Source organism: Dama dama, chromosome 24 (assembly GCF_033118175.1).
Source record: "Dama dama isolate Ldn47 chromosome 24, ASM3311817v1, whole genome shotgun sequence".
Taxonomy (NCBI): Eukaryota; Metazoa; Chordata; class Mammalia; order Artiodactyla; family Cervidae; genus Dama; species Dama dama.
Window position 1 is genome coordinate 31,052,991 of NC_083704.1, and position 288,358 is coordinate 31,341,348.

Sequence of the window (288,358 nt, forward strand, 5' to 3'; positions counted from 1 at the left end):
ATATAATCTGATTTATACTTTGTGAGGCTTCCTGGGATTGTTTAACAGATTTCAGAGGACCACAAAAATGAAGCAAGAAGACCAGCCCTAGGAAATAGAGGTCTTGGTTTAGAGTGGTAGCAATAGTGGTGAACTAGGAGTTATAAAGTATTTTGGAGTTACAATTGATAGGAGATGATGTGAAACAGTGGGCCCAGGAGTGCCTTTCAGGCTTTTGGTTTGAGTGACATAGTGGATAACAGGGTCGTTTATTAAGATAGAGAACCCAGAGAAAGAACAGTTTAGAGGTGCTAATGGAGTCTGTTTCATGTATCTGGACTAGCATTTTCTCAAATACATTCATTATTTGGAATATCTCCTGTGATTATTTAACAAATATTTTAAAAATGTCCCTCAGATGCCAGAGATTATGCGAGACAGTTGATGCTTCATAAAAAAGAAGATGCCTTTAAAGAATTTCTGGAATAATCAGAGTAATAGACAAGGTAATTACTGTAAAACTGCAACAGTGACTAGTGCAAATATTGAGGTAAGTAATAATCTGATACACTAAAAAAAGTGTGATTTGACCGAGTTATGAAAGTTTTGGGAGGTTTCTCCAGAGAAATGACATTAAACTTTGAAACAGATCAGTGATTTTGTGAAGAAGTAAGTTTAAAAGACTCATGACAGGAAGAAATTGACCAAATACTTGGAGCTGATAAAAGCTGAGTCTTAGCCTGAATTCCTTAAAAGAGCCTGTAGCAGTCAGTATATGGACTACTAATTTATTAGGGAGGGCAGTCCCCGTAAACTAGTATTAGGCACAAGGGAAAGGGAGGATGAGGCAGGAAAAACAAAACAAAACAATTAATAGATTCTATTCAATTGGCCCCTGTTGAATGCAAATGACTGATCTAATCCATGGGACTATCCTGTATAAGGGATGTGGGAAGGGCCAAGAGAGCAGGTTGGAATTTACCTACCCGTTCCCCTATATCACTGTAAAACCCTTACTCTGTGGGGCCTTAATTCCTCCAGGAGCAGGAATAGGGACCAGGCCGGGTTCCCTGGCATCTCATGCCATAGTGGCAAGGGAAGAGCTTTCTGGAAGAGTTCCGTCATGAGCACTCCCCTTCATTTCCACCTGGATTTAGTCTGTCATTCATGGAGAGCCACTCACTCCAACTGTGGCTGGTCCAAGCCTGAGGGCACCTCAGGAATCCGAAGCAGGGCTTGAGAAGCATTTGATATAATCACCGTAACAGGAAGGAAGGATGGAAGGGGACGATGTCAACGATGGGATTCAGGACCTAAGGAGGAATCTGACCGTGCTGGATAATGAGGAGCCATTAAAGACTTTTTGCTCTCTCTTAACAATGGAAAGTCATTTGGGGGGAGCAGAGTAGGGATGAAGTTGGTTTAGCTGAAGTGCTCCTGGGCAAATCCAGGACATTCACAAGCAATAACATCAACAGAATTTAGTGACAGGTTGAGTGTGGGGAACAGGAGAAGACTGAGTATGGAGGATCATGGTTTGTGGCTTGAGTACTTACTGTTGCTTACAATCACTGAGCTGTCCAGTGTGGTAGGGGGTGGGAGTTGAACAGCTTTAGCAGGGGAAAATTATGCATCCACTTTCGAAACATTTTTCCTCCTGTCATCAGAGGGCAGACCTCAAGTAAGGAGTCATCTATGAAAAACTTCAGATGTAAGAATTTTGGAATAGAAAATACTTCAAAGGTGTCAGTCCGCATGTGACAATCAAAGTCTTGGAGGTACGAGATACTTTAGGGAGACGGTAGAGTGATTTGAGTCTGCCAGGAACTTCAGGATCCAGTAAGCTTGGATACCATATTTTCTTCCTGGAGAACCGCATTGTAGCAGATTTACCAACTTTTCAATGACTGCTTTTTAGGTTGTATACATTGAACTGTTTTATAGACACAGTTTTGCCTGTTTTCCCTTAGTATACATTCTGACCATACTATATGAAAACCCAGAAGTTTCTAAACATGAATAAGTCAGCTTTAAACTCAAACCCACCTTTCTAAAGCATTTCTAAGAGGACTGAGAGAATTAAAAAAGTATATACTATATGTAAACTGTTTAGTACACAGAAAATGCTTTTTAGAAATCACAATTTTCAGTAGATTTTCTGCTGAGCCAGATCAGGTGTTCCAATTACCCACTAGCCTTCGTGGAAAGTACAGCCTATTGGGTGTTTTCTTGCAAAGGAACACTTCCACATTGTCCTAAAACCAATCAGATGAATATATGTTCATCTTAATGTTACATTTATCATAACTATAGAGTTTATTGGCATATTATAGTTTGTAGATATGGATGATATTAAATGGTCTATTTGTAAAAATTATCATTCAGATCAAAATACCTTACTTATATCTTTATGCTCTACTAATTTATACTTCATTTACAGATATCCCAGGATCAGAGGCAACTGAAGGTAAGGTTGATACGTAAATTCTGACTCTCCTTATGTGGATAGAAAAAAAGCAAACATTTTTAGAGTACGTGAAGTTGAACATTTATTGGGAAAGTTGAATTTCTTGTATACGGAAAATATTTTTAAACCATACATATTCATAAGCATAATACAAACACCACCTACAATACAAACACATTTTAATAAGGTTCTACTATGAATATTAATTCTAGCCAGAAGAAAATCAGGTAAACCAGTTCTGCATATCTTTTATCTGCTTTGATGATGTAATCCAACAATTTAAGATATAAACAAAGTAAGCTTTGGCACAACCCTACTTATTTCACTATGGGAACTAGGATACATACTAGCACAGATTACAAACCCAATCCATTCATAATCAATTTAAAATTATTACAAGAATCAAACCTTAATGACATGTAAACATTTTTAGGGTTTCAATTGGCAAGTATGTCTTAAATGCTTAGAAAAACACACCACCATTTCTCATTATTGTTCTCTCTTTAGCTCATCTCTTCCATGAATATAAAGTAGGAAAAATATTATTTGAGACTTCCAGCATAATTCCATTGTGCTTTACACTTTTATAAATATGGATACATCTAAAATATCAGATGCCTTTTTACCAACAGAATAAATCCACCAAATTCACATTTTCTTATAAACACATGCAAAATTAGTGAAAAACACTTTTGTATAGCAAAGACCCTGCTTAATTTCCTTCTGATTAATAATTTTGGATGGCATGTGCAAACCATACTGCTCATGGCACAGTAGATTTATTTCCTGTAGATTTTTCTATAAAAATATATTTATGTGTTCACAGGAAAAAAGTTGGTATGTGTGGAGTGACTTTTTGACGTATCATTAGATTATAGGTTTGTTTATGAAGTTAGAAGGCATCTTAGCTTTTATCATTTTCAAATTTTTCTTCATACAAAAGAACACCCTGTAACTGAGATAATCGTTAGCACTTTAAAGTTGAGAGACTTTGAAGCAAAGGGGTCAAGCAACTTGCCTAAGGTTTACAGACAACATCAGTGCTGGAACCAGGAAGAGAACTTGCGTTTTCCTAACCCTTGAACAGCTCCCTAGGAACTGACCCCACCATCAATCCTGGAGATTATATACAATCTATTACATTGAAATAATATTGGCTGTAGGCTAGAGAAAGTGAGTCATAGACCTATTCCTTCTGTGCAGATTCCCAGTAGAAACCAAATGCTATTGAAACAGGGTAATGAAGAGTCATAGCTAAAGGCAATCTTAAAGCAATCTCGTTTTTCAAATCCATATGTTTGGGACATTCAGAAAATATGAGCAGGAACATGCTTATTGCTCACAAGTTAAAGAACTCTATGATCCAGGAAAATAAAACATCATTTGTGTTCATTTCTAATTGAAAGGTGATTAAATTTATATTAATCCTAATGCATTTTTGAGACTATGTCCAACCTGCAGAAACCTTTTCAGCTGATGACAAAGATGAGGAACCGGGATACCAGAGGAACTAAACTCAGGGAGGAGTCCTAACCTTGGCCTCATTGATAGCTGAGTACCAGAAATTCCCCCCAGGTAAGTCAGAACATGATGACTCTTCCTTGAGAAAAGCTCTGCCTTAAAATTAGATGGGGATCAAGCTGAAGGTGCTGGATGGGTATGTGGCTCCTCATACCCAGCTTGAGGACCACAGAGCCTTCCCACTTTGGAAATCCTTACATCAGAAGTGTGGTCAAGTCCTGAGCCCACCAAGTATTGTTGTAAGTAAGACATTCTTTTTTGCTGCCTATCCATTTGGGAGGACACACAAGGTTTAAAATGATAATTAGATATTCATTGTGGATTGTATTATACACAATCCCTCATTTTGGGCCACAAGAAAGAGAATGGGCTACAGGAATAGAAGTCAAGGCTTGAACAATATATACCAATGGGTAGAGTTAAAAAATGAAAGGAAAACCTATGAGCTGGTTTCACGTAAACATAATTCAGAAGTATACTTAAGGATTTAATGGTAAGGTTAAGAAATATTTCCATAAAATGAGAAGCTCAACACTGAATTTTACTGACACACATGCACAGCCCTTCATAGTATTTCTAAACCACTCTCATGTACAATTTTAGAAGGACGAGTAGCTCACATGCCAGGAAATAAATTCTCTGAATTTGTACTAGCTTTGACAGAAGGAGAACACAGAAAAATATCCCACCCTGAAGATTCTTAAAATGTGATATAGGCAAACGTATGTATAGGAATTTACGCTATAAACGGATTTTCTTTTTGGCAGGCTGGGGTAGGAGTACACTCAACAACAAAAATTTACTTTAAAAAATATGAAAACATTCCCCTCAATATTTATATGATATTTTATTTTGAGATTGTTGGAAAAACATATAAGAACAAAATCCAAATGCTTTGTACAAAGTCGTCAGTTTGGGAATCTCATGTTATTGGTCATAGCTGTGGACTGATGAAAAATGGTATATTACTATATACTCTAGCTGTACAGACATGCCTGTTAATGTTCTTTTTCTCACTTCAAAATAAAACAATCTCTATTTTAAACTGTGTAAATATTAACATAATATGTACAATGCATTCACGAAATATATGGAACATACCATTATACAAACATAGAAAAAAGGTAAAAGCAGTCAATTTAGGAATGGAGATATCAAATAGATACAGTTATCAGACCCCAGCATCACAGATACCTCTCTTGCCTGTTCGTTCGTAAGATAACCTTCTGACCACTGCTTCTTTTGCAGCTGAATTGAGTCCAAAAAACCCATAAAAAACAAAGATGTTTTTAGGTGTCATAACTGACAGAAACTAAGTTCATGTTGAAACTGAAAGAATTCTGTTTAAGCAAGACCATCTCTGGGCAAAGAGTTAGGAGCTCAATAAATACTAGTTGATTGTTCACCTAAGACTTCTGCTAGTAATGTTTTAAATAATAAATTTAGACTATATATATTCAATGAAGTGTTATTTAATAAGACATTCATATTCCTCTTTACAGCTTAAATAACCAGGTGGCTTACCATCTTTTAACCTGTCATGAAATGAAGTCCCGGACAGTTCTCCGAGACTGAGTACACATGTGCATATGCAGAAAACCCAGAAGGCAGCAACATCTATGCAAACACAGTGAAGAGTGGAACCAGGCAGGTACGCATTTCACCGGATAGAGACTTTGGATTCAGTTGAGGTGAACCTAAATACAGGATTTGTTTTCGTGGTTTGCATTTTGAGCATCTGAAAAAAAAAAAAAAAAAAAAAAAACTACAGGCCTATAGTGGTAGGTATTTTCACTTTTTCAAGGCAGTGCTCTTTTTCTTAACAGAGTTGCAGGATGTTTGAATTCTGGGTGAAAGCTTCTGCCAGAATGTTTCTATTCTATAAGGAAGTTCTTGTTCCCTTGAACAGTTAAATCTGGAAGGTTGGTATGAACCACTGGTTTGTTGCCACGCGCTCTGTTTATGCTCGGAGTGGAAACGTTGCGGTGGAACTTCCATTGCTTTCCACAGACCCTTTCTCCTTAGAGCCAGCATAGGCACCAATAAAAGAGCCATCCTCGTTGAAGAGACCGTGGTCACCTTCTCCGTACTCCACTAAGCTGTCGGCACTCTCTGTGGCCGGCATATCCCTGGTAAGGGACCGAAGGCTGCCTTTGAGAGGTTTTTCGTCACTGTCACTAGAAAATCAAAAAGAATAGTTTGACAAAATCTGAGATATTCATGAAATTCAAGACTCATGCTAAAATGCTAATAGGTTTTGAAATTTTCCAGACAGTCATGTTAGAACTGAAGACAGATCCTAAATGACCCTTTCATAATGAAATGTTTAGAAAGACATTACCAGTTTGTGTTATGCTGAATAACAGAAAGTTTTCTGTTATTCACAACACTCCTGCTTCCCTTTAAAACTGAGACATGCAGATATTCAATCTGCTTACGTACATAGAGAACAAAAGTGATTTCCTTCACTTTCAGGAACTTTTAGAACTCCTGGTCATCAAAGCTTGATATCTGCCCTCTACCTTTGATCCTCTATATTTTTCCAGATCCTTCCAAAAATGTCTCTCTCATCCAGTTTAATCAATCGAATTCTGTTTCTTGTAACCGAAGAACTTCAATACAGTTATAAACTCAGGGTTGTTAAATTAGAAAAAGAATAGCTGGCATTTTTAGAACAGGAACTCTACAACTATCCTGCATTTATGCTCTGAGTTTCATTCTTCAACAAATCCAACTCTAAGTTAGTAAACTGTCTTTCAAATGATAGTTTTCTTAATTTCTAGCTGAGGATTTTTTTTTTAAATACTAACTTCGATCACATAATAAAGCTGTGTACCAAATTAGAAGATTTTATAAAATTCTAAGAAGGAAAAATTGGGGGAAAATGTAATTAGCACATGATGAGCACTTTATAGAATGGGCTAGTAGCTGGTGGTGTCCATCAAGTCATTCCATTATCTCAATTTTTCTAGAAGCAGGGCAGGATGGTACTTCACTGCCCTCTGTTAGGCGGTGCCGTATGATTTGTTTCGGCCAAAGAAAAGTCAGCAGGGGTGACGTGTCACTTTAGAGCTGGTGCTCCACGCGCCATACTCCAGTTCCACTGCTGTGGTCACCCGGCATCCTCACCTACCAGCTGTGCTCCTCACTGACCAAGACGGCCAGAGCCATCTCTGGTGCACACAGGGATGGGGACACACAACGTGAGAAAGAAAAATATCTGGAGTTGTTTTCACTAGCAGCATAACTCAGATTGCCCTGACTCTAACAATAACTATTTCCCGACCTAGGATGCTCCAGTTACAAAAACAAATAAGAAGAAAACTAAAAGACCAAATGTGGCATACCAGGCAACGGGATAGCGAAGAAACTATTACCAGAAGCTGGAAAGATGAGAATTCACGTATGTTACTGTCCCCTGGAATAATCTTCCTGATAAACACGTAGTTTTGAGGAAAGGTGATGAAAACTATTAACTACTCTAAACTAGATGCCAGGTGAAATAGTGCAGGGGGTGGTGTTATCTGTCTTTTTAGAGCAGCCGCAAAACATGAGGGAATGAGTTTTGAATAAGGCATGTCTTCAGTGTTTTTCCTTATAAAATTGAACAAGTAATATGTCTTTCAAAAGCATTTTAAACCGTTGCCATAGATCCTCAAGGACCCTTGCCTTGTGGGATTTGAGGCACAGTTTTCTAGTTTGTAAAAATTTTAAAAGTTTTCTTTCTCCCTCCTTTCACCCTTTAATGTTCCTTTTCCTAGAAAGTATCTGAAGTCATTTACCAAAAAATATCAAAGTATAAAGAGTATTTACTAAATAGAGGAAAGAAAAATAAGCACAGAGCCGAGGAGAGCTTACCATGAGGTTCAGAGGTACATCAGTTAATGTGTGTGTGTGTGTGCACGCACATGTGCGTGCTTAGCCTCTGAATCGTGTCTGATTCTTTTGCAACACCCATGGACTGTAGCTCGCCAGGCTCCTCTGTCCATGGAATTTTCCAGGCGAGAATACAGGAATGGGTTGTCATTTCCTTCTCCAGGGGATCCTTCCAACCTGGGGACTGAACCCACATCTCCTGCATTGGCAGGCAGATTCTTTACCATCTGAGCAAGCTGGGAAGCCCCCATAAGTTAATGCAGGATAGCTAATGAGAATATTCCATATCTTTGTTTATAATGATGGATCCAGGGCAGGGGCCAGTCAGAGCCAACGAGTCTGCTCTGTAATATGGATCCTGTTCTTGTGTGCTAATGATCATATATGCTTGGAAGCTGCCAGAGCCCCTGACTGAAAACAGCAGTGTCCTCAACAAGAACAGGTAAGTAAAGAAGAGGGTGATGGAAAGGTGCAGATGCGCAGTGACAGCGAGAGAGTGAGAAGGATAACACCCCCTCCAGAGGCACTTAGCTCCTACCAGATTTCTTCCGTCTCTCCCATTTTGGCACACTTGTATAAGTTTGGTCGAGGGGTTAAGAGTGACACAATCTTTTTCATCCTTTAAAGGCTGTCTTAACCTTCTTCGGATGAACTCTTAGCAGAGCTCATCTTAGGAATAATTGCTCTCTTTTTTGCTCCTATTCTCTTTTACAATCATTTGCATAGATAATCCCCCCCCCACACACAGACTAGGTTCATCTTGAGGACATGGTTTGTGACTTAATCACCTTTGTAGGTACACAAAATACATGTTTATGGGTATACACTGAATACAACCTGAGTTTACCATGGCTACGGTGAGGAGTGACTATGAGATATTTTACCTGTTTTATATAGATAATCTCTAAATAAGAAATATTGTCATTTGCATAACACGTTTCAAGGAAAGTGTCCTAGCACACAGAGTCTACCTAGATAGCAACCAAATGTCTGTGTGAGGAGGTATGAGGTGTAACTGCTATCAATCATTTGTATCACTATTCTTTATAGGGGTGTTAAAATGTAGTCCTGTAAGCTTTAAGGAGAAATGAAAATATAAAAAAAGCAAGTTTATTTAACGTGATGGATATATGCTTTGATACATTTTTAAATGGAGTGTAATGTTTACCTGTATTCTCCAAAGGTTTCATCTTTTGCTGACTGAACTTCAGGGTCTGGATGAAGATCCTCCTTTTCTTTCACTAAAAAAAAAAACAAAACACAAACAGGTGGAGGAGTAATACGAGTCATTTTTAAAGACCTAGATCTTCAAAGCACTGTTAATAAGTTGAGTGTTTTGTATTTGTACCCATTCACTCATGTTTTACCTCTTTGTTATCAGAGTTACAGCCTGGTGCAGTTACACATGAATTTAGTATTATGTGGGCAACGTGTCTCAATGAAAGAGTCAAACCTAGTTAGTCTCTTAATGAAGACCAAATTACTGTATGTACATTTTACTATGCTAAACTTTTTGAAAATGCCATTGGCTGGTATCAGATCTATGTTGTTAACCTAAAGAACTAAAAAGGCGATCATTTGATTGTTCTCTTCTTACTCCAAACTGCCTCAATAATCTATTCAAGTCTATAATACCATAGGTTAAATTAGATTTATTCTAAACAGTGGGAGATAGAAGACAAAGATTGTTGCCTCACTGAGCTCAGACAACTCGAACTAAAATCCCTTGTCATGTCACCTTTTACTACTTACTTGCAGAGAGATGAGAATTTCTCTTGGTTTTCCTACAGTGTGAAATGCTGACTTGTGTTTAAGAGCACAATTTGAAGAAACTCCTTCAGAATTTGGATAAGGTAACACTTCACAAAGGGCAGTTTGTTGCATATATTCAAAGGGAAATGCTGTGTCTCTTTACAGTTTTCAGTTACTTACCTAGAATATCCATTAGTCATTGAAACTCTAATTCATAAGAATTCAGTCTTCACAAGAAAAGAGGTATAATTGCATAAGCATTCTATGTAATGTTACAACAATTTAGTAATTATTCTCTGGTTTGATTGTTCAATATACCTAATGGGCTCCCCAAAACATATACTAGATGAATCAGAAGCCAGTAAAGAATTTCATACTGATCTGATCAACAACAAACAAATAGCACTGGGATGTAAATCTTTCCCCCTCTATAAAAGCATCATGAATACTCAGAAAAAATAATAGTAACAACAAAATATGTATATATCTAAAAAGATAAAATACATTTGAAAACTGAATGAAGTTAAAGCCAGCTATTACTAGCATGATTTTTATTTATACTTTATGTACCATTAATTCAAGAGGTATTATACCTGATATATATCAGAGGAATAAGGGATGAATTCCCAGAAATGGTTAAGTTAACACAGTTGACTAGTGAAGCCACTACTATTAGAATGTACTAGTGCAAAATATCTCTGGGTCATGAATTTGTAGAGGCATACTATTAAAATATATGTGTGTGATTTAGTAAGTCTCCCTAACATCTGTGATATTTTACAGATAGAAAATAGAAGCATGGAAGTATTATATGCCTCACTAAAGCTTATTTTATATACTAGAAATGAATACTTCATTTAAAAAAGATGAAATACTTTCATTCATAAAACAAGTAACTACCTAGAAATAATTTTCTTGACCATACATATACCCTTTGGTTAGTTAATAGAAAAAATTTCTTTTCCTTTCAGTACACTATATAACTAATGTATATATAGTATATATACATTATACTATCATTATACTATAGTATATTTCTATAGTATATATATATCATTATATAGTATATTATATAGTATATATACTATAGTATATCTACCATTATACTATCATTATATATACAGTATAACTAATGTACTAATATAAATATACTTTAATGTGTAATTAAAACAATTGAAGATGTCTCTTACGAAGGTCTAGAAATTAAATGTGAAGTGTGAAAGTGTTAATTGCTCAGTCGGGTCTGAGTCTTTGCAAGCCCATGGACTGTAGCCCGCCAGGTTCCTCGGTCTATGGGATTCTCCAGGCAAGAATACTGGAGTGGGTTGCCATTTCCTTCTCCGGGGGGGGTCTTCCCAACCCTGGAAATAAACCCAGGTCTCCTGCATTCCAGGCAGATTCTTTACCGTCTAAGCTACCTAGGATGTCCTAAGCAGGTAAGTAGAATTTACTTAGTAGAATTTAAAGTCACAGTAAGAAACAACTTTACCTGAGTACTTCCCACCTCTGTTCCTCTTCACGAAGCAAACAGTTAACAATATTAGTGTGAGCAGAGCAACTGCACACATCAGCCCGATAAACCAGCCTTGAGTGGAGATGTCCTCGTACAGACCAGCATATTCTGTTGCACAAAGAGAAGGCACGCTGAGTACTGGAAACAGTCTTTGAAACTAAGCCCCTCTTGGGAACACTAAACATCATTTTTAAACATACAAAATAGCATCCCTTTTGTCCTTGGAGTGGCCCTAGAGGGTATGTGATTTGCAGTACAGTTCATCAGGAGAATCCTGATAAATTGTTAATTCATTGCATTTGATTCTGAGGATGAAAACCAAAGAGAAACAGTAGAGACAGATCAAGATAAGCAGAGTAGCAGCAACAAGCAAGCAAAAGCAGCCTTGGTTACATGCAGATTGCCAAGGAGACTCTGGGGGTTTCTTTTGGTTTTTGTTATGAATACATGTTAATTAGCTGCAGACATTTTTAGGCAACTACTCTGGTAAAAAAAATTAAGAGGTAAGTCTGGATGTTGGTGAGACATTTTTCCTTTCGATAATTTTAAAACGCTGTGCCAAAACAAATTGAAATATGGTTTTCACAGCTAACGTACTTCGTATTTTCAGCACAGAAAGTATGTAAAAGTACACCATCTGCAGAGCACCAGTGAAGTGTCTGAACTGGCTCCGAACAGGATCTGTTTCTCACCTGTCCCTCTTGTCTCAATGACATCTTCAAAAATGCTATTGTTAGCAACCCAACTCTTAGTCAAAAGGCGGACTACATGTTCAGCTCCCGGCTCAAATGCCTCTACTGGGTGAATCTTTTGAGTAAGATTTACTCCTTCTGATATCTTCCCGACACTTTTACCTAAGAAATGTACACAGTTAATTCGTATGAATTGTAATCACTGAAAAGCAGGACATGAAAGGTAAAGTACTGTTATTTGAGATGAATAAGAGAGCCATTTGTAGCATTTTTTTTCTCAGTTCTGAATTATCAGAAGATGAAGAAAATGAACATTTCAAGATTTTCTTTTTTAATATGCTGAAATGGAGTAAATGAACTTAATTCGTGTCCTTTAAAAATGATACACTTGTTGATGAAGTGATGCTATAAATTTGCGTGGTCATATAAATGGTTTAAAACCAAACACAGACTTCAAAAAATTATACAATGTCATTTTGTGCAATTTGGACTTTCATAAACCTAGTAGGAACCAGATTTGGAGATTTTGGCTTATAAATGAAAGCATATGGCATTTAAATCTTGACATTACTTCCTTTGCCTTGGTAATTTTCATAAGTATTGATAGAATAGCATAATATGCTCATATACTAAATGTTTGAAATTTCTACAAACTTAAGCTACATCAAAGTACATGTTTGTAGGTTCTTTTAAATGAAACGTATTGAAATTTTTGAAGTGTTTGAGAACTTTACACTTCAAAATAAATGTATGTCAATGTATTAATTGTAGAATATTGTAGCAGATAAAAATATGACAACTATAATTAAAATATACATTTAATTTCTGACATTATAACAAAATATCTACAATAATTTTGCTGTTGATCCATAATGTTGCCAAGAATTAACTTTAATTAACTTTAATGTTTAAAGGCTTTAAGTGAGAATGTGTCACATGTTAAAATTTAGGTATAACTTTTCACCACAGAGTAAAAATTGATTATATAGTTACTGATAACATGAAGATATTAAAAATGGCACCGTGAGAAAAATAAGACCAGTTATATTAGTTGAAGAAAACCTTCCAGACTGAACACTATTGAAACAAAACACAATTAATTTTGCCTTTGAAAAACAGAAATTTAGTGTTCCGTTAAGTAGCACAAGCTTTTGAAAAATAGAGCAAAGTAAGTATTTTAATCCAACCAGTAAAGACACAAAAAAGAATATTTCTGATTAACTCGATTTTTTTCCCCCTTTTAGATTATGGAATGCAAGCCACCTGAAAATCAGAGTGACAACCAGAAAATTATGGGGAAAAAAATGCTTGTGTATCAAATCCCATTCTCTGATTTAATGCCAGATGACCTTAAAATGTGCCATCCAGGCAGAGCAAAGAAAAGAAAGATGCACAGAAACAGATTCCAATTTGCACAAAAGTTAACATTTTTAGAGTATTTAGTGATAGCAAGATGGATATTCTCAATAGAAATATACATTTTTTTTTTCTTTTTCAAAGAGCATGCTGAAATCAAGTGGAAAAGACAGTTTTTTCTGTAAATATGGCAATATAGGCCTATAGAAGAGAATTCAGTGTCAACAGGGGAAGGGGACAGTAGCTGACATTGCAGAATCCTGAAAAAGAGCACAAACATACTAGTAAGAAACACTTTCAAATCATGACATGAGAATGAAGACGCTATCAGATGCTCAAGCACATTAGTTATACATTGAATTTGCAGAAGAGAGTAGCATCATTTATATAGTCACATAAACAGCATTTTCCACCCTCTGAAAACAACTTATTAATGCAACCAGCCCAAATTTGCCAATATTTTCATATATACAAGAATGCAGGACTATTATAAGGTAATTTTGTGATTTTTTTTCTTACATGCTGCTAATCACCAGAAATGGGACTAGCATTTCTGATATATATTATAGTGTTGGTCCTTAAATAAAAGTAACCCTCCCCAGCCCTTAAACTCTGTTTTAGAAAATACTACAGTTGCATATTTAGATCACCACTATTCTGCCTTATTTTCTTGGTGTCAGACACTTGTTAACCATTTGAACTCTTGGCAAATAAAAACCTTTTAGTTACTAAAGTGTTTTCAACCACCATCTTTAAGCCTACCACTTAAAAGTAGGTAAATAAGTTCTTCAGTTCACTTGGTGTCCAATTCATCCTTGGGAACAATTTGAAGTTTTGAGAGAAACTACTTTGGGTATGTATATGTGTGTGTATACATATGTACATATACACATTTCCCCATAAAAGAAAGTTTTGACTATATAGGAACTCTTAGGAAAACATAAGCTCTTCAGTATTTACATTGAGTAGTAACAAAATGAGAGGAAGAAACAAACTGGCAAAGGTCACAGCGTAACCAATTACACAAATACATTCATTTCATAGTGATTCATGAACTTAAGTACACTGCAATATATGTCCTATATAAATGATAGTTCAAGTTTCTTCATTACTATTTTTGCTTTTTTCCCATGGATTCTACCTTTCATTTAATCTAAAATTTGGGAAAGCATCCAGAACAGTGGATACATAGTACATGATACATAAATGACTTGTTTATATTTCCCTTCCTGCTCTCTCCCATTTCCTTTGGCCTGTCTCCAATACCCCTCTAGGTCTCATCAACTTGAACTCTATGCGAGGCCCTCTTTTTTTAAGCTTAAAAGTGTGTATATCCTTTGCCCCAATCCACTTCCCTTTCTTGTTTTACCTTCTTATTTTCTCTCCTAATGCCCCGTTGATAACACAGAAAGCTTAGTAAAAATACTTCTAAAATCATAATTGGAGATATAATTTTGGAAGGGAAATGGCCTGAGTTGTAAAAAAAAAAAAAATAGAAAAGTGAAATTGAATTAGGCAAACTATACAAATGAAACCATAAAGTTATGAGCCATTTTCATGCTAATTACTTGGCATCATCCAGTAGATAGTAAAATAAAATTGATATATGAATCATTGTATAGATGAGTCATGACATGGAGGTGAAATGTGTTAGATCAGTGTTGCAAAATGTCTACCAGTGCAAGAGGCAAACATTTTTCTGGGTGGAAACATTTCCAAAAGAAAAATACCTGCTCTACTAACCTTATGATTTACTTTGTGACCTTATAGCCTCCTAGTTTAATTAAAATTATAGTTCCTGACCTTGTATACACTGAAGCTATAGTTTGATTACTATTGTGCAGAAATCTATAAATTGAGTCAATGTGAACTTTAGAAACAAGAAAAATAAATTCTGTACATCAGTGGAAAACAGAAGGTCAGAGAGATTGAGAGCACAATCATTTCTGATTTATAGTGACTACCATGGCGCCTTCCTTTCAGAGCAGTTTAAAACGCAGCATGTATAAACCTCCTGTACTTACTGGCTTCTCCTAATGTAGCAGTCTCCTCAGTGACTGGTTTCCCACAGCCCTTTGACGTGCAAGCCCTCAGGTAGAATTTGTACTTGGTGGTTGCATTGAGGTTCAAGAGACGCCAGCTGGGCTTTGATGGAGTTGTAATGTTGATATCATTTAGCTCTCCAATTTCATCAGTGTCATTTACTGAAGAAAGAAACATACGTATCAACACCTCAGATTTTGTAGTCTTAACAATTCAAGTTATGTTATGCCTATTTCTGCTTCTATTTATGCTTGTGGCCTGCCGTCTTAATTATTCATAGTTGTCAACTCAATTCTATGAGGTAGATACAATTATTATGACATATTATCCATGGGTAATTTAAGATCTGGCAAGAATAAACACACTGCCTAGATCTAGAGCCACTAACTGGCAAACGAGGATTTGAATCTAAACCACAGCCTTTTAACTCCAAAACCCATGCTCTTAATCACTATGCTACAACCGGACAACCACTCCAGCTTTACCATACCTATTAACAATGATGAGCTTCCCCCCACTAATAAGTTTTCATTGTATCCTTGACGTGTGTGTGTTAGTAGCTTAGTCATGTCTGACTGTTTGCAGCTGTTTGTGGAGTTTAGCCCGCCAGACCCCTCTGCCCATGGGATGTCCCAGGCAAGAATACTGGAGTGGGTTGCTGCCACTCCCTTCTCAGAGGATCTTCCCGACTCAGGGATCGAACCCAGATCTCCTACATTGCAGGCAGATTCTCTACCATCTGAGCTAAGTACTTTTTAAAGTTTTATTGTAAAAATTTGAACAGTGATTTACTGGAGACTTCCATAGTTTCTGATTTAATATGCAGCACTGAACAAGTACTCAGATATAAAGACTCAAGAAACTGATATATTAATGTATTTTAAAATGTCTACTGTATACTTAGCACTATGTAAGGTTGCTGTATGGAAAAATAAGATTTAGATAGTGCCCTTCAAAGAACCTGCAGCACAAGCAAGATCTTGATATTCAAGCAAGAGCACAAAGTGCTATAAGACTACCAACAGAATAATCCGAGATGAAATGGTATGTTCAAGATTGCGCAACCATTAGTGATAAGAAAAGGGCTAGAATAAACACTATTCAAACTTGGTCCAAGAGACCATAAAAATATATTTACTCTTTAACTTAAAAATGCCTTCATTGTAAATACAATGCAATCAGATAAATGGAAATGAAAAATTATGAATCCAAACATAAGGAAAGAAGTAAAATAATCACTCTTGGTAGATTACTTGAGAGCACTCCTGTAAATACCACCAAGTCAATTGAAAAACTACCACAATCAGTGTAAGAATTCAGCAAAGTACATAGAGAGCTCTCAGATACACACTTAACAACTATTTAGAACATATAGCCACAAAAATAGATAAGCTATCTAAGAATATTTCAATTACTTAATAGATAGCTAAAAAGTATAGATATAAATCTAGAGATCTCTTCAAGAAAATGAGAGATACCAAGGGAACATTTCATGCCAAGATGGGCGCAATAAAGGACAGAAATGGTATGGACCTAACAGAAGCAGAAGATATTAAGAACAGGTGGCAAGAATACACAGAAGAACTATACAAAAAAGATCTTCACAACCCAGATAATCACAATGGTGTGCTCACTCACCTAGAGCCAGACATCCTGGAATGCAAAGTCAAGTGGGCCTTAGGAAGCATCACTATGAACAAAGCTAGTGGAGGTGATGGAATTCCTGTTGAGCTATTTCAAATCCTAAAAGATGATGCTGTGAAAGTGCTGCACTCAATATGCCAGCAAGCTTGGAATATTCAGTAGTGGGCCCAGGACTGGAAAAGGCCAGTTTTCATCCCAATCCAAAGACTACCAAAGAATGCTCAAACTACCACACAATTGCACGCATCTCACATGCTAGTTATGTCATGCTTAAAATTCTCCAAGCCAGACTTCAACAGTATGTGAACTGTGAACTTCCAGATGTTCAAGCTGGGTTTAGAAAAGGCAGACAAATCAGAGATCAAATTGCCAACATCCATAGGATCATCAAAAAAGCAAGAGAGTTCCAGAAAAATATCTACTTCTCCTTTATTGACTATGCCAAAGCCTTTGACTGTATGGACCACAACAAACTGTGGAAAATTCTGAAAGAGATGGGAATACCAGACCACCTGACCTGCCCCTTGAGGAATCTGTATGCAGCTCAGAAAGCAACAGTTAGAACTGGACATGGAACAACAGACTGGTTCCAAATCAGGAAAGGAGTACGTCAAGGCTGTAAATTGCTACCGTGCTTATTTAACTTATTTGCAGAGTACATCATGAGAAATGCTGGGCTGGATGAAGCACAAACTGGAATCAAGATTGCCGGGAGTAATATCAATAATCTCAGATATGCAGATGACACCACCCTTATGGCAGAAAATGAAGAAGAACTAAAGAGCCTCTTGATGAAAGGGAAAGAGGAGAGTGAAAAAGTTGACTTAAAGCTCAACATTCAGAAAACTAAGATCATGGCATCTGGTCCCATCACTCCATGGCAAATAGATGGGGAAACAGTGAAAACAGTGACAGACTTTATTTTTTTGGCTCCAAAATCACTGCAGATGGTGACTGAAGTCACGAAATTAAAAGACGCCTGCTCCCTGGAAAAAAAGCTATGACCAACCTAGACAGCATATTAAAAAGCAGAGACATCACTTTGCCAACAAAGATCCATCTAGTCAAGGCTATGGTTTTTCCAGTAGTCCTGTATGGATGTGAGAGTAGGACCATAAAGAAAGCTGAGGACCAAAGAACTGATGCTTTTGAACTGTGGTGTTGGAGAAGACTCCTAAGATTCCCTTGGACTGCAAGGAGATCCAACCAGTCCATCCTAAAGGAGATCAGTCCTGGGTGTTCACTGGAAGGACTGATGCTAAAGCTGAAACTCCAATACTTTGGCCACGTGATGCAAAGAGCTGACTCATGGGAAAAGACCCTGATGTTGGGAAATATTGAAGGCAGGAGGAGAAGGGATGACAGAGGATGAGATGGCTGGATGGTATCACCGATTCAATGCACATGAGTTTGAGTAAACTCCGGGAGTTGGTGATGGACAGGGAGGTCTGGCAGGCTGCAGTACATCAGGTTGCAAAGAGTTGGATGCAACTGAACTGAAGTAAGTATAAAGTCGTTATTTTATTAAAAGTCCCCATATCAGGTAGTACAGTAACCACAGCTATTGTTAATATTTCAGCTTTTTCTCTATATATTCTAAGCACTTGTTTTTAAAATAAGTTTAGATGTTATATACAGTTCAACATGAAGGTAAGAATTTAATATTGAGGTTTTCTATTATTAGAATAAAGATAAGATCTATCTTTACCAAATAAAGTTGACATTGAAAAGTTCTCAAGTGTTTCTTCAGTGCTTCCTACATGTTTGAAATCCAGTTCATGGAATTAAGAGACTTAAAGTCTTCCCTGGCAGCTCAGCTGGTAAAGAATCTGCCTGCAATATGGGAGACCAGGGTTTGATCCCTGGGTTGGGGAGATCCCATGGTGAAGGAAATAGCTACTCACTCCTTATTCTGACCTGGAGAATTCCATGGACCATTCAATGGGGTTGCAAAGAATCAGACAACATGACTGAGCAACTTTCACTTTCAAGAGCTCAGCATCTGGAATGGCTGAGCTGGGTTTCAATCTTTTCGTAACACTTGTTTTACTGCATGGCTCTTTGTAAGTGAATCCTATATACTTCTCATCCATAAAGTAGTGATGGTACATACTTCATAGACTTCCTGTTTTCATGAAAAATGAAGGGAGAGTACCTAATTTTTACTGATCCTGCTAACTAACCAATACTCAAAAATGCCAAACCACTGCCTCTATTAGGGTTATGCCTGTACCTGTTTAATCGTTGGTCCTCAAAGCAGAACAGAAGCTCAAGCTGATACCTGACCTGAACTGCTGCAAGCCTTGGAGGGATTGATGGCTGTTCAGGGTTATGGGTTATGATCCAGTTGACCTATGCAAGCAGTGTAGACTGGGCTTCCATAGACCTGATGTTTCTGCTGTTTAGGAATTCATGCCTTCGAAGTTTAACATTTTCCTATGAGCTCAGTCCCCTAATCTCCATGTTGAGCTGATACTTAGATTTGAAGACTGTAACAGGTGGGAGGTGCTATGATTGAAATAATCCGCTTTCATCTAAACACGTTGTTTTTAACTTCATGGCACAGCAGCACATGGGGAGAGCCTGTAGGTGGTCCAAATGACGTGACTGTAGCAGTGGGCTACAGGAGGAGGATTCCACAAACACAACTACATGCACAGTTGAGACCGGAAACATGCCTCAGAGACAGAAGAGGCAGGGTAGGGTAGAAGTTACTGTGCTCTGAATCTCCACTACATCATTTCTTTTTCTGTTTACAGTTTTTACATTTAATTTACTTAAACTAAAAGTAGAAACAAACTATTCACTCATTTCTCCTACCCCTCCCCAACTTCCAAGTTTGGGGCCACCCACCACCAATCTATTCTCTATCCACTACATCATTTACTAACTTTTTTCTTTGCATATTTCCTAATTCTCAAGGTATCTTATATAGATGGGTGTGTGCGTGCTCAATCGTTTCTGACACTTTGTGATCCTGTGGACTAAAGCCCGCCAGGCTCCTCTGTCCATAGGATTCTCCAGGCAATAATACTAGAGTGGGTTGCCATTTCCTTCTCCAGGGGATCTACCCAACCCAGGGATCAAACTCGTGTCTCCTACGTCTCATGCATTGTCACTGAGCCACCTGGGAATACCTATATACATGTTAAAATGCATATTTTCTGGTGTCTATTAACTTACTGCTTTTTTCCCCTCAAAACAAGGATTGGCAAACCTTTCTGTTAAGGACTAGATTGTAAATATGTTAGCCTTCATGGGCTATGTGATCTCTTTTGCAATTACTCAGCTCCGCTGCTGTAGTAAGAAAGCAGCTATAGACAAATGAGTTAGTGGGCATGGCCATGTTGCAATAAAACTTGTAAGAACAGGGAGCAGGCTTGATTTGATCTGCAAGCCAGTTTACAAACCCCTGTGCTATTAGTAAGTATGCCAGCCTACAAACCATGAATTAGATCCTCAGCATGGGAAACCAAATACTCAACCAAAAAAAAAGGAAACATTAATAGGCAAATCTAATTCAAATATGTACTCACTTATCTGGTACTGCAATAGATATCCAGTCAAATTTCCATTCAGTTTCTTGGGTAGCCCCCAGGACAAAGTGGCAGTGTCTTTATCAACTTTGATGACTTTGAGAAAAGTTGGTTGTTCAGGTACTGGAAAACACGAAACCAACAATAGATACTCCAATCAGTCAATTTCTTTAAAAATTATAGTTTTTTTTTCTTTTTATTAAATTGAAGAGCTAACTCATATGACATATGTACAACTTAACTTCTAATAAGGAAGGAAATGTTTTGACCATTGGGATATTTGTTATTTTAAATTGTTGTTTATAAACTAGATATTAATCGTAAACTGTCTCACCTCCTTCTGGTGTTTGAAATATAAAAGGCTCACTCTCTGGACCAGCTCCTTTGGAATTATAGGCTAAGACTGTTAAGTGAAATTCGCTAAAGGCATCCAGAGAAGGAACCATTCCATAGTTTCTTTGTCCTGAAAATCTCAGAATGTTTACTTCTTTGGGATGTGCCCTTCCATCCAACAGGCTTTTTGTCTTCCACCAGTTTACCTGCAATGAGAATAGGAACCCTTTAACATATCACCGACTCAATGGACACGAATGTGAAGGACAGAGAAGCCTGGCGTGCTGTAGTCCATGGGGTAGCGAAGAGGTGGACACGACTTAGGGACTGAACCACAGCGTATCACCAGTGGTAGCAGATTTCTCTTTCAGCTTCCAAAATCAGTTCTTATTTGCAGGAAATATATTAATTTGACATTGAGAAGCAGAAAAGCTATGATAAAAACCTGATATCCTTTCAGGTGTCCGTGTACTCTTTCCTTTGGAACTGTTGACCAGGTGACTTTAACTAATGTGCTGTTTACAACATCCACCCCTTGGATCACTGGAGCTGTATCAGGATCTGTTGGGCACATAAGAAGGATTAGCTTTCAAATCATCCAAACACGATTATTAGGATCCTTTTCTAAAGGTGATCCTTCATTTTTTTTTTTTTTTAATCTGAGGAAAGCACTTTTCTCAAATCAATTTCAAATGGAATGAAGAGAGTTTCTCATTACAGAAGAGTTTCAGGGCCCCAATATTAATAGGTTTCTAGAAAAGAGGAGGGCCTGTACCACACAGAAAACCCCTGTCCTGATGGATATGGTGTGAGCAATATAACTGAAAACAGTGGACAATGAAATCCTCCGTGGGCACCTTGCCTTGGAAACATGTTAACTAGACTAATATTATAACTCAAATGACTTGGGAGTTTGATGAACATGAATAACATTAATTGAGCATATTCTATGTGTCAGACACTGTTCTGAGAGCCTGTCCTGGATTGGCTCACATAATCCTTACAACAGTCCCATAAAATGGTATTATCATCATCCCCATTCTTCAGGGGAGCTAACTACAGAGAAGTAAACCAAACCCACCACAGTCAAGGCTAATGTATCAATTCCCAGTGAGGACACCTGAGTAGTGAGGACACAGGTGGCAGGTAAATAAGGAGCTAGTTGTTTCACATTCCTGCCCTTCTTCTCTTCTTGGATCAAAATATTACTTTGGATACTGTAAGAACAATGAGAATAATGCCTACTATCTAGTTATTTGCAATGCACTGTCTTTCCTTTTTCCAGAAATTTATTTGCAGCAGTTCTTATGGTATCAATATCTAATAATAAAATCATGTCATTAGTACCTCAAAATTCTGCATGTGAGTGATTCTATATGAAATCTGGGCCTGCACCTCACCTTCCTTAGGAAGGCTCCAGCCTTGAGGCCAGGTGTGGCAGCAGGCAGCTGTTAGGAGGGCCTTGACAAGTAAGGGCACGTCTGATTGGACACCTGTGTGCACTGATGGTTCCAGGTCTTTGATGTTCATTATGGAAGTAGCATATTTGGGGGAAACTGAATAAAATTAAACCTTTCAATGTTCTTCCTCACCACCATCCTGACAACTCTCCTGCAGTCAGCTCTAAAGTAGAACCCATGTGTCCAATTTCTTTTCATCTCCCACTGTTAAGTACAACCTCTTTGCATGCAGTACTTGCTCAAAAATGCTCCTCGACAAGGGTGCAATCTACTTGAGAAAAGCTATTCCAGAAGTGGTGGGGTGTCGGGTGCATCACTTACAGTCTTCTCCAGAATAGAGAATCACTGACTGTGGCTCAGGGCCAGAGCCCAGGTGATTGATGGCTTGGACCTGGACATCGTATGGCGCGTAGACAGCAGGTGTCATCACCCGCAGGGTGTGGTTGGTGACTGTCTCTTCCTCCCACTCCACCGGGGCTCCCTGCGGCTTCCAGGTCACCCTATACTCCAGTCCGGGTCCATTCTGCTCCATGGCTTTCAGAGGCTAAAACAGAAGGTTGGCTTGATCACAGATATGCTGAGTCAGGGGGCAGAGAAGCCACCCTAAGTGGCACAAAAAATGTGGCAATAAAGGGATCATTTTGGGGGAGATCTTTAATCCCCCTCTTTGGTTTGGAAATGCTTGTGAAAAGTTTTGTCATTCTGTTCATTTAAGCTTTAGAGTTTCTCCATCCCCTCCCCAAGTAGAAAGAATCCCACAATTTAGATGTCTGGAGTATGCCCTTGTGGTTAATTCTAACTGTTCATATATGAAAGAACTTACTAAGAAATTTCATAGAGGGTTTTAGCTTTTCTTCACACTTTCTTCCATTTTCTATTTTTTTCATTCCTAAAGAACTGGCAGAAATGAAAAGGCCATGGCTATGAGTTCCCTAAGTATAGTGTTGGTCGCTCTTTGCAACCCCAGGGACTGTAGCCCGCCAGGCTCCTCTGTCCATGGAGTTCTCCAGGCAAGAATACCAGAGTGGGTTGCCATTTCCTACTCCAGGATCCCTTAATATAAATGGGATTTTTTTCATGGCTTTTCAGTCAAAACTCTTTCCATCTGACTCCATCCATTATCCCCCATCTTCCTTCCAAGAGAAGACAGAGAGCAAGTAAATATTTTTGGATAATATGTATTTGCATGCACTAGTACCCAGAAGATACAGCTCCTCTTTAGGATACAATAGTTCCCAGCTCCTTGTTCATTCTGTTTCTTTCTCTTTTACCAGAAAGTGCTCCCATCCTCCAGTTTATTTTGCTGTATAGAAATATTTACTGGAGGAATTTCTCGAATAAGAGATTGGTTATTTCCGCTCTAGCTTTTAATTAAATACTTTAATTAAAAAACATTAATGTGATTTAAACCATCTACATAATATCACAAAAATGGGAATATGCATTTAAATGAATTATATACAATACATAAAAATTTGATCTTAGCCATAGATTTATAAGGGTCACTTGTATAACTAATAATTTTGCCTGTATATGCAAGTGGTTCAATAACCATATGTAATGTTTTTATAGAATTTGCAATACTTCTTGACTCAGATTAATTTATCAGTACTTAATAGAGGAATTGGATGGAATAAAATTGAAAGAAGAATAGTATATCAGCAAAATAATTTCAAGTCTGGTGCTTATTCTAGGGTTAATAGTTAAGTTCTGTAAGAGGAAAAAATATGAAATCAAAAGCTTTCTGAGATTTTCACAGCCATTGTTTATATTTTGCTTTCAAACTTTTGCCCCAAGATATTTCCTACTCTCATATAGATAAACTTACCAGAGGCTCTCACATTGACCAGATAAGTCAGGTTACAAGCTTTTAGTTCCATTCTACAATCTGGAATTACAATTACCTTCAGTCCCAACTGACAATAAGTATGTACAAATACTATTATTCAGTTTACGCATGTTTTGCTTTGAGAAAAATTGTTGCATTTGATAAAGCTCTCTGAAAAATTTTAAAACAAACTGTGCCACCCTAGGTAACACTGTTAAGAAAAAATCTTACCTAAATCGCCAGCCTCCTTGGTGCCTAGACTCCCAAAGAAACTGCAGGAATACCTCGTATTTGGCTTTCAGACAGTGGACAACAAAACCTCAACAAATTCACAAATAGATCCCAAACAAAGATAACAAACCATAGTAGCCAGGGGTGTGGGGTGGGGAGCGGGGGAAGATCACCAGCATTCCTTCCCCTCATGCAGCTGCTCATAAGAAAGGCATCTCTATAAAAGAGGTTCTTAATTCGGTGTCTAGGCATCTCTAGATGGGGTCTGTGGATGCCCTTCAAAGGATCTGAAAACCCATAGAACTGCTAGTAAAATTTTCTATGTATAATTTCTTAGAACAAAACTGTACTTCTGTTGTATTTTCAAAGAGATCTATGAACAAAGCAAGGTTATACTGACTGATCTAGAAACTGGACAGATTTTTTGTACTGCCTAAATTCATTTTAAAGCTGGTGGTTTTCTGATTACAATTGTAGTAGAAATAATAAGTCCTACATCCTTTAGAGGGCTTAAACTACTTGGCTGTGATCATATAACCAGGGTATTGAGAAGTTGCTATTTCCCAAACATTAATGAAATGGGTTTTTGTTTGTTTTGATCATTTTCTGGAATCTGTGAGATTAGATATTTGCTATTTTATTGAAGTCCAAATGTAACATAAATACATTTATACTTAAGAATAAAGTATAAACTCATCATTATCTTAGAAAATAATGTTAACTAAAAAGAGTAGTTCTATCATTAAGTTAAAATTTAATGTCACTTTTAAAAAAAGTGAGTCCTTAATATTTGATGTGCCAAATTTATAAACATAATGTATATACAATAGAACATGAGTTAAATAAGAAAACTGACATCCATTTTGACTGTAAAATAAGGTTCACCTATCAATGAATAAATGCACATTCACTAATAAGTTACAAATAAAAGTTGGTATATTATTTTTCTCCATTGTATGTTTCATAATGATATTATTTTATTTCTCCTGTATTTGCCTATTGTCTGTCCCTCCCACTAGATTATACATTCAGGAAAATAAAGACTATTTTTGACTGCCATATATAAACCAAGGACCTGACAATACTTTTATTCATAGTTAATGCTAAAAAGAAAACATAAACCAAAAGAGAATTAGGGACAATCAGTCTGTTCCTATTTAATCCTTTTGTGAAAGATCAACGTTTTCTTCCTTTTTTTTTTAAGACAAATTGCTCCTCTCTGATCATTATCTTGTAGATAGGAATTATTTTGTAAGTCAATCTTTGGAGGGGATCTGGTAATCAATTTATTCTGTGTGCTTGTCAGCTTGGGGAAATAGCTGGCATTTAACTCCAGTTTACAAGATAATTCATGCGAAAGAATAACTGATGAGTAAATGTTCTTAAACTTCACTGGTTATGCTTATAGTTATTAGGCCTCTGACATTTCAAAATGACACGAAACACAATGGAATATATTATGAAGGTAATTGTCAGCTTAGTTTCAAATCTCTATTTCCTTCCTCTGGTCAGATAATTACTAAATTATGTGTCATTTACTTTTCAAAGACAAACTGTAAACACTTTCATAGTTTAATCCATTCTTCCAAGAAGAGAGCACTAGTAATTAGTCTTGTGTACCTCTGGGGGGGAGGACACAGTGACTCATGAATAGAATGATCAGTAGGAAGGACTGCAGATCCCAGCCCTCTTTTCATCTCTGACTCAGGGCCTGCATCTGGGTAAGAACACAAAACTGTAGCCCCAGCTTCTCTTTACTGAACGTAATGCTGACAGCATGGAGCTACTATAGCCCTCCCAGAGGAGTCGTGACAATTAATGAACTAATGTTAGTGGAAAATGGTGCACTTCTCTGAGGAAGTGACCTGATAATTATACACTATTACTGTCATCTAATCCAGTTATATCATCTACCTAATAGAAATTTCTATGGAACTTAAAAGACAATAGATACTCTAAAAGGATAAGATGCTAACATAATTTTAAATATGGTAGTAGCTATTTGTGGCCATATATTCAAGAAAATAATACTATTCTTGACTATATTTAACTTCGGTATATTGCCAATTATTTTTCAAATTTTAAGTTTGCAAAGCTTACTCTCACTGAAATGGGAATAAAGGGTTAGTTTTACATAAAAATTTTGACTACATATTTTGTAGGTATGGGCAATGTTATCGTATAAGATCAATCAATGATGAAGAAAAAAGGAAATCAAAACTTTGTACATTCTAAAATTCTTCCAAAAATCACATCTGGAATGAGTTGTGGAAATAAATTAATATATTCCAGCATACATTAAAAAATGCTTGTAAAATTCAGTGACTTCAATATCAGAAATCTGTTATTACTCAGAATCACTAAATGGTAACCTACTTTCAAGTAAGTTAAAATACTTGTTCATGAAACATGTCAAAACAGAGGAGAGGAAAAGTTTCCTACTGTTACAGAAGAAATTTAGAAATGGCATTAAAAAAATTAGTGTCATCTGAGCAGATACAAACTTTTGTGCAAAATTCAAAGAGGAAAGTCTATTTTAGTAACTCTTAACAAATTATATATATATATATAAAGAGAAAATGAGTAGAGCTTGAAGTTCAAAGATATTCATGTGGAAATCCTAGTTTTGTTGATTTCTAATTGTATGGTAATAGGCCAGTCTATCCATGGACCTGTTTCTGTATCTAGGACACAGTATTAATGATGCTCTCTTGACAACATTGGTCTAAGAATTTGATATGAGTTCACAGAATGCTTAATAGTGCTTAGTAAGTGGTGACTGTTCCTTAGGGGTCATACTTTTGATATGCTTAATCTTTATTGGCCATGTACCAAAAGACAGTGAAAGATTATCAGTATTTTTTTTTTGAATGGGAGAGGATTAAGAATATTGGTAATAAAAATATTAGGAATCATAAACTTTGGGGGATGGATTATAATGAAATCAGCCTATAAAAACTTTCTTAAATTATCTACAATAGTTAAACTCTATTTTACAACATATTAACATATTAATAAAAGATATTATTCTATCATTATACTTAGCATGTGGATCTAAAAAAAGTAAAAAGAACACAAAGGTAATAAATAACACATGAAGAATCCTTACCTCCCATTTGATAATCATTTCCTTGGGTTGAGAAGCTTGAACTCTTATATTTTGTGGATTCTTGTCTGGAGCTGAAAAAGTATAAATATGAAAATTACTTTTCCCTATTGTATGAGCTATAGATATATCATCCCTCTGCCCATAAACAACAGATTTTTACATAACTTTGATCATATTTGTTTATATCTGGCCCAGTTTGTAAAAAGATTCACAGCACTTTTATATAATGATTTTAAAATGTATATATTTCACATATAATATTTATACATATATATTATGAAATGATCACAATAGTTAACACATCTCACCTCACATAAAGCAGCATTTATATGTATATACACACACACACACACACACACACATATGTGTATATATATATATATATATATATATATATATATAAAAGGAGTAAAATCATGTTCATGGAGTGATATAATTATTATTCATTGGAGAATAGAAAGTTTACTTTACCTGTCTTCATTTTAAACCTGCTCTTAAAATTCTAAACACACTATTTAAATATACATTTTAGTTTTAAATCTGCTTTACTTTTTTAGAATTATTATTAGAAATGTGATGTGAATGTTTGCCTCTAAGTGAATAAAATTAAAGGTCATATATTAATATCAAAAGATAAGTTTTAGGGGCATCAAATAGGAAACAGCAGGTAATGTCCCCATGAAATATATTCAGATGAATCTATTTTATAAGAAGGGTTAAGTATGGAGTTTAGTGCCAAGATGAACTTATATTAAAATCATACAAGTACCTGATTAAGTTATTATCTCTGCTTATATTTTCTCAACCCCCAAAGGGAATTATATCCTAGCATATTTATTTCAGACAGAGAGGGAAAAAATACCATGCTATTACCACATTGTTAATCATTTCTAATCAGTAATACAAATCATTACAGCACTATCAATATTTTTGCTTTACTGGTTTATAACATTGTATAAGGCTCATGTTTACAATATTGTATTTTGAATTTGAATTCTGTATATACTACAGCATGTTGGTTCTTGAGAAATTTTTTTAAAGCATCTTGACATTTTAGGTAGATATTAGATATCTATTGAGATACAAAAATGCATAAGTGCATAAAATGGCATTACATGCAATAAAAATTGAATGCACTATCTATAACATGTCAAGAGTTTTACTTCAGAAAGTTGAAATGAGGAGAAAAATAAAGAGAAAGTTGACTTTTATATTGAACTTTAGTTTACAACTTATTTATGGTATCTGATTTTAACATAATACTTAGCTATCAGAAACTGCTCAGAATGCTTGTTCATGTACCTCAAATATTTATATACAACTTACAAGACAGATGTCCTTTGACTATTTTCCATGTTGTTAGTTCTCTACTGGAGGAAATCTAAAATCCTACACCATGTCATCAATCCTTTTTTTTTTTAAAGATGCTCAAGGATGCGGCAAACTAAAATATTTTGTTAAAAACTTGAGGTGTGAGCATCCATACCTGCTGGGGGTGTTTCGTGATGGCCTGATGGGTGGCTAGGCTGGCTTCTCCCAACTTCATTCATGGCTATGACCCTGAACTGGTATCTCACATATGGAGCCAAAGACAGCACGACTGTTGTCTCCTTTCCTTGGACTCGAGTCAGCTCTTCCCACCTTCCAGGCTCCTCTTTGTTTCCTTCAAATTCTACAATATACTCTGGCAGTGGAAACACAGAAAAACACATTAGAAATGACTGAGAATGTTTAAGTTCTGCTGAGGTTTACATATAATATTAAATGTTTCAAAGGATGTTTTATGGATAATTCACTCATGCACCGGTGGCTTCAATATTAACTCTGGAGGGCACAGCTAGCCCGTCTCCCCTACCGCTGATGTTGCTACTGTGGTCATCTCCAGCCTCCCACGTCAGTCGAACACTTCTGTTCTGTCTGTCCGACAAGTGAAGGTTTTCTGGTGGATCCGGAACATCTGATTAGTAATGAAAAATAAAGGTAAGGAGAAGGCAGATCATTGCCTTGTCAGTCCCACTTCCTCACTCAGGCACGCTGCAATCCCCTGCTTCCCCTCCTTGCCCCTGCCTCCACTCTGACCTGCCAAATCTCACCTGACCTTCTGGTTCTATTTCAAATGCAGGTCCATCCACATCTGTTCCCAACTGTATTACCTCCCTATACTGTGACTCATACACTTACTTGTATGCTTGGTTCATCTCTTGTATGGGACTAAACAGATCTTCCAGAGTAGTGACCATACTTTATTCATCTTTTACATCCCCAGTGCCTTGCAGTTAAATGTTTTGGGACTAAGTAAACAGTGTATTATCACTTAAATCATGCATGTAATTATCATATTAGAATGATAAACTTAGGTCCTATAAGTACAGGAAAATAAGAACATGAATTTAGGCTTTCTTTTCTACAGTAGGCTTTGGATTTTTCATTTATAACAATGAATTATCAGTATATTATACCTGGAGTTCTAAAGAAGAGTAGGAAAGGGATTTATATTGGAAGAAGATATTGAGCTCATAAATGTTGTGATAGAGACTAGAAACCTGAGTAGGCAATGACAAATTTTAAGCGTGTTAAAGTACATGGAAATTTCTGGTACTTTAAACTTAAAAGGAACAAGAAAAGAAAAAAAAAAATTGGTATCACTAATGATCCTGACTTCTAAAATTTGATTTCACTTCTCTCGTGAATTCAAGGACACAGTTTTTCAGAGGAGACAATCAAAGTCATGTCTAATGGCACCTTAGGTGAGTTTTCTTCTCCAAGTGGGAAAAAACATGCACTATCCCTGTATTTAACAACTATTGGGAATTTATACTGACAAACATTGTTTTCACTTCAGAAGACAGCATGTTTCTTTTTAAAATGTGGTCAGTGACTATGTTCCCACTGTAGAATCCTAAATGATAATTTACTGTAGAGCCCTAAATAAGAATTTATTTCCTCCACAGGCTTGAGGATATCTGAACTCAGAGAACTTAAGCTTCTCTTCAGCATGTACTAAGTCTACTATTTCTCAAGTTTCTTGAAACAGCCAGTGCAACCTGTTTTGTCTGACGTTAAAATCTGCTCTTTCTGAGAATCACATGGAACTACGATAGATGGACTGCAACTGAGACCTAAAAGAATGTTGCTCTTAAAGGATGCTTCTGGCAAGGCTTTTCAAAGTAACTTCTGATTGAAAAGGGTTGACCATATGCTTTAAAATACTATTTTACAGGAAAAAGAGTCTTTTAGAAACTATACATGGATTTGACATTTGTTACTGTCAGTTATGGGGATATGCTTCTTAAAATCAAAGACTGACCTGAAAAACGAGGGTATAAACTCCAAGAAGTGGTAAGAGGATGCCCCCTATCTCATTAAATATTTATTATTTTATTTTCACTCCAAAAGCATTTGGCAATTGTTTAATCAATAAATAGTACATATAGCCACTACTTAAAATTATCAAACTTTAATAGTTCTAGAAGATGGCAGCCTAATTACAAGACTGGCATATCAAATTTCACAAGAAAATTTAGATGGCATGTATCAGGTGGTAGGGATGCCAATCTCCTTGCTATTGCTCAAAATACTTGAGAGCAAAGCCCATGGATCCTGACATTGACATTTAAAATTGTACTTGGGACAAATTCCAGTTTACCTGAATTTTAACCATTTTATCTGGTGAATCACTTACTGGAATGATTACTAAGGACTGAACCTTTCTGCTTTTAGTTCCCTGAAGTAGCTGAAATACATCTCCTAAAAAGGTTTCTTTTGAACCAAGTTCATACCACCTATCATCTATCATCTGACAGGTAAAAACCTAACATTTAGGGGGAGTTTTTAGGTGGTCATTTGCTTCACTTGAAACATGGTGGTCATTTATCTCACTTGAAATAAAGTGGTCATTGGCTTCACTAGCAAAGATCCAGCCTCTTTACTCATTTTCCACCAGCCTACCTCAAAAGGGACTGAATACTTTCCTCTCGTTCTGTACCCATGGGAGGCAATCTCCCTGTGAATCCCAGTGACCAGAGTGCTAAGGATACAAATGCCTGTTACTAGTAAGGATTCATCTAGACACATGGTCAAGGCATTTAAGATACTTCCCTGGTGGCTTGAGACACTAAAGAACCTGCCTGCAATGCAGGAGACGTGGGTTCGATCCCTGGGTTGGGAAGATCCCCTGGAGAAGGGAATGGCAACCCACTCCAGTATTCTTGCCTGGAGAATTCCATGGACAGAGCATCCTGGCTGGCTACATACAGTCTATGGGGTCGCAAAGAGTTGGATGCGACTGAGTGATTAACACTTTCTCTCCTTCTCTCACCAAACCACTTTTAAGGACTGTCAGCAAGCTAAAGGAAAACTAACTGGTACCCACTGAAATACAGTAATGAGAGAAAACTAAAATGTCTTTGTCAGGCTCCCAGCAGAAAGTAAACAGTTCACACAACTTAAGGTAATTCAATGAGTTTGTAACCAAAGACTCAAAAGATATGAGCAGAATATCCGGGGTGAAGGGTCGGGGGTGGGGAGTGGGCAGTTACTAGAATTCCATCATGGAGAGCCGTGTGGACAAAGCCTCTCTGGGAGCATAGATGACTATGGCAGAGGGACACAGCCAGCTGGCAGGGAGGCAGTATCCGGAGAACACACCCTCCACCGACCATGTCTACGGCCATGGCTCCCCCCCGCTGGCTGAAGCAAATGAAAGCTGAGGGTAAGGGATGTCTATCGCTTTCCGGTCAGAGAGCAGGTGAGATTGAATCCAGAAGGGAAACTAGGAGAGCTATCCAACAGTCTATGAGCTGCAAACATGGATGACTGCAAGCATAATTGCACTGATTATACCAAAGGGGCATGCACATCTCTTTCTAATCAGCATTATTATTATTTAAAAAAAATCAGAAGACTTTTTCTGCATAAGAACCCTTTAAGCCCTCTCCTTTCGAATAGGGCCCTGGGAATTGAGCTTGGTCCGGCCTCTGGTTTAGATCAGGACCACTGTTTAATCACCACTGGACCCCACCCTGACCTCTGCACACTGGCCCACCTCTATCCCTCAGCCACATTTGTCTGTGTACGGTTCAAGGGTCCTGGGAACTCAAGTGTACTTCAGTTTTCTTTCTGCTGATAGCATCACCTACCTCCCACTGCTTCTGGCAACATTACCCAAGCAGAAAAAAGAAATTAAACATTAATTAACTTCTTTAGAATAAGAAGAGGTAAAAGCATTTGAAAGTAGGGTAACTAATTGAAAAATTTAAACTAACAAACATGCACAGGCTTAAATAATCATTGGCTTAATTGCCAAGAACAGTGGAATTTAATCAGTAATGGAAAAAAAAAAATGAACAAAGATTTCTCTATTAGTGCACTTACCAAGGACAGTTACTTGCGTCATATCAGCAACGCTGTCCAGAGCAGTGTGAGCGGAACATGAGTATATACCTTCATCTTCCATGGTGACATTAGATATCGTCAGATTAGCTCCATCAATAATTATCCTACCAGGAAAAAAGTGAGTCTGTGATGAGGATGAAAATAATAGAAAGAAAAGAAATGTAATCCTTTCATTCCCATGAATGAAATATTCCCCATGGAAAATATTTCAAGGAAGAATTTTTTTTTTAAAGTCTGTCACATAATGCATTTTATTGGAGAATTCAATAGTTGAAAACTGGGGATAAAACATTATTCAAACACACAAAAATGTCTACAAGTCATGAAAGGGATCAGGCTTGTTGGTTTTTAATTTATGAAATCCAGCCATCTGTGCTTCATGGGTCAGTGATGAAACTGTCTTGCCTGGTATGTCTAAAGACTGTACAATAATAATGTGTACAATAATTAAGAATTTGAATAATTCTTAATGCATGTTTGGGAAACCACCTACATAGGATTGACTAGGATGCTTCTTACAAAGATGGATTCCTGAATGACACCTCAGTTCTACAGAGCCAGGATATCGCTGATGAAGTGTGGTAATCTGTCTCTGACAACTTTCTCTTTTCTCCATCCTTCCACCTCCCACACAGAATGCACATTAAGATCTGATCCCAATTAAACTGTGACTTATTTGAACACTAGATGGCAGAGTAGGACTTCTTTTTGGAAATTATTTGATGCTTTTTTTTTTTATTTGCCAATTTTTAATTGAGCTTACATGATTTTTTAAATAAATTATACCTTTTATTCTATGCCTATGAATTATTAGCCTAATTATTCAACTGATTTCTTAAAAAATAAAGTTCCATTAAATCTGAGATATGTTCACAGCAGTTTCTTATTTGGTTGAAATAAACAATGTCTTCCTTGTGGAGAAGGAGAGAAAATCTTACATAGTTTTTTTTTTTTAAATATAAAACTCATATAAACTGTTGAAAATTCTGAGTTAAAAGAAACCACTTAAAACCGTAGTAAAGTGAAATATGGTTCTGTCCTTTGATTATAGACAAAGTCAGCCTCTTAGCTTTATGCCAATAACTGAACAATCTGCCAGTTGATACTACCTGGTATTGCTAGTCAAGAAACTCACTATAATTCTAAGGAAGAAGCTTTGACATAAATCAGTTTCTCAGTTCATGTTAGCTATGTGTCCATTCGGTACAAATATCCGAATATTAAATATATTTACAACCTTGCAAAGTTTACCTGCTTGGATGAAGAAATATGATTTAATAACCTCTTCAGAAGGGCTGTTTGAGCCCTGCACATCCATAAGGGCCCAGAGGAGCAGGAATCCAGCCTACAATCTTCTTGCCAAGATTTATCCCCTGGTGCGCAGCTGCTTCAGGCCAGAAACAAACGGCAGCTTTTCTGTAATGCTCTGTGTTTTAAGAACTCAGAAATGTGCCTCTTTTTAATCAAGGTAGAATGACCCAGTGGTTCTTGAAATTTGGTAGCTATGATGTACCAAGGGAAGCTATTAAAATTCCATTCATTGGCCTCAGTCCAGGTTCTGAATCAGAACTTCTGGAAACAGGGTAAGGGCCTCTGCATTTGAACAAGATACCTAGGGACTAGTCGCTCACATCAAAATTTGACTATTTGTGTTAGCAAGGATGCACTCTGCTGTGCAAAAATAAGAAATAGCTCCAATTTCTCAGTGCTTAAGAACACAACCCTTTAGGTCTCTCTTATGTTTCCATCAGAGGTCAACTGTATTCTGCTTGAAGAAGCCCTTTCATTACATTTGTTAAGCATATTATACATTTTAAAAATGGATTCTACTCTACCTATAGCACCTGCTCTCTGCCTTCATCTTCATCTCTGTCCCTCCTAGTCTTTCCCCCTGTTTTTACCTGTTTAATTATCTTCCTTGACAACCCTGCCATCACCTGCAGTGTCTCACACCTCCCTCATCTGAAACATCTAGCTTGCTAGTCCCCAACCCATGTTAACCTCCATTGTTTTCTTGCTCCATTCTGTCTGTGTAACAGCCAAACTTCACTCCAGGCAACATGAAAGCATGCTTCTCTCTTTGGAGACCTATGTTTGAGGCTCCAACTATGACTGTGTAATCTTGAACAAAACTTGGAGCCTAATTCATGTTATCTAAGAAATGGGTATAGCAATATTGTCTTTCTCTTCAGGAGAAGTAAATGAGGGAAAACACACAAAATGACTGGTGTACAGAGCCTGGCTTAGTACGTGCTCAGAGAGTGTTACTAATACTATTAATCGAATGGATTCAACTCATTGTTGGCTCATAACTCACCACATTTCTTAATGTCCCCCACTCCCATTCCTTCTGCCTTTCTGCTTGAACAAACTACCTTAGTTCTTCATTTCTTAGGAAGGGACCCTTCTATCCTTATAATCTCTGCCTAATCTAATGCCTTATAGCTCTGAATCCTTATCTTCCACCCCTAAGCTCTACCCCATTCATTTGCTGCAATTTCTGAGGGGCAAAAGTACCCCTTCCGTGATGCCAAGATAAAGCCTTCCCACTTGTGCTCCTGACACCTCTTCCCTCTCATCCTCCTGTTCACAGACATATAGACACATCCCAAATCCCACTCCAATCTCCCCTGCAGGACAGTCCTTCACTCTGTCATCATGGTCCGCATTACATTTGTTAGGCACATTCTAAATTTTACAAATGGTTTGATGTCACATCCATTTTCCATTTCATTTTTCGATGTTAACAACATTGTATTGTCTAGAGCCACCTGCAGGATAGAAATCCACAGAAACTCCCTTGAGATCACTCCAGCCTTCCTACCAGGTTTGCTATGAGGATAATCAAGAGAAAGCAAGGATGAGAGGCACTAAAATAACATGAGGCATCCGGCAGCTATAAAGGCCCAGGGTGGCAGTTTTCAACACTTATCACACCCCTGTACGTGACAGGAGACAGGAAGGAAGAGAAGCAGGTGTTTTCACTTCTTATTTCCCCCTCTATGTGCCTTTGGATCAGAAATTTAACCACTTTCTAGGTAAAAAGCTCTGGCTCCCAGCCTAGTGATGAAAAGGCACCCCAGCAGAAGGTGTGAGAGAGAAGAGCCTACTAATGGTTCTACAGAAATTTAGCAGACACCTGTGATCTAACTTCCTGCTAAAATTTCATGCCTGCTTCTGGCTCCAGTCAAGACTAGCCAACAACAGTCACTCCCAGCGCTTCCCACCCCAGATATCCCTTCTATGTTAAGGTTACTGTCCTTCCCCCTACCCAGTATTTAAAGAAAATCAGAATATCTGCATGACTTCGGTGACCAGACAGCATCCTGCAGAAGCTATAAAACTGAGTCACAGAAAGAGGCTGCTTTGAATTGTCTGGATTCAGGGCCTAAATATGCAGGTAACATCACCAACAAGCCGTAAGTCTAACTTCCTATTCAGCTATAACCCAGAGATTATATGGAAGATCCCAGATAATTAGTAGTGAAAAAAGAGGGAGAATATGGGGATATCTGAGCAGCTGACAAATCAATGGACACCTAACCAAAGGTTAAAGATCTCTGCTGCAATGTGTGGCCTATTAGGTATCAGCGTTATTCTCCTTTTGTGTCCCTGACAACTGGCTGCAGTAGGTATGCTGTCTTTCCACAAACATTACATACATAGGAAAGATAAACTAAGTACCTAGGCTGAGACCAATCAATACCTTTAGAGAGAGGTGGCAAACAGACCCACAAATACCCAAAGTGACCAGCCAGGTAACAGAAAGGAGACAAGACTGGAGAAATGAGTAGAATGAATCGTCAAAGCTAAATGGGACTGAGTAGTGAGTATATTCTAAGTACTCGGTGTTAATACACGATAATCCTATGATGAACTTAGCCTGAAAAACCTTTTGGAACTAAACTATGTTACAGAATATAAAACTAAGGCACAGAAAAGTTAGGCAACCCAGAGAAAGGCATAATTCCAAAAGATATTCCATGAACCCCAATGTTCACTGCAGCGCTATCTACCATAGCCAGGACATGGAAGCAAGCTTACTGTTCACCGACAGAGGCATGGATGCAGATGTGCCACATACTCACAATGGAGTATTACTCAGCCACGAACAGGAATGAAACTGTGCCATTTGCAGAGATGTGGATGGACCCAGAGACTCTCATACAGAGTAAAGTCAGTCAGAAATACTAACACATTTAAGTGGAATATAGAAAAAGTTGGTACAGATGAACCTATTTGCAAAACAGAAATAGAGACAGATTATGTCGAGAACAAATGTATGGATACAAAGGTGGGGTGGTGGGATGAACTGGGAAACTGGGGCTGCTGTGTACGCAGTATTATGTGTAAAACAACTAACAATGTAAATATTAAAAAAATAATGTAAATATAAAAATAATGTAAAAATAACTAATGATGACCTACTATAGAGCACAGGGGACTCTACTCAATGCCCTGTGGTGACCTCATGGGAAGGAAATCCAAAAAAAAACACAAAAACCGGGATATATGTATATGGCTGGCTCATTCACTTTGCTGTAGAGCAGAAAATAACACAACACTGTAAAAGTTTTACTTCAATAAAAATTTTTTAAATACAGAAAAAGTTAGGCACCTTGTCTAAGGTCACAAACCCAGTAAGTGACAACGCTGGGATTCCAACCCAGGCCTCTGGGCTCCAGAGCCCATGCTCTTAATAATGACATTGCCACCACCTCGTGTAGAAAAGCAAGTCCTGTCTAAGGATCTTCATATTTAGACACTCAGAATGAAGGACAACAAAATAAGCCTGCAGGTGAGACTTGGATCAAACATGGTCAATGTTTAATACCTAACTCAGCAACAACGCCAAAGAAAGAATTGTTCTCTGCTTTCAAAAGACATGTATTCAGTAAATAATATTTTCTTTGATGTACTTAATAATGTTTAGAACTAATCAGCATCTATTCATACATTATTCTATATTCTCTTCTCTATTTCTATATATTCTCTACAAAGAAAGTAGAAGGCTCAAATATGAACTTGTTCACACCGAACTAATGGAAGGGTTCACGGTATGATTTAGGTTCTGCCCATGAGAGAGACTCCTGTGACACTGGGACGGAGAGGGTAAAGGACACCGTCTCCTCCTCTGGGGCTGTGTGAGCCACCGAGCCGTGTCCTGATCTTTGCGACCCCATGGATTGTAGTCCATCAGACTCCTCTGTCCATGGAATTCTCCAGGCAAGAATACTGCAGTGGGTTGCCATTCCCCTCTCCAGGGGAATCTTCCTGACCCAGGGATGGAACCCAGGTCTCCTGCATCGCAGGCAGATTCCTCGCTGTCTGAGCTCCCAGGGCCCCGGGAGCAGACTCTGGCACGTGTCAGAACTGTCAGCGCTGGATTCAGCAGGAGCACCAGCGGGCTGCAGGGGCAGTGACTGCAGCAGCGATGTCGGCCGTGTGAACTGCAGCCGCAGTACCACACCCCCGAGAACCCCAGAGCTTAGGAAGCAGCGCCCTTAGGCCTAACTCCTCCAGTCTTGCCATGGCTTGGTGAGCACCCAAGCCTGTGCACAAGTATTCCTCAAATAACAGGAATACATGTTTCCTGCACTTACAGGATGGTACACATTATATGAAAAACAGCTAGCAAAAATGAAAAGACCGATGTTTGAGGGCAAAGCGAAAGATGTACATGATATGACCTTTTAAATATTGCCTTAAAGACTGAAATGTAATAATCAGTTTTTATATCTTAATGCAGTGTAAATACTTTTACCACTATTTTTCTTTCAAACACAAGGTTTAATCCCAAGCCAATATCATGAGATACGGTAATGGTTTACCTACCTGCCATCCTCGGTGCCGTTAATTTCAAAGGCTTCTCCATCTTTACTCCAGGACAACTTCAAGCTGTTTTTCAGATGTGAGTCACATTTGCTCTCACAGTGTAATTCCAGTGTATGTGATTTGGGGACCCGAGGATTCTTAGGAGAAACTCTAAGGTTTGTAGCATCTGTTTTTATAAAACAAAGATACCAGTCAGAAGTAAAGAACAGCTTACTTTATTGTCAAAGTGAAAGTAAAAGTCACTCAGTTGTGTCCAACTCTTTGTGACCCCATGGACTATGGAATTCTCCAGGCCAGAAATACTGGAGTGGGTAGCCTTTCCCTTCTCCAGAGGATCTTCCCAACTCAGGGATTGAACCCATGTCTCCCGCATTGTAAGCAGATTCTTTACCAACTGAGCCACAAGGGAAGCCCAAGAAAACTGGAGTGGGTAGCCTATCCCTTCTCTAGCAGATCTTCCTGACCCAGGAACTGAACCAGGGTCTCCTGGAGGCGGATTCCTTACCAACTTAGCTCTCAGGGAAGACTTAAGTTATCAACAAGTTGGCAGTGGTGTGATTATTGTCAAGTGCCTGTCATTTAATCAGCCAAAATGGTCAACAGTTACTGTCAAATCTTCATGCACTAGTTCTCACACTGTCATTTCTTAACATCACGTATCATTACTAATTTTGTTCCATCCTGGCCAGGGCACCTCAGTGGAAGTATTAATTAATAGCACCATCCCTTTCTACTTCCTAGACAAAGGGAATAAGAAGAAAGCAAGGAAGGAAATGCATCCAGATGTTGAAAATAATATAAATTCTCCTTCTAGTGCTTCTGGATATGTGATAAAAATAACATAAAGAAAAGAGGAAAATCAGATAATTTCCTATTACCATGCTTATTATTAGGTTAAATGGTGCAGCCTATGCACAGATGAACTAACTCCATGAAGGTGTGGAATGTGAACATAAGCCCCATGAAGGCAGAGGTTGTGTCTACTTTGCTACTACACTCAAGTGTTCACAGAACCCAGAAGGGAGCCTGTATACAGTAGGTACTCAATATGTATTGTTGAATGAGTTACAGTGAGTCACATTTTGAAAATAAACTAGTAATATCAACACTATAAAGCTCAAACATTGGTACCGGGCTATACTGAAAAATGTTTTATTATAAGTGTTTCAAAAGTATAATCCTTACTCTTAAGGACCATAATAAGGCAGATAGATTTTACCAGAATGTGGTACTTGCTAAGCCTCTCAGAAGCTGACTTCCAACTCCACTATCAATCCCTAGTATTTGCTATCTATATGTTACTCAAAAAGCTGATTAAAATGTGACAGTGTTAGTAAAATTAATTATTTGATATCCCAAGCATGAAATTTGAAGAGATTGTCAAACTGAATTAATTCCAAGTAAATGACTAAACATCCTATTCCTAATTTGAAAGTCAGAAATCTATTGAATGATAACCAATACTGTTTGATAAGCACTTGTTTAACAAGACTCTGAAGTTCACATTCATTGTGACATTTTATAATTATAACAATTCTATGAAAATATCTCTGCCTTACAGAGAAGATAAAGGCTAAAATGAAATTAAGTAATGATACTAATATTGTCTAATTAGTAAGGGACTGAAAAATAATTAGAACTCAAGACTGGAAGAGACCAAAACTCATACTTTCATGGCTAATAAACACATGAAAAGATGCTCAACATCATTCATTATTAGAGAAATGCAAATCAAAATCACAATGAGGTATCATCTCATGCCAGTCAGAATGGCCACCATCGAAAAGTCTACAAACCATAAATGCTGCAGAGGGTGTGGAGAAAAGGGAACCCTCTTACACTGTAGGTGGGAATGCAAACTGGTACAGCCACTATGGAGAACAGTGTGGAGATTCCTTATAAGAAACAGAAATTGAACTGACACAGGACCCAGCAATCCACTGCTGAGCACACACAACAAGGAAACCATAATTGAAAGAGACACATGAACCCCAATGTTCATTGAAGCACCATTTACAATAGCTAGGACATGGAAGCAACCTAGATGTCCATCGGCAGACGAATGGATAAGGAAGCTGTGAAGTCGCTCAGTCATGTCTGACTCTTTGCAGCCCCATGGACTATAGCCTACCAGGCTCCTCCATCCATGGGATTTTCTAGGCAAGGATACTGGAGTGGGGTGCCATTTCCTTCTCCAGGAGATCTTCCCGACTCAGGGATTGAACCCAGGTCTTCCGCATTGTAGGCAGACGTTTTACCGTCTGAACCACCAGGGAAATCTCAAGGAAGCTGTACATATACACAGTGGAATCTTACTCAGCTAGAAAATAGAACACATTTGAGGTGTTGAGGTGGATGAAACTGGAGCCTATTATACAGAGTGAAGTAAGTCAGAAAGAGAAACAGTACAGTATATTAACGCATATATATGGAATTTAGAAAGATGGAAACAACAATCCCATATGCAAGGCATTAAAAGAGACACAGATGTGAAGAACAGACTTTTGGACTATGTGGGAGAAGATGAAGGTGGGATGAATTGAGAGACTAGGGAAAAAATAACCTCATGCTCTTAATCACTCTTCTGTAGAGCCTCTTAATCAACTCCACTCCTGACATTATTTTTTCATTTGTAACAATTACGCTCTTAATGTGGTGTATTACACTGACTGACTTGCTTATACTGAAGAATCGTGTGTCCCTGGGATAAAGCCCACTTGATCATGATGCTTTTAAATTGCTGTTGGGTTAAAAAATATATATGCCCTTAACTCTCATGGATATGGTTCCTATATACCTCTGACATACACAATGGACATTAGAGCAGACCAAAAGTTTATGAACTTGGCCTTCTCTCTGGCCACTAGCAGTTTTGAGGTCCACTTTGGGCCAAGCACTGTGTTGGGCAGTAGGGAGGTGAAGGTTTATTTGGATACCAGACTTCGCTCTCATTACGTTTCACCTGGCAGAGTTGCTCAACTTTGATTCAGGTTGGTTTTATAATGTATAAAGGGCTCCCCAGGTGGCGTGCACAGTGGTAAAGAATCTGCCTGCAATGCAGGAGATGCAGGTTTGATCCCTCAGTTGGAAAGATCTCCTGGAGGAGGAAATGGTTACCCACTCCCGTATCCTTGCTTGGGAAATCCCATGGACAGAGGACCTGGGCAGGCTACAGTCCATGGGACTGCAAAAGAGTTGGACATGACTTAGTGACTAAACAACGACAACAAATAATGTATAAAAAGAATCATCTTCATTGACATTATCAGAGTATTTTAAAAATTACATGTATCATTTGAAAAGGCAGAGAGACATCCAATATAAGCTGACATCACAGAATATTAATGTTCCTTAAAAATATAGTCCATGGGGTTGGCAGGTTGGGTAACTTTGGGTACAGAAAAAAAAAAAAATACAAGGAAAGAATAAAAAAATATAAGATACAGATGGACCTAGAGAGTGCCATACTAAGTGAAACCAGTCAGAGGAGAAGTATTGTGTGACATCCCTTATATGTGGAATCTAAAAACAAATGACACAAATGAACTTACTTACAAAAGAGCAACAGACTCACAGACTTAGAGAACGAGTCTATGGTTGCCAGCAGGAAGGATGGGGGGATAGCTATGGGGTTTGGGGAGGACATGTACACACTGCTCTATTTAAAACGGGTAATCATCAGGGACCTACTATATAGCACAAGGAACTCTGCTCAATGTTATATGGCAGTCTGGATGGGAGGGAATTTGGAGGAGAATGGATACATGTATATGGATGGCTTACTCCCTCCACAGTTCATCTGAAACTATAACAACATTGTTAATCAGCTATAATAAATAGAAAACAAAATAGAAAATGAAAAGGTTAGAAAATATAAGACAGCAAAGAAGCAATGACAGAATATGAGAAGGAAAGGAGTGTGTGTGTGAGAGAGAGATAGAAATGCTAAGGTAACACTTAACACAGATGATTACACAAATATGCACTCTGTCACCTAAGTACAGGTAGTAGCTGGTCACGACAGTGACCTGCCACAAGAAACTTAAGTCCTCCCTACATTTACTATACACACTTATGTGCAAGCTCAGTCGTGTCTGACTTTACGACCCCATGGATTGTAGCCCACCAGGTTCCTCTGTCCGTGGAATTCTCCAGGCAAGAATATTTTCGTGGTTTGCCATTTCCACCTCCAGGGGATCTTCCCAACTCAGGGATCAAACCCACGTCTCCTGTGTCTCCTCCACCGACAGGCAGATTCTTCACCATTGAGCCACCATTCTCTGTGTTTTTCTGAAAAGGGTTCTCTGAGCAATTTTAAAATCAAAATATTGATGATGCCTGTGGGTCTGGGTTCCAATTAGCCTGAGTCAAGGTGCAGAGATGCTCCTCTTTGGGACACTGATATATTTTGGCACATACTTAACTTTTGTGAGCACTTAGAAATAAAATAGGCTGCTTGGACAAGAGAAAAAACACAAATCTCTTTAAGATTTAAAAACAGGACGAAAACCTTTGCCATTATGTCATGCCCTAGTCTTTACAAAACGGATCCCTGATGAATTTATTTGTGAAATGTTTAGTTCTATGAGTTGAATATTGATGACATTTCATTGAGTGGTTATTGAAATAAACAGTTACAGAAATATGCCAAAATAGGGGATTTAAAGTGTTGCTGGTCATCCATCACCAAGAAGAGCTACCTCTCTCTTATAATTGTATAAAGCTATGGACACATCACTGACATAGCCTCTAATTCTTGTGATGGTCTTTTAGATGAAATCTGACCTAGGGAAAAGGGAAAACTGAAGCCATGTGACAGTTCATGCAAAGTAAAATGAAAATAAAATTACTTCTGATATCCAGGTTGGCTGTGACTGCTGTTTTTCCTTTAGCATTTTCTACCCAACAAGAGTAGGAACCAGCATCTTCTTCTGTGGTCTCGGTGATCTGTAATGTGCCATTCTCATGGACATGATACCTTCTGCCGTCGAGAGGTTTTGCTTCTTCCACTTTCTGCCTATGGACATAGAAAGCATGAATCAATTCGGGCTATGATTGAATTGTATCTTCTTCTTTCAAACTGGCCACTGGTGTCATTCAATCTTATCCCTTCTTCACAAACTTAGCAAACCTTATGAAATTTTCCATTATACTTAACAATTCTGTAAAATACTATGTATTTGGTTGTACTGCGTTGCTGGGTCTTAGTTGTGGCACATGGGATCTAGTTCCCTGACCAGGCATTGAACCCACTGAACCCCTGCCTTGGGAGCGCAGATCTCAACCACTGGACCACCAGGGAAGTCCTTACAATTTTTTTTGTTAATAGTTGATAGGTGCATATCTTACCTGCCCAAATAGACTGTAACTGGAGGAAATTTGAGTATGAGGTCTGTGCCTCTACTGTATTTATAATAGCTCTCAGTACCACTTTGCATCTGTCCTCAGAGTTTAATAAATTGTTTCTGCCTTATTGATGGTGAACTCTTTAGTTAATCATCGCTGCGGGGTACTAAATGGGAAAGCTAGTAATTGAAAGAGATAATGAACCTTCTGAACCTCCAGCTGTCCAGAGGGAACATTGGTCATTCAGAAATATTATAGGCCAGGAAGTCGTCCCTGTCCTGTGGACGTGGATTACATTTACCCTTATCAACCCAAAGTCATTTTCTCCAACCTTCATCCATTTTCCAAGCATTTTGCTGCCACAACTTGATTCACCTTCTACATTTCACAATAAGAGGCTGCAGGAGAGGAAGCAGCCAAAGGACAAATTCTGGCTGCTGGTCACACGAGATGTTACAGGGTTGGGACTAGGGTAAGGCTAGAGAGGCACTTACCCAAGAGGCAAAATTTAAGGGTTGCCTCCCGCCCCACCCCAAATCTCAGTAATCCAGATACTTTTTTCAAAGTATTTTTCCTTTTGTTTTTGATGTGGACCATTTCTAAAGTCTTAATTGAATTTGTTACAATATCGCTTCTGTTTAATGTTTTGGTTTTTTGGCAGCAGGGCATGTGGGATTTTGTTTCCCCAACCACAGATGGAATCTATACCCCCTGTCTTGGAAGGCAAAGATAGGGATTCCCATGTTGAAAATGTTTTAAACATAGGCATTTGTAATGAAATGCAGGCTTAATAATAATGTAGATAATATCCAAAACAAAACAACACATGACTTAGATATACTCATAATGAAAACCTAAATCTACTGGTAGAATTGTCTTTGTCATTGCTTCAATGCTTTGCTTTCCTTTGTAAGCAAAAATGGCTCTCCATGTTTCCCCATGTGGGAGAATCCAGATTTTGTCAATCATTCCAGGAGAGGTAGGAAAATAAATTTGCTACTTTACTTCTCAGAGGCACTTGCTACACGTAGTAACACTGACACAATGCAGCCTGTCAAATGATGGATGGAGGAACATGGGAAATCTACAACTGATGTTCTCTTAAGAAAACTGGGTAACAGCTTACCAGGACACTATTGCCTCGGGTGAAGCAAAGAACTCACAGTGTAAGAAAGCATTGTATCCAACCACTGTAGCATAGTTTTCTTCATCTGCCGTTTGTATCAGTGGACGAACATCTATGTGAGAATAATATAAATACAACTTTAAACTTTAGTGTAAGAAATAATATAAGAAAGTTCATTTTTTTCAACATCCTAGCCATATTAATAAAAATGGAAAACAGCTGAGTATCACAGCATTGCTGTTTAGTCACTATTGTCTCTGATTCTTTGCAACCCCATGGACTGTAGCTCGTCAGGCTCCTCTGTCTATGGGATTTTCCAGGCAAGAATACTGGAGTGGGTTGCCATTTCCTTCTCCAATCACAGCATACATTCCTGAATTAGGAAGTATCCCAATGCAGTACCTTTCTGGAAGTCTGGTATGGGGTCTAACACTCAAATGTAAGGCGAAAGGTACTTTGATCCCCTCCGCCCTCCCCCCGCCACCTTTTTTTTTTTGGCTACGCTGCATGGTTTGTAGGATCTTGGTTCCTTGACTAAGAATTGAACTGGGGGTCATGGCAGTGAAGGTGCTGAGTCCAACTTGAACATTTTCTTGAAGATAAGAGCAGACAGATAGCTTGCTCCCGTGTATGCTTACCTACAGTCCATTGGTCGCAAAGAGCAGGACATGACCCAAGTGACTGAGCACGCACGCATGCTTACCTACAACATCGATATTGGCATTGGCGAGGATAGTGCCATGGACATTTGAAGCTTCACACTGGTACACAGCGGTGTGATTCGGTTGTACGTTGGTAAAACTGATTTCCCCGGGAGAGATGACATCACCAGAAAATGGATTTCCTACAAGGGATGAAAAAAACATCAGCTTGATAAAAAATAGAACCTGAAATATTTATATGCCATTCATTAAATGTGTCACACAGTATTTATATTTTAAGACCAGTTTAGGGTGAATAATAGCTCATCAAAGCCAATCCTTTAGAATTTCTTAATATGAACCATGGAGTTTTCTTTCCAGCCCTTCTGCAGTTTCAGTCTTCCTCCAAATGAGTCTTTATGGCCAACATATCTGTTGATCTCTAGCCCAAAGTCTCTCCATACCTACAAGATTCCAGATTTTCTGTTTAGCACTGAAATCCCACTGGGAACTGAATCTCACTCTTATAAATTGAGGTCCAGCTACTGCCCAGCATAACCAGATGATCAACACAGCTGGATCCCCCAGTCCACCAATACTGGCTGCTGTTTTTCCCTTGACATGTTGCTCCTTTGTTTCATTTTCCTGCCCTTCTGCAATTTTCCACCTACACCATTCCTTTCAATTGCCTTTCTTTGCTATTTAACCACTTCAGATAAATAGCTCGTGTATTTCACTTTCCCAGGAAGACTCAATTCTTCTTGAGAGCACAGGCCAGCTTTTTTCTCCTTTCTTGGCAATAAATCCCTACCCCATTGGTTATCCATGTATAATTCTGGAAATATCTTTTGGAAATGAGAAAATCTAACATTTATGCTACTTTAATGAAGGGCCAAGGAACTCTGCTGGATACGCCACATATGCTATCTCATTAACTCTGCTCAGAATCTGCTAGATCAGCACCAGCATGGCTGCTGAGCAGGCCAGGGGGACAGTCTTTCAGAAAATACCACATCCCACAGCAACTGGCCATGTGCCAAATCACATGTCTTACTCGGACACTTGAAAGAAGCAGTGGGAAGAAAAAAATACATTAGCTAGGGATGCTGAATGAGGAGCACACGTGGTAAAATGTTTCATTTAAATGACATTACAAAGTCATATATCTAATTAATTTTTAAAACTAGTACCATATACTAATGCATATATGTGGAATCTAGAAAAATGGTACAGATGAACTTATTCCCAAAATGGGAATACAGATGTAGTTGTTAGTCAACTAATTTGACTAATAACTCAAGTTATTAGTCAAATAAAAACCACTCTTCCTGACTCAGGTTGTCTTTGATCAGTTCAAAGGGCAAAAAGAAATATAGGGGGAGAAACTTCAGCTCTGAACTTTTGCATTTCAGTTCCATTTATGGCTCTAAATTCACTTGGGGTGCATCCTCAAGTATGTAATGCAATCTCTCTGGGCCTCATTTGACATATTTATAAACTGGAGAATTAAAAAAATATATCCCTTTCAGGGCCAGAAATATTGGATGCAAAGCATTTGAAGAAAGTTAGGCTTGCAATCAATAATAGTAATTATTTTGATTTAAAAATATTACATATAAAAATATTTAATTGCTAAAAATAGATGCTTACAGAGATTCCAAACCCTTCAATAATCTCCCAGTCATCAGACATCCAAGTTATAAATGGTTATGACCTGTTGGCAGGGGAACAAGGAAAACTGTATAAAGAACATAGAGCATGGGCTCCAAGGATGCAGATGAGGCTTTGGTTCCAGGGCTGGCCATTTCTCAGCAATGCTCTCTCGAGTTTGTTTATTTTCAGCTATCATGTGGTCATCCACCAACAAACCTATTAGCTTATTGTGGATATAAATCCATAACCTAACCTAACTACCACCAACCTAGCCCAAGGGCCCAGTATCTTTAAGGCAGCTCTTACTTGGAGTCCTACAACTGCTCCTCCATTCAGAATTGCTACAACTGCTCCTCTGTTCAGAGTTGAGAAAACATCTTTGTTAATAAATTAGAGCCTGTCTCTGTTCTGCTCTAAATACTTCAAGAGCTGCGTATCTGATTCACAACAATATTCCGAGTCCCTTTGTGACCTTCCCCTTTACATGTGACATGGCCCCGGCACCCCCAGACTAGTCTCTCTCAGGACAGCCTCCCCACTCACTCAGCTTAGCTACACTGTGGTCCCCGCTTTCCCGCAACACTCCAAACACACCTCGGGTCACTACAGTCACTGACTTCTCCACCCTGGAAGCTCTTTCACTGGTACTGGCATGTCTATATCACTGACCTCTTTCAAATCTCTACTCAAAGGTAAATAACCACAAAGGTCTTATTGGTATTATCCTAAAATCTGATAGCAACTCTAGGTTCTGGACTTCTCTTACATCCACCCCCTTCCCCAGCTAGTTCTCACTTTGCCACATCTATATGATTATCTATTGCCTGTCTCTCCACACCAGAATGTCTGGTTTATGAGAAAAGGAATTGTTCATTTTATTCACTGCTATGTCCCAAGCAACAAGGTGAACACTTGGCTCTTAAGATGAAGGTATTCAATAAATATTATTGAATGAAATGATTTGTTAATAATGAATAATTGTACTTCCTTTAAAAGCTCATTTGGGGACAAAGCAGTATGTGAATGTTCTTCATATACAGCCAGGTGCCATTCAAATATAAAATTTTATGATTTTATGTTCCAGAGATTCTGCATTCTTTTACTGTCCTTAACATCTTTATAAACAAAAACTGTTTTAATTTCCCTCAGATATACCTTAAGTCTTACTTTTCATTTCCTATTCTGTTCTCTAAAGAGATGAAGAAAAAGTCTCAAATTGAGGATATTAATAATGAGGGCGAAAGTGTCATCAACACATGAATAGATAAAGAAAATGTGATATATATGCATACATGCATACACACACATATATATCACATTTTCTTTATCTGCATACACATATATTCCATTATCTATATAATGGAATATTAGAAAGTGAAAATCACTCAGTCGTGTATGACTCTTTGCGACTCCATGGACTGTAGCCTACCAGGCTCCTCTGTCCAAGGAATTCTCCAGGCCAGAATACTGGAGTGGGTAGCCTATCCCTTCTCCAGGGGATCTTCCTGACCCAGGAATCAAACCAGGGTCTCCTGCATTGCAGGCAGATTCTTTACCAGCTGAGCTACCAGGGAAGCCCCCATGGAATATTATTCAGCTATAAAAATGTGAAAATCATGTCATTCATGACAGTATGGATGGACCCTGAGGGCATTATGCTAAGTGACATAAGTCAGAAAAAGACAAATACTATAGGATCACACTTATATGTGAAATACAGAAAACAAAACAAGATCATAGATAAGAGAACAGTTAATGGTTGCCAGAGACTGGAGGACAAGGGGATGGGCCAAATGGGCAAGGTAGGTACAAAAGGCATAAATTTCCACTTATAAAATGAATAAGTCATGGAGATATAATGCACGGCATAGCAATAATAGTTAATAATACTGTATTATATATTTGACAAAACATGGTCAAATATTTTGGCAATGGCAAACCACTTCAGTATTCTTGCCTTGAGAACCCCATGAACAGTATGAGAAGGCAAAATGATAGGATACTGAAAGATGAACTCCCCAGGTCGGTAGGTGCCCAATATGCTACTGGAGATCAGTGGAGAAATAACTCCAGAAAGAATGAAGAGACAGAGCAAAAGCAAAATCAACACCCAGCTAAGGATGTGACTGGTGATGGAAGTAAAGTCTGATGCTATAAAGAGCAATACTGCATAGGAACCTGGAATATTAGGTCCATGAATCAAGGAAAATTGGAAGTGGTCAAACGGGAGATGGCCAGAGTGAACACTGACATTTTAGGAATCACTGAACTAAAATGGACTGGAATAGGTGAATTTAACCCAGATGACCATATATCTACTACTGTGGGCAAGAATCCCTTAGAAGAAATGGAGTAGCCCTCGTTGTAAACAAAAATATTCTGAAATGCAGTACTTGTATGCAATCTTAAAAAGGACAGAATGATCTCTGTTCATTTCCAAGACAAACCATTCAATATCACAGAAATCCAAGTCTATGTCCCGACCAGTAATGCTGAAGAAGCTGAACAGTTTTATGAAGACCAATAAGACCTTCTAGAACTAACACTCAAAAAAGATTTCCTTTTTAGTATGCAAAAGTCAAGAGCTACCTGGAGTAACAGGCAAACTTGGCCTTGGAGTACAAAACAAAGGAGGTCAAAGGCTAACAGAGTTTTGCCAGGAGAACACACTGGTCATGGCAAACATTGCCTTCCAACAGTACAAAAGACTCTACACATGGACATCACTAGATGGCCAATATCGAAATCAGATTGATTATATTCTTTGCAGCCAAAGATGGAAGAGCTCTATACAGTCAGCAAAAACAAGACCGGGAGCTGACTGTGGCTCAGATCATGAACTCCTTATTGCCAAATTCAGACTTAAATTGAATAAAGTCGGGAAAACCACTAGACCATCCAGGTATGACCTAAATCAAATTCCTTACAATTATACAGTGGAAGTAACAAATAGATTCAAGGGATTAGATCTGATAGACAGAGTGCCTGAAGAACTATGGAAGGAGTTTCATGACACTGTACAGGAGGCAGGGATGAAGACCATCCCCAAGAAAATGAAATGCAAAAAGGCAAAACGGTTGTCTGAGGAGCCCTTAAAAAATGGCTGAGAAAAGAAGAGAAGCTAAAGGCAAAGGAGAAAAGTAAAGATATACCCATTTGAATGCAGAGTTCCAAAGAATAGCAAGAAGAGATAAGAAAGCCTTCCTCAGTAATCAATGCAAAGAAGTAGCGGAAAACAACAGAATGGGAAAGACTAGAGATCTTGTCAAGAAAACTAGAGAGATCAAGGGAACATTTCATGCAAAGACGGGCACAATAAATGACAGAAATGGTATGGACCTAACAGAAGCAGAATATATTAAGAAGAGGTGGCAAGAATACACAGAAGAACTGTACAAAAAAGATCTTCATGACCCAGATAATCACAACGGTGTGATCACTCACCTAGAGCCAGACATCCTAGAATGTGAAGTCAAGTGGTCCTTAGGAAGGAAGCATCACTATGAACAAAGCTAGTGGAGGTGATGGAATTCCAGTTAAGCTATTTCAAATCCTGAAAGATGATGCTGTGAAGGTGCTGCACTCAACATGCCAGCAAATTTGGAAAACTCAGCAGTGGCCACAGGACTGGAAAAGGTCCGTTTTCATTCCAATCCCCAAAAAAGGCAATCCCAAAGAATGCTCAAACTACCACGCAACTGCACTCATCTCACACGCTAGCAAAGTAATGCTCAAAATTCTCCAAGCCAGTCTTCAACAGTGTGAACCGTGAACTTCCGGATGTTCAAGCTGGTTTTAGAAAAGGCAGAGGAACCAGAGATCAAATTGCCAACATCTGCTGGATCATCGAAAAAGCAAGAGAGTTCAAAAAACATCTACTTCTGCTTTTTTGACTACTCCAAAGCCTTTAACTGTGAATCACAACAAAGTGTAGAAAATGCTTCAAGAGATGGGAATACCAGACTACCTGACCTGCCTCCTGAGAAACCTGTATGCAGGTCAGGAAGCAACAGTTAGGACTGGACATGGAACAACAGACTGGTTCCAAAAAGGAAAAGGAGTACGTCAAGGCTGTATATTGTCACTGTTATTTAACTTATATGCAAAGTACATCATGTGAAATGCTGGGCTGGTGAATCCCAATCTGGAATCAAGATTTCCGGGAAAAATATCAATAACCTCAGATATGCAGATGACACCGCCCTTACAGCAGAAAGAGAAGAAGAACTAAACAGCCTCTTGATGAAAGTGAAAGAGGAGAGTGAAAAAGTTGGCTTAAAGCTCAACATTCAGAAAACTAAGATCATGGCATCCCAACACTTCACGGCAAATAGATGTGGAAACAATGGAAACCGTGACAGACTTTATTTTTTGAGCTCCAAAATCACTGCAGATGGTGACTGCAGCCATGAAATTAAAAGATGCTTCCTCCTTGGATTAAAAGTTATGACCAGTCTAGACAGTGTATTAAAAAGCAGAGACATTACTTTGCCAACAGCGGTCTGTCTAGTCAAAGCTATGGTTTTTCTAGTAGTCATGTACGGATGTGAGAATTGGACTATAAAGAGAGCAGATTGCCAAAGAATTGATGCTTTTGAACTGTGGTCTTGAAGACTCTTGAGAGTCCCCTGGACTGCAAGGAGATCCAACCAGTCCATCCTAAAGGAGATCAGTCCTGGATGTTCATCGGAAGGACTGATGCTGAAGCTGAAACTCCAATACTTTGGCCACCTGATGCAGAGAACCAACTCATTGGAAAAAACCCTGATCCTGGAAAGATTGAAGGCGGGAGAAGAAGGGGAGACAGAGGATGAGATGGTTGGATGGCAACACTGACTCGATGGACATGAGTTTGCGTAAATTCTGAGAGTTGGTGATGGACAGGGAAGCCTAATATGCTGAAGTCCACAGAGTCACAAAGAGTCTAACACAACTGAGCAACTGAACTGAACTGAAGGTGGAATTTCCTAGTGGCCCAGTAGATAGTTGCTAAGAGGGAACTTCCTGGAAGTCTGGTGGTTACAACTCCAATCTCTCACTGCCAACGGCCCATGTTCGATCCCTGGTTGGGGAATTAAATCTCACAAGCCACATAGCACAACCAAAAAAAAAAAAAAAAAAACATGCTAAGAGAGTAGATCTTGAAAGTTCTCATCACAAGAAGAAAAATTCTGTAAGAAAATTCTGTAAGAAAACTGTAAGAAAACAGATGTTAACTAGACTTACTGTGGTGATCATTGTACAATGTATATAAATATCAAACTATGATGCTGTACACCTCAATTTAATATAAAGCACACCTCGATATAAAAAGGAAAGAAAAATAACTTTCAGAACCATTCAATGTTTTGCCAAAGAATTTGTATTTTAAATAAGCAGGCACATTGAAAGCTATAACAATTTCAATTGAAAGCAATTTTGTTTAGTTAATTTCTCAAAGAGTAGATATGGCCATACTGTTATTTGAGCAATTCTAGATTAATAGTCAAGCCTATGTAATAGGTAGTTTTAAATAATTATTTTAATTTTCAATCTCATCGTCAAATGTGTTCAGTTTATCTGCTTGTCATTGACACTGTACTTATGATCATACAAAGGAAAAGAAAACAGATGTGTTTCTCAAAAATAATAGTAATAAGCACTAAAGTTTCCTGAGTATTTGCCTTGTGAAAACAATACTAAACAGTATTTTGGGAGTATTCTTTGTGTGGTAGCCCCTGTGATAAGCGTTCTCTATGTGTGCCTCCTTTAATCTATATAACAATCCCAGTGGTCAGTGCTATTTTCATCTTCTTTTTACGGACGATGAAACAAGTTGATAGAGGGTCAGTAATAGTGGGATGAATTGTGCAAAATAGATAGCTGGTGGGAAGCTGCCATGGAGCACAATAATATACCAAAACACACAGACAGTAAATGCTAGAGCCTGAATGCAAACATAGACCCTCTGGATCCACAGATTATAAACTGTCACAATATTCTACAGATAAGTACTATCCTAAGTGGTAGACTATGTTGATCTCACTCAATTACAATCAACTACTATTAGCACCATTTTGTAATTTAAAACTTAAGTTTCAGGAGATTCCCAGCTGTATTGGAGTTGCCTGATCAACCTCCCCAAGCTTGAGTACACAGCCTGGTTGGGACCCCAGATCCACATGTCACTAGGATGCCCACCCTGATATGAGTGGGTCCAAGGCAAAAGGAACTTAACAAAAGCATCACACATAGATCTCAATATTGCAAATGCTCTAAATTAAGCTAATCAGTTGACAAACAAGACTTGTTCTATTATCCAACCTTTACAAAGGCATTCAAGATGACCAGAGCTCTAGGTTCAAATTGAGGATTTGGGACTTCTTGGAGCCCTAGTCTAGAACATGCTGGAGTGGGGAGATTAGGCCCATCTCTGCTTTTCCACGCCAAGCCCATCTGAGAAGGGCTCAGAGCTGACTGACTGCACAGGGGATTCTTTTGGCCTTGGGGACCCAGGCTTGGTTGAGAACATGCAGAGAGCCAGGTTCTGGCTTTGCAGGTCTCTTTGGCCCTGTGGATTTCTCAGATTATGGAGACAGGTATGCCAGAATGGGTCCTTGTAAAGAGCAGAACCCAGTGAGGAGTTACTGTCGCCTGGATCCAAGGCAAGTCCTGAATTTCAGCTGCACCCTCAACCACTGGGTCCCTGTATCTGTTCCTTGTCAGGCAGAGAAACCTTCTTCCTTGGATGCATCCTCTATGTCATTCAATTGTCTTATTTATAACTAATACAACGGCCAAACAAATGTATCCATGGCTTTTCCATAAATGTAAGCATAAACAGAATTTCTTTGAAAGATGCAATTCTGGATTCTCTGGTTAGATCTGTCTGACAGTAAGGACCACTTACCAACTCCACTTTAGCCATAACAAGGGTGTCTAACCATTACGTGTCCCAGGCAAACACTGCCTTCAGCATTGCCGCATGACTGGGGTTTTTACTTACTCTCAATTGGTAAGCCGTTGACTCTCCACTTGATCATGGGCTCAGGCTCTCCTTCAGCCTCACACAGCAGGATCCCACTGCTCCCCGTGCTGTATACACCACTCTGAGGTTTCTTGGTCCAGCGAGGGGGCTCTGGAAAGAAAGTGAAGAGCTCATCAGTGTTTTATCTGTTACAGAGGGTCCAAAAACATTAAGGGTTGCTTTTCCATTATGCACCAGCAGATGGCAGACACAACAAGATGTTTCCCATTAAGTCTTCTCTAAGGTAAGATAGGCACTGTTTTTGCCTGGGATGGGGTCTGTGTGTGGGTATGCGTTTTCATGAGTGTGTGAGTTGTCATTCGGAATCTTAGCATGTATAGCAAAATCAACACACTAAAAACAGTTATCTACATTCAACTTAACCTAGCTACACCAGTATCTATCTCATTACAGAAAAAGGAAGGGAGGGTGAAGTTTACTGCGTGCTGACCACAACTTATTTCAGGCTGAAGCAAGGCATCCAAAATTGGCTGATTTTCAAGTAACATATTTTGAAAAATTTTTAATGAAATTAAAACATTCAGCCCTTATTTTAAATATTTCTTAATTAATGACTTTATAGCATTTTATATGTCCATATCCAAAAGTCCATCTTAGGAATTTGGAAAACATTATTTCCTAGATAAATTCTTTCTGCAAGGGGGTAGGAGAAGGAATCCTAAAAGCAACATTTGCCATTTTGCCCTCAAAACAATGGAGGAAAAGATATACTCAAATTACTTGCATCTTTCCGTGTCCTAATACGCCAATATTATTATGTTGAGTGGTATTTCAGTATTTTTCTCTAAGTGCAAACATCACTGTCATGTTTTGTCACCCTAAGTATATTACCATGTCAGAAGCGAATAAAAGATTCATATTAAAGTATGGATGGTTTGGATAATTTGATTTCAGAGAAAACTGCCCAGTACCTGCAGGTAATAATCCCCATCAAGTGTTGCTTGGTTATTTCCCCCAAGACAGTTTTGGATTTACATTTTTAGTCAAAGAGGAAAGTCTTTAAGATGCATATATGTGTAAAATACAAGTATCATTTGAAGAATCTGTTACAAAACAAAGGAGGAAAAGGGGGGTTATGTGGGGAAAAATGTCCATAAACTCACCAGGAAAAACAAAGAAATACAAATATCCCTGGCAAGTTCAAGTCTGAGCAAGAGACATGCCTTTGTAATTATTCGACAGGATACAGACTTGTTAAATTCCAAGTTAAATATGTGTTCATAATCTACATTATGTAAAAAGTTATTCATATAGTTAAAAATGCAGCAGTCCAAATTATAAACTGCATATGAGCTTTTAAGGTGAAGAGTTTTCCTTCTGTGCGTATGTCTGTACTGTGTACTTCTGTACATTTTTACATCATTGTTACTTTCTTCTGATCTTTTCATATAGCCACTGTAAAATAAAACACTTGAGTTACAGAAAAACCATGAAAGATTTCTTATTTACAGTAGAAAACTAAGACTACTGCTTTTAGAACATGCAAAAATAAAAGAAATCATGGCAATGCAGTATACAACATGATGGCTATAATTTATGAATAATACTGTATTACCTATTTGAAAGTTGCTAAGAATATATCTGAAAAGTTCTGATCAGAAAAAAATTGCAACTATGTACTGATGGATATAAACTACACTACTTGTGGTGATTGCTTTACAATACATACCAATATCGAATCATTATACTGGATAACTAAAACTAATGATGTAATATGTCAATTATATCTCAATAAAAATAAGAAAGGATATCATGCAATGATGACCCTTCTCTAAATCTTTCTGAGTAATAAAATCAAGATTTCTATTCTCATCCTACAAATTTCATTAATCCTTTGGTACCAGCATTAAGATATACTACTGTTAGATATTGCTTCCCGGCTGATGTGGTGGTAAAGAAACCGCCTGCCAATGCAGGAGATGTAGGTTCATCTGCATCCCCTGGAGATCCCCTGCAGAAGGAAATGGCAACCCACTCCAGTATTCTTGCCTGGGAAATCCCATGGACAGAAGAGCCTGGCGGGCTACAGTTTATGGGGTCACAAGAGTCGGGCAGTACCCAGTGACTGAACATGCACACACTGTCACATCTTAGCTAAAAGGTGCTTCAGTGACCATCTTAATCAACCCTTCAACCTTACAGATGGAGAAGTGAGCTTTGGAGAAGTCATTCAGCTTGCCCAGGGTCACCAGTAACAGAAGCCTCACTTTCTGTTCTTGCCATTCCATGGACCAGCAGACCTGCTGAGTGACAAGCACTGAGACTCCCAAGTAAATGTGGTGTTATTTCTAACTCATTACTATTTCATTCATTTGGATCACAGGAACAAAGGCCAAACAGTTGTACCAACTTTCATTTTGTACTTCCAGATCCAAGCTCTCCAATATTTATCATCTGTGCACATTCACTAGAAATCATCAATCAACTTTGTTCTTATTGTTTAATTGCTCAGTCGTGTCTGACTCTTTTGCAACCCCATGGACTGTAGCCCACCAGACTTTTCTGTACATGGAATTCTCCAGGCAAGAATACTGGAGTCAGTGGGCATTTTCCTTCTCCAGGAAACCCCAACTCAAGGATCGAACCTAGATCTCCTGCATAGGCAGGCAGACTCTTTATGGCTGAGCTACTTGGGAAGCCCCCACTAAACTTCACCTGAACCCTTTCTGATAAGCCTTCTTTATAAATGCTTAGACATTTGTTTTTATGCTTCTCATCCCTGTTTCTCCTGGAGAAGTAAGCTAGTCCTGAGCAAAGGTACGTTTGGTCATGCAATTTGAATGGGACTTCAGGCCTGTTCTTAGAAGCATATTCTTCCTGGGTCTGTTGCGTCATTCCTCTCAATACCTGCCCAGGCTGAGATTTTCACAACTGGCACCTGCAGTGAGAGCACCTAGACTACATCACTTAGGTTAGTGATCTATGAAGAGTCAGGGCAGAATTGCTCTTTCTGATGTCTCCTCTGCTTAGTATGGGGGAGCAAAAATTTGCCACCCCAAAACATCTCTTTGGCATGCAGATTATTTTGAGCTGAAAATAATCAAGGTCCAAAAGATTCAGGAAAAAACTTTGATCTCGCCACTAACTGCGTAAAATAGTTTAGTTAGAAGGCCTGTTTCTGGAATAGAGCTATTGCAGAAATACGTGCCAAGAATGGCTAGCATAGTGGCTCAGATGGTAAAGAATCTGCCTGCAATGCGGGAGACCCAAGTTCGATCCCTGGGTCGGGAAGATCCCCTATTGAAGGGAATGGCAGCTGTCTCCAGCATTCTTGCCTGGAGAATCCCATGGGCTAGGATTGGTGGAGGGAACTGCAGGGCCTAGACATTACAGTCCACTCTGAGTCCCCCTGTCTGCCCGGCCCTGCAAACACAGACAAATCCAAAGTTGGCTCTTCTGTCTCCAGTCTTTCTTGGAGATGCTGTCCTCTCCTCTGAAGCCCCAAACATCCTCTTTAGTCTTTAGCTGAAGATGGGGTATAAGCTCTGGCCCTTTTGGTGAGTTACTCAGTTCTCCTGGCTTGCTCCCATGTATATAGGTTACTACCATAGTGAGCCTGAGGACACTGGCGAGGGGACGGGAAATGTCTGGAGGTGGCAAGGAGGCTATGGGCAAGCAGGAACACCAGAACAGATTTTTTCAAAGGTTGGAACATGCAACTGTATTCCTGACAGGTAAGACCTATTTGAAAGGATAGGGGGGAAAAGGCTTAAGAGAGAAGAAAGAATAATTAAAATGGCAATTTCTGAGAGAAAGCATCATCACTGAATCCCAGTCTTTCATCTATTATCCATAAATCTCTGGTAACTGATGAAAATGTCTTATGTTGAAATTTTACTCATTTAGTCATAATTGTAAACAAAAAAAGATGATGATAAATTTGTCTCACGATGCTCAAAACTGAGACGCAAATGTCTGAATGTTTACAATGTAATAAGCAAGCTAATTAGAGATGTTTACCACTAGAAGGAAAACAAAACAGAAAACTTGGTACCTATGAAATATACAGCACAGAGGTAATTTTCTTAGTAACAGATTTCTATTCAATATCTATATTCCTACAAATCAAAAATTATTAGGTCCAGCAAACTTGGATTTCACTGCAACTTTTTAAAAGTACATTTGTTACTTGAAATTGAGACTTTCTCAAATAGGTCAATTACTGAATTGTGTTTAAATTCATGACATCTTTTTAAAATGCAGCACAATTATGGTTATATAATTATGTATAAATACTTGCCTATTACACTTACTAAATTTCAAAAGCCCTACATGATGCAAAAGTTTACAACACAAACACTGTTAGCTGGATGCAGTTGAAGCACATCTGTGATCATACTTTGGTTTTTGTATTTAGAAAATTTTAGATGCCATTTTGGTTTCCTAGGTGGTGCAGTAAAGAATCTGCCTGCCAATGCAGGAGAGGAAAGAGATGCCAGTTGGACTCCTGGGTCAGTGACCCACTGGGACCCACTCCAGTATTCTTGCCTGGAAAATTCCATGGACAGAGCAGCATGGTGGGTTTGTGAGAGTTTAGTTCCCCAGCTAGTAATGACAGATTTTGGTTGTGTTTATTACATTAATAAAGAATAAATATCACAGATATAGAGAATACAGTAAAATATAATGTGCTTTTGCTTAAGCACATTGGATGTTTTCAGAATGGGCTACGCTGTCAAAGTTTACAGTAACACCACTCTTTTCTCATATGACTAATCCTGTTATTTAATTAGTTTCCAAGCAAGAGACAAAAGTAAGGGAAAGAAGAAGGTGCAGGAAGGCGGAATAAAATTGAGTGAAAGTGAACTTATCCATCCATATGATTAATGAAGGATGTATTCACTGCCTTCACACTTAAAAGAAAGACTTCTTCAGCTGGGCTTGCTTTTCACTTGCATGTGTGAAGAGAAACTCCTAAAACATACAGCTGAGGGCACATTTAGTAGTTTCTCATTAAGGATAAAGGATTAAATGTCCCTCATAAAAACATTATTTACATCTCAATACTGCTAATAGCTGTTTTATGAATAGCGAGGACAATTTGTTCAGGAAACCTATATTCCTTTGGAGCCCTATAGTCAACATTTTAAATTGCATAATTAATTTTACATCCTTGATTTATTTTTTCTTTTTGCAACCTTTGCAGTTCTTCTGAAAGCTTCAGTCTCACAGTCAAGAATTCCATGGCCAGATTGTTAAAATATTCAGCTACCGTAGCGATGTTCCAGCCATCTGGAAGGATTTCTAATAGTCAGCAACTTGGAGTAAGAGCAGCTAACAATTAGACCTGTCTGGTTCGTGGGTCTGTGTTGGTGCTGGGACTGGAGGGGGCGGGGCGGGCCAAGGGTTACAGAAAAACATCCTTATTGTATAGTAAAGCTGTATTATGCAGAGGCATCAAACACTGACTAAAATTATGGGGAAAATCTCTCAAAATCTTCCTCTCTGCATTTCTTGGTGAATAATGTCAGAGGAATATGTCACTATTGGCAACTGTTGATATTTACGCATAACAACAGGCTTTCTTTTATAACAGGTTTTGCTTTTGTTGAATTAAGGGGAATGATCCTCTCATCTTTGGTTTTCCTTTCTTCCTAACTTAACTAATCACACACATTGTGAGATGTGCCAAGTCGCTTCAATCCTGCCCAACTCTTTGCGACGCTATGGACTGTAGCCTGCCAGGCTCCTCTGTCCATGCGATTCTCCAAGCAAGAATACTGCAGTAGGTTGCCATTTTCTTCGCCAGGGGATCTTCCCAACCCAGGGATTGAACCACTGTCTCTTGCATCTCCTGCACTGGCAGGCGAATTTTTTTTACCACTAATGCCACTTGGGAAGCCCACACTGAGAGACGGGTTTTGGAAATACGCCGCTATTCCAAAGAGCAACATGATTAAAAGTTATCTTAACATTTACTTGTTAATATAACTTGCATCTGAGACTTTCTTTTTTCCATTACTTAAAACAGTGGGCCTTTACTTAGGTATTCCTTGTGCAGAATGAAGCTTTAAAAGGTGAACTTCATTGGAATATAAATGAAAGCCTTAGAGCACTGGTTCACTGAATAGAAAGCTGAAAGAGATAATTTCTTTCAATAGTTAAGCCTGCACAGAACTGAAAAAGCACAAATGCAGTAATCATCCCATTAATTTGATCAATACAGTCAACCAAATCATACATAAAAACTGCACTGTTATCAGGACCACAGAAATAGGTCTGCATCAATCAAATTCACAGGATGACTAGGTAACCTTTACATTTGCCCAGCAGCGAGAGCCCTGATAACTAATACTGTGGCTCACCGTTTTCAGTGGTGACATCACTGCCTACTTATTTCTGTGAATACAACAAACAATATACCAGGCTCTATTGATCAAAAAGCTTGAGTTTACAGAAAGAGGATATGAATATAATGGGTTTTTTTGCACCTTTTGGCAGAGAAATAACACTTACATCATACTGTTTTTCTTTCCCCACCAGCAACAGACTAAATATCATCTGAACCCAAGAGATGGATCTCCCCCAAATAGGAAACAGTTAAGATCGTAATCTGTCTGACTCCCTCATTTCATTGGTAAGAAATAGAGATACAGAAAGGTGAAGTAAATTGGTCAAGGACCTGGGAAGTTAATGTCAGGACTGGGAAACTCCAAGCTTCTCTCAGGCCTATTATAATACTTTCTATGATGGTAATGCTTTCTTCTTTTAAGATTTCATATTATGCAGTGTTATACACATATTACAGTAAATATTTTCTCATAATAAGATGATATAAGAGATTAGGTTTAGTGACCAAACAGTCAATGTCATCTGTGTTCAATCCCTAACCAGAGATCTTTTCTTGTCATTTGTCCCTTCTGTGTGGTTTTGTGGAATAAATGACAAACCTGATTAACTAACGTCTAATATATTCCACTGCTCACTCTACAATTAAATGCTGAAGCAGCTTATTCATTTTAATATATATGCTTTTGAGGTTGACTATACATATGGATTCACCTTTCCTTTTTTAAATAATAGAAAAATAAATCAACATGGGAAATGTACCTTCTACTATAACGTGAAAATCATGAGTGGCTGATCCCAAGAAATTGTTGGCTGTGCAGCGATAGTTTCCTTTGTCCCGATAGGAGACATTCTCTATCTTCAAAGTTTTGCCATAATTTTCTTTTGTTTCTCTTCCCTTTGGTAAATCACCTCCCATTTTGTTCCAATCAACTTGTGGAGTTGGCCTGTGAAACAATATGTAAATGGTAAACATTTTTTAAAGTGAAAAATAAAATATAAAGAAATCCACAGGGTACTTCCCTCACTGTGCTGCTTTTAGGTCTGCACTCAAGAGTCCCACTGAAAAACATCAGCCTTCCCAATGCACAGACCTGCACACCAACATCCACCATCCGTGGCGAAGATCAGGGTTGGATGATGTCTCCTTCATTGCAAGCTCCTTTAATAGGCTACCACTTCAGAAATCTTCTGTTTCCTCTACTAAGAGGGCTAGCGCCATGGAAGTGCTGAATACGGATGGTTAGATGAAGGATGGATGACTGGACCCATAGAAATGTACAAGATTTTTTTTCCAAGTATGCTATCTCCCTGTGGGTGGTTTTTAAGGGGCCAGAAATAACAGCCCTCTTCCCCATATGAGTTTGAAAAACACCATAAAGTAAGACCCAACACTCAGCAGAGGGTAGCCGTGACACCCCTCTTAATCCTTAAGAGGCTGCTATTGGAGAATAAGACTCAAATGCGGGTGCCCAGTGTACTGGCTGGACCTGGGAATAGCTCATTTTAGGCCAACGTGGGCTCTGAAGCATAGACTGGGTCATCCAGGCAGACTGTCACCCTAGTAGGGAATATAGGATTCAAGGAATGAACCTAATCTCTCTTGCTTAGAAAAATGAGATCACCCAATATAAACAACAAATGAGAAAAGCAAGAACAAAACAAATCCCAAATTGATAACTTGTCATACACCATCACAATGACATTTTCCACCTTATCTGGGTGGAAAACAAGAATGAGGAATCAAGCCAGCTAGGTTTAAAACAGAAAAATTCCATCTGTTGGGATTTTTGAAATGAAAATTTTTGAATGCAAACCAGACAAGCGGAGAAGTGGGATGCTCTATGACTTTTGCGATTTATACGTGTAAATCCATGGCTGATTCATATCAATGTACGACAAAACCCACTGGGAAAAAAAAAAAAAAGTAAAAATGATGTGAAGAACAGTGATGCCTGATTTTAACTGATGGATGATTTTTTTTTTCCTCCTCTTCACTTGAGCTGTATGACTGAGTGGAAGAAGTATTTCTGCTGTTTTTACTGATGACTTTTTTCTTCTCACTACATTTCTTTTTATCATTAATACCTGAAAGTTATTGAGTATGTTCTAAATGGGAGCATCATTATCATCATTTTACCAGTGAGGATTCTAAAGTTCAAGAAGTTAATTTGCTAAAAGTCACTGGGGTAATAAATGACACATTAGAACTTGAAACTGTCTGACTAAACTTGTTCTTTTGACCAGTGTCTTCTATCTTATTTGCGCTTTTCCCGTTTTTTCCCCCTTCCTAACCATGAATTCTGAGAATATATGCTTATAGGCAAATTAATTAGTTACTAGTTAATAAGTGAAGAATTCATACCGTTTGCATCAATTTTCTTAAATTGTATTCTTTGGCAATGGTTAAAATAATTCAGTTATTATGCAAAAAAACAGAGGTAAAAATGATGATTTTTACACACATCTAGTCTCTTCCCTCCCTGCACACGTACTTGTCTGGAACCACCACTACCGTTCATTTCACCAGGCTTAAAATACAGGAAATACTACTGACTTCTGTAGGAAATAGTAAGGGTGCTCAGATAGGTGGCTATGACAGTGTATTTGCTGTTGGCTTCCTGAGCACACCCCCCAACAGGATGCATAACCCTCACCTCCTAACTGCTTGCTTTGCACTCCATCTGTCAAAACGGCAATTTGCCAAAGTGCCGCTGCTCTGGACCTTAGTTCTTCCAAATCAGGGGATTTTTGTAAGCCCATACTTTTAATGGTACAAGCATCTCACCTGCTGTAAAATCTTTTTTTTTATTTTTTCTTTTTGCCAGTCCTTGGAAACCAGCCTAATCTTCTAATACCTATTCTTTCAAAGAACAGGATAAAAGGATTATCTAATAAGTATCATACGACTATGAGACAAATTTATCTGGGGACACATCTGTACCACTGCAAGAACATCCAGCTATTGTCTTGCTAATATTTTTCTTTCCTTTTTCAAAAATTTAGTAAACATTTACTAACAGCACTTGAACAATAAATTTTTGAAGGAAAATATATTGCTTAATCCATTGTTAGACATAAATCCACACCATACCATCATCTCAAAGTTTTCTTTAGGTCCTTGCCCAGTCAACTTTAATTCTTAAACTTCCTTTGTTTGCAAGAGAATTGTATCTAGCTTCAACCCATGAATTTAGAAAACAGAGAAAAGACAAAGAAAATTTGAGCCCAACAGTCAGCAGAGGGAATTTGCCTTTAAGCCTAACGAAGCTTTCACAGGATGTGAGTGAGTGTGAACTGGTCCATGAATGTGCTCTTTCCACTGAGAGGCTAACCGTCTGCACTCCTTTTGGGGAGTGAACACTTTTCTCTTCTGAATGAAATTCACAATGTCGTTTTTAGCTATTCTTAGTTTTCACCTTACAGAATCTGAACCCCTCAACCTTTCCCTCTGAAAGCTTTCCCATTTTACTTAATGGTATCCACATTTTCATTAGTACTAGCCATTTTCTGAAACATCTACTATATCCCACTCCTTTAGACTCAGGCACAGTGCCATCCTCTGTCTACCCTGCCTTTAACTGAACACATCAGTTCATTTGGTTGAAATATGCTGAAGAAGTTCAATTTAGAGGTAGTTTAGGGTTCTGGAGACAGACAGGATGGAATCCCAGCCTCCACTGCATACTAAGTGTAGAGAGGTGAAGTCAACTCTCTGGCCTGCCCTTGCCTAACCTACAATAGGAATGAGTCATGAGATGCATGTGGCGAGCATAAAATGAGCTAATGTATGTAAAGTGCAAGACACAGTGCCTGACACATAATACAGAGGACAATATCTTCATTAATCTATTACAGTAGGAAGTTCGTGGTTTAAAACTTCTTAGAGGGCCTCCCTGGTAGTTCAGTGGTAAAGAATTTGCCTGCCAATGCAGAAGACATGGGTTCAATCCCTGGTATGGGAAGATCCCACATACCATAGAGCAGCTAAGCCCAAGCACCACAACTATTGACCCGGTGTTCTAGGGCCCAGGAAGTACAACTACTGAAGCCTGAGATCCGCAGCAAGAGAATTCACTGCAATGAGAAGCCTGCACACCACAACTAGAGAAGAAGTCCATGTAGCAATGAAGACCCAGCACTGTCAAAAGTAAATAATTAACTAAATTACATTTTTAAAATAAAACTTCTTAGAATACATTTTTTTTTTTCAAGTACTCTAAAAATGTTACAATGTATCACATTCACTTGGAAGAGAACTAGTCTAGATAGGATTCTTAGCCTAAACCTATGAAAACCCTTCAGATGAACTTCTCGGACAAGGCCTTAGGAATCCTCAAGTCCCAAAGACAACACATGTCAGTGCTCACTTTTTCTCTACTGGCTCATGACACTGCGTTTTCTGAAAAGCCCACAGAGTCTATTATGTTGAAGACCATCCATGCAGTTGGCAGCCCACTCAAGAGGTAAGTTATGGCATTTGTGGGAAACAGGAGAAATGAGTTACTGACATGTTTTCCCTGCCCAGAGTCAACCAGGAATAGTGATGAACCATGGAAGAATCTAATTTCTACCACTATAAACACATACAAATAAGAGCAAAAATGCAGGCAGTTACCAACATGATCCAAACGAACCTGACGCTTTCATCTCCTCATATAATACAAACACAAAATTCCTGAACAGAGGCCATGTCACTGCACATCTAATTACTTTATGGCAATATACTTGGGCAGTTTAATACAGATAAGCAACCTGAATATTTTGCAGGATTGAAAGAGAAATTTACAAAGCTTAGGGGTTATAAAAGCATTAAAATCTGCTCCTTTTCACAGACCAATTTAAAACCACTCATTCAGAATATACAGTGAACAACGAATGAGTATGAATTTCAAATTCTAGTCCATGAACCAGATGACCAGCTATAAAAAGCCCTGAGTTTACAAACTGAGTAAGTAAACTCAGGTGCTAGGAAGGTGGGATGTATTTTCCCACGGGATTCCCAGTGGCAGGGATGGGTATGTGGTGGTAAAGAAGGGTGATGATTGCAAAGAGACAATCTTGTATGATCAGGTATTAAATAAGATGATCCTTGTTTACACAGACTTATGATAGCTACTCAACAAGCATTACAATTTCAAGAGGTGACCAAGTGAAGTCTTTTCTTGGAGGACTTGCTCAACTGTACTTTAGGTGTGAAAAAAAGTTTGATTCATTGGTTCTGATGTGAAACTCTTAAATTGCATGATCTGGGACTTCTCTGGTGATCCAGTGGTTGAGAACCCGCCTGCCAATGCAGGAGACATGGGTTTGATCCCCGGTCCAGAAAGATTTCACAACGCCACAGGACAATTACGCTCATGTGTCCCAACTATTGAGCGTGTGCTCGAGCGCCCGGGAGCCACAACTGCTGAGCTCACACGGCATCACTACTGAAGCCTGCGTGCCCAGAGCCCATGCGCTGCCGCAGGAGAAGCCCCTGCAGTGAGAAGCCTGCACACGGTAACTAGAGAAAGCTTATGCACAGCAACAAAGATCCAGTGCAGAAAAAAAAATTTTTTTTTAATTTAACTTGCGTGATCTAGATCTGCTTGTGTGCAAAGGACAGGTGGGTAAAATAATAGAGATCCATCGAACCTGGGGAAATGTAACAAGCAGAAGCAGGACAAATAACAACAGCAGAAAGACATAACCCTGGCACCAACAGTGATGGGCTGACTCTTCACAACCTCATGCCCCAAGGATGCATCCCCGTGTTGACTGAGGTCAGGAGAACACAGTCACTACACCCCCATTCACACTTTCACCAACTGACAGAGCTATCTAATTATAAATCAATCTCGGTCACAGCCTGAAATCTGCAGAGAGAAGTGCAAATTACTTTCCCCAGAAATGTAGTAACAGGATTCTCTCTTCTAAAAGAAATCATTTTTTAAAGATGCATGCAGGCACACTCTTCACTGCTATCTCATTCTTTACAGGACAGAATGGAAAAAGTCATGAACATGGTCAAGTTACTCACAGGCCTTCAGCAAAACACTCGAGCAGCAGGGTCTCCCCTTTGAGGATGGTAACAGAAGACTCACTGCCACTTTCAGGAGGAGGCAACAATAGTCTGGGTTTTCTCTGCTTGATCGAATTTGCTACAGAACAGAAGAGAACAGAGTCAGATTTTGTTCAAACTAAGAAACTCCTTTGGCACTCGATCCTTCCTAAAACATATTTAACCATATGGACCTGTGTGTGTGTATGTATATTTACACACACATTTTAATTTATTTTCACACATTTATTTCACATATATTTCACACATTTTAATATATTCCTACTTAAATAGATTCCACTCTTACCAGGAAGCATGGGTCGCCCTTCAGATACATTAACTAAGTGCTGCATTAAGTTTTATAAAGATTATGATTCAAACCACATCTTTAAATTCAGAAGTTCAAACAGTGTTCAAGATAATTAGTTTTTTGATGAAAGCCTTAAGCTCATCGACAGTCAATAGTTTTATATTCCACGTTCTAATCATACTTGGTCATGTTTGATGGCCGTGTGTGCTTTTCTTGAATTGAATGTGCCCAAGTATCTGACAGGATTCCTCTTATAATACAGTTTCCTGGTCCCTACACCCAGAAACTCTGATTCAAGAAGCCTGTGGTGCACAACCAGGCATCTACGAATTTATCAATTAGGTGACTCTACTTTCAGTCTTATATCCTCAAAGACAAACACTGTTGCACAAAAAGATTCACAAGCCATCTCAGTAACTGGGGAGGAAATGGTCCATTTCTTATTTTCCTAAAGTGGAAGTCACTCAGTCCTGTCTGACTCTTTGCGACCCCAGGGACTGCAGCCCACCAGGCTCCCCTTTCCATGGAATTCTCCAGGCCAGAATACTGGCGTGGGTAGCTGTTTCCTTCTGCAGGGGATCTTCCCAACCCAGGGAACGAACCCAGGTATCCCACATTGCAGGCAGATTCTTCACTGTCTGAGCCACCAGAGAAGCCCCATTTTCCTAAGAAACCCTTCAAGTACAATGGAAAATGAGGAAGCTTCCGTGTTCAATGCAAATTCTGGTTTCTGTTCCAAGTGTTCACACAAATTATGTTTTACATCCAATGTCAATGTGATTTGATGTGATAAGCGAAGTGTCGAGGTGAGGGCTGCCATCAGAGTGGAGGATGGAAGGTACTGACAGAGTATGTACCTTGCCATCGCTTCCTGACAAGCACTTATTTGTTTTTTGAAAAATAATTTTTGAACATGTATTATACGGTGTGATTTTTTTTTACACTTTTATATTGGAGTACAGCCTATTATATCCATTCTCCCCCAAACTCCCCTCCCATCCATGTGTAATGATTTTATTGAGTGCTGAAAAGATATAACACTATATGTTTGTGTTATTGACCTCAAAGGAAATGATGTTGCCTATATATACCTAATCAGTCCATTTTCAAACTGAAGGTGCACCAAGGGGAACCCTCATCCAGCCCTGGTAATGTTATCAGTATATTAGATTACCAAAGTTATCATGGAGTGTTCATTGCTGGTGCCAGTTATAAAAGAAATATTTATTGCATTCAGACAAATGATTCTTTTCTCTGTAGAAAAACTACTTACTATATCATTTGGTTAAATGTTCTATGGGAAAAAATTTTTTTAAATAATAAAAACCATGTTATAGACAAGTGAACTTGGAAAATGCTGCAACTTATATTCTTTCTCACTGAATCACAATGGACAGTTGCGTAGTAAGTACTTCAAGAGGTCTAGGAAGGAAAATAACCATTTGACTTACACTCAACGCTTTCTCTACTTCTGTTACACCCTATTACAAAAACCATTGCTTTTTCCTTTCTTCATGTAACAGCTCTCTGCCAAACTGCAGGCATTTTGGGAGACCCATAATAATTACTCCATGAAAAACATAATTTTATATATGTATATGTATTTACTTATGGTAATTATACCATCAATAAGTATATAGGTGTATTTATATAGTTATGCATTTGTAAATATTACCCCCTATTACATACATTTAATGGGGATGGGAGAAATAGAACCCTTTGTGTTAAGGGTTCTTGTTAACCCTCTATGTTAACCCTCTGCTTACTAATAGTATCTCCTTACTAATAGTATATTAATAAACTCAGAAGGTATTAAAGTTCAAATTCTGAGATGACAATGAGTGACCACAGGTGAAAATAAATGTCAACATTCTACATGTCATCAACTTACCCTTGGAAACAATTTCTGTGGATGAACTCGAGTCATTAACATGCTTTACTGAAATAAAAAAATGGAAGAAAAAACTCACAAACATAATGGTAGATGCTGACATCAAAACAATGAAAAGCCATAGTTTTCTCCTACAAAAATTACAAAATGAGGTATAAGCATGCTTCACTAGAACAGCGTCTTTGGGAACATAGTTGAAAAACATTTATAAAGAGCTTAATCTTGAGCTACCATAGATGAAATCTGGGTGGAAAGGACACAAATTAGAGCTCCATTAAAGAGAACTGAGGTTGCTGAAGGATACTATAGTGAAGCCCTGGCATAGAGAATCAACACACAACAAATTGATGAACCAAATTATGAAAAAATTATGAACCACATTAGACAATGGAATGGTCATGCCAACTTTTGACTCTACCAGAGCCAGTTATTCAGTCAATGAATTTCTGGAGATTATCTCTGCCCTTTGAATCTTGGTTATTTCTTGCACTAATAATGACAGTTTTCAAATTTAAGAACCCAGAATGCCATCTGCAGAATCAAGTAGGAAAGAGAAGCAATTCAAATAACTTTGCCAATTTGGGAAACACAGAAAAAGTTTGATGTGATAAAAATGATATTACTTCTTGTTATTTTTGACTCTGTTCTTTTCTCCCAGATTTTCAGCCTTGCCAGTTTATCCGAAATCACAGAGATTCTGAGCCTGAGACTTGCTGAGAAAACCCTGGAATTTTGTTCTGTATTTCACGCAAGGAAAATGACTCGACTCTCTAGTCATCAAGTGAAATACACTTGTCCTGTGAATTGAGATTTGATTTTCTGGCTGCAGGAGTCAGAGCTACTGTTAATGTGCAGCCGCAGATGTCTCTTTCATCTGGAAGGAAGTCTCCAGAGTTAAACTAAACAATGCTGGAAAATATCAACCCAGCTTCAACTGGCTTCAACCAGAATAAAATTACAGACACATTTGTCTCCCTCATTCATGCTGGCACAATAAAATTATTTCAACTTACAACTGTTAACTGTTAGTTTCATTGGCATTTTCTGCACAATAGTCCTCAATCTCGGGAACGCAGCAAAGCAACAGTAATCATTCCGACTGTCCTTTTCCTCCACATTTGCGAAGTACAGATCTCCCTTTTGGCTCATGTATACTCTCTCATCTTGCTCAATGTGTTCTAATTCTGGAAGAGAAATATCTTGTCATTAAAAGGGGCAATTGTCCTTTATTATGCCTCGATGCCTCTTTTTCAGTATCCTTTCTTTCATATTACTTTATTTTTCAGGTAGGCTCTTCCTATTCCTCCCAAGTCTGGTCTTACTATAGAAGCAATTAGTAAAAAATAAAACACACAAAAAAACAAGAAAATCATTGAGAGAGTGCTTATCACCATTAACTGAAGTCACTGATGGACAACTAGTCTGAGCATTCGACCTCTCCTGACCATTTAGGATTCTACTTCTGCTCTATAGGTCTGCTTTGACTTATTTGAAAACTAAACCAAACGGATAATGGCCTAATTATTACTCTTATTATATTAGGATCATATTTGTTAAAAACAGATTTTCACAAAATTGTGTCTGAGATATTAATCCCTCTTCCATGATGCAGCCTAGTTAAGTTCTATGATGGATGGAATCTGGAACTCTGGTTACAATCAAGAGTAGCTTCTTTTGCTTTCTTTCAAACACTGTACGATTATTACTTTACTCTGGGGGTCACAATGAGGAAAGATTTAGATAGACCTGCTAAGACACATGCCAGAAGTAGGGTTTACACGAAGCTGGAATCCCAACGCAAGAGCTGACGATAGCTTTTGGAAAATTAAACACAGAAGTTAATACTCATTTCTTTCTGCACCACTGTATTAAGTAGGTGCAACATATTAAAAGAGAAATATAAAGCTAGCAACACAGATACAAGCCATTCTCAACTTTGATGTGGATAATAGTGCCAAGGTAAGTAAGATGTTTGGAAAATAAGTATTTCCTTCATAGACATATTGTATCATATTAACAGACTCTACTCTTTCCAGATATGACAAAATCAAGACATATTTAGTGGTTTTCTAGTGCTTTCATGTATATTCAGAACTTAGAGCAGACTATGGATGGAAGTAGTTTTTAAACTATACTTGATATCACATTCGTAAGTTCATATTAATTTTGGATCCTTCGTTTCAGTATGTCATTTGACACAATGCATGGAATTAAAATGTCCCCTTATTGATAGAACAGAATATTACTTACCAATATTCATCCAGTAAATGTGTAAAGGTGGCAGACCTTTGGGAGGGTTGCATGGAAGGACAATTGGATCACCTTCCTCCACTTCAAGAGGGTCAATTTTTTCTTTGGGGAATTTTGGAGCATCTGATATAAAAAAATCATTTAAAGACACCATTTAAAAATTTTAACCTTACAAGTAATTCTTAATGTTACAAGTATTATCTTAAAGCATTCTTCTTTTAGAAATTGGAACATTTTTAGTAAATTCAACACCCTAAATCTTCTTGTCTATGTCTCGCAGAGCAAAATACTGTTAACAATCTGTGCTGCATCATTATACAACCTTAAAAATATTTCTGCATTCTGTAACTGTAGATAACAAATATTTTTGCTTTGACATCAATAAGGCAACAATATGCTTGTGCATATTTCTTAGTGAAGAGGTATAAGCTCTGAGTCATAGGAGTTGCTCGTTTTAAGTTTTCATAGATTTGGAATCATTTTTCTCCAAACGTTATGATTTATTTTTAGGCAGATACTTATTTTCTGTCTTTTGCTTTATTCTGAAGCCCTTGAATGTGACTGGCAAATATTCCATTCAGATCATAATCAAACAAAATACACAATTCAAAGCCCACATGGGGAAAAAATGGTATGAATACAATGAAAAGCCAAACATGACCACTAGAAGTGGCAAAGAGAGCCATCCACACTGGAATCACTCCCAGTAAATAAAATTTTAAGTGAAATGAAATGGATGTAGGACAGGAGACTGCAGTATTTCAACATATTGTTTCTCTCCCATGCTGGAATCAATTTCCTTAAAAAGGTCAATGCAATTTCTGAGAATGTAAGTCACAACAGTGCAGAATTTGAAATACAACACCGAAGTTTTATATTTTATGAAGTTATTTATAAAATAGTTCTAAGAATATTCAAAATATATTCCACCTCAACATTATTTGTACCTTTCAACTTTGGTAGGGGAATCTGCACTGTAGAATTACTTAGGGTTTGATAGATGAGAAAAGTCTCATATGAGGTATTTATAGCCTTCCTGACCTGATAGAATTTATTAGCAGTTTTCCATCTCTATATTTCATTCTTAAAATATGGCTCACAAAAGATTATTATTATTCTTGAGAGTCTAAAGATATATTCATTTACTGTCAATTTTCCTCTTGAGAAGCTTTGTGCGGTTCCCTTGTTCCTACCCCCATCCCCTACTCGAACTCCTTAGTGATTGAGGGAATTTGCTGACATTTCTTATCGATGCACTAGCTACAGTGAATTGCTTTTTGTCTAAAAAGGCTTAACATCGCAGGGGGCAGTGCCATTATTACACTGCCTCTGCCAGTTCAAAAGACAGGCGTTGGCATGTGACAGCTCTCAGTGGATTCCCTCGTGGTCTACTCATGCTAAGATTTCTCTTGGCAAGTCTGGAAATAAAATTTGAGATGGGAACCATCTTGGACATGAATTTGGTATATATTCTGCAAAATGACTTGTTTAACATTTGCTGTCAATCAAAGCTAAGGCTTGATAGATATGAGTTTGAGCAAGCTCTGGGAGTTGGTGATGGACAGGGAAGCCCGGCGTGCTGCAGTCCATGGGGTCGCAAAGAGTCGGACACGACTGAGTGACTGAACTGAACTGAACCATCTTGGAATCATGCTTTTGCTCTAGGTAGAATGAAACTTCCAACAAAAGACAGAAGAACATCTGAGTGTATCCCCTACATGTACCTTGTTGATAAACTATCAATATCACCTATTTGGTAAAGCCTTAGCTTTGACTGACAGCAAATGTTACACAAGTCATTTTGCAGAAATATACCAAGTAAAGTGCAGTAACTTACCGAACTAGTGTGTACCCTAAGCTCCAAATTCAAATCACTTGTTTAGTGAAACTTGCTCTAACTAAAGCTCAGTATTTATTGTTAATGAAGTTAGCAATGTTGTTTGGTAGTTTTTGAATCTATTTATCTGTTTATACTCAGATCATAGAAGCAAAAGAGGAAGGTAAACAGATTAGGAAATGAAAGACGCATGTAATCCTATTTTGCAACTAGCAAACTTTACAGTGCCAAATATGAACACACAGTTCCCTGGGTGGTATCTATTGTAAAGTCGCTAATTAAGTTGTATAAAGTCCTAATTGGAGAGCTGTCTCTTTAGAAAAAATTTAATAATTCAAACAGATAGTATCAGCAGTGAATCACTATCATCCTTGCATTAATTAAATCTAGATTGTAAAATTCTAATTACAAAAGTGTAACTCTGTTACTCAACTGGCTTCCAAGGCATTCATAATAAAAAAGATAAAATAAGATTTAGAAGTCTACCAAAGCCTTTATCACATACCATAAATCTGGAACAGCTTTAACCAAAGATAAATTAATACCTGGAAACCGGGAAGAATATTTATATATTTAATAATTTAAGGCCTGAGAATAAACACTGTAAAGGATATAAATTTGTCAGGTTTTTTTAGAGCTTACTCTTCAACTTTCAAACTATATTGCAAATTTGATGCAAAGCAAAAAAGTGACTATTTTAACATTCACAGATAAATGTGAAGTTTAATTATTATAACAACTGCAAGCATGACGTCTACCTCAATTCAATTTAAAAAATGACTATTTAAAAATAACTCCAACCAATGACTTTTGCTAATTGTATTTCTCTGGTGATAAACATTAGCATTGTTGAGTTAGGACAGATGTAATACTTTAAAAACATGAATTGTAAACAGTCATTTTTCTTTTGTGTGAGGCAGCTACACTGCTGGAACTCACCAACACATGTCAAATAAGTGCTCTATTAACACCAAAAACAAAATCACTTAATTGTGTATCACTTAATTGTGACTGGACTTGACCATGTAATGGTGTCTTTGCAAAGGGATCAGCGTCCACTTCTACATTAGCATCTACATAAGCAGGATTTGAAGAATGTTTGGAAATCCCGTAATAATCAAGTCTAGATAGATCCATAAACATTTAGTCCCTATTAGTCTACCTCATAAGAAAATAAAGCAAAGCATAACACCCATCCTTTACTATTTTTCAACAGGCTTCTGCATTCATTATTCAGTATAGCAGAGAAACTTCTAGTAATAACTCCAAGGGCGCAATTCCCTAAAAACCCACCTAACATGAAAAGCCTTTCTGAGAGGCAAATTAGCTACATGCTAGTATTCTTATTGAGGCTATCAGCGCACAGAAAACCTGCAAATACAAAATCTCTAGGGGCTCTATACTTGAGGTACTGACAATTAGTTTTGGAACTCATCATCTTAACTCTTTCAACTGATATACTAAAAAAATAACATCTTTGTACTCGAAATATAGCAGACTTGTGAAAAACAATTTTTTTATCTATAGACTAGCCTATAAACGGCTCTGGCCTAGACTAACTGGCTGTTTTGCTTCAGACCACTATCCTTACTTTCTGTGCCCCCTTTTTACTTTTCTCTGGTATCTTAGAATCCTTTCAAGTCATCTCTTTGGGCTCCTCAAAAGCCTCCCTCAGAGGCTTTTCTTAAGGACAAGTTGCACAGTCCCACATGGCAACCAACTTAACCGTAAAGAACTGGTAATGAAATGTCATCAGAGAAGTTTAATGAAATACAAGTAATTCTGACTAACCATGTCAATGAAAAGGTACTGGTGACTTAACTATTACCAAGTTACATTACTTACATATTATCTTTATGTTACCTACAGGTTATCTTTCTCTGATACCCAAAGAATAAAATCAAATCTCCCTATATTCTCCCTCTCTGAGTCTGATAACCTATTGCCAAGGTTATTTTCAACAAAGAAGGATAAATGCTTTTTAGCTCATCCAGAGGATGTGTTAACAGAATGATGAAAGCATAGGCAAAAATGTGTAGCACTGGATTATACACATGTGCTCTGCGGCCAGCTGCTTAGGGCTGAATCCTGGCTTCATCCCTTACTATGTGACCTGAACCCATTACTTAATGTGTTTCAGTTTCTTCATTCATAAAATGGAATTCAACATGACACCTAATTCATTGATTTGTGGCAAAGTTTAAATAAACTCTTTCATATAATTCAATTAGCATAGTGTCAGGCACTTAAAAATCACTCAATATGTTGGCTCTTATTCAAATATTTTCACTTTACATGGTAAACCCAGCCACATTATATAGAGATGGGCAAAGGGACAAAGAGCTTTCCTTTGCTGTTGTTTTTGATCTTTCATGTAGCCTATATCGTAACAACTTTCACATTTTATACAACTATTTGGAATTAACTTTATCAAAGAAAGTAGGGAGGGCACCTGAGGGATGAAAGACTGTATTTCATAGAGAATCTATGGGTTGTTTAATGAATTATTCTGTCCCCGTTCCTATGCCAAAGAGTTTTTATCTATTTTGACTTCTCACTTTGTTTACAGGACTGGCCTGGAGAGCTTTTGAGTGCCTTCCATTTCCCTTGACTGTGCTCAGCAAATTGCTGACAGTCTGGCATCATTATCATGAACGCAAGCCACTGCGCTCACATGCTGTATCACCCTGAACTCCAGTTTCTGTCTGCAAAGAGATTTAATTGATTCCCATTTCCTGTAGAGTACCCTATTAACCCACTTAGAAGTGCAGAGAAATAGCACTGCCTTTCAGTCTATGAACTGGTAATGAATTCACACTAAGGAAGGACAGCCCAATGCAGTCCATTTCATTCTAGTCATTCACATACTGGGACGCATGAGAGCAAAATCCTCGGTCTTAACCAAACCTTTAAAACTCTTAAGTTGTACTCTCTACTGAACAAATTAATCCTCCTAAGGTTAGTCTGCATATAGTAGAAGAAGAAATTAGTGTATTCCACTGGACCCCTACTTTTGCTATTCTACCCTTCCCAAATGAGAGCAGTAAATAGCCAAGATATGTCTTAAGGAAACTGACCTGAGAAATTCATACAAATGTAGAAACCCAGCACACTAGAAATTCTAGGTAGTTTCTAGTAAAACAATATACAGATGATTTCACCGCTAAATCTGCTATACCTTGCATTACTTTACGAGTAATGCATACTGCATTTTTACCTTTATTCATTCTTTTAATCTTTAGCCAGTAAATCAATCACTGATAATATGAATTCATGCAGCATTTATAAGAAAATAGAGAGAAGGAAGAATAGGACAGGATAATATCATTCTCACCTTTAACACCCTGATTAATATATTTGACAGTCAGAGTCTCTTCCAAACAACAAAAAATGCTTTTAAAATTCCACAGAATTTACACATGGATATTCCTAACATTACTGATTATTACTAATTTTTCTTTATAATAGTCAAAAGTTAGAAAGAATCCAAATGGACACCAACTGGTGAATGGATAAACAAAATGTGGTATATATCTGCATCATTATTATATGAATATTATTCAGCAATAAAAATGAACAAACTACTGATTTATCCTAGAACATGAATGAATCACAAAAATCAGGCTAAGTGGAAAGAAGCTAGATGGAAAAGATCACATGTTGTATGATTTCATTTACATGAAACATTCAGAAAAAAACATTTCTAGAGGCAAGCGTCAGACTGGCGAGTGCCTGGGTGTGGGGAGAGAGACTGCCTAATCTTTCAGGGATGAGGGAAATGCTCTAATACTGGCTTCTAATGATAGTTGAACTGAAAATTTTTATGATAAAAGGAACCTGTGTACATAAGCTGGTAAAATTTATGATGTGTAAATAATACACAGAATCTATAAGAAAAATTAGTATAGGCTAAGATAGACTAAGAACGTTAAGTGGAGAAGGCTGATCTGTGCCCTCAAGGGTAAGTAAAACTGAACAGCCAAAATGGAATTATTTACATCATCATTCTAACTTCACTGATATCTGTCATAATGAAGGCAAGAAAATAGCTCACCTTCTCTCCAGACTCACTGACCACACCCACAGGATTTAGGTTTCTTGGGTATAGCCTTTCTTTTGTTCACTGCTGTATCTCAAATTACTAGAAAAGTGTCTGACACATGAAGGGAGTTTAATGAAGATCTGTTGAATAATTCACAGCCTAACTTAGCATGCCGTATCTTAGAAAATCCATTCAATTGAATGATTTTCTCCATATTTGAAAACAGTACATTGTGTTTGGTTGTTTTATTTTCTAGTTTACTCTTTCTTTTCCTGGCAAAGTCAACTGCAATTTTGTTAAAAGTAGATAACTAAACACAGTGTATAAAGTTTTCTGTCTGTAGGGGGTAATGACCAGATTTTCAGCTACTGCACCTACGTTCAAACTTAGAATCAAGCCTTTAAGTTTGTTCTAAAGAAAAGTTTAAGAAATGAGAGTTAACAGAAAAAGAGACAAACATGTATAGAACAGACTTTTGGGCTCTGTGGGAGAAGGCGAGGGTGGGATGTTCTGTGAGAATAGCATTGAAAGTATACTAGCAAGGGGAAACAGACCGCCAGCCCAGGTTGGATGCATGAGACAAGTGCTCGGGGCTGGTGCACTGGGAAGACCCAGAGTGTTGGGATGGGGAGGGAGGCGGGAGGGGGGATTGGGATGGGGAACACATGTAAATCCATGGCTGATTCATGTCAATGTATGGCAAAAACCACTACAATATTGTAAAGTAATTAGCCTCCAACTAATAAAAATAAATGGAAAAAAAAAGAAAAGAAAAACAAACCAAAAAAATGAGTTAAAACTTTAAAGTTTTACAAACTTTAAAACTCATATCACAGAGTGTAATATAAATGAAGAATCAATTCTCTACACCTTAAGAGAAGAATCAATTGATAAAACTTGTAGGAAGCCTTAAATGGTCTCTGATTTATAAACTCCTAAGAACTGGGCTGATGGTCCTATTCAACATATAAATAATTGCAGAAAGGTGTTAGATGATGAAGTAATTTTAGGAGGAGCTGGAAATGATGCATGAGAAACCTAATTTACTTTCCTCTTTTCTACAGCACCAGAAAAAATGGTGCAATTATCCACTACATAGCTCAGATTCAACTCTCATCTCTTAATTACGATACTAGCCAATTCTGGCCAGAATTACCCTTACATTGTTCATGCCTTCACTTGGTCTGCTTTGATAATGACAGAAAACATTTTCTTTTCAAAATCCTTTAATTGCACAACCTTATACTAAAATGTACCATTTCTCTGCTATAGGTCTAGCAACTGCCTGTTCCTTTGTGTCTCCATAGCAACCACTAGAATTCAGGTTAGGGATCAGCCTAATGCCTTGTCTGGTACAACAGATTTTTTTTTTTTATATCTTTCTTTCCTCTCCCTCGGTCTCCTACGTCCTCATCTTACTTCAGTTAATTATCTTATATACTTATCAATCTATATTATACACTATATTATAGTTTATAATAATATAAATGATGCAATATAGTCTATAATATAGAACTATAACTATGGCTGTATTGTTATATCTATGTGACTTTATGATTCTCAATCAGTGTTCTAACCTAGAATTCATGAACATTCACTACTGTCATTTCAAACCCAAACTCCAGAGGCCAGTTTTCAAGTCTGTATGTCACTACTCTGCCCACTACTATGCCCTAACATCACACTTAATAATTCAGTATATCTAAGACAAATCAGTATGTTACATACTAATTATTTTTGTATATATAAAGACCACATAAAATAAATGTAAAGAATAAAAAGAAAGACATGCAACACTCTTTACCCACCACCCATCATAAGAGAAACAGAAAAGCACTGTTACCTTTCTATCTGGTGTAGATAGATTATTATAGTAATAATCCTCCCTGTTCCACATCCCGTTAGAGGTAACTACCATCCTAAATTTTGTTTTCATCATTCTCTTGTTATGCATTATGATTTTACCACATGAAATGATAATCCTAAATAATATTCTATTAATTTTTACATATATTGATCTTATATAAATGAAATCACATTTTATGTTTCTTTTAGAGATTTGTTTTCATTGTTCAGCACATCTCTAAGGTTCATCAGTCTTCACTGCTGAGTAATTTTTGTATGAATATGCCACAATTATTTCATTATGTCACAAATGAACTTGTGTTTTTGTTCAGTATATTTCTAAAACACAAACAATGCTGCCACAGCTATTCCTGGCGCACATGGGTAAGGGGCACATGCACATGAGCAAAGAAGAGGAATTTCTGGGCATTGGTGAGAGTATCTTTGACTAAGCAGGCAGCGACCAATATGCTCCACAGTCCAAGCAGTAAACTGTACTCTCCATGATGGATACGTGTTATGCGGCCCACAGTTCAGTTCAGTCGCTCAATCCTGTCCGACTCTTCGGGACCCCACGAATCGCAGCACGCCAGGCCTCCCTGTCCATCACCAACTCCCAGAGTTCACTCAAACTCATGCCCAGCAAGTCGGTGATGCCATCCAGCCATCTCGTCCTCTGTCGTCCACTTCTCCTCCTGCCCACAAAGTACCACGTAAAATTGCTACTTTCAGATTCTGCTGTATTTCCCAATTTTGTAGGAATCAAATGCTTTTGTTATTTAGGTTACAATAGCTCTATTTCTGATTACTCATTATATTAAGCACATTTTTATATTTGTATTGAGTATTTCAGTCTGAGGTACAAGTTTATATCTTTTGCCACTTTCTTTTTTGCTTTTTACTTGATGGTGGTGGCTTAGTCACTAAGTTGTATCTGATTCTTTGCGACCCCATGGACAATAGCCTGCCAGGGTTCTCTGTCCATGGGATTCTCTAGGCAAGAATACTGGACTGGGTTGCCATTTCTTTCTCCAACTTAGAGATCTGTAAAATTATTTATAAATACATTAATATTATCTTCAGTTATATTCATTTGCAATGTTTTTTCTGGATTTTTTAAATACCCATTTCTGAATTGTATTTTGGTCATATTTGCTTCATAGCTAATGTATCATCAAATACTGAAAAACAGTCTGAAGTTTCAGGTATAATGTTCCATACATGCTGATTAGCTAGAGCTTGTGATTGGGTACTTTTAATCTCCATGTACTTTTCTAATGTTTCCTCTGCTTGAGCTCCCAAATAATGAAACACATGTTACATCTTTCACCACTATGGTAGATTTGTCTATTTCTCTTTGTGCTTCTATTTCTGCTCCATACACTTTCATATTATGTATGCATGGTACATTAATCTCCAGGGAGCCTTTATAAAATAAAGTCTATTTTGATTGATATTAATAGAGCTATATGTACTTTTCTTTTGAACAGTATTTATTCAATAAATCTATCTATCTATTAAAAAGATGAAACATCTTTTCCCCCTTTTGGTTTCAACAATCTTATTTTCTCATGATTTAGATGTGTAATGTGGTAAATAGCTTATAACTTTTTAAATTTTGGAGCATTTAGTCTATTTACTTTCATCTTTAATTAACAATATGTTTAAATTTATGTCTATAGTTCTTTTTCTCTCTTTTCTTGCCTTTTTCTTTTTCTTCTTGATAGCAGAGCTTGATAATCACTCACATTTTGTTCTATATGTATAGTGTAACTATTCTATACATTTTAAGACACATACTTGTTAAGATTTTGAATTTGAGTTATAGTCTCTTCTCTAGAACAATACAGAAAACTTAAAAAATTTAAACCCAGTTTCCTGTCCCAACTTTAAGGATAACACACACATGTTTTTCATTTTTTGATCTCCCCCGGTTTCTGTACACTCTACTCCCCCAACATAAGGTGTCCATATCCTGAAAGGTCTAGAACTCTGCAAGAAGAAATTATAAAACTGTCAAGAGTTTCTGTTTTGCATCTAAGAATTTTTTCTTCAAAGCCTTTGGTTAGAATCAAGTAGTACTGGATACCTTAAAATTCAGGAAAATGACCAAATGTGAAAGTCAGTATTCAGAGATCCCATGCTACAGAGATCAGATCTGGTAATAAGTAAGTATTCAAATGGGTATATCTTTCCTTTTCTCTTTTGCTTTTCACTTCTCTTCTTTTCACAGCTATTTTTAAGGCCTCCTCAGACAGCCATTTTGCTTTTTTGCATTTCTTTTTCTTGGGGATGCTCTTGACTCCTGTATCCTGTACAATATCATGAACCTCCATCCATAGTTCATCAGGCACTCTGTCTATCAGATCTAGTCCCTTAACCTATTTCTTACTTCCACTGTATAGTCATAAGGGATTTGATTTAGGTCATACCTGAATGGACTAGTGGTTTTCCCCACTCTCTTCAATTTAAGTCTGAATTTGGCAATAAGGAGTTCATGATCTGAGCCACAGTCAGCTCCCGGTCTTGTTTTTGCTGACTGTATAGAGCTTCTCCATCTTTGGCTGAAAAGAATATAATCGATCTGATTTCAGTATTGACCATCTGGTGATATCCATGTGTAGAGTCTTCTCTTGTGTTGTTGGAAGAGGGTGTTTGCTATGACCAGTACATTTTCTTGGCAGAACTCTATTAGCCTTTGCCCTGATTCATTCTGTACTCCAAGGCCAAATCTGTCTGTTACTCCAGGTGTTTCTTGACTTCCTACTTTTGCATTCCAGTCCCCTATAATGAAAAGGACATCTTTTTTGGGTGTTAGTTCTAGAAAGTCTTGTAGGTCTTCATAGAACCGTTCAACTTCAGCTTCTTCAGCATTACTGGTCAGGGCATAGACTTGGATTACTGTGATACTAAATGGTTTACCTTGGAAACGAACAGAGATCATTCTGTCGTTTTTGAGATTGCATCCAAGTACTGCATTTCAGACTCTTTTGTTGACTATGAGGGCTACTCCATTTCTTCTAAGGGATTCCTGCCCACAGTAGTAGACATAATGGTCATCTGAGTTAAATTCACCCATTCCAGTCCATCTTAGTTCACTGATTCCTAGAATGTTGATGTTCACTCTTGCCATCTCCTGTTTGACCACTTCCAATTTGCCTTGATTCATGGATATTCCAGGTTCCTATGAAGTATTGCTCTTTTTAGCACCAGACCTTGCTTCTAACACCAGTCCCATCCACAACTGGGTGTTGTTTTTGTTTTGGCTCCATCCCTTCATCCTTTCTGGAATTATTTCTCCATTATCTCCAGTATCATATTGGCGCCTGCGATGGCACAGGAACATGTGGATCACAATAAATTGTTGAAAATTCTGAAGGAGATGGGAATACCAGACCACCTGATCTGCATGTTAAGAAATCTGTATGCAGGTCAGGAAAGAACAGTTAGATCTGGACATGGAACAACAGACTGGTTCCAAATAGGAAAAGGACTATGTCAAGGCTGTATATTGTCACCCTGCTTATTTGACTTATATGAAGAGTACATCATGGGAAATGCTGGGCTGGAGGAAGCACAAGCTGGAATCAAGATTGCTGGGAGAAATATCAATAATCTCAGATATGTAGATGACCGCACCCTTATGTCAGAAACTGAAGAACTAAAGAGCCTCTTGATGAAAGTCAAAGAGGAGACTGAAAAAGTTGGCTTAAAGCTCAACACTCAGAAAACTAAGATCATGGCATCCAGTACCATCACTTCATGGCAGAAAGATGGGGAAACAGTGGAAACAGTGGCTGACTTTATTTTGGGGGGCTTCAAAATCACTGCAGATGGTGACTGCAGCCATGAAATTAAAAGACGCTTACTCCTTGGAAGGAAAATTATGACTAACCTAGATAGCATATTAAAAAGCAGAGACATTACTTTGTCCACAAAGGTCCATCTAGTCAAGGCTATGGTTTTTCCGGCAGTCATGTATGGATGTGAGAGTTGGACTATAAAGAAAGCTGAGCGTCAAAGAATTGATGCTTTTGAACTGTGGTGTTGGAGAAGACTCTTGAGAGTCCCTTGGACTGCAAGAAGACCCAATGAGTCCATCCTAAAGGAGATCAGTCCTGGGTGTTCACTGGAAGGACTGATGTTGAAGCTGAAACTCCAATATTTTGGCCACCTGATGCGAAGAGCCGACTCATTGGAAAACACCTTGATGCTGGGAAAGATTGAGGGCAGGAGGAGAAGGTGATGACAGAGGATGAGATGTTTGGATGGCATCACCGACTCAATGGACATGGGTTTGGGTAAACTCCGGCAGTTGGTGATGGACAGGGAGGCCTGGTGTGCTGCGGTTCATGGGGTCGCAAAGAGTCGGACACGACTGAGTGACTGAACTGAACTGAATAAAGAAGTTGCTTACTCCTGGGGATATTTACTGATAAATAACAGCTTTAATGGTAAGGGAGCTTGTAATTTTCCATGGTTATGATGTATGGAAGATATTACTAACATATACTAATATGGCTGGGCACTCATACTGAAGTTAGGTGGGGCTAAGCCATTTGTTCTGCTCCACCTAAGAAGGTGAGTAGAAGCTGCCTGTGTAACTTCTTGTGGGAAGCAGTGTTCTATACCCCCACTCTCTGACCCAGATGGTACAAGTTTCACATGGTACAGAGACAGGATGATGGTATACCCATCAGTTAGGATCTCTGATAAGCTACATGGAGAACAGTTGCTCTGAAGAGCTGCCAGACCTACAGCAAACTGCCTCATCAAGGAACAACCCTATATTAACACAAGGGCTTGGGGATTACTTGTGGCTGAAGCATAACCTAGCCAAATCTAATATATTTAACTTCATTCGATGAAGCAAAACAAATACTATTTTTCCCCATGTTACATGTATTATTAGTGAAACGCCGTGAAACAATGTCACTTTCAAGGTCATCAACTTCTAAATATCAAGACCTGGAAGATAATTTCCCCTATAAATAAAATATAAGGCAATTATAAGTTGATTAAACTAACAATCTTATTTCATTGCAGCCTAGTATAACTCCTACTAAACTTCACTAAAATATTAAATGAAATCTCTGTAATACTTACTGTTGCTGCCTATTAAGTTGTTAAGTTGTGTCTGACTCTTTTGCAACCCCATGGACTATAGTCCAGCCAGGTTCCTCTCTCCATGGAATTCTCCAGGCAAGAAGACTGGAGTGGGTTGCCATTTCCTTTTCTAGGGGATCTTCCCCAACCAGGGACTGAACCCACATTTCCTGCATTGGCAAGTGGCTTCTTTACCACTCTGCCACCTGGGAAGCACTGAAATACTTACTAGGAACTATAAACTCGATTTCTTCTGACATAGCAATCCCCAGCTTATTAGAAGCAAAGCAGCGGTATTTTCCTTGAAAGTGAGATATGTGCCCGTCATTTGGTATCCTGAAAGTCCCCCCATTGTTAGATACAATTATCCGAGGGTCAGAGAGATTAAAAGGCTTGTCATCCTTATTCCACAAGAATCTGTAAGATAAAACTAAAGTTAGCAACCCTGAAAAAAATCATAACTTATTTTCAAACAAATATACAGGAATAAGAAAACTGAGACATTTGAAAATAAAAAAGTGTTTATACACATCTATTTAACTGAATATAACAATACAAAAAAAGTATCTAAAATAATCTGAGAAATCTTATAAACTGCTGTAGATTTAATGTTTATGTCTCCCTAAAATTCATATGTTGAAGTCTATTTCCCAATGTATTGTAATAGTATTTGAGGGTAGGGCCTTGGAGAGGTGATTATGTCATGAGGGTGAGGTCCTCACAAATGGGATTGGTGTCCTTATAAAAGAGATCCCATTCTTGCTCCCTTCTGCCATGTGAGGTTCCAAGAAGATGACTGGCTGTGAACAGCAAGCAGGTCATCACCAGACACCAAAGCTGTCAGTGATACTAAATCTGTCAGCGACTTGGTCTTGGATCTTCTCACCACCAGAGCTGTGAGAAATATGTGTCTGTTGTTTAAGCCATTCAGTCCATGATATTTTTATTGTAGCAGCCAGAACTGATTGATACACAAGCCATGAAAAAGCTGTGACAATTGGAAGGGGAAAAAAGCATAGGTTTCATTCTGTTCTTTTAAAATTAAAGATATATTTTAAAACTTATCTAATTAAAAAGATAATGTAGGATCTTTACTGATATTTGAGATATTACATTATTTGGAGACTAAAAATTATAAATATACAATATGTCCATGTATGTGTGTATGTGTGTATTTGAGAAGAGCTCACTCAAAATTCAAAAACACACAAGCAATTATTATCAAATTGGGTGATATAGTTTATCAATATTTTTAGACATATTTGTAACATAATTGAGACCACAATGAGTGTATAATTTTTCCATTTGAGTTTTTCCAATTATTACAATGCCCTAAAGATAGATTTTATGACTATATTATCTTCTGTCTTATGGTTACTAATTAATTTACCTAACCATTTTCACTTTTTCTCTTTTATGAACAATATTGTTACAAAAACTCTACATATTTATTTTGGGTGGTACTTTTCCAAATATTTTATTAGGCTAATTCCTTAAAAGTGAGATTGATAATCCAATAACATAGGAAATATTTCATCACTTTTGATAAGCACTGAAGAATTATATTCCAGAAAAAACATACACAATTTAATTCCCACTCCCATATGTAACAGTGTCAGTTCAATGGACATGGTTATAAAAAGGTTTTTTTTTTTGTTTTTAATCTTTAAAATTGAATAGATATATAGTGACTTCCCAATTAGATTTTATTTTATATATTAATAATGCATACCAATTTGAATACGCTCCAGGATGACATAGTCTTATATAATCTGACGCTTATTCAAAAAGAATAACAAAATCTTATGAGACATAATTTTCTTAGGAGCATGCCTGTCTCCTGACAACTTCTCTTACTTCTTTTCTCTCTGCATATTTTATATTTTTTTGGTTTTAGGTACAAATAACATATAGAATCATTTCTTTAAAATTCTAATACCTTGACTAGGATAACTCTGTATATTCAAAATTAAACATTTCCAATTTGTGCCATGTTATATCTTTTCATTCATTCAAGTTTTCTTTAATCCTACTACCTAGTATACATGCTACATAATTATGTTACATAGTTTTTGCTATATCACTTTTGGTGATATTGCTGTTACTAACAAATGGAATTTCTGGATTTGTTCCTTTTACTATTATGATGGGATTTTTTTTTCTTTCTTGTTTTCTAATTATTTTCTGTTTTACATAATAAGGCATTTATTTACACCTTTAAAAAAAGAAAAACTGACCACTTATTTCATATGTATAAAACTTTGCTTTTGTCCATTGAATTTTATTGAGTTTTCAGATATAATATCAATTATCTAATGAAAATAATAATGTAGTATTAAGTATTCTTTCAGTATCTATAGTCATTAAAAAATTCTTACATAACTATATTAGATATGACTTGAGAAGAATAAATAGTGCTAATAGCAGATACTTAATTCATGATTTTGAATTAGTAGTTCATAATTAAACTTGATACTGGATATTGACATGATAAATATAGCTCATCATTAACAATCTCCCATGACTGTATGGTCTTATCTCCTGATATAATCAAGCTAACCAATGTTTATATATAATAATATTGATTGATCCATATTTGCAGTGATTAATACATTCTCCTTCATTCCGTTACAATTTACCCATATTCACATATATGAAATATATTATAGTTGGTAAAAGACAGAAAAATGACAATTAAGAATGTTAATGATTCACTAATAATTTTTAAAATTATTAAGCAATTATCAGGCAATAAAAATGTTATTCACAACACAATTTAAAATAATTTCCATTCTTTCATCCTTGATGAATGTAAAATGATCAGGTAAATCAATAAAAGTCTGTAGGTTTGCTTCTCATTCTAGAATCATTTAGAACCTTAAAAAACTTGAATTCTCTTCATATCTTTTTCCTCCTTAATTTCAGTACTCACACAGTTCTTTCTCTCCAAACTAGTAGGTACTTAGAAAAAACTTTCAGGGATTATAATTACCTATAGTAACAATTTTTTCATTAATAATAAAATACTAGATAAAATATACCATGTCATTTGTATTTTGCCACCTGAGTTAACATCTCTATAACAAATTTTAAAATATCAAGTAACAAACTATTCACTGAACATATGTGTCACATTTAAGACATGCAATAATAAATATGTATAGAATAACATTTACAAATATATTAACTTTGGTTTAATAAATGCAACCTTTCAATAAGTAGAATAAAGTATTTTCTATTTTCTATCTAGCTTGTTCACCCATAAATAACTGGTGTATGTTTCCACAGTACCAAAGCGTATGCTAAATATTTAACGTTAAGATGATTTATGATAAAAATAATTTTAACTGGCAAAAGAAGATGCGTAAAATAACCAAGCTTTGTTTTTATAGATGCAGCTATCATTCACTTGGAAATTTTTACTTTCAATAATGTGTAGATTTATAGTCCAATAAGCTTATAAAGATTAGAGTAAAATTTAGTATAAAGGATTGTATACTTTTAAACAACTACTTAGTTTGAAAAAAAATACTCACTTTGGTTCTGGATTTCCTTTAGCTACACATTCAATTTGAAAATATTCATCAAAAGGAAAGGCAACTTGCACTGTTGACTGCTTCACGATTGTTGGAACCTGTTGAACTAAATATTAAAATATGTACTTAAATCATGTGCTCTCCAAAAACTGGTTGAAGTCAGTTTAGCTACAACAAAAATAATTTAAACACTCTTTCTATATTAGTAAGTACAATTAGAGAACAGCTCTGACCTCCTCTTTGCAAAATGTAGTTAGCGGTAGGGAATATACTTCACTGCATCCATCTAGGTTGTCATATATTTTTATAAACCCAGAATAATGTAACAATGTAATTTTAAAACATCCAAGTTTATATTGGCATTTCACCTATGTTGATATGTTTATGCATTTTTACTTGGTTTGGTCATTGGCAATTGACAATGTTTGGTCACTGACCATTATTTGATAACTTACCTAATAATTTTATTTTTGGAAATTGACTATTTTTTCATTCCTCAAGTATATAGATCTTTCCTTTATTGAATTAGTTACCTATGATAAATTTATAGGCATGGATACAAATGGTAATGACCCTGGATAAATGTAAACATGTCAAAGAGGATATTTACCACAAACAACCTATGAGCATAGCAGTTTCCCACAGTCATGCCATGAATGAATAACAGCATATTTAAATGATGAAATATTTTGCTAATGATTACCAAAAAATAACCCTTTCCTCTTTATTTTTATTTCCATTTATTGATTTTGTTATATTTCCCCTGAGCTTGTTTTTCATTTGTTCACTTCCAATTTATAAATTTTTTTAATATATTTTTCCACCTTGGGAGCTTGAGGGTATTCTCCTCCTTATAGAATTTAACACTAATGATTGTTAGGCTAAAAATAATAGCTAATATATAACAGTTTCTTTGAAGAGGATTCCACAAATTCAGATACTCCTTCATCTTGTGATAATTTTTTTTTTCATTTGGACATGTTAAATATCTTCCAGACAAATATAAGAAGTAGCGGATAGCTTTGTAGCTCACCAATCCAAGCAGAGGGATGGCATTTCTGAGAATTATGACCATAAAATAAACGTCCTAACGCTGAAGATTCAAACTTGGATTAAGTTTTTTTTTTTTTTTATTCACTGTTTTTATTTTATTTTATTTTTTATTTTTTTTTATTATTATTATTATTTTTTTTTTTCCAGTGGGTGGATTAAGTTTTAAAACAGGACACCAATCATGATATATGTTAAAAATCTGTCATGGAGCATTCAATAGCTTTCAAAGGAAAACACTACAATTTTAGTACATCTGTAACAAGCTCTGTAAGAAAACAGGATTGAATTCGTAAGAAAGCATAAATGGTTCAGTAGCTGAAACCTGACTTTGGCAAATAGGCTCTGAGAAAGCATTTTCTGAGTGTGATACACACGGGTGGTATTCCACAGTGGAATTACAAACAGGCCCCAAACCCTGTGACCCTAAGCCAGGCTCGGAGCCACACTCTACTTTTCTCATTTGTACAATTAGAGACTCAAGCCAAGTAAACAGACATTTTGGTCATTGGATCCCTTTGCCTTCTTAAATATTATATCTTCCAGTGGTTTTGTAAAGGTAGGTTGTATTTAACAATATTTACCATATTAGAATTAAAAGTGAAAAATCTTCTAAATATTCACTTAAAACAATCCTATTATGTGTTAAAGTAAATAACATTTCATCAAAAATACTGAATGCAGTGAGAAAAGTGGCATTGTTTTACATTATTACAAATCTCTAATATCTTAATGGACAACGGCTGGATTCTCGTATCTACCTCTGTACTCCATATGTTACAGTAAGTTGTTTGTTGCAATAAATGAAGAAAAGCCAGCCTTACATAGATGTGTACCTAAAATATGGCTGAGATATTTTATAGTTCTTTCTGATTTTTGTGGGCTTCGCTTGTGGTTCGGCTGGTAAAGAATCTGACTGCAATGCAGGAGACCAGGCTTCGATCCCTGAGTTGGGAAGATCCCATGGAGAAAGGAAAGGTATTCTGGCCTGGAGAATTCCACAGACTACATTCCATGGGACCTCAAAGAGTCAGACATGACTGAGAGACTTTCACTTTCAGATTTTTGTGGGAAATGTTTTTGGATAGTACCCCAAAACTCACCAAGTATAGTTTCTTAAAGGTTTCTTGCAATATGAAATCTGAAACTCTATGGATTTCTTTTCATATTCTGTCAAATTAAAATGTTTTATGCACGGGTGCTTTTTAAATCATGCATGATTTTGTGACATGTAATATTCATCTGGAAAAACTATCAGTTAACTGAGTTATGTAAATCTTCCAGATACTGACACATGTCATTACACAATATTAAAATTTCACATTTGTTAATATCATTGATCGTAGAAATGTCTTACTGTGGAGATGCTGTCAGCCTCAGTAGAGGATACAAGCTTTGCACAATTCTAATATGTGCCTAAACACTCATATTTTATCACTGACAATACATATTATCAGTTATTTCTGTTGAAGTGACAGGCTCCCATGGTTCATTTTGGGGAAAATATCCATCAAAGTAATGCAATTTTGCCCATCAGTAAAAATGCTATCTGGCATGGCACTCACATAATGAAACAATCAAGGAAGGCAGACTGTCATAGTCCTTTGTTACATAGCAGAATTATTTTATATTTATTTCCAAATTCATCCTACAGAATATTAAGAAGAATGTACTCAAGGATGAAGATTTAATAAAATCAATAACGCTTAACTGCTTCAACAAGGACAGTTCAGTTCAGTTGTTCAGTCGTGTCCGACTCTTTGCGACCCCATGAATCGCAGCACGCCAGGCCTCCCTCTCCATCACCAACTCCGGGAGTTTACTCAAACTCATGTCCATCGAGTCGGTGATGCCATCCAGCCATCTCATCCTCTGTTGTCCCCTTCTCCTCCTGCCCTCAATCCCTCCCAGCATCAGGGTCTTTTCCAATGAGTCAACCCTTTGCACGAGGTGGCCAAAGTACTGAAGTCTCAGCTTCAGCATGAGTCCTTCCAATGAACACCCAGGACTGATCTCCTTTAGGATGGACTGGTTGGATCTCCTTGTAGTCCAAGGGACTCTCAAGAGTCTTCTCCAACACCACAGTTCAAAAGCATCAACAAGGACAGTCTTAAGCAAAACTTTTTCTTTTTAGAATTTTTGTTGTTGCTATTTTAATGTAAGTATATGGTCCTGGGGAATCCCATAAGTTTGGTGCCAATGCCTTGATCTGTGCTGGGCAAGTACCTTTCTAGCACCATTGCTTTTGGAACATCAGTGCAGAGTGGAATATCAACATGGTGGAAAAGTAAAAAGTGACATCTTGGTATTATTATGAAACATTCGATCTAATGGACTGCCTGAACAAATCTCTGTGACCTGGAGTGGTCCATGAATCACATTTTGAACACCAGTGGCCAGCCTAGTATAACAACTCAGCCATTTCCAATTCTAAAATTCAATTTTCTTTACTTTTGCCTAACGAATCTGATAACTGAATTTTACCAGTTTAGTGGCAATAGCCCAAGTTCAGGCTTTATCCACTGGATATTTATAAACACTTTAATAACATGCGGAAAACATTCATAACTTCATTGACATTTACCTTGTTTCTGACTACCACCTCTTTCTGTGTAGAGCAGGTCTTGAGCATATTGCAAATTCATATTATCTAAATGTTGTTACAGTTATATGATGAGGGGTGATGCACAATAGCAATGGTCCCTAAGATATCACCTAGTAACTTGTGAACAACTTGTTTATTAGAACATTATTCTTTGTTAAATTTGCTAAGGTTGTAAAGTCTCAGCCATAACTAATTATTCAGGGAATGAAGCTAATAACCTTTGGGTGTTTATAAGAATATATATTCTACATTATAAATCTTTTCCTCCATAATTAGGCCAATTACAGAGACACCAAACTCGTTGACATTCAAACTGAATACCTGCCTTACTTCATTTGCCAGTGAGAGCTCTAGAGTACTGAAATAAATGGGTAATTTTCAGATGTTCTGAAAACATGTCATTAATATTTTATAACAACTGTTGTCTAAGGACATTACAGCATGAAAATGCATAAGTAACTGAGACAGCCAGAAATTAAAAAAAAAAAATGTGTCTTATGTACTAATACAAAATTTCCTATCACCACTGATGAACTGAATGAAAAAGATGGAAGGAAAATGTATAGTCTCTGCTCAGAAATCTGAATCAGGAATCCCAGTACATCTTTGGCACTACTGGGAAGAAAATGTAAAATTATTAACCTCTTTTCTATAAGGATCGCTAAGAACCTTGCTCTTAATTTGGCACTGCATATTCAAACCCAAAGAATCAACTAAAGATGTATCATTTCAGGTTTTCAACCAGTGTTTGTACATATAGGCCAATATATACAATGTGTAGGCTAACAGATTTTCACTTTGAATAAAACAGAACTTTAAATTTGTACATCTGTACAATAGGTCTGAGTTGTCAAGACTAATCCTTTGATGTTTAGATGATCTGCAAAGAATATTTCCAATGCTAAGACTATAATGATCAATATATCTTATATTATGACTCTCCAAATTAGGTATAAAAGAGACAGTAGGGATCAATACTTGAACTGTATGGATAAAAATATGAAAATAATCCCAAGTGCTTATAAACAAGAGAAATTCTCCTAAATTGTACTTTAAATACTTGATACATTATTACATAAATTGTGTTTCCAGGTATGCTATTTTTCAACTTCTAGTTACTATTTATAATGGTTAACTATTTATAATGGTTAAAGATTTACATCCATTTTTATTGATACCAACATATGCTAAGATACATATACCCCCTAAATGACTAACATTTTGATATGCATTCACCCCATAGAATGCTTTAAATTTGCAGAGGTGTTATCATATTACATTTTTAGTTGTGTACTATGAAAATGCATTTTAAATATTTTTCTAATTATTTTCATTCTTGAATAGATAATTATTGTGAAAAACAATACAAAGTTCATTCAGCTCCTCTTTTGTCCTGATTGGTTGAATGCCATTAACTTCTGAGTCACAACTCTCTCTATAATAAACTAATCAAATACATAAAAGAAATAACTGTTGCTAACATTGCAGATTACCTTACATGGTAAAATATCACCTGATCTATAGGTTATATTTCTTGTTATGTGCCAAGTTTGCCTAAGAGTATAAAAGCCTGAGCTGCAAAATTAATTAATTATAGCAAGCAGCCAAGTATAAGCCTTCTGAAAAATTTAAAAGGAGAACATGAATTCCATGTAGATTACTGTAAGATTGGTAGAAATATGGCAGAAAAATCACATGTTCAATACATAATTATTCAACTTGAAAATCAAAATGCAAATATGGGCTTCCAAAGTAGGTATTGAATGTTGTCACTTTACCTGAAAGTGGTATATCAACAGCTGTTGAGAATTTTAACAGGAAGAAAATCAGAGATGTGATTAATCCTCTTCCACTTAACAATGCCTCCATTGCTCTTCAGGAAGGAAGCAGCCCAGAAAGAATGAAAATTTTAATGTCTTCTCTTACTTTTGATGGGAAGCTGGCTACAAACAAACAAACCTGGAAACAAAGAAACAAACAAAAAGACTAACACATACTTTAAGCTCATGTACTGCAAATGGTCAACATAACAGCAGTTTAATATACTTTTCTGTTGGCAATAATTTCCTCTTTATGGAACTGTTCTCAAATAACTCCACACAAATGTAAGTTTTTCCTCTTTGTATTTAAAATAAAGGACAGTTGATATGGTAAACCATAAACTACTCCCATGATTTTTTTTTTTTTTTTTGATCAGAGGAATTTTTACTTGGAATGTACTCTAGTACACTCTAATGAATGTCAGTGGCTTTGAGAGTAACTTCAGTTAGGTAATTTCATTCAAAAGGTGACTGCTTTTCAATCTTTATTTTAAGCATATAACCTCATTTGAGATATTCACTGTCAGAAATTTAATATTTTATTTCCCTAGCAAAAGAACTTTTCATGTTCAAAATTATCACACTAATAGAAAGTGAATAGCAGGATACAGGGAAGGGAATAAGGAAGAATGAATGGCTAAGGACCAGCCACTACAACTAAAATTCATGAATCCAGACTTGCCTCAAGAAAAACATAAGAGCATCAGCTAATTTCCACTTCAGCAGAAAGTTTATTCATTCCATGTTGACAGAAATATACTAAGGGTTAAAATATAAATTTCTCCTTACTTTTGTGATTTTGTTTTTATTCTGACACATGATAATAGATATTTAAACATTATTTATCATGTAGTTTTATTATACTTTACTGTTTTATAACATATTTTATTATATAATATTCATAATACATTACATATTATTTAATAGTTTATAATAATGTACTGTTTTATTATACCATTAGACCATTCAGGGATGACCTAAATCAAATCCCTTATGATTATAAGTGGAAGTGAGAAATAGATTCAAGGGATGGATCTGGTAGAGAGTACCTGAAGAACTATGGATGGAGGTTCGTGACATTGTACAGGAGGCAGTGACAAAACCATCCCCAAAAAAGAGAGAAATGCAAAAAGGCACAATGGTTGTCAGAGGAGACCTTACAAATAACTGAGAAAAGAAGAGAAGCGAAAGGCAAAGTAGGAAAGGAAAGATATACCCATGTGAATGCAGTGTTCCAAAGAACAGCAAGGAGATAAGAAAGCCTTCCTCAGTGATCAGTGCAAACAAATAGAGGAAAACAATAGAATGGGAAAGACTAGAGATCTCTTCAAGAAAACTAGAGAGATCAAGGGAACATTTCATGCGAAGATAGGCACAATAAGGGACAGAAACTGTATGAACCTAACAGAAGCAGAAGATATTAAGAAAAGGTCGCCAAAAAAAAAAAAAAAAAAAGTGGCAAGAATACACAGAAGAACTGTACAAAAAAAGATCTTCACGACCCAGATAACCATGATGGTGCAATCACTCACCTAGAGCCAGACATTCTGGAATGTGAAGACAAGTGGGTCTTAAGAAGCATCACTACAAACAAAGCAAGTGGAGGTGATGGAATTCCAGTTGAGCTATTTCAAATCCTAAAAGATGATGCTGTGAAAGTGCTGCACTCAATATGCCAGCAAATGTGGAACACTCAGCTGTGGCCACAGGACTGGAAAAGGTCAGTTTTCATTCCAATCCCCAAGAAAGGCAATGCCAAAGAATGTTCAAACTACCACACGATTGCCCTCATCTCACATGTTAGCAAAGTAATGCTCAAAATTCTACAAGCCTGGCTTCAACAGTACATGAACCCTGAACTTCCAGATGTTCAAGCTGGATTTAGAAAAGGTGGAGAAAGCAGAGATTAAGTTGTCAACGTCTGGTGGATCACTGAAAAAGCAAGAGAGTTCCAGAAAAACATCTACTTCTGCTTTATTGATTACACCAAAGCCTTTGACTGTGTGGATCACAACAACCTGTGGAAAATTCTTCAAGAGATGGGAATACCAGACCCCCTGACCTGCCTCCTGAGAAATCCGTATGCACGTCAAGAAGCAACAGCTAGAATCAGAGATGGAACAATGGACTGGTTCCAAATTCGGAAAGGAGTACATCAAGGCTGTATATCGTCACCTTGTTTATTTAACTTATATGCAGAGTATATCATGTGAAATGCTGGTCTGGATGAAGCCCAAGCTGGAATCAAGATTGCCAGAAGAAATATCAATAACCTCAGACATGCAGATGACACCACCCTTATGGCAGAAAGTGAAGAGGAACTAAAAAGCCTCTTGATAAAAGTTAAAGAGGAGACTGAAAAAATTGGCTTTAAGCTCAACATTCAGAAAACTAAGATCATGGCATCTGGTCCTATCATTTCATAAGAAACAGATGGGGAACCAGTGGAAATAGTGTCAGACTTTATTTTTGGGGGCTCCAAAATCACTGCAGATGGTGATTGCAGCCATGAAATTAAAAGATGCTTACTCCTTGGAAGGAAAGTTATGACCAACCTAGACAGCATATTAAAAAGCAGAGACATTACTTTGCCTACAAAGGTCTGTCTAGTCGAGGCTATGGTTTTTCCAGTGGTCATGTATGGATGTGAGAGTTGGACTGTGAAGAAAGCTGAGCACTGAAAAATTGATGCTTTTGAACTGTGGTGTTGAAGAAGACTCTTGAGAGTCCCTTGGACTGCAAGGAGATCCAACCAGTCCATCCCAGGGGAGATCAGTTCTGGGTGTTCACTGGAAGGACTGATGCTGAAGCTGAAACTCCAATACTTAGGCCACTTCACGTGAAGAGCTGACTCATTGGAAAAGACCCTGATGCTGGGAGGGATCGGGGACAGGAGGAGAAGGGGATGACAGAGGATGAGATGGCTGGATGGCATCACCGACTCAATGGACATGAGTTTGAGTAAACTCCAGGAGTTGGTGATGGACAGGGAGGCCTGGCGTGCTGCGATTCATGGGGTTGCAGAGTCAGACATAACTGAGCAACTGAACTGAACTGAGTAGTCAGTCCATTGTGTGTATGTATGTGTGTATATGTGTGTGTACCACATCTTTGTCCATTCATTTGTTGGTGGATACTTAGGTTGTTTCCACACCCTGGCAACTGTAAACAATGCTGCAATGAAAGGTTGGTCTGCATGTGTCTTTTCAAATTAGTCTTCTGTGGTTTTCAAAGATACATACCCAGGAGCGAAAAACTGGGTCATATGCTAGTTCTATTTTTATCTTTTTGAGAAATCTTCATACTGTTTTCCACAGTGGTTGCACCAATTTATATTCCTACCAACAGTATATGATGGTTCCCCTTTTTCCACATCTTCGTCAATATATGTCATTTGTGTTCTTTTTTGGTGACAGACATCCTGACATAATAAAGGCCATATATATATGACCATCTCATGGTCTTCCCTGGTGGCCCAGATGGTAAAGAATCTGCCTGCAATGCAGGAGATCCTGGTTCAATCCCTAGGTTGGGAAGTCACCTGGGGAAGGGATGACTACCCACTCCAGTTTTCTTGCCTGGACAATTCCATGGACAGAGAAGCCTGGCAGGCTATAGTACATGGGGAAGCAAAGAGTTGGACATGACCGAGAGACTGAACACCAACAGGAGGTAAAAGACCTTACTTGGAAAACTAGGACACTGATGAAAGAAGTTAAAGATGAAACAAACAAATGGAAAGATACACTGTGTTCTTGAATTAGGAGAATTAATATTGTTAAAATGACCATAGTACCCAAGGCAATATACAGATTCAATGCAATCTCTATCAAAATACCAAGTGCATTTTTTTGTGGAACTAGAATGAATAATTTTAAAATTTGTATGGAAACACAAACACCCCGAATAGCCAAAGCAATCTTGAGGGAAAAGAACAGAGCTGGAGGACTCTCCCTCCCTGACTTCAGAGTATACTACAAAGCTACAGTAATCAAAGCAGTATGAGACTGGGACAAAATCAAAACACTGGTCACCGAAACAGGACAGAAAGCCCAGAATAAGCCCACACACTTACGGTCTAATCTACAACCAAGAAGGCAAAAAGACAGGATAAGCAGGCAAGAATACTCAATAAGTGGTCCTGGGAAAACTGGACAGCTACTTGTAAAACAATGAACTTATATTTTTCATATATAAAAATAAACTCAAAATGTATTAAAGACTTACATGTAGCTGATATTAAAAGGTTGAGCGAACCAAAAAAAAAAAAAAAAAAAGACTTACATGTAAGACCAGACACTATGCAATTTCTAAAGGGAAACATCAGCAGAACATTCTCTGACATAAATTGTTAAAATAATTTTTTGGATCTGTCTCTTAAACCAGAGGAAACAAAAGCAAAATTAAACAAATGGGGCCTAATTAAATTTAAAAGCTTTTACACAGCAAAGGAAACCACTGACACAATGCAAAGGCAGTCTATTAAATGGGAGAGGAAAACATGCAAATGCTATAATGTATCCCTGAAAATGAATTTGCTTTAAAATGTGATAATTATTTTTTCCAGGTACTTTATTTTTTTCTGTAAAAATAATTTACTTATTTATTCACTACAACTAGTAGAAAAATAAATGTAAGTAGAGTCAGGTAAGCAATTTAATTTATATTTAACCCCAATATCTTGAATTTTTTTATTTCCTGTCAAGTTGTACCTCAAGATATTATGCACTAGAGCTTTTCATACATTTATGCGAGTAGGTAAAATCCAAAGTAGTAACTAATACCACTGTGTTACTATTATAAAATAGAAAGTCTTAAAAGACAACAACCCATCTATATTTTGACTAAAGTTATATTTATCACGAAGGAAAATACTCCCAACCTCCCTACAAAATGTCATGAATCTTTGTTCTTAGAGTAATGCCAATTTTACTTTGTCTTATCTCATTTGACCCATTTGTAAAATGAAAAAAAAAAAAAAAGAAAACTAGCCTTGTGTGGTTCAGAATATTTCCTACAATTAAAAATAACTTTTGTTGGTAATTAAAAGTATTTTCAAATAGGTTATTATGTTAAATGACACCATTTTCCTGGTGAAATGAATTATCCCAATCAACAAAATAAAATGTGGAAAAAAATTGATTTCATTATAAAAAGCAGAACATTGCCTGAGGACAAAAACTCAGTTCTACATTATTTGTAGAGAGAGGATGAATCATTTAGCTATTTCTAAGGTAAAAAAGTAAGATGAAAATGTTAATTCCTTGACCTTTTAATTTTCCTTTTCCTTCTCTCAAAACACTGTGATAATGGTAATCTAAATTCATTGTTTACAATTATATATAAATATTTACCTGCAATTTATTATTTAATATTCTGTTCCATTAATAGTCAATACTGATTTAATAGTCAATGCTGATTTATTTATTTGAACAGTCCTCTATCTGTAGGGAGTAAGGCTTTCAAATGCTATTAAGAGATCAAATTTCCAGATTAATCTATCTTCCTACCCAGAAATAGAGAATAAAAATACTAGACAGTCAAATAAGTGAGAACGGGCTTAATTTCAATTAATTACTGATTTAGGTTAGTGAGCTCAACTGTCTCTAATTGCCATGGTAAAGTATCTCATAGATATGAATTGTTCTACAGTGACAGTATGACTTTTGGAATTTTAACGATTTTAACCACATGGTCTTGATCCAAGAAATTCTCTCATAAAAGCATGCCACATCGAAGACTTGGCTTAAAATAAGCATATAAATTCAGCCCCATAACAAACAATGATAACATCCTTAGTTTCCAGAATAGGGGTAATGGTTAGTTTTATATCTGACCTTATCACCTGCAGGGATTAGCTTCAATTTACCTGAGACTTATATGTTAAGAGGCTGTTACATAAAAGTCACTGGAAGTTAAAATATGACCCCCTGCAAGGAACACTCCATTAGGTGATGATGATGACAGCCCCACACACCTTTCATACTGAAAAGGGAAAGTCAGTCATAATCTCACAGTCAGAAGGCATAAAAGGGCATACTATTTAGTAATGAGGTTTTACAACAGTACAATAACAATAAAAACACATTCTCATTTATCTTTATCCAAAGAATACAAATTTAGAGAATCACTGATGGCTCAACAGTAAAGAATCCGCCTGTCAATGAAGAAGACACAGGTCTGATCTGTGATCCGGGAAGATCCCACATGGCCCAGGGCAGCTAAGCCACAGCTGTTGTGTCTGTGCTCTGGAGCCTGGGAGCCGCAACTACTGAGCCACCGGCTGCAGCTCCTGAAGCCTGCGTGCCCCTGCGATGGGAAGCCTGCACCCTACAACTAGACAGTAGCCCTGACTGTCTGCATCTACAGAAATGCCTACACAACAACAAAGACCCAGCACAGCCATCAATTAAAAAAAAAAAAAATTTAAAGAATATGAATTTAATGCCTTACATCAGAACTCAAAATAAAAGTCATTATTGGAACTCAGGATGGTGCTGACACTAAGACAATAAAAAAATATACTACTAAACCATTTTTTGAGGCATAGTCACATAAAGCTGATTAAATGACATTAACTCAGATCCAAAAAAGAACCAACGAATTTTCATGAATCTGGACCAACTGGGCTATATCTTCCTGCCATACTAGATCCTGCTCAGAAAGAAAATATTCATGACATCTCACTCAAAAGGAAATGGATGTCTCACTGTTATTAAATTGACCCTTCCTGACTTCCTTAACTTTTCCAGAATGACTAGCGTGACAACAACTAGGAACACATTGGTTTCAACAGAAACATGGATAGGCATGCATACCACATGAGACACTTCTAATACAGCAAGAAGAAAATGAAGGTCTTTGTTTCCCCAAAACAGCAGCCTCTAACATATACACATCAACAATATTAGAAAGTGAACCTGTAGATCTGTCTCATGTTCTTAACACAGCTTCACTGTGGTAAATCTGTGAACAACTTACTCCCTTACCTTAAATCCACTTTCTGCTCTGAGAACTGGAGGAGAGGTGGCTTAGCCTTCTCATTCCACCTGGCCTCCGTAAGTAAATGTCAAGATACTGCGGTCTGCTGACCAGCCACAAAAGAGAATAATATGTAGTAAATAAGAATATGGAGAATGGAGTCAGTTTATCATGACTTGAAAGCAATCACTCACTAACTATGTAGCCGTGGGCACTTCACTTAACCTTTACCATTCACCTCTATAAACGAATATGAGTTAACACCTTGTACGCATCCTTAGCGAGTGTTAAGTGAGGTAATATATGTTTAGCGTATTTGAGTGAGTGAGTGAGTGAAAGTTGCTCAGTCGTGTCTGACTCTTTGAGACCCCATGGACTATATAGTACATGGAATTCTCCAGGCCGGAATACTGGAGTGGGTAGCCTTTCCCTTCTCCAGGGGATCTTCCCAACCCAGGGATCAAACCCGGGTCTGCTGCATTGCAGGCGGAGTCTTTACCAGCTGAGCCACAACTGACGCCCAAGAACACTGGAGTGGGTAGCCTATCCCTTTCTCCAGCGGATCTAGGAATTGAACCAGGGTCTCCTGCACTGTAGGCGGATTCTTTACCAAATGAGCTATGAGGGAAGCCCTAGCACACATGACAGGATAATAAATGCAATTTACTACTAGTGACCCTGACGGTAACTTTGTTGTTAGTGGTAATTAGGATATAGCCTCTGGTAATAATATTTTGATTCAAAGAGTACAGATAACCTGTAGGGCTTTTATTAGAGTAATAAAATCATATTGACTTAAAACACTTTTCACTCAACTATCTAGTTCTGTTCAGTTCAGTCGCTCAGTCATGTCTGACTCTGAGTGACCCCATGGTCTGTAGCACCCCATGATTCCCTTGTCCATCACCAACTCCCAGAGCTTATTTAAACTCATGTCATTGAGTCAGTGATGTCATCCAACAATCTCATCCTCTGTCATTCACTTCTCCTCCCACCTTCAATCTTTCCCAGCATCAGGGTCTTTTCAAATCAATCAGTTTTTTGCATCAGGTGGCCAAAGTATTGAGTTTCAGCTTCAGCATCAGTCCTTCCAATGAACACCCAGGACTGATCTCCCCTGGGATGGACTGGTTGGATCTCCTTGCAGTCCAAGGGACTCTCAAGAGTCTTCTCCAGCACCACAGTTCAACAGCATCAATTCTTTGGTGCTCAGCTTTCTTTATAGTCCAACTCTCACATCCATACATGACTACTGGAAAAACCAAAGCTTTGACTAGACCAACATTTGTAGGCAAAGTAATTTCTCTGCTTTTTAGTATGCTGATCATGGCTTTCCACCAAGGAGCAAGCGTCTTTTAATTTCATGGCTGTCGTCTCCAACTGCAGTGATTTTGGAGCCCCAAAAAATAGTCTCTCACTGTTTCCATTGTTTCCCCATCCATTTGCCATGAAGTGATGGAACAAGATGCCATGATCTTAGTTTTCTGAATGCTGAGTTTTAAGCCAACTTTTTCATTTTCCTCTTTCAATTTCATCAAGAGGCTCTTCAGTTCTTCTTCATTTTCTGCCATAAGAGTGGTGCCATCTGCATATCTGAGGTTATTGATACATCTCCCAGCAATCTTGATCCCAGCTTGGGCTTCATCCAGCACAGCATTTCACATGAAGTACTCTGCATAGAAGTTAAATAAGCAGGGTGACAATACACAGCCTTGACATACCCCTTTCCTAATTTGGAACCAGTCTGTAGTTCCATGTCCAGTTCTAACTGTTGCTTCTTAACCTGCATACAGATTTCTCACGAGGCAGGTCAGGGGGTCTGGTATTCCCATCTCTTGAAGAACTTTCCACAGTTTGCTGTGATCCACACAGTCAAAGGCTTTGGCATAGTCAATAAAGTAGAAGTAGATGTTTTTCTGGAACTCTCTTGCTTTTTCAGTGATCCACCAGATGTTGACAACTTGATCTCTGGTTTCTCTGACTCTTCTAAATCCAGCTCAAACATTTGGAAGTTCAGGATTCACATACTGTTGAAGCCAGGCTTGTAGATTTTGAGCATTACTTTGCTATCATGTGAGATGAGTGCAATGGTGTGGTAGGTTGAGCATTCTTTGACATTGCCTTTCTTGGGAACTGGAATGAAAACTGAGCTTTTCAAGTCCTGTGGCCACTGCTGAGTGTTCCACATTCGCTGGCATATTGAGTGCAGCACTTTCACAGCATCATCTTTTAGGATTTGAAATAGCTCAACTGGAATTCCATCACCTCCACTTGGTTTGTTTGTAGTGATGCTTCCTAAGACCCACTTGACTTCACATTCTAGGATGTCTGGCTCTAGGTGAGTGATCACACCATCATGATTATCTGGGTCATGAAGATCTTTTTTGCATAGTTCTTCTGTGTATTTTTGCCACCTCTTCTTAAAATCTTCTGCTTCTGTTAGGTCTGTATCAATTCTGTCCTTTACTGCGCCTATCTTTGCATGAAGTGTTCCCTTGGTATCTCTAATTTTCTTGAAAAGACCTCTAATCTTTCCCATTCAATTGTTTTCCTCCTTTTCTTTGCACTGATCACTGAGGAAGGCTTTCTTATCTCCTTGCTATTCTTTGTAACCCTGCATTCACATGGGTATACCTTTCTTTTTCTCCTTTGCCTTTCTCTTCTCTTCTTTTCTCTGCTATTTCTAAGGCCTCCTCAGACAACCATTTTGTCTTTTTCCATTTCTTTTTCTTGGCAATGGTTTTGATCACTGCCTCCTATACAATGTCACAAACCTCCGTCCACAGTTCTTCAGGCACTCTGTCTATCATATCAAATCCCTTGAATCTACTTGTCACTTCTACTGTATAATTGTGAGGCATTTGATTTAGGTCATTCCTGAATGCAGAGTGCATCATGAGAAATGCTGGGCTGGAAGAAGCACAAGCTGGAATCAAGATTGCCGGGAGAAACATCAATAACCTCAGATATGCAGATGACACCACCCTTATGGCAGAAAGTGAAGAGGAACTAAAAAGCCTCTTGATGAAAGTGAAAGAGGATAGTGAAAAAGTTGGCTTAAAGCTCAACATTATGAAAACTAAGATCATGGCATCTGGTCCAATCACTTCATGGGAAATAGATGGGGAAACAGTGGAAACAGTGGCTGACTTTGTTTTTTGGGGCTTCAAGATCACTACAGATGGTGATTGCAGCCATGAAATTAAAAGGCGCTTATTCCTTGAAAGGAAAGTTATGACTAACCTCGACAGCATATTTAAAAGCAGAGACATTACTTTGCCAACAAAGGTCCATCTAGTCAAGGTTATGGTTTTTCCAGTAGTCATGTATGGATGTGAGAGTTGGACTGTGAAGAAAGCTGAGTGCCGAAAAATTGATGCTCTTGAACTGTGGTGTTGAAGAAGACTCTTGAGAGTCCCTTGGACTGCAAGAAGACCCAATGAGTCCATCCTAAAGGAGATCAGTCCTGGGTGTTCATTGGAAGGACTGATGCTGAAGCTGAAACTTCAATAGTTTGGCCACCTCATGCATAGAGTTGACTCACTGGAGAAGACCCTGATGCTGGGAGGGATTGAGGGCAGGAGGAGAAGGGGACAACAGAGGATGAGATGGCTGGATGGCATCACTGACTCGATGGACATAAGTTTGGGTAAACTCTGGGAGTTGGTGATGGACAGGGAGGCCTGGCGTGCTATGATTCATGGGGTCGCAAAGAGTTTGACACAACTGAGTAACTGAACTGAACTGAACTGAATGACCTAGTGGTTTTCCCTACTTTCTTCAATTTAAATCTGAATTTTGCAACAAGGAGTTCATAATCTGAGCCACAGTCAGCTCCTGGTCTTGTTTTTGCTGACTGTATTTACTGGTGAAATGATATTAATAGATTTTAAACATTCTACTAAATAGGAGAGGTTTTTTTTTTTTTTTTTTTTTTTTTTTTTTTTGGTGTGGGTGGACCATGGTAGATTGATAACAAAAAGTCTTCCATTCTCATGCATCCACATGCTTTGGCAGATGAGTTTACATGTATTTCCTCACTTCTTCAATCTGGTCGGCTTTTGACCAACAGTGTGAACTCTGAGTTGAGGTTTCAAGAACTCATGCATGTTTTATTCTCCCTTTTGGAACTCTGCTCAGTATAGACTGCACTCGCCTACCGGAAGATGAGCGACATCTCCACATCACCCTCTAGGATCCTGGCCAACAGCCATCCAGCCACCAGTGTGGGAGGTTAGCCACCCTAGATGAGCCAGCCCCAGATGACCTGCCAGTTGGACACACATGTAAGAGCCAGCCTGATCAGTATCCACCCAAGACTGGTTAAGATCAGCAGAACTGCCTGTGTCCTGCCTGGAGTTCAGGACACACTACCCTCAAACATGCACTTTGACGGATTGAGTATTTTAAGCTGAAGGAGTTTTAGGAATGGGAAGGCCTGAAGGACTCGTTGACCTTCCACTGAAGCAAACTCATAACACCATCATGTAAGAGCTGCCCTCCCTCTACCAAGAGGAAAAGGAACATCCTTATCTCTGAAGATGGAGGGATGCTGTCAAGAATCTAAATAAACAGACCTTGCCAAGTTTCCTGCAGGTCACTACACTTAGCTCAGATGCCTTTTCTTCTACCACATTTCTACAACTTTCTGCTCTTTCTCAAATGTAGCATGAAAAAAACTCAGGTATAACCACTTGTTCAGGTCTTTATTTCCTTATGAGGGCTCCCATATCACATAAAACTTAGATTAACAGAAACATGCACCTTTATTTAATATGCCTTTTGTTTCAGAGACCCACTCAAGAGGAGTAGAAGAGTAGAAGGAAAAAATATATATTTATATTTCATCCTCTATATACCAAAAACAAGGGTAGACTAAGCAACAATAATAAATGCTTCTTGTATGAAATCAATCTGTTTTAGCATGGCTGCAATGCAGAAAGGGCTAACTGACGTAGTGCAGAAAGAATAAAAGAATCAACACAGTATTGATAAATGCTGAAGCTATGCAATAGCTATATATGGAAATTATTTATTTTGAGGTATATTTTAATATTTCCATAATAAAGACATTTTTAATGTTTATTCAACAATGAAAAATCAGAGATTACCCTGAAGTATTCTAATAGCAGTAAGTAGATTCCTTAAGGCAAAACAAAGTCTTGAGAACTTCCACTAGCTTAGTTGTAGAACAAAAAACAATAGGAAGATTCCTTTATGGCTACCATGCTATCCAGACCGCTTCTGTCTGAACTAGATTAATAAAATTTCGAGTCCCTTTGAGCATGAGTGTATCTCTGTTCCATACATTCTGAACAACCATTATATAACACAATGCTTGTTTCTTATTGCTTTATGAGTTTGTAATGTCATGGTCCAACTAAAGAAAATATAAACCCAAAATATAGTAATTATTTTAATCTGGGTAGCTGTTAGTGGAATACTTGATGCCTTTTGGTATTTCTTTCACGCTTTGAGTCTTAACTCACTGATTTTTCATTGTTTCTACTGGAGTCTGCTTTAAATTCCATTAAGGAAGTATAATAAAGGCAAAAAGGAATAGAATAAATCAAGATTACATTGTCACACTGAACTATTATATGCTACCTTTCTACATTGAAGAGAAACACAAGTATTTTAAAATTAAATGTCTTGTTGCTTTTGTTAATATATTCTGAATAATAATCATTCCTAACAGCCACTCGTTTTTTACACTTAACAGTAACGGTGTCATGTTTACTCAAACACCTCTGACACTGTTGTTCTCCAAAGGTCCTATTGAATTATAAACACTTTCTTCCTTGAAGGAAATAATGTAAAACAAATTCATATAATCTCAAAATAAAGACATTCCTTCTTCCTTTTAAAATGAACCAGAATCTGACCAGTGAGGTCATGGATCAAAAACAGCTTAGAAGGTAGCTAGTTTGAGATACTAAAATTTATTTTGGTGGTATTTTTCACATTCTTGCTACTTTCTGTTAATAATTTTTCACAAACATGCTCGGGTCAAATTTCTAAAGAGAAAACATAATAAATCAGTTTCAAAAGAAAAAAAAAAAAAACCCTCTCGTGATCACTGTTTCTAAAAGCCTTATTTCTACTGCAGTAGCTACACAAAGCAGCCATGTCAGCGGCTGTCCATCTGCCATTTCTAAAGAAGGCATAGAAGGTAATCAGCCCCCAAAAGTGCTGTGTTGACGTTCCTCTTTCCTGGGAAACAGCATGAAGTTGCTGCTGCCACCATGATTTCTAGGGGTCGGAATTAATTTCATGCATGCTAAATCATTAAATAACATTTTTCAACTAAGAAGCTTGAAATAGATCAGAAACTTTTATTATAATCAGCAGGAAGAGATATATTATGACATTGGTATCCAAATTGCAGCTTTAAAAATAACTCAATGGATTTGTGTAACAGTCTGGGTTGGTGTCATATCATAGAATTATGTAAATCGCATTTTCTTTTCAAAAATAAGGGCTTGAGAATTAGCGACACTTTTTAACACAAAGTGTTTTATATAAAGCCATCTGACATTGTCAGGATGGGGTGGATGTCACCTTCACTTCCCCGGGAACCTCAAGTGCCCCTTTACGCAACTCCATTTTATGTGCTTGTCAAGCTAAACGAGTCCCTTCATTCCAAAATTAGGTCTTATAGGGAGGAAGTCCAGCATATTTCCATAAGCCTAAAGTGTGATCTGAATCACTCAACACCTTAAAACTGGGAAAGGATAAACACAAAGAAAATGAAAAGGCTTTTGTTCACTCACATGCTTGGCTAATACCATAAATCAATTTACAAGTGTCATAAACACGGTAATCCTGAAATAACTGTTAATGGGCTTTTTGCTCTGAAAACAAAGGAAATATTGTACATTACAGCTATATCCATTCAAACTGTTTCATGTCACTGAAGTGACAAGACAAAAGAATTATTTGGAGTTATAATTCACCCTCCCTGCAGGAGATGAAATGAAAGAAATGTAGATTTTTACTATGAGCAAATTGATTTTATCAGGAAAATGTCACCATTAATTAATTAATAATTATGTTGGATAAACATTAATTAATTAATAATTATGTTGGATAAACTAATATCATTAATATAATACCATTTGTTAAATAGCAAAAATACTGTGCTTGAACACTGATAGGAATAGAACTGAATCTAACATTTTTTTGTCTGTCTGTTCTCCCTTTATTTACCTACATATCCCAAATTCTTACCAAGCAGTATTCTGAGACAATATCTAATTCAAATCCTTTCAAAATGGAGAAAAAGAAAAGAACCAGATCTCAAGGTCACTTGACTACAGCGATGGAGAAAATGATGTATCTTACATCCCCATATGTAAGTCATGCACTGAGTCATTTCTCACAAAACTCTTACACAGTGATAATCAACTAGTGAACTTTTTAAAAATTGAGGAATAACACAGATGTTCCAAAGTACACAAAACTTAGGTGTACAGCTCAGTGAATTTTTGCATGTGTATAAATTTGTGTCACCACTTTTCAAACCATTTAAGGAGTTCTAGTGACACAAAGCATGATATCAGCTTCCTTCCGAGAGGGACTCCAGATGACCAGTCCACAACAGAGCAAACCAGTTTGTGTTCCTCTAGCCTACTGCATCCAAATGAGGGTGACATCTGGGTTATGTGGGGTGGGGGGCATGTATAATTGTAATTTTTTAAAGAATAAATTATATACAATATTTATTATAACAATTATTACATTTTTTAAAAAGAAAATTTATTAAAAACATACATAGATTTTAGATGGTTTTCATATACCTTTTTTACTTTCCTGTATTAGTCAAATGTTTCTCATGTGCATGCTCTACTTATAAAACTAAAATAAGGGTTCTCAAGTTATTTTTTGAACTTGCTTCATGCACATATTTGTAAGAGATTTTATCCTCCTCAGGGCACATGCCAGATCCTATCCATCCTTATGCTGCATGTCAAAACCATAGGAGACACTCAATAAACCTTAATAAATAAATAAATGAATGAATTTCATACACTCATTCACAAAAGAATATATTCTGCATAAATGTACAGTGTTGATAAAACTCTAAATACAACGATTTTGTTGTTTGTCCAAAGACAACTCAGAAATTAAATTTTCCTAATTTGTCATTAAAGTAAGCAAGGATTTTTATATGTAAAATATTGATGTAAACATTGCTAGGCTTGTTTCAATAACAACTGTTAATAGAAGTACAACTTTCAATGAATACGATTAATTTTTATCAGGGTTTATGTGAAGCCAACTATTTGCATAGCTTTTAGTGGTTCTGACAATTGCCAACAGAAGTGAAGTACTGCATTTTCTAACATTTACTTTAGAATACTTCAAAATAAACTATGCTAGAGTTGCTTAGATATGATGTGTGTGTGTGTGTGTGCTAAGTTGTTTCAGTTGTATCCGACTCTTTGCAATCCCATAAGCTGTAGCCTGCCAGGTTCCTCTGTCCACGGGATGCTCCAGGCAAGAAGACTGGAGTGGGTTGCCATGCCCTGCTCCTTCCAAGGGGTCTTCCCGACCCAGGGATTGAACTGGAGTCTCTCCTGACTCCTGCACTGGCAGATGGAGTCTTTACCATAGTGCCACCTCTGACCCATAATCTTCCCAGGTGGCTCAGTGATAAAGAATCTGTACAGTGCAGGAGGTGCAGGTTCAATCCCTGGGCCAGGAAGATCCCCTGGAGAGGAAATGGCAACCCACTCCAATATTCTTGCCTGGCAAATTTCATGGACAGAGGAGCCTGGCAGGCTAGGGGTCACAAAGACTCGGACACAACTAACCGACTAAGCATGCATGCGTGCATAGTTCAGGTAATATTTGAAAGGTTTTAATCAAAACTCTTCTCAATTTCTAATCAAATGTAGAATTGGCTATTACAAGTGCTCCAGCTATCTTTATTTTTTTAAGTATCAGGTGGCTTGCTCATCACCAGGAAAAATGTTACAAGAATGTTCCATGGTAAAACAAATAGTGTTCAAGATACAGAAGGACTCGCTTGAAATATTTGTCCAGAAACAAGTACCCCTACATAAATAGGATATAAAAATCAAGCAAGCCCTACAGCCTACAATTCCACTGTACTCTAGGCTAAGAATCCTACTCATTCCTGCATTGACAGTGTTTTCCTCTTTCCAATGTGAAGAGTAGCTGAATATAGTGACAAGAACAGCAACTCAACACCTCTATGGAAACTTCCTGCAGAACTCTATCACAATGCCTTGAAGGTTTAGTGCCCAGGACTTCACTGAGCTGACAGCAGAGGGTATACATATATATGAGCACACGTGTACATTTGATGGTTAATAAATATTTATTTTCCTTGGAAACTTCCCCTTAAGATTGTCCATGTCCCAAAGCACCTGATAACCATGTTGTGAGAGAAAAGAGTGAAAACCCTCATCTTCTTTTAAGTCCTGGAAACTATCAGTATCTACAAAAAATGATGGAAAAAATGGATTGGGTCAAGATGCAAACATCAAGAAATTATTATATGATATGAACTTCCTATATGGAGGCACTTTCAACAAAGATACTCATAAATCTGAAGAAGCTATGGTATCATTAACCTTAACCTTGGCTTCTTTCAAAGGTATAAAGAATACATTCTAACCACTGGCACTTTGGTATGGTCATATTTCTCTTTAATATTCAAAAAGCACTTAAGGTTCTTATACTGACTGGGAGGGTCATCGCTGTTAACAATTGATAATGACTATCAAGTGCATGAACCAGTCATTACTAAGTCATTCAGGGAGGACAGACTGGATGATGATGACTAGACCATGATTTGGGGTATCTTGCTTCTGATTTTCTTTCTATATTATTTCACAGTTCAGTTCAGCTCAATTCAGCCGCTCAGCCATGTCCAACTATTTGCGACCCCATGGACTGCAGTATGCCAGGCTTCCCAGTCCATCACCAATTCCTGGAGCTTACTCAAACTCATGTCCACTGAATTGGTGATGCCATCCAACCATCTCACAAGCGCTTGTTAATTGTTTGCATCTTTTCTGTTTTGCTCCCACATTTCTTTTTCCATTTTCTGAGGCAAAAGCATCCAAGGCAATTTATTAGTTAAAAATGCTAAAGATCATATAGTAATACTATCACTTTCAACTTATTTTGTCTTTAAAATTGTAGTTCATAAAGTATTCTTGTCAATTCTAAACTTTCAGGTGCAATATAATGAAGCAAATCAACTATGATCAGTGAGTTCTGGGACACATTAAGGAAATAATATTTATGCCTTGTCACAGTCTAGGGGTTGTCAAAGTGGGATTTCTTTTTTCAAGTTTATAAAAAGGTGTAAGTATTTTTTAAAATAGTCTAATAGATGTACAAATGGCTAGTTATGTTAGAAATTTAAAGCTGGTCACTAAACAAGTCCTAAAAAGCAATCCTATTCTTCAAGTTATAAAATTCAAAGTATGATTCTGAGGTACTGAAGAGAAATTTATAAAAAGCTTGCAATTTCCTTTGGTTCATCAATTACTCTTATGATGGCACTATAAGCATTAGATGGCATTAGAGCTGACAAAATTGACTGATAATCCTTTGTACTCCTATGAGAAGAATTAATGCAGCATCCTGGGCTGATGACCTAGATCTCTAACCCCTTTTTATCTTGTACTTGCTTTCCATGAACAAGAAATAAGAATAAGAAAACATCATCACCTTACACGTCATTCAGAACTGATTACCTTGTTTATCTGTACTATAACTAGTTAGATACAACTTTCTGTGGTAGAGTTATATGGTTTCCATAACACATACGTTAACAATGTGAAATAATCTTACGCTGTTTGATTCTAATATTAATACTTTTTAAATTGTATTCAGTGGGTATCATATATCATTTTAAAGTTTTTGTTTTTTGCCTTTTTTTATAACAAAAATATACCCTTATGAAATTCTCATAGAAAATGATTATATATGATACATATTAAAATGACAATTAGATTAATATGTAATTATAATAATTAGATGAAAAGATTACACATGTCTCTTCTTCCTCACCCCAGCCAACACCTAAAGTATGACCACTTCCAGACATTTTTCTATGGAAACACGTATTATATAATAATATAATTTATCTATTTTTTACACAAATGCTATCATGTATCTGACCTTCTGTTAAGTAAAAAGGCAAGTTGTGAACAAAGAAGAACCAAAGGACGTGGGTTTACCAACCAGTTCCAAAGGGTTAAGTCATATCCCACTGCCTTTGCCCACCTGCTGTGCAACCAAAACGAATTCAGGATGAACAGGAGGAGAAGGCACCCTGTGTTTGGGGTACACTGGCCCTTAGACAGTCAGATGCATGGGCTCCCCAAGGGGCACAGTGGGAAAGAATCCGCCTGCAAGTACAGGAGACACAGAGATGCAGCTTCAATCCCTGGGTCAAGACGCCCTGAAGAAGGGAAATGGTAACCCATCCCAGTATTCTTGCCTGAGAAATCTGGTGGGCAGGGGAGCCTGGTGGGCTATAGTCCATGTGGTTGCAAAGAGTCAGACACAACTGAAATCGTATGCACACGATATATATATATCGAGAGAGAGAGAGAGAGAGGGAGAAAGAGAGAGAGATTTGCTTCTTCTCTACCTCTTCAGAGAAGTTTTCTCATAGCTAAGTGAGTGGCTGCCTCATGGCTATAGTCCTCAGTAAGGTCACTGAATAAAACTTAAATCCAAGAGTCTTATCTTGTGTGTCTTTAAGGCAACAAAATTATAAAGTCCTATTTATAGAACTAACAACTAAAGACCATGAGGCTTTTCCTGGGCAAGCCATTTCTGCTCCTTTCTGTTAAGGAAAAAATGATTGAAAGAAAAATTGAAAGATTTTAAACTTCTCTGGCTAAAAACTATACTTAGGACCTGTGTCGCTGCCAGTTTTATGAACGTTTTTAAGTTCATCAACATTCCCAACTTTAATTCATTTGTTGGATATTTCCAAGTGCAAAGAACATTCTCTCTACTATAGACATTTTCTTTTATATTATATTATTTTGTGACTCCAAAGATAATACTATATGCATTGTGCCAACTTAAAATTGGTACTTGCCTTCTGCCTTTACAAGGATTAAATCACAAGCTGCTGTGACCACTGACCTCCAACACACCCTGATTGCCACCTCAGCGTAGAGATCAGAAATGAGGCACTCTGTGCTCTGGGGAAAACTGACAGAATAGGGCTTCAGGTAGTTAGACACTTTCAGGAGATTTTATGAGCCCAGGTTTTGTATCCCTTCATATCTAAAAAAGCACTAAAATGATAAATGGTGACATCTGCTTCTTGTGACTAGCAATAACCTTCTGCAAAAATGTGGACTTGATTGCATGTACCATTTTCACCAAAAGCACATGCATATACTGAACGTCCCCTTGAACTCTTCAGAGTAATTTCTCAGAACTAACATCTTGTCTCCCAGGCCGTTGTCCTCATTTTGCTCCAAATAAAACTTAACCCTTACATTGTACATTTTTTCTCAATCAACAATTGCTGCTGCTGCTGCTGCTAAGTCACTTCAGTCGTGTCTGACTCTGTGCGATCCCATAGACGGCAGCCCACCAGGCTCCGCCGGCCCTGGGATTCTCCAGGCAAGAACACTGGAGTGGGTTGCCATTTCCTTCTCCAATACATGAAAGGGAAAAGTGAAAGTGAAGTCACTCAGTTGTGTCCAGCTCTTAGTGATCCCATGGACTGTAGCCTACCAGGCTCCTCTGTCCATGGGATTTTCCAGGCAAGAATACCAGAGTGGGTTGCCATTTCCTTTTCCAGGAGATCTTCCCGACCCAGGGATTGAACCCGGGTCTCCTACATTGTAGGCAGATGCTTTACCATCTGATCCACCAGGGAAGCCCATGAACACTGGAGTGAGTAGCCTATCCCTTCTCCAGGGGATCTTCCTGACTCAGGAATCGATCAAGGTCTCCTGCATTGCAGGATGATTCTTTACCAGCTGAGCTACCAGGGAAACCCCTGGTGACTCTGTTTCAGATCAGATTCCTGCCTACCTATAAACTATCTCTAGCAGGAAGACTCAAACCTCAACATTTAGAGTCCTTAAACAGCAAATCCACAGGTGCATTCATTTTCCTCTTATGGCAATTTCCATCTCAGCACCACCATCCCCGCAACACAACCCACCGTGATCAGAGCTAAAATCTTGAGTCCCCTCAGCGTCCTCAGCACATCTTATTCATTTTTGTTGCTGTCTTTCAATCTATGATTGCCTCTCTACATTCATTATTTCACTTGCTGTCATATTATGGCGGGCTTCCAGAAATTTTCTCTAACCATATGTTCTCTAAGCTTTCGTTTGTTTCTTCAAATTCTTGACCAGTTTATCTTTCTGAAACCCAGTAATGATCTTGTCCTTCCCGTACTGAAATCATATAGAAGTGGTTAAATACTTTGTGTTAAAGTGGGGTCAGGAGCTGCAACCTGGATAGAAGGGAAAGGGAAGTGGAGTTTTTATGGTATTTCCAAGCAAACTCACTATTCACAGGTATCTGTGTTACCCTGTTTGTAGACACACACAGATACAAACTATAGATGGGGGCTAATTGTCCTGAAGCCACCCACAAGTGCTGGTGTGGTTTCATTGCTTCCCCATCAGGTTAGTATAAGGTACAAACCGTCAAGCCTACGGGAACATAATATACAAACCCATCTTTTCTCCTTGTGCAAACTCATGTAAGGAGAATGGGTTTTCATAAGACAGTTCTATATATTTTATAAATAACTAGATTGATAATTATAAAATCAAGATATTACATCCTCCAAATATGGTATGAGAATTCAGTGATGCAACATTTCTACCTAATATTGTACCTAGAACATCACAAGTTCTTAAAAATTGGTAGCATTGGTGTGGGTTTATTTTTGGTGTAATTTACCACTATCCTACCCACCGTTTTCTCCCGTCATCACCCAAAAAAGGAACCAGTGGCATTTACAACTCCTTGGTCCACTGTTTTCCTTACACTTTGCCCATCTAACTCTCTCTCCCTGAAAAGCTTTATCTTCCTGCTTTAGCCAGTAATGGTTTACTCATGTCTCAAGATTTTAACTTATACATTGATTTTACATTTCTAGAGACTTTGTTGCTTTCCTGAAAGCTAAAGTACACATATCATAATGTATGTGTATTTTCTTTAACACCCCAACACCTCATATAATTACCAAATTTTTGTGGGGTGTTAACATTTAACATCTAATCTCTTAACTTGCAAGTTTATTATACGGTATTGGTAACTATAATCACCACGCTTTACATGAAATCCCCAGAGCTTACTCACCTTTCACTGGAAATTTCTACCCTTTGACCAGCATCCCCTCCTTGCACCCACACCTCAGCCCCTCTTCTACTCTTCATTTCTGTGAGTTCAGTTTTTTTAGTTTCCACAGATAAGTGAGAAAATACACATTTAAGTAAGAAAGCATTTGCCTTTGTCTTATTTCATGTAATGCCACAACATGTTATTTATTTACCAGGCTATATTCCCTCCAAAACTGAAAGCTCACAGGAACCAGGAATTCTGTCTCATTTACCCTCCTATAGTGCCTGGCACATAGGAAATTACTCATTAAATGTCAGCAGAATGAGTAAACCTGAAACATGTACCAAATGCATTATCCACTAAAACCTTAGCCTTCTCATAGTATTCAGCTATGTTGTAGCACTTCATCATTGCACTGTTCATACTATCTCTAATTTTAAAATCTGCCATCTATAGAGAGACTTTACTCAATGCCACGTGCCACATTTAGGGTTTTAGATTCATTATCTGTGATGTTAGTCTTGTATTCCTCTCATTGTGCTAAGTCACTTCAGTCGTGTCCGACTCTTTGCGACCCCATGGACTGCAGTCTGCCAGGCTCCTTTGTCCATGGGATTCTCCAGGCATCAATTATGGAGTGGGTTGCCATTTCCTTCTCCAATTCCTCTCATTAGATTGTAAAAATATTTAAGATCAGGGGCTGTTTCACTAATCTCTGTATTCACATCACTGAGGGAAAAAATTAGGAAGAATAAATACTTAAGTATTTCACCCAAAGATGGGCACAATAAATAGTAGAGACCTAGTAGATGCTGAAGAGATCAAGAAGAGATGAAAAGGATATGTGAGAGAACTGTACAAAAAAAGATCTTAATGAACCAGATTACTATGATGGTGTGGTCAGCCACCCAGAGCCAGACATTCTGGAGTGTAAAGTCAAATGAGCCTTAGGAAGCACTAGTAAAGCTAGTTGATGCGATGGAATTCCAGTAGAGCTATTCACAACCCTAAAGGATGATATCATCAAGGTGTTGCATTCAGTATATCGGCAAATCTGGAAGACCCAACAGTGGCCACAGGACGGGCAAAGGTCAATCCTCATCCCAATTCCGAAAAATGGTATTACTAAAGAATGTGCTAGCCATGGGACAACTGCACTCATCTCTCATGCTAATAAGTGAAGTGAAGTGAAGTCTCTCAGTCGTGTCTGACTCTTTGCGACCCTGTGGACTGTAGCCCACCAGGCTCCTCTGTCCATGGGATTCTCCAGGCAAGAATACTGGAGTGGGTTGCCATTTCCTTCTCCAGGGGATCTTCCCGACCCAGCGATCGAACCCAGGTCTCCCGCATTGCAGGCAGACGCTTTAGCCTCTGAGCCACCAGGGAAGCCCCATGCTAGTCATGTCATGCTTAAAACCTTGCATGCTAAAAAAAAAAAAAAAAAAAAAAAAAAAAAAAAAACCTTGCATGCTAGGCTTCAGTATTATGTGAACCAAGAACTGCCAGATACCCAAGCTGGGTTTAGAAAAAGGCTGAGGAACCAGAGATCAAGTTGCCAACATTTGCCGGATCACAGAGAAAGCAAGGGAATTCCAGAAAAACATCTACCTCTGTTTCATCGACTATGCTAAAGCCTTTGACTGTGTGCAATATAGCAAACTGTGGAAAGTACTTAAAGAGATTGGGACACCAGACCATCTTACCTGTCTCCTGAGAAACCTATATGCAGGTCAAGAAGCAAAACATAGAACCCTGTACAGAGCAACGGATTGGTTCAAGAATGAGAATGGAATATGGCAGGGCGGTCTGTGGTCACCCTGTTTGTCTAACCTATATGCTGAGCACATCATGAAAAATAATGGGCTGGATGAGTTACAAGCTAGAATCAAGACAGGCAGGAGAAACATCAACCACCTCAGATATGCAGGTGACACCACTCTAATAGCAGAAAGCAAAGAGGAACTAAAGAGCCTCTTGATAAAGTTGAAGGAGGAGAGTGAAACAGCCAGCTTAAGACTAAATATTATAAAAAAACTAAGATCATGGCATTCGGCCCCATTACTTCATAGCAAACAGAGGGAGAAAATGTGGAAGTAGTGACAGATTTCCTCTTCTTGGGCTCTAAAATCACTGCAGATGGTGACTGCAGCCAAAAAATCAGAAGACAATTGCTTCTTGGGAGGGAAGCTATGACAAACCTACACAGTGTTTTGAAAAGCAGAGACATTGCCCTGCCAACAAAGATTCGTACAGTCAAGGCTATGGTCTTCCCAGTGGTCAAGTAGGACTGTGAGACCTGGACCATAAAGAAGGCAGAACACCAAGAATTGATGCCTTCAAACTGTGGTGAGGCAGAAGACTCCTACAAGTGCTCTAGACAGCAAAGAGATCAAATCAGTGAATCTTAAGGAAAATCAAGTCTAAATACTCATTGGAAGGAGTGATGCTGAAGCTGAAGCTCCAGTATTTTGGTCATTTTGTAAACAGCTGACTCATTGGAAAAGTCCCTGATGCTGGCAACCATTGAGGGTAGAAGGAGAAGAGGGCATCAGAGGATGAGATGACTGGATGGCATCACCGATGCAATGGACATGAACTTGGGCAAACTTCAGGAGATGGCGAGGGACAGGAAGGCCTGGCATGCGGCAGTCCATGGGGTCGCAGAGTCAGACACGACTGGGCAACTGAACAACAACAGGCTTAAACAGCAGATCTGCCATTCAAATTCTTTCCCTTCACCAAGAGGCCACCCCTCAGAAATAAAAACAGTGATCCAGTCAAATCTCTGGTTAAACATGTAGTGACAGACTTCCTGGCAAGTAAGTTAATAGCATTGACTAGTGAGAGCCCTTGTCTATGAAGTGACTGTCTTTAGCACTGCCTATGGTAAAACTTCCCTGGTGGTTCAGGCAGTAAAGCGTCTGCCTGCAATACAGGAGACCTGGGTTTGATCCCTGGGTTGGGAAGATCCCCTGGAGAAGGAAATGGCAACCCACTCCAGTACTCTAGCCTGGAAAATCCCAAGGATGGAGGAGCCCGGTAGGCTATAGTCCATGGGGTCGCAAAGAGTCAGACACGACCGAGTGACTTCACTTCACTTCATGGTAAAACAACCCAGAATCTAACATTAGTGGGACATAGTCTATTGAAAAAAGCTATATTATATGAACATAAAATGCAGATTTCTATGATCTAAATATTGCTTTGCAGAAGTAATGAAAATAGCACACATCACTTAGAGACCCCCTACATGAAACTGGGCCCCATGCATGCTCGGAAGCAGCATGAGAGCACTTTAGAACTTCAGAGGTCAAGTACCTCTCCCTCAAGAAATGACGGAGGTGCAGGAAGAAGTCCTTGACCTCCAGTGACGTTCCCAAGTCCTTTCTTCCTGCCTCAGAGCAATCAAGGGGTCCAGTTTTACAAAAGGTTTCACCTGTGCCCTAGGACTATCTGTACCCTTAAAATTATTAGTCACAAGAAAGAAGTCCTGGAACATGTCACAGTGTGGATAAGTCTTGAAACTTTCATGCTAAGTGAAAACAGTCAAATACAATAACCATATATTGTATGGTTATTGTATAATCCCACTCACATGATATGTCCAAAATATTTAAATTCAGAGACAGAAAGTAGATTCCTGATTGCCAGGGGCCAGGTAAGGGAGGAATGGGGAGTGACTATTAACAACTACAAAGTTTCTTTTTGTGGAGATGAAAATGTTCTGGAATTAGAGCTGATTCCTGATCATTGCACAACTCTGAATAAATTAAAAACCATTAAATTGCACACTTCAAAGAATAGAGTGTGTGATATGTGAATTAGAGCTCCAGAAAGCTGTTTTTTTCCTTCTAAGAAGTAACAAATATATAAAAATGTTAAAAAAAAATATTAGTCAAGCTATATTGGGTCAGATCTGTGATTATCTGTTTGTCCCTCTATATTATCTCAACCTCCAATAGGTTTATCTCCTAAAAGAACATATTTTTATGTCTATTGAGCATAATGGGACTGAAATTCTGAGACAGGTCTTACTGAATTTATCCAACCAACACACATATGCTGACATATTGTTTCATTCTGGGGAGTTATAAGCACAGAAAACAGTCAAGAAGTTTGGTTTTAAACACTTAGATGGAAAAAAATCCACTCAGGAGCCCATTAACATAATCACAGATGATTTTCAAGTGAGCCAGCTAATACACTACCTCTGCACCTTACAACTATGCAAGACCTACAGAGTTAGTTTATATTTGAAATTCAGCTCTAATCTGAAATTCAGTCTCATTCAGCTCCATAACCACTAGCCCACTGTGATGGTCCAGAAACATTTCCTGCATCAGAGTAAAAAATTCACAATATTAAAATCAATGTGGCTTCCTGTTGTTAACCAAGAGTCTGTTTCTTCAGCCCTGCAGAGATGAGGCAAGAACTAAGCTCTCTTTGAAGCTAACAAATGCTTAAGGTCAGATCATCTCCATGGGATACAAAGCAAACCCAGGGAGAAATAACAGCCAAATGGTATTTGAAATGTTCTGTCAGAACGAGGATTGCTATAATATACACCATTCATGCATGACTGGGAACAGTTTTGTTCTCTTTTCAGTTTCTGAAGTACTGTACAATTTAAAAATATAGTGTTCTATTTCCCATTGATTAAAAGTACCATTATTTGAGAACTGTCATTACATTGGTTCACATCATACTGAAAGGCACTTTACAAGTATGAAATCAATGTTACCCACAGTTCCCTAAGTATAATATGCCTAATAATGCTGAAATGTTCTACTCAGCAAAAAAGAGCAAATACAAAGATGATATCACTAGTTTTCTTAACCACAAATTATGTTCTTAGGACCTCTTCTCTCTTCCCCTATGTCAACCTTTAGTCCTTCTCTCTCATTATCTTTGTGTTTCTCCCTTATATTTCTCTCTCCATCCTCTAACTAGCTCTCTATGCTTGTCCTTTCATCTGGTACCTCTCCCATCTGTGCCCTCCTCACTTACTAACTTCAGGACTCCCCACACCTCTTTCTGTTCTTCCCCAATGCACATTTTCTCCTCCCCACACTTCCTATCATTCACCCTTCCCCCTTGACTTCACCATGCACTTTAGTGATGTCATTATGCATGTATATTTCAACCTAAAAAATGTTATGTACATTAGCTTAATTATTCTGCTCTAAAGTCTACAAGCCCCTCTTACACGGTTTTGTTGTTGTTGTTGTTCATATGATAAATAGCTACCATGGGTTGCATCCCACCTTTTCTTTTTTTTTAATTACTTCCCACCCATTTTGTGTCAGGTATGGGCTCATGGTCTAAGGTGGGGCATCCCCAAAATCTAACCTCCCCAGATCATTGTGATACGTGAATGTGTGACCCAAGTAGGTAATGAAAACAATAGCCCGCGAATGTCCAAAGCCTCTCTTCCTCCTCTGTGGTTATGAATTTATTAAAGCATGGGTCAAAAACAGTGATCATGGTAACAAATTCATGGGGAAAGTAATTTAAAGAAAAAAAATGAAACATAAACACAAAGAGAAATATAGACAGAAATAAGAGACATGAGAGCATTCGAGTCTTTGTACCAGTATCTGTGAGGCCAGATCCATCCATGTTTTCACAGAGTTTTCACATAGAAAATAATAAATTTCTTATATTAAGTAATGTGAGTTTGGGCTTCCCTGGTGGCTCCATGGTAAAGAATCCACCTGCCAATGCAGGAAACACGGCTTTGATCGCTGGGTTGGAAAGATCCGTGGAGAAGAAAATGGTAACTTACTCCTGTATTCTGGAAAATCCCATGGACAGAGGGGCTGATGGGCTACAGTCCATGGGTTCACAAAGAGTCAGACATGACTCAGTGACTAAACAAGAACAATGTTAGCTCAGTTTTTGCCACTTGCAATTTATCTGTAAAAATATGTAAATCTATATATTGGAGTATAGATCTGAATGCAGTGATAGGACATGTGTAATTTCCAGTTTGGAGAAAAACTAAGTAAGTATTCACCAAGTAATAAGTAAGTGCATAAAGAGTTGCTAAAATAAGAATTTCAGTTGCCAAGAGACTCTAGAAATATATTCCAAAGAATATGATAAAGCATAGCATTCACTAAGAAGGGGCCTAACCTCCTCATGACATCAAAGACAAAGATAGAGAGCTTGATGGAAATTAGAAATTATTTCTCTGGAATGACTTGGGCAGTGATTTCCATTTCCATTCTCCCCCAGGTAAGAAACATGCTATGACTCCATCTTCTAAACTCAAACCGAATGAGGAAGAATTAGAGTTGGCAGATGATTGTGCAAATAGACTTCCAGCCACCATTTAAAACCTAAGTCTCAATCAGAAGAACAGAGCATACCTCTTCACTAGATAAGCAGTCTGCCATTTGATAAACAGCAAGTGTGTGTGTGTGTGTGTGTGTGTGTGTGTGAGCACACACGTGCACACACACTCTCTCAAGTGTTTCCAACTCTTTGTGGCCCCATGAACTGTAGCACACCAATGTGTCTCTTGTATCGGCAGGCAGATTCTTTACCGCTAGTGCCACCTCCAACAGCAAATACTTACTAGTAAATACACAACTTTCCACGAATGAACACATACACACAGTAAATACAGAAGAAAGGCCACCATCACTGCTTTGCTTTACGGGCCTTTTTCATGTTCTTATCTAACTACTTTTAACTGACTTTATGTGCTCAGTCACAGCTGACTCTTTGCAACCCCATGGACTATAGCCCACCAGGCTACTCTGTCCCTGGAATTTTCCTGGCAAGAATACTGGATATCCAGAAGCAGAAAACTGATTTTTTTTTCCATTGTCTTAGAATAGAGCTAACACTTTCATTTATTTTTTATTCAGGAACTCTGGTAGAGATGGATGATTCAGAACAAAAGAAAAAAAAAAAAAAACTTCCTTTTGAAGGGGAGAATTTGCCAGCCCCAAATATGGCTCTCTAGAATAAGGATTATTTTAGGATGATTTTTTTTTCTTTTTTTTTATTTTATTTTATTTATTTTTTATTAGTTGGAGGCCAATCACTTCACAACATTTCAGTGGGTTTTGTCATACATTGATATGAATCAGCCACGGATTTACACGTCTTCCCCATCCCAATCCCCGCTCCCACCTCCCTCTCCACCCGATTCCTCTGGATCTTCCCAGTGCACCAGGCCAGAGCACTTGTCTCATGCATAGGATGATTATTTTTAAGAACTAGCAGATACAGGAAAAGTTCTGAAAACTGAGAAGTTACTCATCTGTGAGAGATGTTTACACTGTTTACACTTACGAGGCAAATCTCCATTTCTATGGGTGTCTCCCTCTCCATACCAGGAAGAGAAAGATGACTCTAAATCTCTAGAAACTATTATTCATCGAGAAGGCAATGATTTAAATAGACATGATAATCTTACCCTTGTTTACTATGATTTTTCTTGATAAACTTCCTTAATTGGCCTCCTCTCCTGCCACCAAATATCTTTCTTTTGTCTTTGATGAATAATGTTTTTCAGACGATCACTTGGGCCACTTTGGAGAGTTATTCAGTTTTCCTGGGTATCTGCCAAATATACAGGAAATATGTGTACTCGGGTGCTCAGTTGTGTCCAACTTTACAACCCCATGGACCATAGCCTGCCAGGCTCCTCAGTCCATGGGATTCTCCAGACAAAAACACTGGAGTGGGTTGCCATCTCCTCCTCCAGGGAATCTCCCCAACCCAGGGATCGAACCTGCATCGGTTGCATTGACAGGAGGTTCTTTACCAACTGCACCAGCTGGGAAGCCCATAGCTAGGTTACCAAAGCCTGAAAGAACCTTTTTTGTTCATGTACTCTTTGTCTTGCCTTTAAAACAGTTTCCTTTCTGTAGTATGTGGCTCTTCTCTATAGACTACACGGGATACTGCCTGATTCATGAATCATTCATTAAAGCCAAATAGATCTTTAAAATTTACTCAGTTGAATTTTCATGTTAAAAAGGAAGGAAGGAAAAAAAGTCAAAGCTTCATCTATCTTTATAGTATCATTTTAGTAAGCAGAATTACAATAAGAAACCTAAAATATCATAGAACAGCACTACAGTCTGGCACACAGTAAGCATCCCATAAATATCTATGAAATCAACAAAAAAGAATACATCTACGGCATCAACTCCCTCCCATTTAGACATATACGGTCATGCATTTCCACCATGAGTAGTTTGCAAGCTGAATTATGGCCAACTTCACTTCTAAAAGTCAAGATGTGTTCCATCCTGGAATGGGGTGAATTGAACTTATTAACTATTCTGCCTTTAGTTTCTATTTTGTGTACTATTATTAATATATTAAAAAGAAAGAAAGAGTATTCACATCCCTGCAGTATTACTTATATTAAGCATGATATGGAAACCACCTAAAGGTTCATCAAAGGATGAATGGATAAATGTTGTGTATGTATATCTATACACATACACACACACACACACACACATATACACACAATGCAGTATTCTTCAGCCCACAAAGAAATGAAATCTTGTTTTTTGTGACAACATAGATGGACCTCAAGAGAATAATGCTAAATGAAATAACTCAGATAGGAAAAGACAAATATTGTGTGGTCTCTCATGGGTGGAATCTTAAAAATAACAAGCTCATAGATACGGAGAATATGGGGAAATTGGTAAACTGTTTTTTTTGGGGGGGTTAAGTTTCAATACATTGATTTTTTAAAAAAATATTATTATTTAAATTTTTTATTTTAAACATACAGTAACAATAGTGAACATGAAAGAGAAAAAACAAAAGAAAACAGAAGAGGTTCTCTTAGATGCCAAATCTATCAGGAAGAATCTTGGTTTCAGTTGGTTTCGGTCACTGTTTCAGAGTATCAGTCAAAAAATATAATCCAAGTTTGCTTTTCTAAGCATATGTAGTTATGCAATATTACATGAGTAAGGTGAATTCCGATACATTTCTTTTTCTAATTGAAGTCAGTGGATTCAAAAATAACTTCCTGGATTCTACGCTTATTGTTAAAAATCATGTATTTCTCCTAACAACATTAGAATGCACAATGTAACACACACATGAATGATATATTCAATGATATCTTTTTTTTTTTAATTATTATTATTTTTTTTATCCAGTGGGTTTTGTCATACATTGATATGAATCAGCCATGGATTTACATGTATTCCCAATCCCGATCCCCCCTCCCTCTCCACCCGATTCCTCTGGGTCTTCCCAGTGCACCCCAATGTTCATCGCAGCACTGTTTATAATAGCCAGGACATGGAAGCAACCTAGATGCCCATCAGCAGATGAATGGATAAGGAAGCTGTGGTACATATACACCATGGAATATTACTCAGCCATTAAAAAGAATTCATTTGAACCAGTCCTAATGAGATGGATGAAGCTGGAGCCCCTTATACAGAGTGAAGTAAGCCAGAAAGATAAAGAACATTACAGCATACTGACACATGTATATGGAATTTAGAAAGGTGATAACGATAACCCTATATGCAGAACAGAAAAAGAGACACAGAAATACAGAACAGACTTTTGAACTTTGTGGGAGAATGTGAGGGTGGGATATTTCAAAAGAACAGCATGTATACTATCTATGGTGAAACAGATCACCAGCCCAGGTGGGATGCACGAGACAAGTGCTCCGGCCTGGTGCACTGGGAAGACTCAATGATATCTTCAAGCCAGAATCATCATTTGGAATCTTTGACAGGAGTGCATAGGAGAAAGATGAAGAGGATTGGCCAGTATCTCACACATGAGAGCATATCTTGCTTGACCTTTGATTTCTAAATAAACATCCAGTATTTACTGACTTATATTTTACATTTGCTACTTTTTCTTTCTTCAGAAAAACAGGGGGATGAGCCAGCCAGTTATATATCCATTTCTCTTCCAGCTAAAATGTTTCCAAGTTTCTACCTCAGCATTTCTAAATTTTAATAATCAATAGTTCATTATTTAAAGGCAATATTTGTTTTATAAACCAACCTATAGCACTATGCTGTACCTATATTTTTATATCCAAACAACCAATCAATAAATATTTATCAAGTTTTACCATACACCCATAAGTCAGGCTGATACAAATCATTAAAAAGCATTGGTATTTCATACCAAAATATCAATTTTTTTCCCCCAAGAAGATTTATCTCCTGGGGCATAGTGAATCAAACTTACTAATTATGTTCACTGCATTAATTTCTACTACGGTACTGTAGGCAATGCTTCTAATATAAAAATTTTGTATTTAGAAAAAATTATTTTAAAAGGATGTACTGAATCAATAACTTAAAGGGACGACTATTTCTGTAAGCAAAATAGCAATACGTAAGTACATTATGGTGACGGTTTAGTGGCTAAGTTGTGTCCAATTCTTTGTGACCCCATGCACTACAGGCCACCAGGCTCCTCTGTCCATGGGATTTTCCAGGCACAAATACTGGAGTCGGTTGCCATTTCCTTCTCCAGGGGATATTGCCGAGCCAGTGATTGAACCTGGCTCTCCTGCACTGCAAGCGGATTCCTTATGGACTGAGCCACCAGGGAAGCCCAAGTATACAGTGAAGTGAAGTGAAGTCACTCAGTCGTGTCCAACTCTTTGCGACCCCATGGAATGTAGCCCACCAGGCTCCTCCGCCCATGGGACTCTCCAGGCAAGAGTACTAGAGTGGGCTGCCATTTCCTTCTCCAAGTATACAGTAGAGGCAAGCAAAACTTTGTAATTAAATAAGTACACATATCACCACCCCTCAGCGCCTAAAATTATTAGCACCCATTCAAGCAACCTTTTCCCTGTCTGCAGAAACAATACAAGAATTTACAGTCCTGACTTAAAAGCATCTTTAATGAAAATGGTATGTCTGTGGCATAGGTAGGTTTATGAGACTTAACATAGAGTCAGTATTTAGGGATTTTGAATTTGTAAGAAACACCTTTCTCACTTCCAGAGCTTGTACACAGCTAAAAATGCAATAAAGAGTTACATACAAATAGCAGGTTTAACATTTATGAAAAATGCAAGATGAATCATCATGAGCCTTTCTCCTGTGTTTAACAACTGATATTAACATAACAACTTTTATTCAAAGCTAAGTATATAAGTCCTGCCTCAGAAGGACTATTTCCAAACATGCAAAGGCTTCATAAGCCCAGGTGCAAGAGACAATTTTCCTGCTGTGACATTCAACAGGACCAGCACAGTCAGCAGGATGGTAGGAATCCTTCTGCAGACATGTGTTAACCAAAGCTACTGGATTGGTAACTGGTCCAAGGCTCATTACACTGGTTAACAATCATTTTGAAAAAGCATTGGTCAAACCCTTCTGAGGCAGCCAATGCAAATACAAAGCAGTCATCATTTCAAAAAAGAAACAAGAGGTGTCCTTTAAAAATCTCAAATTTGCAGAAGAATGATTAATTGAAAATATCAATATTCAAAAAATGTCTTACTTGACAGCATAAGTAAACAAATTACATATTCTATAAGTTTGTATCAGTGGCCTTAAATACAGTTATAAGAAAGCCAAGTGGACGGCCAGAACGATAGGGCCATCTTTCCAATGCAAGAATATTTAATTTCTTCTGAGGAAGAAAATAAAAAAATGAAACCAAATTCAGCATGAAGAAAATTACACAGCTTATTTGTTCAATTTGTAAGGAGCTCAAAAATAAAGAGATGCAGGCAGAATATATTTTAAAAAACCAGAGAAGCAGAATTAGGCTGATGTGTATGACACCATTATAAGTTTACATTTACATTTTCAGGGGATTTGTTTTTGTTCAGTCGCTCAGTCATGCCTGACTCTTTGTGACCCCATGGACTGCAGCACGCCAGGCATCCCTGTCCTTCCTTCACCATCTCCCAGAGCTTGCTCAAACTCAAGTCCATTGAGCCGGTGATGCCATCCAACCATCTCATCCTCTGTCATCCCCTTCTCCTCCTGCCTTCAATCTTTCCCAGCATCAGGGTCCTTTCCAATGAGTCAGCTCTTCGCGTCAGGTCGCCAAAGTTCTGGAGTTTCAGCATCAGTCCTTCCAGTGAATATTCACGGTTGATTTCCTTTAGGATGGACTCATTTGATCTCCTTGCAGTCCAAAGGACTCTCAAGAGTCTTTTCCAACACCACAGTTTGAAAACATCAATTCTTTATCGCTCAGCCTTCTTTATGGTCCAACTCTTGCATCCATACATGACTACTGGAAAAACCATTGCTTTGACTATATGGACCTCTGTCAGCAAAGTTATGTCTTTGCTTTTTAATATGCTGTCTAGGTTGGTCATAGCTTTTCTTTCAAGGAGCAAACCTCTTTTAATTTCATGGTTGCAGTCACCATCTGCAGTGATTTCAGAGCCCAAGAAAATAAAGTCTGTCACTGTTTCCATTGTTTCCCCATCTATTTGCCCTGAATTGATGGGACCAGATATCATAATCTCTGTTTTTTGAATGTTGAGTTTTAAGCCAACTTTTGGGCTTCCCTGCTAGCTCAGCTGGTAAAGAATCCACCTGTTAATTCAGGAGACCTGGATTCAATTCCTGGGTTGGGAAGATCCTCTGGAGAAGGGATAGCTACCCACTCCAGTATTCTTGGGCTTCTCTGGTGGCTCAGACGGTAAAGAATCTGCCTACAATGAGAGACTTGGGTTTGATCCCTGGTTTGGGATGGATCCTCTGGAGGAGGGCATGGCAACCCACTCCAGTATTCTTGTGTGGAGAATCCCCATGGACAGGGGAGCCTGGTGGGCTACAGTCCATGGGGTTGCGAAGAGTTGGACACGACTGAATGACTAAGCACAGCACAGCATACTCCAGAAATAGGGCTATGTGTTGGGAAGGAAAAAGTGATGAACACATGGCTCCTTCCAAAATTCTCTTATCTAGGATGGCGAGTTAGAATTTGTCACTCAATTAAGCAAAAAAAGAACCAAGAGACGGAAATACTAAACCAAAGTATTTCAGGGGCTCATTAAATGACTAAGGGAACTAATTTTTTCCTTTTCTAACCTAACAAGCATATGCAGGTGGCCCCCATTATTGGCAGACTCTATCTGCAAATTAACATACTTACTAAAATTTATCTGTAGCCCTCAAATCAACACAGTACTTTTGCAGTCATTCACAAACATATACAAAGCATGAAAAGATTGGAGTTGCTTGATACATTTGTTTCTAGCTGCCTTGAATGAGTTGCTCTGCCTTCTTGTTGCAGTTTTCATACTGGAGTGTCGTTTCCACAGTCTATTTAGTTTTTCCTATTTTTATACCTTTTGTTTTTGGCCTTTTTTGTTGTATTGTTGTTGTGCCATGCAGCTTGCTTGCTGGATCTTAGTTTTCCAACTAAGGATTGAACTCGTGTCCTCGGCAGTGAAAGCAGAGTCCTAACCACTGGACTACTAGGGAACTACCTCATTTTCATGCTTTCACTATATAAAATGGTTCACTATTTAAAAGCGTGGGGCTTCCCAAGTGGACTGGTGGTAACGAACCCACCTGCAATCCAGGTGGTATAGGAGACTCCAGTTCACTCCCTGGGTCGAGAAGATACCCTGGTGGAGGAAATGCCAACCCATTCCAGTATCCTTGCCTAGAGAATCCTATGGACAGAGGAGTCTGGAGGGCTACAGTCCAGAGGATCACAAAGACTCAGACATAGCTGAAGTGTCCGAGTATGTATTTGTAAGTGTACTGTCTACCAATCCTAAATTCAAAAAGGCTGTGATAAGCTTTTCAGGGAAAACAGATGTATTAGGTAAGTTTCATTTAGGAATAAGTTACAGTGATGTTGACCTGAGATCAATGTTAATAAATAAACTGTATATTCTAATAAATAGCAAGGGAATTACAGAAAAACATCTACTACTGCTTCATTGACTGTGCTAAAGTCTTTCACTATGTGGACCAAAACAAACTGTGGAAAATTCTTAAAGAGATGCGAATACCAGACCACCTTACCTGCCTCCTGAGAAAATTGTATGAGAAGTTAAGAAGCAACAATTAGAGCCAGACGTTGAACAAATGACTGGCTCAAAATTGGGAAAGGAGTACATCAAGTACATTGTCACCCTGCTTATTTAATTTACATGCAGAGTACATCATGCAAAATGCCAAGCTCAGTGAATCACAAGCTGGAATCAAGATTGCTGGGAGAAATATCAACAACCTCAGATATGCAGAAAGTGAAGAGGAACTATAGAGCTTCTTGATGATGGTGAAAGAAGAGAGTGAAAAATTTGGTTTAAAATACTCATTCAAAAAAATTAAGATCATGGCACCCGGTCCCATCACTTACTGGCAAATAGATGGGGAAACAATGGAAACAGTGAAAGATCTTATTTTCTTGGGCTCCAAAATCACTGCAGACAGCGAGTGTAGCCATGAAATTAAAAAATGCTTGCTCCTTGGAAGGACAAACCTACGCAGCATATTAAAAAGCAGAGCATCACTTTGCTGACAAAACTGCTTGTAGTCAAAGCTATGGTTTTTCCAGTGGTCATGTATAAATGTGAGCCTTGGACCATAAAGAAGGCTGAGTGCCAAAGAACTGATGCTTCTGAATTGTGGTTCTTGAGAAGGCTCCTGAGAGTCCCTTGGACAGGAGATCCAAGGAGCAAGGAGATCAAACTAGTCAATCCTAAAGGAAATCAAACCTGAATATTCATTGGAAGGACTGATGCTGAAGCTCCAATACTCTGGCCACCTGATTTGAAGACCATCTCATTGGAAAAAACCCTGATGCTGGGAAAGATTGAGGGCAAAAGGAGAAGGGGGTGGGTAGGGGAGGATGAAATGGTCATATAGCATCACGAACTCAATGGACATGAATCTGAGCAGACTCCGGGAGACAGTCAAGGACAGGAGAGCCTAGCGTGCTGCAGGCTATGGGGTCACAAAGAGTCGGACATGATTTAGTGACTGAACAACAACAAGGTCTTTGAACAGAAACATACATACAGCAAAGTTATGCATTGATTAGTTAATGAAAATTTTGTAATCAGAAGCTCTAAGAAACCTAACCCTGTGGTTCCCCTTAGGAACAATGGTTCATATTCACTCAGTATTTGTGGCAACTTTATAGAATGTAACTACCTTAAATAATTAAAATCAGTTGTAAATGTTACTGTTTTAGTTAGATTTTTATACCATCTCTCATATTTGATTTAGTTTCAGAATAATCCTAATCCATAATGAAAGATTAAACCAAAAAATCCAAGGACCAAGTAACCTATTTTCCATGATTTCATTCATGGTACTAACTATACCAAGTTTTCGTATTTTTAGGTAAAAAGAAATGAACTTTGCAGCAGTGAATTTTTAATCTCCAAAGTATCACATAAACACATGTTTTACAAAACTCCTTAAATGAAAAAAATGTTTCAGACCACAAAATTAATGCAAAATAAATGATGCCTGCACATGTGTGTGTGTATGTATATATGTGTGTGTGTGTGTGTGTGTGTGTGTGTGTGTGTGTGTGTGTGTGTGTGTGTGTATAGAGAGAGAGAGAGAGAGGGAGAGAGAGAGAGAGACCTGAATTCTAGACTTTCAGTTCACATATTTCCCCTAGATTGCACTTCAGTATCATTCGATCTGTGTCACAACGAAAGAGAGACTGATTAAAGGTAGTCAAAAGCATGGAACAGGGAAATGAAATAAGGAATAGGGAAATGCCTCTCTATTTCACAATTGAGCTTATCCCCAGCTCTTTTTAATAACCTGTCTTCTCCATATGAAGATGGTGTTCATGGTCCTGTTGATTAAAAAAAAAAAACTTAAAGGGACATCCCTATGAACAAAACCTGACACACAGAAAATGCAAAGATGGAAGACAACCCCCTCCTTCCCCCACTGCCTGGCGCCCACATGCCATTTGTCGGGAAAATGGTGAGAGCCTTGACCAGTCGAGGTGGAGGGTGGGCAGGAAACGGCTCACATCTCCGACATGGTCCCCTCTGGTGACAAACAGCATTTGTGAATCAGCAGCCCAGGGGTCAGGGTAAAATCTGTGGCAATGGAACTAGGCCAAAAAATAGACTCAGAGGAACACTACATCTGTAACCTTGACCTCATTAGCAGTAAACTGTAACCAATTGCTAATTACCTTATGGCTATATTGTAAACTGATAATGTGTGTATGTAAATTGTGTATGTTTGTATATAAATCGTGTATGTGTGTAAACTTGGACACCCTTGGTATGTGTTTGGCACCTGAAATTTGAAAGGATTTAATACAATTTAAGTTAGGGAGACAAGATACTAGATTAACCCACTCCCTCTAATGGAAAACAAGGGTTAAATCTTAAAGTAGTGATGAAGTTTCTGGTGGGAAATATACTAACTGTACAAAGCATATTGACTTAGTCGCCTTAATTTAGCTTTGTTCTATCCTGTACTCTGGAGAAGAGGTAATTCAATCAGAGTCAAAGTAAAATGAAGCTAGATAAATGATATCAGTAAAATACAAGATATCATGTTTTTCTACAAGAACAGAACTTTTTAATTTATCTGGCATTTGGAGGCACATCACAATAAAAGGGTGCTGTAAGTAAATTAAATAATTTCTTATTAAACCCAATTAGTTTCATGCATTGAAAATATTACCAAAAAGATTAATTATGTCAAATTAGAGAGTAGCACTTATAATCTCTACAGAAGAAACTTTAGAACAGATTCTAGATTACAGAGTGGTCTCCCTCTTCTTCCCCAAAGCAGAGTTTTATTGTAACAAATAATTACAAAGCCACATGCTTTTTTTAATATTTCTGTTCAAGTTTATGTAAGAGAAGGTAATAAGATAATCCAAGATATAAATCTGCCAAGTGGGAAATATGGTTTGAAGGAAAAGCAAATATCTTTAACCCCTAACAGAAGACTCTTGAGAGTCCCTTGGACTGCAAGGAGATCCAACCAGTCCACTCTAAAGGTCAGTCCTGAGTGTTCATTGGAAGGACTGATGTTGAAGCTGAAACTCCAATAATTTGGCCACCTGATGCAAAGAGCTGACTCATTTGAAAAGACCCTGATGCTGGGAAAGATTGAAGGCGGGAGGAGAAGGGGACAACAGAGGATGAGATGGTTAGACGGCATCACCAACTCAATGGACATGAGTTTGGGTAAACTCCGGGAGTTGGTGATGGACAGGAAGGCCTGGTGTGCTGCAGTCCATGGGGTCGCAGAGTCAGACACAACTGGGTGACTGACCTGAAATGAACATATTGAGTGTCTATGAGTGCTAGGCACAGAGCTTGCATCCAGAGATACAATGATAACCAAGACAGATTTGATCACTGATCTATTAGAATTTATATTTTAATGATGGCAAAAAGAAACATATATGGAAATAATGGTCATGGTAAGTGCCATGCAAGAGACAAACTGGGTGATATAACTGAGATGAGTGGGCATGGACATCTTAGGGGGCTTAAAGGAGCTCTCCCTTGGGATATTTATCTTGGAACCAGAATTCTGAAAAGGAGGGTAATGAGTTTTACGAATTATGTTCATTGTGAATTTCGCTCATGGGTTGCTCATTATTATAATTATGTTCAATTATAAAAGTGCAAGGAGAAAAACTTGCCAGAGCGAAACATAATGAGGGAAGCTAAACAAAAAACATCACAAATCTGAAAACACCACTTCCTCTCCTGGCAACCTCTTTTCTTCCCTACCTCAAGGGCCAATGCAGAGTCACACAGGTTCATAGTTAACAGTGACCACAAAAGCAAGGGGAAAAAAATTCCAGGGTTTCTGTTGTTCCTGTTGTTGTCACTTCTGCAGGAAATTGCTAATAATGAAGCTATTATTTACTAAGTCTTGGTTATGTTATATGCATGCTATTATGTATAACACTTCATTTAATCCTCACAAATCAAGAAGGTAAGTGTTATAACTTCATTTTGCAGTTCAGTAAACTAGCATAGAGTCTAAATAATTTGTCTATGATTACACAGCTGTGGAGGAGTCGGGTTGTACTCTGAAGCACAGTTGGACCTGTCAGACTGTGATTTTTAAGTACTAGGGTAGAAAGTAAAATTAAGGGAAGAATTGAAATGATTATCTTCTCTCTCGCTTTCCTTTATTCATCCAGTCATGTTCCCACCGGCTATACTGAATTTTGTACTCAATTACTTAATTGCAGTATAAAAATAGACTTTGGAGTCTCTGGCGACACAACTTTTACATGCCAATGATACTTATAGAGAAAACAGTGGGAGGGACTTCAGATTTCTCTGAAATGCCCAAAATTACCCAGCTGTAACCATATCTTCCTCAAATAAGAACTATCTTGTCGTTTGCAAAGAATTCCACATTTCCTCAAGATGTTTGGCAGCTGCAGTTTTGACTTGATTTAGCATTTAGTATAAAAGGTAAAGATGTGGTAATGAACTCATTATTCTAATTAATATTTCAATCATGCCTGCAAACAACCTTCTACTTCCAATAGACAAACCTGTTTCTAAAAGGCAAGTATACCCTAAAAGATTTATCAAGGATTTTTCTTCAAACAGGAAATAGGACCATAAAAATCAGACTACATTATTGTGACTGGTCAAAGAATGACAACAGATTCTACAATATTTTAGACTTAATTTCATTTTCTCCACCAATGGAATTATAAATGGATCCACATACAGGTCCACAGTTTTCTATTACCACAAGTACACATAATTATCTAAAATACAATCAACTTATTCAGTTATGCCTATTTTAAAATGGGTATCTCAGTACAAGCCAAATTTAAAGAAAAATCAGGGAGGGGCTAACGAAGTTAGAAGCCATTCAAGGTAAGTATTATTTTGTGCTTTCTTATAAATCTATCAGACCAGGATTTTCTTTTAGCAGTTTTCTCTAGTCACCCCTATCTCCCCAGTTATATACAATAACATGAACTCAGAAACTGTATTTATCATGTTCTCTGAATAATTTCCAGCTGTTGTCACAGGATGCTTTAAAATCTGAATATCTCCCATTTGCTTTTTAATGGTCCAGTGTTCACGGCATTGCTATGAGAGTGACTATCTTTACACTGGTAGGGCTACACAGTTTCATTTAGAAATGAGCCAGACTTCAGTTCATTTGGAACAGTGTATAAAAATTTCCATACAAACATTCTAGTGTTGTTCACACGTATATGTAAGTCAACATGCCAGCAAATGATTGTCTCTTTACACTCCTAACATAAACCTTGTGTGGATAGAAATAAGTCAACATGAATGAATAATTCATTCACATCTTTGCTTTGCTGTCCTGTACTACTCAGGTCTCACATTAAATGCCACGTCAGAATCCTTCTTAGTTCACTAATCTAATGTAACCCCGTCATTCTCTCACAACCTTCTGCTTTGATCCACAGAACACTTAGCAGCAATACCTTTTGTTTAGACATTTTTTTTTTCCTGGTTCTAACCAAAGCCACCAAGTGCCATATGAACAGAGACTTATATTTCACTCATGCATCCCCAGTACTTGGCAAAGTACTTGGCACATACAAGGTAACCAATAAATGCTTGTGGAGTGATATGTGAGTGGATGAACCAATGTGTGAGAGAATGTAAACCTGAGAAACACAGAAATCCATTCATGCATCCAAATAAATATCCCATCTTTTTGATGCACATTCCCTAAGCCCATGGCTTAATCCTTAAAGCATTTTGCCACCTTCACACCCTGGCCTCTAGAGGGCACCAGACTCACCCTAAGTGGGTTAGTTGCTCCGTGCTACATCGCTTCAGTTGTGTCCAACTCTTGGCAACCCCATGGACTGTAGCCCACCAGGCTCCTGTCCATGGGATTCTCCAGGTAAGAATCCTGGAATGGGTTTCCATTCCCTTCTCCAGCAGATCTTTCCGACCCAGGGATCGAAGCTGAGTCTCCTGCATTGCAGGTGGATTCCTTACCCTCTGAGCCACCAGGGAAGACCCCCATCTTTAGGCATTGTTAAATACTGATTTTAAAGAACATGTATATTATGATGAAAGAAATAATGTCTTTTATTGGTTCTCACCTGAGTGGTTCTCACCTGAGTGGAGAGGGGGGAGGACATGTCAAAATATCTGAAGGTGTTTTGACTTATCACAACTGGCAGGGTAGTACTGGCATCTCCTGGAAGGCTAGGGATGCTGATGCTAAGCATCCAACATTGCAGGAGATAGACCCCTACAGAAAAGAATTACCCAGTCCCAAATGCTAAGAATGACAATGCTGTACACCACTCTCTATTCCTTGTAAGGATTCAACATGACACATATTTGTTAGATAACTACCATATGCTAGTATCAAACTGAATTCCTATGAACAAACAGACATATTATAGATGAATTACAAGTGGATTGATTAATAGATAGTTGACTTACTAGATGGATGGATGAAGGGGTATAGATGGGTGAATGGATACTTTATTAACATATATGCATAGATAAGTCAAACTACAGCAGTCATAATGCTCTATGTAGGAGTAAAATAAACCACATGGAATTGCTAATTTCAGGACATTTAAATTATTGTTCTTCATCTTACTGCATCTCCACAGAACTTGTTCTTTTTAACAGTAAAATACTGGACTGAATAGAAAGCTACTCATGAATTTGGGGAGAGACTGTATAGTCATTTTGGCCTTAAATGGTAATGATATTTGTGGATAGATTGGCTGTAAGTGAGAACAAATTACCAGATTTTAGTTAAGTGCCTCATGAAATAAATATAATAATGCCTTCTTCAAATCAAAGACATGTGTCTCTTTCCCAAAAGTGAGAATCATTGTGATAAGTGAGAAATCCAATAACTATGTAGATAGAATCGCTCTGCATATGAGGAGGTATCAAACTGAAATCTAGGAAAAGAGTGTGAGTGGACGCTTTTTGAAAACAGAGGCTCAAATAGTGGGGATTGTGCTTAGATCCCTGAACAGAAAATAAATTTTTTTTCCCTGGAGGTCCTACATTTTTACATAGCATAGCCCATAGATCAGACTGTAAGTAGCAAAGGCAGGATTTATGAGAAAACAGGAAGCAGAAGTAGCTTCCACCAAGTCTCCCTCATTCCCACTGTAGTATGCTGGGATCCATAGTGTATACTTTGGAAGCACACAAATTAAAACAACACAGAGATTACCATGGCCCCTGTATATAGATAACATGCAAATTTATGAAGTTTTCCATGTTTTACAGTGGGATGACATATTCAAAGTGCTAATGGTCAACCAAAACGTTTAAGTCACTCAAAACAATTCTGCAAAACTGAGGAGAAATTAAGACGTTCCCAGGTTAACAAAAACTGATTTGTTGCTAGCTTATCTGTCCTACAAGAAATATTACTGACTCCTTCAAACTGAAGTGAAACGACACTAGATGTTGGCTTGAATTTACACAAGGAAATAAAGAACACCAGTAAAGAAAATATGTTACACACTGTATGTATTTTTGTAAACTTTTTTCTCTTGATGAAAAGATAATGGCATAAAACAATAATTATAAAACTGTACTGATGAGCTTACACTGTATAAAGATGTAATTTGTATGACAATAACAGCACAGAGAAGAGGAACTCAAGATGGATTAAAGACTGGAGTGTAACGCCAGAGACTATAAAACTCTCAGAGGAAAATATCGGTAGAACTCTCTATGACAAATTGCAGCAGAATTTTTTTTGACCCGACTTTCTAGAGTAATGAAAATAACAACAAAGATTAACAAGAGGGATCTAATTAAATTTAAAAGCTTTTTCACAGCAAAGAAAACCATAAACTAGACGAAAAGACAACTTTCAGGACGAGAGAAAATATTTGCAACTGACAAAAGATCAATCTCCAAAATAAGCAAACATCTCATGCAGTCCGATACCAAAAAAATAAACAAGAGGGGAATTCATTGGTGTTTCAGTGGTAAAGAATCTGCCTGCCAATGCAGCAGACACAGGTTCAATTATTGATACCAAAGATCCCACCACTACTAGAGAGTAGCCCCTGCTAGCCACGTCTAGAGAGAAGCTCATGCAATAACAAAGAAGCAGCATAAGCAAAAGTAAATATGTTTTAAAAAATTAAAAAATGGGCAGAAGACCTAAATAGGTATTTCTCCAAAGAAGACATACAGATAGCGAGCAAACACAAGAAAAGATGCTCAATATCATTAACTGCGAGAGAAATGCAAATAAAAAACACAATAAGGTATCACCTTACACCTGTCAGAATTGTCATCATTAAAAATCTACAAACAATAAATGCTAGAGAGGGTGTGGAGGAAAGGGAACCCTCTTGCAAGGTCAGAGGGAACATAAATTGATACAGCCACTGTTCTTCATTCTGAAGAACAGAATGGAGGTTACTTAAAAAACTTAAAATAGAACTACCATTATGACCCAGCAGTCCCACCACTGGGCATAAACCGAGAGAAAACCATAGATCAAAAAGACGCATGAACCACAATGTTCCATGCAGCATTATTTAACAAGAGCAGGACACTGAAGAAACCTAAATGCCCATCAACAGAAGAATGGATAAAAACAATGTGTACACATATACAATGGAACATTACTCAGCTATAAAAAGGAACAAAATTGGTCATTTGTGACATGTGGATGGACCTAGACTATCATACAGAGTGAAATTAATCAGAAAGAGAAAAACAATTGTTGCATATTAAAAATAAGTATAGATTTAAAATACTGCATATTAAACATTTAAAAAAACCAAATATGGCATATGTGGAATCTTGGAAAATGATACAGATGATCTTATTTGAAAAGCAGAAATAGAGAATAAATGTTTAGACACCAGGGTGGAAGGGGGATAGGATAAATTGGGAGATTGGGATTGATATACACATACTATCACTACCACATATAAAATAGATAATTAATGAGAACCAACACCCAGTTGTGGATGTGACTGGTGATAAAAGCAAAGTCTGATGCTGTAAAGAGCAATATTGCATAGGAACCTGGAATGTTAGGTCCATGAATCAAGGCAAATTGGAAGCGGTCAAACTCTTGGAGGTTGCAAGAGTGAAAGTCGACATTTTAGGAGTCAGTGAACTAAAATGGACTGGAATGGGTGAATTTAACTTAGATGACCATTATATCTCTACTACTGCGGGCAAGAATCCCTTAGAAGAAATGGAGTAGCCATCACAGTTGACAAAAGAGTCTGAAATGCAGTACTTGGATGCAATCTCGAAAACAACAGAATGATTTCTATTAATTTCCAAGGCAAACCATTCAATATCACAACAATCCAAGTCTATGCCCCGACCAGTACTGCTGAAGAAGCTGAAGTTGAACGGTTCTATGAAGACCTAAAAGACCTTCTAGAACTAACACCCAAAAAAGATGTCCTTTTCATTATAGGGGACTTGAATGTAAAAGTAGGAAGTCAAGGAACACCTGGAGTAACAGGCAAATTTAGCTTTGGAGTACAGAATGCAGCAGGGCAAAGGCTAATAGAGTTTTGCAAAGAGTATGCACTTGTCATAGCAAACACCCTCTTCCAACAACACAAGAAAAGACTTTACACATGGACATCACCAGATGGTCAATACCAAAATCAGATTGATTATATTCTTTGAAGCCAAAGTCAGAGACGCTCTATATAGTCAACAAAAACAAGACTGGGAGCTGACCATGGCTCAGACCATGAAATCCTTATTGCCAAATTCAGACTTAAATTGAAGAAAGTAGGGAAAACCACTAGACCATTCAGGTAAGACCTAAATCAAATCCCTTACAATTATACAGTGGAAGTGAGAAATAGATTCAAGGGATTAGATCTTATGGACAGAGTGCCTGAAGAACTATGGACAGCAGTTCGTGACACTGTACAGGAGACAGGGATCAAGACCATCCCCAAGAAAAAGAAATACAAGAAAGCAAAATGATTGTCTGAGGAGGCCTTACAAATAGCTGTGAAAAGAAGAGAAGTGAAAAGCAAAGGAGAAAAGGAAAGATATACTCATTTGAATGCAGAGTTCCAAGGAATAGCAAGAAGAGATAAGAAAGCCTTCCTCAGCGATCAATGCAAAGAAATAGAGGAAAACAATAGAATGGGAAAGCCTAGAGATCTCTTCAAGAAAATGAGAGATACCAAGGGAACATTTCATGCAAAGATGGACACAATAAAGGATAGAAATGATATGGACCTATCAGAAGCAGAAGATATTAAAAAGAGGTGGTAAGAATACATGGAAGAATTACACAAAAAAGATCTTCATGACCCAGATAACCATGATGGTGTGATCACTCACCTACAGCCAGGCATCCTGGAATGTGAAGTCAAGTGGGCCTTAGGAAGCATCACTACAAACAAAGCAAGTGGAGGTGATGGAATTCCAGTTGAGCTATTTCAAATCCTAAAAGATGATGCAGTGAAAGTGCTGCACTCCATAAATCAGCAAATTTGGAAAACTCAGCAGTGGCCACAGAACTGGAAAACATCAGTTTTCATTCCAATCCCAAAGAAGGGCAGTGCCAAAGAATGCTCAAATTACTGCACAGTTGCACTCATCTCATACACTAGCAAAGTAATGCTCAAAATTCTCCAAGCCAGACTTCAAAAGTATGTGAACCATAAACTTCCAGATGTTCAAGCTGGTTTTAAAAAAGGCAGAGGAACCAGAGATCAAGTTGCCAACATCCGTTCGAAAAAGGAAGAGAGTTCCAAAAAAACATCTACTTCTTCTTTATTGATTACACCAAAGCCTGTGACTGTGTGGATCATGACAAACTGTGGGAAATTCTTAAAGAGATGGGAATGCCAGACCACCTGACCTGCCTCCTGAGAAATCTGTATGCAGGTCAAGAAGGAACAGTTAGAACTGGACATGGAACAGACCTGTTCCAAATTGGGAAAGAAGTACGTCAAGGCCGTATATTGTCACCCTGTTTATTTAACTTATATGCAGAGTACATCATGAGAAATGCTGGTCTGGATGAAACACAAGCTGGAATCAAGTTTGCAGAGAGAAATATCAATAACCTCAGATATGCAGATGACACCACCCTTATGGCAGAAAGTGAAGAAGAACTAAAGAACCTCTTGATGGAAGTGAAAAAGGAGAGTGAAAAAGTTGGCTTAAAGCTCAACATTCAGAAAACTAAGATCATGGCATCCAGTCCCATCACTTCATGGCAAATAGATGGGGAAACAGTGACAGACTTCATTTTTTGGGGGCCCCAAATCACTGCAGATGGTGACTGCAGCCATGGAATTAAAAGACACTTGCTCCTTGGAAGAAAAGTTATGACCAACCTTGACAGTATATTAAAAAGCAGAGGCATTACGTTGCCAACAAAGGTCCATCTCATCAAAGTTATGGTTTTTCCGGTAGTCATGTATGCATGTGAGAGTTGGACTATTAAGAAAGCTAAGTGCCTAAGAATTGATGTTTTTGAACTGTGGTGTTGGAGAAGACTCTTGAGAGTCCCTTGGACTGCAAGATCCAACCAGTCCATCCTGAAGGAGATCAGTCCTGAATATTCATCGGAAGGACTGATGCTGAAGCTGAAACACCAATCCTTGGGCCACCTGGTGCGAAGAACTGACTCATTGGAAAAGACCCTGATGCTGGGAAAGACTGAAGGCAGGAGGAGATGACAGAGGATGAGATGGTTGGATGGCAACAGCGATTCAATGGACATGAGTTTGAGTAAACTCCAGGAGTTGGTAGTGGACAGGGGGCCTGGCATGCTGCAGTCCATGGGGTCGCAAAGAATCGGCCACGACTGAGCCACTGATGTGAGCTGAACTGGGAACCTGCCGTCCAGCACATGAACTCTAGTCAGTGCTCTGTGGTGACCTTTATGGGAAGAAAATCTAAGAAACAGGGGATATACCTATACATGCAGGTGATTCACTTTGCTGTATAGTAGGAACCAACAATGTTATAAAGCAACTATACTCCATAAAAAATTAAAAAACAGAAAAAATAAAATATGGTACCACTTTTAAAAAAACATGAAAGAAGTAACAGGAATGCATCGGGATCTTTAATTCTTATTAAGTTAGTATTAATCCGGTAAGTTGTTTTAGGTCAGATGATAATTGTAATCCTCAAGGCAACCACTAAAAAAAATAAAATTTAAAATACAGAAAATAGAACAAGGGAAGTAAAATGGTACACTGCCAATTGTTTAACACAGAAGAAGTTACTAAGGGAGGAATAAAAACAAACAAAAAAAAATAGACATGTAGAAAAATAGCAAAATGCTAGATGTCAATTCTACTGTATCAGTAATTACATTAGATGTATATGGATTGAACACTAATTTCAAAGCAAAGATTGGCTAAAGAGTTTAAAGAACAATTTCCAACTATATGGTGTTCAGAAGTGCGTAACTTCAGATTCAAAGATGCTTATAGGCTGAAAGTAAAAGGAAAAATAAATACCTTGAAAAAAGTAACCAAAATAGATCTTAGGTGGCTATACTACCATTAGACAAAAGAGACTTTAAGGAAAACATGGTTACTTTAAAGAGAAAGAGGGAAATTTTTAACACAAGGCCAGCAAGTCAACCCAGCAGAAGATAAAACAATCATGAACATAAATGTACCTTAAACTATTCTCAAATATACAAGATCAAAAATGGATGAAATGAAGGGAGAAATAGAGAATTCAATAATAACAGCTGGAAATTTCAACACTTCATTTTCAATAATGGATAAAAGAACTAGGCAGAGGATAAATAAGGAAATTAAAGACCCAGAAGTTTCCATGGGCTTTTGTTTGAGGACACAGAAATGGCTGAACAGAAAACTACAGAGCCACTATAGCAAGATGGAATAGACCTATATATTCCTAAGACCTTTCCAGAGAAACAAAACCAACAAGATATGTATATGTGTGTATAGTTGTAGATATAGAAATTTATTTTGAGGAATTGGTTCACACAGTTGCAGGGTTTCTTCAGTCTAGTACGTGCAGACCAAACTAAGAGGCTGGACACTCAGGAAAAGAGTTGCACTTTTAGTCCACAGGAAGACTTGCTGGTGGACTTCCTTCTTGGCATTAGGTAAGGTAGACTCTATTCTGTAAAAAACCTTCAACTGACTGTATGAGGCCCACCCACAGCACAGAAGCCAATCAGCTTTACTCAGCGTCTCCAATTTAAACGCTAATCTAATCCAAAAAGACTTCCAGATGGCTCAGGAGTAAAGAATCCGCCTGCAATGCAGGAGATGTGGGTTTGATGCTTGTGTAGGGAAGATCCCCGGAGAAGAAAATGGCAACCCACTCCAGTATTCTTGTCTGGGAAATCCCATGGACAGAGCACCTGGTGGGTTACAGTCCATAGGGTTGTAAAGAGTCAGATGTGATTGAGTGACTGAGCATGTATGATACATCCGAAAAAATATCTTCACAGAAACACCTACAATAATGTTTGACCAAATATCTAGGCACTGTGCTTAGCCAAGTAGTCACATAAAATTAACTACTACAGGCTCCAATGATTAAATAGATAAGGTGGCTAAGTCTCAGAGGGGCCCAGCACCACATATGGCTGTTGGCAGAGCTGATGTCATCTTGCACCCTTACATTTTTTGGTGTTCTTCCATTGACCCTACCTAGGACTGTGCATACATGTGACTTCTGTTATCAAGGGCTTTGTAGGTAATAGATATGGTTTAATAATCATTAGGACCAGACAGCCTCTCTGCTGGTTAGTCCCATTAGTTCCCACATAATAATAACAATTTTCACTGACTATTCCCTCCATCCACAAAAAAAGCTATCCATTCAAAAATCTAGACTTAAGAATGCATGTCCTGTTTCCTCGCATCTATTCTTATACCCTAGGTCAACAATCAAATTGGCCCAGTGGCCCCGAGGCAGTGTGGAATGCAGCTGCCAATGCTTCCAGATCTTTGTCTGCCAATCCCACCCTGTGCCCAAATTACCCTGTAATAACTGAGGGCCTCATTGTTCAGTCTTACCATGCATGCCCAGTTTGGTGGGCACTTTTTGTTCCCAGTGTTCTCCAACACACCACTTAACAAGACTTAAGGCAGGCAATCAAAACCGAGGATTTCTGGTCCCTCGCAATGCAAAATAACCAGCAGAATCACAATTTACCAGCCTCATAATTTACAAGATGCTGGAATGTTGGTCATGACTGTGTGATTCAGATATTAAAAACTAGTCACGGGGCAGGTAAAAGCAAGGAAGGAACCAGAAGACATCAGGGCCACTCTTCTAAGATGGAACAGACCTGTATATCAGTAAGAGTTTTTCAGAGAAACAGAAGCAAAAAGATATGTATATAAGCATATAGTTGCATATATTTATTTTGAGAAACTGGTTCACATCGGGAGCTTGGAATGGCCATGTATACACTACTGCTATGATATGTAAAATAGACAACTAAGGAGAACATTCTGTATAGCTCAGGGAACTGTACTCAGGGCTCTGTGGTGTGAGCCCTTTAAATGCCAAGTAAATTCCCAGGCTCCTTGGCAATTTCTTGGGGAGTAGAAGTCTTAAAAGGACTAACTCCAAAATACCGAACAATTAATAAGGAGACTAAGTCACTCAAAACAATTAAGTTTTTACAACCTGAACACTACTGAAACGTTGGATGGATAATTCCCTGCTGTGGAAAGATGCCCTGTGCATTCTAGGATGTTGAGGAGAATCGTTGACATCTAAACCACAAGACCTAACACCCTTCCTCTTCTCCCAAATTGTGACAATCAGCCATCTCTCCAGACATTGTCAGATGCTCCCTGATGGGCAAAATCACTCCAGATGAGAACCACTAGGTTAGAGAAGGTGTTATTCTCAACTGGCCAACAGTTTTACACAAAGTGTGTGTATCTGTGTACGCGTGTGCATATGTCTACGCATCTGTGTACGTCTCTGTGTATACATCTCTGTGAAATCTCTGTGTGTATACATCTCTGTGTACATGTGTGCATCTTTGCAAATATGTGTGTGCATGCATGTATGAGGGATGGGGAGGAGGGGTACTAACTAATTGGTACTGTTAAGTCGCTAAGTCATGTCTGACTCTTTTGCAAGCCCATGGACTGTAGCCCACTAGGTTCCTCTGTCCATGGGATTCTCCAGGCAAGAATACTGGAGTGGGGTGCCATTTCCTTCTCCAGGGGATCTTCCTGACGCAGGGATCGAACCCACACCTCCTGCTTGACAGGCAGATTCTTTACCACTGAGCCACCTGGGAAGTCAACACTTGCTAACAGTTAACTACTAAAGCCAGGGAGAAGAAAGATTACCATGTATAACCCATGAGAAAACAGTATGTGTTAAACTAACCATCCAGCACCTGAAAGTTCTTGTAGTTCATTTCTTTATCCTTCACTGATCCCTCAAAGAAACAGTCATTTAGTTGACTATTTTATAGACATAGTTTAGACCACTTTATAGTTACAGTTCAGTCATTTATAGTCAAGGTGATGGTTTTTATTACCCTCTAACTCTAGCCTCTTGTGCTATCCTTGTATGCTTGCCTTTTGACAGATTAAAGTTGTGTATCTCAGATTCTGCTTGCATGCAGTAAATATACCAAAAGCAGTTTTATCAGTAATGAAAATACTATCAACATTTTATTTCTTATCTATTTTGGAGGTTCTCCAGTTTGCCATTAATGATAAAATGATTTGCCGCAAATTATTTTCTTAAGACTGATTTTGAATTTTCTAGATAAATTTTGTTAGAACACACTTTATGTACCATCCATGTCAATACAACATTCTCTTGAAAAAAAAACAACACTGCAAAATCTCCTATTCTTTTAAGTACAAACTGTCTTCACTGTTGCTGAAACTAAAATAAATATCTTAGTCTACCAGTAACATTTTGAAATCTATTTTAAAAATTTACCTTAATCCTGACTTAGTGAAGATATTCCACACACCCATATGTGTGGCATAGACCAGTATAGACCTATTGTCATTTCTCTTTTCTTTTTGTTTAGTGGAAATGATGATTTTATCCCAACCTGAGCATAATCAGCAGTTTAGAAAAAAATTGGACTATGTGGGAAAAAAAAAAAAAAAACACTGTCTCTTTATGCAATGGTTTTATACTCAGTAGGGAAAAAGAAAACCTGCTTGCCAAGTAAAGGCATTAACACATTTTCAAGGGACTCCTCAAGTTCAATTTTTTTCCCTTGGCTCAGCATTTCATTTTTACGGCATCTATTAATCAAGTCTAAGTAGCCTTAAGTCCCCAACCCCTACTTTTTCGCAACTGCTGTCTTCCTCTCTTTGTCTCTAGCAGTGTCTTCCTCTTTCTCTATTGTTTTACCTCAGCCCTTCACCCTACTCCTTCCATCATCCCAATTCACCATCATTTCAGCACAGCAGCCATCAATTTCCAAAACCATACAAGGACTAACATTTATACTTTCAAAGGGAATTCACTAAGTAATGAAGATTATTTAAGAAATGTCAGGAAAAAAATGGATCACTCCAGAATTTAGAGCAACCAGCCCCAACTGGAGTGGGAAAAATGGAAAAAAGATGACTGTTTATTGTATTTGAATATCAAAACTCACAGTTAATCAAGAAACAGACCAGCTATAGCAAATAGCCCCCCTTCAATGAAAATAAACATTTTAAGAAGCTAAATGTATGCAAAATATATGTAAGATTAAAAAAAAAAAAAACAGTAGAGTGGTGAAAGGAGCCAGGTATAATCTCCACTGAGAAATCTGTTGATCTTTTTGTTGTTGTTGTTCACTAAAGTGCAGAGTCACAGGTAAGTGATTGGCTATTTTCTTCCCTGTCCTCATCCTTAAAAGTAACTGAAAATTGCTAAGGGTCGAAAGGTCAAACATCATTAATCTGTTTTTCTCAGATACTCATCATAATGCTGAATGTTGTTATTGTATAGGTCTATTTTATGCATGTCCCCTTAAGAATACAAAGATCTGGGCATAAAAGATACACAGAGAAATCAGAGTAATTCCAAGTTGCTTGAAATCATTTAAAGGCCAAAGGCAAACTTCTACCTAGAAACCAAACACCCTGCCTTTTCTTCCTTAACAAGACTCAAACTAACATTTCTTTCTTTGTTCCTATCCTTGATAGAGTTCAGATACTAAAACATTACTTCCTGTCTGAGATTTGCAGACTGCCATTTATAACGTTGTAAAATACCCCTTTTATTGAGTAACTGTGTGTGTACCTCTGCAAGCAAATGGTCCATTCCTCAGGTCCAGTATCCCAAATCTACCATTATGCTTCTTGAAGTGACAGAAAATTGCTTTCAAACGCGATTTCTACTTATCCTTTTTATAGATATGGTTAAAAAAAAAAAAGCAGCAAATCAAAAAGGAAAACAGGTTAATTTTATGCCAATCACGAAACCTGGTGACAGGTGTTGCCATATGTTGCGACAAGATCTCCTGGCCATGGGTCATTGATTTGAAAGCAACTAACGAATGGCTTGCAGTACTGTGACACGCGGAATGGCCCCCTGGGATCTCATGCAAAGATCTCATGACGGGTGTGAAATTAACTCGTGGCATCATGCTATTTTCCAAACATGACAGCTCCCAGATCAGTATCCAGTTAGCGCAGCGGGGACTGTAGGAAGAACTTCGACATCTAGTAAATGATTTCAGTGGAGTCCCCTGTGAGCCTTAAGAAAAAACATCCCCAGAGAGAATGCCTAGAAAGGTTAAAATCAAAGAAGGCAGTGGGTAAATACATTAAGTTAAGCAAAGTAACTCTGTCTGGGACAGCCTCATAATTTCAATTTGCTTCCTGGACTAATTTTCACAAAGATAAATAAAGTACTCAGTATTATAATTTTGAAGAGCTCTTTCTTTCTTCCTTGAATTAGAACAAGAGATTCAGTCATGAGTTGAGGAAGTACTGAAGTGACCACGCTTCCTCCCAACACACACAGAAGTGTGCAAATGAACATACACAGACACACACTTCTCTCCCACATGGAGTAAAACACAAATGCTCACATTGGAACTTTCATGATTATGTTATATGTGCAAAAGTAAAATCTCTAGACAGTAGAAGTAAAACTTCGTTATAGAAAACAAAGATGCTAAAAGAACAAAGTGAAACACTTGCATCATGTAATAAATGGATGTGTCACAGCCTTACTCTACTGACTTCTGAGTTAATTCCCTTTCCTACATCAATTTCAAATGTCATGTCAAAGACAACAGGTGGAAATGGGCAAATATGGAGTAAGATGAGTAAGCAAATTCAGCATTTAGAAATAAGCCATCTAAACACAGTATTTATTTTCTTTGAATTTCCAGCACAAAACAACACTTTTTGCATAACGTTCATAGTATTTTTTAAGACGAAACCATAGGCACAGTGACTGCAGTTTGAAATGCAAGCAATGTTTGGTCTTAAAACCATAAAAGGAACACATGAATACAAATGTAGTAGACAGTGAGAAATTACATGGGATTGAACGCTATGCTCTTCGGCCAACAGGCAAATTAAGTGTATTAATATAATGTGTCTGTACAAATAGAGACCATTAAAATCTGATTTCACAATCAGGCTCCTCAGTCCATGGAATTTTCCAGGCAAGAGTACTGGAGTGGGTAGCCATTTCCTTCTCCAGGGGATCTTCCCAACCCAGGGATCGAACCCAGGTCTCCTGCACTGCAGGCAGACGCTTTACCGTCTGAGCCACCAGGGAAGCCCTCACAATCTGGGCACTAGTTACTTATTCCCATTCCTTCATTTTACTTTTTAAATATAAATTTTTCTTAGAAATACTTTTTGATCCTAGCATGTAGACATTACCATTTAATTCTAGGACTGGGAATACCTGAAGTATCAAATAATAACCTTCAATTTCCAAGCAGATGTTTAATACATTTTAAGATCAATAAGCATTTAACCCATTATAAACAATTTCCTTGACTGGCTATATATGTAACAAACACTATATAATACATACTGTGTGCTAGGGACTATTCTAAGAACTTTATAGGAAATTCATTTAATCTTAATAAAACAATCCAATGAGGTATGTATTATTTCCAACTTTTGGATGAGGTTAACATAGACGCAGAGAAGGTAAGTCATGTAAAACATGTCTAGGGATCTCCCTGGTGGTCCAGTGGTTAAGAATCCCCCTGCCAATGCGCAGGGCATGAGTTCAATCCCTGGTCCAGGAAGACCCTACATGCGGCAGAGAAACTGAGTCCGTGTGCCACAGCTACTGAGCTCATGCTCTGCAACAGGGGAGTCACCGCAATGAGAAGCCCACACAACACAACTACAGAGTAGCCCCCGCTGACCACAACAGGAGAAATCCAAGGCAGCAACGAAGACCCAGTGCAACCAAAGATAAAGAAAAACCAAACCAAGAAAACATGTCTACAGTCTATCTCCGGAATACTCTACAATTGAACCAAAATCCAGACTTAAAAAAATATTTTGTAATTGGAAGGTACCTGCGTTACAATGTTGTGTTGACTTCTGCCATGCAACAATGTGAATCAGCCTCTGGAGTCTCCCTCCTGCTGCCCACCCGATCCCACCTCTCGAGCTTGTGACAGAGCGCCAGGTTGAGCTCCCGTGTCATATAGCAAGTCCCCACCGGCTATCTATTTTACATATGGTAATGGACACGTGTCAAGGCGACTCTCTCTCCATTGATCGCACTCTCTCCTCCCTTGTTTTGTCTCAAGTCTGTTCTCTATGTCTGCAATCCTACTGCTGTCCTTCAAACTGGTTCATCAGTACCATTTGTCTGTATTCCATACATATGTGTTAATATACATTATTTGTCTCTTTTTGACTTACTTCACTCTGTATAATAGGTTCTAGGTCCATCCACATCACTAGAACTGACTCAAATTAGTTCTTTTTATGGCTGAGTAATACTCCATTGAACATATGTACCACATATATCATCATTTGATGGACATTTAGGTTGCTTCCATGTCCTAGCTATTGTATATAATACTTCAATGAATACAGGGCAACAGGCATCTTTAGGAACTGTGGCTTTCTCAGGGTAGATGCCCAGTAGTGGGCAGAATCCAGACTCAACCTCCCCACCATGAAGCTCAGAGTCCAGAAAGTCTTCAATTCTGACTACCAGTTTTTAGAACTTGAATTACTTTCTTGAACTTTCAAATTCAGGTTTTTTTCTCCACTATAAAAAGGGAGTAATAGCATTTAAAATGTTAAGTGAGATAACAATATAAAACTCTTAGAAAATGGCTAGGCACACAATATGTATATTCAATTAACAGTATCTTTATATCATTACTAATAATGTTTAAATTTCACACATATCCTTTTTTTATGTAAGCTTGTCTTTATACAAGTGTTCCTATCAGACTAAGAACTACCCTTTTGAATAATAGAAATGGCCTTTTTTCAACTTCAGGAAATACAGTTTTCTCATTACAAAACATTAAGTTTATTAAATGCCCCATTCAACAGTCTTATGAATACAGAAAAAAAATAGACTATTGGGAAAAAAGGCAACACAGATAGTCTCTAGGTGTCTACTGTTCCCTGTTTACGACATCATGTAAGCCATCTGCGCTCTCTGCAGCAAAATACTAATTCTACACAGCAACTACAGCAGTTCATAAGATATGTTTCTTATGATGGTGATGAAGCAAACCTGGACCCACTCTTGCCTTTAATACACATCAACTGAAATAAAGTAATACTGTGGAAGTTAAAAGCACTCACAACATAGTATATTTGTTTCTATCCGACCAATGAATAGTACGTTTAAATAACAAATTCTTTTAAGGTAGCAGAATATATTCTCAGGATATTAATGTGATGTTATATAATGAGTCATCCAGTGAGCAAGAACCTGGCACAGTCCTGCCACTCCATAGCTACGTAACCTTGGGCTCACTGATCCTGTCTGAAAGTGAAAGTCATTCAGTTGTATCCATCACTTTTCGACCCTATGGAATAGTCCATGGCATTCTCCAAGCCAGAACTCTGGAGTGGGTAGCTGCTCCCTTCTCCAGGGTATCTTCCCAACCCAGGGATTGAAACCAGGTCACTCGCATTGCAGGTGGATTCTTTACCAGCTGAGCTACCAGGGAAGCCCTATCCTGCCTTTTCTCCCCGAAAGAGGCAGTTTCATTATTAGCAAATGTGTAGAATGACCCCAACCAGCACCTACTGTGTGCACAGTGCATTCTAGACACTTAAGGTACAGTGGTGAACAAGACCAGCCTGGAGCCCATTTTAACAGAAGGTATGATCTAAATTGCTTAGTTAGAAAATGGAGATATTGCTTGCCTCATAAAAATGTCAATGAAAAGTTACATGGCTCACTAGAACGATAAATGAAGATGCTACAAGGATCACAGTGTTTTATATAGAAAATGTAAGAAAACAAATATCAATATTTCTTGCACATTAACAACTGGATAAATCCTCATATAAATAAAAGAAACACAGAGGAAAAACTATGCATTGACTGAGGCAAAATATACCTTGTAATGTACCAATCTGGGAGAAGATTTTTTTCAATTACAAATATCTTAGATACTCCTAGAAATGGCCACAAATATTCTATTTAAAATTTGAAACCCATGGTAGGGGAACCTAAAACTAAGTAATGGGCTGTTTACAGTAAAAGGGAGCTATTGGTAGTCTGTATGTCAGCCTACGTTACACTAGAGTAAAAATAATAATAATAAATTTCACCAGAAATTTTTATTCCAGTGCCTGGCTTTAGAAGATTGTGAGTTGCTGAACTTTAAAATCAGTTCTTTCCTCATTCAACTTACTTGAATAATGCATTCCATGGTGCATGTATGCTCAGTGGTGTCCAACTCTTTGTGACCCCATAGACTGTAGACCGCTAGGCTCCTCTGTCCATGGAATTTTCCAGGCAATAATACTGGAGTGGGTTGTCATTTCCTCCCCCATGGGATATTCCTGATCCAGGAACTGAACCCACATCTCTGGTGTCTCCTGCACTGGCAGGCATATTCTTTACCACTGAACCAGGAAGGCCTAGAGAATACTTGAATACTGGGTTTATTTATTCTTCTAAGCTAAAGATAACTTTAGTTGGCTTAATAGTTTTGCATATTAATTTGAATATGGTTTAACCTAGGCAAACTCATTTACATTGGGATAGTAATATATCTAAATAGTACCCAAAATGTATGTGTATGTGTACATGTTTTATAGGGATCAGAAATGCCACGTGAGACAGTACTATGTCCAGATTTGTTCTTTCCAAAATCGCAGTCGCTAGCCACATGCTGAGATTTACATTTACATTAATTACACTGAAATAGAATTAAATATTTAGTTTCTCAGTCACACTAGTCACACTTCAAGTACTCGACAGCCACATGTGGTTTCAGGCTAACATATTGGATCAGGCAGATATAGAACATTTCTATCATTGAAGAAAGTTTTATTGAGCAGATCTGCTATGGACATTCATGTATTTTCATCCATCCATTATTTCTTGCCCATTCATTTTTGATTCTTCATACCACAAATATTGATCAAGTACCTACCATATACCCAGCCCAGGGCTAAGCCATGGGACACGGTGATAAGCAAATATAGATATTGTTCTAATTACCATGGGGCTTATACTCATATGGAATAAAAGACATTAACTAATCACACAAATATAGATAAGATGGAAAATATGCTAAGTGCAAAGAAGGAGGGAAGGGGTGCTGTTTAGAGGGAGGAGATGGATGCACCCAGCAAAAATGACTAATGAAGTGACAACTGAATTGAGATAAGGGAGAATGTGCAGCTGGGCAAAGAGACAAGGTAGTGTAGAGGGCACAGGTAGATGAGCATGTGCAAATCTCTGTGGTCAGGAAGGCCTGGAGAAAATGAGGAAGGTAAAGGTCAGTGAATGGGAGTTGGTGAAGGGTGGGGGGGTGGTACTGTGTTCCCAGTTGAGCCTGCAAGTTAGTTAGGTTGACATTACTGAAACTTTGTAAGCTGTGTAAAGAGCTGGTCTTCATCCAAGATAATCAAAAGCAATTTTAAGGAACAGAAAGTAATTTTAAGCAGAAAGATGGTATGACCAAATTTATATTTCAGAAAGAATCTCTGCGCAGAGTATGAAAAACTACCATATGGGCAAGACTAGATAAGACTAGTTAGCAGACACATCAGTGCATATTATCATCTGCCACCTGCCACCTCAAGTTTAAATACAGGCAGGCAGACCATAATTTAAACATAAGAAGCATTCAAAAATTTAACTGTTTAAGTATGAAAGATACTTATATCATGCTTAGCTAAATTTTTGAAGGATATTATTATAAAAGAAAATTTACCTAACATCAAACTCATGAAGCTGATAATTTCCTAACATACACAATTTCATCCATCCACAGAGACAACAGGAGAGAGAAGCAATAGGGAATAATGTGGATGTGCTGAATTTAGCTCCAATGAGTATTGCTGAGGCTTAATGGCAAAACAATAAAGGTCCAGAGAAGACCCAGCTCCTGAATAAGATTAAAGGAGATGATGGGGGCTAAGGAGAAAATAAGGAAGTTTGGGAGTGATCACTACCTCCAAGAAATTCAAAAGCTTAAATACTTGTGGAAAAAGGCTGCCAAACTAAAACATACTAATTCAGGTTCTTGGATGAGGAACTCTGAATGTGGTCACAGGAGAAGCAATCTCTTTTTGGCCATGAAAAAGATGCTAAGCAAATTCCAGCTTGGTACACTCAGCGATACCAAAGAGACTGAAAAATGCACAGGACTTCCATGAAGCATTTGATTTACAATGATCTCCTCACTGTTCCTAGGATACATGCCAAACTCTCTTTTCTAGAGTCTTTGCAGATGCTCTTCCTCTAACTTCAATGGCTCCTTCCCAGATACTCACATAGCTACACTTCCTTCCCATCTCTAATCTGATGTCACCCCTTCAGAGAGGCCTCCCCAGACTATACATGAATACCACAGTGGCCCACATCCCTGCTTTTACTTCTCATAAAAGGAAATATCACCATCCGACACTTCATCTCTTCATTGGTTTGGCTGTTATTTTTTTCCCTAGCTTAGACCGTAACTCCCATAAAGGGGGAAATTTGTCTTATTCATCTCTGTATCCCCAGTACCAACTGTCAGGCAGTCATAGGAGTTCAGTAAGTACTGGGTGAATGAATGAATGGGAGGATGAATCAAGTCACAGTACGAACCCAGCAGTAGTCATCTTTGGAACGTTTATCACAAAATGTGCTGACGGCGACTTTGAACTAGTTCAGAAAACTCTTGCCTGTTTTTGTAATGTCTTTGCCACAATGTGAACAACTGCACAGCCTTTCTAGTTATGAGCATGAAAAGTCTCCCTTGCCTTAGGCTTCTTGCAATTTAAAGTATCATGGCTAAACTACTAACTTCCTATCTAAGGTACCTGAGGGAAGAATTAGTGTCTAACTCATCTTCCTATGTCCACAGAACCAAAACACAGTATCTTGTAATGAAAGGAGCTTGTCTTGAAATGTTTCTGAGAGGAAAAATGCCATGGGAAAATGAAAGAAGGCTTGAAATTTATGAATTAAAAATACATCCCTTACTATACCTAAGATGTTGAAGAAGATCATAAAGTCCATTTAGAAATGAAGAAGAAGAGTGTATTGATAGGAGTAAAAACAAGCTTATGAGTTGGAAATACATTTATCACTACCCCTAGAGTTTGGAATAGTACAAGAGTACTCACAAATTTCACAGAAAAACAAGGTTATCAGAGAAATAAAACACCTATAGCAACAAATAAATACATTCTGATGCTTTGAAAAGAATAAATTTCCCATTTTTGGCATTGTTATAAATTCTTGTACAAATAATGCTTTAAATAACAGTAGCAATATTATGGTAAAGTAAAAAAATGGCAATTTTATAGTAATTAATAGGTATAAAAATTTAATGTCTTTATGGCAACTGGTAAAATTATTTATGTCCATATTATTTACAAATATAAAAATTTCACTTAACCAATTCTGTTGAAATTTTGCTATGTTGCAGAAAATGTCTACATACAATTTCACAGCAAGCACATATCAAAACAGTATTTTATCACAATGTGATTTTTAATAGCTTGAGATATGACTACCAAATAGATATGTCACAAAAACATGATCTTCACTTAACACAAAAGATGACTTTTCATAAGAGTGCTTTGAACCCAGCGTATGTATGAAAGGAAGAACCATGATGCATACCCAACACCCAATACTCTCAACCACATTCATGAATGTTCACTTTGATTTCCCTTTCCTGTCTCCATTGCTCCTCTGAATCTCTTTGTCAGATAACATTATCATACATTTCCTGATTTCCACAGTGGAATGAAAATATCAGCCTTTGCAGCTCTGCATCTCTGGATTTCTATTTATGGCAATGTCCCTTCAAAATTTAAAATTGTAACAGTTTCTCCACCCTCACAAATTCCCTGTGTTTCAACTCATGGAAATTTCTCCTTGGTAAGCAGTCTTCCATAATCTCTCTGTCAACCACTCTGCCTATTACTAGAAAAAAAAAGTTAGTGGGCACAAGGGGTCTACATGCAGGGAAAATAAAATAGAGAAGCCCTCATGGAGCTCTCTAATCCAGTTGTGACTGGTTGATCAAGGATTCTTACCTCAGTTGAAACACTAGCCTGAAATGATTTCATTTTTTTCCTTCAAATGTTGCTTTCAACATGGTTTTGCCAAATTCTCCTTTCCCACCATTCCATGCTATTTTATTCCATAAGACTCAAGTCACTCTTTATCACCAAGTCTCAGGCTGATTTAAAATGCTCCCTTCCTCACTATTTTTGGCCAGAACTATGCTGGAAGGAGTTAGAATGAGGAGAGCAATGTCATCGCTTCTTTTATCCACTTCTCTCGCTAGCATCCTGAAATTAGAACCCACTCTTACAGCCTGGATCTTCAGTTGGATCAGCTCCTGCACAGTCCCCAGCTCCCACCCATAACTGCAGGGCCCAGAGCATCTTGCTCCTGCTGTCGCTACTGAGAAACCCCCTAGGTGAGATACCAACAAGACAGCTGGAGCTGATACTTAATACCAGGTCTGCTTGATAGATGGGACATTGCAGGCACTCCTGTTGGGCCCAATAGTGAGAGTCTGGGCTGCTCTACTGGCCCACTCTACTTTCCCGTTCCAGTTTTCTTCTGCCCTGCTCACATCAGAACAAGAAGTCATCACTGACTGAGATAACAGGGAACCAACTGCCAGTCTCCCACCTTCAGGCACCATCAATTTATGCTAATGTTTCACTGGACTCCTTCCCCAGCGTTGCCAAGGGAAAAGAGAATCCCCTCTTATCACCAACAATGAACATGGCACAAAGCCAAAACATTTCAAAAAGCCACTCTCACCTTCCTGGCCCCAAATCTTTCTGTGTACCAACTGGGCAGCTAAGGTAATGGCTGGGGTAATCTGGCTGCTTCTTTCAACTCTTGGGAAACCCCTGAGTGGTATTCTAGTGTGATCAAGTAGGACCCTATGAGGCCATCCCAGAATAGACTCCCCACCCATGTCCTCCACCTGCCTTTTGTCTGTTTAAAAAAAAAAAAACTTTAGTTAAAGAATAAATTCAATCCGAGAAGTGAGAAAATGCAGAAAGAAAGGAAAACAGTCATGCAAGACAAAATATCTCAGCTATTAAACAAAGGTGAAGACTTTTAGTTCTTCCTCAAGGACTATAGACAATATTCTGAGCCACGCCCTTTAGCTGTTTTGCAGACACCGAAACCTGGAACAGGTGGGAGAAGTTAACTGTATGCTGCTCACAGGCACACAGACCCCAGGCCAGCTGGACGCAGAAGGTTGATGATGAATGATGCTGACTCCCATGTCCCTCACCACCAGCCACGAGCTGATCTCACCCTGCTCTGCGATTGCTGTCAGACTCCTCACTACCCTCTCCAGGGTGGGGCACACATTTTGGAGGGCTTGAGGTTGCTGTGACCCCCTTTGCTTGGGAAAGCAATAAAGCTGTTCTTTCCTATTTCACTCAAAACTCTGTCTCCAGGTTTCTACCAGGCACCAGTGAACAAAAGCCAAGTTTCAGCAACACTAGGCTCAACTCCAATTTGGGCTGTGAGTTCTAACTACCGATCTGAGAACAACAACAGCAATAAAAAACATATCTCATTCAATACTCCTTTAAGACTCATTAGCAGTGAAGTCTAAATTAGGTTAATTTTTGGCCACCACCTTAATCACTTTTGTCTTTAAACCCTATGTTCTATAACATTTCAAGAGGAGCAGAGTGAATTGTTTCCTAAAACTGAGTCCTACTAATGAACACAGCACCTAGATCCAAACCTGCCTAACTCCAAATATTATTTTTTAGTTGTTTTCATTGCGTTAAATAAAACTAAGAGTCATAGCTGCGTCTGAATAATTACTAAACTTTGCAACATATATTTATGGCATGTATAACAACCTTGGGTAAAAGAAAAGGAACGTGTATAAACAATTCCACTAACTATGAAACTGAATCCAAAGCACCAACTAGTCATCACTGAAAATACTTTTTCATATCACTGCTATGGCTTCCTGAAGATCTTATATACTTCATTTTTGCAAACTTAGTGTTTGACTCACTGAGATAAAACAAAACATAGATGCTTGTGGAATACACTGAAGATCTGCATGCAGAGAATTAAATCTATTGAACAGGTGTTGGGAAAAACACATTTAGAGCAAGAACAAACAAAAAACGTGACAACGTCAACAAATATGAATTGAATAAACTACCAGCTGTGATGAAAAACCAAAGCAAGGTTTTTTCCATAGGAAAGATATACCATTTTGAAATTGACCATCAACAGCGCAACTGATCAAACTCATGGCTAGAGATGAGAATACTGACAAAAGCATTTCTATGAAAATCATTAGAACTTCTTACGAAAATGTGTTCAATTTGCTTTTATTGTTTTATCAGAATTATTTCATACTTTAAATCTATTTTCTTAACAAAATATCTCTTAAATCAGAAGTTACCAGCAAGTGATATTATATTTAGCATTTTTTTTGAGTTTTATACAACTCAATGGAGAAAATCAACATGAATCTGGCCTTGCCTTTGAGAGGCACAGAAAAATTTAACTAGGTGTTAATGTTAAATCACTGAAGATCATGAATAAAATATCTATAAGGTGATTTTAGGTTGTCAAGAGGGGAAATTTTACAGATGGGATACATTTAATTTTCTTTTGGCAAAATTAAAAAAATGTAAATTCTCATAATTTAAGGTAATATCAGCCACTGGAAACTTCAAAACACTAAAAGTTCTTGGAAGTGAATACAATTTTAAGGAAAAGTAAATAAAAACTAAAATATGAACAAAAAATAGAAGAAAATGAATAATCCCAACCTAAGGCCTAAATCTCCTCATAGTGGTTAATTAGGATTTTATGCAAAGGAAGTTGCTACCAGGCCAAAGAAACAAATTATCTTCATATTTGGAGCCACAGGTCATGAGGGAAATGATAGCATGAAGCGTCTTCTTAGCGTAATTTTGAGAAGAGATCTTGCTGCCAAGTAAATCCGCCTTAAAAATGGTATCACTTATTTTTTTTCAGTTGTTTTATAGGTATTTGTTTAAAACCTGATGTATACAGGGATGGGGCACAAACTAACAAAAACATAGGATCCTGACCACTGTGAAATATAAAAAGCATATCACAAATAGCAGATGAAGGCAAGGAAGTAGACTCACCAATATGAAAAATAATGAGGACAAATTATGCTGCTAAAAGCTACGGAGGCGCAGACCTGAGATTAGTCACCAACCAGCTTCCCGCAGACTTACTTCGTAGCATTTCAAGTAAGGGGGCAGTGAGACGATTTCCTGGATGTCTTAGTCTGTACAGTCTGCCATAACAGTACCGTAAACTGTGTGGCTTATAAACAACAGAAATTTATTTCTCACAGTTCTGGAGGCTGGGCAGTAGTCCAAGACAAGGCGCTGGCAGATTCAGCGCCTGCTAAGAACCCTCTTCGGAGTCACAGGCGGCGGTCTCCCAGTTGGGCTCTCTCAGGGCAGAAGGGGTGAAGGGCTCTGTGGGGCTCTTTGAAAGAGGCGCTAATACCGTTCGTGAAGGCTTCACCCTCAAGTCCTAATTGCCTCCCAAAGCCCCACCTCCTATTACCATCTCGCTGGAGATTCAGCTGCAACTTAGCAATGTTCAAGGAGTCACAAATATTCATTCTATAGCACTGGACCCTAAGAGAATCAGGGAACAGCTTTGATTAGTAACTATTGTTTTAATAACTAGTGATGTGATCATATGAAGGGTAAACAACTGTGTCTCGGAGTTTAAAGATTTAAGAACCTCCCTTCCCACCTGAGACCTTCAGGGAGCCACACTGTGCTCACAGGTGCTCCAGGACTATCCCATTTGCTGTTAGCTTATTTGCTCTAAGTGAAAATCACACTCTCATCCTAACTTCTCAATGCATGAAACCTACACAAGTTCTCTGAGATAGGTTGCCGCTGAGGGGGGAGCCGCATACACCACCGCCCCCCCAAGTGTGCCATTTCGTCTTGTGGATTTTTTCCAGCTGAAGCCAATTAAGACCCAGCAGACTCAGGTAAAGCCTTTTGCCTCTCCCTTAACTGCCTATAAAATTTTAGATAGAGGGCCTGTACCAAGAAGAGAGCTATTATCAGAATTATCAGAGATATTTTTTATATCTGGAAGACGTATCTGGATGGCAAGGCAAACATCCGATTACCAAACATGCTCTTCTCACCTTCCTATGAACTGGCTTCCACATTTTTGAAGCCCAAGTTTCCTATCCCCATCTCCTTAGCTCAGGATGGTATATAAGCCCCAAGTGACTGACCTTGAGTCTCCTATTTTTCTTTTTTTTTTAATGGAGCTCCCTGCATCCAAAATTAAGTTTGTTTTTCTCCTGTAGTCTGTCTCACGTCAATTTAATTATCAGACCATCCAAAGAACCTAGAGGAGAAGGAGGGAGAAGTTTTGCACCCCATCAGAAAGCAAGCCTCTATCCTAATGTGACTGGTGCCAAAGCCAGAGCTTAACATTTTTACAAATAAAGAGGTGTGGCTCCAGCCTGCATATCAAGGAAAGGGACTAATTCTTCCACAAGTTCCATCAACTCCAAGACATCCCAAAGAAACCTACAATCTGCGTAAAAATAGTCTGCGTGTCATGAAGATAGAGCTGCATGGTTAGTGCCTACCCGGCTCCTCACCACATTGCTGTTGTTGCCACAGCTGCTGGTAACATGTGCCAACTAAGCCACCTAATTTTTCAAAATGCAAGGACGAAGGCTCTTTTTCCAGGCATTTATGCTTAACCAAGGATACTGCACAACAAAGTTGGCCATGGTTACTAACCTTATCACATTTTACAGACGTTTTCACAACTGCCACTGAGAAACTAACCTGCTCCGAGTGGACGAGGTGCAGAGACCCAGAACTGCCACCCCCTTTAAATACCTGCTGGTACCATTTATTTCTCTGCATGGAATGACTTATTCGTTTTTATTTATTTTCCTTAGCAGGCTTGTTATTTTGACCAGGCACTAGAGATTTCAAGAACTTTGAATCCTGAGGAGAAACCTCTTTTATTCCAGAAGATTCCTGGAATGTTTATCCAAATTTACCACCTCATTTTCCATTGCACTCCCACCTTATAGCAACCATCAAGTTTAAAAACCTTAAATTCCACCTCATTAAACCTTCTGCTTCATTGTGCATACTTAAAAGTCCCTGCCACTGTATTTCCCACACCTCTCTCACACAGGTTTTGAATGAACGTAGGGAAAATATATTACTGTATAGAAATTTGAGAAACATTCTCAGTAGGAGCTACACTCTTCCTGTCTTCCATAACGTCATCCTTCTCATGGGCTTGGGGATCACATCAATCAGATTTTGTGTGGGCGTGGGAAACTCAGTAGTTTTTGTCTAAAAGAAATTCAGTGTGAACCTCAATTCCTTATCTATAAAATGAGGATACAGAAAAAGCCCTATTCTTTAGGTTATGGAAAGCAGTAAGTGATATAAAAGTATCACAATAGTAAATTTACAAAGTATCTACATCTCATTTTAAAAATAGATGAAAGTCAAAACCACAATGAGGTACCATTACACGCCAGTCAGGATGGCTGCTATCCAAAAGTCTACAAGCAATAAATGCTGGAGAGGGTGTGGAGAAAAGGGAACCCTCTTACACTGTTGGTGGGAATGCAAACTAGTACAGCCGCTATGGAAAACAGTGTGGAGATTTCTTAAAAAACTGGAAATAGAACTGCCATATGACCCAGCAATCCCACTTCTGGGCATACACACTGAGGAAACCAGATCTGAAAGAGACACGTGCACCCCAATGTTCATCGCAGCACTGTTTATAATAGCCAGGACATGGAAGCAACCTAGATGTCCATCAGCAGATGAATGGATAAGGAAGCTGTGGTACATATACACCATGGAATATTACTCAGCCATTAAAAAGAATTCATTTGAACCAGTCCTAATGAGATGGATGAAGCTGGAGCCCCTTATACAGAGTGAAGTAAGCCAGAAAGATAAAGAACATTACAGCATACTAACACATATATATGGAATTTAGAAAGGTGATAACGATAACCCTATATGCAGAACAGAACAAGAGACACAGAAATACAGAACAGACTTTTGAACTTTGTGGGAGAATGTGAGGGTGGGATATTTCAAAAGAACAGCATGTATACTATCTATGGTGAAACAGATCGCCAGCCTAGGTGGGATGCACGAGACAAGTGCTCCGGCCTGGTGCACTGGGAAGACCCAGAGGAATCGGGTGGAGAGGGAGGTGGGAGGGGGGATCGGGATTGGGAATACATGTAAATCCATGGTGATTCATATCAATGTATGACAAAACCCACTGGAAAAAAATAATAATAATAATAATAATAATTAAAAAAAAATAAATAAATAAAAATAGATGAAAGTCTGTATCTCACTTGTAGTCCTTTCCCAATGTCCAAGCCAAAGTTCTTTAAAAAATGCTTGCAATCATAAACCAGGAAGCAAGGACTGGAAAGAACTGTTTACGCAGAGTTATAGATGTCTAATTCACTTAGCATTCTGGCCTTTTATGCAAATAATACATTATGAAAAAAGAAAGAAGGTCTTTGTATAACAGAATGACACATTTTCCCTACAAGCCCAAGACTATTTTATTAATCAGAATGCCCTTTGTTAAAAGAGCAAGGATCATTCATTCTGAGCTAGATAATGAGCAGTCCCCAAATCCCCAATTCAGAATATCTCAAAGATAGGAAGTGAATATTTGCCTCTGCAGGTTTCATGTATGGCACGCAGTAGGTCCACAATATACTTCCATGGTATATGTAAATGATACAGGTCAGGGACATTGTGAAAGTGTGACTGTCCTGAGTTATCAAAGGTACAAACAGCCAGTATTCTCATCATTGACCTTTTATAGTATTGTTTTCAAAACTACTTCTCCCTTTCTGCACGATCTGTTTATTCGAAAGCCTATGCAATTTTACTATTGATATTACCAAGTTCTTATTTCCATTGGAATACAAATAGGACCTCTACAAGTTCATTTTCAAAATGATTCCTGGTGTAGGAAAGAGAGCAATAAAGGTGGAGGTTATGAACAGTATCATTTACTGCTTGGACTTTTTTTAAGTGCATAAAGAAATAAATCACCTGTCCTATTCATGTGGCAATGAGTTTAGTGTCATCTAAATAGAGTACATAAAAAGAAGCGTTCAATTCATTTAACTGCTCATTGGTTTTCCTTATAGTGAGGTCTCATTGGCAGCACCAGAGTGAAGCACCCAATAGAGAAAGAAACTGGAGCAAAAAACTGCAGGGCATTTCTGTAAATCCATCTACAGTGAGAGTGCAGCCTATGGACACTATCCATCTTAGAAAAGCTGACCACTGGGCAGGAACACACAGGAAAAGGTCATTCTTTTCAAATCAATATCAGCCCTTTGCCCTACCACCGTGTGACTCTGCACATGGATATCATCAAAGTTGCCTGTGCAAGCGTATGCAGCTAAGAACAAAGCAAAAACTGGCATCCTTAAAATTACTCTTTCAACACCCACTAACCCAACACAGATGGGGTGAATGTTCTCTACGTTCCAAGGTCTGTAAAAATCTGAAAGTAAGATATATTCAAGCAAATATATGTATAAATAAAAATAACGTAATTGTTGCCTTTAAGAAGCTGACTCGATAAATCAATTATGTGAATAAATCTTAGCTAGAGGGAGCGATCTGGAGCAGTGACAAATGAAAGTGGAAACAAGGGACCTCTTACGTCTTGTCTAGCACATTTCATCACTGGAAGCTTCTGGTAACAAACGCTCATCTCCTTTCTCTAACATTATTGCTTCTTAAAAGAAAACAAAACGAACAGGAAACATGTCACAGTGGTACAATGAAGAAGTTGCTGAAATTCAGAACCACAGGATACATGACAAATTTTCAGTTAAATGTTCATTACGTCCAATGTGTCCTTTTTTTTTTTTTTCATTAACTACTCCAAGAGCTATAACCTCTTAATTCATCAATACCACCACCCTGCGGATGACACTAAATTAGCTCTTTCAGATGGCGAGGAGTTCATTTGATGAATCACTACAAGTCTCAGGGCACTAGAGTGGACAGAAGCGGGTCGATGGGGCGGCTCAATCCTGTTTCCGAGAAGCTTAGCTGCTTGGGCATCTGGATTCTACTTGCGTGCAAAGCATTTAGCAGGGAAACTGACAGAAGAATTTGCTTTCCAAATTTCCTTCACGTTGCACCATGTTTTGGACTAAATATTATTCAGTCTTCATATTTCAGGACCATTCTGAACTATGGGGAGGAATACTCTTGAAATATCTAAATGAGATTATATAAAATTGCCACTAAGGATTGTCATTAAGGACTTTGGCCACCTGATGTGAAGAGCCTACTCACTGGAAAAGACCCTGATGCTGGGGAGAAATGAAGCCAAAAGGAGAAAAGGGCAACCGAGGATGAGACAGATAGCATCATTGACTCAGCGGACACCAATTTGAGCAACCTCCGGGAGATGGTGAAGGACAGAGGAGCCTGCATGCTTTCTCCTCTCCCTTACCTCCCTCCCTCTCTTCCTCCTTTCTTCCTTTTTCCCCTCTTTTTTCTTTCTACCTTTTGTTTAAGACCCAGTAGTTTACTCGGAGATAAAAATTAAGTAAACATCATGCTAAATAGATAATATTTCGGTGAATCGCAGCATTGAGTAATTTTTGTATGCGATTTTGTTTCACTCTGCTTGTGTTACGAAATGCCGGACCTTCTTTTTGTACAATGATCAAAGGTAAAAACAGGGGTTTTGTCCAATCCAGTGACCTGGGAGGCAGAACTAAGTGACCTAAACCACCATGGGATTTAACAGCTTAGCTCATCATTCAGATGATTCTCACTTATTTCTGAAAAACAAACAGTACAATTAATTTAATAAGTAGAAAAGGGGGCAGACAGAATGGTTTCTCAAACTGTCAAAAACCAGGCTGATTTCCAACAAGCTGGTGGTTGCAAAGCTGCTGAGACTTCATGGAAATGTCTGGGGAAAATAATTTCATTTAAAAACCATTTTGGGTTTCCTAATCTTGTTTGTTTCTTACTGCTTTTCCCCCTTATTTTATTAGCAATGAAGTTTATAGGAAAATAAGAGTGTCTCCTTCCATAGGAAGCTTTTAGGTAGTTCCTTTTTTCTAACATCCAGTGCATTGATTTTTGAGGTCAGCATCTTGAACAAGTTTCACAAACTATACCCCAGTGTCAATGAGTTAAGTTTTAAAAATGATCTACCCATCTGTCTGTCTGGTAAGTTACAGTAGCCTACAAGTTCCCATATACGTATAGATCTTTGTTATCACAATAGCATGAGAATGTGATTTAGGAAGTAAGAGTGACTCCTCAAGCTATGGTGGCATCGTAGTCAAAAAGGGATTTTTTTTTTTGGTAATTGGAGGATAATTGCTTCATAATATTGTGTTGGTTTCTGCCATACAATAGTATGAATCAGCCATGAGTATATACATAGGCCCTCCCTCTTTAATCTCCCTCCCACTGCAATCCCATCCCATCCCATCAGGTCATCACAGAGCACCAGGCTGAGCTCACTATGTTATACACAAAAACAGGTTTTATTAAGTCCTTTTTACCTCTTTAAATGACAAGCATACTTTACATCATATGTTATGGTTTTGGAGGTAGGGATCCCAAATTGGTCAGCAATATGCAAATGACTTACTTAAAAACATAAGATGGAAATGGTTGTTTCTAATGGCTTGATACGGATTTATGTCTTTTAAGAATGTAAAAAAGAAGAACCATTTTCTGACATTTCAAAAATTTGCTTCTTGTATTTTATTTTCAGTTTTTGGTGTACTGAACACTGTGTGCACCTATTCAAAAACAGTCCTGCTAAAATTTTAGAACACAGATTAATTATTAGAATCCTGTGCCCCACAGTCAGAAATTCTAATTCAGCAGGTCCAGAGTGGAGCCCAGGAATCTACATATGTACTTAACATCCCAAGAAATTAGTTTACTCATTTATTCAATTATTCATTGACAAAATCTTATTGTGACAGATATTATGCTGTGTGCTCAGTTCTGTGGATACCCTGGTGAAAAACAAAGTCCCTGCTTTAATCCATTGGTTTAATGCATAAATAAAAAGATATAAAATGCTTGGTAGCAATAAGAGCCAGGAATAGAAATAAAATAGGGAAAAGCAATAGCAGGGAATGATGGAAGAGACAGCAAAATGGGATATTCAGGCAAGACCTCCCTGATAAGATGTATTCAGGCAAGACCTCCCTGATAAGATGTTGCTGATATAAATGGTTTAAGGACCAAAGTTGGAGGAAAAACTCCCTTTAAACAGGCTAAGGATGGGGATATAGTATACATATAGCTATCTATATACACAACATTGTAAAGCAATTATACTCCTATTTTATTTATATATATATATTTGGCAGGTGCCAGTTCCTACTCCTATAACACACTCACGTGCACACACACACACACACACATATGTGCTTCCCTGGTGGCTCAGTCAGTAAAGAATCTGCCTGCAATGCAGGAGACCCAGGTCCAATCCCTGGTTCTGGAAGCTCCCCTGGAGAAGGAAATGTCAAACCATTCTAGTATTCTTGCCTGGGAAATCCCAGAACAGAGGAGCCTGGCAGGCTACAGTCCATAGCGTTGCAAAGAATTGGACATAACTGAAGTGACTGAGCATGCACACATATGTGTGTGTGTGTGCACATATATGTACAAGTTAAAAAATAGGCTAAGGAAAAATAAAACTTATGTCTTGCTTCTCAGCTTACACATGATGTCAGATATCTCATGTGTCTTCAGACTTCTAGTTTCTCTGGGTACTTAACAGTTTACTCTTACCTCCTGTAATTCCTGTCTCCTCCTACATGCACACAACACAAATCACACATACTTTTACTAAAAAGATGATTAAAATAAGTTTAAAGTTCTAAATTAAAATAAAGATTAAAATAAGTTTTAAATACAGACAGTGTGGCACAGCTAGAGTCTTTTTCTTTAAAAAGACTGGAAAAGAATGATCCGATAAAATTGCCCAACTGTTGGTAGTCCTAGAATATAGTAAAAGAAATAATGTATCTAGAATAAAGAATGTGATTGTCACACTTTACTTTTCTCCTCCAAAGGACACTTGGAAATTTTTATATGGGTCTAGGTGCTTCAGTTTAAAATTGATCCACACCAACAGCTCATTCAGAAGTGAGCTCCCAAGATGGGAGGTGGGACAGACAGCAGCCCATGGAAAGAAGAGCTAAAGGACCTAGGGATGTTTTCCTGTGAAAAAAGATGACTCAAGTGAGATATAAAACTTCTCTTCAAACATAAGAGGGTCATAGAAAAGGAATAAGACTTTGTTTTGGGGGGCCCAAAGAGCAGAACTGGAAGAAACAAAAGAAAATTCCTGGGAGAGATATTTGAGGCTTACACAAATAGTTCCAGGTTTGGAGTTACACAGACATGGGCCTAGAAGCCTCAGGAAGGAGCCCCCCCATGTCAGAGGAGGTGAAGTAGGGGTCGGTGACCACTTACGGCAATGGGAATGCAAATGCCTTCAAGCCCAAAGGAATGGTTGAATTAAAGGACAGCTGAGGTCCTGCTGACTAAGAGAATCTATGACGCATGATTCAGAATTCCATGACTCAAAACAGTAGGACTGACTGCCCCATGAAACAATAGCCCCTCTTACTCTTACAGGCCTGTCAAACCAGGAGGCATGTTGGTGCTGCCCCGACAGACAGCCACGTGGGAAGAACTGAACGTCTGCCGCTGATGCAGTTGGCCTTTAAAAGGGCACAGTGTCGGAACCACCCAGCCTGGAGTTCTCAAGAGTCCATCTTTCTCAAGGAGAGATACCAAATTAACAAAGTAAACAAATTCAATGTTTTTCAAGTCATTCGAGGGATATGTTCATGATTTTTTTTTCATATGCATGCATTACTTGCACTTATTTTTAACTGACTTTTCAACTGAAAGTATTTTAAGATAATATGCTCTCTCACTACTATAAAATGGGAGATAAGTACCACATTCCATAAAAAATAAATACACTGAAACCTCAAAAATTAAGTTCTAGACAGACATTTTAACCAGCTGAATCTTTGGATTTTGAAGTCTGGTCTCTTTATGATAAAGAGATGGTAGAGAGTTAACATTTATAAACTCATACAAGCACAAATCTAGGTGTGTTTTTTTTGTTTTTTTTTTACTCAATCTGAAGTACTGAAAGAGAATTAAAAAGGGAAAATGTTTGATGTATATGTCTGTTATTTAATCTTAAATTACCTATGATTATTTTGTACTCCATCAGTGGTACTCACGCCATAACTAATTAAAACTAATGTCCCCATGTTAGAGGAGAAATGAAGCCTTAACCCCTAAAGGAGCCCAGGTGGACAAAACTTTAAGGAATAATGAATTAGAGAATGCCAGGCACCATGGAAAACCCATGGAAATATCTTTAATCACCTACGTAGTAAGTCTCCCTTGAACTGTAGTTTCCATGGAAGGACAGCCACAGACCCAGGCAGGACTGTTCTTGCTTGTAATCCTTTTGCCTAGATTCCAGGTCTGGCAACACAAGGCTGTCCAGTCCAAATCGTTGACTCATTCAGTAATCCCCCAAATAACTGGGCAACCACTGTATGCCAACTGCTCTGCTAGGCACTGAGAATACAGCACGTGACAGATAAGATTCCTGCCCTCACCTCCAAATTTACATGGGGATTTTGTGGATGCAGGATAGCTACGTCTCTAAGTCAGAGTTTATCCACCTCAGTGTGAATGACATTTGGGGCAGAATCATTCCTTTTTTATAGGAGGTTGTTCTGTGTGTTGCAGAATGTTTAGTGGCAGCCCCATTCTCTACCTCTGTCCCAAAGGTAACAACCAAAAATGTAAAAATGTTTCCAGATATTACTAGATGTCCCCTGAAGGACAAAATTACCCCTGGTTGAAATCTACTGCTCTAAGTCCTTCTTAAAGCAAGAGCGCCCCCTTGTACAACTTCAGGGAACACCATTCATTTGTCTTCTATGTGAATGTCTTCCTTAAAGCTGTGTGACAAATGTACATCCCTCAAAAGGAGAAGCTCTGCTGCTTTACTGTGTAATGGTTGAAGTTACATGCTCAGGTGATATACATTGGGCTTCCCTGGTAGCTCGAATGGTAAAGAATCTGCCCTCAAGGCAGGAGACCTGGGTTCAATCCCTGGGTTGGGAAGACTTCCTGGAGAAAGGAATGGCTACCCACTCCAGTAGTCTTGACTGGAAAATCCTATGGACAGAGGAGCCATGAATTTAGAGATTTAATAAAAGAGCAGGATATAGGATACTTATAAAAGTTCTACTGTTTTTTTCAAACTGCATTCATGAATATTGCTTTTCTTTTCTCATTTCTTCTCTCTGTCTTGCACACACGTACACAAACTAAGGCATGGAACTCTCTTACTTTGTCTAACATGTGATTATTTCTAAGCAGAAGCCCAAAGAAAGTGAAGAAGCAAAAACATTAATTGATGAATGCTGCTGTAAATTCGAGGTAATTCAATGTGCTTTTGGAAACGAGAACAAAGATCCCAGACAATTTTTTTAAAGCTGAAAATGTGACATCAGACAAAAGAAGAAATACCCTCACTTCCCAGATATCTTCCTGTTAGGTATTTTAACAGACCAGTGCTTCTCAACCCTGCTTGTCAATAAAATCATGAGTAGAAGTTGAAAAGAGCAACCACCACAGCAAAAAACAGCTATCTGAGCTTCACGTACAAAGTTAGAATAGCTGCCCAGAGAGCCTTAGATCTAAAAAGTGCCACAGGTAATTATTATGGGCACTAAAAGGTGCAAACTACTGTTCTAGGTTGTCAGGAAATACTGGGGGAAAACAAGACAAGAAAAATAAAGTCTGCAGCATACATAGGAATCATTTATCTCTGCATTTTCCAGATTTGAGATTTCAGATACTAAGCTTCTTCCATCAAGGAATGACACTTGCCCAAAATAAATGAAAACCTTTAGCATTTACATTTTTTTCCAGAGAGTGCACACACACGCACACATGCCTGCCAGTTATCAAATACAAAGATGGCATAATGCCCATCTGTGCCTCTTCATGACCTAGAAGTTACTGAATTCTAGAGGTCATTTGAATGACCTCCCAAACGTAAATCAAAGTGGCATAAACTATAATCATTAAAAATGTCTAACAAGGTTTTTATAACCACACAAAACTCTACGAAATATCTCCCATTGCCTTTGTATCATAGCAACTGGAAGTCTAGCCTTTTTAGTGGATACAGAACGACATCTCTTAAATGACACACAACTGACTAAGTCACAAATAATAGCTCAAAACATCCTTTTCCCAGAAAACAACTGCTTTTTGAGACTATAATTACAGTAGAAGCCAGTGAGAAGGTTAAGAATGAAAGGATCTATCTAAAAATAGCATTCTGAAAGAAAACACAAATTCAAGTACAATTTCATAGGACAGAAATGGGCTCTACAGGGCAGAACAGCCAGAGACAGGGGGAGGAGAATGCTGGTGCAAAAGCATAAAGAAGGGTAGAAACAATGGAAAATACAAGTCTAGCTTCTTTCTATGACTTACAAGGCCACATACAGTCTGAGGCCCACCTCTCAAGACTCTCTCCTCCCAGCCCCTTGTGTTCCAGCTGCAACAATCATTTTTAAGACCCTAGGGAAAAAATCTAGCTCTTTCTCTGCTCAGACTTAAGAGCTATACTTCTCCCAAGCCTGAAGGTTTCATTCAGCTTTACCTCCTCAGAGAGGCCTCTTCTCTACTGGGGAGGGATCTTCAGAAGTTACCATGGCAGGTTGCTTTCCCTGGAAAGCTCACTCTGGTCTATGAATGAGCTATCTGAGATCAATGCATGTGGAAGAGACAGGAAGGAGGATGCTATGCCCAAAGGGAAAAGTTGAGCTGTGATATAGCTTAAAGGGAACCCTCAGCCCACCCTTCAGGAACTTGTGAAGTGGGCATGATAGTTAGAGCTGTCCTAGTTAGAACAAGCGTGCTGGGTCTTCACCCCTCTACATCAGAGAGTAGATGTCCACCACCCCCCCACCCCCCCACCCCCGGAAAGGAGACATAACCTTCTGCAAAGGGGTACTCTCTTCATCTGAGGCAACTCTGACCCTGAGTACTGATTGCTGGAAGCACCCCAAGCAACAGGAGATATAGAAGTGAAAAAAGGTGCAAGTCACTCATTTGTGTCCGACTCTTGGCGATCCCATGGACTATACAATCCAGAATAATGGACTCCAGGCCAGAATACTGGAGTGGGTAGCTTTTCCCTTCTCCAGGGGATTTTCCCAACCCAGGGATTGAACCAAGGTCTCCCACGCTGCAGACAGATTCTTTTCCAGCTGAGCCACAAGGGAAGCCCAAGAATACTGGAGTCGGTAGCCTACCCCTTCTCCAGGGGATCTCCCCAACCTAGGAATCAAGCCAGGGTCTCCTGCATTACAGGAGGATTCTTTACCAACTGAGCTATCAGGGAAGCCCAACGGGAGGCATACCTGGCTCCCAAAGGCTGATCTGGGTAGAGCATTATAGAATCTACCACCAAAATTATCTCACTGTTCCTCGATTTCCTCATTTGTAAAATGAAGATGATACTAACAATCTCAAAAGATGTCCAACATCTCCCATGACGACTAAGCTCAACGTTAAGTTCTCAATAAAAGCTGAATATGCACCTTTACTGGCTCTATTCAGGAAAATATGTGGATGTACTTTTGATTAGAGAGAATTTTTTCAAAATTCCCTCCTTTTTCCCTTTGTCCATTGACTCAACCAATATTACCTGAGTGTCTACTAGGTATTAGGGATTTTTCAATACCTGAGGAAAGAGGGTCGAATGTTCTTGTCCAAAGGGAATTTGCTTTTTAGTAACACATGCATGCTAAGTTGCTTCAGTTGTGTCCAACTCTTTGAGACTCCATGGACTGTAGCCCGCCAGGCTCCTCTGTCCATGGGATTTCCCAGGCAAGAATACTGCAGTGGGTTGCCATTTCCTCCTCCAGGGGATCTTCCCCACTCAGGATTGACCTTAGTCTCCTGCATTGGCAAGTGGGTTCTTTACCAGTAGCACCACCTGGTAAGATTTTAAGTAACAGGAAGAAGGAAAATAACCATGTAAATAAAAAGGTAATAGAACACTGTTAATAGTAATAAGAAATCTCAGATATGCAGATGATACTACTCTAATGGCAGAAAGCGAAGAGGAATTAAAGAGCCTCTTGATGAAGGCGGAAGAGGACAGCGAAGAATCTGGCTTAAAGCTCAACCTTAAAAAAACAAGATCACAGCATCCGGTCCCATCACTTCATAGCAAATAGAAGGGGTAAAAGTGGAAGCAGTGACAGATTTTCTCTTCTTGGGCTCCAAAAATCACTGCAGATGGTGACTGCAGCCATGAAAATGGAAGATGCTTGCTTTTTGGAAGGAAAGCTATGACAAACCAAGGCAGCATATGAAAAAGCAGAGACATTGCTTTGCTGACAAAAGTCTGTAGAGTCAAAGCTATGGTCTTTCCAGTAGTCATGTATGGATGCGAAAGTTGGACCATACAGAAGGCTGAGCATCGAAAAATTGATGCTTTCGAACTGTGGTGCTGGAGAAGACTCTTGAGAGTCCCTTGGACAGCAAGGAGATCAAACCAGTCCAGCCTAAAGGAAATCAAGTGTGAATATTCATTTAAAGGACTGATGCTGAAGCTGGAACTCCAGTACTTTGGCCACCTAATGCAAACAGAGGAAAAGACCCTGATGTGGAAAGGACTGAAGGCAAAAGGAGAAGAGGGCGGCAAAGAATGAGATGGTTAGATAGTATCACCGACTCAACGGGCATGATCTTGGACAAGCTCCAGGAGTAAGTGAGGTACCAGAAGGCCTGCTGTGTGACCATGGGGTTACAGTCGGACACGACCGAGTGACTGAACTACAACAAAGAAGGAATAAATGTTAACTGAAGATGAAGAAATGTGTTTAAGAAATTGTATTATTGGACTCATTAATGAGTCACATAAACCCAACTCAAACTAACTTAATTAAGGGAATTTATCAGCCTACAAACAAAAATATATATAAAAGGCAGAGGGGGCAGCAGCACCAAAAGCCTCTGAATTCTGAAACCATTAAAACCATCTCACTTCCTCATACTTCTGTCTTGCTTGTTTGCAGAATTATTCTCTGATACTAGCTCTGTTATTCTAGCTTGAGTACAATAAATCCCCAGTGAAGGATGCTGAATATCATCAGATTGGCACCACCTATCCCATCCTCTAAGACCATGGTTCTAAGGGAGGGTGACTGGGTCATAATCCAATATGTACACAGTCTTGTAGTCAAGGCAATAAAAGTAATGTTGTTAATCATTATCAAGGCTTTGCCATGTATAAAATACAATGCATTTATATAATTGTATCAAATAAAAAATAAATTCTGTAAGTACTATTATCTCCTTTTACTAAAGAAGATGGAGAAGACAATGGCAACCCACTCCAGTATTCTTGCCTGGAGAATCCCAGGGACGGCGGAGCCTGGTGGGCTGCCGTCTATGGGGTCGCAGAGAGTCGGACACGGCTGAAGCGACTTAGCAGCAGCAGCAGCACTAAAGAAAAAAAAACTAAGGCTCAAAGAGATTAAGTAACTTACAAAAGCACGCATTATTAGCAAGTACTGAAGGTCAAATTCAAACTCACTTCAATCAAATCTCCTAAGCACATGCTCATAACCACTAGATAATTAGGCCGTGCTAATGTTGGTTACTCTATAGTTATATCATAATAAATGTAATTATTTCACTACCTTAATTAATCCATGCTGATCAGTCTTCCATCCAACATGAAGGCGTGATAATTGGACATTCACAAATGAAAAGCATAACCATACCAAGGCCAATAAAATGGGAAATAGCACAAGAAAAAAATAGCAGAAGAAATCAACATGAAATATCATTTAATGTTATAATCATTGAGGCCAATCAGACAATGATTGGCCAATTTAACCATATCTAATTCATGTCAGGGTTTGCATGCTTCTATTAAGTTGGGAGGAGTCTGTACTACATTGGAAAATCAGGGAGGAATGTAAAATGTACATTAGTCTCGAAGCTAGGAGATATAAGATCCAATTCTTATTCGGTAAATATGCATTTGACTTTTTTTAAAGATTTTTCTGATGTGCACCATTTTAAAGTCTTTATTTAATTTGTTGCAATATTGCTTGTTTTATGTTTTGTTTTTTTGACTCTGAGGCATGTGGGATCTTAGCTCTTTGACCAGGAATGGAACTCGCACCCCCTTTATTGGAAGGTAAATTCTTAACCACTGAACTGCCAGGAAAGTTCCTGCATTTGACTTTGAATGAGTCAACATCCCAGTTTTTTAACCCATAATTTAGGGACAATGGTCCCTGTCCTATTTACTATGTTTAATATGTATCCCTTAAGGTTTAAGATGAAATATACATAAGCACTTAGAGTATTTATCACACAAAACATCAGAGTGAGTTTTTAAAATACCAAGTAGGAAAAATCATATATCTGAGTTTTCTTATACTTGTAGCACTAGAAGAAAGGTTAAATGTTTAATATAATAAAGTTGAAAGTAAACTGTTTAAAGCTAAAACAGGAGTACTTTAAGTGAAACATAAATGGAGTGAAGAAGATGCTCCAATCAAACCAAATATTTCTGTATTAATACTTAAATACAAAGATATAAAATTAAGTCATCCTCTAGATTTAGAAATGTTGTAGAATTTTGCTTAGACCAAAAGAATCTTATACGTATTCCTATGCATTTTATAAGAAATAAGAAAACACTATTCTGGAGGTATTTCTAGATGTTACGGCGGTTGAAAATTTTGGCCTGAAGCCTCGTTTTTTTTATCATTTGATTTTACAGTCCTAGAATTTCCATTTCCAACTCAGCTTGATATTTTTAGTTGGAAAACTAAATTCATTTTAAACAGAACTGTAAAAATGTGACAATTACAAAGGGAATGATTTGAGAAACCAACTGTAATGGGAAAGTAAATGTCCCACCAAAATATGTTAAAGGCTTTTTAGCAGAAGAAATATGTGCTATAAAATTTAATCTAAGATAATAGAAACTCCTAAAATGTGGCTTACAGAAATATAAGTAAAGTTGCTAAAAGGTGGAACTGTGCTTCTTTTCAAAATTTACTTCCCCAAAACAACACTTTCCCCAACCTGTCAGCATACAAACTTCCCATATCTGGCATGAAATTTCCAGCTTTAGATTTGCCTGAAAAGTCCTGGAAAGTTGCAGCAAGAAGGAAGCTTGCAATCTTAATCCAACACTCCCATTTTATAGAAGTATGAAGTTGAAACTCAAAGTAATGAAATGATACGTCTAAAATCAGTACAAATCAATGCTAGAACCCAAGGTGAAGATCGTGATGATGATGATGACAGCAACCACTCACTGAGACAGTTCTGTAATGCAAAGATTATGATCAGAGGCCTGAGGTTCAGAGAGGTTGGCTAATTAGCCAAACCTATTCTCTTCACCCGGAGAAGGCAATGGCAACCCACTCCAGTACTCTTGCCTGGAAAATCCCATGGACGGAGGAGCCTGGGAGGCTGCAGTCCATGGGTCATGAAGAGTCAGACACGACGGACCGACTTCACTTTCCCTTTTCACTTTCATGTATTGGAGAAGGAAATGGCAACCCACTCCAGTTGCCTGGAGAATCCCAGGGCCGGGGGAGCCTGGTGGGCTGCCGTCTGTGGGGTCGCACAGAGTCGGACACGACTGAAGAGACGCAGCAGCAGCAGCAGCATTCTCTTCATCAGTTTACTATCCACTGCACCATTCTCTGCCCTGTGCATGCGTACTAAGTCACTTCAGTCATGTTCAACTCTCTGCAGCCCACAAGGCTCCTCTGTCCATGGAATTCTACAGGCAGGAATACTGGAGTGGGTTGGTAATCTGCCTTGTACCTGGACTCATTTTCCACCACAACTTCCCTTCCAAGAAAAATAAATCCATGGTGATAAAATTCTCTAATCAAATGGATCCTTCTTATTTCGCTCTTGCCCAGTTTATTTTCTACCTCTGATCAGGCCTCAGTTTCTCAGAGAGGCTTTCTCTGACCTCCCATAGGTCAAATCCCCATTTAACTCTCTTAACTAGCATTTATCAGAGGGGTAATTTCTTAGTTGTTTGCATGATAATCAAATGAATATGCGTCTACCATAATAGAGATAAGATTTATGAGGGTAAAAACTGCCTGTTTGTTTTCTGGTGTATCTTCAGCCAAGTGTCTCCTAATAGTTAAACAAAAATAACTGTTGAATGAATTAGTTTTTTAAAAAATGTCTGCTTCCTACAAATGAATGAAGAATACTATATTAGACAAATGTAAAGTGATTTATAAGATTCATTTTCTTTTACTGTCATCTTACACATGGCACAAGTTTAAAATATTATAAAATATGTATAATGTGATGACAGGAGAATATGCTATATAGAGATATTGTACACAGTTAAGGAATGTGTTCCTATATTCACAATGTGGAATGAAATACCAAAATCACATAATGGCTGATTAACTGGTTAACAAGAAGTTAACAATTAGCATGGACCGAAATCCTTGACCAAACCCAAGGTCAGTATACAATAGTCACTCAAATATAAAATATAACATACCTGCTGTTTGTAGTTTTTTAGGAAAACACTAAAATAGGCATGGAAGGATCACAAATATAAGGAAGCCCTTCCTATAGTCTGTCTGCAAGAAAGTTACTCAAGACAACAGTGCCAGCTACTCACTATCTCAAAAGCAGACCTCAATCATACTATTAAAAATATTCATTTTCACTTTTCTAATAGTGAATGCTGCCCTTAAGAAAAGAAGATTATACTGTACAGGGTTCTTGGAGAGCTTCAATGCATTTCTCCTTTTCACTCCTTTTCTTGCTGTTTTTTGGGCAGGGAATGTTGTGGTATCTATGGAGGCTCCAATCTTTGCTCTCTGTGCACAAGGCTTCCTTCAGCGGCAGGATCATTTATGACGGGCTATATTAGCCTGTGATAAGAGGCTTTGATTTACTTCCTAATTCCCTGCTTCATCACCAGGCTCTCAGAAGTGTCTGCTCCATCGCCCTCCCCAGTTCAGTTAGCGATAGCAGTGATGTATTTCATTGGTTTGCTTCCTCTCCAAGGAAGGCCTGAAATATTTTCACACATGTGCAGTTCAATATAATCTGCTGTTTAGGGGAGATGCCTATGATTTGTGTCAATGTTATACATGGTATTTTTCCCCAACAAGGACTGCCTTAGGGCAAAAATGGCATTTTGTTGAGGGAAGACAATTTTATCTATTCATTGGATTTTACTCTGAATCATTTGTTTGCTTGTGCTACTTATGTCCGCAGACATTTTATTCATGCAGTATGTTGTGTTGCCACTTGAAAAGCCTTTTTAAATGACAGTAAAAGATCCATAGTGTCTATTTATTAATTTAAAAGATCACCCATGTTTTGGTGGGTTTCAGTGTCTCCTTGTCTTTAATATTTTTACGGACATTTTGCTTTGGTCTTTCCTCTGCAAAGCAATAGAAACTTTTTTCCCACTGAAAAGAGACTCTGTCTTCTGAAAGTGCAAAAACAGAGAAAATAAGTAAATGATTAGAAAATGGCTTAGAAGACTAAACCCAATCCTGTTAAAATCTTACAAGCCAGCAGACTGGCAGTAACAACAAAACCTGCAAAATGATCACAAACCTTGGCCTTAAAAGAAAATTCTTCACATGATGCTCATTCTACAATTTTTTGATTTTGAGATGCCATTTCTCTAGTGACTTAGAATCTACCTATAGCATTTTAACAATATATTTGTATACCTGTTTCCCTCTGGAGCCCTCACTGAGTTTTCATGCTTTAGGGATCACATTCTGAGAACACAATGGCACCCCACTCCAGTACTCTTGCCTGGAAAATCCCATGGACGGAGGAGCCTGGTGGGCTGCAGTCCATGGGGTTGCAAAGAGTCGGACACGACTGAGCGACTTCACTTTCACTTTTCACTTTCATGCATTGGAGAAGGAAATAGCAACCCACTCCAGTGTTCTTGCCTGGAGAATCCCAGGGCCGGCGGAGCCTGGTGGGCTGCCGTCTCTGGGGTTGCACAGAGTCGGACATGACTGAAGCGACTTAGCAGCAGCAGCAGAGATCACATTTATTTGTGTGCATGATTTGAGTAAAAGCAACTTCAATAAGACTCCCATTGAAACAAACATATTTTTGGCACCTCGATAACAAAATTACGTATGCAAACTGGAGACGATCCAAAGAACAGCCACAAGAATGATGAAGGGAATGGAGTGCTTGGCTAAGGAAGAAATGCAGGGCTTCTGAATGTCTCAAGAGAATATAAACAACAATAAAGGAACAGAACAGTCCATAAATATTGAAAAGGTGTAAACATCAAATAGGGATAGGAATGATTAATTCTGGGACAAGAGCATGGAGCTAGTTTTGGTGTTCTTATATCATGGGAAGGAAAAAAGAAAACGGACACTGCTTAATATCATCCTTTTAAAATATGCAATGTTCATTCCTTATGCAAAATATTTTAGCATCCAATGGAATCTTACCATTTCAGAATACCTCCATTTTAAAAGATACTGAAAAATTAGCCTTTTATTCAAAATAGAGGAACTTCTTTCTCAGGATGTCAGTTTTACTCAGTTTCAACTTCAAATCTTTTGCGGAGAGAATTTCATTTTGGGTAAGACTCATTCAACAATTCTTCATACTTTTATTTCAGAATGGTCCTGAAGTGAATTAGACATAGGCAATGCCAACAAGACCTGGGTCTCTTAGCCAGGTGGGGATGTGAGAGAAAGGAGAGTTAAGGGAACATTAGAATTCATGAGAAATCAAGTTTTAGTGAGACTAGAAACTACCAGCAAGATTGCCTACATTAGAGGATGCCAAAAAGCAATCTAAGAATTTAAATTTAGCCCAGAAGGTGTCCAAGGAGTGAACTATCAGGAGAACTTTTCCTCCCACTGTTCTTCCTTTCCTTTTTCCCCATGCCCCATCTTTATAAAGCATCTAGTGTGTGCTACGTTCTATGCTCAGTGGTAACAAAGCAAATATATTTCTGTACTGTACTCTGCCCTCAAAGACCTATTACTGGGACAAATGTGTAAACAAATCATTGAAACTGAGTGTAAGGCCCAAAACAGAATAAGACAGATGCAGGATCAGCCAAACAAGTTGCATCTGTGCAGTGTATTCACCAGAGGTCTCCAGAGAAACAGAACCAGTAGCATATCTATAGGAATAAAGAGAGAGGTACTATTAGAATTGTCTCACAGGATTAAGGATGAGAAATCCCATGACCTGTTCTCTGCAAACTGAAGAACCAGCAATGCTGGTGGAATAATTCAATATGATTTCAAAGGCCCCTGCTTCCTTGGTGGCTCAGATGGTAAAGTGTCTGCCTGCAAGGCAGGAGACCCGGGTTTGATCCCTGGGCCAGGAAGATCCCCTGGAGAAGGAAATGGCAATCCACTCCAGTACTCTTGCCTGGAAAATTCCACAGACGGAGGAGCCTGATGGGCTCCTCCTATAGTCCATGGGGTTGCAATGAGTCGGAAATGACTGAGTGACTTCACTTTTTTTTCTTTTCAAAAGCCGAAGAACCAAGAATGCTGATGCCCAAGGGCAGAAGGTGGGTGTCTCAGCTCGAACAGAGAACAAGTCCACCCTTCTCTGTCTTTGGTTTATTCAAGCCCTCAGTGAACTGGATGATACCCACTCAAGTTGGTGAGAGAAGTCTTCTTTATTCAGCCTACTAACACAAACGCTAATCTCCTCTGGAAATACCCTCAGAGACAAACCTAGAAACAATGTTTCATCAGCTATCTGCGCATCCCTTAGCCTGGTCAAACCTACATTTAAAATTAACCACCACATGGAGTATATGCATCACAATGCACTGAGAATATTTCAGAAAGGACAGTTATATCTTGTCCTCCACAGAGTATTGGGAGTCAAGCCCCGACATAACTGAGCATGTGAAGTGCTTTCTGACTGTAGACATGGATTTCACTGGAACATAATCTATACCTTCATGACAGCTTCACAGACCAGCAAGGGAGGGTGGCTATAATCTTCTCTTAGGTAGTAACAGCATGATACTAAGATGCAAAGGAATATACTACTCTGTCTTACCTCCTCTCAGGACATGCAGCCTAGAGTCTGATTAAAAAAAAAAAATTCACTCAAATCCATAAATCAGTAGGAGGAGCCGTGTGTAGAGATAAGCACCAGCAACCAGTCTCAGCACATGACCCAATGTGACACATCATTTTATCAGAGCACACATTTTACTGTGATCTTCCACAAAAATACAGACTCTATCAGTCAACTACTTAATCCTTCTGTGAAGATATATAGATAGTATCATCTCTGGATAAATTATACATAGGATTGGCAATGATTGAAACATATAAATAAAATTATGTTAATGTGCTATGCACAAACTCAAGCTCAAATTTCTTTTTTTACACTTAAAACGTGTGGACTGTGCTGTGAACAAGTTCAGACACATTTGAGTGTTGAAAATATAATGGTAAAATTAGTATTCATATATTATAGTCTATCAGTGCTTTGGGGATTACTTCACCCCATATTTTTAATTCTTGGGAGATTGTGAGGGGCTCTCTAAATCAAAGATTCTCAAAAGAAAATTAACACTAAAGTATGTTTGCATATGTTTGTACATGTTTGTGTCTGTGTGTATCCTTAGGGACTATGATTCTCTAAGCACTTCCTGGAAGCTGCACAGTTAAATTTCTCAAGCACTAAAACAGATGGACAGCAAGGGAACTTATTTTGTAGAATTAAATAATGATTTGATTGATCATTGAGAGGAACACAAGAAAACAAACATAACAATAAAATTAAGTTAAGAATGTATGTCATGAGTGAGCAGTTGTTTTGTAAGTTGCCATCCTTTTCCATGATGTCAAAAGACACAATTATTAATATATCATCATGACACAACCACAGTTAAGGTTCCTCATGGCAGCATGCTAACATCTTTTTTTTTTAAATTTAATACACTAGACATTGTATTTCATCCTTTAATTTTGGACAAGATTTACCTAGGTTTCTTAGGATCTAGAAATTCATTAGGATAAAATCATGAAAGTGTTTTGACATAATAAATGTACTCCTAATAACCATCACCATCAAAGGATTTGATTATTCATCAGATTTCAAGAAGAGTTTTTTCTAGGAATATATCTCAAATGCTTTTTAATCTTTTAATAGACCAGTAGATTCACTGGAGTTAGAAAGACTGCCCAGAGTTCCAAAAGAAGGATCTAAACACTACAGCAGAGGGGTAAAATCACTCACCTGAATGAGACAGAGGGCACAGGCTATTCAAAACACACACACAGTCTTCTCATAGACCTCTTCTTAGAAAAGCCCTACATTCATTTAGAAGGCCCCTCCTGGTTACCAGGAAGTAGGTAAGGAGCAAAGACTCAAAAACTCAAGAAGTCCCATCTCTTTCCACACTGCCTTCCTTATAGTTACTAAGGTCCCCACATACAACCAGTATGTAGAAAGATTTTGCATGCACCCAAAAATAATTCTACAAGAGTGCATATTCTCTTGGTTACAAAATGTGCTCTTGAAAAAGTAAAAAGAGTATTATTCTTTATACCATTTTTTCCTCATACAACAAACTAGTGAATACAACAACAATAAACAAGGAGCAGACTCACAGATACAGAGAACTAGTGGTTACCTGTGGGGAGAAAATAGGGGCAGAGGCAATAAAGGAATACAGGATTAAGATGAACAAATTATTAGGTATAAAATAAGCGAAAAGGCTATATTATAAAACACGGGGAATATAGTAAGTACTTCATAATAACTATAAATGTAGTATAACCTGTATAACCTTTAAAAAGTGGGAATCACTATAACTACAATAATATATAATATAATCACTATATTTATATAATACTATATATCAACTATGGAAAAGGCAATGGCAACCCACTCCAGTACTCTTGCCTGGAAAATCCCATGGGCGGAGGAGCCTGGTAGGCTGCAGTCCATGAGATCGCCAAGAGTCGGACAACTGAGTGACTTTACTTTCACTTTTCACTTTCATGCACTGGAGAAGGAAATGGCAACCCACTCCAGTGTTCTTGCCTGGAGAATCCCATGGACAGGGCAGCCTGGTGGGCTGCCATCTATGGGGTCACACAGAGTCGGACATGGCTGAAGTGACTTAGCAGCAGCAGCAGCAGCAGTATATATCAACTATACTTTAATAAAAAATACTATTTTTTTCTCAAATCATTTTGTCTTTAAAAACTTATAATGATAGTAAGGGTTAACATTAACTGAATAATATATGGACTCAACACACTGCTAATATGCATTACCAAAATAATCTGATTTAACCCACACCTACAGGAAATTACAACTATTATTCTAATTTTATGAACTAGGAAATGGAAGTTTAAAAGGGCTAAGTAACTTCTCCATAACCAGATCTGTGTGTATCTGGCCCTTAAAAGAAGACTTTTTCTCTCTCTTCCAAACCCTTTGAAATTTGTTACAATTCAGCCTGGTACTGCACAAAGAGTTTGAACAAGCTCCAAAGGAGGACTCAGGTCAGATTTCACACTGATCCAAATCCAAGGGACAGTTACTAAAGCTGAAAGCCCTTCAGATCATGAAGGGGTAAGCTCTGTGTGACCGATGCTTTGAAAATGCATAAGGCACCTGATTAAAGACAATATCCTTACCAGTAAATTAAGTTCCCTTCAGTTCCACTATGATATCTGCGGTATTAACACAGGGTCATTGTAGTTTACAGCACCTAGAGATAGATTGGAAAGTTGTAATTTTAGAGATAATCCCCATCTAAGAAACCATTTTAAACTAATTTTTTACCTTTTCCATGTTTAAGAAGGTGATTTATTTTTTCTTCCTCACTAACCCTTGAAAAAATTCCCAGATACCTAAACAACAGCATTGCTCTGTTGCTGAGGATAAAATACAGCCTCCAGATTTCTATCTACGAATAAATGAAACAGAGATGGAAAAAACAGCCACAAAATTACTCTTCTTATTGATAGAATTATTGATGTGTCTTCGTTCACAAACTCAAGTATTTTGCAACAGACCACAATTTGCGCGAATTTCTTCTTGGCAGTCCTCCATGGACTGTTTTTCACAATAGCCACTTGCTTTTGTCTGAGGCTGTGACCCATCTATCAATATAAAACTGTAAAGACTGAAAAGATGAGAGCTCTATCAGGAAGCACTCTCCGAGATCAGAACTCTATGAATTAGAGTTAACATAAACCTTCCGTTCAAGAAGCCATCTCTCACCCAGGTGTGTTCCCAGCAAGCCTCCCATCTTTTAAAAAACCAACATGTGAAATGAAGGAGCTGTTTCAACCAGTACACACACTCTTTTTATTGTTAACTCCCGAATGATTTGTGGATTGGCTCCCGACCTCTAAAACATTATTTATAAGCTTTTTCCAAATGCCTTCCCAAGAGTACGTCTTTGAAAAACTAAGATTTTTCTGCTGAACATAAGGACGGTCAAAATGAGTCAAAGATTTTTATCATACCAGTTGTCTTAACTTAATGAGCATCATTCTAAAGAGCTAAATTCCATTTAGTAATTTTTACTCATTACAGTGGAAACTACTAATTAAAGAGTTTATAGAACTACAGTATCTTTGGCCCTCAGAAGAAAGATGGCTAAAATATCCAAGCAATACACTTCGTTTCTGTGCATTATTTGACGATCTTTTTGGCCTTATTCCAAAAGCTGTTGCCAAAATGCTATAGGCAGATTGCAATGCCTCCGGAGAAAAACTGACACCAATACACTGAAAAGAAAAATTCCACCCTGGCAAGAATGAGAATAGTCCTCACTGCTTTCCAATTGACCAAGTGACATACTGCACAGACTGTGCCCTGTATACTTTTGTTTGGTGGCCTCATTTTAGTTCCTTTTGGCCGACTTCTTACACTGTTACTGTTATAATTTTCATTATAACAAAAAGAACTATTTATGCATGGCTCACAAAGCCCAAAACAACATTTAACATGGCCCCTAACCAGTGGGTTCATGGTACACATAGCTCGAGTATAACTGTATTTATAGAGATCTACAGGCTAATAGAACTTTTCCCCTAAATACAGGAATATAAAAACAGGCCATTATTTGTTGTATCCAGCGTCCTCTGTGTTTCCATAGTCACCTAGTGGGGAAAAGAAAAAATGAAATGTTTTCACGTGTGGATTCCAAATGAGATTTGCTGACTGCCCTACCTCATTTACTGAGACTAAAGTTAAACGATATCCTTTATACATGCCAGTGATAAATTGGATATATTCTACAGCCAGGTTCCCACATTAAGTCGGTTTAAGACATCTCTTCAAAATCCACCCATCTCATACAACTTCTGTAGGTAGCTCTTCCCAATGGGACTCACCTTTTTACCTCCATGAGTCACACCCAAGACAATAGGGATCAGTGACCATGCTGAAGTTATCCACACTTTCACTTAGCGATTTCAAGAGTGTCTTGGCATTAGGCATGAAGACTGCAGCTACTGATCAAACTGATTTGTATGCTCACAGCAGCAGCATGTGCCTGCTGAGCTCTCATCTGCTTCATTCAACTTTGGTTGAGAAGGCACTCACATTAATCATGGGTTTAAGTTCTGTGCTGCTAATCCAATCACTGTGCATGAGTGTGTGTGTGTGTCTGTTTGGTATTGGTGTTTATAAAGGGTTATTTCTGTGTTATTAGGTCTCCTTTCATTCCTTCATGTTGTGGGTGTATGATCTCCAAAAAGGCATACAAAGACAATTCTTTAGAATGCAACAATATTAGAACATATATGTGTGTGTGTGTGTGTGTGTGTGTGTGTGTGTGTGTATAATTCATAATAAATACATATATTAAGGCATATATGCTGATAATAAAATACAAGCATATATGCTATTTTTATCTCATTGTATCTAATTCTTTTAAATTTGTCTGATTTTTTGTTTTCTTATGGTAAATATTAGCACACCATGAATCTGTACAAATTTGGGATATACATAGGTGGGAGGTATAGGCTTAAATGTTATTTTATAAGGGTATGCACATACACGGGCTTCCCAGGTGGTTCAGTGGTAAAGAATCAGCCTGCCCATACAGGAGACACAGGTGACATGGGTTCAATTCCTGGGTCAGGAAGATCCCCTGGCAGAGGAAAATGGCAATCCATTCCAGTATTCTTGCCTGGGAAATGCCATGGAAAGAGGAGCCAGGTGGACTACAGTCCCTGGAGTCACAAAGAGTTGGACATGATTGAGTGACTGAGCATGTATGCATGCACATACACACACATACTACACTATGCAGCCTAAGGTGTCTTTCTCATCCTACTTTTATTATATTTAGCAGGATATATAATCTTTTGAATTGGTTTGTTTAAGGCCTTTATCCTTCCTCCTATCACCAGTGATACAGATATTAGTATCTTCTTTTCCACACTTAGAGGTAAGTTGATTGTTTATTTTTCAAAATCCCTGTTTTTCTACTTATGAGATATGAATAGCCACACCTACCAAATGTCATGGGAGGAATGAGGAATACTGAAAGGGAATCTGAAGAATTCAGAAGCATATTAAAGCAATACAGGCATTTGAGCCCTTCTTGGTTGTTCGCTTTTACTTAAAAAAAAAGGTGGGGGGAGGGATGACAAAGAAACTATAGTGTAGGCAAATCAAACTAGTCAAACTCTACTCATTTGTGGAAAAAATAACAAAGCATACTGGAGGGAGAAACAGAACTTTCTCAAAGTAACAGGCACTTAAAAAAGTGGATCAGGGTCCACCTGGGAACAGCAAATCCATGACAAGTGTAAAACAGGAGCTCTGAGTCAGCTGAACTCAGGTTTACATGCCTTCCTGATATGAACACTTTGCTGCCCTGAGGTTATTTAGATTATGAAAATAGTATTTTTCACACAACATGGCCTTTACAAACAAACCTATGACTTCATAGGCACTCAGCAAAAGAAACTGATTTCTTCCAATGCTGGAGGAAAAAAATTACTTAATAATACGCAATGCGAAGAAACAGACAAAGGATTAATCTCAAAAATATACAAGCAACTCCTGCAGCTCAATTCCAGAAAAATAAATGACCCAATCAAAAAATGGGCCAAAGAACTAAACAGACATTTCTCCAAAGAAGACATACAGATGGCTAACAAACACATGAAAAGATGCTCAACATCACTCATTATTAGAGAAATGCAAATCAAAACCACAATGAGGTACCATTACACGCCAGTCAGGATGGCCGCTATCCAAAAGTCTACAAGCAATAAATGCTGGAGAGGGTGTGGAGAAAAGGGAACCCTCTTACACTGTTGGTGGGAATGCAAACTAGTACAGCCGCTATGGAAAACAGTGTGGAGATTTCTTAAAAAACTGGAAATAGAACTGCCATATGACCCAGCAATCCCACTTCTGGGCATACACACTGAGGAAACCAGATCTGAAAGAGACACATGCACCCCAATGTTCATCGCAGCACTGTTTATAATAGCCAGGACATGGAAGCAACCTAGATGCCCATCAGCAGATGAATGGATAAGGAAGCTGTGGTACATATACACCATGGAATATTACTCAGCCATTAAAAAGAATTCATTCGAACCAGTCCTAATGAGATGGATGAAGCTGGAGCCCATTATACAGAGTGAAGTAAGCCAGAAAGATAAAGAACATTACAGCATACTGACACATGTATATGGAATTTAGAAAGGTGATAACGATAACCCTATATGCAGAACAGAAAAAGAGACACAGAAATACAGAACAGACTTTTGAACTTTGTGGGAGAATGTGAGGGTGGGATATTTCAAAAGAACAGCATGTATACTATCTATGGTGAAACAGATCACCAGCCCAGGTGGGATGCACGAGACAAGTGCTCCGGCCTGGTGTACTGGGAAGACCCAGAGGAATCGGGTGGAGAGGGAGGTGGGAGGGGGGATCGGGATTGGGAATACATGTAAATCCATGGCTGATTCATATCAATGTATGACAAAACCCACTGGAAAAAAAAATAATAATAATAATAAAAATTAAAAAAAAAAAAAAAAAAAAAAAAAAATAATACGCAATGCTTCTACATGACACCATCCTAGGTTATTTTTAAGGTGAATTCTCCATACCCACTGAATTTACAACAAATCATATGTAAATTTCAAGCTGCATTTTAGATAAAATGAACCAGATCAATGGCTATCCTAAATATTTCTGATAGCTTCTACTCTATATTTAATACAGTGAATCTTGAGTTCCAAAATGGCAAATCTTGATTGTTGCTGTAATCCCAGTACCACTGACTGGCAATGAAATGAAGCTTAAAACATAAATTTTGGAAGAATTAGTGATTGAATGTATAAAAGTTACATGTATCAAAAATTAGTGTTACTTCAGTTCTTTAACCAGACAGTCCTAGGTATAAATGTCACTCTGATAGAACAGGGAGCACACTAACCAGTGTATCTGACAAAAGGGACACAGGAGCATAAGGAAAAAGAGCCAGAGGAGCTAAAAGTAAAGTGACTATGAAAAAAGAAAGTAAGGTGAGCGTGTGCACGTACTGTGTGAGCTCAGGCTAGTCACAGAAACTTTCAGAACTCCAATTGTCCTGTTGGTAAATAAGGGATAAAGGTATCCACCTTGCAGAAAGTGTTGAGGGATATGACTGACATGTACAAAACACTTAGCCCAGGGATGGGACCTGGAAAATGTTCAGTGACCAGAGGGGCAACTTAGATCTCCATCATCACCAGGAGAGAGGCAAAGGAACCGGGAAGGACACCTGATCAGTGTCCCGAATTCAAACTCAGTCAACAGGTGGAAACCACATGTTATTTTAAGAGGCAGCATAGGAACCTTGACAACTGTTGTATAAGTGACCTGTGTGGGCAGGTACATACATTATTCTCATGAGACAGAAGACGACTTCTTTACAACGTGTGTGTGTATGTGTGTGTGTGTGTGTGTGTGTGTGTTTTCACAAGCTTGTGAGTTCCTCAAGGCCAAGACAAACACTTTTTTTTATTAATTTTTGCTTCCCTAATACTCAAGTGCAGTGGCTGTCAAATTATCAAAAACTGGTTGCTTATTAAATATACACTGAATGAAAAGACATATTCTATGCATGTGTGTGGGAGGGGCAGTATATGCATTTGGAACTGTCGTTGATGTTCCTTTTCCTTTTAAAACGTACCTAATTTCAATCTCTAACCACTGGAGAATTTCTAGTGACTTAAAAAATAGACTAAGAGCACTTCAGCGTTTAGTCAATATTTGGGTCCATATTCTTAAGACACTAGGATTGAAAATATGTCTTTCTGTCATCAATTGACATTTACTTTGCATGAATAAATGAGCTCTTGATTCAAATCATGGAGTTCTATACCCTCAAAAATCTGTGCCAAGATGCTTGGTTCAATTTTGTTTAATTGCATCTTTTTAAAAGGAAGTGATATAATATTCTCTAGGAAATAGACAGTAGTTGGTGGTACAGTAAAAATGAACACCCAAGGGAAATTCTTCAATATGCATAATAAAATGAAAACAAAAACAAACAGTAAATGTATGCTTTTGGAAGTTCTTTACAAGCAAAACCTTACACAAGAAATATAGAATTGTTGAATTTCTTCCTACAAACATTTCTGAAAGAATACTTATAAAGAAGAGTTCCTATTCTTGACAACTAGCTTTAGTATTTGTTTACTAAAAACAATTGTTGACCTCCTACTAAGGATCATATGTGGATTTTTTCTAACATCAGTTGACAACATATTTTGTGCTGGATGTTGTGATAAGCAGTTTATGTATTATCTCATGAAACAGAGTGCCCTTTAAGTTAGGTACCATTGACCATGATTTTATAGATGATGAAACAAATTCATATAGGTTAGTCTGTACAAAGGCACAATGAGAATGAGCGGCAGAGTCAAGATGTGCAACCAGTCTTTCTCCAAGGCCTACTTTCTCTAGTAGCCTACTTTTCCTACCACACCATTCACGTCAAGTGCCATGAGTTTGATAGAAAGACTCCATAGTAATTATATATCTATGTTCTGCCACATTTTGAGATATACATTCAACTGTCTTAAAGAGGTTAATAGCATAATACGATGAAATCAGCAAAGAATATTCCAGGGCTACCTAATAAATATTATTCCTGGCTCTGTTACTAGCATTGCCTATAAATAGAAAGTTTCCTAAACATTTTGGGGCTCAGTATCTTCATCTACAACATGACAGTGTCAACAGCGATTGAGAGATTCTTTTTGCCTCAAAAGTCAATGATTACAAGAAAAAATTTTTCCAATAATGGAGCTGAAAGAAGTACACAAAAGGATAATTAAAACGTTGAAGAGGCTGAGATCATGACACTCATAAAGAGGAAAACTGAAAAGTCTTTTGCAGGTAAAGATGAATACACAGAAAATATAGATTAAAATACATAAAACCTTGAGAATCCAGGAAAGTCAACATAATATCTTTTCTATAATCTTAGATTATTAAAACTTGCAAGAGAGACCATCCCTCACAAATGAGTTGGGAAGCAATTCATACACAGTAGAATTCTACTACCACAACAGGTCATGTATGTTAAAGAAACAGTTTCCAAAAAGGTCAAGACATATTTTGGGCAAGTGCACTCATAGTTTATTCACAGAAAGGAGGGTTTATATCTCACTATTTGAGAACATCATGGAGAACCAATAAACCCTCTCAAGAACCCCTTATGGATGGCTGGTCTAGAAGGGTCTGGATTTGACCAATGATATCAATTACACTCGGGTACTTTGGCATTTGATTCAATGCCACTAGGTAACACAGAGAAGGTAATTAATAAATAAGTGTCTGAATGAATGAGCTCTGCCAATTAAGAGCTGTTTCACCTTGAGGAAACTACTTAACTCCTGTCTTCTCTGCAATCAAACGTGGCTGTGATTTCTTCTGTTGATGACCTGAGGAGAACCAACATTATTAAACAGTAGGAAAAATTTTAAAAGGTGAAATTTTCTGATAAAACTCCCAGCTAAGCAGCCATAGCCAAGCATCTAAGGCAGTTTGTTGTAGCAGAATCCTGAGGTGGAGGAACATGACCTGAGGCTCCAAGTGCATCTAAAAGGCACAGATTCCTCATCACTCCCTCTGTGCTCTTCCAACCATGAAAGCCAAAGTGGCAAAACAACCACATTCAACTATATTCCGTAGTCACACCACAAAGCTTGAACCCAAGCCCCATATGACACCAGAGAAAGAGCTGGTGCTTTTCTAAATAATATGAATTAAAAGTCCCACCTCCTAGAGGTCAGTCTCTCTCTTCTGGACCTGCTGTTCTTCTGTTTATCACCTTGGAGTGTGATGTTCAGACACATTCCCCCGTCGTCTCAATATGTCAAATGCATGCAAGTATTAATGGAAAATGTATTTGAAATGGCTTTGAAAGCAATAAACAAAAATGTCAACATTTTAAGAATAAATCAAATCGATCATCTTGTAGATCTCAAACAGGATCTAGATCTGATTTTATAGTACTTTCTAATGCAATTGGAGATTGTCTTCCCAGGAAGTAGGAATGCCCATTACAAATTGGCAGTAGCAATTCTGAAAACAACTGGTTGAGGAGCACTTTGCTTTTATATATGATCCAAATTCATGTAACAATAATCTCACAGAAAAAGTGTAAGTCTCTCAGTCATGTCCAACCCTGTGTGACCCCGTGGACTGTTGCCCACCAAGCTCCTCTGTCCATGGGATTCTCCAAGCAAGAATAATGAAGTGGGTTGTCATTCCCTTCTCCAGGGGATCTTCCTGACCCAGGGATCGAACCTGGGTCTCCTGCATTGCAGGCAGATTCTTTGCAGTCTGAGCCACCAGGGAAATTCAACTTCAGATAAGCAAAGATCCTTTGACAAAAGCCTGAGCAAATCAGTTGACCATGGGCAAGTGAATAGCAAGAGTAAGGCCCATTTAGAGATGATAATAGGATATGTTTATATGGGCATGCTGTAAACCAAGCACTTTTCTACTTTACATTTTATGAATTAATTTCACCCTTACAACTTTATGAGGTAGACACTTTTTTTGCTTTTAAGGTCCTCATTTTGTTTTTAAGGTCCTCATTCCAGAGATGAGGAACTAAAGCACAAAAAATTTACATACTTCGTAGGGTTACAGAACTATTTTTCCAGAATGTAGCTTTATAATTTTGATAGGCTTTAATACTGCCAAAGACTTTACTGCAGCATCAGAATGCTTTTAAAACTGACTCGTTGTTTAGAGCTGCAAGCCTAGTGACACAAACATTTCAAATCATGATTAAAGAAAGCAATTACAAACCATTAAAAGACACTGAAAAATGAATGTCTTTCAGGCATATTTAGGTAGGAGAGGAAGTTAACATAGCTATTATTAGGACTTTCTGTCCCAAAGCATTGTACAAGGAGTCTTTGTTTATTCATTCAAGTATTTACTACTTGTCTGCATCTTGCACTGTGCTAAGTCACGCCCATGAGTGGGAGCCCTATGTCCCCCAAAAAGGAACTTGTCCAAACAAATCCGATCCCAGGATGCTATTCTCAATTTCCTGCATGGGCCACACTCCACCTGCTGCTTTGGTCAGAGTATTTGCTCATGTGGCTTTCAAGCCTTGACTGGCCTTCACTGTTCTTGTACCACTGGCTTGTGGCTCTCAGACTGTCCACTTCCTTCTCAGCTTACTCAAAGAACACCCAGGGCTATACTCTCTAACCCCCTATGAAATAAGATGAAAATTCAATTGTCTGTCCACCTTTCCCAGATATTTTCAGTATGGTATGTATTTTAGTCCACCACAGTGAACCTTAGCAGACAAAGAATTTTCAAGTGGTTTCACCACTCCATCCATGAAAAACCCATTTTCACCCAGGAATTTCATTTTAGAAAGGCTTTGTAGGAAATGACAGTTGGTTTAAGTGGATAACTGTGTAGGGCTTTTTGCTTTATTATGAATGTAATAAATGTTCACTGTAGAGATTTTTGGTAAAATACTAACGTGTGTGTGTGTGTGTATGTATGTGCATATACATATACACATATACATGTGCATATATGCATATATACATATAAAATAGGTATCATCTATCAAACATAAATACTATTAACATTCAGTGCATTCCTTTCCCTAATTAATATATCAATATTCAAGGACTTCCCTCGTGGTACAGTGAATAAGAATTGACGTGCCAATGTAGGGCACATGGGTTTGCTCTCTGGTCTGGCAAGATTTCACATGTTGTGGAGAAGCTAAGCCCATGTACCACAGCTCTTTAGCCTTTACTCTAAGGTCCATGAAGCACAACTAGTGAGCCCGTGTGCTGCAACTACTGAAGACCACACACCTTAGAGTCTATGCTCCACAACAAGAGAAGCCACTGCAATGAGAAGCCCATGCACCACAACGAAGAACAGCCTCCACTTGCCACAACTTGAGAAACTCCGCACACAGCAACGAAGACCGAGCACAGTAAAAGAATAAATTAATAAATAAAAATTACTTTTAAATTATATGTCAATATTCAAATAGTGATATAGCTAGGCACACAAATATATGCATATACAACTATGCATATATATTAGTGAATATCTAAAAACCATAAACTGTTTAGCTATACTAACATTAAGAACATTTTGCTTTTTTGAATAACCTAACATCCTCTTGTGTTCATATGCTTGGGCCAATACTCACATAACTGGAAATCTAGCTTGTGTATTTTTCAAATGTATTTTCAAAGAATATTGAATGCTGGAAAAACTTCTTATGTCATAACATAAGGGGAAACCAACAAAATTTTATAGAGTTTGAGCTCAATTTTACCAAAAACTGATATGTATCTATAGCTACCTGGGGAATAACACTGGGAAAAAACACATTATGAGCATTGCTTTTGTGGGAGGAAGGGATAAGGAGAGATTTAAGATGATCCAATTGAATAGACATATTTTTAACAGTTATAAATTATTTTTTTTGCATCAAAATAAACATGATAAGAAATGAAAACACTTTTCTCCCAAAGGCTGCATAGTTATTTGAACTAGGTAAGTAAATGGCCCAATTTATCAAGCTGAAAAGAAAGAAACTGCATTCCAGTTTCAGGGCATAGGGTGGGTATGGGAAAGCAAAAGAGGTAGCTGAGAAGTAGTCTAAGGAAAGGGCAGAGTCGGGAAAATATATGAAGTCTGGGGAAGCTGAAGATAAAGACAGAGAAGAGAGAAAAAAAGAGATGAGACTGAAACAATGCAATCATTTCACAGTATATATGTATATCAAGCCATATGTTGTACACTTTAAATATAAAGTTTTTATTTGTCAATTATACCTCAGTAAAGCAGCAAAATAAAGTTATATTTCAATTAAAAAACAGAGATAATGTCTAACATGATGACATTGTATATATTATTTTATATACACTTATTGGCAAATGGAAACTTTGTTCTTTTGTTCTGCAAAATAAGTCAAAGGGCAAAGACCTAACTTCTAAAACTATGTAAATAAATAAGTAGCAGAGCATGGAAAAGTTATTCTAATAACTGAAAAAAAAAATCTAAACCTGCTACAAAGAGATGTCATAAGATATTCAAAGATTAAAATATGCTATCATTTATTGATAGACTTCAAATGATAGTTGAACTATCGAACTACTCATTTATTATAATAAAATACTAATTCTAATTAACTGTAATGCAGAAAAACTATGCAAATTCAATGGCAACTCCCAAAATGCTTTTAATGGGGACCAACTCAAAATAATTCTGTATGAAGGGCTCCAGGGAACTGTGTACAAGCATTATAATATACAAATATAACTGTGTCACTCAAAAGACCACATTAATAATTTGTAACAACCCCCACCCCCAATACACAGACATAGACCCTGATTCCCCAGTGCCCCTTCATAATGAGCTCAGTACACAGGAGATGTCAAACTTCTGAGTCAAAGAGATGAATATGTGAATTTTCAGTATAACTTTCTGGTCAACCAGCAGTGATTGCCATGATTTCCACTCCTACCAAAAACTGATCAGCAAATCAATCAGAAATATAAGAGCTTTTGACATGAAGAGATAGAAAGTCATTAGTGATTCTTTTAAAAATATTCATTAAAATAAAATTTATATTGAGTTAAGTAAGGTGAAAGTATAGTTGAAGATCAGACCAGTACACTGAGGGTGAGATACATTTGGGGTGATAGAAAATAAGAAATAAAGTTGAAAGATACACTTTTGGTTGAAAATTTCAATTAACATTAACTTTTTAAGATATCAAAAATAAAAATTCAGAAAAAAAAATTAATGCAAATCTATTTTGCATAATTTCAAACTTTGTTCACCTAGGGCTAGGCCTATTTCAGTTCTCTATGAAAGTGTGCATCTGCAATTACACAAGACATTTAAAGCAAAATGAAGAAAATAGCAATGGTGGTAGTGATGGTGATGGTGTTTTTGTAAAAAAAAGAGAAGGAAAGAAGGAAGGAAAGAAAAAAATTTGCCTTAATTATGGGAAATCTTCAAGGTAATTTTTTTTTTATAAATATTGGAGAAAGTTATTTGGATTTCCAATCTGCATTGATTTTATCCCCCAGGGAATCTGAAAAAAGGGAGATAGTATAATATGCACAATTTCAGTTAGACAAAAACTCTGAGAAATCATAAATTAATATATTAAAATCACTTTTCAGATATCTAATCCTATAGCAGGAGGACTACCATTAAGGTGAATTGAAAATTACTGATTTTTATGCAGTTAAGAGATTCTTAACACCATTAGAATCACAAACATATTTGAAAATCTGGAGAAAGCTGACTCTTCTGAAATATACACACATGTTCATGCATTAAACATACTGAACACAATTACAACAGTCTCAAGGGCTCCCTCGGTGGCTAGCTGTAAAGAATCTGCCTGCAATGCAGGAATCCCAGGAGATCCCTAGGTTGGGAAGATCCCCCGGAGGAGGAAATGGCAACCCTCTCCAGTATTCTTGCCTGGAGAGTCCCATGGACAGAGGAGCCTGGTGGGCTACAGTCCATGGGGTCACAAAGAGTTGGACACAACTGAAGCAATTTAGCACTCACACACAACAGTTTCAATGACCCCTCTGATCTGGGTCATTCAAACTATTCAAGATAAAGTTCAACATAAAAAGAGGATTTTTCAGCCTTAAAATAGGGAACTAAAATATGTCCTAATTGTTTAATCAAATTTTATTGCAAATTACCTATCTTAAAACAATATGACATCTTACATTATTTTATAGCACTATAAGATTTTTTTATCTAATCCTTGAAGTAATTTTGTGTGTTAGTTTTATTAGGTTCCTTTCTAAATCAGGAAAAATACAATCCAGTGAGCTAAGTTACTTCTTTAATGTCACACACAGCAAGTGACAAAGGTCAAGTGTAGAACACCAGATTGTGATTCCAATTCCAGTCCTTTCTCAACAATGTCATAACCTAGTTTATATATATATATTTTTTTTAAGTGGTTTTTATTTTGTGAAGTTGCACAGTTTAAAATAGCACAAAACAAACTCAATCTTTTCCTGTGAAAGGAAAACTATTTCTTCTTTTTTTACCAAATCATCAGCTGGTGGTTTGTTATGAACCAGTGAACAAGCTGTGGACCATAGCTTCCTACTTGGGATTTTGTCAGTTTTAAGTGTTTGCTTTCATCTATTTCTGTTTAACGTGATAACACAAAAGTCGAGAGAAGCACCACTTCCTTAGTCTCTTCACATAATCTGGGCATCATACAGGAACTTAAAAGACAAGTTTTATTCTCTTCATTATATACCAAATGCTCTGAATTTATTATACAAGAGACCCTTTGATCCGTCAGAAACAAGCTTCTTTTTGAAGCCCTGGCAACATAGTGTTCAAGAGGTCTCCTCCAAGAGGGGCCAGTGGGTCACTCAGCACACATTTTAAGTACTTACTTTGTATAGCTCCTTATTAGGGCTTTATAATACTGCAGAAATTGGGGGTAGGAGGGGGAGAGGGAAGATCCATTCAAAGCAAAACAAAACAAAAGCAGCAAATGCTAAGAAGGGTTCACCTCATTCCCTTAGTGAGCCCTCGGTGAAATGGAGACAGGAAATTTCATCTAAGGAAAGCAAGGATGTTGGACTGAGGAGGGGCTCAGGCAGGTAACTAATGGGCAAGTTCAAGACCAGAAACAGGTTAAGGTTAAAATCACACGCAATCAACATTATTTTCTGTTTTTTCAAAGCCACATACAAGTTTACAAAGTATAATCTGAACCCAGCTATCAGGATCCCACAGAAATCTAGAGTCGTTTTATAATTCCAAAAGCGTGAAAAAAACGAGTAGCTGAGAGCTAACTAATTATCTGGAAAATTCAAGCAAAACATCCTTTCCGCTGATCCTTCCATATTCACAAATATTTTAGGAAATATTAGGCTCTAGAGACCTACATATTCTAAAAAATGGAACAATTTCAGAATAGCCAATTCCACTGTGGACCTTCACCTTCTTTTGGTTTGAGAAATGTAATATTTGCAGGTTATTTCTTGCATGAATTACTTATTGAGTATACCTAGAGTGGATGCCACTGAATTGCTTCTGTGTTCTAGGGCAAGATCTCAATGAACACAAGGCGAAAGGACCTGGTCAGTGAACATTTTGGGAATGATGCTTTTTCCTGTCATTTTTACACATCAGTGCTCAAAATTAATGAAGTTTCTGAAGTAAGTAACAATTAGAAAACAAGACTAGGACAGACTTTTAATAAATTGTATCAGACACAAACCATGTTGGCAGAAATTATAATTAATAAACAGTGAAATGTAACACCATCCTAAAACAGAAAGCAGAATCTCCTTAGAATCAACACACAGGGCTAATACAAAAATCAACGTTCACTGTGCTGGTTGCTTGCAAAATTACACAATTAATCCTGTGTAAACTAACCTATCAGCAATGCAGACTGCAGAATTCCTGATAACTATTAGGCTGCACAATGTATTAAAGAAAGAGAACTTTAATGAGATCCCATGAGAACCTAATGATTTAAATCATGTTTTTTCCCCTCCCTAAAAGAACATTTTTACTCCACTTAACGGACACTACTTTCCATATCTGATAGACATATGGTCAAATCCACCATTAAATCAAGCACCAGGAACCAGAGGACAGACTATCTTAAGTCTAAAATATGCTATTAAGCTGATATCAAGGTAATAAGAGGATTTAGAAATCTGCATGAAAAAGATGCCACTTATATTCTTAGATTTGACAGGAATATACTGCCATCCTATGTCAGTGGGCTTTCACAGGGGCTAATGAGCTATTACAAATTTGTATTACCACAAGATGTACCACATGAAGATATGTAGTCCTGTGGGGCATTCAATTTATGTAAATTATAATCTGGTTTATTTTACTACAAAAACAACTAGAAATAAAGAAACCACTTAGGTATAATCATTTTAAAGATATTGCCACTGTTGCACATGTAACTTACACTTATATAACAGTACAAGTAATGAGGCTTACATTCATGTGAGGGTACTCTTTTGAATATTTAACATATAAACAGACAAGTTTGCACAGTTTAATCAGAAAAACAGTTCAAAAATTTTTTGATGATTGGGGTAAGCCTTTTAGGGACTTTATTCAACTCTTAGGATTCCATCCGAAAGTATACCACTTAGATAGAAGCAAAGTGATTCTTCAAGCTCTCCCCTGTGTCTGCATTACATACTCAGGTAAACTGAAATTCGCAAGGTAATGAATCCGCCTGCAATGCAGGAGACTCAGGTTCAATCCCTGGGTTGGGAAGATCATCTGGAGGAGGGCATGGCAACCCACTCCAGTATTCTTGCCTGGAGAATCTCCATGGACAGAGGCGCCTGTGGGCTACAGTCCTTGGGGTCATAGAGATGGACACAGCTAAGCACAGCATAGCACAGACACATAATTGTTAAATGTTCCAGTAACTTCATTAAATTTGGTCTCAACTTCTTCTGAGCCTTGATTCTGTAATCCTGACAACAATCTAGTCATAGATGAAGTCCAGTTAGGCACTGTCCACCTCTACCCCAACTGCATGCCAAAATAAACAGATGTATGGATGGATCGGTCTGTCTATCCATCTGTAGATCGATAAATACACAAGGGCATTTAACTGCAATAAGCAAAAAAGAAATGCTGTTAACCATTTTCCTGGAGCCCGTGTGGACATCCCAGGGAGCACCACCCAAAAACTCACAAGTATCAGCTGGTTTTCTCCCCTTTGCCTCTACTGCTGGAAGCAGACAGAGGAGAGTCCAAATATCACAACAGAAGTTGTCAGCAGGAGGCCAGAGCAATGAGTACAGGTATTTTAAGGAGTAGAAAGATGGGGGAAAGTGGGGAGAGACAAAAAGAGGGAAACCCAGGAGGAAAAAAGAATGTAGGTGTTCTAAGGAGAGCCATTTGCCTGAAACACTGGAAGCCTCCTAGGCAATAACGTCAGATGACACTTCTGCAGTGACATGGCCTCGTGAAACACGTGTAGCACCATGCCACACATCACCTATTGTCTTTCAAGATGATATGAGTCTTTCAGCTCTTATTTTCAGACAAGAAGAATCAAAAAATGTTAAGAGAAAAGACAGGAGTTTGGTTTGCTCTTTTTATTCTCATTTAGCTCAGAAGCACCGTGGTCTCCTATCTGGTCCAAGGAGCTAGTACGGATAGCTCTGCAGCATCACTAACGGAGCACACATACCCAGTGATTCTCTAGATCCCAACCTCAGATGTAGCTTCTCAGGGCTAATATATCACTTCCTGTCTCATGTTTCTTCTCATATAGCTTCTCTAAAAACATATAGTTTTTCTAAAAACAGGCAGATAATATTAAAAATGATTTACAAGACAGCTCCCTGCTTGGTTTTAAGAGATGGGCATTCACAGGTGGCTATTGAAAAAAAAGTAAGATGAACGTGGAGTAGAGAGGAGATGGCTAACATTTATATTCCCTATAGATCCTGGTAATATCTACACCTGCTACTTGCTTGTATGATATAAATATTAATTTTACCTCTGAAGACTCCTAGTGAAAGTACTTACCTGAAATAATAGGCATGGATTAACCTGATATGCATTCCAGTTTTCATTAAAATGTTTAATTTTCAGCAAGACAATATTTTGACAAGGACTAAGACATGCTTCTCAGGCTGTTTTCAAAACTCTCCTATGTGAAGTCTACTCAGAAAGTATTTTTCCTTACTGAATTTTCTGCTAAGTCCTGGGGAAAGGAAGAACTGTAGAAAATGAAGGGAAAGACATAAATCATTAAGCACCACAGGGTAAAAATTTCCTCTGAAAAGTCATAGAAATATTCCCACTTTTAAAAGAAGACAGCAAATCACTGCCTCTCTCATTACACATTCTTCAGTATTGCTCTCTATTTTGGGTATTAGAGAGGCACAATCATTGTTCAGTTCTTAGACTGTGGTGGTGTGTGTGTATGTTCGTGAGTGTGATTATGAGCATGTGAAATGTAATCATTTTGTGTTTGAGCCAGCTTTCACTTTTGGTTTACGTGCTGTCTTAGAAGAAAAAAAAAAAAAAATCCTTTGAGAATCAACTCAGGCTCCATTTTACTGGATGGTTCTCTCATTTATATTCATTATCAGGCTTCAAAGATATTAAATTTGGTTTAACTTAAGGATCAAATAAGAGACAGTCTGATACCCTGTGCAGCCTCCATCACAGCATTATTATTGATCTATTAATCGTGTATCTCCTGAGCTAGACTGTAGTCTCTCTGAGTGGTGGTACCCATTCAGTTGCTCGCTATTGTTCCTGAACTTCACACAGAACTTAGTATACACTCAGAGCTCAATATTAAATTCGGAATGAATAGAAGCCTTAAAAATTAACCCTCAGTCAGTTAGTACCTAACACAGTCCTTTTCAGTTTTTTCAATTGGTTTTTTGCACTTTTCTCCCCAACGAACTTTGCATGTAACTAACATATGGGTTTTGATTCTTTACTGAATCTAATAACGTTCACAATTGCAGCAAATACATTTACTAACATCGAAACCATCTTCACAGAAACCTTAACACAAGCCAGGTGGACTCTAGAAGCTGGAAAATATAAGAAACAGATTCTCCCCTAGGGGCTCTAGAGGGACACAGCATTACTGACATTTTGATTTTAGGACTTGTAGTCTAAAGAACGGTAGGCCTCCAGAACAGTAAGAAAAGAAATTTAAAGCCACTAAACTGATGGCTTTAATGGCAGCAAGCAAAGAGCAACTAAAGAGCCTCTTGATGAGGGTGAAAAAGCTGGCTTAAAACTCAGTATTAAAAAACAAAGATCATGGCATCCAATCACATCACTTCATGGCAAACAGAGGGGGAAAAGGTGGAAGCAGTGACAGATTTCCTCTTCTTCGGCTCTAAAATCACTGTGGATGGTGAACTGCAGCCAGAAATTAGAAGACGATCGCTTCTTGGCAGGAAAGCTATGACAAACCCAGACAGTGTATTAAAAAGCAAAGACATCACTTTGTCAACAAAGGTTCACATAGTCAAGGCTACGGTCTTTTTCCAGTAGTCATGTACGAATGTGAGAGTTGGACCATAAAGAAGGCAGAGCACCAAAAAATTTATCCTTTCGAACTGTGGTGCTGGAAAAGACTCTTGAGAGTCCCTTGGACTGCAAGGAGATCAAACCAGTCAGTCCTAAAAGAAATCAATCCTGAATACTCATTGGAAGGACTGATGCTGAAGCTGAAACTCCAGTACTTTGGCCACCTGTTGCAAAGAACTGGCTCACTGGAAAAGACCCTGATGCTGGGAAAGATTGAAGGCAGGAGGAGAAGGGGACGACAGAGGATGAGATGGTTATATGGCATCACTGACTCAATGACATGAGTTTGAGCAAACCCCAGGAGTTGGTGATGGACAGGGAGGCCTGGCGTGCTGCAGTTCCTGGGGCTTCAAACAGCTGGACACGACTTGGTGACTGAACAACAACAACAAAAGTAGTGGTAACTGTTTAGAGCAACAATAGAGAACTAATACAGGTTGTATAATATACAAATGTATAGATAACTCACATTTTAGAGGACCAATTTCTACTCTTCACAAAATAGCAAAAGCAATTTCTTTTTACAAACATAGATCAAGTTGTTTAATCTGCCTGAAAAACTGAATAGACATTTTTTTTTCCCCCAAGGAGGAAATGCAGATGCCCAATAGGTACATGAAAAGATTTTCAACATCACTAATCATCAGGGAAATGCAAATCGAAACCACAATGAGGTATCACCACACCCCTGTCAGAATGGCTGTCATTAAAAAGAACACGAACAACATATGCTGGTTAAGGGTGGAGGACAAAATAGAACCCTTGTACATTGTTGGTGGGAATGTAAATCGGTGCAGCCACTGTGGAATGTAGTATGACACTTTCTCAAAACACTACGACAGAAATTCCATTTGACCCTACAATTCCACACCTGGGTACATATTTGAAAAAAACAACAACACAAACACTAATTCAAAACATCAGTTCAGTTCAGTCACTCAGTCGTGTCCGACTCTTTGTGACCCCATGAACCGCAGCACGCCAGGCCTCCCTGTCCATCACAAACTCCCTGAGTTTACTCAAACTCATGCCCATCAAGTCGGTGATGCCATCCAGCCATCTCATCCTCTGTCGTCCCCTTCTCCTCCTGCCCCCAGCCCCTCCCAGCATCACGGTCTTTTCCAATGAGTCAGCTCTTCGCATCAGGTGGCCAAAGTACTGGACTTTCAGCTTCAGCATCAGTCCTTTCAGTGAACACCCAGGACTGATCTCCTTCAGGATGGACTGGTTGGATCTCCTTGCAGCCCAAGGGACTCTCAAGAGTCTTCTCCAACACCATAGTTCAAAAGGATCAATTCTTCGGTGCTCAGCTTTCTTTACAGTCCAACTATCACATCCATACATGACCACTGGAAAAACCATAGCCTTGACCAGACAGACCTTTGTTGGCAAAGTAATGTCTCTGCTTTTCAATATGCTATCTAGGTTGGTCATAACTTTCCTTCCAAGGAGTAAGCGTCTTTTATTTCATGGCTGCAGTCACCATCTGCAGTGATTTTGGAGCCCAAAAAAATAAAGTCTGACACTGTTTCCACTATTTCCCCATCTATTTCACATGAGGTGATGGGACCAAATGCCATGACCTTAGTTTTCTGAATGTTAAGCTTTAAGCCAACTTTTTCACTATCCTCTTTCACTTTCATCAAGAGGCTTTTTAGTTCCTCTTCACTTTCTGCCATAAGGGTGGTGTCATCTGCATATCTGAGGTTATTGATATTTCTCCCGGCAATCTTGATTCCAGCTTATGCTTCTTCCAGCCCAGCGTTTCTCATGATGTACTCTGCATATAAGTTAAATAAGCAGGGTGACAATATACAGCCTTGACATACTCCTTTTCCTATTTAGAACCAGTCTGTTGTTCCATGTCCAGTTCTAACTGTTGCTTCCTGACCTGCATACAGGTTTCTCAAGAGGTAGGTCAGGTGGTCTGGTATTCCCATCTCTTTCAGAATTTCCCACAGTTTATTGTGATCCACACAGTCGAAGGCTTTGGCATAGTCAATAAAGCAGAAATAGATGTTTTTCTGGAAATCTCTTGCTTTTTTGATGATCCAGCGGATATTGGCAATTTGATATCTGGTTCCTCTGCCTTTTCTAAAACCAGTTTGAACATCTGGAAGTTCTCAGTTCACGTATTGCTGAAGCCTGGCTTGGGGAATTTTGAGCATTACCTTACTAGCATGTGAGATGAGTGCAATTGTGTGATAGTTTGAGCATTCTTTGGGATTGCCTTTCTTAGGGATTAGGATGAAAACTGACCTTTTCCAGTCCTGTGGCCACTGCTGAGTTTTCCAAATTTGCTGGCATATTGAGTACAGCACTTTCACAGCATCATCTTTCAGGATTTGAAACATACATGCACCTTAATATTCATAGCAGCATTATCTACAACCACCAAGATATGGAAACAACCTAAGTATTCATCAACAGATGAATAGATAAAGAAGATGTGGTATATATACACAATGTAATACTACTCAGTCATAAAAAAATAACAAAATTTTGCCACTTGCAGCAACATGGATAGACTTGGTGGACATCATGCTAAATGAAGTTAAGTCAGACGTGGAAGGACAAATCCTGTATGATATCACATACATGTGGAATCTAAAAAACACAACCAACTAGTGGATGTAACACAAAAGAAGCAGACTCACAGATATAGAGAATAAACTAGTGGTTACCAGTGTGTGTTTTTGTGGGGGCGGGGTGGAATGGGGCAGAGGAGTGGGTGGTACAAACTCTTGGGTATAAAATAGGCTAAAAAATGTTTGTACAACACAGGAAACATAACTAATATTTCATAATAGTTATGAATGGAAACTGACCTTTAAAAATTGTATAAAAAATTTTTTTTAATCAATACAAATTTTAATTTGCTTAACTGGCTGCACTCCTTTGAAGTTCCTGTATTGCATTTAAAATCCATATGCTCACACACGACCTACAAGGCCTTATATGATCTGCCCTAACCTCACCTGTGCCAAGCTCTCCCATGCTCACTGCACTCCTGATCCTAGCCTTCTGTCAGTTCCAGATGATGCCAAATTCATGACTTCTACCCTGCCTTTCCGCTCCCTGCCTCTCTGCCTGGAACTCTGCTCTTCTGGCTCCTCTATTTGCTTCTTCCCTTCCAGGCTCGGTTTGAAAGTCACCTTCTCAGAGAGCCCTTTCTAAAGTAGGTTCCTCCTCTCATTTTTCTCTATCACAGTCCTTGTTTCTTCCCTGAAATGATTTTATTGTTTACTTATTTATTGGCTGACATTTTCAGTAATGGCAAATTCTAGGAGGCAGGGAATCTGTCTTCATTTTAATGCTTAGCACAGTGCCTGCGATTTATAAACAGCTCGATGAATATTTGATGAATGAATGAATGAAGGACTCCTTGAAATCAAAATTACATATACACACACACACACACACACACACACACACACACACACACACACACACTTTGCTTGAAGACATCATTTCTTCTGTTTTCTACCTGGTAGCATAGCTATAACCCCACAGGTAAAGTTTTCTGATACTATTACTTTCTAGCATCAATCTGGTCAGATCAAATTATTCAGGAGTTGTACAGAAGGTAATTCCTCCCTCAATACACATAGGAATGAAAAGAAAAAAAAAAATCAAGCTACTAAAAATTCCCTTCCTCTGCAGACTTTTAAACTGCTAATCAGCACAAGCAGCTTGTAGCAGATTGAGCTCAAAGTGTTGCTGAAATGGCACATAACTAATTTCAGGTGATTTAATATCTTACATTGCCCTAGTGAAAATATTGACACAGAAGAATATGATTTGGAGTCTTTCTGCACTGCTGAATTCAGTATTAGGTTTGGAGCCTCTATCAAGGCATTTCCATTAATCAACACTGCTGAAGAAAGGAAGTCAGGGTGTGGCATCCAGAAACAACTGCCAACTTGGGAAAACGCTAGAAAATGGGCAAATGCTAGTTATCTTGGTATGAATATTTAGAAGCCCTTTCCAAAAATATATAGTCCACTTGGTCTGTCTCAAAGTCACGTCCAGCAATGCTTCTTGAGTAGTCAATGGTACGTGCCTGTGGAGGAAACAGTCTCGCAAATATATTGTCAATACTCATAGGCAATTAGTTTTTTTAAGGTAAATATGATGTTAAGATTGTTCTGGCAAAATCACATCTTACTAACAGCGTCTGTAAGTACAAAGTTTTCTGTTTTGTTTTTTATAAACAGGTCTGGTATACACTAACTGGAGCTCCCAGGTGGCTCAGTGGTAAAGAATCCACCGGCAATGCAGGAGACACGGGTTCAATCCCTGGAGAAGGAAATGGCAACCCACTCCAGTTTTCTTGCCTGGGAAATCCCTTGGACAGAGGAGCCTGGCAGGGTACAGTCCTTGGGGTCAGAAAGAGTCAGACACTACCTAGCAACTAAACAGCGGCATATACTGATTCTTCTAGGGTTCAGAGGTCATTATTTTATTCATAAGAGCATTCTCTAGTATATTATTTCATAAATAACTCTCATTAACTTTATGAACGAGAATAGTTAAACTCTTCTGACAACATTGAAAAGAATGGAAAAAGCAAGGAGACTTTTCCAACTGTCATACAGGAAAGTCAAATTGAAATTATGGGACATCAAAAAGAAAAATAAAACTGTAGTATTTTGAATTATTGTGCCATACACCTGCAAAAATGGATTTCACCCTCACTGGGTCAAACTTCAAATACCAGTAATGCTATTTTTCTCACAGCAGTTCAGTCTAAAGCTGTACCATTCGACACAGTTTTTAAATATGATTTGATCAGCAGTGCTCCTCTAAAATACAGCAGTGCTTTTTAAACCTCGTATTTTGTTCACATATTCTGGCAGCTAGGTCTCAGACCCTACATTCTTAGGTTTAAAATATGTCAACTACATATATTCCCACTCCGAACATGCACTATACCAATTTTCAAAGGTTTAGGCTGGAAGCTGACAAATTTGATTAAAATGACTGATTCATGGAGTCAATAAATGAAAAATGAGTGGAAACATTGAAAGTCAAACAAATTCAGAAATCATAAAATGGCAAACTCAGAAGTAAATTTCACCATTGAATCATTCAATAGATGTCAATGACACCTTTGTCAAAGTCAAGTTGTAAAGCTTTTGAGAGATGCTTCAATGCACAGAACAGTTTTATAATTAATCACCTAGTATGTGGCCAAGAAATAGATGTCACTTTTTGCCCTCAATAAACATGCAGTGGCAAAGGCGAATCCACTGACAATTTTAAGAGGTTTTCACTTTGCTGATGAATGCTTTATGAGAAAGCATAGCCTAAGAGAGTGAATGCAACATAAGTGAGGTTTTGTAGATATACAAAAGATCAATTATATACGAATGTTTGTGTGTGTGCATGTGTTTAAATGTGTTTAAATTTTCAACTTTTGGTCTTTAAATTATGCCTTGCCACTGTTACTTATTAGATGTGTGTAATTAATCTTTATAAGAAGTTCCTTCAGAGGAGTTAGAATATTTCACATCACTGGAACTATTGCTTTATAAACTCTACTAATGGAAGCACATCGTCAAATGGAACTCTGAATTTTTGTGTATTTCTAGGTATGAATGAAAAATTCATAGCAATTAACACAGGGTGTATTATTCAAAGAGCTGTCAGAAGGAAGAATATCATTACTAACCAATACTGTGGGTGTTTACTTTTGTACTTTTTTTTTAACAGTAAAATTACTTAAAGTTGTAAGTTTATACAAAAATATAAACAAGAATTTAGAGAATCGTTCGAGTTCATAGTCAGATCCTAATATTGGAATTCATTATCATTAATTTCCTTTTCTCTGTTTTTTCATTTCACATGCATATTAGGTATAGAAAACGGACAACAGAATGGCCGTATCTGCATTATCGGAGCTTGCCTAACTAAGAATGAGGTCCTAGAAAAGAGCAGAGGATACAGAAATAGCAGTAATCTGAAACACAGAGAAGATATTAACCCAAATGGAAAAAAAAATGATAGTGCTGTTTTTCTATTGGTTTTCTGGCCATATCAAAAGTGAAAATCACATCACAAGGTCACGGGCACCAAATAGCCCTGTGATGGCTCAGAATGCCCATACCCTTGACCTCTCTGCCAACCAAGAAGGCATCTGGCTGTCTCCCTAAACACAGAGGCTGTGAAGTCACCATCCTCCAACTATGCTTGGCTTTCTCTAAGCCTACTCCAAATTAGGGTGGGAAGGCCTTCCAGAACTTGAGAAAAGCATGCAAATCGTACATTATCACATCAGGTTTTCTCAAACCGCACTAGATTACACTATGCTGAGGTAAACTGTGTTGATGTTACACTGATAAATACTGCTAAAAATCAAGTGTTCATTAAATAGGGTTTGAACATTTTTTATTTCAGAGAAATTATAATTGCAATGGAATTTCTTCTTCACCTTTCAAGTTCTGCCTCTTCTCTGACATCTTTTAGTAGTGCATAAGCTGGAAGTAATCTTTCTCTATTTCGACCACACATCATAAATACATTCCAATACAATGCAATATATCCATTGCATTCCAATACATACATTGGCATTTGTGATCCTTTATTTTGCAGTGTACTTCTTTATGTACATGCCCCAGCTCTTTAATTGGACTGGAGGTTCATAACATTTCAGGAATGCAAGACACTATAAAATGTATATATACTCATATTAATAACATTTTATGGGCACGCATTTAGTTGGAAAACTCAGCAGTGGACACAGGACTGGAAAAGGTCAGTTTTCATTCCAATCCCTAAGAAAGGCAATGCCAAAGAATTCTCAAACTACCACACAATTGCACTCATCTCACACGCTAGTAAAGTAATGCTCAAAATTCTCCAAGCCACACTTCAGCAATACGTGAACCGTGAACCTCCAGATGTTCAAGTTGGTTTTAGAAAAGGCAGACGAACCAGAGATCAAATTGCCAACATCCGCTGGATCATCAAAAAAGAGAGTTCTAGAAAAACATCTATTTCTGCTTTATTGACTATGCCAAAGCCTTTGACTGTGTGGATCACAATAAACTGTGGAAAATTCTGAAAGAGATGGGACCACCAGACCATCTGACCCGTCTCTTGAGAAACCTATATGAAGATCTGGAAGCAAAAGTTAGAACTGGACATGGAACAACAGACTGGTTCCAAATACGAAAAGGAGTATGTCAAGGCTGTATATTGTCACCCTGCTTATTTAACTTATATGCAGAGTACATCATGAGAAACGCTGGGGTGGAAGAAGCATGAGCTGGAATCAAGATTGCCGGGAGAAATATCAATAACCTCAGGTATGCAGATGACACCACCCTTATGGCAGAAAGTGAAGAGGAACTAAAAAGCCTCTTGATGAAAGTGAAAGAGGATAGTGAAAAAGTTGGCTTAAAGCTCAACATTCAGAAAACTAAGGTCATGGCATCTGGTCCCATTACTTCATGACAAATAGATGGGGAAATAGTGGAAACAGTGTCAGACTTTATTTTTTTGGGCTCCAAAATCACTGCAGATGGTGACTGCAGCCATGAAATTAAGAGACGCTTACCCCTTGGAAGGAAAGTTATGACCAACCTGGATAGTATATTTAAAAGCAGAGACATTACTTTGCCAACAAAGGTCCATCTATTCCAGGCTATGGTTTTTCCAGTGGTCATGTATGGATGTGAGAGTTGGACTGTGAAGAAAGCTGAGTGCCGAAGAATTGATGCTTTTAAACTGTGGTGTTGAAGAAGGCTCTTAAGAGTCCCTGGACTGCAGGGAGATCCAACCAGTCCATCTTAAAGGAGATCAGTCCTGGGTGTTCACTGGAAGGACTGATGCTGAAGCTGAAACTCCAGTACTTTGGCCACCTGATGCGAAAAGTTGACTCATTGGAAAAGACCGTGATGCTGGGAGGGATTGGGGGCTGGAGGAGAAGGGGACGATAGAGGATGAGATGGCTGGATGGCATCACTAACTCAATGGACATGAGTTTGAGTAAACCCCAGGAGTTGGTGATGGACAGGCAGGCCTGGTGTGCTGCGATTCACAGGTCTTCAGGCCACCACTTGTGTCTAACTCATCTTGGAATCTGTCTATTCAACGTTGTAATTTCCACACAGTAAGAACTTCCTAAATTGTCACATAAACACTAAATGCAGAAACAGAATGAAGAGAGAACAGGACTGTGATGAACTTTTCTTAGGGATATTTTTACCCTCCTGAAGTTCAGCTGCATGTCCTAGAATAGTACTCTCAGTACTGAGAGGATCTTAGAAGGTGGCTTTGGGCATGATGTAAGTGAACATCCTTTGTCGTTTAATCCTTCTGACTACAGAAACCTGAAAGGCTCAAGTAGGTCCTAATACATCATTACCAGCACTTTAACTTTACCAATCTATTTCATTTTTTTTTTCCCCAAAAAGAGGTTTTATTTACTTTGGTCCACAGTTGGTATTTTCACATTATTTCTTGGTCCTAGGGCTCCTGGGCAGGGGCTGGTCCCTGTGGGGGCCTGGGGTGGGGGGGTGTCCCTGTGCAGTACTTGGTGGGGGAATGGGAATGAGTGTGGGGGGTGGGGCTGGCTTTGTCTCAAGCACTCAGAACTCCACTGTCCTGTCTGGGTCTCAGTGTCCCCACTGGGCCCCTGGGAGGGCCCAGGATTGGTGGTCTGAGAGTCCTGGGGAAATCCATGATGTCTAAAATATTTTGGGACTGTGGCCTGACCTTCTCTCAGCATCACCCCCACCCCCCACCACCATTTCCCTGAACAAAAAGTATTTTCATTTCATTAAAACTGCCTGAAACTTCTGTGGGTACAGAAACCACAAACTGATGGCAGAGAAAAGAGAAGCAGGGAAGACGTAACTGGAAACCACTTGGGGCCAGTTCCCCTCCCTGCTAGGTTTCTTCTTCCCCCTAACAGTCTGGCTCAAAGTCTACTGGGAAAGCTGATGCCTGGAGCTTCCCTGGTGGGGACCCCCCACCCCACATGCATCTGGATATGGCCTTCATCCCTTTCCCCCAGAGTCTCAACTGGCAGCATTCAGACATGTAGAAAAACAAGACAAAAAACACAGAAAGACCCAAAAACCCAGATGGGGCGATGATGTGGGGAGATGGCCTGCACGGGTATCTCAGTAGCCTGCCTCCTCCTGGTAGTAGGGAGGGCACTCTGAGGGCTCCCCTGGGCCTGGGCCATCTCCTGCAGCTGTCGGAGCCCCATCGGCCACTGGCCTTGAGGGCAGTACTTGGGGTCGTATATCTGCCGGCCCAGGCCAAACACCTGACGGCTCTGGTGGGCACCCCGTGTGTAGCCCATCTGCAGGGACATGGAGGAGTTATCACATTTGCCTGTCCCCAGCTTTGTGTCATAAATGTGCCGCCACGTCCCTGGAGCCGCCATGGCTGGCACACTTCTTTGTGCCCATCTGGAGGCTGACGGTCGAGCGGTCCATGGTGGGCAGGATGTGGTTTTTGGGGTCGTACAGATGCCGTCTGGTGCCATAAGCTGTCATGCTGGACTGGCTGGCACATTTGCTGGTGCCCATCTGGAGCCCAGTGACGCACTGGCCCACCTACATGGTGGCATCATCAAAGTTTGGCTCCTGCCTCTCCGAGTATTTGACGCCAATGTCCACACCACTCTGCAGCCCCTTTGTCTTGGCCTTCCCAGCCAGGGCAAGAAGAGATGCCTGCACCTGAGTCAAGTTCCCACTTTCAAACAGGTCGTTAGCCTCGAACAGGTCAACAGGATTCATGCCGCAGCTCACTGTGGCCTTGATGATGCTGGAGAGGTTTTCTAGCTGGTGCCACTTCTGCATGGAGCGGCTGATCTTAGGGATTGAGCCTGGCTGCAGTTTATTCATGAGTGTGCACAATATGATCCCATCCTTCAGACCCTTCTGGAAGTCCGGGCCAACGGAGAGGCCAGTGAGTCCCTCAATCCAGCTTCGGAGCTCCACCTCCTCCTGAGGGTCATATTTGGACTGCAGCCGGTTCTTGACTTCGGCCGAGAGCCCGTACAGGGCCCCTTGTTGAACTGCGTGGAGCTCATGGCTGGCGGGCGCGGCGCCGCGGGACCGGACGGACAGACCTACCAACCTATTTCATAAAGAAGGAGCAGGACTGAATGAAGCCCGAGGCCTTCAGCAGGCAACAGGATCTTGCTGGAATGTAGTGACTCTGTGTTGTTTTCACTGTATTACATTTGTCTGCACCTTTCATTATTTCCCCTGATGATGGTGTTTCACTGATAGCAATGAAATAAAATTTCCATTTTCAGTCATTGTCTTTAGAATGAGCTAGCTAAAAATGTACGTGAATTATGGTAGATGGCACAAAGATAGGACAAAAACTGCGATGATGGTTACATTTCAGCGAGTATAGTCTTAGAGCTGGAGATTAGTGAGTGACCTGTAACTTTAAGAAGAAAGGAGAGCAGGAGATGTATCGAGAAGACAGACAGGAACTGGCAAGCTGTTCAGTAACAGGAGAGGGTCTCTAAGGATACAGGAAAATAGAGGGAATCATGAAGGCTGAGTCCGGCTGGATGTGGAAAGCAAGTGTGACAGTTACTTGGCGGTCAAAGCAGTGGGGAGCCGGGGGGAATTTTTAGGAAGTAAGTGACATAGTGGTCAAAAGTGACAAGCGAGAAAGGGGATTTTAACTGTGACATTTAGGTCTTAGTGGAGAAGGGTGACAATAAAAGGCAGAAATCCTGTGAGAGAAAGGTTGCCATGGTCTAGTGATTAGAAGACTGAACAAGGAATTTTCCGGAATGGCTCATATAAAGAAATAAATCTTGATGTGTCAAGAAGAAAGCTGAAGCAAGTTTTACAGTTGTTTAAAGTAGAAAAAGAATACAGAGGACAGAGAATGGCAAATTGCTAAAGGGAGATGAGAGAAAAGACACTCTCAGCTACAGTAAAAATATATTTTGCTATATCAAAAGAAACTACAGGGAAACCTAGGACTGCTTGTGTTCCAGCAGTCCCAATCATTTTTTTAAATAGAAGCTCATTATAGAAACCTCAGCTTACAACTACCACCAATTTCTGTCATTTGTTTCATTTTTCCCCTCAAATCAAGAGAGCAGAACTTAACATTTATAAGACTTCAGGTTATATCATCGAAAAATGAAACCTGTTCAGAAAATCTGTATTTCTTAAATAAGGAAACCTTTTATCAGTCACAAATGATTTGTCATTAAAAGACCTTTGAGACAAAATCAGACAACCTGAGTCCAAGTTCTGCATTCACACATATGAGTTTAATGAGTTTCCTTAACTTTCTGAACAGGATGAATACATACCTTGTGTAAATAACTAGCTGTTATGAGTATCAAATTAAATGATGTATCTATATAGTGTCTTTCATTCAAAGACAATTCACAGCATTACCAGGATAGAATTAAATTCACCATAGCACAGCATTTTAGGGTTATGTACATTACACATTGCCTGTTGAAATAATTTTTGAAATATGAAAAATATGGTGCAATACCTTTCAGCAAGACTTCAGGAGAAACACATCAACTCACTTTTATCAGAAGGGTGGGATTCACAGGTGCAAGAAAAATAGCATGCGTGGTGTCCAAGCACTTAGAGAAAAATGACATGCTATAGAAGGAAGAATATGATGGAAAGTTTTGAGAAAATAGAGAAGCAATGAGAACACAAAATGAACCTGCATTAGGCATGGTGGTAGCTGTTCTTTAGCTACTCTCAGTGACCATCTGAAGAGAAAGAAATATCCCAAGAAAGCTCCCCTGCTGAATATTCTTCACCTGCTTCTCGTTCTGTGACAGAAGATATAAGAATAATGGTCCTTGCTACCTGTTAGCATCTTCCCATTACAGTCATGCTTCTGAAAGTTACAGGTAAAGGAGGGATGCAGCCAAATGTATAATCATCATTTCAGGCCAGGAAGCCTGCTTCCTTTTCCATCTGTGGCTATAATGGACAAATAGAAGGAAATGGAGAAGCTCTTTTCTTTCCCTCCTCAAGTCTGGAGGTTTGCACAACCTAAGTAGTCTCCTTGATTCCTGGCATTCCAGTTTCACCTTGGCCCTGCTGACTCTGATGAAGAGCCTCCTGGTTCTCCCAAGCCCAAACCACTTCTAACATAAAAAGAAAAGAGTTAAGCATAAACATAAGTGGATCAGAGGACAAAAGCACCAGAAAAGCCCATCCCACTAAAGAATCTTTAGCCTAAACTATTCTTAGCCAACTCACCCCTCTTTTCTCTCAGTTCTAGCCTCTCTCTCCAGACAAAACCATGGGTGCTTCCATGGAGCCCACGTCCATCCTCATGTCATACTTCTTTCTCAAAGTCAGGTTTCTTTCTGAGCTGAAGATATTTAGGAAGATATTTAGGTGTTTAGGAAGACAAGATATTTAGGAAATGAGGAAGAGAACGGAGTGTCCACTTGGGACAGAGAGTGGTTCTACTTGTTTGTTTTCTTCCACTTTCTAATCAATCATGTATGGAGTAAACAGTGTCACAGTAGGATTGATAATTCTGTTATGAGCATGACTTTTTACAGAATTTCTTCCTATCCTGTCTACTAGAATCCTCCAGCAATGAAGTTAGAGGAGTCCTCCCTTTGAAAAGGGGTTGGTCTTTGATAGCTTGGACCAAAGGATTACAGTAGAAGCGTTGCTCCAGGGCTGGACTTTAACAAAACTGACAGTTTTCTAAGTTGAGCTCTTGGAGCCCTGAACCATCATGTTGGAGAGACTGGTGAAAAGGCCATGTGGCTATATGAAAAGGAAAAGGAGACCAGCTGAGCTCAATGCAACTGGACAAAGCAGGAGACATGCAAGCGAAGCCATCTTGGGGCCACCAGCCCAGCTTAGCAACCATCTGAAAATCACCATGTGACCTCAGCTGTGATGCGGTAGAGCTGAAGAAATCACTCACAAAATCATGAGATTTCATAGAATGGAATTTTAACTTGTTTTAAGTTATGGGTTAGTTTACCACGTAGCAATAGATAAATCGGACAATGGCCCTTCACATTTTACAAATTGCTATTAATACATGATCACATTTCTGAATCAGTTTTCATCATTGCCCTTCTTAGCTACACATAAGCCTCCAGGTATTTTTCTTCCCAACAATAAGCAGCTTGTACATTTCCCCAGTAATCTCATATGCAAAACACATATCTGCTGAATTCTTAAACATATGGTGAATTCCCAGTACACAATTCAAAAAAAGAAATGATGAAAATAACATGAACTCAATTTCAGAAGTCAGTGGAATGGTGATGGTACTTACAAATCACAGTTTCCCTAAGTGATAGTAATAGTATACAAAAATGCACCATGATTCCCTTGCAGTGGGTGATATGAAATCTTATCTGCAAACAACAGTACCTTGGATAGTTACCAGTGCATTGCTTCTAGAAGAATATCTTGTAAAAGGTTTGGAGGTTTTATCATTGCTGTTTTGTATTTAACATTCTTAAGCAGCTGTATCATTAGTTAAGAGGGTTTTGGATGATTTTCAGATAAACGATCTCTACTCCTATAGGTGATACATAAAAATGTTTCTCTGTTTTATCTCAAACTGTATTGTGGTTTCTTACTGACTCAGGAACAGCCATATACCCATAATCTCTGAGCTGTCTTTTTCTAATCTTTCTATCCTTCTCCCTTGGTGAAGAGATTGTTAGCTGTGAATTCTTTTGTCTGTGAACGAATCTGCAACATTTCCTTCATCTGTTCTAACCTGCAGTTTACACTTCGTCATCCACTAAAATAAAACAGTTGAACTTATTGAGATGGTTCTAAATTAAAAGTAAACAGTCACTGAATGAGGCAGGTATTTCCATAATAAAATGTTTGCAGTTGGTGAATTTTTGCAAAGATTTAGGTTGCTATGATGCTTTTTTTTTTTTTTTTTTTTTTTCGGTTTTTAGATACTAGCCTAGGATTTAAATACTGGAGGTAGCTATAAGTAAACTCTAAATGAATACGTATCATTATAGTCATTGAACTATATTTTCAGTCTTATTTGCAGTAGTAAAACAGTATGGATAAAATGAATATTTAATACCATTAAATACTGAATGCATCATTCAGTATTTTAGGACATCTACACAGGTCAAAATAAATTGGGATTGAAAGGATTTAATAGCATACATTAATTACAGAATAAAAATTACTCCTCCAATTTTATCTTTTAAATATGTATGTACTTGGAGTAGCTGCATAATTACTTCAGTCTTCCTTCCAATTCAGTTTTAGACTGAGTTGTGAACAGTGCACACCTTTCTGCTCACCCCATGCACGTATACACTTACAGCCACCCACATCATCTTGTTTCATTTATGGAACCAGTTTTAAATAACCAAGAACATATTGGAATGCAATCTTCAAACATACTAAAAGCATTGCAAATCCAGCTAAATAAAAATCAAGAATAGGGCTTCCATTCCTTTCATAGGACACAGAACCAAATGTGCAGCCAAATTATCCTCCCATTAAGAACACATTCTCGTTTTTGGAGGAGAAAATCAAAGGAGTCTACTCCAGAAGCATCCAGTCTGTTAAACCCCATTATTGAAATGAACTTGGGAAATGATGACAAACACCTTCCTGTCCCTCCTCATCAGTTCAGAATTTGGAGGGGCAAAGGAAGTGGAATGCATGCTCAATTGAGGCAGTAAATACTAGGCTGTAGCAGATTGTTTTACTGTTAAATACAGTAATGGGTTTTTAATGGCTGCTGTCCAAAATTACACTGGAGAAAAATGGTTTATTAGTAATAATAATAGCTGGCACTTCTATCTTCAAAGCACTTTACAAATATTAGCTCATTAATCCTCTAACTGCCACTGGGAGGGTGCGTTAATGCTTTTATCCTCAGTTTACAGCTGGTGAGACAGGAAAATAGAAGGTAGAAACCAAGTTTTCAAAAGGTTTTGTGTATGGAGGTCAATTTCCAATTCAAACAACTCATATCAATTTTTATATATAATTGGATGGTATTCACTCTGACGACTGTCATTCCTTTTTTGAGGGGATAGTAATTAAGGTCAAATCCAATTTATTTGAACTTGATTCACATGAGATGCACCTGAATTGCTCATTCCTGGTCCTTTAGCATTATTTCAAGCAAATCAATTGTGTTCAGAATCTATTCAGCCCAAATCAATTACATGCAGAAACTTGTATGCATGGAAAAAGGTCTCTTGAGACCCTTTGAAATTTAGCTCCACGGAAAGTTGCTGGAGATCACAATGTGAAGCAGGGTCAAGGTCAAATTTAAACACCTTTATTCTGGCTTTCTATGTTTACCCATTCACTCAGATCTCCTTTCCGGAAAATACTATATGTCTCAAATTAGTGAACAATAATGAACAACCCAAATAGTCTATTATTCCTTCTGGTGCAGTCTATAGATGGTAAAATTATTATTGTTTTTCTTTCTTTACTTGCCACCAAGGATAATGTTTTCAATTCTTTGCCACTGAACAATGCCTTAAGTATTTTAATTGAATAAATTATTTCCCCACTGTGTCATTAGATGCATTGTACAGAACAAGTTTACAAAGTCTCTGAATTTATAATACAAAAATAAACGCATTTGTTAAGGAGCCAAGTGTTATATTTAAAGAAGCAGTCATGGATCAAACAAAAGCCTTACAGCAAATTCATTCCATATAGTCCAAGGAAATGGGATCTACTGTCTAGACAAAGCAGAAAGCAAACACATTTCTCCCACTATCTATTACATAAAAAAGTCTTTTGGAGTCAGTGTTCGAGAATGCTATTTATATTTTGCATATAAAAAATTAACATTTTTCTAAATACCACATACCCCAAAAATCAAATACCTCTCAAAATTCCCAAATATATTGACCATGCCTAGAATAGGGTTGATTTTTCCCTCCAAAGCCTTATCTTAATTGACAGCTGCTAATAAAGACAGTGCCACCATTATGATAGGTGTCATTTTCAAAAACAGCCAGCCTGGGATATGGCATCTGCCATTGTCAACTATGTCTATCTTAATCTGGAGTGGCAGATACACCTTTGTGGAAATGCCAACCATGTAATGCAATTGGTTACATATAATACCCAGATGTGAGGGAAATCTATGCATATTGAGATTACAGAGTATCAGAAACATTTCTGCCAAGAAATAAAAGATGGTAATGAAGGCAAGCAAAAGCTTTGGTGAGGGTAAAGGTTGATTTTTACATATACTGGTGCCCAGGACACATTTTAGGAGGACTCAGACATCAGACACTTCTATGACATGATTTTGCAGAAAACACAAATGTCTTTCTTTCCCAATGTATCTCCCACACAGGAGTGTCTCACCCACATGGGAGTGCCTCATAGCAAATCTTGGCAACAAGAATTTTAAATCTTCTTTTTAAATGTCACCACTCTGAGGATTAGCATTCAATATCATATAATACTTTAGGAGGAGCCCTTCATTATATACTTTCCATGTGACAAAATAATACACAGAAGAGGCAAATCTGGATGGCCCTTGACAAAGACCATAGTTAGAGAATCCTGCTTATCCCAGGGTGCCAGTACCATGGGCATTGCCCAGGTGGGAAATGAAGTCCAAGAGTGAAGAGAATGGATATGTAATGAACTGAACGTGTGTCTCTTCCAAATTCATATGTTGAAACCCTAATCTCAATGAAAAGCTATTTGGAGGTGTTGCATTTGCAAGGGAATTAGATCATGAGGGTGGGGCCCTCATGAATGTGATTAGTCCCCTTATAAAAGGGATACTGGAGAACTCTTGAACTCTTTTTTTCATTCTCACCAGGAAGGTATAATGAGAAGTCAGCAGTCTGCAAATCAGAAGAAGGCTTTCATGAGAACCAGACCATGCTGGAATCCTGATATCAGGCTTCCAGTCCCCAGAACTGTGAGAAACAAATTTCTACTGCTTATAAACCTCCCCTTCTGCGGTACTTTGTTACAGTAGTCTTGACTAAGATGGGGTGTTGAGGGGCCTGCTGGACTCAAAGGCAGCACAGTGTAATAGTTAAAAGCTTGAGGCTGGAGATTAGATACCTTTGAGTTGGAGTACTGGCTTGGCCACTTCCAAGTCATGTTGTGTGACCCTGGACAAGGACACCCTATGTCTGTGACACTCAGCATTAAATGAATATTATCATAACAGTAACTTCTTCAAAACACTGATGCAGAGATTATAAAATACATCATAAACATTTAGTAAGGGACAGGTAATTTAACTGCTTGCCTGGCGTAGCTTCAGTTCTGTCTCTAGCACAAAGCAGTTATTCAATAAAAGCCTTTAATGATTGGTCACTGTCAATATTTCATAGCATACCCAATAAATCAATCATTTAATCAGTCAATGTATAATGGAATTAAGGAAGCTATAAAAAAAATTGAATCTCCTTATCTTTGGGTAGGGTTATATTCAACCTTGAACAGAAAACTGGTGAATTTTTCAGTATTTCCCCTAGACTCATTTCATCCCTCAGCTTATATGTTAACTCTGAATTTGCTTTTTAAAAACAAATCAGTTCTACAATATTTCTCTTTTCTTTCAAAGAAAGAAATTTAAAAGCCATAGAGTGTATTAGTTACATATGACGGTATCTGCACTTTTATTCTGGCTTCACCACTGCCCAGCCCACTATTCAACCTTACTTCAGTTTTTTTCCTCTATAAAATGAGCTAACAACCTATCCCTTTTTGTCTGCCCCGTTGTTGAAAACGTCAAATTAGATATGGGAAAATTCTGTCAAAACCTTAAAGTACTCAAATAATGATTTTTTTAAATAGAAATATGCAGCAGTAATCTTCTAAATGAATGTAAATGCTGTGTTGAATGTCAAGGGTCTCAGAAAAGGTCAATACTTGTCTTCCCCTTGAACCTTTGCACAGGAGATGTGTTTTTCTTTGAACACATCAATATGTAAGACATCCCATAGTAAGCTGATATCCTGTCACATCACTTTCTTTAGTGGGCTTCTACACAGTAACAAACTAAATTCACAGTCAGCTCTAATAGCAACAAATCATTAAAAATCTCCAAAATTTTCTCACCAATTTACTTTCTATTACTTTGGAAATATGTTCCTTAGCCAGGGTAAATACAAATTTCTCATATCAGGATGCTACCAATATACCCCTTATCTAGTTCCTCATCTTCTTTATCCTGATAACACTGCATCACAGAGAGGGAGCCCCTCAGAGATCCAAATATCCAGGTCACAATGACTTTAGGCTATCAGAGTATTATCTGAGGGTATCTCCACTTCTTGGGCACATCTATAATCCCTAGAGTTAAAATCACCACTTACAGCAAAAGCTTTTGTTAGAGCGGAACCTCTGTTAAAAATGCAAACCTGTTACCAAAAAAGCTAGAATCCATTCTTTGCATTAGTCACTGTGCTTTACAGCTTTCTCTTGGAAGACAGAGATAATTCAAGGGAAAGGGTAAGTTGGTTTTGAAGTTTGAAGCTTCAGCTGAAACCCACTTCTGGCCATAAGCATGCCCACCTGGGGCAAAGAAGGAAGATCAGAGGAAGGAATAACAAAGGGGAAGAGAAAATGATGGCCTTGAATGCAGATTTCAGGATTCTCCCTTTTGTCCCGCTTTTGGCAGTTCGGGTTTTCTTCTCCCCCCTTATACAGGTTCTATAAATGTGAAGCCTTCAGGGTGGGCTGGATATTCTTCAGTAGCTCTCCAGATTCATATTTATTCTCCACCTTCCTCCAGGCTGCTCTGTGCAGAGGGAACCAACTGCAGCAGATCATTTGGACCAGGTTCCTTTGTCCTCTGATTGCTGATGGGTACGGCCACTGGGAGGAAGCAGGAGATCTTGGGGTAGGAGAAGACCAGTGTCCTGCGACTTGACAATGACTATGTTTCTCTAAAACCACAGGTTCTGTCGGCAACCTTCCCCAGAGCTATGGCCCCCATCTTTCAGTAACTTCTTTCTCCTGTCATCCCTCTAGACTAAGGGCAGTGAGAGCCCAGGGTTGCCTCAGCAGCCTTCCTTGTTGGCTGGCCTCAACTCTGCCCCAAAAGATGTGGTTGGTCTCTTCTTTAAACTCCCTTCAATTGCCCCATTTGGGTACCACTTATATACAAGAAAAAAAAAATCAAGTGAAAGCAAGAGAGTGCCAACTTTTACCCAGAGGAGATTAAAAAAAAACTCTGGGTCCTTTAACACTGCCAAGGGAACATGCTACCCTGTTCTAGGGGATGGTACTCTGCTACTAGGGCATTCAAGTCCAATACTGCAAGATCATCATGTTTCTCAAGATAAGTCAGAAATACGAATTTTATGTGAAATCCCTGGCTTTAAAATATTGGCTTAAGTATTTTCTAAATATGTCTTAGGCCAAAGAAAACACATATGTAGGCTGGGTTCAGTCCAAGGGACATAGGGCTGGATCTAAAATAGACTACAGTGCCTCTTAAAAAAAAAAAAAAAATCTGCTTTTCCTTATAATGCAGAATTATATCAAGAAACATAGAAATTCTCATCTATACAACTCTTTCCTACACAATTAATTAATCTAAAAACAATAACTTTCTCTCCCTCATTTGAAATCTCATTGCAAAAGCTGAGAACTATCTGGAACCCAAAAGTGACATGAATCTTGATATCTAGGATTGTTCTAAATGTAAATGTATGAATCTAATCAAATCACGTAGTTTCTGCATGGCCCTCTCCATTCATCCGCAAAATCAGGATAATGACTTTTTCCTACCATCTTCACAGGGACACTTGGCTGAAAAATGAAATAATACATAGTAAATGAAAAGCACATTTGAGCTCTTTGGAGAATAAAGTGCTGTATAAACCAAAGGGATTAGTAAGAAAAACCTCAGAGGTTTGTCAGAGCTTTTCTTCTTCTCCAACCACATTTCATGATGCCAAGGTAACTGTAAGACAATGCCTCAGGCCAGCACAATGTTATAGAAGACCTCCCCAAATCTAAGGCGGTGGTTCTCAACTCTGACATTACTATTTCACCGGAGTTTTTAAAAAATCCACATGCCTGTTCACCACTTCCAAGAATTCTTACTTAATTTATCTGGGTTGGCAGTTTTTAAAAAGTTCTCTAGATGATTCTCATTTCAGTCAAGCCTGAAAACTACTACCCAGGATTTGTCAAACATGTGAAACAATCACTACCTGCATATGTACATCTAATTGATGTAGGTAGCAACAATGTTCCATGATTTTAGTAGTAACATAATGTGCTGAGTAGCTCAGTTATGTCTGACTCTTTGCCTGCCAGGCTCCTCTGTCCATGGGGATTCTCCAGGCAAGAATACTAGAGTGGGTTGCCATACCCTCTTCCAGGGGATCTTCCCAATCCAGGGATCAAACTCAGGTCTCCCGAGTTTGAGAGATTCTTTACCAGCTGAGCCATCAATAAGTTCACACTTATTCATATACATAGACACACTCATGTCTATCTTTTATCCATTCACACACTGAGCATGGAATAAAAATTATTATAATAAAAAAGCAAGAATTTATTGAGTGCTTAATGCATTCTAGTAAGTTGTCTACATAGATTGCTGCATATAACGCTCATAATAACACACATGAGCTGGGTACGGATTTGTTGTTGTTGTTCAGTCACTAAGCCATGTCCAAATCTGTGCATGCCAGGCTCCTCTGTCCTCCACTGTCTCCTGAGTTTGTTCAGTCTCGTGTCCACTGAGTCAGTGAGGCCATCTAACCATCTCATTCTCTGCTACCCCCTTCTCCTTTTGCCTTCCTAGCATCAGGGTCTTTCCCCATGAGTTGGCCCTTTGCATCATGTGGCCAAAGTATTGGAGTTTCAGCTTCAGCAACAGTCCTTCCAATGAATATTCAGAGTTGATTTCCTTTAGGACTGACTGGTTTGGGTATAGATAGTACGCCACATCTCCATAGACGAAATCAGTTTTAGGGAGGTTAAAATGACTTGCTCAGGACCATGCATTGAGGAATTAACAGAACTGGATTGGGAACCCTGGCAGCCTGACTCTTGTAGCCATGATATTTATGTAATAACTACCACACCCTGTTTGCTTCCCATTGTGACAGAACCTGTAGTGTTTAAAAGATAAGTAAAATGAAGCATGTGGCCTCAAAAAGATTCTACCATCTGATAAGGGAATTGTGATGCAGACTAAACTTCATAGGTTAAACAGGAAATTGGTACACTGTCGTCCCTGGAATTAGGGAGAGGTGGATTGGAAGATGGGCAATGCCTGGCTTTACTAAGCTTCTACTTCACAACTATAGAGGAAATGAGATGTACTCAGACATCGGAAGAGAGAATGTAATAAGACCACCAGGAAAAAAAAAAATCCCTGGTCAAAGAACAGACTGCATTTATGTATTAGCCATTCAGCACATTTACTATTCTTATCACCTCCTGGAATCACTTGGATTGAATGTTTATGCCTCCCTAAATTTACCAAATTATCATCTCAACCAGCAAATCACAACTTCTGAAGAATTCACCACAGTTCAAAATTTTTATTTCTGATTCTTACTGAAAAATTGTACACAAACACAACTGTAACACACATGTACACACACACACACACACACACACACACACACACACTCTTAATGTGATTTCCAAAGAGGGAAACAAGTTGCAATTTTTGGTAGTAATAAACTAATGTGAAAATTAAGTAAAAATTTTTACAGAAAAAAATTTAAAAACTGAAAACAGAATATTCTTTTTGTACTTTTATTATCTAAACACAATGGGAAGGTAAGCAAGACCATTTTTTTAATCCACAATACATAAAATCTCAATTAGTTATGGTCTATTTGTGCACTGACTAAAAACATTCGTTAACAAAACAGAATTTTCTAGTTTACTGGATAAATATACCAGGAGAAATTGCAGAATAATGTTAGGTTGCCAGGCAACCGCTGCTCCACTCCCTCATTCATCAAGCTTCTTATCCCAGTGCTGGAGAATTCCAACCAATTTGTTTCTTGGGAAAATTATAGTGACTTTCAGTAACACAATAACACTTTTATTCTCAGAAGATAAACTTAGATGTTCTTTTGATCAAAGGGATGTGTTAATTCATTATTCTCTACATGGTGCTAATGAGAAAGCTATAATTAACCAACTACACTATTGCGACACACATAAAATAAACTGCAGTAATTAGTAATGTTTAAGGTGTTAACCAGCCTCCAAAATTAGAAAATACAGAATCTTTCCCCCAATAAAGATGCAGAGAAAGGAGAAATCACCATAGCTAATTAAACTGAGGATTGTTTCCATTCCCCAGCCTCCTCCCCCGCAAAAGTGGGGAGAGGCACAGGATCTCCAAAATGTGAGAGATTTCATTTTAAAAGCAGAGAAAATGGCTCAGTGCCAAAATTTACCTGTAGGTAGACATAAATGCTGGAGAATAATGTAATCTTTTCTTTGAAAGAATGCTTAGCACAATATTTTTCCAGGAATGAATAGGAAGAATATTATGCTTTCACTCATTAGCTGTGTTAACTTAGCATATTGTATGTAAATCACCATAATAATTGCATTCTCTTCAGACTGAATCAGTTAGTTAGAATGAAGCTGTAATCAAAATGCTCATAATTGAAAATACAGTATTCTTGGTCTCGTTTCGAAAAAATAACAAGGAACACTGATTGAATCAAATAATACAGTACATCATTGAAAATAGCCTTGGTACAGAGATACGTTGTTTCTCTAGATTATACCTTAGCATGTCAATTAGCTCCCCAAATCTGGATTTGTCATGGTTTTTTACTGTTACCCTTTGTCTTCAGCCTAACTTCAGCTTTCCAGGTGCAAAATCTAAGATTGATTTTTTAGATTTTTTTTTTTTTTTAGGGAAAATATAAAATAGTAAAAAGCTAAATTTTGTTTCTAAAATGTATTAGACTCTATGGCACTGCTGGCTGTCATAAATCAAAGGGCAAAATAATTTCCAATAAATGGAACATTTAATGCCAATGCTCCTGGGAAAGAATATGTAAATGATCACATGAATTTCAGGCAAGCTGTCACAGTAATTCCTCAAGGTACCCTTTAAAGATGACATATTCACTGTGAAGAGGAGGGCATTGGTTGTCTTGCAAAAGTCAAACTTGAAGCAATACTCTACTATATGAACTAATACAGGGCTTCCTGACATTCATTTCTTCAAATCTAATGCCATTAGCCATGCTCTATGACTTAATTTTCTTTTATTAGATAAAAATTAGTAGAATCTGAAATCTGCCTTAAATCATTACTTTTACTTAGATTTCCCCATTAAAAAATGAGTCTGTCTAAAATATTTTGAAAAGCAAATTTGGGTCAAACAATCTTCAATCTTCAAAGATTTCAGAAGCTAATTATAAAAACCAAGCTCCAATCCAGCAAATATTTTCCTAGGTGAGTTCTATTTTGTAAAAGTCCTAAGAAGCTTTGTGATGGTGACATCTGTCTGGTTTCACTTGCTTGACAGCCATCAAAATATGCCAATATTCTAAAAAGCAAGTAATTTTTAAATGAATTTAATACTAGTTCATTTAAGAAGATGGATTCACTTTAAGGTAATATATTATGTGCAATATCAAATTCTAGCAGACCTGTAATTAGGTAAAGGGGACATATAACTTCCTCATTACTGGGTATGTTGGAGCACCTATACTACCAAGAGCAGTAATAAACATCCACAGCCTTATCTTTAAAGAAAAGGACCCCTAAGGTGCAACAGAGAACAATCTGGAAAACATACATTAATCATCACAGTCCCGAACTTCTGCAGTGAAGAGTAGAAACACGTCTGGAAAGAGATTTTCATGAACTGTGGTAGCCAGTACTCTTACCTGCCCAGAAATAACCATTTGTCTCCATTTATTCACTGACAATATTCAAGAGTTTGTGAGAAATGGTTATACACTATGTGCTCTGCCATTATTGGAGGGAAATCCACAGCAATACTTAAGGCCATAAAATAGAAATCCCCATTATACACTAGACTCTAGAACCAAGTTAAATTTTGAAAGTCACAGGGTGATCCATCCTAAAAATAATGAAATTAAGACAAAGCCAACTGCAACATCAGCAGATGAGAGAGGAAACATTTTTACACACAAAGCAGGAAAGTCAACAATTTTTTGTTCTCTTGTTACTAAAAGTTTCCCTAAACAGCTTTCTAAGCTTCTTTCTCCATCCAGTTGGTTAGTTTATGGCTTCCAATCTGCTGGAAATCAAAGCTTTGTAGAAGATGGACTGGACAGTAATACTAATGTCAATCGATGGTCTCCAAAATTAGAAATCAGTATTTCGCCTTCAGTAAAAATGCAGAGAAAAGAGAAGACGCCTGATCTACTTAAATTGAGGATTAATTCATAATAACAGAAACGGGGTCAGCAACCATAACTTTAGTGTTGATTATGCATCAGACGCTGAGCTAAACTGTTTACCGTAATGATCTCACTCCACTTGCTCCAAAAACCCGAAAAGGAAGGTATTGATACGATCCCTATTATTTAAAGGGGGAAACTGAGGCACGGGGTAACCGACTTGTTCAGAACCACACATCTCAGAGCTACGAGCCCACGTCAGCGCAGCGAGACACTCTGCTTTGCCCGAGCCCAGGTGGCTCACCAGTTGCCCACCTCCGCGCGCACGCGCAAACGTGCCCCCCACCTCGGGCGTTCCGTGAGCGCGCCACCGCGCACGCGCATGCCCTGGCACCGCTTGCCAGCTCTGGGGACTCTCTGGGAGCCCCCCCACCCCGGCGGAGCTGAGCCCCGGCGCCACTCGCGTTTGGCTGAACCCGAGTCTTCCTCCACGCCTTGTCGCCCTGTTGTCACTACACACCTGCCTTCAGCAGCTCACCTGCTACCCCTTCGCCGCCCGCCCTCCGGCTGACAGCCTGACCACCCAAGGATGCCACTCGGGGTGTGGGTACCTGAGCCCTCGCGGTGGCGGCTTCTTCAGCCCCTGGCTTTTCGCAGGAATTCCTCAGTCCGGCCCCCGGCTGAGAAAGTGAGGCTCGCGGTGAGCAAGAGGAGTGGGAATGAAGGGGCTGGCTGGCGTTCCCCAGCCTCCCGGCTCCAGTCCCAGCTCTCCAGATTAATCACTTTCTCCCTGCTCCCCCCAACCCCCACGCGCACACTCACTCAAAAAAAGAAGGGAGGGAGAGAGGCACAAAGAGGAAGAAGGGACCATCCGTGACTGGCATCTCTAGCTCCCCCAGCTCCGCTACCAGGGAGCCATGGCAACCACGCCCCCGACCTGCCCCCTCATCCCCTCGGTGGTCTGGGGAGGTGGAGCCCCTAACCCTCCCGGGTGTCTCGTCCCCCACCCCCGCCCCACCAACCCAGGTGTCCAGAATCTCCCTTTTCAAGCTGACGGCGCGTCTCAAACCCCACCGGCATGTGTAATCGTCCCTTGAGAGTGGGAGCAAGACAGTGGGGCGGCGGTGTTGGCGCCCTACGACCCAAGAGATGGTAGGGGGCAGGGAAGAGTCACGCCAGGACTGACCCTCAAACCCAGCTGGACTTCGCAGCCCCCACCCGGGTGAGGCTGGAATCTCCAGGAGGGTCTGGAATCCTCTCCAAAGGGTAGCAAGAGATGCAGGTAAGGGAGGCTGGAGAAAAGACAGAGTCAACCTACCTACCCGTGACCAGGAGGAGAAAGTGGGAGCAGGAGGATTCGAGGAGCCGCTTTGCTCCGTCCGACCGACCAGAACCTCTTGAATCCAGCCTCAGCCACCAGGGGGCGGGGCTGGGAAAGGGGGTGTCTCTAACGGGCCGAAGGCTGGGGGACCCTCGGACCACCCTACTTTGTGCAATGACGGAGCCCTGACTACGCACCATCACCGACCCACCAGGGGTTGAATCCCGCTGGAGCAAACCCATTATCCTCCTTCGGTCTCGCTCAAAGAGTTGCGGAGCTCCCCGGGGCTAACAAGACAAGCACATTAACCACCGCCCCCACCCCCCACCCCCGGCACACCTGAGTAGCTCCCAGCACCAGATCCGTTCTGTACCTTCCTTCGAGGAAACCGCTCCTTCAAGCTGGCTTGGAGCGGGAGAAGGGCGTGGAAGTCCAGCAGCTCCCGGCGAATGCACGGGAGTTTCTCGCCGGCAGCTCCCAGCCGATCTGCACGCGGGTCTGCCCGCGGAGAGGCCGCCGCGCCCCTCCCACCGCCGGCAGTGGCCGCGAGGACGCGGACCTGTTCTGGCTTGCTCTCGGATCCACACCCTCCCCGCAGAGGGAGGCTCGCGCAGCTCCTCTCTGCGGTGGTTCTGCCCACCCACCCCACACCCACGCCGCTTATTCCCCCTCCCTTTCCTCCCTCCCTTGGGACAGGGAGAGTTACAGGCTTAAGACTTTTATTTCATGGTGAAAAGCAAGGGACGAAGCCCAAACTTTGCTCGCCATTTTCCACGTCTATGGTTAAAAGAGGTAGGGTCGTTGCCCCTTTTATCTGCAAAAGAGAAATTTTAAAGTCCATCTGCCTCCTGATAGCTCCACTCAGTACATACTCCAGACACAGGTCGCCAGTCTGGTTTTCTCCCAGAGCTACATGTTGAAAGGGTGTGGTGCCATGGACCTTTTTTTTTTTTTTTTTTTTTTCCTTTTTGCTCTCATTACTCATTTAGAGGCGTGATGAGGCTTGCTATTTAATTTACAAATGATGCTACTTCCGTAAACTGGCAAATTATTGGTATTTGAATGTATGCACCTTCTTCTGTTACCATTTTTTAACTGTCCTATTACTTATGATCAATAATTTTATCATATTGTTCCCTAACATCTTTTCCTACTTATTCTGTATTAATCAATTATAAAATAGAAAAAAGTCTTGGGTGCTTATTTCCACTACAAAAGGCCACTTCTGTTGCCTTATCAATTCCCCCCAAAAATGCAATTTTTATTTGAAGATTCCAAAATTAATCTGGGAAAATTACAATCTCTGCAGTATAAAGTGATTTTTATACCCCTTTCATTTTTTCCCTCACCATAATCGTATTTTCCAAAAATTTCACACAATACCACTTTTAAAAAAATTTTGTTGAATTTAAGTTCTCTTTGATGGTTAGAGAATCATTGACTTCTAAGTTTTACTCTACTAAGGCAGTGAGATTGACCTTACAGTCTGGTTTTGTCCATTGAACAATGAGGGCATTTAGAGATGTGAGCCCCCCTCAGAGTTGGATGCCGCTATAGTGAGCAGCAAGGGGAAGGCAACTCAGGATTCTGCTTCAGAAGCAACTGAATCAAATATTTTGCAAATGAATAAATGGACTTTTCAATTTTAATCATTGCTAACCTTTGAGCCCCAATTCTGTCAGTTCATGTGTGGGCAAGGCTCTTACTGACTGTGTGGCAAATTGCAAATGCAAGTGAGGGCAGGATTTGTCCTGAGTTTAAACTGAACTGCTGGAGTAATTTCTTTGCCTGAGGCATCATTATTCACATGGCATGTTTTCTAAAGTAGAAACAAAGATATAATACTGAATAAAATTCCGACAGGGAAAGTACTGTATCTGTAAGAAAACATTTCAGAGGTCAAGAAGACAGAAAGCCAAATTGATCTCCTGAGTATACCTTCTTGTAAGCATCTGCTGAGCAGAAGACTCAGAACTCCATCCTGGTCAAAGCAATAGAGTGCTGAAACCTATTGCTTTATGGTGTGTTTGCTTGACATCTGGATCCCTATTTAAAAAAAAAAAAGTTTGTTGAGCACCTACTAATTACCATTGTTCTAGGAGAGAGACTACAGTGGAAAATTCTACAGGCAAGGCTAGTTGCTTGTTTTTAAATTAACCACCCAAAGATATATAAGAGAATAGCAAGGCATGATACCTGAAACAAGAAGATGATGTGTCAGTTCTTAAACATGAGTTTTTCTTGTAAGGGGAAAAAACATGATTCTGCTTGTATATCAGGAAATAGCCCAAGAGTAAACCTATGGCTTAAGGACAAACATTGAGTCCTCATGTACACAAAAAACTTTACCCCAGGCAAGTACATTTTAAGAAAGAAGTGAGGGGGAGAGGGAAAAGGTAGACTAGGGAAAAGGAAGGAAGGGAGGGAGGAAGGAAGACAGGCAAATGATTAACCAAGAAAGGAAAATAGGATTTGAGAGAAAGAAAGCATTTTATCCAACTAAAGGAAGTTTGTTTGTTGTTTGTTTTTTAAGGAATTCAAAATGGAAGCAGTGACTTAAACTTCCACATCCAAGAAGCACTTCATAGTTATTACCTGCAAGGATAATTTCATATTTTTAATACATGTTCAAGGACAGGCAACCAATTCAGGCTTTCCCATCCCAAGAAACTTACAGATCTACTGCCTCTGCTTCTAGAAAGACTGGAACCTGACACCAGAAGGCAGCCTTCATCCTGAATGGATGTTTGCTGAAGATACCTTCTGCTGCTGCTCTGAAATCCTCTCTTGGCTCCCATTCTCCGGTCTGACACTCTATTCAGCACATTTCTCACTCTACAAACAATCCTCATCTATCAGCCGTCACACCTTTGCATGGGGGTGCCGGAGAGAGACTGGATACTTATGTCACATGAAAATGTGATTGCATTAGCCTTGAAAGGTGTGAATTTCTTGCTCACAATTGAGGAAGATTGTGTAAAATAAAATTTCAGCTATCAAATCACAAATGCAGGGGAGAAAAGGAGTTCTTTCATGAACAGGAGCAGAAGGTGAGAGAGATAGGCTGGTCATCTGGAAAAAAGAGAAAGGATATTAAAAGCTGGGGTATTTTTCAGCTTTTACTGCTGATTTACTACCTACCCTCAGCCTGAACCATCATTTGGTATCATTCCCAGAGTAGGGCCATTGAAGGAATATTGGCTCTTGGCAAAGGCTAGTAGCTAGTGATATGGCATCATTCCTAGAAAAATTGTTTAGCAGAAGAGCTATAGTTTTGGAAATGGTATTTCAGTCTAGCAGTTCAGAATAGTCACAGATAGACAGAGGTTTTCCAGCCAACTGCTGTAATAAAGGAAAGCAGGATGTTTCCACTGAGGGATAAACCCTCAAAGGCAACCTTGGAAGTACAAAGCAGCCACCTTCAGCTTAGACATTAATAAAGCAAAAGAAGACCACATTAACTCTGAGGAGTTAAAATGACAAGTCGATACTCCTTTAACTTTTCCTTTAATGTGAGAACAAAAGGACATGTATTAAAAATCAAAGGGCAATAATTCTGGAACAAATAAAAAGGTAAAATCTTGTATTTCATGCTGTGGATCATTAATATGTGTGATTCACCCTTAGGAAGTCATGGGACCAGATACTTTCATTGGATTTTAATAGGACTAAGTAATTTTATGGTCATTAATAACACTATACTTTTATAGCTAAAGCATTGCTTATATCTTGTCAAATTGCAGGCTTCAAGGCATTTGTTGATTTCTTGTGGAGATCAGAAGATTTCCTGTCCTCCAGTTAGAAACACCTTACTGTCAATTATGGCTGGCTTAATTTCATATTGGTGATTCATTCCAAAGTCCTAGGCAACCAAGTTTTATCTCAAAAACCTGCGAACTGGTGTATATAGGAGGAATTCACATTTATTGGGGGAAAAGCCTGATATTTGGGGAAGATGAGAATTTCATCTGAATCTGTACTCCAAACATAGTATAAAATCATCTCAGTCTGGTAAGGACCTCAGCTAACATATTCTCCTACAGCTTCTTTTTATACTTGGGTAAGGCTCAGAAATTTTCTCATGGTGGTACAATGGGATGAGTGGCCTAGAAAATATTTTTTAAAATCTCCTTGCTTTTAATCTTGTATCATTTTAGAATGTGACAAGCCATTGCCATTCTGGAAGATAATTTATTCCAATTTTGCTACAGCAAACAAAATGTATGCTAAATAGTGAGATAGTGAGTGATGCACAAGAATAAGACTGATCATTACAGGAAACTACTTCAGCTGAAGTAAAGGACTTAGCTTATCTTTTTCGTCTATTCTGTCCAGTTGGTTTTGGCCAATAAGTTTTACTGCTGTCTATATGAAGTAACCGTGTTAGAGAAAAAGGAGAGAACTAGTGGGTCTTCTTAATATAAGATATTATGTATGGCAGGATGTTTACTCCCCTCTCTCCTTGTGCTTCACTCCTCAAATCTATTCTTTTTTTTTTAATTCCTGGTCACATGGCCACCCATTAAAAGACTATTTCCCAGTTTCCCTCATGACAAAGTGTAAACCGAAGACTAGGTTCACACTAAAGGGATATAAAGAGAAATGCAGTTGGCAATTTCCAGGTCATCAACTTAAAAAAAATCTAGATACTTTTAGCGCTTTTCCCTTCTAGCTAGCTTGCAGTGGTTAAAGGCTTACATTGAAGATGACAAAAAAGCATCCAGCAACCTGAGTTCCTGATGACTCTGTAAATCAGAACCCGCTTATTACCATGAACTGACTTTATCACTTCTTTGAGCCAGTGTCTTCTGGGGTCTCTGTATTACCTTTATTTAGCCTTTCTCCTAAGTAATACAACTGTTATCTCAATCTTCAGAGCAGTAAAGTAAAATAAGAATGGAGGGTACAGTAGATACTGCTATTTTTTTTTGTTTCCTTGCATTTATCTGCATTAATATGGCTCAACCAGTGCTAGGAAATAACATCCCCCTATGTTTATTTAGCTGAGTGGAGGCTCAGGCCAGTGCTTCCTCTCTACTTCTGGTCCAGGTGATACAGTCAAGACCAACCAACATTTTCCATCCCTCTGCTCAGAGCAATGAAAGACAGATTCAAAAGGAGTCAATCAGAAACATATCTTGGACTTACTCTGAACAACTGGGATAAAAACTGATGATTGCTCAGCAGGTCTGATGTAAGTGAGGCTGCTTCTTATCAACACTTAGAGCATGCCTAAGAATAAAAGCACCATGGGGGAAAGAAAAGGAGAGAGACAGATACTTGATATTCTTATTTGAAGACCTTGATCTTCAGATAAGCTCAAAGTTCAATGTTTATTAAAAGCTGAAACTGGAATAAATCTCAATTTGTAGCTAGGTGAATGGAAAAAAAAATTTTACATAAAGTAATTTGCATTGGTTTCCTGTATCTTGTGATCAGAATCATTTTTTTTCACTATAAATGCCCAAGTAAGATTATTATCTTGGGATAAGTTGTTTAGTAAAAGGGATGTGCATGGCAAAAGTCTCCTTTTCATGACATTACCTATCTGGTTGGCAATGACACCTTGAAATACTCTGTCTAAAGGATTTCAGTCTCTATCTCGGTTCAGCAGGAAAGAACAGAGTGATCTAATAATGATGCATGACATTAATATTATACAAGAAGTGATTCTTATGTTCCATAGGTATTTGTCAGCCTTGCTTTAAGGCATTCTTAAAATTTGACATAAATCTAGATATATGGAGGCCTTACTTTTTAAAAAAATTATGATATAATAGTACATTCTTTGGGGGCACATTTTTCACTTTTTAAAAGAGAGCCCTAGACCAATTAGTCTTCCCCGTATAGTGTTTAGGGGCCATAACTCATGCTTTCAATTGACTTTTTTCCTGCAAAATAAACAAATTAATTAGCAGAGATGTGTCTAAAGCACAAACTGCTGTTAATAGCATGTGTTTTACTGTGTTAATACAAACCATAATGCAATTATTTAGTCATTGCATTGGATTTATTTTCTTTCAGGGGTTAAATGAGACTTATCAATCTATCTTTTCATGTTGTTTTCAGAACATGATAAACAGACAAACTCAATAAGGCATTCTAAACTCTATTCCACAGAACAGTAGGCCCACAGCAAGAATTCTGAATCCCCTGTTTGTATTGACATGAAAGATCTACCTTAGTGTATGGGCATTAGTTCTTCTATCTTCTGCTACATAGCAGAATTATACTCAGTAAGTTTAAGGATGTCCATAAATTTGGACCCAGGATTTCCACTTCAATGACTCTATACAATTTAAATAACTTAAAACACAGGATATTTACTGTCTTTCTCACTCAGGTAGTTTTTTGCCATCTCATACTAAAACACTAAAGGGCACATAACTATAGGCATGAGTAATACATATAAGTATTACATAACATATTGCCCATGTTTCCCTCAAACAAGCAAAACTTACTGGCTTACTTCTTTTTCCTATTGCTTAGTCTATACACTAATACAAATGTGAAACACATTTAAAACTTTTCCTATCTCATATAAAGAAACCATCTTAAAAGTTTCCTAAAATTAAGTAGATTTTGATATCTCAAATATACATAAAGGAGGAAATTTGATGATGAAAATCTGAAATATTCCAGGGTCCCTAAAATATTCTGGTGCAATATCCAGAGAAAATATATAGGAACTGACAAGTACAATGAATATATGCAATGTAGAAAATAGCAAACAAACACAAGGCCCAATTCCAGTTAAAAACCTTGATAATATTTTTTGCTAATGAAAAAACAATACAAAAAAAAGTAAAGCTTAAATATAATTGCATTACCCAATTTTAGGACAGATGCCACTTTAGAGGTCATTAATTTATGCAACCATTTCAGAAAAGTATAATTCATCATGTGTTATTACATTGGGCATCTCAGATGGTGCTAGTGGTAAAGAACATGGGTGCCAAGGCAGGAGATGCGGGTTCACTCCCTGGGTCATGCAAATCCCCTGGAGAAGGAAATGGCAACCCAGTCCATATTTTTGCCTGGGAAATCCCATAAACAGAGGAGCCTGGTGGGCTATAGTCCACGGGGTTGCAAAGAGTCAGAAACGACTGAAGCAACTTAGCATGCACATTATTATATTAATAAATAATAAAATCAGCAATTATACTCAATAAGTTTAAGGATGTCCATAAACTTGGACCCAGGACTTCTGCTTCTATGACTCTATAGCATGTAAATAACTTGAAATACAGGCAACTCAATATGCCCATAAATATTCAGTGATAGAATTAATTATAAATACAGGAGAACATAGTTACTAGGTTGAATCATATGAAACTGTCCCTATGCCAATCCTGCAATGATGGTGATTTCATGTTGTTCAACCTAATAGATTATTCTGCAACCCTATGATGATTAAACAGTGTTCTAAAATTGTGTTTTTAAAGATTTGTAATATAAGAAATTCTTTTCAATGTAAAGTTGTGGAATTCTAGTTAGGGTTCCTTTCAGGACCAACTCTCTTATAGATAAAAACTATAATGTATGGATAGAATGTAAACATAATGCCTGAAAGCACTGGAAAGTTTCCCCAAACAGGCAGATACTGGAAAGGGTAGACGCTGGAGGAAGGAGACAGCACTGGATGAGTGTCCTGTTTTATACCTTTTCACCAGAGGGCAGGACTCAGTCTGTCCATACTAAGTGGATAAAATAAGGAAAGAAAAATTACAGACTTACTGGCTTAAAGAAGGACAGATTTTGCATAGCCAGACTGACTGGAAAATGAAAGGGAAAAACCCATCAAGGAGAAAGTCAAAAGAAGAGTCCTAAATTCTGTGTATAAACACTGCCCAGACTCTGGCAATCCTCTGAAATATGCATTAGTAGGACAGTCTCCAAACAGCTCTGTTGAGACTAAAAGAACTGAACTGAGATTTCAACCATCTACGCAAAAGGGACTCTCATTTGATCTCAGCCACATTTTACTGCCTTCTAAGAAAAATAGAAATCAATATTATTTGGAGAACATACAGAATCCAGAATATCTACAATGCTCTAAAAACAATCCAGAGCTACTGAATATTTGATAAATATATGTGAACTCTACTCAAAGACAATGGAGTTCAATCCTGAGGTGATAGACACTGGACTTAGTGGACAACGAATTTAAAACCCAATTATATTTATATTCATACTCAAGGAAATAAAAGAAGATATTCTCAAAATGAATATGAAGCTGGGAAATATAAACAGATGAATAGAATCTTGTAAAAGAGAACAAAAAGGAAATTCTTGATTTGAAAAAATCTAATAGCTGAAATTCAAAATTTTCATTTAGCTTAACAATTTGAAGGTAACAATAAAGAGTCAATGAACTATAATGGAAACTTTCCAACCTCATCAATAGAAATTTTCCAACTTCAAAGGCAAAAAAAATTGGAGGGGGAAAAATTACTACAGCTTCAAAATACTTAATATGTGTGTAATTGGAGTCCCCCCAAAAGAGAGAAAGATGAAGCGTAATAATAAATAAGAAATAATGGTAACAAAAGTTTGCCAAGTATTATAAAAGTCAGAAATGTATAGATTCAAGAAATTCAGCCCCATAGCAGAATAAGGACAAAAAAAGCCCCACCTAGGCAACACAGTAATTAAACTGCTAAAAAAAATAAATAAATAAAGATTAAAAGAGAACCTTAAAAGAAGACAGAGAGAAAAGCAACACATTACATACAATAGCAAATTAATAATGCTAACGGAAAAAAAAGCAAAACTAGAAGTCTAGATCCAGTGAAAATGTTCTTCCAGTATGAAGGCAAGATAAGGATAGTTCCAGATAAAAGAAAACTAAAAAGAGTTATCACCCTCAGAACTGCCTTACAAGAAGTGTTAAAAGTAGTTATTAAGACTGAAGGGAAATGATAACAGATGAAGTTATCTTTAGGAAGAAATAAAGAATCTGGAAAGGGAAATATGTGAGTAAAAATAAAAGACTATTTTTTTCCCTTTCAATTTACTTAAAGTATGTGTGACTGTTTAAACTAAAAGCCCTAGCTTTTACTTCCAATAAAACAGATAATGCTCCCAGCTAAAGAGAAAATGGTGGGCTTCCGGCGTGGCCCAGTGGCAAAGAACGTGCCTGTCAATGTGGAAGACACGGGAGACGCGGGTTTGATCCCTGAGGCAGGAAGACTCCTGGAGGAGGAAATGGCAACCCACTCCAGCCTGGAAGGCTACAGTCCCCAGGGCTGCAAAGAATCGGACACAACTGAACACACAGTACGCGCGCACACACACACACAAGAGAAAAGGAACATTATCACGTGTTACATACAACCATAAAGATGGTTCAATAATTTATATTTCCTGAATAAAATTCTAGCATCTTTCATAATGTAGATTTCATCCAGAATTTATTATTAGCACAACTACAGAAGCCTGCAGAGATTTTGCAGAAAGATCAGCTCAATTAGATAAAAATGAGAATCTTCTTTTCAGATCTAAATTTTGCATCATTATCTCTCTAGGAAGAGATCATTAAATTATGATTTAGTCACAGAGCTGTTTACTGATTAGAATGCAGAACACTTAATCATTTGCATTTGAAATGAAGTGGAATATATATAGATAATCCACTTTAAAATGAAAGAGCTTAAAATTTATCTAAATTTGAATGAATAGGTTAAGAGGAAGTACGAAATAACTCTCTGCTCAATATAGTGTTATTTGTACTATATAGGCTTAAAGAAAATCTGGCTTTGGTGGAAACAGCTAGGGCTGATTAACTGACAAAAGTCTTACACCCAAGGTAATCAACAACAATTCTTAGATACCAAACAAGTTTTCTTTGCTTCATCCAGTGAAAAATGCATTTGGGAGCAACTTTTGTTTTTGTTTCACAACATTAGACTGATGTTTATTCCAGGACCAGATACAATTATCATGAACAAAAGAAAAGTATTCTCAATATTTCATCCAGTATCTTATCACGTCTTTTCTTTCATACAACAGTTGGATATCATGAGCAGAGATATTTTTAATTTTTCATAATTATCTAAAATCAGAAATTATAAAACATCATGTATAATGCAACTTCGAGTTTTCAAGGCACTGGTAAGTATTAAGAGTCCAGTTAAAGAAGAGGATATGATAGAATAAATAAAAGTTTGTTTTATATTCCTAAACTTTTTTATTTATAAAGTAAATATTTGGAGGATACCATGTTTTTAACACAAATAAAAATACCATAAATCTAATGTACATCCAAATGCAATTTTCCACTAAATGCTACTGAAATAAATTGCAAATAAAGTTTCTATAAACTGATATTAACTAGTAGCCTAATCATGTCTTTAATTCACGCACCCACTCCAAAATTTAGATATAGTGAAAATATAAAATGCTCACCAAGATATCTACTGAACTGTAATAATAATTTTTGAAAAACTTAAAATGCTATTGAAATATTTTTATTTTGATAATAAGTTAAGTTTACTAGGGATGAATTGCAAAGCCTTTCTGACTGATTCTTACTCAAAGTATTTAAATGTCAAATTCTGTTGCCAGATTTTGAAGGTGATAGCTGGTCATTAACTTCTCTGAAAGTTAGTGAATAAAGCAAGGCATATGTTCCAGACTTGACGAATTACACACATCCATTATAACATCTAGAAAAGAAAGGCATTCCCATGCCAACCTTCAACCCTCAACAAGAATTTATTCAAGCCATAACTCCACACTGATGACAGAGCAAACCAACATAAAATGGGGACTTTACCAAAGGAATTGTTTATAGCGGGGTCAGAAGAGGTTTCCCGTAAAACGCTGTAGAAGCCCAACTGTTTTGTTCTATTTTATCCTTACCGTAACAAACTCCTATCCTTTAAGTTATAGAATTTTCTCACCATCATGTGACCTTAAATGTAAGGTGAAACACGCCCTTGTTGGAGTTATCTCAAAGAGGGAAAATAAAAGATGTTCTCTGAAACGGTGACTATGGTTTTGTTCATATCCTTTGGCAAATGAATTATCCTCCTTGGGAACTGGTAGTTAAATGGAATTCTGGCTGTGGGGAGCATCACCAAGTTTGTGCTTACTTCCATCAAGTAGGTGTAATCTTGTATACTTGTTGAAGATGGATGACTTTGTTTGTGTTTTTGATTCCCCAGAGACTGGATTTTAGTAAAAGGATACAGAAAGTGTTGTTAAATGGGGTATCTATGGTGCATGTTAAAGTCAGAAAAAAAAGTACGTAATAAGATCAGAAAAATAACGAGCCTTAAACACGAGCGAACATTGCTTCCCTAAGTAAGCAGGAGTAACACAGAGAGAGAAAAAGGGAAAATGTAAATCGTATAGTATTACATACTAAAAGTGCTTCACCTAGAAAACACATTCGATATGTTTATGTCATATTTCTTGAGAAATAAATGACCCTATCAATAAAATATGTGGTATTCTAGGGTCAAAGCAGTAAAGTGAACATTCAGAGTTTAAAGGGAATTGGAAATTAGACACAGGCTCATAACTGACAACCAGATGCATTTGTGAACCTTATACTTTGAGAGCATTTCAGAGGCCCTTCAAGTGAAGAATATGGTAAAACCTGTTTAATGATACCATTGTTCATATACATTATCTTAGGAAAAATAAAGAGCCTGTAAAGTTACTGAATTATCATCAAACATATACATATGTAATCTGCATATGGTAAACATGAAAAACAGCTAATTTTCCAATACTTTGGAATAAATGGAACTTCAGTATGTTTTACAGACTACCTTGAGTATCTTAGAGAAGCAATAGTTCCTTTTTGTATCTAAATTTGGAGAGCTTCACTCCCTGCCTTCATAACAGCCTAATCCTTACCAAGTGATACCCTGTGGAGATGTTCAGGATCTACTATGATGGGGATTCCTTTCATCTCAAATGTAACTCTGATAGTCCTGCTGTTTGCAGGATACTCAGGAAGTGAATACAAGGGGAGCATCCTGCTAGGAGCTCGAAAGCACAGGCAGTAGCCTCACCACTTCGTCAGGCCAATGCCAAGCCTCCAAAAACAAAGGGATCTTTCCTTTTAGAAGGACAAAGAACTCATGCCAGGTGACATGCAGTCCCTAAGGCTGACTTGTCTTCCCTCCATGCATCACTGTGGTTACAGTCCAATTTGTCCAAGTAGGCATTTCATTAAGGCCCTTGGTAAGTACTGGCTTATCGTAGTAACTGGCCAAATTTAAAAACAAATATATTCTATTCTGAGAGGTAAACAATTTAAAATAGCTCCTGGGTGTTTACAATCACAGTATTTGATCAAAACAACAGAACCACCAAAGTAGAGCCAAATAAGATGTTTCCATCTAAATCGATATTTTCTCACGATGGGAAAAACAGGGATGATGCTCATATATAAGCATAATTCAGCAGAATAATCAAATTCTTAATCATCCTAGAGACTGTATCTCAGAATTGTAATCAGTTGGTTTTGTTCTCTAATTTTACAGCAGTGGAGATGGCTTAGCTGGTGTCTATCATATTTTTTGTCTTGTGACAAAGTACCCCATGCCTTTTTAACAATAAATTTGCCTTGATTTAATCATACTGAAAGTAACCAAGGGACAAAATAACAAAGTTAATCTATCTTCATAAAATAAAATGATTCAAATATTCCTAAAGCATTTGCTTCAAAGAAGTTATATTTCAATAAATGATCAAGTATTTGCTGAATACCTATTATGTACTAAAAATAAAAACTTTGAAATAATATACAGTTCATCCTTATTCCACAGGGGGCAATGCAATGGGGATAAACTATATAATTGACCTTTATAAGGGTCATGCATACAGGAATAGGGGATAATTGTAAGATTTTAAACTATTTTAAAACATTGATTCCAGGGACTTACCTAGTGGTCCAGCGGCTAAGACTCCACATTCCCAATGCAGGGGGCCCGGTTTCAATCCTTGGTCAGGGAACTAGATCCCACATGCAAAAATTGGAAAAAAAAAATCCTGCATTTCACAACTAAAGATCCCACATGTTGCAACTAAGACCCGGTGCAGCCAAATAATTAATAAATATTAAAAATCGATACTATTAAATTATTCCTCTATTCAAGCATCTTTGCAACCACATGGACTGTAACCTGCCAGGCTCCTCTGTCCATGGGATTTCCCAGGCAAGAATACTGAAGCGGGTTGCCATTTCCTTCTCCAGGAGATCTTCCCAACCCAGGGATCAAACACAAAGTCTCCTGCTTGGCAAGTGGATTCTTTACCACTGAGTCACGAGGAAAGCTCGAGATAGTAATATATAACAAATTAACTATTCCTTTCCTCCTTTTACATTTCATATAACTGCAAAATAGAAGTTTGGTAGGCCACAAGGCAGAGACTACAAAGGTTAATCAGTACTCTGGTCTCCTTTTGTTCCTTGCATACAATTGAATGGTTTTCCCAGGATCTCTTTCATCTGGATGGAATCATTCAACTGGATTCTGGTCAGTGGATTATGGATGGAAGAAATACTCACCACTTCCAAGGATGGCCATAAAACAATCTTTCAAGTTTTTCTTCTCTTGCTCTATGTGGCTGGAAGCAAAGGAGGAAACATCTGTGCTTCAAGAGAGAAGAAACTGGGCTCTCCGGATTAACTTTAAGAGAAGGGACACCCAACCTAGAGTACTTACAGTGAACGTATGTGAATGTGGAACAGATTTTATTCTGTACAGTCACTAGAATTTTGGAAAAGGGACAAAAATTTTGTTATATCAGCAAGCATCAATTGCTCTAATAACATTCATAAGATATGTTTTCCACCAAATGGCATTAAGTTTTTAACCTTTACAACATAACCATCAGATTATTACAAAATAATTATTATTGATATTTTACTAAGCCTGAGTCATGGCAACATGCTCCTGCTTATACTAATTCTCTGCCTTGATCTAAAAATGCTGTTTCTACTTTCTCTACTTCTGTGAATGGCTCTGTATTAATTTGCTAGGGTTGCCATAACAAAATATCACAGACTGGGTGACTGAAACAATAGAAACATATTGTCTCATAGGTCTGGAGGCCAGAATTCCAATAACAAGGTGTTAATAAGTTTGGTTTCTTCTGAGACCTCTCTCCTTAGCTTGCAGATGGCTGACTTCTCACCATGTCTGCACCTGCTCTTTCTTCTATGTGTGCACATCCCTAGGCTCTATGTGTTTAATTTTCTTTTTCTTATAAGGACACTAGTAAGATTGGATGAGGGCTCAATCTGAGGGCCTTATGTTCATTTAATGACTTCCTTAAATGCCTTATCTCTAAATATAATCATATCCTGAGATATTGAAGGTTAAAGCTTCAACATATGAATTTTAGAAGGGACACAATTCAGTCTATAGCAGGCACCAAGAATCATTCATTATTTGACCCCTGATCCTTCCCCCTGCATCACCTCATATATTTGCCAAGTCCGATTAAGTTTATCCCAGAATTATCTTTCATTTCTGTCCCTTCATCCCCATTTCTGCTGCCACCTTGTCCATGACCTCATTTCTATTAGTCTGAACTTCAGTAAATTGTCCTTCTGTATCCACTTCCCTACATCTCCAAACCATCCTACTATCTGCTCAAAAATCAGCGAGGGTTTTCAACTACCTTATGAAATAAAGATCATACTTTTAGACCTATCGTTCAAGAGCCTGGAAAATTGTGTGTCAATCTATGTTTCTGCCTGTCTATCCTAATACTTGCTTTCATTCAAATTTGACATTTATTCCCCCAAATCACATCTTGTTTCTTAATACTCAGTATTTAATTTCTCTATTCCTTGCTCCTGGAATTCCTGTACTATCATCGTTATTATCTTAACTGAATGTACCTTTTTATTCTCCAATAGACTGCTTCTGATCTCCAAAGTTATTTCATAGAAATTCCCCTCTGAGATTCCATAGCAACTGGAATTCCACTTATACTAGTGGAACTCCATTCTGTATTATCACTACTGTAATAATTATTATATTAAATCCTATGCAAAATGCTTGACATATATTACTTCATTAATCTCCCCATTCATCCTTAATAGCTGTAATTATTTACCCATTTTACAGATGCAAAAATGAATATTAGAGTGTTGAATGTCTTCCTTAAGGTTACACAGCTGAAAAGTGACAGAGGGCACACTTGAATCTTAGTCTGCCTGCTCTGGTTCCAGTGATTTTAAACATACAGTATATTACCTCTGCATATTTATACAGAAGTTTTTCTATCTGTGAGCATTTCACTAATGTTCTTCCGGGGATGTAGTCAAGACCATTTTACGAAACAGAAGCATATCAGCTCTGTCAGCTGTCAACAGATGGCGTGTGATATAGGGTCACTTTCATCTCTGCCATTGTGCTTACATACAGTCCATCTTTAGAATCATTCATATTTTAGTCACCTTTGTGACACATAGTGTCTGCTACCTAGTGCATGTTGCGTATGTATATACTACAAAAATGATGCACAAATCAAATGGAAAAGTGAAGACTGTCTATTTCAACCAAGACGATAGCCGTGTTCTCACGTATGATGGATAACCATCTATTAAAAAGAGAAAGGAAAGGAAGAACTATACAAAATCAAAGTTTGTGTTATATTTTTTCTCTGGATCATTTCTCTCCTCTTACTTAGGATGTCAGACATATACAGCTTTCAAAATATATTCTGGTTTAAAAAAAAAAAAACACTTTTTTTTTTTTCACAGTACTTATGAAAGTGTTAGTCATTTAGTTGAGTCCGACTCAACCTGGGGCCTGCCAGGCTCCTCTGTCCATGGAATTCTCCAGACAAGAATATTGGAGTGGGTAGCTACTCCCTTCTCCAGGGGATCTTCCTGACTCAGGGGTCAAACTTGGGTCTTCTGCATTGCAGACAGAGTCTTTATCATCTGAGCCACCAGGAAAGCCACTAGTTATATAAACTGTTTTTGTTTGGTTGATAATATATGTATATATACATTTCTCAAAATATTAGAAATTTGGTGTTATCTAAGCTAAGTAACATTGTGCATTTATTTTAAAAATCATGACCATTCACTTTATTTTTTTTTTCTTTTTTTTTTATTATTATTATTTTTTTTTTCCAGTGGGTTTTGTCATACATTGATATGAATCAGCCATGGATTTACATGTATTCCCAATCCCGATCCCCCCTCCCACCTCCCTCTCCACCCGATTCCTCTGGGTCTTCCCAGTGCACCAGGCCGGAGCACTTGTCTCGTGCATCCCACCTGGGCTGGTGATCTGTTTCACCATAGATAGTATACATGCTGTTCTTTTGAAATATCCCACCCTCACATTCTCCCACAAAGTTCAAAAGTCTGTTCTGTATTTCTGTGTCTCTTTTTCTGTTCTGCATATAGGGTTATCGTTATCACCTTTCTAAATTCCATATACATGTGTCAGTATGCTGTAATGTTCTTTATCTTTCTGGCTTACTTCACTCTGTATAAGGGGCTCCAGCTTCATCCATCTCATTAGGACTGGTTCAAATGAATTCTTTTTAATGGCTGAGTAATATTCCATGGTGTATATGTACCACAGCTTCCTTATCCATTCATCTGCTGATGGGCATCTAGGTTGCTTCCATGTCCTGGCTATTATAAACAGTGCTGCGATGAACATTGGGGTGCACGTGTCTCTTTCAGATCTGGTTTCCTCAGTGTGTATGCCCAGAAGTGGGATTGCTGGGTCATATGGCAGTTCTATGTCCAGTTTTTTAAGGAATCTCCACACTGTTTTCCATAGCAGCTGTACTAGTTTGCATTCCCACCAACAGTGTAAGAGGGTTCCCTTTTCTCCACATCCTCTCCAGCATTTATTGCTTGTAGACTTTTGGATAGCAGCCATCCTGACTGGCGTGTAATGGTACCTCATTGTGGTTTTGATTTGCATTTCTCTAATAATGAGTGATGTTGAGCATCTTTTCAGAAAAATAAATGACCCAATCAAAAAATGGGCCAAAGAACTAAACAGACATTTCTCCAAAGAAGACATACAGATGGCTAATGACCATTCACTTTAATACCACGACTTAAATCATATCTACCCCCAGTAAACTGAATAACTGAGGTAGTAATCCAAATAATTCAGATCAAATCAATTTTAGTACAAAATAGTCAAGCAATTTTCCTTCTTGAATTATCTATTAATTGTTTGTACTCTGAACTTCACTTTACTAGTGAAGAAACAGCATTATTTCTAAATCAATATTACTATTAAGTCGAGATCATTAATTAGTAACATATTTTCTGAATTCAGAAGGAAATTACACATGAGGCAGTGGCCGTGGGCATAAGAGGTTGACTCTATCAAAAGACTAATTTTATGATCAATGCAGTTACAAAAAGAAATCTCAGTATGGTCATCCAAATCGATTTATTTGAAGCAACAAAACTACATCTGCATAAACACAGGCTGAATTTCACTTTTTCCATTGTGTTCTCAGTAGGTTAGCAAATGCAAAGGATCAATTTATAAACCTTCTTTTCCTTGGGTGTACTCTGGGCAGTCTATAGAAGGACAATTAGTCTCTGGGCCCAAAGAATCTTTACATTTCCAATACACTGTCTCAGTTTGACAAAAACACATACAGGCTATTGTAGGAAGTTCTTCAAAATGAAGATATGCTTACAATGGATTTAGAAAACATGTTGGTGACAGGCAAATGAGACCTAAATTTAGCTTGACTGGGGTGAAGTGGATAAAGAGTGTTTATGTCTGTTTTTTTCTGATGAGGTTAGTAGCTTGAATCATGACCTCTTGAGAAAAATAAGACAGAGTGTTCTAATGGATTTTTTCTTAATCTAATGTAGAAATGACATTGAATGATGGTTCCTAATTAGGATCCTCCTCTTCACCTGCATTTATTGTTACATCCCCACGTTTGCTTTGATTATCTGAGTAATACAAAGCTAAGTTTTAAAAGGTGAACTCCTCTCTGCATTGAGGACATGAGGATGACCAATTTAAATTTGTACTGTGCAAATGAAGAAAAAGATGTTGCCTAGAATTTTCACAAGTATCTCATATTTGTATTGCAAAGTCATAAGAATGCTGAACTATGTTACAGTATAGCACATCCAATTCCTGTACAAAATTAAATTATGAATTCTTGACTCTATTATTTTTCAGATATATAACATTAACAAACACAGAGCAGAAAAACATGGTGGTGGATATTGGTCATTTTCAAAGGCTTTGTGCAATACAAACCCTCAAGAGTCTATGCATAGTATTTCATCCTATATTTAATGACAAAGGAAAGAATGCCAGATTTATTTGTTCCTTATTCCTTAAAGAAACAGCGTGTAGTTCAATATCCCCCTCTCTGAAACCAGAAAATTTAAAAGAATATAAGATTCTGAAAATCCCTCCTTAATTAAACTAGTGCCTGACTCCTGAATTTTGGCTAAATATCCCTCACTGAGAAGTGTTTAAATTTCTTCCAAGTTTTTCCGACAGGAAATCTAGTGAAGACCCCAGAAAGATACAGATTGTTTGGTGGTGGTGGTTGGAGGGAGCCATAGGATATGGGGGCTTGCTATTCTGACCTATGTTTTAAGATAACCTCATATCAGGAATTAAATTGAACATTCACAATCCATTCCAATGCCTTATCTTTAAAACCACCTAGAGCTGGTAATTCGGAAAAGCCGGATGGATAAATGGAAAACCAGATTCTGATTTCCTCAGGAGAATCAAGCTTGCAAATCCCTGATGAATCATGGAAATTAGGCATTTCCCCAAACCAACCTTTTCTTTTGCCCTAGGATAACCTGATCACATTTCTTGGCTTCATTTTCTCTATTGGGCTAGCAGTAATGTGAAACTGCCGGGGCCCTGTCAGATCTAAAGCCAATTTCAAAGGAAAGCCAATTCCTTGGGGGAAAGGCAGCTACGCAAAGGCAAGATTGTGCTAATAGTTAAATCTCATCTTCAAATGCCACCAACTGTCTTAAGAGAAAATGATATAGAGAGGGAGAGGAAAAGAGAGAGAGCCGACATGAGGAAATAAAGCAGCAATGAGAAGAAACAGCTGAAAAGGAGACAGAGGAGAATCAATGGAAGAAAGTAGGGAAAATCTAAAGCTCCAACATGTCTCAGGAAATACACTATCTATCCTGGGATCTGCAAGCTAAATGCAAGCTTGTTCTTCACAAATAATCTTCATGTTGATTTGTTATGTGAAAGAACTAATTCAAGGTGGTATTTCATAACACCTTTCAAGCTGCTCTGATGCTCATTTGGGTAATAAAATGAGAATCATTGGGGAAAAAATAGGTATTTATTTATTTACTTCATGAGACTTACTTTGTAATATTTTATAATATTGACTTCAAATTTTTTGCAATTTTGGAGAAAGTTTAGCTGATAAATTCTCAGAAGTATTAGGTTTTTACAGTATTGACTATTACAGAATATTATTGTTGCAGATTATATTAAATATTGGCTATTATAGACTATGTCCATATGATAAAGAGAGGTGTTTGGACAAGAAATTTTTGGTATTACATGTATGTTGAGTAAGATACTATTATTATTGAGAAATAACACCGGATAGAAATATTACTATTTAAGGACCTTCCTTAACCAGTAAAATTACCTTTGAATTAACAATTCATTGAATGTATGAATACCAATCAAAACAATGTGCATTGTTAACATGGAAATTACTTAACAGCAAGTCATCTCTCTCTCCTTTTTTAACCCTGTGAGTGGCCATAAATCCAACACAAATTCAGATTAAAGTAACATTTCTGTAGAAATTATTAAGAACATTGTTCATATAGGAAACTTCTGAGCATAGCTTACTTGTGTTAATTTATTCTGAAGTTTTCAAATAACAAAAGGAAAAATAAAGGCTTATTTTCAGTTGTTTAATGATCCAAGCTGTGCAATATGCAGAAGACACAAATCACAATTTCATGCCCAAAGACCACTTGCTTCCACAAGTTTAAAGCAGAGATATTAAGATCTTTCTTTCTTAGTCTTATATTTTTGTTTTGTTTTGGTTTTGTTTGCTTGACTTTTTTTTTTAAAGAAGCTCCTGTTTCTCTGCTTTGTTTACACTGTGTGGGTATCTATTATATCAAGTCATGATGATAGTAACTGCCCTCCCATTGGTCATTCTAGGGTTCCTAATTAGATGGAACAACTGTAATGATTCTAAATGTTCTTTTATCTCAGCATCATTTCCATTATTAATTCATTATGACCATGCAGATGGAGTCAATTATTTAACTGAAGAAATTTTCTGGATAAATTGGGCACAAGAAATCTTGTACATGCTTATGTGTGTGTTTGTGTACATGTGAGAGAGAGAGAGAGAGAGAGAGAGAGGGAGGGAGGGAGGAAGGGGGAGAGGGAAAGACATCCAGTCTTAAATATCAAGTTTATCTTGCTAACTAATTAAATTTGCCAGGAAATTTCTCACTTGCTTGCTACATGCTATAGTGGAAAGATTATTCAGTATTCTTTTGATGGAAAAGAGAAAACAAAAAGCTCCTCTTAGCTTTTTGTTTGTTTTGCTTTTTTTTTTTTTAAAGGGGAATTTAGCTCTTGTGTTGGAAATTCTGATAGTATACACTGGATTTCAGGCATGGATGACTCCATGGATCCAAGCAGTATGTCTTATCTGCTGTCTCTTCCTTTATTCCTAATTTTTTTTTTGTTTTTGCTTCATTTCTTCTTTAGATATTCCTTGAGCAAAACGGCCTTTGCAGCTATAAACTGTTTTTGCAATCCTGGAAGGAAGATAATATCAATAGTAGCAACAATAATAATAGCTGATATTCAGTTATAACACACACTGATAACTTACTTTATGCTAGGGCATTTCTAAGTTCTTTAGTATTCATCTACCAATCAACATAATTGTATTAAATATTATTCTTCATATTTTGTAGATGAGGGAAGAGAAACTCTTTCTTTGCTAATTCTGTTAGAAAATTTGGGAAATTTCTGATTGATTTGTTTCACCTAAATGCCCTTCCTGTTACAATCTAGACCTAAGGCAGCTTTTATATAATAGTTTGCTCAGCCTTGTTCAAATTCTACCTCTATGACCAGGGAAAAGTGTGTGACATGCTTTAAAGAAGAGAGAAAATGTGTTAAAATTATCCATCCTTTACATGGAATATGGCACTCAGGTTATGATCTGCTTCTATTAATATACTTCAAAGTTTTGAATTTAGTAATCATTCACTATCATAATTTAGACATCATAAGGAAAACATAAAATACAAGACTTTAACTTTTACTCTAGGTTTGAGGATTTAAACAAGCACACAGGAGAATAATAAGTAAAACACACTGAATTTTAAAAATCTAGGAAAAAACAGAAGATAAATGAAGATAAATAAAGAATGAGATTCCATGCAAAAAAATAACAATTTTAATAATTCACATTTTTGGAGAACTTATTATGTGCAGCACACAATTAACCACTGTAGCAAATACTTAGATTTCACAAACTTTTTAGAAGAAGAAACTGAGGCCGAAAGAGAATTCATGACTCAACCAAGGTAACATAGCTACAAAATTACTCGGCTTGGATTCCAGAGTCTACACTACTCTCTCATGGATGGCTCTAATCTCTGAATAAAATTAGAATTGGATAAAATTTACTAAATTTGATCCATGAAAAAATACACCCTGAACTATCAAGATTCTTTATATCTTGCATATTTAAATAATTCTTTAATAATGTCCTAAAAATTTGTAATCCCAACTTGTAATATGGAATTCCAATTCCAGAAAATGTACAGAGCCATGCAAAGTTATATCCATAAGGAAAAGGAATTTCTTCAGTATTTCACCTTAAATTAAAAAAATAAGCCCAGAACAATATTAGCTATAAATCAAATTAATGAACACATTAATAAAATCCTAGTGATATTGCTGCAGTCCCAGTGTGAAATACAACCCCAGAGAGTATGGTCATATATCAAAATAAAAATACATTTTGCTAAGTTGGTAGGAATGAAATGTATACCTTATTTCAAACCTACTCTTTGAAGACCAAAAGGTCTACATTTAGATTGTGGCACACCTCCTCTAATGTCAGATAAAATGTTAAGAACCACACTTTGAATTTTCAAAGAGGTGTCTTGCAGTTTATCACCTCAGAATTCATTTGTTATCAGCTATGGCTTTTGCTCTATAAGCCTGGAGCTGAGAACAATTGAAGGCCATTCACTTGGCAAGTTAGCACTTGGAGTGTGACATGTGGTAGACTTCAAGAATCAATTCTGGTTCAGGTTAGAAGACTCAGTAACCAGCTATGTCAGCCCACCATTCCAGAGTACACTTTATGACACTTGAGGAGTTTGTAAATTTAAATTTTACCTTTAAAATTTGCTTTCAGATGGAGTGAAATTGTCTCTGTCGGCAATAACTTTAATATTTTCAATACTTTTAAAGATAATTTTAGATTTGTCTATACAGGTTAGACGGAGTAGCAAATGGCAACCCACTTCAGTATTCTCGCCTGGAAAATCCCACGGTCAGAGGAGATGGTAGGCTACAGTCCACAGGCTTGCAATGAGTCTAACATGACTGAGCAACTAAGCACATACGTGTTAGCTGCACCAACGTCAAATGCATCCTTTAAAAATGTACCCTTCATAGTGATATTTTGCATAACATCTGTGAACCATAAACAGTCATGAAGATTCTAGGAAAAGCTTATGTGCTAAAAGTACCCAAAACAAGATTTATGTTGACTTGTTGATGGATTTGTCTGTGTATGGACAAGACAACCAGTCCAATATGGGAATCTTTTCCATTGCATCCTGTAGCACTGTCAACTCAGATTTGCAAAGGTAAAAGGGTAATGCCATCAGAAGGATCCAAAGGAGCTTTGCACCAATTCATTAAAAAATCAATTTGCAAGCAGAGATAGGATATCAAGGTATTGGGAACAGCCAACTCTGATTTATCAAAAAGAAATCAAGCTAAATAAATACAATGTTTTAATATCAAAGAACTGACCCTGCAAACAAGAAAGTTTTAGAAATAAGAGTTGCTTTGATTTTTCTTCTGTTTTCAACCTATACTCACATGAAGTTTTTAATCTATAAAATTGTGAAAGAGGTTAATTTTGGAACAAGAATAACTCAAAGAAACAACACACGTGCTTATATGCTTGTATACAAGTATTAATATATAGATACTTGTATATATGGATGCAAACAACTTCCTGGAGATTGCTAGCATTTTCATAGTTTTTTAATTCCAAATTATCTTGGATTGAAGGTGAACAAAATATAGATAAGAAAGAAATATATTAATATAATATAACATACAACCCAGTGGTGGGAACACTTAAGCAAATCCATGTAAATGGGCACAATGGCAGTTGTTTATTACACATTGAGAACAGTGTGACATTTGGACTTAAGGAATGTATTGAAGAGTGGTAGCAGGAAGGGAGGCAGTCGACAATGAGTATTCAAAGAGAGGCAAAGGAGTTTAGATTTATTTGTATTTAGAAGTGGGAATCCATGAAGCCTGAGCAACAGCCAAAATGATGTGGTTCCAGAAATGTGAGCTTCAGTAGAGAGTAGGATGGATTAGAAGAGAGAGACAAGCTGGGAAGTAAGCTAGGAAGATATGGCAGTGAGGCAAGCATGTCCTTGATAAGATGGCCAGATGGGAACGATGGGCTGGGGATGGCACTTCAAAGACAGAATAGGGAGAACCTCGTGTCTTTACCTCCCATACACAAAACCTGAACTAAGGATTCAATCTGGGCATTGGGGAAAATGAGAGAAAAGTCTTTGTGTAAACACAACTGTGTGATCTAAGGCTCATTATGTTTCCCTTGAGACTCAATTTCCACGTCTGCAAATAAGGTTATCAGTAGATGCTTTTTCTCAGCTCAGAAATCTATGCTTCTATAATACAGTACACTGGAAGAATGGTCAGAGTAAAACGGACTGGAATGAAACAAAGGAAAAATCAAGAATGGGTAGTCATTTGGGTAATAAAACATAATAGAAACTTAATATGGATGAGGAATTGTGTTGGTTATCTTACATTTATTACCTTGTTTAGGTCTCATAGCAAACCAGTAACTCAAGAGGTGGACAAAAAAGAATTAACAACAAACCTACAGAAATACTTGTCAAGGGAGGCAGCAAAGCTAAACTGATAGGGTAGAAATCTGAGGGTGTCCTGAAATGAAGACGCCTCATCAAGTCTGGCCCAAGTGGCCTGGGGTTCAGTTTAATGTGAACTCAATGATATCTCTTGTTTATTTAACTCCCAGTGGCCCATCTGAAAAGAAAGGGCAGTGACACCCATCTTAGTCTCCATTTACCAGCAGGGCTGTGAATCTTTTTTTTCCTACTTGCCAGCCTCAGACCACTAAATGCCTATGGCTGCCTCGTTACTAAGCCATTTCAGCATCAAATGCATTCCTCTTCCGCCTTTCTTGACCAGGAGCAAAGTAGAGAACAATTGTTTAGATGACACTAACACTCAAGCTTAGATTAATGATGCCAAATCTGATTTATATTGTCTTTTCTCAGCCATCTGATCGAGCATTCTCTGTGCCCTTTCTCTGCGGTTGCACATTAAGCTGCATGCTTTAGAGGTTTTCTGCAACAACTCCCAGACCCCTTTCCTAATCAGTATTCGCCACTATCTTTCCTTCCAGCAGAAGCACATTACTTTCTTTTCCCTTTGTTCTTATATTTATTCCTGTAAGGTTTGTTAGCATCACCTACCTCTACTATTTATTAGTCTGGTTTGAATAATGACTCAAGGGCATATAAAAGTATACGCTTAAGTTGCTTGATAGAGAAATACACGAGCCTGCTTATAGGAAAATTAAGAGGTAGAATTTATGAGGAATGCCTAAAAATAAGACATCTTTCTTCAACTGGATAATCAAGTTTTGCCAGAATTTTTAGTTTTAAGATTTATGGTGGAATCTTGTTTTAGCTCTTAAAGGTGACATATTTTATCTTTCTGGGTGTAAAATCAGTTTAATCAAAATATGCATAACAGCATCAATTTGTTTTGGAAGAGAAAGAATGGATGCATTATGAAATTATCACAAGAATTTACTTTCTCTTTAAGCTCTGGTGTGTAATTTTTTAAAAGTCAACTGATTGCTAAAATATCATCGAATCAATCTTAGATATAAATCATTTTCAGCTTTCTTGACACGAAAATGTGAAAAGCTTGATAAAAATCAAAGAATATGAGATGCTGGTTAAAGATAATAATCTTTTCATTCTGAGCTCACAGACTGTGCCAGGGAGAAAACACAGGCAAACAAAGGCATTAGGCCCCAGGCTTCCAAAGGAGGGACAGACATGATTTCAACCCATGGGTTTATTCAAGTGGTGGTCAGTGTGATTCACTAGCTGAATTCTGGCTCTAATTGCCATTTCTCAAACTATGCCTATTTATCCCCAGACAGGACAAAATGGCTGTCTGTGTAGCCCACTCTATAGCAGCACATTTGCAGCAATCAACACTTGCAATTGTTCTCTATTCAGGCCTCTAGGAATACAAATTGCTGAACTAGGAGAAATAACAAGATGAGTAAAGCATATGTTTTAAGTCAATCAGATTATGCATTCATTTAGTCATTCACACACACAATATACATACTAGACATTGTGCTAAGTGCTGTGACTAAATGGTAAGGAAAAGCAGACACAGTCTCTACCTGCAAGGAGCTTGTAGTCTAGTGGGGAGGGGGGTTGGAAAAGGAGACATTCATCAAAACATCACACAAATATGTGAATGACATAGGCAGTGAGGGAGAGAACAGGGGCTACCAGAGCCCATAAGAGGAGATGATATACCATGGCCAAAGATCTTAGAGAAATGGTCCCAGAGGGAGTAACATAGCACTGTGATAATATGAAACAAGGGAGCAAATTAGCAAGGTGAAAAAGGCAAAAAATCAGCCCAGGCAGAAGGAATGGAATGGTTAAACCTCTGATGTGAGGGGAGCTTGATGAATAAAAAGAACTAAAAGGGCAGCTTTGTTGGACACAGATTGAGAAGAGTTTAGCATCACAGGAAGAATCCAGATTCAAAAGAGTCCTCTGGGCCATAACATGGAGTTTTGTTTTGTGCTGTATGAAATGGGAAAATACTAAACTGTTTTAAATAGGAGAGGCATAATCAGATTTGCATTATGAAAGGATCGCCCTGGCTTCAAAGTAGAGAATAGATTATAAAAGAAAATCAGAAAATCCCCAGTATGTTTCTGGTCTGCAGTGCAAACAAGTGGTGAGGCAATTCCATTCCCACATTTGCTGGACTGAAATTAGAAGGATGGTAGAGAAGATGTACTTGGACTGAGCTGGTGGGTGAGATTCTGATCCAGTGACTCTGCCAAGCATGATCTCATTTTAGAAATGAAAAGAGATTGGAAACCAAGATCTCTATCAGTCTATTTACTCCCATGACCTCAACTGTCCAATCTTCTATCCAAGCTGTCCAACCAGGAAATTTCTCTTTCAAGGATTTTGTTTCTAAGTCAAAGTTTATTTATTCTCTAATTAGACTGTGTCCTCTCCATATCAGCTACTATTTAAAAAATTTGTTTCTCCATTCAAGATGTATTAATGCAACTAGAATTTAGAGTTTCAACTATGAGATGTACTCCACATGCTACACTGGGAATATAATCAAAATATATATATTTGACCCTCACATATCCCACTCCAGAAGAGAACTTACATATAGGTCACAGTACAGAGTAGTATGGACTTCCCGGGTGGGCTCAGCGATAAAGCTTCTGTCTGTAAGCAGACGACACAGGGGATTTGATCTCTGGGTTGGGAAGATCCTCTGTAGGAGGGCATGGCTACCCACTCTAGTATTCTTACCTGGAGAATCTCATGGACACAGAAGGCTGGAGGGCTATAGCCCATAGGGTTGCAAAGAGTCGGACACGACTGAAGCGACTTAGCATACATACACACACACACAAAATAGCACATTTCATATTAAAATCTAGATCTCTAATTTCTCTAGGAAAAAACATTTTAAGGAAATAGAGGATATCACAGTACTATATTTATATCTTGCATGGCAGTGATGAGCCTAGGCTGATCATTCCGTTTTTTATCAAAATAAGACCAAAAAATGATCAACAATGGAGAAAATGTTGAGAAAAATGGAATAAAACACATCTCTTGTTGCAAGTGTTATTTCTATGTGTTTAATATGCAACTACCAGCACATTTCCCCCTCATTTGCATTATTTCCCTCGTCCCTGTAGGCATCTGAAATTGTATGATGTGATGTAGACCTTGAAAGATGAGTTGAGAAGGGCATTGCAGGCAGAGGAAGCAGGGAGGTAGAGAAGAGGATGTAAGCAGCTGGAGAGAAAAGCATGTAGAAGCAGCAAAGGGGAACAAGGCCAAAGGCCATAATCTGTGGTCAGATTATAAAAGTTCTTTTATGAAATGCTAAAATGTTGAGATTACCCTACGGAGAAAAACTGAGGCAAATGTGTTTTTCAAGCTGTTGCATGAATTATTCATTAATCCTGTTATGGCTATGAATTTAAAAGGAATAAATAAAATTGAAAATGAAGATCTGAGGAATTTTCTGTAAATTTAGCTCCATGAACTTGAGTACAACTCTTTCACTGACTCAAAGCTATTTGCTACTTTTCAGTCCATGAGTATATTGTGATAAGTTTGAAGTTATGGGAAATAAGATCTCCAGAGGAGATCTAGTCTTTATATTAAATTGATTGTACTTGCAGAACTCATAATGTGATTTATAAACATGAATTAAGATATAGTAGAGAGTAAGATACAAAGAACTGTATGTGCTGGGTACACACACCAGTGACATGAACTCCAAATCTACAGTCAGCCCCAAGCTCCCCTGCTGCTCCTACGCTGACGTTGCAGCTAAATACCTACCACCCACCTTGCACTTCCAATTAGGACAGACCAAGTGACCCATTATGGCTCAAGAGACCAAAACAGAATCTTCCAACGGTACTTAAAAGAAAATATTTGCTTTCCTAATGAAAGGGAAAGGCCTGTCTGGCATAGATATTCTTATTTCTTGTTTTCTCTCCTCTTCATATCAGATGCCAACAGCTAACTACCATTCTGCTCCTCTCTTGGCAGCCCTGAACATTTTCACTACTGAACCCCTTTCTGGCTGCTTGTTTTGTGAGAGGATAAAACTCTCTTTCTTTAAACCAGTTCTCATTCCTGGTTGTCTTAGGCTACCTCTAAGAAGACCCTCAATGATCCCCCTTCCTGGTATTCAAATCCTTGTGTAATCTCCTCCTCTTAAGGATGTGGGAGACCTAAGTGCTTGCTTCTCAAGAATAGAATATATCATAAGTGATGGGATGTTGCTTCCAAGATTAGTTTACACACGATGGTAAGGGCCATTTGGCTCTCTCTCTTGCTCTCTTGATCACTTTACTCTGAGAGAAACCAGCTGTCATAATGTGGGGTGCTCTTTGGAGAGACTTACATGGGAAAAACAGTGGTGTCTCTGGCTAGAGAATGAGACTACCCAACACGCACACAAGTGGGCTCAGGAGCAGATCTTCCTCCAGTGGAGGCTCGAGATGACTGCAATCTCAGCTGACAACCTGACTAGTCTTGGGAGAGAACCTGTGCCTGAGATTCCCAGCTCAGCTACACCTAGATGCCTTCCCCTTACCTGTGAGATAATAAATGTCTGTTGTTCTTAGTTACTAAATTTTGAAGTTACTATGTAGTGATAGAGAATAACACAGGAGCAGCCATTAGAATGCCTGAGGAAGCTTTTTAAAAATACCCCTATGCAATGGCCCTGAAAGAGAACAATTTCACCAGAAACAGAGAGGGCTGGGGCCCAGGAAGCCATTATTTTAAATAATGTCTGGGTGATTCCAGCCATACTTTAGAATAACTGCTTCAAGCTATTTCTGGTTGGTTTCCCTGTGTCTTTCAGCTGAACAGACTCCTGTTATGACTTCTAATGTCAACTATATAAATATTTTGTTACCCATGATTTCTTAACCTAATTCTGGTTTTTCTTGTTGCATTTAGCAAAATGCTGAATTTAATCTTGGTTGTTGCCATATATCGTTACAAGCATATCAATTTTCTTTACCTATTATTAATTTTAACATGTCAATTTGGGGAGGAAGAGGAAACCTATTGCCTTCTTCTAACAACCGTAGTTGTCAATGTTCTTATCCTTCTTCTTTCAAAATAGATACAGAAATAAATGTCATATAATGGGACTATATCAAGCACTACTTAAAACAGCATTAAAAACTCTGTCTCTACCTTCCACTCTGTGAAAAGACACCATAGAAGTCACACTGATACTTGGCCACACTTTTGTCCTCAGTAAACAAGTCACTGATTTTGTGGCTTATGGATTTTTACAAAGGATTCAGGCAAAGTTGATTTGTTTAAATTTAAATAATTTTTACATACTTGATGTAGCACTTACTGAAAATATGTGAACTGTGGACCCAGAAAGAAACAGTTTTGAATGCTTATTCATTTACCAACTTATTCATGTTAAATAAATCTGCTTATATACTGTTCAATTTCTTCATGTATAAATAGAAGTAATAGTAAATACTTTATAGAATTATTATGAAATTTACACATAAAAATGTACATCTCAAAAACATTCGAAACAGTGCTTGGTAAATGCTAATTGCTATTGCTATTGTTGATATCTTTGTTTTTAATAAACAAAAGAACAGTTACATAAAATATAATGTCATGGTTAGCTCTCCAAGGAAAACAATAATAATAACTCTATATCTAAGTTTCTGGAAAGCACATAAAAGAGGAGGATAAAATGTTTTTAAAATTCACGTCTGTAGAAATTATTGCCCTATAAAAATGTTCTAGGGCATAAACCTTGAAGAATTTTGGAGGTGGTATATAACCAATATATATAGTTTTAGGTGAGAATTCATGGGCACTTTAAAGCCTGAAAGAACCTAGTAGGAATTAACAGGTGTAATATATTTAAGTGAGGCAAGGGAGCTGGACTAATGAGTCTAATGAGTCCCATGAATACATTGTATTAGGATTTATGCTTATTCTGTTTGGATCCTGCCAAAGCAAGATTCCCACAGCAGAGAGTAAGATGTTAGATTACAAAGTAATAGCAAAACCACTGGAGCTTTTTCAGGCAACAATCTCTAAGAGTTCCCTGAATTCAGTTTATACTGCATCATGAAATTAGTCATAATCTTAATGAATCTAGAAATAAGGGCTATGAACATTAGGTAGTAATAAAAATCAAAGGAAGAACTAATTGAAAGAAACTTGAAAATTCTGACATTTTATGGGGTTCAAAATAGGCTTTAGATATTGGCAAAAATGACCAAAATTAGGATTATCCTTGGTACAGACAGATCAGTAAAAGCATCCAACTTGATACCCTCATGAAACTTAGAGTCTAATGAGAAGGTATAAGTGAAATGAATAATGCAAATGTGTTTACTGTAACTGAAGAGGTATGGGGTGTTGGCTACAGGGACAGATATTAACCAGACCTAATCAAGGTGGGGCATTAGCATAGGCTTTCTGAAGAATGAGCTTTATTTATTTATTTTTTTTTTTATTTTATTTATTTATTTTTTTTGATTTTTTTTTTTTATTATTATTATTTTTTTTTTCCCAGTGGGTTTTGTCATACATTGATATGAATCAGCCATGGATTTACATGTATTCCCAATCCCGATCCCCCCTCCCACCTCCCTCTCCACCCGATTCCTCTGGGTCTTCCCAGTGCACCAGGCCGGAGCACTTGTCTCGTGCATCCCACCTGGGCTGGTGATCTGTTTCACCATAGATAGTATACATGCTGTTCTTTTGAAATATCCCACCCTCACATTCTCCCACAAAGTTCAAAAGTCTGTTCTGTATTTCTGTGTCTCTTTTTCTGTTCTGCATATAGGGTTATCGTTATCACCTTTCTAAATTCCATATACATGTGTCAGTATGCTGTAATGTTCTTTATCTTTCTGGCTTACTTCACTCTGTATAAGGGGCTCCAGCTTCATCCATCTCATTAGGACTGGTTCAAATGAATTCTTTTTAATGGCTGAGTAATATTCCATGGTGTATATGTACCACAGCTTCCTTATCCATTCATCTGCTGATGGGCATCTAGGTTGCTTCCATGTCCTGGCTATTATAAACAGTGCTGCGATGAACATTGGGGTGCACGTGTCTCTTTCAGATCTGGTTTCCTCAGTGTGTATGCCCAGAAGTGGGATTGCTGGGTCATATGGCAGTTCTATTTCCAGTTTTTTAAGGAATCTCCACACTGTTTTCCAAAGCGGCTGTACTAGTTTGCATTCCCACCAACAGTGTAAGAGGGTTCCCTTTTCTCCACACCCTCTCCAGCATTTATTGCTTGTAGACTTTTGGATAGCAGCCATCCTGACTGGCGTGTAATGGTACCTCATTGCGGTTTTGATTTGCATTTCTCTAATAATGAGTGATGTTGAGCATCTTTTCATGTGTTTGTTAGCCATCTGTATGTCTTCTTTGGAGAAATGTCTGTTAATACTTAGGAGTATATCTACCTAAAGAAACAAAGGACCTATACATAGAAAACTATAAAACACTGATGAAAGAAATCAAAGAGGACACAAACAGATGGAGAAACATACCGTGTTCATGGATTGGAAGAATTAATATTGTCAAAATGGCTATTCTCCCCAAAGCAGTCTATAGATTCAATGCAATCCCTATCAAGCTACCAACGGTATTTTTCACAGAACTAGACCAAAGAATTTCACAATTTGTATGGAAATACAAAAAACCTCGAATAGCCAAAGTAATCTTGAGAAAGAAGAATGGAACTGGAGGAATCAACCTGCCTGACTTCAGACTCTACTACAAAGCCACAGTCATCAAGACAGTATGGTACTGGCACAAAGACAGAAATATAGATCAATGGAACAGAATAGAAAGCCCAGAGATAAATCCACGAACCTATGGACACCTTATCTTTGACAAAGGAGGCAAGGATATACAATGGAAAAAAGACAACCTCTTTAACAAGTGGTGCTGGGAAAACTGGTCAACCACTTGTAAAAGAATGAAACTAGAACACTGTCTAACACCATACACAAAAATAAACTCAAAATGGATTAAAGATCTAAATGTAAGACCAGAAACTATAAAACTCCTAGAGGAGAACATAGGCAAAACCCTCTCCGACATAAATCACAGCAAGATCCTCTATGACCCACCTCCCAGAATATTGGAAATAAAAGCAAAACTAAACAAATGGGACCTAATGAAACTTAAAAGCTTTTGCACTACAAAGGAAACTATAAGTAAGGTGAAAAGACAGCCCTCAGATTGGGAGAAAATAATAGCAAATGAAGAAACAGACAAAGGATTAATCTCAAAAATATACAAGCAACTCCTGAAGCTCAATTCCAGAAAAATAAATGACCCAATCAAAAAATGGGCCAAAGAAGAATGAGCTTTAGATTTAGATCTAAAGACAGGAATAGTAGTAATATGTACATATGAAAGTCACAGGTGTCATGACCGCCTTTTGCTATACGAAGGATTACTAAAATTAAAGGCACTTTGATTGGAAGGAATCTTGGATATTACCCCTTGTAGATGAGAATCATGAATGATATGTCTGGACTCAGATGAAATTGTCTGATGACAGTGTTCATGCTGTGAACATAGTTATAGAAAGTGACTTAGAGTATCAAAGAATCCTCTTAGAGTGACCCAAAGAATCCTCTTGCTCAGCCCCTGGGGTAGCTAGGAAAAAATAGTAGGAAGACATTGTCTGTGAACTTGGTAATGAGGTTGTTCCTCCAAAGCCCTTCCCATGACAGTAGTCTGACTTTATGACAGCATCTGGTCTCTGTCTCAAACTCTTTGGTTTCAAGAATAATATTACTGGCTAAGAGCTTTGTCTTTCAACTCACTGAAGTTTTGTCCAGGTGGTATGAAAAGCTATATAAACTCAGACACCAGAATGATGTGGAGATGGGCATGACATGGACTTAGGGAATATGGTGATTTATATCTTGGCACCCGCTACAAATTGCTATGAAAGCTTGAAAGTAAAAGTGTTCGTCGGTCAATCGTGTCCAACTCTTTGAGATCCCATGGACTGTAGCCCGCCATGCTCCTCTGTCCATGAGATTTCCCAGGCAAGAATACTGGAGTGGATTGTCATTTCCTTCTCCAGGGGATCTTCTGGACCCAGAGATCAAACCTGGGTCTCCCACATTGCAAGCAGACTCTTTACCACATAAGCCACCGGGGAAGCACAAATTGCTATATAGTCCACCAAGTCACCGAGCTTCCAGTAGCGCATACCTGCGCTGTGCTTACAAGAGTTCCAGGTACTTACAGTGCACCAAGAATTATTCTAAAATCTTCATGCATGTTAACTAGCTTAAGCCTAGGTTGGTAAACTGGGGTTAAATAACCTGCCCAAGGTCACACAATTAGTCATTGTGAGAGCCAGAATAGGAAATCCAAGGTCTCACCGCAGCATCTATGTTCTTAAGCATCTCAAAGGACAGGTTTTGTTGTTGACTGTACTGTGCTTGTTTTTCTTTTCTAAATAGGTAGATAAGCTCCAGGAGATGGTGAAGGACAGGGAAGCCTGGCGTGCTGCAGTCCATGGGGTCACAAAGAGTCGGATACGACAGCAACTGAATGACAACAACAGCAGATAAAATGTGGTCTGAACAAGTAATGTAATAACTATCTATGGTGATATCAGGAGCACTCGAGGGGTGTGTCATTTCAGGATTGTGTCGACATCCTTGAGCTCCTTTAGATACCTGTGCAGAGCTGATGTCTGTCTGCAAATTCAACCCCTCCTGGCCCAAGACAGAATTTAAATTCTGTAGCTATGGCTCTGCAAAGTAGAACTGCCAAAGGAAGCCAATGACTGTGAGGATCAGGGGGTTATGTAGGGCCAGGTCTCTAGAACAGGTGGGACTACTATTAAAATATACAACCAAAGTCTATCCTTGATATGTTCCATTATAAATTTTAGGGGTGGATTTAAGAGGCACAATTTTAACATCTCTTGAGAAAACAAACCCCGGGGTGTATGGTGCTGTTATTCTTATTATTATTTATACAGTTATGTCAGTCAGTATAATTATTATCATTATTCTGGATGTTTTGATCATCACTCCATCACAGATTCTGCCCTACCATGAGCAGGAATGCATCTGCTTTGTTCAACACTGCAGACACAGTGTCTCACAGAGTTCAAGTTTAAAAAATATTTGTAAAATAAGTGTATCTTAGTTGAGAGAAATATTTACTTTAAGTCCACATTAATTCTGATGGGTTATTTATAATACATGATAAAGTTAAACACTCAAGAACATAAAATATGAATAAAAAAGGTGTCCAACATGCACACTTAAAAAACACACCAAGAGGAGATAGAGAGTTGTTTGGTGGGTTTGGAATTTCAGTTTTGTAAGATGAATTGGTTCTAAAAGCATTGGTTGCATAACAGTGTGAATGTCCTTATCATTACTGAACTGTACACTTAAAGATGGTTATGATGGTAAGTTTTTTTTTTTTAGAACAATTACGAATTTTAAAAAAATTGTCATAAAGAACATTTGCAGAGTAAAAGTAAAATAAAGACCCTGGTGAGTGAGTGAAATTGCTCAGCCGTGTCCGACTCTTTGTGACCTCATAGCCTGCCAGGCTCCTCCATTCATGGGATTTTCCAGGCAAGATTACTGGAGTGGTTTGCCATTTCCTTCTCCAAAAGACCCTGGTAAATTAAAGCAAAAACATATAGATTGCTTAGAAAAAAACATATGTAAGACTTTATGAGTTATGATTCCTTGATATGCTGATAGTAATTTCTTTTTCTCCTCCTTTCCTGCTACATTTTTGCTGCTAGAATTTCCCTTGCCTACTCTCAGATCCTCCATCTATGAAAAGTGATCTATAATTGCAAAAACTTTGTCCAATATTCTTAGGAGAAAAGCTCTTTATCATTGTAAGTATTTGTGATGCTTTTAGGAAAAAAAACTGTCTTATCTGTTTAATTGTAGAATCTTTACAAGACTGTGTTTCTGTACCTACAACTCTTCCTTACTTAGACCATAAACTAAAGTCATGCTAATGCAGGCAACACAAGAGACACAGGTTCGATCCCTGAGTCAGGAAGATCCCCTGGAGAAGGAAACGGCAATCCACTCCAGTATTTTTGCCTGGAAAACTCCATGGACAGAGGAGCCTGGTGGGCTACAGTCCATGGGGTCCCAAAGAATCGGACATGACCAAGTACACACGCATAATGGTTAATTTGGGTATGTTCAAGACTATTCTCTATATGTGGTGCCAAGGACATTTTTGCCACCGATGACCTGCTCTGGGAGAAATACCTTGCTTCGTAAGTGTTGTTTCATTCAGAAAATATTAAAAATAAGACAAACTGCTATATATGTAGTGTTTGTGTTCTTCTAAAATTTGTATGTTGTAAACATACTGCCCAGGGTGGTGGTAGTAATAGGTGGGGCCTAGGTCTTAAAGGTGGAGCCCTGATGAATCGGATTGTGTGTGTACTTAGTCACTCAGTTGCTTCCAACTCTTTGCAACCCCATGGACCGTAGCCTTCCAGGCTCCTCTGCCCCTGGAATCCTCCAGGCAAGAATACTGGAGTGGGTAGCCATTTCCTACTCCAGGGGATCTTCTCAAACTAGGGATTGAACCTGGGTTTCCTGCTTTGCAGGCGGAGGATTCTTTACTGGCTGAGCCACCAGGGAAACCCCATGAATGGGATTAGTGCCCTTAAAAGAGGCCCCAGAAAGCTCTCTCCCTCCTCCCACCACGTTAGACCACGAGAAGTCTGAGACCGGAAAGGGGGTCCTTACCTGGCATGCTGTCACCTGACCTACTATTTCCAGCCTCCAGGACTATAAGACATAAATCACTGTTGTTTATAAACTATCCACTCTGTGGTATTTTGTTACAGCAGCCCAGACGGACCAAAACATAAACAATAAGCTAACAAACCAAGTATGATGTTGCTGAATAGGCAAGACCACTGAACTTGGAAGCAAACCATCTGCATTAACATCCAGTTAGGTTTATGAACTGGTTCATATTCTTGCTTAATCTCACTTTTCCCCCTAAACAGAAGAACTCTTCAAACCAGATCCTATTGTTTCTCTGACAAATATATTCTGACGTTCAAAGCAGCTGCCAAGAAATTTTCAAGGTTTCATTTCTCATTTTGCCAAAAGAGCTTTTTTATTCTTTTGCTTTTTTTTTTTGGCACACACACCAATCCATTGCTTATGTGTCATGCACTCACAAATACATATAGGTGCTTTTGTATACACAAAATGTGTGTGCACTATGTGAGAAGCTGTCTATACACTGAGATTTCAAGAACTGTAAGAAGGACCCCGAACTCCTGGTGTCATGACCTGAAATGCCTTCCTGCTCTTGACACCGCCTTTGTAAGAACCCAGACAATTAAGTAAATCACATTTCTTCCATCTCCATTATTCCTCATGGTCTGGGCTATGTCTTTGGTAAAGTGGCTCAAGGTAAGGAAGGCTAGGAAATAGAAATCTATAGGTGACATTATATAAAGATTCCAGTAGGAAGCAGAGTCCAATCATGTAAGGAAGGAAGTATCTGCAGATGTGCAGACAGGTTAAAGGAAATAACAGTGGTGGCTGAGGCCGAGAGTCTAGCAATAGTAGGACACCATTAGCACACTTGCGCTCCAGGTGAGGGGAGGAGGAAATAATGTTGCTGGAGACAAAATGGAGATACAACCATGCAGCAATATATGAGCTGTAATTATGGCAGCATGCAGCCTCTGGCAGAAAACGCAGCCTGGACAAAGAAGCAACCACTGAAAAAAGAAACTGCTACTCTTTCTGTCTGTGTATAGGTCTCCTGTCAGTGCCTCAAAGTGAAAGTTGCTCAGTCGTGTCCAACTCTTTGCAACCCCATGGACTATACAGTCCATGGAATTCTCCAGACCAGAATACTGGAGTGGGTAGACTTTCCCTTCTCCAGGGGATCTTCCCAACCCAGGGATCGAACTCAGGTCTCCTGCATTGCAGGCAGATTTCTTTATCAGCTATGCCACAAGGGAAGCCCAAGAATACAGGAGTGGGTAGCCTATCCCTTCTCCAAAAGATCTTCCCAACCCAGGAATCAAACCGGGGTTTCCTGCGTTGCAGGCGGATTCTTTACCAACAGAGCTATCAGGGAAGCCAGTGCTTGCCACCAGCCAAACCCTGTGGCACAGCCTCTCACAGGATGGTGATGTGGCTGGTGTAAGGTCCCTACTCTGAGAAGCACAGATGTACAAGAAGGCAGCTAGCAAGAAAGCCCAGGAAATGCCATGCACAAGCCATCACACTCCCTGAACAGGCAGAGAGCAGAGAAGGAGGGAGTATGAGTCTAAGGATGGAAATGGGAAATAGCCAGCACAGGGAGGGACCATCAACATGCAGGGAATAAACCCAGAAGGCAAGAGCAATATAAAGTGGGTGGGATGTGTCCATGAACTGTGCAGTAGACAGCGGGAAGATTTTCAAGAGTAAATGGAAGGCTTAGTTCTTTGACTGAACTTGGGGAACAAGGCAAGATCCCAGCTCCCACACTGGAAACAGGGGTAAGGGAACAGGGAAACAAGAATAAAAGAACCTCATGGTAAGATATGGAGGAGGGGGTTGTGCAATGAGTTATAAGCAACAAAGCAAGAGCTTATAGTAGGAATGGAATCAAGGATTCCATGATGCTCAGCTTAGAGTAACTAACTTGAACTTATTCTTTCCCACACCTCTGGTAACAGTGTAGAGTAGGGAGGGTCCAACTGCTCCAATCTGTAGTAGAACTAATAAACTAGGAAGAGAGAGCCAAACAAGTAATTAGAAACTATTTTAATAATATAAATTTGTACTGTGGCTTATATTAACATACTCTAAATGTAGAGGCAAAAATTGTAGCATCAACCTCACCTGGGAGGATGTTAAAATTGTGAAGTATCAGCCTCCCCACAACAGAGGTACTGAATCAGTATCTCTGGGGTTGGGGTTCACAAATCTGTAGTTTAGCAAGTCAAAATCACTGGTCCTCAACCTGGTTGCCCCTCAGAGTTACCTAATGCGTTTCTTTAAAGTGTCACTGTCTATGTTCTACCTCCAGAAAATCTGGTTAAGTTGGAATGAGAGGTATCGTAGATTGTTCTAAAAGACAGCTTTATTAATCTCCCATACCCCTGTGCACACTACTTAGCACTCCACCTATTATGAGGTGGAGTTTATTTCTTCACCCATAAAATCAGATTTCATGATGCGACTTGTTTTGTCCAGTCAACTAGTAGGAGCATGACACAAAAGGTGAGTTAGAAAGACATGTACATTAGGGTTTACTCTTTTTGGCTATTGTTGGAAACCCGAGCTCATATTGTGAATAAACCCAAGTGAGGCTATTAGACATGCCAAAAGGGAAATGAGCACCCTTGTCTGATGACTTGCCAACTGCCAGATATATCAGTGAGTCCATATTTAGTCACTCAGCCAGACGACTACCCCAGTGACCACAGGTGAGAAGAGCAGAAGAACCAGCTGGCGGGGCCCAGCTCAAACGGCAAACAAGCATGGTTTTTAAGATGCTAAGCTACAGGAGGGGTTATTTGTTATGTAGCAATAAGTGCTGACACAAGGCGTGAGGTTTTAAAATGATGATTTTTATGTGTAGTGGCTGATATTAAATCACCTGTTCTTCTACATGATTATAATTGGAATCATCTGGAGAGCTTTTAATATTCATGGCTGGGCTTCACCCCGAAATTGTCTGATGTAATTGATAAGAGGTATATCCAAGTCATCAGAATTTTTTAAAACTTCCCAGGTGATTCAAGTTTTCAGCAGAAGTTGATGATCACTGCCCTTATATTTTTGTTGATATGGATACTTATAACCATTTATGCAACCATCTACTTGGGTTTAGAAAAGGCAGAGGAACCAGAGATCAAATTGCCAACATCCACTGGATCATAGAAAAAGCAAGGAGATTCCAGAAAAACATATACTTCTGCTTCATTGACTATGCTAAAGCCTTTGATTGTGTGAATCACAACAAACTGTGGAAAATTCTTACAGAGATGGGAATACCAGACCACCTTACCTGTCTCCTGAGAAACCTGTATGAAGAAGCAAGAGTTAGAACCAGACACAGAACAATGGGCTGGTTCCAAAATGGGAAAGGAGTATAAAAAGGCCGTGTGTTGTCACCCTGTTTCATTAACTTCTATGTAGAGTATGTCATGCGAAATTTCGGACTGGATGAAGCACAAGCTGGAATCAAGATTGCCAGGAGAAATATCAACAACCTTAGATATGCATATGATACCACTCTAATGGCCAAAAGCAAAGAGAAAATAAAGAGTCGCTTACTGAGGGTGAAAGAGGAGAATGAAAAAACTGGCTTAAAACTCAACAATCAAAAACTAAGATCACGGCATCTGGTTCCATCATTTCAGGGCAAATAGATGGGGAAAAAGTGGAAACTGGCAAATTTTATTTCACTGGGCTCCAAAATCACTGCGGACAGTGACTGCAGACACAAAATTAAAAGATGCTTGCTCCTTGGAAGAAAAGCTGTGAAAAACCTAGAGAATATATCAAAAAGCAGAGACATCACTTAGCCGACAAAGTTCTATATAGTCGAAGCTATGGTTTTTCCAGTAGTCATGTATGGATGTGAGTTGGACCATAAAAAAGACTAAGTGCCAAAGAATTGATGCTTTTGAACTGTGGTGCTGGAGAAGACTCTTAAGAGTCCCTTGGACTGCAAGGAGATCAAACTAGTCAATCCTAAAGGAAATCAACCCTGAATATTCACCAGAAGGACTGATGCTGAAGCTGAAATATTTTGGCCACCTGATGCAAAGAGCTGACTCCTTGGGAAACACTCTGATGCTGGGAAAGGTTGAGGGCAAGAGGAGAAGAGGGTGACAGAGAATGAGTTGGTTAGATGGCATCACTGACTCAATAGCCATGAGTTTGAAGGACAGAGCAGCCTCATATGTTGCAGTCCATGGGGTCTCAAAGAGTTGGACATGACTTAGTGACTGAACAACAACAACAACTTCTAGAGGCACCATGAGTGCAAAGGATAGTGAAAAGGGAGATAAAGCTCTATTAGGCCAAGAAGTAACCCTCTACACACCTCATTTACATCCCTTTTACACAAGTGTTTATAGATCCTGACCCCTTTGGCATAACAGTACTTGATGTAAGCATGGTTGGGGCCTTCAGATCAACTTGTTAAATACCAGCCTCAAGAAACATGAATTATCTCTACCTATGGTTATCATATAAATCAAAAATTATTTACTTTTTGTTGTCTATAAACTCAGTTTTTGTTGACTGACTAAAACTGAGAACTTTCCATAAAAATCAGGAGATCCTGTGGGTCTTGAAAAAGCCCAGTCATGGCAATATTGATTCTCATTTTCAAAAGGCAATAAATTGAATGAAGCAGAATCACTTACTTGTAGACACTTTCTTCAGATGGATATTGTGGGCTTCCGTTTATAGCTGTTCTCCTCCTCCCAGCTCAGGCCTTCATCCCTTCTCCTGCCCTACCCTCCATGCCCAAGGGCTGCATCTGCTTTATTGTTTAGGTTATTTGCCAATGCCCCTGTGGGCAATGGATCTTTTGCGTTCTCGGATCATTCTTTCCTTAATTCCCCATTAGATTACATTTTGCCATTCAGTTACTTTCTTCTTTATGTGGTTATCTCCTAGCTTACATGGGAAAATCTTCGCTCTCCAACTAGACAGAAAACTTCACTCTCCAACTAAACAGCAAACTACTTGAGGCCAGAAGCATCATATAAACTTTCACATCTCTAAAGGAAACCAGCACAGTGTTAAATAGGTAGACAAATACATAATAAATACTCAATGAAATATAGTTGAACAACTTGGAAGAGAGTGGTCATTAGTAACTTGAGTCAATTACATGTCCCCTTGATGTATAATTCAAGAAAGATTGAAGGCAGGAGGAGAAGCGGATGACAGAAGATGAAATGGTTGGAAGGGGTCACTGACTCAATGGACATGAGTTTGAGCAAGCTCTAGGAGTTGGTGATGGACAGGGAAGCCTGGCGTGCTGCAGTCCATTGGGTCGCAAAGAGTCGGACATGACTGAGCAACTAAACTGACTGATTTAATGTATAATTACTATTGAAGATTGATCTGATGGTTTTGGAGCTTCACAAAAGTACCATGTTAGAGAAGCCTGAATTTGGGAAATAAAAATCATTTCTAAAGGAGAAAAAATGATTCACACTGGTGCTTCTTAAGGGTTGTTTGCATGTCATATGCATTGTGTTAAATACTAGTAAGGTATTCCCTGATACTAACAAAATTAATCTGGCTCTGCATCTTCTATCACTGTTTTCAAATCACACGTCTTAATATCTAGTTTCCCTGCACTTCAGGTCAAATAATAAAGAAAATTCATTAGACAGAAGCTTGGTATGCTTCTACGTGTACCTCTGCAAGAGAATTTTAATAATCAAAGAATTTGCTGATGTAGGGATATGATAAATTGCTTTGCTACAGGGTAATATAAACCTTAACTAGTATGATGAATACTTCTGCTTCACGAAGAAAGCCGAAATGCTGCAAACTATTTAAATATGTGCTTCTTGATAAATGAAGACAATCATCTGCAAATATTCTAGATGAGATACAATATGACTTCCATATGAAAGTGAAATGTCTCCAGAGGAAAAAAGGCTCAAAGAAAGACATTTTGAGAAAGGAAATAGACCCACAAAAGCATTTAATATCACTAGTGTATTTTGTGGAAGCATCTTTGAATCAATGATTTTTTAAAAATTTATTTTCCAATTTATAATTATCAAGCTTAATAATTGGTTTCCAAATTTCTTTTGGAATGCTGATTTTCATGGCTGATAATGAAGAAAGAGCTTTAACAACAGAAATCCCCAGGGTTTAAAAGTCATTAATACACAGAACAGTTGCTTTCTAGGCTTTTCTCATATGCTGATATTAAAACATGACAAAAAATATCAGTTGAGGGGTTACCATATTTGCTTTTATGTAGAAGATACAAGACAGCAATATCCTGAAACCTCATGAAAATTTGACCAATGGCACCAACAAATTCAACAGCAGGATGAAGGCATTTGATATTTTTTCCTTGTCAACGTGCAGGTGCTTTGTGGAATAGCCCATTTTACATAGTGTAATTAATTTCTGCTTTTATCTTTATTAATACATCCGCCTATTTATTTAGGGCTTCCCAGATGGTACTAGTGGTAAAGAACCCATCTACCAATGCTGGAAACATAGAGATGTGAGTTGGATCCCTGGGTCAGGAAGATCCCATGGCAGAAGGCATGGTCATCTACTCCAGTATTCTTGCCTGGAGAATCCCATGGACAGAGGAGCCTGGAGGGCTACAGTCCATAGGATCACAGGGTCAGACATGACTGAAGTGACTTAGCAAACATGCACACCCATTTATTTGATTTTCCTATGTTGTTCTTCTATATTCTTGAAATGTATGCTTGCTTCATTTATTTAATTTTTTTTTCTATTTTTTATGTTTGCTCTTAGGTTTTTAAGTGTTTCTCTTGATGTCACCATGGCTTCAATCTTCTGGGCCCAATGTGATGTTCTTAAAACTTCACATTTCTTAATGTCATTTGCAGCAACATGCTGAGTGAAGTCAGACAGAGGAGAAATATCATATGACATCCCTTATGTGCAGAATCAAAAAAGAAGTGATACAAATAAATTTATTTACAAAAGAGAAATAGACTGACAGACTTGGAGAACAAACTTATGGTTGCCAGGGGAAACCATGGGGGGAAAGAGACAGACTTTGGGATTGACATGTATTTAAAATGGATAGCCAACAAGGACCTACTGTGTCACACAGGGAACTCTGTTCAATATTTTGTGGCAGCTTGCATGGGAGGGGGATTCGGGGGAAAAGGGATACATGTATATGCATGACCATGCAACTTTGCTGTCAAGCTGAAGCTATCACAACATTGTTCATCAGCTATATTCCAATATAAAATAAAGCTTTTAGAAAATCTTCACGTTTCTAAACCGTTTGCAATATAAGGAAGTCTCCAGCTTACAATGGTTCAACTTCTAATTTTTTGACTTTACAGTAGTGCAAACCAATACAAATTCAGTAGAAATTGTATTCGGAATTTTGCTCCTTTCCCTGGCTAGCAATATGCAATATGAGACTCCCTCTTGATGCTGGACAGAGGCAGGGAGTCATATTTCCTAGTCAGCCATATGAGCACCAGCGGAAACAACCCACTCATTTACAACCATTCTAGTTTTTCACTTTCAGTACATTGTTCAACAAATTCCATGAGATATTCAACAATTTGTTATAAAATAGGCTCTATTTTAGATGATTTTGCTGAACTGTAGGCTAATGTGTTTTGAGTCTATTAAACATACATTAGGCTGGGCTTCCTGGTGGCTCAGTGGTAAAGAATCCTAAAAGTGCAGGAGATAGATGCCGGTTCAATTCCTGGGTTGAGAAGATCCCCTGAATTGGGAAATGGGAACCCACTCCAGTATTCTTGCCTGGAAAATTCCTTGGACAAAGGAGCCTCGCAGGCTATAGTCTATGGGGTCGCAAAAGACTCAAACATGACTTAGGTACTAAAGAATAACAACAATCTAAGTTAGGCTAAGCTGTTAGTATGATGTTCAATAGGTTGAATGTATTTAAATACACTTTTGATTTACCTAGTTTTGACTTACCAGGGGTGTATCAGGATGGAACCACACTGTAAGTCGAGGAAGATTTATCTATATCTGTATTTCATATTCTCTTTTCAAGGCTTAGTTAGAAGTGTAGCTTCTTACAATCTTTCAAGGAGTGATGCTTGGCAATTCTTTAATTCCTACCCATCTAACTTCATTATCTCTTGACTCAATTATTCTGCTTTGGAGACTCTATTGTGGTTTTTATTTTTGACCTAATACACAGCATTTTTTGGTTCATGTGTTTAAAAATATGTGTCATGTATCTTTTTAACTTTAAAAATATCTAGATATACCTACTAATCCTATAAAATTTATTAATCATATTATTCATGTTCACTTTCTTTACTCAATGTCAACTGGATGTCAATTTTTAAAATGAAAATGACTTTCTTTGTGATTTGGGAAGGTTCTTTTATTTCTATTAGTATTACAGAGAGTATTTCAATTTTGTGTGTTTGCAAAGATACCATACTGTCAGTGGGATATAAATTTTTTTGGTATAAAGTTTTTTTCTAAAAACTTGAAAATGCTAAGAGGAAGCCAAAGGGAAATGAAATAACTCAAAAATACATCATATGGGAGATGGTAAAAGTGACTGTAGCCCAGAAAATTCTAGTCTATAATAGACAAGACTTGGTGAGGGGATGGAAGAGGTGAGAAATAAACCGTTCATGTTCAGTCTCGTCCAACTCTTAGAGATGCCCAAAACTGTAGCCCAGCACCTCTTCTGTCCATGGGATTTTCCAGGCAAGAGTACTGGAGTGGGTGGCCATTTTCTCCTGCAGGGGATCTTCCTGACCCAGAGATCAAACCTACATCTCCTGCATTGGCAGGTGGATTCTGCACTGAGCTACTTTGGAAGCCCATAGAAGTAAACCATCCAAAACCAAATCCATCATGCTGTCACATGGCTGTGATATGCTAGTAGCCATCTGACTCCTAGAACCATGTTTGACCATAGAGAAATAAATTTAATAAACATTAAATTACCTTTTTTAACCACATGAAATAGGAAGCAGGATGGCACAGTGAAAAACGCAGTGTACCTTGGCTTTGACTGTGCTTCCCTTACGCACTAGCTGTGTGACCTTGAACCAGTTACTTACATCCTCTGAGCCTGAGAGTCTTAAACTGAAAATAATAAAGCCTTTCTAATAAGGTTGTTATAAAGATGAATGAGATAATTTGCGTAAATAACATAGTGAAGTGAAAGCATCTGGGACATGTACGTAGTCTATAAAGGGCAGTCTCTATTGTTATTATAGTAAAACCAACAATACTAATATAATTTAATTATTATTCATGAAGCTTCTAAAAGGGGAATTAACATTCAGACCACGATGGGTAGTTCATTAGTTATCTATTGCTGCATAACAATTGTACCACCAATTTAGTGGCTTGAAGCAACAGACATTTATTATTTCACAGTTTTTGTAAGTCAGGAATCTGGGCACAGCTTAACTGGACCCTCTGCTTCAGGGTCTCTCACAAACTATAATGAAAGTGCTGAACAGGACGGGGGTCTCATTTCAAGGCTCAAAGGGGAAGGATCTGCTTCCAAGATCATGTTTGTTGGCAAAATCAGTTTCTTTTAGCCTGCTGGACTGAGGACCCCGATTCCATGGACTGTTGGTCACGGCTACAGCGTGGCCTTCACCACAGGGTTACCCACAACCAGGCAGGATGCTTCCTCAAAGGCAGTAAGGAAGAAAGTCTTATAGCAAGACAAACATTACAATCCTATATAGCAGAACCACAGAGAGACATTTCATCATGTTTTATCTGACTTCTTTTGGGTAAAGCTATAGGTGGCAGTGACACTGACTGGAGGAGATCACATGAGGATATGAATCCTAGGAGGAAAGGAAGATGGAGACCATCTTAGAGTATCCTTGCCACAGGTAGAACCTGGAAAGAGGGCTGTTTGGCATCATTTAAGAAGTACATCAAAATATTTGAAAAATGGGCTCCCCCGCTGGCTCGGACAGTAAAGAATCGACCTGCAATGCAGAAGACCCAGGTTCGATCCTTGGTTGGGAAGATCCCCTGGAGGACGGCATGGGAACCCACTCTGGTATTCCTACTTTGAGAATTCCGTGGACAGAGGACGCTGGAGGGCAACAGACTATGGAGTCACAAAGAGGTGGACATGACTGAGTGACTAACACTATACAGTTTTAAAAAAGCAAACTATTATGCTGACAAAATTGGTTTAAACAGTCTTCTTAAGTAATAAGTTTAACAAGTGTCATTCTGGTAGCTCAGCTGGTAAAGAATCTGCCTGCAATGCAGGAGACCCCAGTTCGATTCTTGGGTCAGGAAGATCTGCTGGAGAAGGGATAGGCTACCCACTCTAGTATTCTGGCATGGAGAATCCTGGCCTGAAGCAATACCTATTTAGGCTTCCCTGGTAGCTCAGATGGTAAAGGGTCCACCTGCAGTGCGGGAGACCAGGGTTCGATCCCTGGGTTGGAAAGGTCTCCTGGAGATGGGAAAGGCTGCCCACTCTAGTATTCTTGCCTGAAGAATCCCCATGCACAGAGGAGCCTGGTGGCCTACAGTCCATGGGGTCGCAAAGAGTCAAACATAACTGAGTGACTTTCACTTTTAATGCCTTGTTTAGGAAATAGTAGCTAAACTCTTTAAATATTTGTTAAATGCATAATGCATTTTACTTGAAGTCAAGAGTGAAATCTTCGAGTCAGATGGGCAGCGTTTCTAACTCCTTCTCTGATAATCACTTCTGTGTGACCTGGGACCTTACTTAATTACCACTGCCTAAGTTTCATCATCTGCAAAACTGAGGGTAATAATACTGCTCTTTATAGAACTGTTTTGAGGATTAAATACATTTATTCCTGTCAAGTTTTTAACATGATTATCCTATGTATGGAATAAATATTAGCTATCTTTATTATACTATTTAGTCAAAATGGATTAAAAGTAAGGACAGATAGTGGCTTTTAGAAATTACACATTTTTAGCTAATAATTCTCACTTTTAAGTATGTAAATAGCCATCACAAAGTAAGCTTTCACCCTTCTATCAAGTCAAATATTTGATAACTCATAGGGCACATATAGAACTATCCAGTTCCCATTTTGTTGCAGCTTGATTATGTTTTTTTTATTCTTAACGAGAACCTTAGATTAGATTAAAATGCAAGAAAACAGGTGGTTACTCATATTTTAATAATAGCAGGGTGATGAAGCCTTTGTCTTCCAATTTAATTAATAAATTGTCCCCTTTTGATCCAACAGCAGTATTAACTTTTGGTAAATAATCAACCTGCCGATATTTGTCAAACATTTCACACTAAATTGCTGTCATTCAGATTACAAATGTATGTGGTTCACAAACCCTCCTGGTTTTTTCCCAGGAGCAATGTGCAACCAAATGAGCTCAGAGAGAACATAAGGATTTGGAAGAACTGATCTGAATATAAGAGAAGACATTTCACAAAAGTGCTAGTTTGCATTCTTACACAGACTTGAGCAATGCTAACAAATTGCCTTGACTGAAAAAGGCTGTTTCCTTCTCTTTCCTGTTTCTTTGTATGTGTGAATTTATTGAAGAAATATTTTACATTGATGGTGAGAGAGTTTTACAATTAACCCACAGGTTGAAATAGTGTAGCTTGCCAGTATATCTTCACCAACTTCAGTTTCCTGGTCACCCAGAAATAGTTTTCTTTAATCCACCTAAGCCATGCCAAATGCCATAAGGGCATAGGCGCCAATGGGGTGGACCTCACAAATATTTCTGCTAAGGACTAATTAGACACTAGTTTCTAAGAGACACTATTTTATTCTTCATCTTTACCTTGCTGTTCTTTTAATTTGTGACATACGGACAAATTTTTGTACTTTAAAAATCTTTAATTTTACTCAACTAAAAATGATTTGGGATTTTTTTCATATGTTAAACTCATATATTATTTAAAGTAAACAAATACTTGAATTCACAGTCAAGAAAATAAAAGTGCTTTCTTATTTAAGTCCCTTAATAAAATTTCATAATTTCCTAATATATACCTTTATGTCAATTGTTATTTTAAGTGAGATACAATTGACAAGTAATATAACATTAGTTTCAAGTGTACAAAATAATAATTTGTGTACATCATGAAACGATCACCATGATAAGTCACCATATGTAGTTACAAATTTTTTCTTCCATTTTTTTCTTATGATGAGGACTTTTAAGATCTACTCTCATAGCACCTTCAAATATTCAATACAGTTTTATTAAATATAGTCACCATGCTGTATGCTATACCCTCATGATTTATTTAGTTAATATCAGGAAGTTTGGACTTTTAACACTCTTAATAAATTTTGCCCACTGCCTACCCTCATCGTTGCACAACTACCAGTATGTTCTCTGTATCGATGAACTTATTTTCAGTTTGTTTGCTTGTTTGCTCTTTAGATTCCATATGTAATTGAGACCATACAATATTTGGCTTTCTCTGATATTTATTGTAATATATATATATATATGTCATATGTATATATATCAATCTTCTTTCCATTCATTGATGGACACTTGTTTCCATTTAGCTATCATAAATAACACTGCAATGAACATGGGGAGGGGTACATATATCTTTTAGAATTAGTGTTTTTGTTTTCTTCAGATAAATACTCAAAAGTGAAATTGCTGGATGATACAGTGGTTCTGTTTTTAATTTTTTGAGGATCCTCCATACTGTTTTCCAACAGTTCATTTCAGTTCAGTCACTCAGTTGTGTCCAACTCTGCAACCCCATGGACTGCAGCAAGCCAGACCTCCCTGTCCATCACCAACTCCTGGAGTTTACCCAGACTCATGTTCATTAAGTTGGTCATGCCAACCATTTCAATCTCTCTTGTCCCCTTCTTCTCCCGCCTGCAATCTTTCCCAGCATCAGGGTCTTTTCCAATGAGTCAGCTCTTCGCATCAGGTGGCTAAAGTATTGGAGTTTCAGCTTCAACATCAGTCCTTTCAATGAACACCCAGGACTGATCTCCTTTAGGATGGACTGGTTGGATCTCCTTGCAGTCCAAGGGCCTCTCAAGAGTCTTCTCCAACACCACAGTTCAAAACCATCAATTCTTCGGCGCTCAGCTTTCTTTATAGTCCAACTCTCACATCCATACGTGACTACTGGAAAAACCATAGCCTTGACTAGATGGACCTTTGTTGGCAAAGTAATGTCTCTGCTTTTTAATATGCTGTCTGGTATTTACAATTTACATTCCCAACAACAATGCAACAAAATTTTCTTGTTCTACATCCTTGCCAACACTTGTTATTTCCTGTCTTTATGAAAATAAACATTCTAACAAGTGTGAAGTAATGTCTCATTTTGGTTTTGACTTGTGTTTCCTTGATGATTATTGACATTGAGGACCTTCTCATATACCTTTTGGCCCTCTTTATACCTTCTTTGGAGAAAACATCTATTCAGATCACCTGCCCTCTTTCCAGTCTAGATTATTTACTTTTTGGCTGAATTGTTCCACATATTTTTGCACAGTTACAAATATATTAAGAAAAATAGAGATTGGAAGACAGTTTGAATGTTTCTTTACAAAACTAAACATTCTCTTACCATAAGATCAATCATAATTCTTAGTATTTACTCAAAAGGAGTTGAAAAATGTGCACTTAAAAGTCCGCACATGAATATTTATAGCACCCGTTTCATAATTGCCAAAGCTTGGAAGCAACCAAGATGCTCTTCAGTAGGTAAATGGAAAAATAAACTGTGGTACATCCAGACGATGGAATATTATATGGCACTAAAAAGAAATAATCTCTAAACCGTGAAAGCACATGGGGGAACTTTAAATACATATTGCTAAGTGAAAGAAGGCAATTTGAAAGGCTACATGCACAATTTCACCTATATGACATTCTGGAAAAGCAGAAGTATGGAGACAACAGAATGATCAGTGGTTGCCAGGAGTTGGGGGGTAGGGGAGAGAGAGATGAATAGGCAGAGCACAGATTTTTAGGGCAGTGGAAATACTTTATATGACACTATAATAATGGCTATATGCCATTATAAATTTATCCAAACCCGTAGAATATAAACATTAAGAGTTAACCATAAAGTAATCTATAGATTTGGAATGATTATGATGTGTCCGAGGCTTCCCTTATAGGTCATTTGGGAAAGCATCTGCCTGCAATGCAGGAGACCCGAATTCGATTCCTGGTTTGGGAAGATCCCCTGGAGAAGGAAATGACAACCCACTCCAGTATTTTTGTCTGTAGAATCTCAGGCAAGAGATTCTCAGGAGAGAGGAGCCTGATGGGCTACAGTCCATGGGGTCGCAAGAGTCAGACACGACTTAGCGACTAAATCACCACTGTCACCATGATGTGTCCGTGAATGTTTATCCCTGGTGAGCAAAGAATGTACCATTCTGGTAAGTGATATTGATAATGGAGGAGGCTATGCATGTATGGGACTAGGGGGAATATGGGGAATTGCTGTACCTCCCTCTCAATTTACATTTAAGCCTAAAAATGCTGTGAAAAATAAAGGCTTTAAGAAAGCAAAAAAGAAAAATACAGACACAATCTCTCTACATCGAAAAGAATAGCAGCCTTATTCCACTAACCCATAACTCCAAACAACAGTGACCTCTGCTAACGGTGAAGGTTTTTTATTTATCTTTCTTCCCTTCTTCCTATTGCCTGCTAACTTAAATGCCCATTAAGTCTGTACCACTATATATTTGTAATATTAGCACCTGCGTCTCAGCTACTAGACCAAGCCCGCCGGCTGACTTCACATACCATTGAATAGCAAACAGACAACATGATTGTTTCAAGATATAAAATTTACTCAAACACACACACAAACACATAACTATTGAAGGCATAGTGTGTTTTTCCAGGTAGGAGAGGGAAAAAAAATCCTTAAGGACAATGTCTCTTCTCAAAATTCACCAACTTTAACATAGACAAGTAATAATAACAGAAGAATGTTATGGAGACAGACTGTCTGATTTTCTATCATGGGACTTTGGGGCAAGGTATTCAGTGCTTCAGTTCTAGGGACACAGTTTTTATAGAGAAGACCCCAAAGCAAAGCAAAAGAGGTATTGAATTGGTTATAGTTATAGTTTAAGTGGTTGCAGTATTTGGGAATCCTGGTTGGCTGTGATTGCTTGTTTTTAAGTTTCGCTTTCTAAGATTCAAGTGCATTGACTCTGGCTTAGGTTTTGGTTTGCTTTCATAGGCTACCAAGGCATTAGAGCAACCTCAGTTTAATGGCCTCCTTGTTTAAATACTTTAACAGAATGTAATGCTTCAGCTATTATTAGGGCTATACAAACTCATTCTGGCAGAGAATCCATAGTGCTTTGCATGTGGTCTTTTTTGATTAAAGCCACATTTCCCATCTGTGAACACGACATATGTGTAAAAAGACTTACCATTAGCCCTTTCAGAACCAGTTCTGAAATTAATGCATTTTGAACAAATTCACATTTATTTTTCCTCATCAATATTGCTGTGTTGTAAATGCCTTTTACATTAAAAAGAGTTATACACATGACTCATCTTTGTTTTAGAAAAATTTTAAAAAGTAGAAAGTATGTCTAAAGGATAATATATAAAGCATTAAGTAGAAATATTTATTATCATTCTCTGTTATATAGATTTGAAGACATTCATTATTGTAGCATATACTACTATTATATGAATATAAGAGTTTCTAATGTTTTAGCTAATGTTTATTGAATGTCCACAATGGGACAAATAATGTTAAAGTGTTCTCAGGTGTTTCCGTAATCTTCTTGCTAACTTCAGGAGTATAATAATACTAAGCTTTACTGATGAAGAATGAGGAATCTGAAGAGGTAAGTAACTTTAATAACACCTTACATATAGTAAGCAGAGCAGCAGTCCCCAGCCTTTCTGACATCAGGGACTAGTTTTGTGGAAGCTAATTTTTCAATGGACTGGGAGTGGGGGGTGGTTTGGGGATGATTCAAGTATATTACATTTATTGTGCACTTTATTTCTGATATTATTACATCAGCTCCATCAGGTAGTAGATCCTGGAGTCTGGGGGCATCTGCTGTAGTGGAAGGACCAGGATTAGGATCCAGGCAGTCCTGCTCCAGTGTCTCCCTCATGCCCTCCCTTAATTATTAAACAAATACAGGTTGAGCCACTAAAAACTAATCTTTGCTAACATTGTCCTTATATCATCTCCTTTTCCTATTTGTTGATTCTCCATCTTGTGAGTGTGGAAATTGAGAGACAAAAGGATTAAGCAATTTGTTCAAAGTCATTCAGCTAGCAAAAGTGGGGAGCCAGGATTTGCACCTGGCTCTACTGCCTCAGCTGGAGGCACAACCACAGGTGCTGTTGAAAAAGAAAGCTTTTAGTTTTTTTTTTTTTTTTAATTTTTTTATTAGTTGGAGGCTAATTACTTCACAACATTTCAGTGGGTTTTGTCATACATTGATATGAATCAGCCATAGATTTACACGTATTCCCCATCCTGATCCCCCCTCCCACCTCCCTCTCCACCCGATTCCTCTGGGTCTTCCCAGGGCACCAGGCCGGAGCACTTGTCTCATGCATCCCACCTGGGCTGGCGATCTGTTTCACCATAGATAATATACATGCTGTTCTTTTGAAACATCCCACCCTCACCTTCTCCCACAGAGTTCAAAAGTCTGTTCTGTATTTCTGTGTCTCTTTTTCTGTTTTGCATATAGGGTTGTCGTTACCATCTTTCTAAAGTCCATATATATGTGTTAGTATGCTGTAATGTTCTTTATCTTTCTGGCTTACTTCACTCTGTATAATGGGCTCCAGTTTCATCCATCTCATTAGGACTGATTCAAATGAATTCTTTTTAACGGCTGAGTAATATTCCATGGTGTATATGTACCACAGCTTCCTTATCCATTCATCTGCTGATGGGCATCTAGGTTGCTTCCATGTCCTGGCTATTATAAACAGTGCTGCGATGAACATTGGGGTGCACGTGTCTCTTTCAGATCTGGTTTCCTCAGTGTGTATGCCCAGAAGTGGGATTGCTGGGTCATATGGCAGTTCTATTTCCAGTTTTTTAAGGAATCTCCACACTGTTTTCCATAGCGGCTGTACTAGTTTGCATTCCCACCAGCAGTGTAAGAGGGTTCCCTTTTCTTCACACCCTCTCCAGCATTTATTGCTTGTAGACTTTTGGATAGCAGCCATCCTGACTGGCGTGTAATGGTACCTCATTGTGGTTTTGATTTGCATTTCTCTAATAATGAGTGATGTTGAGCATCTTTTCATGTGTTTGTTAGCCATCTGTATGTCTTCTTTGGAGAAATGTCTGTTTAGTTCTTTGGCCCATTTTTTGATTGGGTCATTTATTTTTGAAAAAGAAAGTTTTTAGTTTTGAGTTTCAGATTTGCAAGATGAAAAGGAGTCTGAAGATGGATGCTGCTGATGTCTACACAATAAGAATGTACTTAATACCAATGTACATGTAAAGTGGTTAAAATAGTCAATTTTATGTGATGTGTATTTTATTATAAAAGAAAGAAATCTTTTTTTTAAATTCTTTTTAAAAAGTATTTTCTACTTCGCATGGCTCTCATTACTAGTAGAGAACTTGAGTCTACCAGAAGTATCTCCTTCTATAAATGCTTGCCTTCCAGTCCATCTGGTGTTCAGTAATGATCACTATTAGTGTTCCTCTTTATATTTAAGGTAGAGTCACTTTGCACCTTACCCTGTTAACAGAGTAGCATCCATCCCTCCATCCATTAAAACACCATCAGGAATACCTGACTGCAACTTTAGAAAAGAGAGTTCTAAGAAAATGGGTCATGGTACCAGTAAATTTCAACAAGTTCATGACAGAAGAAATAAGAAAAATGGAAAATAAGTTTCAACTCCTTACTAGGTCCTGAATGAGGACAGTGAAATAGGAAGAAGGGAAAGTAGCTAGGGAACCTAGGAGCGTCAGGACCAGGGATGTTCCAGGAGGAAGTGATAACAGTTTAAGTCAGCTGAATACAGAACACCGCAATCTTACTCACCTCAAATCCTCACTCACTTCTACAGATTAGCAAAGCCCTACTCTTTTACAAAATACTTTCTCAGACAGTACTTTATGTTTTGTGTACTAACACTACCAACAACATAAACACAAATGAAATATGTGATGTGCCTAAAATTTTTGCATGAGTTTAGACGGTTTGAAGAGGAGAGGGCGGTAAGTCTTGTAAGTCTTTAATTTTTTGTTTTTCTCTTTTTGGCCACACCACACAGCTTGTGGCATCCTAGTTCCCAGATCAATCTGGGGATAGAATCCACTTCCCTGCCATAGAAGTACAAAGTCTTAACCACTGGACCACTCAGTAAGTCCCACGAGTCTTTACTTTTAAAACGACAACACTTTTAAATGGAACAAGAACAAGAAACTGTATAGAAAACATACGCACAGAAATAGACTCTGTTGTTTCAGGGGTTGGAGAAAAACATTGACATTTGCCCAGTGTTGTTTTACCACTTCATTAGTGACACTCTGGTCTATTGGGGTGATATGATGAAATATGGCTAATGAATCCAAAAGTAACCCAGGTAGCTGTGAAGGGGACAGAAGAGGGCCATAAATAATTAAATGTGCTCAATGATAGGGGTAAATCTTTACACTTCCCAGACATGGATTGAGAAGGAGGACAAACCTGTCAGTATTTTAGTTCGACAAATACATTTTCAATAGACTTATCCTAGGTCATTATTTCCCCTTGTTTATGTAAGCATATAGATGTTTTGGTAGCGTAATTTAAATTGGAATGAAAACATTACTGTAGTAAAAAAGGGTTATGGATTTGAGCTTTTGTCTTGCAATTACATGTTTAGTAAGTTAATTATTGAAACAGATTTACTTCACTGAAAATGCAGAAAAGGAAAACAAAGATTCTTTCAAAAGTTAAAAATGCTTGCCGAGAAGGTATCTTAATAGTTTCAAAGCTCTAATAAAAAAATGCTGTAATATAGTAAATGACCCATTCTGTAATATTATCGATTTGTTTGACATAATAAATTGCTTTGTAACATGCTAGTGTGCATTACAAGTAAGTCAGATTGCTGCAAATCATGGCTTTATCTGTCTGTTCATTATTCTTACTGTTATTATTATTACTTTATTATTTTTATATATGACTACAAACCAGTGTTGAAAAATAAAGACTTCTTTCCTAACATTTGTAAAATAGATATCAACACAAATTGTGGAAATTGACAGGTCTGTGAATAATTGCTTAGTCTTACTCTGGTGCCCTTCAATATATTTTCATGACATTATTAAAATGCACCTTGATCTCCACCATCTGATTGACTTCTTGACAATGAGCTGGCAAAATAAGAGCAATGTGAGCAAGCTAAATATTCATTAATACCACAAGTTCAAGAAAAACACATACAGTTTTTTTAGGAACACATGGGAATATTCAATGTTACAGAAATTTTATACATAATGAGTTTGGTGTGTGAATACAATATGACACTGTATTTTGAAAATATATAACAATGGAGATAAGTAGGAACTTTAAAAGATGTCAGCTTTTTCTTTTCTGTTTCCCTTTCTTGATTCTTTTCTATTTCTCTCCTTCCCTCCCGTTTTCTTTCTTTCTCCTCTAGAACCATCTTAAACACTTCAATAGAGTTGAACAAAGTAAGTACATGCACCATAAGTGGGAGGGAAGGGGAGGCATGTCTAGGTAGCAGGGTTACTCTGTAACACATGTTGCAGATTGCCTGGGGTGAGACAGATATCCATGCAGAGGAGTGACCTGGTGGAGATCTGAGGGTATCACCTAAAGGGATGCCAAGTGTGAGGTGTCTCAGTACAAGTGGATTGAGGAGGGAATTTTATGGAAGAGAGTGTGCTGGCCAAGACAGGCTATTAGATGCAGAAGGGTTGATCAAATAAGTATATAAAATTAACAGAAGCCAGGTTTCTCAATGTCAGAGAAAGGCTGATAAGGAAGATTATTCTCAAATAAAGAAGAGAATTAGGTTGAAATATGTAGTTTTAGATTGAAATTGGCAGTATTGCCATGAACTTGTTTTCTATATATATATATGTATATATATTTATATATATAATGATGCACATGTAAATAAGTATAGATGAAAATGTGAATATATACACAGACCTATACATGCTCAGTCGTGTCTGACTCTTTGTGACCCCCATGGACTGGAGCCTACCAGGCTCCTCCGTCCATGGAATTTTTCAGGCAAGAGTACTGGAGTGGGTTGTCATTTCCTTCTCCAGGGGATCTTCCTGACCCTGGTCTCCTGCATTGTAGGCAGACACTTTTTACCATCTGAGTCACCTGGGAAGCCCTTTCATATATATATATATTATACACACAGATCCATATACAGTGACATATCAATAGCAAAAAACACCCAAATCTATCATTCTGGAGCTCCTTGGAGAAATGGCTAATTCCAGGACTGAAGGAGGAAAAGAAAGTAAAATGTGATCCTGGAAAATCTTGTTATGACAGCAAACATGGACATATTTAAAAAAAATAATAATAATGAGAACATTTCAAGAAGGTGCAACAGCCAGCTATAGGGAATTCCCACTGACAAAATGAGACATTAATGCATCAAAATAAACCTAACAAATAATTTTAAGCCACAGAATAAAATAGAAAACCATAAATTTATTATGAACAAGTGAGTGAGTGAAAGTCGCTCAGTCATGTACAACTCTTCACGACCCCATGGACTGAGGCCCACCAGGCCCCACTGTCCATGGAATTCTCCAGGCAAGAATACTGGAATGGGTAGCCATCCTCTCCTCCAGGGGATCTACCTGACCCAGGTTTGAACCTGGGTCTCCTGTACTGCAGGCAGATTCTTTAACATGTGAATCCCTAGGAAAGCCTCAGAGTTCATTATATAGATATAAATAAATAAATAAGTTAATTGAAAGTATTGTAAGGAATGGGTTATGTATACAATTTCCATGTACTTAATGAAATAACCATTATTCATAAAGGATAAAAGTGTAACTCTACATTGGAGAAATATGCAATATACTCTTTTAAAAGAAGGATCAAACGAACAAATAATGAGAGAAACTGAAATCACAACCTATGTAAGAATCCAGGGAGAAGAATATAGCAGTCTCCAGTGATATTTCTGGTAATGACGCATTACCTAAATTTAATCCTAGCAAGTCTTCACACAACCTCAGATTGAGGGATAGTCTATAAAATAATTGGCCTATGATCTTCAAGTGTCAAGGTCATGAATTCAAGAAAAGACCAAGGGATTGTTCTACACCCAAACGTGGGTTGTGATCCCAAACTTGCTCCTTTAACTGCAAAGGATGCAGTTGGGACAACTGGTTAAATCTGAATGGGATTTCAGGACTGGATGGCAGTTAATGAATCAATTCTAATTTTCTGCTCTTGAGAGTTGTATTGTAATGAGAGGAGAATGTCTTTGTTTCTCTTTTATTGTACTTGCAATTTTTCCTGTAGTATGTGGCTGTTTCAATTTTTTTAGAAAGATAAGAAAATTTTGGATCAGAGTTTCTCACAATGTGATTTGTTATTCTCCCAATTTAAAGATAGTTGTAATAATTCTAATTGCTTTTACAATCTCTGAATTTTAATAGATATCAGATTTTTAAAACCCTAGAGAATTTCTATAAAATTCAATTATTTTTCTAGCTCATTTTATATTTCACGGTGATATGTTTGCACACTGTACCCTGGGACCTAAGGATAATAGGGAAAATCAGTTGTTAACAAAATGAAATGTAAGCCCTGTGACAGCATATACCATTCTTATACTTGGTTTCAAATGTGCCTATTTAATTTCATTTCAGAGTGAAATCAGATAAAATTAAAATTCTATTTAGATATTCTCCGGAAGTTAAGTGAGTCCCCAAAGTGATTAGCCACAAAGAAATTTTAATTAGTTTGATGAAATCTGCCTTTCAAGTGGTTTGAAATTTGGAGATCCAAGAAAATGATCTGTTGGGTGTTTTGTTTTTGTTTTTTTCCCTTCTAAAAAACCAAACCAAAATCAAACCAAACCTGAGGAATTAAAAGGCTTTGTCTGAGAGGAACAGAGAATGGACTCCCTGTCAGGACGGTATAATTTGTATGCAACCGTGTTTCTCCAGTTATCTCTGTCTTTATGTGTGTGAGGGGTTCCGGATTACAAAGTGGCTAAGGTAGGCATGATCCTGCAATGTGAATAACAGTCTTAACGCAGACAATATGGACTATTGACACTATATTTTACATAAAGCCGGATAAAACAATGAGCCTTGCATACAAATCTGTGCTGAAAATGCACTGCCTTATCACATTACCATGGATCAGTGTGAATTTCCTTTTCAAAGTGGAGTTCTGACCAGAGTCCAGAGCCAAGTTCTTTTCTCTGTGTATGCAAAGACTTCATTTCAGACACCTTGGGCTGGAGCAGCATGTAAATTGTCAGGAAAAAATATTGCTAGCCTGGAGCTACCAATAGAGGCAGTTGTACAGCCAAATGTGCAGATTTGGCAAACCAGCTGTTTTCCCTGCTCAGGGAATCTTCATGATGTGCTCCTGCTAAGCAAATCAAACAAGCAGTACGTCAGCTTTCATAGTGCATTAAAACCTGGGGCTTTTGTGGAGATTTGAACAAAGGATACTCAATATTTTCCCTTCTGATGATTATTTCTCTACTTTTTAAAAAGGTACAAGGTTGGGATATTGAGAACAACTAGCAGACACAAAGTTACCCTACTGATAAAAAAGAGGGCGAGGTAGGGACTAAGGCAGAGAGAAGGATGAGCAGGATACAAGAATATAATTTTTGTTTGTTTGTTTTGAGAGTAACAGATCCATGAGGACAGTGATTTCTGCCTCTTTAGCGCACTATCAATAGTAATTAATTAATTCTATCAGTATTAGCAGACGGAAAAGTGCCTGATAGACTTTAGAATTTAAAACTGCCAATTTTTAGACTAGAAATAAGTGAATCATGTCAAATTCTCATCATGGATTTAGATCATCACTCAATTTGGGAGAAGGTTAATTTTGAGAGGATGAATTCTTGTAAAATGAAAAAGGAAACTTTCTCTTATTCCTACTGCCTCTGAGAATATAACTTCCTGGTGGAGTTTCCAGTCAGGCCAGAGGACAATCTAGGCCAAATGTTTCTTAGTGCATCATTTATTCTTAGTATTCAGCCATTCATTTAATACATACTTATTATGCATCTGCTATGTGTCAAGCTATGGAGCGTGTACAGTAAAATTAAACATTTATGGATAATACCCCTTGTCTCAGGAAGCTCAGTGAGGGTAACAGAAAGAAAGAAATTCTGCAGTACAATGTGATGAGTATTATGAAATGTGAAGGATGTGGCCTTTAACCAGGTGATGCTAGTATTTATAGGGAATAAGCATAAAATAGGGCATCCCTGATAGCTCAGTTGGTAAAGAATCTGCCTGCAATGCAGGAGACCCCAGTTCAATTCCTGGGTTGGGAATATCAGCTGGAGAAGGGATAGGTTACCCACTCCTGTATTCTTGGGCTTCCCTTGTGGCTCAGCTGGTAAAGAATCCACCTGTATTGAAGAAGACCTGGGTTCGATCCCTGTGTTGGGAAGATCTCCTGGAGAAGGGAAAGGCTACCCACTCCAGTATTCTGGCCTGGAGAATTCGTATAGTCCATGGTGTCGCAAAGAGTCGGACATGACTGAGTGACTTTCACTTCACTTCACTTCAAGCATAAAATAATGTGAGATGGGTTTAATAAGACAGAAAGACAGAAAGGCTGAATGGTTATGATACTTCAATTACAAAAGCCCTCAGGTATGTTTCCTAAGTGATAGGATAGTTTCTGTCTTTATTTTAATTATTTGGGTTGTAGTCCCTGTCTTCGGACATTTTGGCTTCTACCTACCTGAAACCCCTGTCATTTAAAACTTACTGATTTACAAGCTATTTTTTAATCAGTCACTGTGCTAATCTGGGTCCTTCTAGCAAATTACTAAACTTGAAATGGAGTAAGGCTGTTGGAACACTGCCTAACATTTGTTTCATCTGATAGAAATATTATAATGATTTTTATATGTTTATCAATTTAGTTTATTAATTAATTGATAAATTAATCTGTTTATTGATTTATATGTTTATTAATTAGTTCATAATTTGCTAATAGAATCTTATTATATATAGAGAGAGATATATAAAGGAGACACACACATGTACAGATTTATACTTATTTATATGTGTAAATTTATGTGTACATAATTGTTGCTTAATAAGGAATTTGACTGGCTTTTGCCTTTGGTTACTGGGAGAAAGACGATAAATCTATGGAATTTCCAAAGTAGTAAGTGTCTCTGTTATTCATGAGCCCCCTAGATCAACCTCAGCTTATGCTAACCAGATGACTAAGGATAGGGCTGTGTCCATCAGAAAGATCAACCTTTGCTTAGAGGATTGGGGCCTTGAATCAGTCTAAACTCCAAGGAGGGATGGAAGTGGGACGCTTGAGATTGAGTCCAGCCATGTAGCCAATGATTCCATCTCACCTGTTTATGTAATGATACTCCAGTAAGAAGCCTGGACACCAGAGTTTGGGGGAGATTCTTGGCTGATGAACATGCTAGTGTGCTAATGGAGTGACATGCCCTGGCTCCATGGCAAAAGGGCATGGAAGCTCCGCATTTGGCATGCTTCTAGACATCAACTTATTTGTCTCTTTAGGTGGCTGATCCTGATTTATATCTTTTATAATAAATGTAAACAAAGTATTTTCCTGAGTCTCATGAGTCCTATGAATGAATTATTGAACTTGGCTAGGGCTCATGAGAACTTCCTTGTTTTGTAACCAGTTGGTCAGAAGTACAGGTAGCCTGGGGAGCCCAAAATCACTGCCAGCATCTAAATGAAGACAGCCTTTCGGGGATCATGCCCTCTCACTTGTGGTAGTCTGATGTTAACTCCAAGTGGGTTAGCTTCAGAATCGAATGGTAGTGCTTCCGTATACATTATATGAAGGATGAAGGTCTGCAAACATGAATGACACATGGCGTTCTAAGATAATACCTTGTTGTATGCCCAGCGTTTTACATAACCTTTTTTCTAAGTTATCAAGATCCTTTGAGAACAGTGTACAGTGAGGCCCAGATTGGCTCTGTCCATGGTACAGATTTTTAACCGATGTCCTTCACTTCACATGTAAGTGTTCTCACAGTTATTTTGCCTCTTATCAGTTGATATATATATACACACATATCTATAAGACGCCGAAGAAAGTGATCAGTGCATGTGCAGTGCTCAGTTCGTATCGGCTTTCTTCTTACTCAACTTTTTTGATAACCAAAAGATCTCTGAACAGGCACAGACTCTGAAAAGGTAAATCCTCTGGTGATGAAGAAAAATTCCCTTTTTAACTACCTGCTCTGACAATACAGTCCCCTCACTGGAGGACCTCGATTAGATCAGAGGAGTTGTTATCATCACAGACACATAGTGTGAATGGATTTATCTGCATTCTCATTTCTGCTCTCACTCTTAAGTTCCATAGCCCCACAGCCAACAGAAAGCACTTTTTTCTTATTTTTTTGGCATTGGGATCAGGATTTCAGAACTTATTTTATGAAGCCATTAGTGCTTCACCAACAAATAAAAGAATGGGTGTTAAAGACATGGGTTTTTGGCAGGAGGAAGGCATTGGGGATCAACACACATGAATAGGGATGGGGTGATAAATTATGACTGATATCTGGGGAAGAGCTTTAGTCATTATTTGGACTATGTTCTCTTTGTATTAGAAAACGTTTCTTTTATGAGCAAAATTTGGTTTCTTTGGAATTCTCCTTGCCTTAATTTCTATCTTTGGGGCTTCTACTCATTTGCATGATTGTCCTACAGAACAATTTATCATCCCTCTTTTACGCATCTGATTTTCTAAAGGTCACCTAGTAAGTCAGGGATGACATTGGGCATATTCTCTTGGGTAACTTCTAATAATTGCACTTCCTCCCTGATGCTTTGGGTGTCTGGCACATTTGTAATTGACAGAAGGATAACAATGCAATCTGGCTCGTTTCCAAGGCCACCCTCAAATAAAGCTGGATGGTTATGGGGATGGTTAAACCACCTATATCCATCTCTTTGCCTCAAGAAGGCAGGCTGAGTGACGGAAATATTAAAAATCCAAAATAAAGAAATCTGATTGGATCATTGTTTATTTTTTTTAAGTTTCATTTTTTGATGTGGACTATTTTTCAAGCCTTTATAGAATTCGTTACAATACTGCTTCTGTTTTATGTTTTGGTTTTTTGGCTGAGAGGCATGTGGGATCCTAGCTCCCAGACCAGGGATCAAACCCAGATGCCCCACATTGAAAGGTGAAGTCTTAACCATTGGAATGCCAAAGAAGACTCAGATCATTATTTCTTTAATTTAAACAAAAAAATGCATTTAATTAACAACATACCTGGATAAGTAAGCAGTAAATAGCAATAGAAATTTGAATGCTGCTTAAACTCTTTCTAGCTATCTTTACAAATGCCCAACCTGCTTCTGTCTATTATCCTATCTTTTCACAAGTGTTTCAGGCACAGAGAACTCTGCTTACAGATTAAAGCTAGTTTCTGAGTGGTGCTTATCCAGGCTGACCCAGGAGAAAATTCTGGTTTCTAGAATGATGTAGTAATGTCAAAGTGAAAAGAATTTCACCTTTCAGATATGTGATTAGAGTGGGAGAAAAGTATCAGTCTTCTTCAAAACGTGGGAAAAAAATAAGAAAGGTGATACTTCGTCAAAAGCATATGCCAGGCAGGTAATTTACTAACAGATACAGGAGATTTTGTGATTATCTTTGTCCGTTCTTTGGCAACCTTATGCTGGCCTACTAAAAACCACAAAAATGTTCTATTGTTAATACCATGGATTTTTGTTTCTAAAATATAAACTGGAGATGTTACAATGATGATGAAAGAGTATTTGTTCTGCTTCTGAAACAGAGCAGATTATTGAACACTGTGTTGTATATACTAAAAGTTAGAACTTTTTGTTTGATGAAAGTTTGGATAAAAGATAACTATATAAATTTGATTAATTATACTTCTTTGAAATTTGATTAATCATGATATATATAATATTCAAACAGCTTTTCAAACTTAGCAAAGTATTTTTATATTTTAACTTTTCCTAAATATGGTATATTGCATGACTAGTTCCAATTCTCTACACCCCTCCTGGTATGCATGCTGGTCTATATGCTCTTTGCCGTGTAACCCTGAGATGACTCTGACTTGGGTCATGTGATTTGTTCTGGCCAATAGAATAAGACTGTATTGAATATTTGCCTAATCTATGCCTAGATTTCAGGAGATCTCGCAGGTTTCTGCTTGTACTCTTGTAGTTCAGCTACCACCATGAGAAACATTCCTAGTCTGTTGGTTCCAGGAGATGGCTGAGGAACATAGAGAGCAGAACTGTCCAGAGAATCTCTCCCAACCAAGCCAGACCTAAGCAAAGTTCTCAGCTGCCCAGCAACTGCATGAACTACAACAATAAACAATTGCCTTTTTAAGCCCCTGAGCTAGCGGACGGATTGCTATGCAGCAATAGCTAAGTGACTCTGTAATATGTCAGATTGGAGTGTTGCACAGTTCATGGTTTACTAAAGACAATACAGAGAGCCTGAATGGTTAAAAGGCTTTCTGAAAAGCACATGCAAATCAGCATCACATCGGGCCTTAAACACATCTCTTGCTTTCAAATCCCCATGTATTTATACTCCAAAAAATTCTCCTTACTAGGTCCAGTGTCCTGTTCTCTGTAAGCACACATGTCTTGTTCAGAGCATAGCAGTTAATAATTGAATGGAACACTTACTTTTGCAAATGGCTGAGAAAGAAGTGAGTCATTGAAAAGTTAGTCATTGAAAGGCTGGTCAAGAGTCATTTAAAGATACCCCTTTAAACATTGCTCTGTTTTCACCTGAATTCAACACCTTCATAAGCTGGGATCAAGAATGATTAGGCTTGAAAGGATGAAGACAGGCCAACCTTCTCTTTAGTGTATCTGTCTTCATCGCCTGGGGCTTAGAAAGTCCCACACAACTGGATACATTAATTAGGTCTGCCCTTGTAAGAAATGTTTCAAAGTCCTTTCCCAATGCCACATATAAAGTTTTTATAAGCAACAAGCAAAGATAAAGATT

General features: G+C 38.2%; 1 protein-coding gene, 1 non-coding gene and 1 pseudogene across 2 annotated transcripts; 1 reads left to right on the forward strand and 2 right to left on the reverse strand.

Annotated features, from left to right (window-relative positions):
* Positions 1-5,714: 5,714 nt before the first annotated feature.
* Positions 5,715-224,865, reverse strand: CHL1 (cell adhesion molecule L1 like). The gene is made up of 29 exons (XM_061128058.1): positions 224,662-224,865; positions 180,690-180,763; positions 121,715-121,860; positions 92,944-93,124; positions 87,511-87,616; positions 84,204-84,391; positions 71,145-71,267; positions 69,908-70,078; positions 68,895-68,942; positions 66,673-66,793; positions 61,413-61,597; positions 54,321-54,452; positions 45,745-45,885; positions 45,042-45,153; positions 43,420-43,586; positions 38,570-38,735; positions 32,714-32,838; positions 29,196-29,297; positions 28,827-29,024; positions 27,341-27,411; positions 22,494-22,716; positions 21,158-21,273; positions 20,714-20,918; positions 20,380-20,502; positions 15,181-15,360; positions 11,801-11,962; positions 11,085-11,216; positions 9,012-9,084; positions 5,715-6,144 (listed from the first exon to the last, which is right to left on the reverse strand). The coding sequence occupies exons 4-29, from the start codon at positions 93,032-93,034 to the stop codon at positions 5,928-5,930; spliced, it is 3,678 nt and encodes a 1,225-aa protein (XP_060984041.1). The 5' UTR covers positions 93,035-93,124; positions 121,715-121,860; positions 180,690-180,763; positions 224,662-224,865; the 3' UTR covers positions 5,715-5,927.
* LOC133046316 (U6 spliceosomal RNA) lies at positions 135,373-135,475 on the forward strand. Its single transcript, XR_009690457.1, has one exon. It is a non-coding gene; the product is annotated as a U6 spliceosomal RNA (small nuclear RNA).
* Positions 207,786-208,705, reverse strand: LOC133046243 (calponin-2-like; annotated as a pseudogene).
* Positions 224,866-288,358: the final 63,493 nt, after the last annotated feature.

Bases quoted from the DNA above. Each gene is read 5' to 3' on its own strand.
- CHL1 (XM_061128058.1), bottom strand. From the start codon at position 93,034: ATGGAGGCATTGTTAAGTGGAAGAGGATTAATCACATCTCTGATTTTC. The intron at 70,079-71,144 runs GTAAGTAATATT...TTTCTCTTCCAG, and splicing joins CATTTACTGGATGAATATTG to AATTAGAACACATTGAGCAA. The intron at 45,886-54,320 runs GTAAGTAAAAAC...CATCCCTTGTAG, and splicing joins CAACGGCTTACCAATTGAGA to GAAATCCATTTTCTGGTGAT.